The sequence below is a fragment of the Protopterus annectens genome, chromosome 1.part0 (assembly GCF_019279795.1).
Source record: "Protopterus annectens isolate FY-2018-M chromosome 1.part0, PAN1.0, whole genome shotgun sequence".
Classification (NCBI taxonomy): Eukaryota; Metazoa; Chordata; order Ceratodontiformes; family Protopteridae; genus Protopterus; species Protopterus annectens.
This window is the reverse complement of record NC_056725.1, coordinates 1,910,360,496-1,910,648,853: the sequence shown is the minus strand read 5'-3', so window position 1 is coordinate 1,910,648,853 and position 288,358 is coordinate 1,910,360,496.

Sequence of the window (288,358 nt, the reverse complement as noted above, 5' to 3'; positions counted from 1 at the left end):
CCTTCTGGGAAATATAAGAAAACAAGGGGGTCTTTCCTTTGCCTTTGCCCTTCTGTGTTTGTTCCTCTGCTTAATCTTCTCACTTTCTGCCTGTCCTATACATCTACTTCTTTCCTGATTTATAGTATACACATTTTAGGGCCTTTGCTGTGGGCCATTATTAGGGCCCTAAACTGTGCTTATAGTGTGCATCAATGTGCATGTGAATGCACATCATTACAAGTATGCTATATGCATACCATTGGGTTCAAAGGTCACCTGATCTCTATTATGTAGTGCTGGTCATTATGTGACCTGTTAAGTTTTCACCAATTCATTTTTTTTATTTTTATTTTGTACATTTGTTGATCAGGTAAACCCAACTAGACACAAGTAGCACTTTCAAGGGGGGACCTAGGGTCACTGTCTGGTTCTAATTATGTGAGTTGGTCTGAGCTACACAGTAGGTACATTGAGGTGAAATGAATCAAACCCTGTACAATGGATACATTAGTTTGATCAGACTGTTCAATGTTATTCCTACTACATTGATTTCTCCCACTCCTTGCAGCTGACTATTAGCTGCCACCAGGACATTCCCTTGATAACTCAGTCTACTAGACCAACCTTAGCTTCTGCTGGGCTCAGCTCATTTCACAACCAGGGCTGCTGAGGAGATCATGTACTCTGGTGCATCAGGATATTGTGCTCTAAGCACCCATCATCCCTTGGCAGTCATGTAGGCTCCACAAACTCTACTTTTGTTAGCTGCTTGCAAAATTTGCCACATTCTGTCTTACTGCTGCTATTGCAGTGAGTCTTGGCAGCTTCCCTAGCTGACACTGGCCACACTCTCACATTCTATCCTTCCTGGTTCCATCAGCACCCATACCACTAGTCAAACATGGGTCTTCTGGGGTGGAATAAGTGCTTAATCCATTTGACTCATGGGGCTGGATATTCCTGCTATATTGTTATTCACCTTCTAGACACATTGCACTACTTTAGTTGCACCATTTTGCCTTTAAATGACTGCATAAGTGATTTTTCTGACTCTATTCCAATTTGTTTCCTCACATTTATTCAAGAGCATTAACATGCAGCTTTATATAAAAGGAAATTGAAATATACTGATTATGCATATGCTATTCTGCATGTACAGATCAATTTGGGTATTAGGTGGCTCTTAAATGTTGTAGAAATATTAGTTTACTTGAGCTTGAGTTCCATATTCTTTCTACACTTGCCTAACATAGATAATTACTTTCAAATGTATGTGCATGAATTACATTCTGATTTTGAGATTTGATCTTTTGTTGGGATATTTTTCTATAGCAGGTTACTTGTTATAAGTGATGATGAGGCTGCACTTCAAAAGCAGAAGATTAGGGCCTGATTAACAGCAAAAACTATTTTGCTTATAAGGTATGTTATGGTTTGTTTGTGAATACATGTTTCTACTATTTTGGATTGAGGAGTAGAATAACTATAGGTCTATATATAGTTGAACAGTTCTGTGGAGGAGTTTCCTTTGCTGGGAAGGAAAGGTGTATTATTGCATTCCATTCTGACGGGATGTGGGCTTCCATGATAGATTGACTTTTTAGAACTGATAATGGATATGTTACTGAAGACATTCAGAAGATAGGTGACCAGATGCTAAAGTGGTCGGTCTCACTTTCTTAAGTACATTTTTTGTTATTGCTAAGTTGAAACCGGCTCAAAGGTGAAGGAGCAAGTAGTAAAGTTGCTCCTTCACCTTTGAGCTGGTTTCAAAGGTGAAGGAGCAAGTAGTAAAGTTGCACTGGGCTGGATTCCAAAAGTCTTTCTCTCAGTCTAAGTGATTTACTCTGGGTAAGGACTATATATAAGACAAGCTTACACTGGTGTAAGTCATTTACACTGAGAGGAAGACTTTTGAAATCGGGCAGGCCTATGCTGGAGTAATTCACTTACACCAAGTATAAGCCTCTTGTAATTGGCTCCATTCACTCCTTATTAATGATATGGCTGTTTATAAAAATGATTATTATAATTACAGGCAACATACAATTTCTTTAATTTGGGAGAGGATTCGGGTGAGAATTTTTCCTGGCTTTAGAAGAGTGTGCATAGAGCTCCCAAATCATTTATGACTTCTCTATGGATAGACTTCAGATTGCAAAAACAGTTTTTTTCTACTCATTTATCATATTTTTTACTTAATTTTTTAGATGTTTATAATGCTGTAAGATCTTAATGGTTCTATGTGATGCTCATATTTTCCATACTTTGTCTTTAAGATACATGTTCATAGGTTCATGGGTTGGTACTATGCTATCAGCCCTAGGGCCTATACATGCCTAGCCATAACAATTGCCTGGCTATTTCTTCCCACAATATTTACTTCCCTGGACCCCTGTCTAACAGGGTGACTGACGTGATCACCGGGTTAAATTTCCTATCTTCCATCCAATCATCAAGGTTCCTTTTGAAGAGAGTCAAAGAGGCACTCTGCTTGACATGTATGGGCAGTCTATTCCAGAGTCTGGGGAGTCTCTGGGTCAGGAACCTATCCCTCCAGCATGTTTTGTTCATTTTGATGACAAGGTTTAGTTCCCTGGAGCATGTGGCTCTGGAGGATTGGGATTTCTTTAAGTGTAGCATGTCCAAAAGCTCTGGGTTTGACATGGCCTTGTATGTTAAGCAGAGATCACCTCTGAGTAGACCATATACAACAGAGTATAGCTGGAGTTGTTTTAGATGGTCAGCATAGGGCATCTGCTTTAGACCTGTGATTCTTTTAGTGAGGTATTTCTGTGGCCTTTCCAGTTGTTGCAGATGTCTTGAGAGGTACATACCAAACCGGGCATTGTATTCTATAATGGGTCTAATGAGGGATGGGACAATGCCTTCCTTTTTTCTGGATGAAAAGCCCTTAGTGATGAGGTGTGCCAGATCGAAGGATTTCCTGACTGTTGTGGCGATGTGGTTAATGAAGGTGAGACCACTGTCCACCTGTGTCCCTAAGTCTGTTATCACACTTTCAGTATTTAGTGTACTGCCACCTATGTGGTAATTCACGGGTACATGTTTTTTCTCAAAGGGGATAACTACACATTTCTTGGCATTGAGCTTGAGCCCATGGCTCTGGCACCAAGCATCTGTTTCTGTAAGACCCTTTTGTAGAATATCCACATCATTTGGGGATTCAATAATAGCTCTCAGTTTGCAGTCATCTGCAAACTTTGCTAGCCAGAGTCCCTTAGTGTTGGCCTGTACTTCAGAGAAGTAGATGCCAAACAAGAGAGGTCCCAGGACTGAACCCTGAGGTACTCCACTTGTCACTTGTATGGAGTTGGATTTGGAGTAGGCTGCTTTTACAGTGCGGGTTCTGTCAGTAAGCCAGTTGGCAACCCATCGAGTGATGTAGGGATTAATGCCCAGCTTAGTAAGTTTATCTATGATTCCAGAGTGGGGGATGGTGTTGAAGGCCTTGGCAAGGTCCAGATAGGCTATGTGGACTGCTTTATCCTCATCCACAGCTCTGGAGACTGTTTTGAAGAAGTCAATCAGGTTCAGAAGACAAGATTGGCCCTTCACAAACCCAAACTGAGTGGGGTCCAGCGTTTGAAGTTTGCCATTGTCTTTATTTATAAGTTCCATGATAATACATTCCATGGCCTTGCAGATCAGGCTCGTCAGACTGGTGGGGTGGTAGTTCCCAGGATCCAAGGTGAAGCGCCCCTTGTGGAGTCGGATAACTGTAGCTGTGTGCCACTCAGTGGGCACAAAGCCTGAGGTGAGGCTATGATTAAACATGACACTTAGGTGAGGTGCCAGTTCATTTTGCAGTTCATGTAGTACACAGCCCGGGATGTCATCTGGTCCCATGGATACTGTATTCTTAGCTTTGGAGAGTGCGTGTTTTACCTGTGTGGCCATTATTACTGGAATTTGGCAATCTTTTGGTATTGAGATGGGCCCTTTAGGGGGTGAGAGGGGGGTGAAGTTGGCACTGAATCGATCTGCCAGGATATTGGCAATACCCTTGGGATCAGTATATTTAATGCTATTCTGTTGTAGCTCAGAGCAGATCTGAGCATTGCCATTTAGATTCTTGACATAGCTATAGAATGCCTTGTGGTTGTCTTTGGAATCTTGGCAATTTTATTTTCGTAACTAGCTTTGGAGGATTTTATGAGGGATCTCAGCTTCTTACTGAGGTTGGTGAGGGAGTTTTTTGCATCCTGGGATATTCCTCTTTTCTGCAACAGTTTCTTCCTTTTATTGTAAAGTTTGCTTATGGCAGGGGACCACCAGATTGGCTTCCTTTTTTTGGGGGAGAGCGTCTTGAATTTATTTGGGATGGCACGATTCATGCTTGAGTGGATGTGCTCATACAGTGCCTTAGTGTAGGATTCAGCAGTTGAACTTTTAGTTTCCGTTTGCATGGGTGTCATGAAGTTTGTCACTTCTGACTTGAGTAGCATGCAGTTGACTTTAGAGAAGTTTTTTACTGCGGTTTCCTTACTGGGGGGTGGAGGAGGGATGTGGATGTTAAGGGTGATTAGCTTATGGTTAGACTTGACCAACAAGGGGGTGACCATAGGTGTGGAGCATCGATTTCCCATGTTGGTAATTTTTGTTTTTTTTTTGTTTTGGGCATCATCTTGAGTCAGGTGAATATCTTACTCTGACTTTTACATAATGAGGCTATGGAGTTTTCCGTATTAAGAAAAGTTTTATTGAACTGTTTTACGTGATCATTTAACAAGACTGTTCAGTGGCATTTCCGAAAAAAGTGAATTAAATGCATTGTCATACATGTTTTGAAACTGTATACCTGGAGGCCGGAGATTTATTTTGGGGTAATTTATAGTTATTCTACATGTTAGATTGGGAGGTGGTCAGACAAGGTACTGTATACTGTTCCTGCATATGTGATATAGGTTGAATTGGTCATTAGTAGCCAGTCTAGTTAACTTTCTTTTCCTGAGGCTGTGTATGTCCCTGTAAGAGCTATGGTAAGTTGTTTTAAACCATGGAAGTTAATATTTAGATGCTGCTGCTTTAGATTTTTTACAGGGTTTGTTTCACCCCAGTTAATATTCACCACCCATATAATAATAACCTTTTTTATGTTTCAGTTGAGCAAACTAACCACCCTTATCTTCTTACGCATTCCTTCATTCCTTAATTGAAATTATTCTCCTATCTTCTGCTCAAAAATATGAACATCACTGCCTTTTAATCTTATTTGCAAATACTTTATAAGTATGTTGTAGTTCTTTTCTCAGTTGGAGATGAATGTATGACTCACTGGATTTAATTCTGTAAGCACAGTGTACATGCTATGTAATTCATATGCTTTCACTGCTGCTTGTAGGTGTGGTAGGTGTGACCACACTACTTTCCACTTTATTGTATGCACAGTATTGATCATTCTTGCAAAATAATACTCTGATTGTATTCACCCAGACGGTGCCTGACTTTGGTCTATGGTGATTAGAGCAGCATCTTCTGATGTAGCAATGTTTATGGTAGTTAGCCAAGGTGGTACCTAGTCTGTGACAATATGAAGAGTTTTGGGGGTTCCTGACTTGAGCGTATTTGGCAAGAATTCTACTTTTTGAATATTTTTATTTGGCAAGAATTCTACTTTTTGAATATTTGTAACGTAAGGGAGTTCCTTGTTAAGTCTATGTTGTTAAATTATACAATTGGTATACCTCTCACTCTTATACTGAGCAGTCTGAATTATGTTATGTCATGCTGATAGGATTTTTTCATTTGTTGTACATGATTATAACCATGTTTCTGCTAAAACTAAAATGTCTGGTTTGTAGGAGGCTACCAAGCAATGCAGTTTTGGCAGTTTGTTACATATGCTTCTACAAGAAGTGCAGCTAGGGTGGGGAAAGGAGGCAGGGATCGAATGTGTAGTGCCTGCATTAATTTCTTTCCTGGGCTATGGAGATTAACTCCAATTCTACTTTTGTGTCAGGAGTGAAGTGTTTGCTTCAACACTTAACATGTGGTCTAAAACTGGAGCAAGCTGCTTGCTGCAAAAATAACAAGTAGTTTGCTACATTTTTCATTGTTTTTAGCACTCTTCACTGTTGAGTGACAGACACACAGGACCTGGTGCTCCTCCCTAAAGCAGATGTGAGAAGTGCAAGATTTGAAGAACAAATCTTTTTTTCTAGGGTTGAGTGGATGGCACAGAGTGCAAGATAAGCCAACTATGGTTCTGCATTTGGCATTTATGGTGGTTTATTTTCATGCCTGGTGTTTTGTACCAGGGGGAGTAAGCCTGTATGGTAATGGTTTAAGTATAAAATATTGGTCCAGGGTTGGATTCAATATTCTCACAACATAGAAAGTTCAGTACTGAAGGCCTTTGTTGTAGAATTTGACTACATTGTCTTTAAATAGGTATCAGAGTTCTTTTTTTACATGAGATTGATATGGGTGCAAATAATTTTGTGAACTAAATTGACAGGTTTGGCATTGAAAAGATAGGCAGTTATTCTCAAGTTACAATGATGATGTTCTGTACTGAAGGGGTGGGTTTGATATGTGTGCAAATTGTTATTAGGGAAAATGTTATAGCAGCTAATGAGGATGGTGATTTTTGAGTATGCTAAGATTAATTATTAATTAATGTGATAATGGGGTGGGGCTTCAATGTTATAAATGTAAAACTACGGGGGCAGCTGGGTATGGGGTCTGTAGAGGAGTGCAGTTGAGCACTCATCAGAGACAGAGGTAGCCAATCAATTCATGTACACAGCAACAGACCTTGGTCTACTCAGCTGTGGTGCAGTTGTTTATTTTAAAAGTGTTGATATGAAACTGAATGCAAAGTGTAGGGGTCTCTCTTTTTCTCTCTCTCCATATATGTATGGATATACATATATCTTTATATATAGAGAGAGATAAGACAAAGTTATGTGTTAATGTATGACAAGGGACTCCCATCTGCAGAATAGCTTCCGAGAAACAAATATAAGGTACCTATGATTAGCTGTAAGCACACTGGTCACCAGTTGGGGGGGGGGGGGTGTAATTCCAAGGCCAAATGTTGACAATACTGATTTTTTTTTCTATTTTCAAATGCTGCTATGATGTCTCTGTTTTCTTTTTTGTATAACATTCTTCTTATTGTTAATTATGTGGAGCTTATCTCCCCAGGCCTCCGCTGTAAATGGACCTCGTCCAGTTGGACCATCCCGGTTAACAAATGTAAAATAAAATAAAAAAAATAGGAACCCAGTTTCAGATGACAGAATACAAAAAGAGCACAAAGTCTCTCGCTGATTATGAAGCCACACAGTAGGGACGTGGTCTTACTTGAAACAATGCCAAGGATTTCAATTACAATTCAAACAGCATTAGTGGTCGTTTAATGATTGTTGCTGCTGCAGTAGCTAGTACAATACAGGTAGCATTTTGTCCAGGGGCAGCAGATATCCAGTGAAGCTATAGGATGACAATACACTCAGGGGATAGAAGACCTCTCTTGTGACAGTAGCAGTTACTTTGTAGGTAAGAGAAGTTACTCTTCATGCGTCTTGCTGATGCTGGCTGCCAGAAAGAAAGCAACTATGGGATACCAGTGATCAAAGAAAAACAAACACTACTGAAAAATATGAAAGTGTTGGTTTATGAAAGGATAAAAATTTCAGTCAGTATACATTGTCCAAACAATACCTGTGCAAACCCTTAATCCTAAAAAGTCCTATCATCATAACATTTGAATAGATAAAAATGGAATATTGTTATACAATATGTTTCCACTCAACAGAAGTCAGAAACATGTTGATAACAAAACTCTGAAGCTATAAAGGAAAGAACAAAAAGAGCAGCAAGCCTTTAATGGTTTTCATTCATTCTCCTTTTATGGAGCTTTCTATGACATTGAGGAATTACTGTTGGCTCGCTCATTAATTACCCCCACCCCATCTATGTTCCACAGATATGTGAACTTTAATTTTAAAGCCCACCCCGTAACATAGTTAACTTTTTTGTCTCCATATCTATTCTAACACTCGTATCCCAATATTGCTGCACTCAGAAAGAAGAAGTAAAAAGCACAAAGGGGTGTTCCTTTGGTCACTGTATACTCAAAGCCTGCGTACAAAGTCAAAAGGCCATCTGCATCTTGTGTCTTTGCTACTACCTTCAGCATTTTGTCTTTCTTATATCTCTTTTCTGTTCTTTCCTCCTTCTTTGACCTCTGAGACCCAGGAAACATTGCTGTGGATCAGACACATAGAAGAAAAAGCAGTTGAGAAGCACAAAAACTTGAGAAAAGAGCCCTTGCCCATACCTGAGTTTCATGTACCTTTCAACCAGTGCCAAGCTGCTGACAATGCTCTAATGTGCAATCCAGTGAAGACATCAAATGACTACCGAGAAAGTGGGGAAAATCAAAAAGCCCTTTTAAAATCTGCGCTCAGACCAACTCAATATACTACAAGGACTTCAGCGGTTTACTAGGACTTGGCCTGTAACGTAATCCTGTGGTGAGAGCAGGAGCTTCTATGTGCCAGCTGTCCAAGCTTGAGTTCCATTGAAGGACCAAAGTACTGATTTTGAAGGCCTAACTTCTACAGCAGTATAGGTCTGATTTTGCCTAAGTTCTGCAGCTGTACAGGGCTGCTTTTACCTAGCTTCTGCAGCAGTAGATGCTTACAGAGTTTAAATAACTACAGGTTGATAAATTGATTGCTTTGCTGCACTGAGCACAGCTGAGCAGTCTAAATCCTGTTGAGTAAGCTTTATTGTAAATGTCACTGCATTTTCTCTGCATCATTAAATACTACTTAGATATATATTGTAATTGATTTTATTGCTAAACTTGATTTTACTGCATTTTGGATGCTTATTAAGTAGCCTTTGTGTATTACTTTAATAACTGAACCAGGTTTTTGTGTTTATTCTTTATTGACTTATTAATTGAACTCCATTTAATACTTTGTTGGCACATAGTCATCTGTTCTCCTGTCATTTTCTGCTCTTACTAATTTGTATTCAGAGTGTGTCTATTGATTACTGTTTTATTGATTGAATTCCATGTTAGTACCTAACTGTTGCTTATTCATCGCCTGTCTCAGTATTTAGCTGGTGTTCATTCTTTGGTCATTTCCTATCTGTTGCTTTTGTCTAGTGTGCCTATCACAGGTGCTCACTTTGCCAGTAGTGTGATTTAGTTGTGCTGTTGCCTATCATTGGCTACTTTATTGCCATTACATAACTTATTGTGACTTTTGCTTTTTGCAGTTATGCTACTTGTTAGTAGTTATTTTTCAGCTGCTACTCTTATTGCTAGGTTCTACTTCTGAAACACTCTCCTTTTTGATATACCTGTCACCCCTCATTATATCAATAATCTTATCTACCCCTCCTTTTCTATCTTAATTTCATTCAGACCCTTCAGTATCTTTATTTTAGCATGTTGCTTGCCTAATCCTACCACCGTGGCAACAGCTAACTTGTATAGTACACTGCCATACAGTACCTAAAACAGCCGAAGTGTCTAACCTGCTATTGTTATCAAAGTAAATAACCTTTTCACCCAGTACCTCTCTCTACAGATCCTGCTACCAATTTTGGAGCCACATACTGTTAATTTTGTTTCCTCAGCCATGTTAATCCCCTTAGGCATCCTGAAGCATTGTAGCTACTATCTCATGTTTACTGATAATCCACAATTATTTTCTAACACAAAATCCATCTGTGAGATATGCAGTTATGTACAAAAACTGGAGGCAGATCTCTAGGAGCTTTTTAGTAAACATAAAGCTATATGTGCTGAGGTAGTAAAAATAACCAAACCAATTTCTCCATGACATTTGATAGGGTAGCTCTGCCACACAAACCACATACTGACATAAAAATACTAATTAACATCCAAGCCCACTGCCACCAGATTGGCATGTACTGCTATAGGGAATCACCAAGATGAAAAAGCAATCCACTTAAGGTAGAAACCGCAGCTTAATACAGATAATACAACAATAACCCTTTAGTTATTGGTAACTCTAATTTAGACTTACAGATTCTATACTCACCAGACTGACAGAGAACAGAGTGACCCTCTGTTGCCTCTCAGGTACTAGTATTAAAGATGTCACCAGGACCTCCAGGCTATGAAGTGTCCAAAATATGACTATAACATTGCTTGTGCTTGTGTTGGTGTGAGCAGTCTCAGGCATCCATGTATGGTGTGATGCAAAGAGGTATGATGGAGCTCTCATCATATGATCTTAATTAAGGGGAAACCCTTGTACTGGGTGATATTCTGCCCTCACCAAGAATGATGCCAAGACACAAATCAGTCATCACTGGCTTTGATGATTGGCTACTTAAATGGTGTCATTGTTGTGAGATCCAGGTTTTGATAATAGCCTGGCAGAGCATAGTAGATAAACATTTCTTGACTTGCCAGGGGTGGGCTTCACTTGTCTTTTGAGGACTTTCTCTTACTGACAAAATACTTTTTCATTTTCATGGTGACTTTTTTAGGCAAAGTAAAATCTATGCATTCCTACTTGACACATTCCAATCTGCCAGGGATTGGTTCTGCATAAAAGGCATAATGACTTGAAAACTTTTCTTTATCCAGAAAGCATACAGATTCATGTAGCTACAAACTTGTTTCCCCATCTATTGAAATCACTGCTATTCCATAGTTCAGCTTATATGCCTTATTCAGGACCACTAGTAACTGTGGGGCATAGTCATATTTATTATAGCTATCATAACCACACATCTCATTTCAAATTCCCTTAATACCTTAATCGTGATTTAGTACAGGTTTTCAAGAAAATAAATTTGCAGTTTATGTGTAATTGTAGATCCCCTTCTATGTTTTTGGTGGACGATAATAAATACTTAAACATGCCCCCCCAATGGAACTTAAATCTAACACCTTTTTATTAGGAGACTTTAACTACTCAAATATCATCTGATTCACCTACACACCCAACAATTGCTATGCTTGGTCTTTTCTTGACATAATCTTCTGCAGATCTCTGGACTAAACAACTATGCTCCTTACTAGAGGCCCAAATTTCCCAAACCTTGTCTTCACCACCTCCCTGGCCCTGTGATTAATAACACAAATCTTTCCTTCACCATTGAACTCATACAATTTAGCCATCATATTCTATCTCAAAACCAGCCTCCTTAGTTCAGATAATTCAGCAGCATTTCAATACTTCAGCAAAACCATCTTATTAGTATTTATCAGTCTTTTCAAAAAAACATAAATGGTCCAATCACCATGAATTCCAGAACATGGATGCCTCAGTTCAAATCAAGGAATATTATAATAAATTGAATTTCTTGGTAATGAAAATTATCCCTTTCTATTATAAGAAATGTAGTAAATGAATCAAACTTCCAACCTGGTGTGACAACACGATCAGCACATTATATAACAAGAAGTCTAAACTCCTAGCATTATATAATTCTTGCCTCCACTCAACTCATAGAACAAAACTTAATCAAGTAAGTAAGGAACTCAAAATAAATATGAGAATCAACATAACTGCCTACAAGTCAAAAGACAGTCACTAACACTAATACCAACCATATGACCTTTTTACCTATGTACACATAGTCCAAAATAATATCCTGATGTGCTCTGAACTTGTATGTGGTACTACTCACACTGATTCAGAACCTATAGCTAGCACCCTAGCTAAGGAATTCTGATCTAATTTCACTCTACATACAATGCTGTCAGTCCCCCCCATACTAGCTCAGGCCAACCCACTACCCTTCCCATCATTAACATTAACCAAGTTTCAACTGTCTTTTCTAAAACAAGAGACAATATGTATACATACCTAATTGCTTACTGGTAAGCCTAAGGCATGATCTATCCAAACATCTCCTAAAAAAATTTTTACTCAAAGTCTCTGCACAGGATATATAACCAAAGACTGAAAAAATTGTATTGTTGTCCTCTTCTGTAAGTTTGGTCCATCCACTGACCCAGGTAAGTATAGGGCCATCAGTCTCACTTGCCTTATCTATAAATTATGTAACATATTATGGTACAACTAATCAATCTGAATGTACACACTCTAGGCCCTTCACAGTTTGGTTTTGTCGAGGGTATATCATGTTTTTTATATTCCTTTAGCTTTTCTGAAAACTTCTCCAGTGCCCTTGATGAAGGACTTCCCATCCCCACTGCTTATCTGGACCTAGCCAAAACATTTGTTACTTTCCCCAATCTGACATCATAAATAAGTTAATCCAAATAAACATGGATCTCTTTGTATTTCACTGATTGCTAACTGGTTATAAAAACATAACATACTAGCTCAAAACAAATTGTACCATTGCAAAAAGCAAAAAAGTAACTAGCATTGTACTTAAAGGTTTTGTCCTAGGTCATTCCCTCTTTGGAATTTACTCTGAAGTACAATCAAATATTACTACCCTATGACTAACTAAAAATCGCAGAAGACTGCAAGCTAAGAATCATCCAAGTCCCTCTTCAGATTTACTAATACTCCCACAAGGCATTCACATTAATGACTGGAGATCTTTTCATGGTCTAACCCCAAATGCAAAGAAATGTTGTATAGTCGCCTTTGTTGAAACTAGTGCCCCTACAAAATATCACATAAATGGAAATCACCTTATGACTAGCACCAAGATCTAGGATTTAGGAAAATACATTGACAATGAGCTGTCCTTAAATCACCATATCCCTTTTATTGTCAGAAAACTTATTTTGCCTCTCTTATTTTAGCTGTTGTTGACTCTTATACAGAACCCGGGTTGTTCTAATTCCAATCTACTCTGCACATCCTCCTTTTGGCATGATAGTGTTAAGCAACTTTTCCAACCAGAAAGACCCATAATTTTATAACCAAAGGATTCCAAGGTTTAAAGCATCAGTCTTGTCCAGATAAATGAAAATCCCTGCCCTTGTGTTTTGTGGCCTATGGACTTATTTGAGGTGTAGTGTGCTTTGCCTTCCAAGCTGTGTTAAATCCTTCTCTCTGTAGCTTCCTTTTTCTTGAAAGGAAAAGAAAAAAAAAACAACTCCCCAGTTAATGCACATTTTAAAGATCTAGTGCTTTGTCAGAATATCAGGAAGCCCTGATTCTGAGAAAAATTCATCACTCAACATTTCCCTTGCCAATGGAATGAGGTTCACCATGTTAAACTGATTAAAACCCTAACAACATTTAAATGTCAGTTTGATGACTGGATGAGATCCTGTAAATCCATCTCAAGAGACACTAACTGCAAACTTCTATGTCAAATTAAACATTATCAAATCTGAGGTCTCACTGTTGTTTTTATACTTTTCTTTTCCTCCGTTTTCCAGTTTCTCCGTATTTCTTTTCTCTTAAGCATTGTCCAAGCTGAAAAATATTCTCCTTTTTATGCAATTTAACCCCTCCTTCTGCCATCGTTTTTTGGATTAGCTCACCTTCAAAGGTTCTTCTTCTAAGGCATTGTTGGTTAAATGTACAATGGTTGATGAATCTGGCTTAGTATAAAACTATAAAACTATGATGAGTGCTGCTGTCATCTGGGCTGTCACCCTTTCATCTTCTTGTTTACTTTTTGAGCAAACCTCTTTCCTTGCAGGATTAATTTTCCAAAAAGGATTTCCCGTCTCCTTTAACTGCACAGTCTTTCCAAACTTCCATTTTACTGCTAGCAACATCATGAAAAATCATTAAGAGCATCCAAATCTCCTCAATTTTTTCAGTTGTTCTAAGAGCATCCAAATCTCCTCACTTTTTTCAGCTGTTCTGCATTTTTTTTGTACTGACACCTTCCAAACTCTGTACATCTTCAGGCTGTTCCCCAATGTTACATCTGCTTCTTTCTGGATGTCCTAGATGCGATTCTTTGCCAGATGGGCCTTTGACACCTTAGGAAGTTAACCTCAAAAGTACTGATTTTTAGATCAAGGGGCCAAGGGACCTAGTGAGGAGCAGTGATCATGGAGCCTGGGAGCTGCTATAATTGTGTCAGTCAATTACCCTAACTGTGTAGGCAGCTAGTACAATGATATCAGACCATGATTGCTGCTACTGCATGTATTAAACTGGAGTGTCCTGTGAGTTGCATGGTCTCCACAAGGGGTCACCTAGATATCTGGCCTTTTCCTTCCTCTTTGCCCAGGAAAAGAGAAGTCAGACACTTCATCCTATCCCTCTGGGCAGTCTTACTGGCAGTCTGAGTCTGTTCTCAAACATGGGCTGCCCGCAATGCAGATGGATGCTTTGTCTCTGTGCCATCAGGTTGTCTTAGTTACTTTTCATCTTTTAAGTGAAAATGGTCCCCAAATTACTTGACTACGGCTATCACTATTAATTTCTCCATGGCTGTATTAGATATTCTGCACAGAAGTTACATATTTTCCTTTCTCCAGTACATTTACAGAGTCTGCAGAAACCTCCCTGGCTAAATTTGCACCCATCTCCACAGCATCAGAACCTTCACTCTTAGTTGCATATGTTGCTCGCTGACTTTCCTTATCATTTGCACTCTCCTTTTACAGCAGTCTTTAATCTCTCTGCACACCTCCATATTCTTTCAGTGATGTTGCCCCTTCATGACATCCCTACAGACATGGAACCTTTCCTTTAAGGAAGTAGCTCCTGACCTCTCCAAATAATTTTTGAGAGTTGTAGGGAAACACTGTGAACCATTACAGCTACTTCCACAGATTCTGGACTGCTGTGGCTAGTTGTAGTGTTTTGCTATAAACCTGTGGTGAGAAATTTTCCATGATCCTCATGCAGCAGCCTGCCAACAGAAAGTCATTTGTAATGGTGTCTGATGAACTAGTCACTCTTTGCAGTAAAACCTCTGCAATTTAAAATGAAATGTCTGAATATTTCTTCCAGGTTTCCAGTCTTCCATATTCATAGGTTCAGTTTGCTTACAAGTCCATATATGTGCCCTTTGGAACTGCTTGCTTGAGCCATTTCTCCATAAAATGTACTGGATGTTGACTTTCCCCTTCCTCCATCATCCTGATCAATTTTACATTTTCACATGGTTTAATTTATTCAAGTTTTTTGAGTTTCTAATACCATGACGAGAATGAATCCCATTCCTAAGTCAGTCTTTTGTGTTAGCTAAGAGTGCTCTTCTCAGCACCCAGAATGTGCCCATAGTTGTCTAATTCATAAGGGGGTTACATGTATTGGTAGCATGTCTAAGTACAATTATGAATTATTTCTTATTAGATCCAGTGCTCCTACTGCTATTGGAACTATTTGGGTACTTTTCTTCCACATTGCTGTCATTCCTGCCCACAAATCCTGTATTTTATGACTTTGTGTCTCTCTCTGTATGTAAAACTTTGTAATCACTTGGTGTAGCAATTTCAATGATCAAAGCTACTTTTGTCTTTCTTCATCGAATGTTGTAGCTGCTTTTTTTTCACATCTTTTTTTTGAATTATTGGTAATGGGTTATCTCATGTGATATAAACTTCATCATTATCTATAATACTTTGTGGTTCATGTTTCCAATGCTTCTCAGCTACTTCAATGCCTTGCCACATTATTATTCCTTTCAGTATACAGGCCCTCTGCCATGAGTGTGTCACAACCAGCAACGAGATGTGAGACTGTTTCCAGTTCTTTTTTTACAAAACATGCATTTGTCTGTTTCTCCCACATTTTCAATTGAATTTGTAAACCATTGCATATGTAGTTCACTACCATTATTAGCCTTTCATCTTTTGGTTTCAATTCACCCCTTCTTAACCATTCCTGCATCAAATTTTGGTCAACATGAAGTTGCTCCAGGAGATCTCTACTTGCCACTATATTTATGGCTTTTCTACTTTTCTTTCCTTCTCATCTGATTCTTCTCCTTATATTTTCTATTTTGTTTTTTGTTTTTTTGACACATTCAGTTGTTGTCTGATTTTTGTGTACCTCTGCTTTGATTTGCATTCCTGCTCAACTCAAAAATACTTCCACTAAACTAAGCAAGGATGTCATCTTAGACTTCTCCTCATGTTTCAAAAAATTCACTCCTCATCTCTCTCAATTAAAGATTCATTATAGGCATACCTCTTGTTTCTGTCCTTCTCCTGCCTTTTAATTTGTTGCTTAAGCTGATGCATCCTGTCATTTACATTATTTAGTGCTGGCTATATCTTCATTGCTTCATGCCTCACATCTCCCAACTATAGATGCAAGGCCCCATATCCTACATAAGTCGTTCAAAATGAGCATAGTTTTCTTTCCATAACTCAAGATTCTTAGACCACTCAGGTTAATAATTACATCCACAAAGTATCCCACAAGTATTCTACTTTTAATTTTCACTTAAAGTTAAATGACAGAAGAAGGAGACTTATAAAAAAAAAAAAAAAACTAGAGATGGCGATATGTTTCTTCCAGCCATTGCTTATCTAGCTCAACAACAACTCCTGTGTAGAACTTTTATAAAAAGGTATTATCAGGATTTCATTCCATTCCAAGATGACCCTGTTTTTTTAAGTGGCCTGTTGAATAGATAACTAAAAAAGGACAAGTTTCTTCACTAAGATATTTAAGATATTTTAACGCCAAGCTTTTAATTCTGACTAATCTACTGCTTCTTTTATTTTAAAGATGGTGTACTGCAATACAATGTTTTTGTATATTTGCCTTATGCCCTCTCCCAAGAGATTCAGAAACCCTGTGTCTGTGATTGTGGCCAAGCCAACACTGTTTACAGTGTGTGCGTGACAAGCCCAAAGGGTGCATTAACAGTGAATGAGGCCAGGCCTGCATGCATAGTGAGTAGATTCTCATCATAGCCGAAGATCATGTTAGACCAACCTACAGCCAGAGTATGACCAGCTGTTACAGCACTGACTGTGTACAAGAGTCTAGGTTAGTCATCATGGAACCACATGCATAGCTAGCAATGCTAAGGCACTGATCTATTGCTGTAACCCAAGGCAAAAGATATATAGAGAAATATCTTATGAAAGACTGGAGGGCTAGGATGGCTAATGGTGGAGTCCAGATGTGGTAGTAGGGCAATAAAAATAAGAGAAATTGACACAAGACTGCAAAGGGAGCTGCAGACCAAATCAGAAATGCAGAACACAATGGACAAGTTGGTATGACATATACACACAGTCATGAATCTGAAGTACTTGAACTTAAAAAATGTGGAACTCAAACAAGATAGGTAGAATATAGTAAAGTAACATGATGTACCAATCGACACCAGTTCTGACATCATAAGTGTTTTAGCAGTGTACTTGTTCTATAATGTAAACCTCAAAAAAAAAAAAAAAAAAAAAAAAAAAAAAACTCAGTTTTAACAAGCACCGCACATACAAGGAGAGCCATAGTGGGAATCATACCAAAAGTGTCAGGGAAACACATATTCAGAAAAAGCTACACATTTGCAGACAAGAAGCAGAAAAAAGACAGCCTTCAAGTGATTTTAATCATTTACTCTCTGCTGTGATATTCTCCCAAATACTGAATTTACAAAGTGAGCCATAGCAAGAGTCATACATTGGTTGTCAGGGAAACACATATCTGGGGAATGTTACACATTTGCAGACTCGAAGCAGAAAACAAAAGACTGGTCTCAAGAGATTTTCCACATTTGCAGACCGGATTCAGAAAACAAAAGATAGGCCTCAATGAATTTGTGCATTACTCTCTGCAGTGATATCCTACCAAATACTGCATTTACAAAGTGAGCCACAGCAAGAGTCATAGTGAAAATGTCAAGGAAGCACTGATGAGGCAAGCGTTACGCATGCACAGAATTGAAGCAGACATGTCACAAAAAATCATTCAATCCTGAAGGGTATTGAACCCTGAACTCTCATTATTTGACCTTGACATATCACTTCTTGAGCAAGCTGAGCCACAGAAGCAGTCCTACTGAAGCTACCAGGGAAGCATACAGCAGGTGTTTTTTACAGTTACAATAAAAAAACATAACCCTGAGAAGACACGGACAAACTTCTCTGTGCATGGATGCTCTATAAATAAATTCACGAATGATTGAGCAACAGAAGCAGTCAAACTAAAGGGATAAGCTTTACTCCATTTTGTATTTGACAGCTTCTGCTTAATGATGCTCAGCTCATTTGCCTGACCAATGGCAGCCAAGGGCAATATTTGAAGGACTTGATTTTGACTAGACTTCATTGTTGCTACACAATGAACAGTAACATATCTTGCTGGTTGTACATGGGTATCAACAGTGCTGTCAGTGAAAAATCATACACTATATTACCACAAAAAATAAGTGTTTTAGAAGCTCTTTTTCAACATATGTTTGGTGTGTTTATCTATTTTTGAGCAGCTTAAAGGTTGGAAATGGGAGTATAGAAAAGAGATTAATAAAAGGAAGAAAGAGGAGTGTAAACAGATGGTGAACAAATAAAGAATGAGCAGGATGAGGTTGGGTAGGAGGCATATACTTTTTGTGTGTTAGGTGTCGATTTTTTAAGAGAAGGGAAAGTTGGAAAGGAAGTAATGGAAATAAGAGAAATGTTAAAGAGTTAGGTTAGGTTGCAGAGAAAGAAAGATGACTGATAAGATGTGGGTTACCACAATGAGGGAAGGGGAACAAATCATGAAGAAAATATCATGCAAACCAAGGGAAGCCAATGGTGAGGACAGGACTTTAAACCAAGAGGAGTGGATATGGACACAAAAGGTAGGGGGACACCGGGTCTGAGGATAGGATTGGGTATTCACAGATGCAGTTTCTGTCAACTGAGAGCCAGTGGAATATCGCTTATCACCCTGGGTACTGTTACCACTGTATCTTGGCTCAGAAGGTGGATGCTTCTGCTAAGCAGTGATGCTACTCAATGAGTTGCTGGAGCACAGTCTTCTTATGACTGATGTTAGCATCCAACCTCCTGTCAGTGACATCCCATATAAAGTCTGCCAGTTGCTGCCGGGTGACAAAAGTGTCATATCCACTTACACTGCTACTGGTGGGTACCACTGTACTATCCTCTGATGCAGAGCTACCTGATGCAAGTGGAGCATGTAGGACAGAAGGTGTGGAGATAACTGTGGCAGGCTGGGACCCGGATTTGCCGAGTGCTTCTGCTGCTGGTGGCGGCATTATTGTTGCCATCTGTGGAGGGACGACAGGACTTGCCAGTGAAATAGGTGCAGATTGCTGTGCTGCAGCCTATAATAGCAAAAGATGAGGAGTGGTGAAAAACAACAATCACAATGAAAACAAACAAAAAATGTATGTAAAAGAAAGGATAGCAATAAAGCGGGTAGAAGTAAAGCACTGCAAGCACAGGAGCGATTTAGCCAGATCAATGCGGACCTAAGATCAGAGATGCAGTTTGATGTCTGAGGATACTGTACATATACAAAATAAACATGCTCCGCAGGCATACATTTTCCAATCACAACTGATAGGCAAAGGACAGCAAATCTTACTCTATACTTGGAAATGTCTAGACAACTAATAATGATAATCTTGCATATATGGAACAGATAATGTTGCAGTGAAAATATACATGAAATGATTTTCATGACAACTATGGTGGTAGGGGTAATGAACCCAAGTCATTCTCACATTGTGACAGCAAAGACATTTAGCATGAAGATCTGCTTGTCAATCTATACAGATGAATGCATGCAGAAACACGCATCTAACATGGCAAAGTCATGCTACTAACTTAGAGATCTGTTAGTACTGATGGATGTGGTACTGGTGTATGAAAGTTATACATTATTTTTAAATGGTTAGTATTGTTAAAAGCAAGAAAGGTTTATGATAGCATGTATAGTCATCCCAGCACCCTTTACAGTGCTCCATTCTCCTTTTGTGCATCTGTCTATTCCTTTTGAATTCTAGAGACATAAAAAGGGCATAATGTAAAATTTGTGGATGGCACTCAGTGGCAGGCTATTTGTGTAGCTAAAATAAGTTATACTTATAGTACAGAGGTGGTGACTGCACCTTAACTTCTTCATCCCATTGGCAAAGGAAGTTAGGATTTTGGTACCTCACATCATAGTAATGGTGACAAAACTGCTTCCCATGTTTGAGATGCCAGTAGCATGCATGACAGTGTTGCCCAAACTATTATAAGCTTCAGCCTTATACTGTGGCCCAGTATAGCCCTCCTGCAGGAGCATCTGGTGGCACTCCTTATGGTGGTGGTCCAGAAACATCTTGGACTCCTCCTCACACCACCTCTGTGCTCTAAATGGAGTGCTATCATCTCCTTCTCTGGCCATGATGTCTCATCTTGAAGAATGTGAAATGGCAGACAATTGCCACCCAGATCATTTTTCACAATTCTCATCTTCTGCTCAACAAAAGACATTGATGGGTACCTCATTTGCAAGATGGATGACAGATGCATTAAATATAGGTAATGTATTATTATAGTTCAAATGACACTTTAATGTATGAAACATGGCAGCCTTCCACTCTTGCATATGCTGTTGAGAATACATTGTCTAGACCAATTCCTTCTGCAACTGGTTAAAATGGCATGGCAGTTCCATCAACTGTACAATAATGGATGGATGGCTGGATGGCTGGATGGATGGATGGATGGATGGATGGATGGACGGATTTCCATAGAGCTGCTCGCAGATGCTCAGGCATGTGCACGGCATTGCGTAGAAATTTGTACAATTTATACCGGATTTGCTTATCATGCAAATTGGAATTCAGAAACAACATGAGCTGAGCACTATTTAGCATAATCATTGTGCCTAGAAGGCTGAATGCACATGACAAGAGAGAGTCTCACTGAGCTAAGAAAGAGGCTTTAGTCAGACTTCTAGTAAGGGAAGTGGTTCATCCAGTGCACTTCCTGTTAGAAACAGCTCCCTCCCTCAGCTGTGTAAATGACAATAAATGTGCTCTGCCCTTTGTACATTGTTAAATAGTTTGTCTATGGATACACACAGCCTTGCTTTGGTTTTCCACATACTGTCACTATTTCTACATATATGATCTATCTATCTGTCTATATGTATATACCCACACATACTAATTTTGCCTATACATATATATGTATACATACATATTTTGTTTATTTAATTATGGTCCTCCAGGGGTGACATCTCTCACCATTGGGCACAGCAGCTGTGATGAGAGCCTTCTACAGATACACCTATATGTCAGTAGCAACCCCTAATATAATTCTACAACGTACTCCACATGAACATGGGGAAGAAGCTGAATTCAAATATAAAGTGGGCACAACTCTGTTGCACAGAATTTAAATATTTCTGAATCACTCTGACATCTTGTTTTAACTCATTATTAACATAGATCCTCGTTAGCCTGCAGACCATTTTATTTGACATAGCCAGTTTGTGTAATTAGATTTTTTGAATTGTGCACACTCTGTGCATGGCTACTCACCACAAAAATTTGCTTAGTTTGATGCAACAATGTTTTTCTGAATCTGATCTAGTGTTTTTCACTTTCTGCAATAGGGAGGATGGTTGTATAGGAGCTAAATTAAACATTGCCCAAAAAAGTTCACAATGGTTGCCTGTTTTGTGCTTCACTTTGTTGTTACATTGACTGATGTCATTACTCCTATGTCCTTTCAAGGCTGTCAACAAAGCAAGCAGACACTTGATTTCCTGAACTGATTCTAAAACTGTTTCTCTAATTCCTTCGTTTTTCTTTGTTGGCCTTATTTTTTACCTGTTTAAATAAAATTTTGTATTTTCACTGAAACTATCTGTCCTTATTGAATTGCCACTTCTTGTAAAATTCATTTATTTTAAATTTGTGATCATGGAGATTTGTAAAGGGATGACGCCATTTTCAGTGGCTTCCCAAGTAGAAAAGTTTTATGTTAGCATTACATAAAACAAAAACAAAACAAGAAATACTACATAATATACTAACTGACTACACTACAACATGTATTATATACCATAAATATATTAACACCATAGTATAATATATGTAGGGTAAATTGCTTGTTAATAAAACCTATAATTAACCTGGACATTTAGTTTAAATTATAGTTAAGACAAGTGAAAAAGTATATGACACCTTGAATGCAGCTATATGACAACTTATAAATAAGGTGAAAGATGATTTGAGGAGACCCTGATGCAAGGTCCTAGGCTTGGAGAAAGCAAATGACAAGGGCCCACTGGGAAGTTCTGGGGTGGTCTGAGGTCCTTGAAACATTGATAGAAATAGGCTATGTACAAAGACCCAATGACAGAAGTACAAACAATGCTTTTACTTACAAAAGGGTTTCCAGTGGAAGTGTGTGTGTTAGGGTTCATTTCAATCATACCCCTGCTCATTTTGGCAAATAGGTTGGAGGGGACAAAGCAGCAAAACTACTGTATGTAAATGATGTGGAACTATGAACAGGAACTTCAGCAAATGACAGAGGACTGGAATACAAAACTGATGGGTACATGGATGAAACCAAATACAGATAAGGCTGTTGTAATGGCAGACAAGGGGGAGGTCAAAAGAAGATGAACATTGAAGTAGAAGTGGAAAACATTGGAACAGGTTAACAGCTTCAAGTATCTGAGAGATGTGGTTGAGGAGAAGGAAGTCTGAATGAGGTGGTCAAAATCGAGAATCAGAGTACATGAGAGACGAGTGCCTAAGAAGCTGAAAAGTAAGATGTAGAAAACAGTGTGGTGTGACCTGTGCTGTTGTATGCACAGAAACTGGGGCAGTGAAGGTGGAGCACCTGATGAAGTTTGAGACAATGGGAGGTGAAGTACCTGAAATAAGCATTAGTAGTAGTAGTAATACATACACTGTGGGACAAACAAAGACATAAGTTAATCAGATTGGGAGACAAAGTAGCTCCAGTTATAGAGAAGGACAAGGAAAACACATTGTCATGGTTAAGTTTCATGTGCTGGAAAACTGCAGGCAATTTGGTAAAGGAGATTTGGGACAGACAGGAAGAAGTCAAGACGAAACAAGGATGTCCAGCAAATAGAATGATGGACTGCATAAGAGGCGATTTGAGACAGGCAAATGTAATTGTCAAGGAAGCTAGGAGAGTGTTTCTGAATTAAATGAGGTGGCAATATCCAATGTTCTGTATTACAAACTCAGGACCCACTTAGGCCATTTAAGAGTTTTCTGAATGACAAACCTGGTTTGCAAACTCTATTTTTAAAAGCCTAAGCACAACCGCAATTTCATATGTACAAGGGTTGCATATTCCAAAGTTTATTAGGCATAAAGTGAAAAAAGAACACTGACTTGCAATCCTAGACTGTGATATGGAAACAAACAAATTATTATCTCTTGTAAAGAAATTGTCCCATAAGAAGTTGATACCTAATATTGCTGCTTGGACTTCATTCATGAGACATTTGTATCTCTCTTCACAGTGACATATAAGCAATACAAAAAAGGGACAAATAGTGTAGACTTTTCCTATACGTCTGATGTCTAATCCCTGCAATGTATACATTCAAGTTTCATCACCAGAGAGATGTTTTACATATAGAAGGAACCAATGTATTCTATAACTCTTGCAGTTTAATTAAATCATTTAACCTTTTCACTCCTATTTGAAAGGCAATGTATGTTGTTACTTATTAGCTTTTAATGTCTTCTCATCAAAACTTAGGCAAATGCCCAAAGTGACCTCTACATCTGTGACATGGCTAATCTTACTCAGAATATTATTACCCATCGCATATAGATATTCATTGTTTTTGTTACCAAAGTGCATTACCATGCATATTTTGACACTCATACTCTTTAGGGCTGACCAACGTGTAACTAGATCTAAATAACTTTGAAGTGGCACTCCACCTCACCTTGGTATCAGTGGTGAATTTACCAAGCTATATATTCTTTAGATTATGGAATCCAGACATAAATATACCAAAGGATATTGGTCACAAGATGGATCCCTGGGGAGCTCTAGCACTAATAGTGTTGTAGTCTGTAAGACACCTCTTAATCCTAACTACACCATCTCTTCCTACCAGCTATTGACTACCCATCATGTAATATATGGATTTATTTGCAGTTGTTCTATTATACTTATTAGTTCCTTATCCATCCACAACCCCTTTTCCCCATTTTTCTACACATCGGTCAGGGTGTCATTTCAACACTGACAACAATCTACAGCTAAGGTTTACACCACTGGGTGGCTAGCCCTACTGCAGTAGTTCATCCACACCACACACTCGCATGCACACTCACATCTATGGTCAACTTAGAGTATCCAGTCCATCTACTGCATGTCTTTAGAATATGGGAGGAAATCAGAGCACCCAGAGGAAAGCCACATGAACACAGGGAAGACATGCAGAGTCCATACACAAGACACCCCAGCTTAGAATCAAACCAGGTAACCTCTTGCTGTAAGGTGACAACACTATCCACTGCACCACTGTGCCAGATAGTTCCTTATGAGGTACAGTATCAAAGGCCTTAGTGAAGTCAAGAGATATGACAGCAATGGCAAAGGCCTCATCCAGAGTACTATTTTGATAGAAACTAGATTGATCAAGTATCAATGGTGATTAAGGGGTAGCATAATGTTTAAGGTGTTTACCTCACAGCATACTTGGTTTGATTGTCACCTTTGGTCTCTGTCTAATTACTGGATAGGTATGTAATAGTGTGCAAAGTAACTTACTGTTATTTACCTATGAATCTATAAATAAATCCATGCTGATCAGAGGTGTAGCTGGCTCAACCAACACCCTGTGCTAGTTGCCTGCCTTTCTACAGACAGTACCCAATCCATGGAACCTCACCCCAGCTCTTCAGCTGAGAGCAAAGAAAAAAGAAAAGCTTAGCTTTGATAGACTGCTCACGGTAGTCTAAAGCACATGTTCTTTCCCTCCACAGCACTCTAAGTGCAAACAAAAAAAGAGGCCTGCTCCCATTTCTATGGGTTGTCCACAGCAATCTGAGGCCAAGCATATGCCCCCTCCTCGGATCGGAATCCCATTAGCTTACTTTCAGATATTGGATATGTAACCATACTAAAGGGTAATTTGAAACAGATTAATAAGACATGGAATCAAATTAACAGCAATGTTGCTTAAAAAGAACCCTGTCAGGATTAGCAGAGGAGTTTGGTTTGATAGATTTTAAGGCTCTGCATGAAACAATTGAAATTATAGGACAGTTTCCAGTGACACTGATGACTACAGTTAAGTTAGTTAACCTACAAATCTATCAGGCAGCATTTCTGCTTCAGTAGAAAAATAACCATCTTTTCTTATACAGATATTTTTATTGTGTCCTTCTCAAAGAATTTAAAATATTTAAACAACACCTTCCTATTATTCATGAAATTGTCTGCCAATCTTAGTTTATAAGTACCTTTAACCCTTCACACCAGTTTTCAAAGCCTTTTTTCCAGCTGAATAGTTTTATTTCATACTCTAGGAGCCATTTTATATGTCCACCACATGTTCTTTATGTTGTTTCCTTTTCATGAAAGACACACTGAACACAAAGGTGATTGTCTTTTCCTATTATCTTTTAGGATATCTTAAGGGGAAAATGTTTTGATCAGTTTGTAAACAGTCACACAAAACCTTCCATTCGTCTTTTGCATTTTTACCTTTCATACTTTATCACCATTGTCATGCTTTTAATCTTTTTATAAAAGTTCCTGGTTATAGTTTCTTTAATGGGTTCTATGCCAGCATTAAAGCCTATCTCACATTTAAGACAGCAGTTGATGAGACACCCTGACCCCATGTAAAATGGGAAAATTGGGTTGAAGATGATGACAGTGAGGATTATGCAAATTTCAGACTAATTACCAATAACAATGCATCTCCAAAGTTATTTGATGAATACTTTGGGTCACCATGTGAAAGGCTGGAAGATCTAATCTGGTGAGCAGAAGTTCATCTTATTGAATTGAATTAATAGGCAAATGTAGGAATTTTAATTACTGTTTGTTTGAAATTGCAAATTGCGGATGTCCCACTGGAATGTTTCATTCCAGTCCCAGTCACTATTATTCATAGCCCCCAAATTTGCCTTTTTCTAGCTGTAACTTTTTGCCTGTTCTGTAATTGTTTGTGAGCTAACCTAAACTGTAAACTCAGTATGCTGTAAAAACAATACGTTATTGTTGTCACCATTTGGTGTTATATTACATCTGGCTTGCTGCTATAGTTTAGGATTGTAGCATCAAGTATTGTTTAATTTCTGGTTGGCTATGCCATAATTTGTTCAAGTTATGAAACTATGCAGAAAATCTTCGCGAAACAGCTTCTTGCCAGTTTGTTTTCTGAAAGTTGAAGTTTTCCCAATTCTTAAGGTACCATCACCTATAATACCGAAGCAGCCTTCAAGTCCACTTGATAGAGTTATTATCATAAGACTGTCCTGTAATTGCCCATAATGAATAGGTCCCTGAAAAGATGTCTTAAGTTTCAATAACACCGCTTTCATATACTTATTACTGCAATGTAATGCTATCTATAGCACATCCAGGGACTGCTTAATATAAACTGCCTCTCTCCCTAATCTGCATACATCATTTCTGTTGGTAATTTTGACCATGCCAGAATCTTGTATCCGGGTTTCATCAGTTATTCCTGGACTACTATGAATAGTCATATCTGGTTTAATCAACACATGATTATCTGACCCCAAAACATTTAAAACCTTGAGCAGATGCTAGGCAAAACAACAAATCTCCCAAGGTCAAAAGACACAAAAAACATTTTACCTCTCAACATGGGGGCAAGTTCCCAAATCTCTGAACTAGATAGATAGATGGATAGATACAGATGTAGATAGCTACAGATAGATATCTATATATATTGATAGATATACATATATATTAGGTCTAGGATTGCATAACCTCAGAGAAGGGAGAGAAAGTAAGGAAACTGTGAAATTCACTGTCTCACACCTTCTGAATCTTACATATCATGACAGAACATCAGCTATCCTTTAGGTTGGATGTTCTGAGTGTTGAGCATCTATCCAGAGATAAACAGTAGTCTTTCTTCAGATTGAAGTCCAACTCTTCCAGTGTTCTATTCAAATTTCTAACCCTGAAGTTAAGCTGTATAATCTATCCAGTGGTGAGGCTTCCTAATTGTTTATGTCCAATGAAGTTGGATTTGTGACTACAAATGCTCAAAGAATGCAGACTGCCTAATTTGCTGGGCTATAGGTCTTATTCGTAATAGAGTGAGATAAATACTTCTCCTTCTGTATATCTACTTTTTAACATGGAAAGGGGTCCAGGAATCTGCCAGATGAATTTCTTTCTTGAAAATGTATTGCTTAAGTAAACTGCTTATCTGTGTTCATGTAACTTTTGCATTGTGGTCAATTGTCTATAACTGTTATGTGTACCCTAAAAGATGTGTACCCTAAAGGATAACCGCAGTTTATTAAAAGTCATACGGTCCCTGGGTAGTGGCCTTGGGAAAAGCATATATTTATACATACATTTGTGTAGGATTCAGCAGTCCTAACTGTATTGCCCATCTGCATGGGTGTCATGAAGTTCACCGCTTCTGTCTTAAGAAGCATGAAGTTGGCTTTGGAGAAATGGAGACATTTTTTACTGTGGTTTCCTTAGTGGGGGGGGGGGGATGTGGATATCAAGGGTGATTAGCTTATGGTCGGATCGGACCAATGAGGATTTAACTTCAGGTGTGGAACACTGGTCACTCATGTTGGTAATTACTAGGTCTAGGATATTGTTGCCCCTGGTGGGGGTGTGGATAAGTTGATCCAGGGCACTGGAGTTTATGAATTCCAGAAAGTGCTGTGTGAAGGAGTTGGTACACGAGTAGTTTTCCCAGTTACTGGTGGGGTAGTTGAAATCGCCCATTATTAGGGTGTTTGGCTGAACCCTAATATTTTCCAGTGCATCAAGAAAAGAGGAGTGGGAATACTGGGGCATGGTGGGGGATCTGTAGCAAGCTACAATTTGGATTGCAGTTTTGCCCAGAGTTAGTTGTACTTGGATAACCTGGGATGCATTATGCTGAGCAACTAGCCTTGAGGTGTGGACATCCTTAATGAATATGGACACACCTCCGCCTTTGGTGTTCCGGTCCAGGTTCCATGGCCGAAAAGTGTGGTCTGAGTTATACCCTGGTAGTGCAGAGATGCTCTCTGGAGCCTTGAACCAGGTCTACGTCACTGCACAGATATCTCGATGTTCTCCATTTTAAGGAGTGCCTCGAGTGAGTGCATTTTGAGATTTAGACTTCTAGCATTGAGTAGCATTACCCTCAGTTTTTTCTTGCCTGTTCCTGTTACGGTGGTGAATTTGTCATTTGAAACTTGCCTAAAAAAGGCACTATAGGGGCGGCAAGAGCCTTAGCCAGTATCCGGAATCCCAGGGGCAACAGGTGCAGGCCATCTCTGGCAAAGCATCATGGTCTGTCGACCATGTCATCCCAAGCAGACAGATACTGGATCCCCTTAGAATGACACCAGAAGCTTAGCCAATTGCTGAAGTCAATCATTTTGTCCTTGTACTGCGGTATCATTCTGGGCGATAGCAGAATGCTACTCAGGGCTAGGGTCATACCTGCCTGGGCTACAAGATCGGAGAGTTCTTCCATGTCACTTTTCATGTAGTCCAGGGAGGTATGTCTCAAGTTGTTCACACCAACATGGACAATGACAGTCATATTTGTACTTGTTGTGGAGTGACCTGACTGCGTGGGTTATGTGGTGGAATTTGGCACCCGACAGGCAGCTGACAGTAACCTTCTCCTTGTTTAGCCTGGTGAGTGGGAAATCAGTGTGCCTGACTATAGAGTCACCCATGACTAGTGTGTTGGATATTTTGTTTTGCCTTATTGGCTGTGGTTGAGTGGCACATTAAGTCTGTGGGCTATGTGTCATTTGGGTTGTGTTGGGGGGGGTGGAAGTTGCTTGCATTTCCGCTTTGTAGATTTTCTGTTGCTTGGGCAGATTATTATTGAGAGCCTCCGTGAATGTTTTTGTGTTTCTATGTGTGGATTTTGGTGGTGTAGGGTTAGTGGGACTATGTGATGAGTGTGGTGTGGTGCAAGTGTTTACCTTCTCCTCTTGAATGTCCAGTCTTGGTTGGAGAGAGCTTTACCTCCAATTTGGCTAGATAAGTGCATCTCTAACAGGTTGTAGTGTTGGGTGGTAGGAGGAGAGGGTTGTCTGTGTACATGAGGCAAGTTCTACATTGCCCCAAGATGCCCAGATTCATCAGACAGACAGGAGAGAACACTGGGAGCTGACCCTTGGACATGCCTGAATAAAAACTATTTTCCCCTAGATAAGCGAGGAAAGTGAGTACAAGAGCTGTTTTCCTCTAGGTAATGAGGAAGGTTGTGTGCTATAGTAATTAGTAGCTTATTTAGTGCTTACAAGTTATGAACAAGTGCTGAGCACGAATAAGCAAATTCAAGTGCTAAAACTAAGAATCTGTATCTGCACTCGACTAGTTACAGGAAAGAAACAAATGCAAATGCAGGCTTTCAAATCAGAAAGTTGAGAGAGATGGAAAAGATTGCCCAGACGGCCAATAACTACAATTTCTGGGCCAGAACCATTTCTTATGTGGTAGACAGGTTACCTAGTGCTTACCACTCCCACTGACAAGCTAGAAGGCTTCCCTCCAACACAGAAAGGCTTGGGGGGGGGGGCTCAGAAGCTTATATTTATATGTTTATTACAAGCTGCAAACCAGTGAGTTACCCACAGTAATTATGATATCCCCAAACAAGTGAATCGCCCCCCACACACAAATCAATATTTCACCCAAAGCTTGGGGTTGAGAAGAGGAGCATGCAATATCACAGATCACGAGTATCAGCAATAGATGATTCTAGTATTCAAGATGAGTTTTGATCAGTAATGTGAGATTCTCTCATTTTCCTGCTGAGTCCCTTCCTTCTTTGTTTATTCACATTTTTTATCTTTAGCTAAGTTCGTAATTAGACTGACCAGCTCTGTACTGCTACGGCTGCTTGGTCAGAGTCATGAAGTTTGTCTGCTCCTTTTATTGCTGGTAGTAGTGATAAGAAATCCCAAGGCACTTATCATAAAGAGTAAGTGTATTTCTCCAATGCCCTGCCCATACTTCCTTTAGCCAGTATTAATATCGCCTTGGGTATCTAGTGAAAATAAGCCATAGGGCCTGTGGAGTGTACTTGGTCAAGAATATATATATATATATATATATATATATATATATATATATATATATATATATTTATATAGGTCTACTTTGATAGACCGAACGTGCAGTTCACCGACCCCCACCATGCCCAAACCAAATCTTCGAAAATAGAAGTTATGTTCTTACCATAACGTTCCATGTTAGTTGTCTTCTTCTCACCTTCTTCTTGCTGGATGGGTTCGGAGCCGACCTTGGCTCCGACTCGGCCACTCTAAAAGCTCGAGAGTTGGTTCCACCGGCTCGAGGCTCCCCTTATATCCCACAATGCTAGGCGAGAGTTACCTCAGATCTCGTTTGTAAGCTAACCCCAGCTTATAATAGTAATAGTATAACTGTAAAACAGAATCCACCTCTAACAACAGGAAGAAAGAAGGGTGACCTACATCCTGAACCAAGAAATATGCATAATAGCATATGACTAAGAAAGAGGTGGTAGAAAGAGAGGTCACGATCACAACTCCTCTAGGTCTGTCCAGGCCAGGGGGAAGGAGGGTGGGACGCAAGAAGAAGGCGAGAAGAAGACAACTAACATGGAACGTTATGGTAAGAACATAACTTCTATATGTTAAGTTGTCTATCTCGCCTTCATTCTTGCTGGATGGGACCGCGTCCCTAGCACCTTGTCCCGGGTGGCCTAACGGAACAGACTCCTGAGAACAGTGGAACCAAAATTAGCTCTATGCCTAGAAGCTAAATCCAACTTATAATGAGAAGTAAAAGTGTGAGGAGTAGCCCAAGTAGCCGCTGCACAAATGGTGTCAATAGGCAGTCTGTCTTGGAAGGCTAAAGAAGTAGCCAAAGCTCTGGTGGAATGGGCTTTAGGTTTATTAGGCAATTTTTGTTGTCTAATTTCATATACCAGGGAAATCAAAGATGTTAGCCATCTAGATAATGATACCTTTGAAACTGAAAGTCCCTTTCTGCTTTCCGCATAGGAGACAAACAGCTGATCAGATTTTCTGAATTGTTTCGTCCTATCCAAGTAATACCTTAATTGACGATGAACATCCAGGCAGTGTAATTTTTGTTCAGACCTATTTGAATACTCTGGGAAAAAGACAGGGAGGTCAATGCTTTGGTTTAGATTTGATGTTGAAACCACCTTAGGCAAAAAGGACGGGTTAGTTCGTAAAGAAACTCTGTCCTTATGGAACAAAAGATAAGGAGAACGACAACTGAGTGCTTGAAGTTCTGAAATTCTTCTAGCTGATGTGATGGCCACTAGAAAGAGAGTTTTCCATGATAATAATTTCAAGGAACATGAAGCTGCAGGTTCGAAAGGGGAAAGAATCAAAGAAGCAAGAACTAAATTTAGGTCCCAAGGAGAAGGAGGATTTCTTATAGGAGGTCTGAGAAGAAAAACTCCTTTCAAAAAGGCTTTGCAAAGTTTGTGGGACATTAGGGCAGATTCAGAAATACCCACATGGAAATTAGAAATAGCTGCCAATTGAACCTTAAGAGTAGATGGAGATGAACCTGCATGGAAGAGTTCAGCTAGAAAATCAAGGACTAGTTGGATGGAAGCGGTGAAAGGATCTATGTCCTTTCCTTGTGCCCAATATGAGAAGCGTTTCCACTTACTCAAATAAATCTTTCGAGTGGAAGATGTATGGGAAGCTATCAATATATCTCTAACCGAGTGAGATAATTGAGGAAGCCTGGCTACGGTTGGAACTGGAGGAACCAAGCAGTGAGGTTCAGAGAGGGGAGGGAGCGATGAAACTGACCCGACTGGTGGATCAAAAGATCTGGGACTAGGTCCAGATTCCATGGTCGCTCCAAAAGAAATCGATGTAGAAAGGGGAACCACACTTGTCGAGGCCAGTAAGGAGCAATGAGGATCAATGAGGCCTTCTGAGCGATAGCTTTCTGTATTACTTGAGAGATCAGTGGGAAAGGAGGAAATGCATACAGAAGTCCCCGGGGCCAAACTTGGACTAGAGCGTCCCTGCTGGGTTGGCCTGGTAAGGGGAATAGAGTGAAATATTCTCTGCACTTGCTGTTTTGGGGAGTAGCAAAAAGATCGCAGCAAGGCTGACCCCACTTGAGAAAGATTTCTCTCACTACAGAGTCTTTCAGAGACCACTCGTGAGGCATGAGTATAGCTCTGCTCAACTTGTCCGCAATGTGATTGGACTTCCGGGATGTGCGTTGCTATCAGAAACGCTGAGAAGAAATCGCCCATTGCCACAGTCTGAGTGCTTCGACACAGGGGTATGATCTGGTTCCGCCTTGTTTGTTGATGTACCACACTACAGACATATTGTCTGTCTGGATTGCAATCGTTCCCAAGGGAAGAGAGTCTTGAAGGGCTTGCAACGCTAAAAGCACTGCTCTCATCTCCAGAACATTTATGTGCAAGTGGCATTCGTTTGGTTGCCATGTGCCCTGGACTGTCCTGCCCTGATAATGCCCCAACCCACCCGATCAGGGAGGCATCCGTTGTCAGAGTAGCAACCGGAGGAGGTGGAACAAATGGTCTTCCCGACAGGAGCTGGGGGGAAGACATCCACCACATGAGATGCTTTTTGCACGCTTGCGTGATCATAATGGTGTGAGACATTGGAAGTTCCTGGTATGACCATTGAGTAAAAAGCATCCACTGAAGGATCCGCATGTGGTATCTGGCCAATGGAAGGAGAGGTATGGCCGCTGCCATGATTCCCAACACCTTTAGAACTAACCTGGCTTTGACTCTGCTGTTGTTGAGAAGAAGTGACACCAATTTGTGAATGTCTGATATTCTTTGGTTCGTTAGCCTTGCAGACATGTTTATAGTATCTAAATTTGCGCCTATGTAGGTAATAGTACGACAAGGCGACAAAACAGACTTTTCGCAATTTATTGAAATACCCAGTTTTTGACAAACGCGAAAAGTATAATCTCTGGCCATCAGAAGGAGATGCTTGGTGGGAGCTGTGAGAAGCCAGTCGTCCAAATATGGAAACACCTGGAATCCTTGTCGTCTGAGGTGAGAAGCTACCACTGCCATGCATTTGGTAAACACCCGGGGGGCAGTGGTGAGACCAAAGGGCAGGGCCCTGAACTGAAAATGACTGGTTCCAGGCCTGAAGCGGAGGAATCTTCTGGAGCGTCTGTTCATTTTTATGTGATAGTACGCATCCCGAAGGTCTATAGAGCACATCCAGTTTCCTTTGCCCAAAAGGGGAAGAATGGATTGCAGCGTGACCATCCGAAATCTTGTTTTCTTGACTGATTTGTTCAAGACACTGAGATCCAAAATCGGTCTCCAGTCCCCTGTTTTCTTTGGAACTAAAAAGAACCTTGAGTAGATTCCGGATCCTTGTTGGTCTGCTGGCACTGACTGAATTGCTCTTTTTGCAAGCAGTTTTGAAATTTCCAAAGCTGCTATATCCCTTTGAGCGGTGGAACATCTGGAAGGGATTTTTGACTGATTTGGAAAAGCGAAGAAAGGGGATAGAATAGCCTTCGGAAATGATGGACTGTACCCATTTGTCTTGAGTCAGGGATAGCCAGGCTTCTAGGTACAGTGACAATCTTCCCGACTGCCTCCGAAGAGGGGCAGTCGTGCAACACCTCAGGGATGCTGAAAGGGCTTGTCAGGAAAGGCTTCCCGATTGCCCTGGTTCTGCGGACCCCCTGCCCCTAGGGCGGCGTCTACCATTGTTATTCCCACCTCTGCCTTTGGTAGGAAAGCGACTCTGTCGTCAGGCGAAGTCCCTTGAGATTGTTTACGGAACCACATCTTCCCACCCTTCTGGCCTTTGGGGTAAGGCCTAGAAGGAGTCAAAACGGACTCCGGCGGCAGAAAGGGTCTTGCCATCAGTCTCGCACCTAGTCAGGGTTTCTTTCACTTGAGGACCAAAGAGATGATCCATCAAAGGGGAGTTCGTGAAAGACGTCTTGAAAGGGTCCGCAAAATTGCATAGCCGCATCCAGGCGTGCCTACGTAAGGCTACACCTGTCCCTGCGGCTCTGCTCGCTCCATCGGCCGCATAAGAGAGGAGGCGCATGGAGGAGTTAGATATGGAATTAAGGGTAGCCAGCTGCATGTTCATTTTTCTTGGAAACCCGCAGCTGTAGGATCCTTTAACATTTCACTCGCTTCCTTGATCAAGTCCCTTTGAAGGCGAGTGAAATGGCACAGGTAATTCAGCGACGCATGGTAAATGTCGCTGAGGAGAACATCCGCTTCCGTACCTATCCATGGACCTAGATTCCTTGTTAGGTGGATGGACAGGCACTGAAGGATCAGCCAGTTCCTTCTTTGTGGCAGCAGCTACCACCATAGCATCCACAGAAACTCCTTTTGATAAAAATTGCTTGTCTGATGGAGCTGTGATGAATTTAGAGGGTCTCCTGGGAGTGGGGTCCACTGAATCAGGAGCCGTCCATGCCTTCTTAGCAACCACCTGCATGAGGGGGTCGAGGGGGACACCCAGGAGGTGGAAGGCGAGAGCCAAACGCCTCAAGATACACAGATTCGTCCTCCGAAGGGTTGAGGGCTGGCCAATTTCCCCTCTGTTTCAGGATCTCCAGAATGTCTGCAAATGAGACATCTTCAGAAGGGGAACGGGGAACCCTCAGAATCATCCAGATCTGTGTCTGACGTGATAGACTCAGGTGAGTCAATGTGTTTCCTCTTGCACTTCCTCTTTCGAGGGGGCTCTTCTGCCAAATCAGGAGAGGCCTCGGAAGAGGATGAAATCCCCATAGGGGGCTCCTGAGGAGCTGGCTCTCTGCGGTCCGGGATGAGGGAGTGAGTCGACTTACCCTGAGGCAGCATAGAGGGAAGGGCGGACGGAGCCGACTGTGGAGTAGAGCCAGGCTCTAACACACTCCGCATGACCTCGAATGCACCCCTGTCAGGCAGAGCCAGAGGTCCCCGCTCCGAAGAGCTAAGAACCCCCCTCGGCACCGACAGTGATGGCTCCGAGGTCGATGTCGGAGCCGAACTCACCAGCGCCGAAGCTCCGAGAGGCAGAGGGGGGTCGGACAAGGGTCCGATGCCACTCACCCCCTCAGAGCCGACGAGGGAAGTCCGGCGCCGAGATTCCTCCAAAGAAGAAAACGGAGCCGACGAGGGAGCCGAAGACAATTGTCTCGGCTCCGAAGTAATCACAGTCTCGGTTCCGACGCGACCCGGCTCCGAACTCAAAAGAGTCGAAGGAGGAAAGAGTTGATGGACCGGGGCAGGCACCGACTGGTGAGTTGGGCTCTGAAGCATCTGGGCTAGTGCCTCGGACTTAAGTAGTCGACTCACTACCCTCTGAAGGTCATGATCGGACAGCCTCGATGACCTAGAGGAATGAGACCTTTGGCTCCGTTCAGACAGCAGGGGAGATCCTGGAGCCGAATGAACGGAGCCAAGAGAAGGTGACCTAGACCTCTTTCTGGTTGTCGGCTCCGAAGGTCTGGTCGGAGCCGACACGGGTACCTCAATAACCTCGGCTCCGGCCGGGCGAGGAGCCACAGAAACTGTGGACTGAGACTTATCGGCTCCAGCCGGAGCCGATAAAGGCAAAGGTTGAACAACCTGAGGTCTCGGCTCAGAAGCCGGAGCCGAAGACCTCGATGCCTTAGAGGGCTTCCCTGTTGAAACTGACAGGGAATCCTCTGGCTTCAATAAGCCTCTCAGAATTAGCTTGTTTTTTCTTTCCTGCAGGACCCTGGGGCTGAAGCCATGGCACACAGCACAGGAGTCCTGCAGGTGCAAAGGCCCCAGACAATAGACACAAGAAGTGTGAGCGTCTGTCAGAGACATTTTCTGACAGCACGCATCACACTTCTTGAATCCGGAGACCTTTGCTTCTTTAGACATATCCCTGACTGACAGGTGTACACAAACACACACCCAAACACACAAGTTATACCCTGTCAGGAAAAAATAATAATTTTAGTAGTAATACTAGAATTAAGTATACTAAAATTAAAGTAAACTACAAGAAACACAAACACTCCACTAGGGATAGGGAAGGCCTAAGGGCCCAAAGGAAGAACCAAAGGTTCTTTAGTAAAGAAACAGAAAAATTTTTAATCTATACTAACTAAGAAAGAAATTTAACTTAAAAGGGGCTTAAAAGAGTAACTTTTACAAGTAAAAAGTAACACTCACCAGGAACCGGTAGAAGCAACCAACCTCGAAGCTGTAGCGGCAAACGAGATCTGAGGTAACTCTCGCCTAGCATTGTGGGATATAAGGGGAGCCTCGAGCCGGTGGAACCAACTCTCGAGCTTTTAGAGTGGCCGAGTCGGAGCCGAGGTCGGCTCCGAACCCATCCAGCAAGAATGAAGGTGAGATAGACAACTTAACATCACTATTTACCGACAGTCGTAATCAGCGAATGTCAACTAACCGACAAAAACACTACGTAATTACCACGTATGCAAAGAGTTGTCTAAATATATACAGATATAACTATCTAACCCCATGTTAAGACACACGTCAAGATTAGGGGAAACAAATACTATGTAATTACCACTTGTTGGTAGAGTTTACTGAGAAATACAGATATACGGTATCATATACCTTAAGGACTCCACGTTAACAAACACGTAACAGTGGATCACACGTTGTAAGGATAAACAAACGCTCTGGTAGAACATTTTGTATTACTGTAATTATTTATTTACGTATATGTAATTCATTTCTTAGCGTTATAGCACAATGGTGCAGTATACTATTTTAAACTACAAAGCCGTCGCTGCAAACTAGATGGAACACTTTATCTTAAACAGGTACTTGGTGGATACTGTTTAAATGATAGAGAAGAAATATGCTACAATATATATACAGAGAAATGTACGCTACCATGTATATCCATATGTTCCTGATATTCTAACATGTGATATGTTGCAGTTAACCTTTGTAAACTTTATATTTTAATCAGATAACTTTCTGTTCTGCTTTTTTAACATGGTATACTATTTGTTTACATTAAGTATCATTCTTGTTACATCGCACTGATATGGCGTTTGTCGGTTAAGTGACAGTTGAGTTATTGAAGTGTCGGTGAACTAACGTTTCGGACATTTGGGGTCGGTGAATCATGTGTCGGTGAACTACACGTTCGGTCTATCAAAGTAGACCCATATATATATATATATATATATATATATATGTGTGTGTGTGTGTGTGTGTGTGTGTGTGTGTGTGTGTGTGTGTGTCTCTCTCTCTCTCTCTCTATATATATGCACTTATCACACATTTCCTCATTCTGCATAAAGTATACCATTGTAAACACCTAAGAGCACTTACTTCTTTAATAGTATTACTTTTGTAGCAAAAATGCACTCTCTCTCTCTTCAACTAGAAAATCCATATATTCTGCATGTGTATGTCTTTTTCTTTCCCCTTGTCTGTTGGCCATCAGTCCCTTTTTCCTCCTGACTCCTTTTTTTTCTCTGCAGCACCATTCATTATTTTTGGTGGACCAGGTTGTAAAAAAAAACTTGGGGGAGTGTGGCATCACCCAAGCAATTAAAGGGGCATTTGTAATATGCCCTATTTCCTCTATTCCCATGGCAGATGTCAGGGGTGTTCCCTTTACCAGCAGCAAATATGCATGTTTTCTAGTTATAGCATATGTAGCTTAGAGCGTATGTTCTTGACTTTGTCCATTTATTTTTGGCAGGTCTTTCTGTGCCATCCAGCCTATAACGCATGTCTATACAATAGCAAGCCTTACTGCCTCACTACCTCTTTGCCTATATATATATATATATCAAGAATATTTTTTAAATTAATTACTGATTTTTTTTCTGATTGTATGAAGAAGCTTGCTTCATAGCACTGTTAATCATGATATATATATATATATATATATATATATATATATATATATATATATATATATATATCTATATATATATATATATCAATATTTTTATATTGATATTTATTTTTAGCATTAGGTTTCCCATTCTGGCATCCACCTCAGCACTGTGTTCCAGGCATAGAACTGGATCAGTTATTGCTTTTTAAACCCGGCAAAGATCACCTTTTAGTAGCCTATAAAACAGAATAATGACGGTTTCTGAAGCCTTTCTGAATAGTTTAAGTTCTTTAGTTATATGATTTTTCTGGGAATTGTTGTGCTGTTTCAAGTTCCTAAAGGTGGCTTGTTTGACGGCTCAAAATGCAGCATCATTTTCAATAATGAGTTTGACCAGAGAGGTGTAATGTGGTACAGTAATCTCCTAGAATAACTAAGCATGCCTTTTTGAGTAAAATAGGCTACAGAAGTATTTGTGACTTTGATTGATGCACACTTGTTAACGTTTAAATTGTTGCCTTGTATTATCCTCAGATCGTGAATGGTAGATATAGATAAAAAGTGAATATAAAAGAATGCACTGTTCGTCTCCTTTGATACAGGCTGGTTTGCAGTTGTCCCAGAATGAGAAGTCATGTCTGTTTGTAAAAGGTGATTTCACAAAATCAAACTTTGATGTCTAATTTGGGTAAACTCTGTAGCTAATTGCATAATATCCTATTTTTTATGATGTTTAGAGGACTCAACCCTAATTTCCAATGAAGGGTTGTTGACTTTGCTGATTTGCTTAGGTGCTGTTTTTAATATGCCAAAGAACAAAGCAAACAGTAAGCTAAAATGATTTGCTGGCTAGAGTTGTTAATGATAACCATGCTACATTGATGGAGAATGCTTTTTTAGTACTGTAGTTTCCCAACAATCACTCTTCACAGTATTAAAATCTGTTAGACTTGCTGCCTTGCTTTAGTCAACTTTCCATGGATAAGCAAGACATAAAAACAAGCTTCTTAATATGGTGCATACTTATACAGTAAATATATATATACATGCATGCACAAAACACACAGACACACATTTATTTTTTGTCTCTTTCTTTGCCTTTTTATTCCCCTTCATTGCAGGGCTCCAGTTCTCTCACCACTTGTCTTCTCATGTGTATCATTCACTGACCACTACACCGAGGTATCATTTAGACATCTTTTTAATCCTAATTATACCCTTCTCTTTTAGCCAAAGCTGAACTTTAGGTGAGTTGAGTTATAGGACACAGGGCCAGCCTTAGGCCAATTGGACTGGCTGGGTAAAGTAGGGCCCTTCATCTAAGTGGAGCCTTGCCTTTGCCAGAACCATACCTAAAACAAAGGTTCTTCTACTTAAACTTGTAGCAAGCATTTTGTGACAGTCACTATACCACACAGAGTGCTACAGCCATGACTGCAAATGTAAATGTAGTAATGGCATTTGCAAAAATACTGGCATCCTCTCTATCAGCACCTGCCAGTTACAACCCTTGATTGCTGAAGGACAAAGGGAAAAAAGAAAGAAAAGGTCTTCATATTAAAGAAAAAAAAGAAATACAGTTAGTCAATAATGCCAGTCTTTAGAGTTTCATACTTCATATTGTTCAGAAAATGGATGTTGGTGCAAAACTCATTAATTCTGTCAAATTGTTAACTGAATTAGAGTAGTATTTTAAAAATGGCATTGATTTTAGGCATCATTTCCCATGTTTTGCCTTTCCACAAACTTCTTCAGTAAATAAGTTGAGAGGTATGGATGTGGCTTGGGGCTCCCAACAGTGCAGCATTCCTTTCTGTATCAGTATTGCTGAATGCAGGTATGGAAATGAATTCTGTTACTGTTTGCTGTCAGAGTTAGTACTGAAATGCTTCTTCGGTGCTTTTGTGTGGTTGGTATAAGTTGTAGCAAACTTGGTACAGTTTTTAAAAGTACTGTGTGTAAACAAAGTAAAGCTGTGCCACCACGGTGGAGGTTAAAAGCTAGTTTAATAGACTCAAGCAATAAAATCTATAAAAACTATGAAACTCAGAGTAAAAATAAAGATAAAAATAAAACTAAATACAAGTGGATAAGCGCTTTCAGCAGTTGTCTTCTTCAGATCCTCTTTTCTTAGCAGAACTTTCTGGTTTTAAAAGATAATGATCTGTCAATCTCAGTCATCTCAGAAGTCTCTGCTCCCTGAGCAAAGGCTTTAAAGGTGCCATCCCGTTTAAGCCAGGCAACTTGGTGGCACAGCTTTACTTTGCTTACACACACTAGTTTACATTGGTAAAAGCTTCCTTTAGCGCTCCAAGGTGTGTTTTACTTTGTTTTTTAAAAGTAGAACACTTTTTTTTGCTCTTCATTTCTAGTTGAGGGGATACAGTTTGTGGAGTAGCACAAATTAGACCCCACAGTTGCTGAGGCAGGTCCTGATAGGGTTTATACAGAAGAAATTAACTTGAGGTCTGAAGAAGTCACATTAAAATTATCAGCATTCAATATGAGTGACCCAAAAGAAAAACACAGCATTATGAATAAGGATTTTAAATAAAATGGATCCCAGTATAGCATTTATAGTGTACCTTTGATTAGTAAAGCAATAAGACAATAAATAACATAATTCATTATGCAAGATTTCTTATCGTATATGGAGGAAAAGATAATCTGTCTTCATTTACATCGAAGGGAAGTCTCTGGCATACTATATTCAGTGTTCTGGTGAAATCTAGGAACAAAACATTGTAACAACAATTTTGTTTAATTTTCAGATCCTGTAAGACTAAAAGTCAAAAGAGCTAATATGCTACTGTAACCACTCCTAAAAATAATGTTAAATAAAAATATACTGATTATAGTATGATTTTGGTTTACTTGTAAACCAGTACTTCATGCAATTTGGTTATGGGCAGTAAAGAGAAAAAAATGTCTGTGTTTTCTTTTAACCAGGTTCCAGTTTAAAAAGTAGAACAATTCTTGCATGTTCACAAAAAAGTTTCATTGAAACAAAACCAAAATATGATCAGAAATCTTGTGCAATGGATACTCAGAAATCCTAGCTTTAGCACTTCACAGCAGTTCGTAATGAGTTCTTACTGAGTGAATGACTGTACTTCAAACTATAGTAACAACTTATCTGAAGGAAGAATATAAATTACTGTGCATTTTTGTGGTCACAAGAGCCAAATTCACTAGAGTATAGTGACTAGGCATCACTGTTAAAATCGGAATTATGTATTTTATGAATACTCTGACAATGAAAGTAATACTGCCTATCTTCTGAGGGGGGATAAACTTCAACATCAAATGTATCTGTTTTATCCCTAGATTCCCTATAATATTTCCTACATGTGCTTGCTCAGTGCATTCAAAAATATAAAACCAAAAAAGTACCAAGTTATTTGTCTTAGTTGTCTATGTATTTAGTTATATTATTTTCTTAAAATCAGATCTGTAAAGGACAAAGTAGAAAATCTGCAAGGCATATCTTGTAAGCTTATTAATGACTGTTTGAGCTTACTGATACATAATAAAAACTAAAATGTCAGCAGACCAGGCTCATTGCAATTGCAAACTATCCATTAACTTGGAATCTCCTTTTCTGTATTGGCCTAAAGATGGTCTTTTTGGGAGATCATGCACTGTGTGTACTATAAAAGGGAGCTACCAATGCCCTTACACGAGCAACATGAGGAACTATTCAGCTATCGGACTTGTGTCGCATTTGTCAAATGGAATAAAGAAACCATAACTAACCTGAAATGTATTTATTTGAGAGGAGATAACCATTAGGAATTTTGTTTCACTCGAATTGTGTACAAACTGACAGACTAGTCGGTCTTTAGCAAGGGCTTATCTGCTAGATGTTGATCTCAACACTTAATGCTTCTACAATGTTCCTATACAAACATGTAAGAGTGCCATTCATTAATATGTACCTGTATCATTTTGTCACCAGCATAAACCCTAAAAGGGCCTTAAATTCTGTTCAGTACTGTAAAGCTGCAAAGGATGGCTGCGGTGGTGCAGCGGTTAGCGTTGTCACCTCACAGCAAGAGGCTCTCTGGTTCGATCTTTGGCTGGGGTGTCTTCTGTGTGGAGTCTGCATGTCCTCCCTGTGGTTGTGTGAATTTCCTCTGGGTGCTCCGGTTTCCTCCCACATCCCCAAAGACATGCTGCAAGTGGATTGGACACGCTAAAATTGCTCCTAGGCATGAGTGAGTGTGTGTGTGCCTTCTGTGGAAGGTTGGGTGCTGGGCTGGCAACTCGACACTGTAAAACTCCACTGCTGATCATGAGCGGACAAGGTGATCCGCTGTGGCGACCCCTAACCGGGAAAAGCCGAAAGAGAGAGAGAGAGAGAGACTGTAGAACTGCGAACACAAATTTATGTTCTCATATTATCACCTACCTGAAAAAAATGAACTTATTAATCCATTCACATTTACACTGTTTTCTACTTTATCATACTGTTTTAAGCCATGGTATAGTTTTAAACACTTGCTTCTTGTCAGAACCCTTTCAGTGTACTGTCATCTTATCCATGTAGAAAGGCTTTCTGAACCATTTGTTTCATAATTTTGCTTAATACTTAATGCCCTACTGACTTGCCCAAGTGTACAAAGTGAGGAATTACTTATCAGTCTGTTTTTACATGTAACATATTCAAATGTTTCTGCATGCCCCTTTACAGAATGCACATTCTGGTCATCATTTTTTTAATACTTATGTAGTTCAAACTTGTTTTCCTGTCTGATCTTCTGTAGAATTATGCAATGTTTTGCCTCATACATATAACGTACCTAAAGCTGCATTTATTTTCATTGCAGCATAGTCTTTTACTTTCACATTTTAGATCTTGTAAATCTCTTTCTGCATCATTCTTCCCATATAACTTGGCACCAATCTGTATATCATGCCTCTTCTTTTAGGTGCTGCATTTAGTGGGCATGCTTTAAATACAGAAAATTGAATAAGACAGCAGCAAAACCCACAAGTAATATGATAAATGCTTATGTTTTCATAAAAGTAGAGCTGAGCTGTGAATCCTAAGAGTTTATTTTGCTTATGAAATATGAATTAGTTGGAGATACAATAGAGGACCAGACTTACAGATCTTATTTTTAATCAGAAGTAATCTGTGCCATAATAAGTAAATTAATGAATAAATAATCATGATTCAAGTAGCAGAAAGGATGAACAGAAATACAATACACTAGTAGCATAGAAACAAATCAGTATTTTAAGACTGAATAAAATAAAATCAGTGATGTAGTCAAAACTAATAAGGAAATACATTAATAACAGAAATATGTTATAACATCTGTGAATGAAAGATGCTAAAAGTTAGGAAGTTAGGACATGCCACTAGCAATAAACTGCACCTGATAATGAAATATCAAAAGAAACATTTCTGTCAGCAGTGCTTTTTGCATCTGGCTCATTTGTTGCTTGGCTAGAAGCCAAACATTTCATTTGGTCAAGGTCTTTATCAGAACATTCATTTCTTTTAATCTACGCACAAGAAATAGTACAGAGTAGCTTCTCACTGTAGTGTTTAACACAAAAACCTTCTTGGGGTATGATTTTATTGAAAATAAATCAGATGGATGCAACTGAACTACACAGAACACAAGAGAAAATGTTTAATTTATATTAAATATAGGAAATTTAAAAACATTCTTTTACAACATATGTAGCATGATCTGGAAGATTGTAACTATTCTCTTAGAAGAATAATACAAAAAAAGATCACGTCCCATGACAGCTACTTCTTCCGTGACTTTGAGAATTGCTGTTACCATATGGCTCCATTTATCTGTCCAGAAAGCCCAGCTTTATGAGTATCAGCCGTTTCCATATCAGTTATCTCTTTTCCTGAGTATGTCAAATAAATTATGAAAAAAGAATAAAAAGTTCAATGGTATTAGTAAGAGCAATGTACTTACCAATACACAGTTTATCTATGTGAATGAACAGAGAAGAAATGTTCTAAAAATATTACTGATAAGTGTGATGTTACATAATTTGTTTTTTTGGGGGGTGATTATACATAGCATCTTAGTCAGAATTTCAAATATTTTCATTGCATGAGTCTTATTCTAATATGAACAGTGACCCTAGAGTTTATTTAATTCTCGAGTTAAAGAATTTTCTTGGGGGTAAGGATAGCTGAAAGTTAATACCATGTAGAGAATAACTGTAAATAGAATATACAGTAAAAAGTGATGGTCTAAGGTGGAACCACATGGTTCAACTCCTTCTTCCAAGGTCTCTTCTTCTGGATTTACTGTCGACCTGTCTTTGAGCCAATACTATCCCTCAGCCCCTCCAAAAGATGCCACAAATTAGAACATGGTATATCTTCTTATCAGGCAGTCTAATGATTGTTTAGGAAATTAGCCCTTTTTCCTGTCACATTAAGGACTGGCAAGATTGAAGTGGGTGTAGTTCCAGTTATCATATTGTGTCAAATTAAATATCCTTTTTTTTCAGGTAGACTGCAGTGGTGGTGCTGCCATAGCATTGTTGCCTCACAGTAAGATGTTGTCCTGTTTGATTCTCAGCTAGAGCATCTTCTCTGTGGAGACATGTGTGAATAGGCGTACCTTCGTTGAAGGTTGTGCATCAGAGCTGGCAACTCGGCATGTAAAAATCTACTGCCAATCATTAGCAGACCGGAGTTCCGCTGTGGCGACCCCTAACTGGGAAAAGCTGAAAGACACAACAACAACCAAGGTTTTTCAAGTAAAAGTTTTAGCATGGGTGTGGAAATCTGCAAAATCTTTTTGCTATCCAGTCATGTTTTTCCTGTTTCTGCCATGCTTGTAAAGATTTCCTACCCCTCATCAGGGGTCAAAAATTCTATCTCCCTTTTATATCACAGCAACAGTGTTTCAAACTTCTAAATGAGAAACACACAAACACACACACACACACACACACACACACACACACACACACACACACACACACACACACACACTCTCTCTTTATATATATAATATGATCATAGGAACATAATAGCTAATGACCCTGAAGGATCTTTTTAAGCATACCATGCTTCTCAGAATTATTAGAAAGGTGTTGGTCCCATAGTTTTTGAGGGGTAAATAAACTTAAGCATGAATGGTTGAGCACTTACAAGCTACCTCTCTCTAGTAGAAACATAGGGCCAGACCTGGGGTACATTTATGATTCCCTATTCACCGATCCAAGTTTTACTTGAATAACAGCAGGGAAGATCTTTGTTTCATATGGATGTGAAGCCTTTTCCACAGAAGAAGTAGCAACAGGTTCATTATGGCTACATCAGGGGATGCTTTGTAGGACAGGCCTAGGTCACTTCTCAGCAGCCTGTAGTTGGGTGAGTATAAGGGCAGGCCTTTAAGGTGGTCCACATAAGACTTGTTTTCTAAATTATTTAATTTTTTGAGAGGAGCTTCTGTGACTGCTCCGTTTGTTGCATATGCCTGGTCAGGTGCATACCAAAGGTGTCTTTGCACTCAATAATTGTTCTTAAGAGGGCAGAATACAACAGAAGGATGACATCTTAGTACCTGGATGCCATACTCTTGCTTATAAGTTGTGCAACATGGAATGATTTCATTATTACTGTAGACACTTCATGGACAAAGGCCAAGTCAGGGCCTACATGCATTCCCAAATCCCCAACTTCTGGGTCTACTTTTAGGCGTGTATTATCAATGCAGTAATTTGCAGGGGTGGCTGTCTTACCAAAATATAATGTTATCCAGTTCCTGGCATTAAGTTGAAGACCATGACTCTGACACCAGTTATTAGTCTGTGTCAGGACCTCTTCTAGGGTATTTGTGTCTTGGCAGGATTCAAAGACTGCACCTAATTTGCAATTGACTGTGAATTTGGTCATTCAGAGGCCTTTAATATTAGCCTTGGCTTCAGAGACATAGATGCCAAACAAAATCAGCCCCAGCACTGAGTTCTGAGGCATTCTACTATTGACTAGTCTTTTTTGTGGAGGTAGACTTCACTATACTAACTTCTCGGGTTCTAGTTGTGAGCCAGTTGGTGATTGAGTGGGTGACCTAGGGATTAATACCTAATTCAGTGAGTTTGTTTATAATGCCCAAGTAAGTTATTGTGTTGAATGCTGTGCTCAGGTTTAGGTACATAGCAGGAACCATTTTGCCTTCATTCATTGTTTTGATGACCTTCTTAAAGAAGTCCTTTCAATTTAGTAGGCATGGCTTCCATTTGACGAAACCAAAATGAGTTGGATGTCATGTGTATATGTTTCCTATGCCATTATTTGACATATTCATGATTATTCTTTACACGGCTTTATATATTAGACTAGACAGGCTTATGGGTCAATAATTCTTCTGTCCAGGGATTGCCCATCCTTGTGCAGTGGGAGGATTGTTACAGTTCCCCATTCTTTCAGCATAAATTCTGATTGGAATCTGTGGTTAAATAGTTATTATACAATGACCCCCCCATTAATATTCAAAAACGTGCACACTGATTGGTCAGCATGCACATTGTAAATCAGAGTTATAGTAATGGAAAAAGGTCCGGTCGCCCAGACTTTTTCCATTACTATAACTCTTTTTTACAGCAACGGAGAACGCGTTTAACATAGCGAGACAGCTTTAAAAAAAGCAACAGAGATTCTCTGTTGCTTTTTTTAAAGCTGTCTCGCTATGTTAAATGAGTTTAATATAGCGAGACAGTTTGTAAAAAGCAATGGAGATCTTGCTTTCTCTGTTGCTTTTTTCAAAACTGTCTTGCTATGTTAAATGGGTTAAACATAGCGGGACAGCTTTAAAAAAAGCAACAGAGATTCTCCGTTGCTTTTTTTAAAGCTGTCTCGCTATGTTAAACCCATTTAACATAGCGAAACAGTTTGTAAAAAGCAACAGAGATCTTGCTTTCTCCATTGCTTTTGCCCACAGCTTTGATGTACTGCGTAGGCATATGCATGAGCAGTACATCAGAACTGCCGCAGAATACCAGACAGCTGCGGAAGGGCAGCAAGGAGGCATTATACAATGCCATTATTTAAGAAAAGTAATTATTTTTTTTCTTAAATAATGTCATTGTATAATAGCAATAACCGACTCCTGGGTGTGGGTAATGCTGGATTTACCTACAGCTGGCTTTGTTTGGCCACTCATGCTTCGCCCTCGTGACCAAACCACACCAACCGTGGGTAAATCCAGCATTACCCACACCCAGGCGTGGGTTATTGCTATTCTAGTGGGCCTGATAGTTCATGTTTCGTGCTATTAAGGAGGCATCCCAGGATATTATGGGTGCCCACTGATGCAGTGTTCTTGACACTGGGGAGTGCCTTGAGGACTTATTTCATAGTGATAGTTGCAGGGGTTATGGTTGTAGGTATTTCCTGAGGGGTGATGGGGGGAGGGGTGAGGGGGTTAAAATGGAGTTACATTTGTTAGTCCATAGATTTGCTGTATCTTCTGGCTCAGTACAGGTGGCTCTGTTTACAATTAATTCAGTACATTTCTTTGTATTGCCTTTGAGGCTGAGGACATAGCTGAAAAAAGCTTTGTGATTACCCTTGTCCTGGGAGACCTTTTTCTACCTCAAATTTGGCTTTGGTAGACTTGATAAGACCAGGAGTTGCTTGCTTATATTAATGAGAGAGTTTTTAACTTTGCCAGACAATGTACCTCCTAATTTTCACCATGATTTTCTTCCTTTTATTGTGCAACCTACTATGTTAGGATTCTGCTAGGGTGGCTTGTTTTTTGAATTAGTCCTGCACTTATTATGGGTAGGTCAAGCTGTGTTTATGCAGCTGTTAATATGATTTTACAGAGTTTCCATACACAATACTGCATAGCCAGCTGTGTTCCATGGGTTGGGGGGAGCTTGGAAGTTTGCCTAGGCATCACTTAATAGTAGAAAGTCTGCCTTAGAATAATTCCTAAAAGTTCCGGGGTTAGCTAGGGTACTGGGTTTTATTTTTATTTTAAAGGCGACAACTTTGTGGTCTGACCTGACCAGTCAGGAATACATGAGGGATGGTACAACATTCTCCAATATTTGTAAGGACAAGGCCAAGGATGTCTGCACCAACAGGGGGCATATGAACTTACTGGTCCAGGGTATTTCTATTTACAAAGTCTGGGAATCTCTGGGCATGATTATGTCTACATTCCCAAGCAATGAAATAAAAAACAGTTGTCTTTAAAAAAAGTAACACTACAAATATGAAATATATATATATATATATATATATATATATATATATATATATATATATATATATATATATATTTTTTTTTTTTTTTTTATGGGAAGGCAAGCTCCCCTGCACCCCCACACCCTATACAAGTTATGTATACTAAGTCAGTCCACACAACAGAGGGAAAAGGGCAAATTCCCACTTCCCTCTGTAAAGTGATTTTACCCTCTCTTTCACACAGACACACGTGCGCACGGACACACACACACACACACACACACACACACACACACACACACACACACACACACACACATACACACATACTCACACACACACACACACACACACACACACACACACACACACACACACACACACACACACACACACACACACACACACACACACACACACATCATGAAAGCAGGCAGCACTAGTGCATGGAATGTTTGATAGTCTGAATGTTCAATATTAAGTCACTGATACCACAGATAGATATATGGGGGAGCTGAATTTAGTTGAATCCATTGTATGGTTGACATCTGTTTAGTTGACAAAATTTGGTCAGCTACTCAGATGGATGACAGGTGTAAGAGATTGTACAGTTCGAAGTTAGCAAATATAATTAGCAGGGTATGTGTGGAGGGGGTAAGCAGGGGAGCTTGCTCGCCCACAAAAAATGTTGTTTTCTTCTTTTTATTCTTTACTTTTATTTTTTTATGCACCATGCTTATTGCTCAGCACATGAAGGTGCATACCAAAGGGGCGCTTTACACTCAATGATTGCTCTTAAGAGGGCAGAATACAAAAGAATGATGACTTCTCTCTACCTGGATGCCATGACCTTGCTTATAAGTTGTGTAACATAGTATGATTTCCTTATTACTAGACACTTCAAGGACATAGACCAAGTCACTGCCTACATGCATTCCCAATTCCCCGACTACTGGGTCTACTTTTAGGAGTGTATTATCAAAGTAGTAATTTGCAGGGTGGCTGTCTTACCAAAAGATAATGTTGTCCACTTCCTGGCATTAAGTTGTAGACCATGACTCTGACACCAGTTATTAGTTTGTGTCAGGCCCCTTTCTAGGGTATTTGTGTCTTGGCAGGATTCAAAGTCTGCACCTAATTTGCAAATGTTTGGGAATTTGGTCATCCCTCGTAAAATCCTCCAAAGCTAGTTATGAAAATAAAATTGCCAAAGATTCCAAAGACAGCCACAAGGCATTCAATAACTATGTCAGGAATCTAAATGGCAATGCTCAGATCTGCTCCGAGCTATAACAGAACAACATTAAATATACTGATCCCAAGAATATTGCCAATATCCTGGCTGATCAATTCAGTGCCAACTTCACCCCCTCTCACCCCCTAAACAGCCCATCTCAATACCGGAAGATTGTCAAATTCTGGTAATAACGGCCACACAGGTAAAAAACGGACTCTCCAAAGCTAAGAATACAGCATCCATGGGACCAGATGACATCCCAGGCTGTGTAATACATGAACTACAAAATGAACTGGCACCTCACATAAGTGTCATGTTTAATCATAGCCTCACCTCAGGCTTTATGCCCACTGAGTGGCACACAGCCACAGTTATCCCACTTCACAAGGGGGGATCCACCTTGGATCCTGGGAACTACTGCCCCATCAGTCTGACAAGCCTGATCTGCAAGGCCATGGAAAGTATTATCATGGAACTTATAAACAAAGACATTGGCAACCTTCAAAGACTGGACCTCACCCTGTTTGGGATCATGAAGGGCCGATCTTGTCTCCTGAACCTGATTGACTTCTTCGAATCAGTCTCCAGAGCCATGGACAAGGGTAAGGTGGTCCACACAGCCTATCTGAACATCACCAAGGCCTTTGACACCATCCCCCACTCTGGAATCATAGATAGACTTACTAAGCTGGGCATTAATCCCTACGTCACTCGATGGGTTGCCAACTGGCTTACTGACAGAACCCACACTGTAAAAGTAGCTGACTCCAAATCCATTTCCAGCCAATTGACAAATGGAATACCTCAGGGTTCAGTCCTGGGACCACTCTTGTTTGAAGTACAGGCCAACACTAAGGGATCTAACTAACAAAGTTTGCAGATGACTGCAAACTGGGAGCCATTATTGAATCCCCAAATTATGTGGATACTCTACAAAAGGGCCTTACAGAAACAAATGATTGTTGCCAAAGCCATGGGCTCAAGCTCAATGCCAAGAAATGTATAGTTATCCCCTTTGGGAAAAAACATGTACCCATGAATTACCACATAGTTGGCAGTACACTAAACACCAAAAGTGTGATAAGAGACTTAGGGGCACAGGTGGACAGTGGTCTCACCTTTGATAACTACATCACCACAACAGTCAGAAAATCCTTCTTTGTGGCACACATCAATCACTAAGGGCTTTTCATCCAGAAAAAAGGAGGTCATTGTCCCACTGTACTCATCCCTCATTAGATCCATTATTGAATACAACGCCCTGTTTGGTCTGTACCTTTCAAGACATCTGCAACAACTGGAAAGGCCGCAGGAATACCTCACTAAAAGAATCACAGCCTAAAGCAGATGCCCTACGCTGACCACCTTAAAAAACTCCAGCTATACTCTGTCGCATATTATCTACTCAGAGGTGATCTCTGCTTAACATACAAGGCCATGTCAAACCCAGAGCTGCAGGACATGCTACACTTAAAGAAAGAAATCCCAATCCCTCAGAGCCACATGCTCCAGGGATCTAAACCTTGTCATCACAATAAACAAAACATGCTGGAGAGATAGGTTCCTGACCCAGAGACTCCCCAGACTCTGGAATAGACTGCACATACATGTCAAGCAGAGCACCTCCTTGGCCCTCTTCAAAAGGAACCTTGACGATTAGATGGGAGAAACTAAATTCACCCCAGGGATCACGTCAGTCGCCCTGCTAGACAAGGGTCCAGGGAAGTAAATAGTGTGGGAAGAAATAGCCAGGGAATTGTTATGCTAGGCTTATATAGGCCCTAGGGCCGATAGCCTAGTACCAACCTATGGACGTATAATCCAGAGGCCTTTGAAATTAGCCTTGGCTTATTTATTTATTTACATTTGTTGACCGGGAGTGTCCGACTGGATGCAGGTCCATTTTCAGCGGAGGCCCGGGGAGAAAAGCTCTACAGTTAAAATATACAGACAGTAGTTACATTGGATTTACATAATGATTAACAATTTGATTAACATAGCAATTAATTACAAACATAGTTAAAGATGAAGAACATAGTACATCAGTAGACAACTAGAACCTTTATCTGCGAAGTACATAACAGACATTAACAATTGTTACAATAAGAAGTTCCTGCTGTATAATAAGTACTGGGCTTATGAGCATCCGAGCTTGCTATAATCAAGGTAGTTAGTGGGGTGGAAAGAAAGGTAGGTGTTGGATGGGGTGGGTGATATTAGAGTGGGTGTTGCAAGGGCATAGCCAGCATGTTTTTAGGAGCGCTTTTAGTAAAATTTTGAAGTGGTGCATAATGGTACGGAGGTAATTGTGGGTGGGAGGGAGTTCCATAATTTGGCTATGGTGCAAGAGAATAGTGCTTCACCAGCAGAGTTATTGGCTTTAGTGATCTGCAAGTGATTTTTGTTGCTGGATCTTAGTGGTCTGGTGGTGTGATAGGGTTAGAGTAGATTCTGGAGGGATGGGACATTTAGTGGATGGTTTACTAGTTTGTGGGCGAGTGAGAGTTGATACCATTGAAGGAGGTGAGGGAGTTCAAGCCAGCCCAGTTCAGCAAGTGAGAGACAGTGGTGACTATGGTAGGATGCCCCTGTGGCGAATTTGGCGATTTTGTTGTAGCAGGTCTCTAGCTTGATTAGATCGCATTGCCTTAGGTTGGTATATATTGGGGAGGCATAAAGTAGGGTGGAGATAAGGTGGGAATTTGCTACTGAAATCTTTGCTGCTTTGGTGAGAAGTTGCTTATTTCTGTATAATGCTCCTAGTTTTTTTGTGGATTTTTTTTATAGTCATGGATATGTGAATTTCAAATTTTAGTTTATTGTCTATTTCCACTCCTAGCAATTTGGTGTGTTCAGTTGGGTATATAGTGGTGTTGTCTTTTGCTGTGATGTTAAAGTGAGAGTTGTTTTGAGTATCTCTGGTGGGTTGGAAGACAAGTAGTTTAGTTTTGTTTGGGTTGAGTATTAATTGGGCATCGGATAACCAAGTTTCAACAGAGGAAAAGGCTTCCTGTGTGACTTTTTGCAGTTTGGGTAGGGACTGGGCTGAACAGATGATGGTTGAGTCATCTGCATATTGTATGAGTGTGCCATGTTTGGTGGCAGAGGCTAGTTTATTGGTGAAAATAGAGAAGAGTAGGGGTCCAAGGATGGATCCTTGGGGAACCCCTATAGAGACAGGTAGTTGGGGAGGTATGTCATTCTGCCATACAACAGATTGTTGCCGGTCAGACAGGTAACTCTGAAACCAGTTGGTGACTGATTGAGAGAAGGATAGGTTATTGAGGACAGAGATGAGTTGTTTGTGTGGGACCATGTCAAATGCTTTAGATAGGTCTAGGAAAGTAGCAGAGGAGAGATAGCCATTGTTTTTATGCTGAAGGATAGTGTTAGTAAAGGAGAGTAAGGCAGTGGTGGTGCTATGGTTTGGTCGGAAACCATGCTGAGTATTGGAAAGGAGGTTGTTAGTAAGGAGGTAGTCTGAGACCTGAGAGTGAATGCATCACTCTAGTATTTTGGAGAGTGGAGAGAGAATAGCTATGGGGTGGTAATTGGTTAGTTCTGTGGAGGGGCCGCCTTTGTGGAGGGGAATTATATGTGATACTTTCCATAGTGTGGGAACGTAACTTTCTAACAGAGATCAGTTAATCAAGATGGATACTGGGTAGGCTAGAGCATCAGCTGCGATTTGTAGGTATTCACTTGGGAGGTTGTTTGCTGCTAATTTGGTGGGCTTAAGTTTAGTTAAGAGTTTTTTTATGTTGGAGGTAAGTACAGGAGAAAAAGAGAAGGCAGTGGGGAGATTACTAGTTGAAGGTGTGGGTTAGAGGGGAGAGGGGTTGTGTTGTTTAGCTAGTGATAGTATGGTTTGTGTGAAGTGTGTGTTGAATGATGTAGCAATATTTTCAGAGGAGTAAGGGATGTTAGGAGGAGGGGTACTGACTTTACCTGCATGGAGGATGGAGTTTATGGAGGACCAGAATTGTTTGGGGCTGTGTTGGGAGGAGTCTAGGGCAGGCTGGTAGTATTGGAATTTGTCCTGTTTTATTTGCTTTTTGACTCTATTGCGTAGTTCTAGGAATTTCTGTCTAGTTGTGGGGGTTTTGATTTTGCACCAGTGCTCCCAGGCTTTATCCCTGTTTTTCATTTCTGACTTAGTGGTTTTCTGTAGCCATGGGGAGGATTGTGCTTTTGTTCTGGAAAGTCTTATGGGGGCATGGTAATTAAGGATGCTGAGGAAGGTAGTATTAAAAAATTCAACTGTGTCATCAAGACTGAGGTACTTTAGAGGATGCCAGTTACATTCTTTGAGGGATGAGATGAATGTGAGTGGGTTAAAGTTTAGTTAATTACGTATTTGACGGTAGATGACAGGTTTAGCTTGGTATAGGCATTTTTTGAGTAGGAATGTTGGGGAGTGATCACTGAGGCTATCTGATAAGCAGCCTGTTATATATGACTGGGAGCTCTTACTGACTAGTATCCAATCCAGGGTAGTGTGCTTGCTGGAGTCTTTATTTATCCTGGTTGGCGACTGGACTAGTTGGGTGAAGCCATGAAGGTTTACATGATGGGTTGGATGGTTGCCAGAACAGGACTCCTAGTCAATATTGAAATCACCTAAAATTATAGTTTCTTGGGGGAGATGGTGGGTAGACCAGCTGAGGAGGTTTTCTAGTGGAGGGATGTTTTGGCCAGGTGGGAAGTAGCATCCAATTATGTTGATGGTTTTGTTTTGGTTTATTTTGAGGTTGGTATTTATTATTTCTTCATTGCCTATTTGTGGAGCTGATGATTTTAAGATCTGGATGTTTAGATGCTGTTTAAATATTATAGCTACACCGCCTCCTTTCTTGTTTAGCCGGTCTGCTCTTAGTATACTGTAACCAGTAGGGAGGATTTGCTCACTGGTAATGTGAGGTTTTAGCCAGGTTTCTGTCAGGATGACTATATCTGGGGAGTACAAGTCTATGGTGGCATGGAGTTCATGGACTTTGCTGGATATACTTCTATTATTTAGGCTTAGTAGAAGGAAGTTACTTGGCTTTCTATTGGCTGTGATATGGGAGAAGTTGTGGTTTCTAGTCTGATTATGAGGATTGGGATTGGAGATGGTAGGGCCAGAGGTGGGGTGGATGTCTCCATCTAGGGCTAGTTTTGATATGAATGAGGTTATTAGTTTTCTCAGTTTTTGAATGTGTTTGTTTATTAGGGAAACTTTATGATTGTGCTCTGTGGGTAATAGGTATGGTGGGAGGGTTACTATGTTAAGTTGTAGGGATGCTTTATGTTTGAGTAATATAGTTGGTAGAATATGCGAGGGGTGCATAGGGATGGTTCTTGAGTTGGTGGGAGGGGAGCTGAGTGAGGGTGAGACATGAGTGGTGGTGTGAGTAGTAGTACAGTGGTAGTGGTTGAGTGAGGGAATGATGGAGTTTTGGTAGGATGTAAGATATGCAAGGAGAGTGCATGCAGTGAACATAGGTAAGGTATGCTTGTACATGTCAGCTGAGAAGGAGTAATAGTAGTGGGAAGATGGAGGAGGTAGTGTTGGGTTTAGTGCCGTGGTTGGCTATTGGAAAGATGGGAGGGGTTTGTGAGAGTAATAAAGGTAGGACCACTGGGGAAGGGAGGTAATAGGGGGCAGGGTGGGGAACGAAGTGGGTAGAGACCCTGTTAGTTGCTCTTTTGAGGGGGCTGGAAACAATCAGGTAACAGAGTAAACTGATAAATGAACATATGATAGTGAATGTGGAGACTCAGGTAGGTACCCTATATTTCCACAAACTATACATTAGCTGTGCCCCAGTTCAGGCAGTTTTAATAACTTCTATGGCAGAGCCGAGCATGAGGTGCTCAAAGGGTGGTTGTAGTTTTAAAAATGGTGCTTGCCACAGGTAAGATTTATTAACTTTGGGATTGGCTTAAGGTAATAAACAGGGAAGGGGAGGGGGAGAACAAGGGTGCGAGCAGGCAGTTATTTTGTACTGCTGCTAATGAGCCAAAGCAAAGACAAGTTTGTGTTTAAGAAACAATCAGAATTGACCAAGGACTGCTCTGAAACTGTAAGTCATTTCTTAACCATTTCTCAGGTGGAAAAACACCTCAACAAAGTATATGCCAAACAAGAGCAGCCCCAGCACTGAACTATACGGCACTCTAAATAAAAAGTCTGCATAATGGTTAAGGTTTTTACCTCATACACACAAGGTGCAGGATTTGATTCTAACGTTAACATATCGGCTACATTTAAAATGTCCCTTCACAGCAGTTAACCTTGTATTAACGTAAGAACATCAAGAACATCGGTGCATGAAAATGAAGAAAATGAGAATACAGAGGTAGGATGTGATACAGGAATGTTACATAAAATGAACAGGCTATCCTTTATAGCTAGGACAACTTTAATACTAGCCTATCTTACTTGTACACATTTCCAACACATTTACTGTTGCTATTTAGTTTCAGAGTTTAAATGTCAGGAACTACATTTATCCTCTTAGGTCTCAAGACCAAGAATGGTGACAGCAATGAGGCCTACTTTGCGTCTGGTCTTAGGAAAGAATGCTTCCAATAAAACTGAACCTGCGACTTGTAATAACGTCTGATATTAGAAATGAACTTAACGATGAGAGCGGCAGATCTATGCTTGTTAATCAACTTAAAATTTTATTTGAATGCAACTGCTTTAATGATGAGGGTTATGTAGCATCCCTTTATGCACCTAATTCCACCACTGAACTGTCATTAGCTATTTCCTACATTACATGTTAGTGGGCTTATCCCCCCCCTACACTGACCATATCACTACTGCATCTGCTGTAGAAAAACTTTCAGCTTGTCATGATATGCCGATTTTACTGCTTATCCCACTTTGGGATTCAATAGCCTGAAATACTAAAATGACCTTAGATCTGTCATATGTTTGTACTGTTTGCCACTACAAACATTAGACTGTTCTTCCTTTGCTGACTGTATCATTTGAGAATTTTTGAACTTAGCGTGATTTTGTAGCATGTTTCATATCATTCACAGTGTCAAGAGTGTGGTTAATGTATGTTCTTAACATGTGTTTTGACTTAATTATAGTTGCAAGACATATACTACTACACTTTGTACCCTCCCTGATTTACTTTACTGTGCTTTGTCAATATATGACATAATTCAATTTATTTAGCTGTTTCAATGTGTTAATTCTGCAAAGTGTTTAACAAAATCCCTGTTTTGTTCATGTAATATCTGTGCATCTATTACATACCAGTTGTCTGCCTTGTATTTAAGTTGTGGCTAAAAAGGAATTATTAGAGTAGCCTACCTACCCTGTAAACAAAGAAATAAAAAAGTCTGCAGTGTGAAAAAAATATTTCACCTGTCTAATATAGAGGTTTGAGAGCAGGGGCTGAAGATCAAGTGAGATGGCTGGAATGTACTGTCCATGGGAGCAGAGGGTCAAAACTAGTAAATTAACTTGTGCATGTGCATGACAGACACAAACATTTTCTGACATTAAAAGTAAATAAAAAAGAACTGTGGTCAATGGCCTATAATCTATGGCTCTTTCCATAGCTGGTATGTACTCAAAATAAGAGGGGAAGGTAGCTAGTATTGTCTGTTTCAATGTAAAATCCAAATCTATATGGAATCACATGACACTGCCAGGCTATGTGGCATTACAGAGGAACCAGTAATATTTGTAATAAAGTTTCATTTATCTTGGTAGTTAGTCTTCCAAGGTTCATACAGAACTTGCATGTCCATTGGCAGTTCACCAGTTGCATGAGATTTTGATGCTGACTCAATGCCATCCATAAAATTACTTTGTTTTTTATACTTTGTCAAATGTGCATTGAGCCATTTATTTTAAATCAAAAGTGGATTGCATTAAATCTCTTTTGATAATAAATTCTAGATGCCAGTTAAAGCATATTTTTTTGTTATCAGTGTTACACGTATCCTCACACACACACACGCACACACGCAGACACACACACACACACACACACACACACACACACACACACACACACACACACACACACACACACACACACGTATATAGACACTCAAATACAAAATCACACACATACACAAGTGCACATGCACATTCACTCAAACACATTTTCTCTGTCTCTTTGGCAATGAAAGAAGTTAAAGTTAGGTTGTCTACATGCATGCGCACATATACACCCCCCTTACACACAAACACTCACACTTGTATTTTTGCACATGTGCGTGCGAGCAAACACACACGCTTGTATATTTGCACACGTGTATGCACATACATATAAACACACATACAGCACACACATGCTCACATGCATGCACACACAAAAACACACAGACATATATTTGCATGTAGATGCATATACATCCACGCAAATGCATGACAGAACATACACCATCCCTGATTTTAAAGAAGGGGGTGTAATGAAGTTGTTATTGCTTGTTTATGATAGTGTGTTTCAGTTTGTAGGTTGCTCTGCCAAAAAAAAAAACTTTTTATTTTTACTTAAAGTAAACAAATGAACTTAACAATTGTGAGAAAAGTTTATCTAGTATGCGGCCATGTCTATTTGTAACTTTCCTAAAATGTGTATGTGATAAAATAAGCTATTTAAGTTAGAACAACTGAAATTTTGCCTAATATCATAGGTTCATAAGTTCATAGGTGGATACTAGGCTATTGCCCTAGGGCCTATATAAGCCTAGCCAAAAAGGTATCCTGGCTTTCGCCACCCAAGAAAATTATTTTCCTGTGCCACTGTCGAGCAGATACACAGAAGTGATCCCCTGGGTGAATTTCCTATTTCCCATCCAGTCATCAAGATTTTTCTTGAAGAGTGCTAATGAGGAGCTTTGTTTGATATAGATATGTAGTTTGTTCCAGAGTATGGGAAGTCTCTGGGACAGGAATCTATCCCTTCAGCATGTTCTGTTTATTGTGGTGACAAGGTTTAGATCCCTAGAGCATGTAGCTTGGAGGGATTGGGATTTCTTTAAGTGGAGTATGTCCAACAGCTCTGGGTTTGACATAGCTTTGTATGTTAGGCAGAGATCGCCTCTGAGTAGGCGATATGCGATGGAGTAAAGCTGGAGATTTTTGAGATGGTCTACAGAGGGCATCTGTTTGAAGCCAGTAATCCTCTTTGTGAGGTATTTCTGTGGTCTTTCCAGTTGCTGTAGATGTCTTGTGAGGTACATACCAAAAGAGGCATTGTACTCTATAATGGGTCTAATGAGTGACAAGTAGAGGTGAACAATGACCTCTTTTTTCCTGGATGAGAAACCTTTTGTGATGAGGTGTGCCACGTAGAAGGATTTCCTGACTACTGTGGCGATGTGATTATCAAAGGAGAGACTATTGTCCAGCTGTGTCCCAAGGTCTCTTATCACACTTTTGGTGTTAAGTTTACTACCGCCTATGTGGTAGTTCATGGGTACAGAGTTTTTACCAAAGGGGATGACAATGCACTTTTTGGCATTGAGCTTGAGGCCATGGCTTTGACACCAGGCATCTGTCTCAGTGAGGCCCTTTTGTAGGATGCCCACATTGTTAGGAGTTTCGATTATGGCTCCTAGTTTGCAGTCATCTGCGAACTTCATTAGCCAAAGACCGTCTGTGTTAGCCTGTACTTCAGAGAAGTAGATACCAAACAGGAGAGGACCCAGGACTGAACCCTGTGGTACTCCACTTGTCACTGGTCTGAAGTTGGATTTGGAGTCTGCTACTTTCACAGTGTGGGTTCTGTCAGTGAGCCAGTTGGCAACCCATCTTGTAACATAGCGATTTATACCTAGTTTAGTGAGTTTGTCTATAATTCCAGAGTGGGGGATGGTGCTGAAAGCCTTGGCAAGATCTAGATAGGCTGTGTGAACCACCTTACCCTCGTCTACAGCTTTGGTGACTGCTTCAAAGAAGTCTATCAGGTTTAGGAGACATGATCTGCCTTTTACAAACCCGAATTGGGTGAGGTCCAGAGTTTGGAGATTACCAATGTCTTTGTTTATAAGTCCCATGATGATACATACGTTCCATGGCCTTGCAGACCAGGCTCATCAGGCTAATGGGGCGGTAGTTCCAAGGGTCCGGGGTGGCTCCCCCTTTGTGTTGTGGGTTAACTGTCACTGTGCACCATTCAGTGGGCACAAAGCCTGGGGTTAGGCTATGATTGAACATGGTACTTAGGTGGTGTGACAGTTTGCTCTGTAGTTTGTTTAGAACGCAGCCTGGGATGTTGTCAGGTCCCATGGATGCTGTGTTTCTGGCTTTGGAGAGTCTGTTTTATACCTGTGCAGCTGTGATTACAGGAACTTTGCATTCTTCCAGTACAGAGATGGGCCCTTTAGGGGGTGAGGGGGGGGTAAAGTTAGCACTGAACCTATCTGCCAGGATGTTGGCAATATCAGTTGGTTCTGTATATTTAGTGCCATTGTGCTGTAACTCAGAGCATATCTGAGTGTTGCCATTGAGATTCTTGGCATAGCTATAGAAGGCTATAGGTATTGTTCATGTCAAACTATAGAACAATTTGATTTTGCAATGTGATAAGTAAATAAAACATTTGTTTTCCTTTTTCTGTTAGATGTATTTAACCAGGTTTTTAGCCATTTAATCTCATGTGCTATATATGAGTGAGACATTCAGTTAATGACATCTATAGTGTATGTGTGGCCTTTAAAACCATTGAAATATATGTGTCAGGAGAAATATGATGTATCACTGCAGACGTGCTTCACGTGTCACTTGGTGTCCCTGAACTGAAAACATAAGACATGCAAATGAGGACATTGTAACCACTTATGCATATGTAGTGACACAGACATTGTATAGAATAATGATCCCATGAAGTCCACGAACAGATGTCATGCTTCAAGGACATAAATATCAGGGCATATCTAAAAATTAGGTTGTGGCAGAATTTCTTCCATAAGAATGTATGTTTTGCACAGAAGAAGTATGTTTTATTAATTTGTTTGTTTGCTTGTTTGTTTATTATATTTATGTTTTTAACTGGATTAACCAATAGCAGACAAAGGCCAGTTATAAAAGAGACCCAGGGAGAAAAGCTATTATAAGAAATATTTAATGTAAAATATTTACAGCAAATAGTAGTAAACAGATATAATATACACATGGACAATGAGAGTAATAAATTACTTTCCCACATAATTTTGTCTGGGTGTGATAAACACCATCAGATTTTTATGGACCTTTTGCTATTACCTTCATTTCTAATATCAGACAAAATATACTTGAGTTCTCATAGCCTAAATGCAAAACGTTGCACATTTTTCGTTAAACTTTAGATGCCATCTGTTTGCCCACTTCAATCTTGACAAGTCTTTCTGCAGAATATGCTGTTTTCCATGCATCTCACTTATCCCCTCTTAGATGTACCTGGTCTCTTCATAACCCTTCCTTCTTTAAACTTCCCTGACCTCTCTTACCTCAATTTTAGATTGTTTCCTCTCCTAATCCTTTCTGCTGTGGTTTCTTCCCGCTCCGTTCGCCTTGCGGGCTCACTCTGCTCCCCTCCCTACCCCCAATTCCCACCCACCCCCAGGGGTCCTAAGCTTATACCTCTTTGACCACACCCACCATCCTCCTTAACCTATACATAGCTCCCTCTCTTTCCCACTCTTTGTTAACCACACCCCTCAACTCCTCCCTCTCCACCTTTATTTCTCCCTATCTCTGTACTATCCCCTCTTACTTCTACTCTTATACTTATCCTACTTTTATTACTCTTTTACCTCACTGTTCTAACCTCTTTTTATACCTTCACTAGCCTAACATCCTTATTTCCAGCCTCTCTCACCTATAATCCTCTTTTGTCCATTCTCTTCCCATCTTCCTATTCCATTTCCCTATACCTTTCCTCTAACATAATCTCATTATTTTATCTACTTTCCTCTAACATAATCTCTTTACTTTACTTTATCTACTTCTATCTCCTCTCTAATAATGGCTCCCTATTTCCTAACCATGTTTACACTTTCTGTCTTACTCTTACCTACACTATTCTCAGTCTACCTTCTAACCTTCTTTGAAAACCCTCTCTATGGCCAACCTACCCTATCACATAAGCAAACTCTACCTTGTTTGTACATATCTTTTATGTCATATTCCAACAGTACCTCTACCCCCAACTATATTCTACCTAAATTCCACAGACTCTCTCACATTAATCATGTCCTATCCACAAATAGAAAACTGAAACTAAGAACCTACTTGAACTGCAACACAATATCCAAACCAATGAACAACACCTTACAAGATGGAGACATCCACCCTAACCCTGGCCCTATCAACCCTTCGCCTTTTACTTCTAAAACTAAACTCAACAATACTCTCCTAATAGGACATCTTAACATTCAAAGCATAAACAATAAGGTACCTCACCTTCATGCTCTCCTAGATATCCATTCTTTTGACATTCTCTGCCTCTCAGAGACCTGGCTTAAGCCTGACACTAAAGATACAGAAATCATACCCCAAGGCTATAATATTGTTAGACTTGACCGTACTAAACGTAAAGGTGGTGGAGTAGCAATTCTTTTTAATAATCAACTAAATATCTCCACCCTAACAATAGACCCAACCCAGGATAGCAAAGTAGAAGCCATTATGATCAAACTTCACTTGAACACCAAGAAATCCCTTAACATTATCTGTATGTATCTACCCCCAGGTAATAACATACCCATTTTAGAAGCCTTTCTTAGCTGGGTATCTACAACCCACCCCCAAGAAACTATAATTCTAGGCGACTTTAATATAGACTGGAACAGCATAAATGCCAAAAGTCCTACTTCCCATATGAACCTCCAAGGCTTCACCCAAACCATTACCTCAACTACAAGAATCAATAAGCCTAATAATAAAGTGTTCCAGACTGGATACTCATAAATAATACCAAACATACCTACAAAGTAGGAACCCTGCCAGATGATGTCAGTGACCACTCCTTGACTTATATAGCAAGAGAAAAAACTGACCTTACAAACCTCCCTAATACTAGAAAAATACGTTCAACAAAACAGTTTAACGTAGACTTATTTCAAAAGAAACTTAGCGAATGCAACTGGAATCCCTTAAAACTACTCCCTCTTGATGATGCAATATCATACTTTAACACTAGTTTCTTATCCATACTAAATAGACATGCTCCTGAGCGTACCATTAGAATGAAGTCCAATATAGCCCCATGGCTCTCAAGAGAAACCAAAAATCTAATTCTCTCCAGAAATAAAATCTGGACTAAATGGAGATGTTATAGAAATAATCCTGATCTGCTTCACTTTCGCCAGCTAAGGAACCTTACTAAAAAAGCAATAATTGCAGACAAAAAAAACTTCTACTGCAAACTTCAACAGACTCATCATAACAATCCCAAGGCCTTCTGGTCCTCAGTAAATAAATTCTTGTCCCCAGGTTCAGCTAAAACACCTAGCCCTCTTAACGCAGACCCAGACACCCCTCTCTTAACTGCTAATGCTTTCAACCTATTCTTTACTGAAACTATTCATTCCCTAACCAAGCAAATGAACATCAAAAACTCAAACTCCTCTCATATCCTAGCTGATTCTTCCCCTAACTTTAAACTACAGCCTATCTCAACCTCGTTCGTCTATAAACTCATCCATAAACTCAAGCCTTGTACCCCCTCTGCTGATAACCTCCCTTCTCTTTTTCTCCAAAAGGCTGCAAAAGTAATCGCATATCCTATTTCCATTCTCATAAACAGGACAATCCAAGAGGGAACCATCCCAGACATCTGGAAAGTGTCTTACATTATCCCTTTACACAAATGTGGCAACTCTATATCGACTATTCTAACTATAGACCGATCGCACTCCTTTCTCCATTAGCAAAAATCATGGAAAAATGTATACACCAGCAAATTCTAAATCATCTCTCCTTATATAACTTAATAGCCAACTGTCAACATGGTTTTAGACCTCATCACAGTACTACCACTGCTCTTCTTTCCTTTGTAGACACCATCAATAGGAACTGCAACGATAACCTTCTCTCTTCTGCACTATTTATTGATCTTTCTAAAGCATTCGACATGGTTAACCACTCTATATTAATCAATATACTCACATCCCTCTCCTTTGACAACCTTGCCATTAAATGGTTTACATCTTATCTTAGCAATAGACAACAAGCAGTTCTTTGGGGAAACCAAACTTCCTCTCAATTACCTGTAAACATTAAAGTCCCTCAGTGCTCAATTCTCAGACCTCTTCTTTTCACCCTATTCATCAATGACCTACATCTAGCAATTCCTCAAGCAACCGTCATACAATATGCTGATGACTCCACCCTGATTTGCTTAGCATCTTCTTCTTCAGAACTTCATTCTCTTACTCAAAGCATCTTCAACACTGTTGAAACATGGTTTTCTAAACGCTACCTTCTTCTTAATGCCAAAAAAACTAAACTTCTCCTCTTCACCCCCACCTCTAGGTCCCCATCCCTTGATTTTACTATTTCATCTAACAATGCTACTGTCATTTCCCCTGAACCAACAACAAAACTATTAGGAATAACTATTGATAACAATCTCTCTTTTGATCAACACATTAACAACACTATTAAAATAGTAAACAGAAAAATTGGGTCCTTATATAGAATCAAACCCTTCCTAACTGCTTCTGCCAGAGCCAAAATTGCCCACTCCCATCTTATGTCTACACTTCTCTATGCTTCTCCAATCTTCACCAACCTCAAGAAAGCCAACCTTAACAAACTTGCCACATCCTATAACAACAATGCCAGATTTGCCACTGGCAACCCTTACAGAACACACCACTGTGTGAACCTGAAACAACTAGGATGGGTGGAATCTCAAAACCTTTTGCTTATTCCCCAACTCAACATTGCTCATAAATTACTCTACCAGCCCAATAACACCCCTATTCTTTCACAACTTTTAATCCCTTATAATAATCTCAACTCCCTTAGATCTTCTAAAAAACTCATGGCCTGCCTTACAAAGTCCAATAACTCAGCCGGTGACTCCCTATTCTCTAATACAATTGGAAGGAGCTGGAATCTGCTACGCAGTGAAATCACACTAATCGCATCTTTACAGCTCTTCAAACAAGAAATTAAGAATTACTTCCAAAGTCATTGGCTCTGTTCCTGTATTAAGCCTGACTAATCTTCCTACCTACATCTGTTATCCTCCTCCTCAATTTTCCTCCACTCTCTCAATTTGTTTTATATAACTGTTTTTCTAACCCTTTTTATTCCTTTACCTCTCTTTGGCTTTTATCCAACAGGTCTTTTTGCTTTTACTGTTAACATTCCTCTCTTAGATCGCTTCCATTCTTACCCACTTATAGTTATATAGCTCTCTTTCTCTGGTAATACCCCTTTGCTACCTCTAACACCCTTTGTACAATGACTTGTCACCCTATATTCACACTGTCATCTCATCCTTCAACATGGATTTTTGATACTTATACAAATTATAATTTTGATATATTTTCTTAATTAAGTTTTTATTTTGACGTTGATATTGCTGTTTGTTATTGTTGATATTGCTTTTTGATTGTATGTTTTTTGCTTTTTATGTGTATTTCTGTGTGGAGCTTTTCTCCCCGGGCCTCTACTGAAAATGGAAATATATCCAGCTAGACTAGCCCGGTCAACAAATGTAAAATAAATAAAATAAATAAAAAAATGTATGTACGTTCCAAAGTACTGAGTGTAACAGCGATGACTGTGGTGTATGCATAAGTCATTTCCATAATTTCTGATAGTGTTCCTCTCACCATAACCCTTTGATAGTTACCTTCTAAATAACATCAAGTCATCCTTTAATAGCAGATCCAGACTTCGGTCTTGCTGGTTTTGCAGTTATCTATAGGATACTGAATAAAATGCCTTATTTAAGCCCAAGTGGACTATATCTGTCATAACTTATGTCTAGTTTTTTTGTAACACAGTCATAACAGAACATACCTCTCAACTGTCCCTAATTTTCAGGGACGTCCCTGATTTTGACTCAAATTTTAGCTCTGTCCCTCTGAATCCCTCCTAAAACTAGAGACTTTGGGCAGAAAGGTGGTGAATTACACTTAATGAATAATGACAATAATTAAGAGTTATACACTTCTTTTACTTCAGAAAAGGTGTATTAATTCATATGCTCTGACTCTTTCAATGTTTCAACTTAATAGCACTAACATTTTAAAAGTGTCCCTGATTTTTTCTTGACTTTTCCCTGATTCTGTTCAAATTTGTCCCTGATTGGTTGAGAGGTCTGTAACAGAATCAAATTACTCTGACAATGTATGTTTGATATGATCATATTTTGACTGTTATCATGCAGATTGGTATGTTTTAGGAATTTACAGTCTGTTTCTTGGTAAATGTTTCTTGAATTTTCCTGCTATGACTGTAAGGCCTATAGGCCTGTACTTACTTGAATTTACTGTACTTCTCCCTTATATAGGAACATTGCATTTTTCATCTTCTGCCTTGACCAATAATCTATTGTAAATCCCAGTCATGGTTTCTTGTAGCACATTTGCTAAACACTTGAAGACATTATAAAGTACTTTTTTCATAGCCCCTGTACCATATCCACCCTAGATTTTAACAACTATCAGAATACTACTTCCTTTTGTAAATATAGAAGCCATCTGACACTCTATCAATTTTTCATAGCACTCTCCTAGCAACACATCTGCACTCTACTATGTCATTACAAAATGTATTAATAATAGCTTGGAAAGTGAACATATTTTGGGTAACAACTATTACGACCAGTTAATGAATCCTAAAGGTAGTCTTTTATATAAACACAATGCATATAACATAAGCTTTATAAGATTTACCAATGTTCAATCAAAGTCAACTTGTTATGTATTAGAATATGATCTAGTAACTCAATCAATAATTCAGGTGATGAAGAAGGCTTGGATTATTGTATTAGACAGCAGTTATTAAACATGGAAGAAATATTGCAGATCACCTTGTATACATTGTTTTAAAGAGACTGTTACATTTTCCTTATTTATTTATCAAGCCACAGATACATAGCCCCTGTGGCTATTTTAATGTTTGTGGTTGTATAATACTACAAATTCTTAATACTAATGATATAAAACAATAACAAAGCACTTCAAAGAACAAATAATTTAGTTCCATTACCTGAAAGTCCTCCCTGTGGTTGAGTGGCCTCCAAAAGACATGCGTGAATGGGTGTGCCTTCGCCGAAGGTTGGGCATCGGGCTGGCAGCTCGACTGCCAATCATTAGCGGACCAGAGTTCTGCTGTGGTGACCCCCTAACCGGGAACAGCCGAAAAGACAAACAACAACCTGAAAGGGCAAATGTCCATCATCTTCAGCACAAAAGAACTGAAGTGGTAAATGGTTAAAAGCTAAAAAATCTCTGAAAATTCCTGGCAACACTGGAATCTGGCAAAAGTAATCTCTGCAGTCAGTTTCTTCCCAGTTAATCTTTATGCTTTATTCAAGACTAGCAAAGTAGTATTCACTCTTACATGGCTAGTAATCCACTCTGGAATTATAGATAAACTCACTAAACTAGGTATAAATCCCTATGTCACAAGATGGGTTGCCAACTGGCTCACTGACAGAACCCACACTGTGAAAGTAGCAGACTCCAAATCCGACTTCAGACCAGTGGCAAGTGAAGCACCACAGGGTTCAGTCCTGGGTCCTCTCCTGTTTGCTATCTACTTCTCTGAAGTACAGGCTAACACAGAAGGTCTTTGGCTAACAAAGTTCGCAGATGACTGCAAACTAGGAGCCATAATCGAAACTCCTAATGATGTGGACATCTTACAAAAGGGCCTCACTGAGACAGATGCCTGGTGTCAAAGCCATGGCCTCAAGCTCAATACCAAAAAGTGCATTGTCATCCCGTTTGGTAAAAACTCTGTACCCATGAACTACAACATAGGCGGTAATATACTTAACACCGAAAGTGTGATAAGAGACCTTGGGACACAGGTGGACAGTAGTCTCTCCTTTGATAATTACATCACCACAGTAGTCAGGAAATCCTTCTACGTGGCATACCCCATCACAAAAGGTTTCTCATCCAGAAAAAAAGAGGTCATTGTACCCCTCTATTCATCACTCATTAGACCCATTATAGAGTACAACACCCCTTTTGGTATGTACCTCACAAGACATCTACAACAACTGGAAAGGCCGCAGAAATACCTCACAAAGTGGATTACCGGCCTCAAACAGATGCCCTATGCAGACCGTCTCAAAAAACTCCAGCTTTACTCCGTCGCATATCGCCTACTCAGAGGTGATCTCTGCCTAACATACAAAGCTATGTCAAACCCAGAGCTGTTGGACATGCTCCACTTAAAGAAATCCCAATCCCTCCAAGCTACAAGCTCTAGGGACCTAAACCTTGTCACCACAATAAACAGAACATGCCAGAGGGATAGATTCCTGTCCCAGAGACTTCCCATACTCTGGAATAAACTACCTATCTATATCAGACAAAGCTCTTCATTAGCACTCTTCAAGAAAAATCTTGATGATTGGATGGGAAATAAGAAATTCACCCTGGGGATCACCTCTGTGGCTCTGCTCGACAGAGCACAGGAAAATAATTTTCTTGGGTGGCAAAAGCCAGGGTAGCTTTTTGGTTGGGCTTGTATAGGCCCCAGGCCCAATAGCCTAGTACCTATCTATGAACCTACCTATAAACAAGTTAAAAACAATAAACAGCAATAACTGAGAATAAAACAACACGATGAGTGATTTAGGCTTGTGTTAAAGGCTTTTTAAGATCTAAAACAAGTTTACTTTTACTTTGCTGTAAACAGTTTCAACACAATGTGAAAAACAAACACCTTTATGTATTTCTGAGGTGGAGGAGGATCTTCCAAGGTTTGTGAGTAAGATCATGGAGCTAATAATAGACAATCCAGTGTGGTCTTCCCTTGTCAATTAAGTATCAGGTGGGTGAAGGTTTGACATTGATTGACAGACATGATACCTTTCAATTCTCCTTGAAGAAATCCAATTGCAGAGTGGAAAATAATGTAAGAGATTTAAAACTTGTGTACCTAGTTCATTCAAAGGATGGTATCAGGTTGGGGAGTAGCCTGCCTCTCATTCCAGGGAGGGAAACTTTATTTAGAACTCTGCAGGCTTTGAAATGTGTGAAAGTAATCACTGAGAAACAAGTATACTGGCTCAACAGCCAAGTTCAAATCCAAATATTTTTATCAGTAAACTAGTGGGTCAGTGGGCACTGAAAATGTTAGGGAATCTTACACTTCTATCCTTATTAAAAGTACAACAGTGTTGTTTCTTCAGATCAAGTGTGAAGAAGAAAGGTGGTTGGTGAGGTGTCAGGTTTATAACCAAAGGGTTATTACCTTCTTTCTGGTAATAACAATAATCATGTCAGCAGCAGTTTTATGGTTAAGAGGGAAGCACTGAAGTGGATTGGCTATGTGCTAAGAGTAAAACAGTAATATACCAATGAAGGAGAAAACCTGGCAGGTTTGGAAAAAAAACACATTCATTCTCCTTGGAAGAAAGTTTCTTGTACACTTGCCTGTGGGACATTGACTATTATTCAGACAGGTATAACATGACAAATATGGCAATGCCAGGTGCTAGGATCACAAGATCCCAATCCATGATGTGAGCATCCTCACAGCATGGATAACAAATGTAATTATTCTTATACTATTAAACTAGAGCATCCATTGCAGTGATTATTTCAAATGCATTTTTAGGGGGTTGGGCGGTATAATGGTTAAGAAGTTTACCTCACAGTCACAAGGTACAGGGTTTGCTTCTCACCTTTGAAAGGGAAATTGGCTAAGTTTAAAATGTCCCACAAGGGCAGCTAGCCTAGTACTTACCTATGAACTTATCAACCTATAAGTATGAGGTGAGAGAGTTAGGTGCTGGAGTTGGCGAAGTATGCATGGTATTATAAGAGTCTGGCAGGACCCTATTGTGCGTAGAGACTGGAGTTTGTTCCAACTACACATGATTAACCAGAATATTGTTTCCTTTGTCCCTCTGTAGCACAGTGCTTCCTTAGTTAAGAGACAGGGTAAATTTAGATGGGAGTCAGAACCCTTTCAGTAGTGTTCATATTTCTTCTTGTTTGGTCTCCCAAACTTTGAAATTCTACAGTTATAAGGTATTCTAATAACCTGAAAATGTGTTCAATTACTTCTTTTGTTATCTGGTAAGTAGTTGTTTATAGGTAATGCCATCTGGGTAGAGACGTTGGAGCCACTACCCTTAGAGTGAAAGAAAGTATTGTGTCTAGTATGAGATTCTGTAAAGACAATCTCTGTTAAAGGATTTTATCCTGAGATCGATAAAACCAGCATAAAAATTTCAACAAAATGCAAACTAAAGGTCATGCTGCTAAACTCTAGGAGTCTAAACATGAAACTGCACTCATTGCAAGCATTCTTAACCTGGAAGATGCTGACGTTTGTGCAGTCATCAAAACCTGATTCAAAACTGCAGAGAGCATCCCAGCTTTACCTGTTTACTCATCCTATCATACATTCAGACCCCAAACTGTGGGCAGCAAAGCCAAATGAGATGGAATTTCAATGTATATTAAAGGCACACACCGCCAGGCTGGTCAAAAAGTATGAGGCACAGGAGACACTCCAGATGCAGTTAACCATTAAGAAGATGCCTATTCAAATCATAGCTAGCTACATGCCCCCAAATTTAACTCAGGATGCCCACTCCACCTGTCTGGACCTCATTGAATCTATCAAGAGTCAACCCTTTACCCTGATCCTGGGTGACTTTAACTACCCAACCATAGATTGGAAAAACTACTCATGCCAGAAAGCCAATGCCCAGAGATTCCTTGATTTTATCAATGCAAATGCCTTGGAGCAGCTAGTCGATACCCACACAATAGTTGATAATATCTTGGACTTGCTATTAACCAACATGAGTAACCACGGCAGCACCCCTACAGTATCATCCTCCATGTAAAGATTTAACCATAAAGTGGTCACTTTAGAAATCACCATCTCCCTGACCCCTCCCCTCTATCTAGGGTCAAACAAAAACAACTTCTCCAAACCTGATTCCAACATCTTGAGGGATAGTGTAAACAGCTTCACAGCCCACTCCCCCTCTGTTGGAACTGGCACCAATGTCCACATCTACACCAAAGTACTATACGAGCACTTATATAGATGCATGGAATCAGGAATACCTGACAGGACAAAATCATCCTCCACAAGGTAGAATAAACCTGTCTGGTGGACATCTGCAATAAATAAACTATATAACAAAAAGAAAAAATTGCTGTCCAGGACGAAGAAGGAGCAGGTGCCCAAATGGAAGCAATCTCTCCTTAGCCTGAACAAGCAAATAAGAGCACTAGTGAAATCCTCTAAAGCCAAATTCTAGTCCAAATTGGCCACATCTACTAGAGACAATTATAACACCTTCTTCACATCTGTCCACAATCTCAAAGGAAGGAACCATATCTGTTCAGAACTGGTGGCCAAGGACTCCACATACACAAATGCTGTAGATATAGCCAACCTACTTGCTAACAGATTCAGTGAAAACTTCAACCATCTATCCCCCCATCAGTAAATCAGAACATCTCCAGTACCTGCCCCCCTCCCATTATCTCTAGGGAACAGGTCATCACTGTCCTCTCAAAGGCACAAAATACAGCCTCCGTGAGACCCAATAACATCCTAGGCTGCATCCTACATGAACTCAGGCATGAACTTCCAGAACCATTAGGCACCCTATTCAATCAAAGCCTGAGTACCAGCTTTGTCCCAGTCAAGTGGAGGACAGCTACCGTCATCCCTTTACACAAAGGTGTACTGTCCATGGATCTGGGAATTTATAGACCCATCAGCCTAACTAGCCTGATCTGTAAGGCCATGGAATAGATTACCAAGGACCTCATTAACAGGGACATTGGCAACCTCCAAACACTCGACCCCATACAGTTTGGCTTTGTCAAGGGGAGGTCATGTCTGTTAAATCTGGTCGACTTCTTTGAGAAAGTCACCAAAGCCATGGACATGGGGAAGATGGTGAACACCACCTACCTTGACCTGGACAAGGAGTTCATCACTATTCACCACTCGTCATGTAGACAAACTCTCTCAACTAGGTATCAATTAATGTGTTATCAGATGGGTAGCAAACTGGCTCACTGATAGCACCCACCTAATCAAAATAGGGGAAGCCATGTCAAGCAGTATACCTGTAATGAGTGGCATACCCCAGGCATCAGTATTGGGGCCTCTGTTATTCAGGATATACTTCTTTGAGGTGCAGGCCAAAACCAGTGGGCTATGGCTGACCAAGTCTGCAGATGACTGCAAGCTGGGCATGGTCATCAATTCCCCAAGTGATGTGAATGTCCTCCAAGAGGGTCTCCCCCAAACAAATGACTGGCGCCAGAAACATGGCCTCAAGCTGAATGCCAAAAAATGCATCATCCTCTTTGGGGAGAGTGATGTCCCCACATATTATCACATTAATAACAACGTCCTAAGCACGCAATCAGTCATGAAGGATTTGGGCACCCAGGTTGATAGCAACCTGACTTTTGACCACCATATTGCCTCTGTTGTACAGAAAGCTTTCTACATGGCCCACTTCATTAGTAAGGGTATCTCATCCAGGGACAAGGTGGTCATAACATCCCTGTATTCTTCCCTTATAAGACCGATATTGAATACAATTCCCCTTTTGGCATGTACCTCACAAAACACGTGCAGCAGCTGGAGAGACCACAGAGATTCTTCACCCGGAGAATCCAGGGCCTCAAACATCTACCCTACATAGATAGGCTAAAAGTACTGTCCCTCTACTCCGTTTCATACAGACTCCTCAGAGGTGACCTCTGTCTGGCATATAAAGCAATCTCAGACCCACCTTGATGGGACTGCTGCATATCCGCATGTCAAGCTCCACTTGAATAACCCATACGCATGTCCTCAACCTGGTCTGTGACATCAATAGGACTTGTTGGTGGGACAGATATGTGTCCCAGAGACTCCTCCATCTGTGGAATAGACTCCTTCTCCACGTCTAGCAGAGTACCTTATTATCCCTTTTCAAGCGCAACCTGGATAACTGGATGGGAAACAGAAAATACACCTCTGGGATTCCACCTGTGTCCCTGCTGGACAGTGGCATTGGGTGCTGATTTATCTAAACATGGGCTAAACTCTTGGCTAGGCTTATAAGAGCCTCAGGGCCAATATCCTGTGATCCTGTGATTATCAGAGGTGAAAGTATATAGTATGTAGTGTTTCCTATTCTTGTTAGAGAAAGGAAGAATGGGATCCAACAGTAGGGTTAGGTAGTCTTTAGCATACCAGTTAACCAAAATAAGACGGTGAAAAAGGTGTGGGGGGAGTTTATTTTAAAATGTGTGGCCCTGGCAATGGTATAAGAACTCCAAATGATACCAACTCAGTAAGAAATAAAACTGTAATCTAAAACAAGTAGCTGCAGTAAATTAAAGTAATCCTAAAATAACTATTCATATATGTATAAAACTGTCTTGTTCTGACCATCTATGATCAGTAAAACTTGAAAATTTGTGATGCTAGAGAAAAAAAAGACAATTAACTTAAAATATGATTCTAATGAACTGGACATACAAAAATATGCTTGAGGAACAAATACTAGTTGCTTGGTATACTAGTTTTGCCTAGAAAATGTGCAGTGAAAAAAAATGAAAAAGCAAATGAAGAGCAACATAATATACTTTTTCATACCCCTGGCAATTACACCAGTGACACTCAGTACACAATTTAATATTCATAGATGATCCTGCAGTCTCACCTGTATTGATAAAACCAAAAAGAAACTAGAATTCTGGAATACCTCATGAACTTAACAAGAATATGTACAGCCTAGTGACTATGCACTTTATGGAGAAACAGTTTTCAAGCATTAAGGTGACTTGGATCAAATTATATTAGACGTTATAGCTGGTATAAATTTAAAACATCTTTCACAAAAGAAGGAAACAATTTATATTTTATGTTTTCATACTTTGATGCCCTCATGTTTAAAATTGATCTGTACTGGAAATCAATGCTCTTCTAAGTAGATTCATCACTATTGTTAAAATATACCTTTTTGTTTTTAATTCCTATTATATTTTTTTAAGTTTTATTGGCTTTTTTTTAACTGAGTTGTACTATAACTTGCTCTTCTAAAGTTTATTGTGAACCCCTTGAAGGGCTTTCCTGATTGAACAAACATAATTTCTTTGTGATTACAGATTCCTTTAAATTTTACTGAACTTATGTTGGTTGTTTATTCATCTATCTTATATTTAATAGTATGTAATCTTTCTCACAGTTATCACCACAGCTTCTATTAGATAAGTTATTGATTTACCTCTTATTTTACAACTAAGTTTTTTAACTGCCACCCTTCTGTATATACTCTTGCATGTAACACACTACTTGGCCTGTTTCACATCTTCATTCCAAATCAATCCAGCCTTAATCTTCCTAAACTATAATAGCCATATATTTTTTTTATTTTTTCTTCATCCATATTGCCATATGTGAAACACATTGCATCTCCATACGTAAAGCACACCATATCTTCCCATGTGTGAAGCATAGCCTTTGCAATTATATTCCTCAAAACTAAAATCTAACTTGTTATTAGCAACTAGATGTGAACATTCCTGGTATTACATAATCAAAGTGTCCTACTGCTGTGCCTACATTGGTTGCATGCTTTGTATTAGTAAGCTGTAATAAATTACATTTTTAAAAATATGTTTATTGGATTTTTGTTATAGAGCAGAAAATAAAAATGGTTACAAATTAAAATGGAAAAATTACAACTGAGCAAAGATGCAAGAAAATAGAATTAATATCAGTAAATTCCATCTGGATCTAATCGTACCCACCTGAAATCCACCTCCATGAAAAAGCAATTAAAAAAATATCAGTCAATCAACCATTATCTTCATAAAATGTAAAATAATTATACATGGACCACCATCTTTTTAAAAGGAAATCAGCATTAGTATCTAAACATGTATTCCATACTTCCAAGATCATATGCTTAGTAACTGGACTTCCTAGTAATATTACTTTGAATATTTTCTTAGAATAATGTTAATTATTACAAAGAATCTAAATAGAGGGTGCACATTTTATTGTTTTGCTTGTAACCATATTGACTAGTTGGCATGTTTGCTTGTAACCATATTGACTAGCTGGCATGTTTTTTTTCTGCCAGGAGTAGGTTCAGGTGTATGACAACAAAACATAATTACAGGTACCTTGAAGGCCACAGTCATACCAGTACAATTTCTCTGGATGTTTCCAGTTCATATTGAAGGGGCATATATCTTCCTTAAGGAAGATCTAGAATTGAATAATTCTGTTACAATACGATGGGATGAAGACATTGTAAAATTTCCATTTTCATAACATTTTCTTTAGTAATTGAAAGAAGAAAATCCTTTCTCTAGTCTGAAAAGATTTTAATTTTTGTTGGTTAGCCGGGTTAATAACTGACAGTAGTAATTTGGATAAAGCCTTTTTTTAAGACGACTGATGGTTTTCTTGGCTGAATATGAGAATAATATGAATTTAGTTTGCTAAATCTCTTTCTAATAATATTTAACTTGAATGAGTGTGTTATTTTACTGCATAGGATACAGTTTCCATAAAGATAGAATGATTGGAATAATAGAATGTTTCCAAAATAGGATTTCATTCTTGTGAAGATATAATTTTAAACTAAGAGGCATCCATGTGGACCAAGGAAATATACATCAAGGAGAATTTTTGAAAGAGAAGTAAGAGTTGTATATTTTGTTGGGGTGCATCAGAGATATGTTTGGAAGTTAGATCAAAATAAGTAGACAAAAGCAATTTCCAAAAACTCCTAATAAACTGAAAGTTATGTCCTGCCTTTCCTGTAATTAGTCTAGTCCAGATACAGATTTGCTGTATCCAAGACTGTTCGTAAGCTTCTGTGCCCCCTAAGCCTTTCTGTGTTGGAGGGAAGCCTTCTAGCTTATCAGTGGGAGTGGTAAGCACAAGGTAGCCTATCTACCACAAGAGGAGTGGCTTTTTGCTCATAAATTGTAATTTATTGGCCGTTTGGGCAGTTTTTCCATCTCTTTCAACTTTCTGGTATAAAAGCCCACATTTGCGCTTGTTTCCTGCCTTTCCTGTAACTAGTCTAGTCCAGATACAGATTTGCTGTATCCAAGACTTTTGGTAAGCTTCTGAGCCCCCAAGCCCTTCTGTGTTGGAGGGAAGCCTTCTAGCATAGCAGCGAGAGTGGTAAGCACTACGTAACCTAGCTACCACAAAAGGAGTGGTTTCTGGCCCAGAAATGATAGTTATTGGCCATTTGGGCAGTTTTCCATCTCTTTCAACTTTCTGGTTTAAAAGCCTGCGATTGCACGTTTCCACTGCCTTTCCTGTAACTAGTCTAGTCCAGGTACAGATTTGCTGTATCCAGGACTGTTTGTAAGCTTCTGAGTCCTCCAAGCCTTTCTGTGTTGGTGGGAAGCCTTCTAGCTTATCAGTGGGAGAGGTAAGTACTAGGTAGCCTATCTACCACAAGATGAGTGGTTTTTGGCCCAGAAATTGTAGTTTATTGACCATTTGGGGAGTTTTTCCATCTCTTTCTACTCAATTTATTGACAATTTGGGCAGTTATTCCATCTCTTTCTACTCTCTGGTTTAAAAGCCTGCATCTGTGCTTGTTTCCCACCTTTCCTGTAACTAGTCTAGTCCAGATACAGATTTGCTGTATCCAGGACTGTTGGTAAGTTTCTGAGCCCCCCCCCACCCCAAGCCTTTCTGCATTGGCAGAAAGCCTCCTCACTTATCAGTGAGAGTGGTAAGCACTAGGTAGCCTATCTACCACAAGAGGAGTGGTCTCTGGCCCAGAAATTGTAGATTATTGGCCGTTTGGGGAGTTTTTCCATCTCTTTCATCTTTCTGGTTTAAAAGCCCACATTTGCGCTTGTTTCCTGCCTTTCCTGTAACTAGTCTAGTCCAGATACAGATTTGCTGTATCCAAGACTGTTGGTAAGCTTCTGAGCCCCCAAGCCCTTCTGTGTTGGAGGGAAGCCTTCTAGCTTATCAGTGAGAGTGGTAAGCACTAGGTAGCCTATCTACCACAGGAGGAGTGGTTTCTGGCCCAGAAATAGTAGCTTATTAGCCGTTTGGGCAGTTTTTTCCACCTCTTTCAACTTTCTGTATTAAAAGTCCACATCTGCTCTTGTTTCCCACCTTTCCTGTAATCTAGTCCAGATACAGATTTGCTGTATCCAGGACTGTTTTTAAGCTTCTGAGTGGTGCCAGAGTCTGCTCTTCAGTTTTTCCCTTAGATCTGCTAGTTCTCTCCTCTCCTACACTTTTACTAGCTTATTAGTTTAGCACTTTACCAGACTTCTTGTAGCAATTATTGTAGCACACAAAAGTGCTACCAGCACTAAACGTTCTATAAGGAAACAGCTTCAGAATATATAAATGCCCATCCCTCCAGGCATGTCTAAAGGTCAGTTCCCTGTGCATTCTCCTATTAACCTGGTGAACTTGGGCATCCTGAGGCAATGTAACAATTGCCTCATGTACACTGACAACCCTCTCCTCTTACCTCCCAATACTCAGACTTGTGAGAGATGCACTTATATATCCAAACTGGAAGCCACACACTCTCCAGCCAAGACTGGAATAACTGGTCAAGAGGAGAAGGTCAACACTTGCACCACACCACATGGAACACATTGCCCTCCAAAACACATTCCGGCACTGCCTTCACATAAAAACACAGACCACACACCCACCTTCATGGAGGCTCTCAATAAAAATCTACACAAACAGCAGAGACCTCCAAGGCAGAAATGTACCCAACCATCACAACACAACACTAATGACAATACACATAACTCTCCTAAACAGTGTGCCACCCAACCAAAGCCCCTAAGGCAAAACAGCATGCCCAACACACTAGTCATAGGTGACTCGATAATGAGGCACACTGATGTCCCACTCACTAGGTTGAATAAGGAGAAAGTAACAGTCAGCTGCCTGTCAGGTGCCAGGATCAACCACATAACGCATGCACTCAGGTCCCTCAACAACAGACACAAATATGACTCTGTCATTGTACATGTGGGTGTGAATTACCTGAGACATACCTCCCCGGGCTACATGAAAAGAGACATGGAGGAGCTCTTGGATTATGTAGCTCAGGCGGGTATGACCCTAGCCCTGAGCAGCATCCTACCATCACCCAGAATGATACCACAGTACAAGCGGAAAATGTATCATTCTAAGGGGATCCAGTATCTGTCTGCCTCTGATGACATGATTGACAGACCTCGATGCTTTGCCAGAGATGGCCTGCATCTGTCACCCCTGTGCTTCCGGATACTGGCCGAGGCTGTTGCCACCCCTATAGTGCCTTTTTTAGGCAGTGTTACAAAGATGAAATTACCAACGTAACAGCTACAAACAAATGCAATCTGAGAGTCATGCTGCTCAACAATAGAAGTCTAAATCTTAAAATGCACTCACTCAAAACACTCCTTAAAATGGAGAACATTGACATTTGTGCTGTAACAGAGATCTGGTTCAAGGCAGCAGAAAGCACCCTAGCACTACCAGGTTCTAACTCATTCCACACCTTTTGGCCCCAGAACTTGGACCGTAGCTCCAAAGGTGGTGGTGTTTCCATATTCATAAAGGATGTGCACTCCTGCAGACTGGTAGCCCAACATAATGCATCTGAGATATTTCAGGTGCAGCTAACACTGGGTAAGACAGCAATTCAGGTTGTAGCCTGCTATAGTTCCCCAAGCATGTCCCAAGACTCACACTCCACGTTCCTAAGCACCCTGGAGAATATTAGGGTCCAACCTAACACTCTTATACTGGGTGACTTCAACTACCCCTCCATTAAACGGGAAAACTACTCCTGTACCAATACACTTGCCCAATGCTTTCTGGAATTCATTAATTCCAATGCTCTGGAACAGCTTGTTCTTACCCTCACTAGAGGTAGCAACATCCTTGACCTGGACATTACTAACATAGGTGACCGTTGCTCTACACCAATAGTCAACTCCTCCCTGGTTAGATCCGACCACAAACTAATCACCTTGGAAATCAGCATCCCTCCCACCCCCCCACCCCCACAAAGGTAACCACCATGAAAAACTTCTCCAAAGCTATCTTTGGGCTCCTAGAAACAGAGGTGGCTAACTTCATGGCACCCATGCAAATGGAGAATAGTTGCATGACCGCCAAATCATACACCAATGCACTGTATGAACACATACACCAATGCATGGATCTCGCCATACCCAATAGAACTAAGACACTCTCCTCAAAAAAAAGGAAGGCAATCCGGTGATCCCCTGCCATAAGCAAACACTACAACATAAGGAGGAAACTGATGTGGAATAAGGTGAGGTCCCAAGACTGGAAAAACTCCCTTATCAGCTTCAACAAAAAGTTGAGATCCCTCATCAAATCCTCTAAAGCTAGCTATGAAAACAGAATTGCAGCAGATGGTAAATACAACCACAAGACCTTCTATAGTTATGTAAAGAATCTCCACGGCAATACCCAGATTTGCTCTGAGCTAATGCACAATGGTACCTCCTATACCGAGCCAACAGATATTGCCAATATACTGGCCGACAGATTCAGTGGTAACTTTAAAATTGGGAGGGTGGCCTAATGGTTAAGGTGTTTGCCTTACAAACACAAGGTGCAGGGTTTGAGTCTCACAAGGGATAATTGGCTAGGCTTAAAATGGCTCGCAAGAGCAGTTAGCTTAGTACTAACCTATGAACCTACCCCTCTCTCCCCCAAAAGGACCAATCACAGCCAGGCACCCTGTATTACTGCTGCACAGGTTAAAAACAGCACTGTCCAAGACCAAGAATACAGCTTCTATGGGACCTGAAAATATCCCCGGCTGTGTTCTTCATGAACTACAGAGTGAACTGGAACCTCACCTGTGTGCCCTGTTCCATCACAGCCTCGCCTCAGGCTTTGTCCCTACCGAATGGTGCACTGCTACAGTCATCCCTCTCCTCAAAGGAGGAGCAACTACAGACCACGGGAATTATCGCCCAATTAGCCTGACGAGTCTGATATGCAAAGCTATGGAACGCATTGTCATGGACCTAATAAACAAGGATATAGGGAATCTCCTACACAGTTTGGTTTTGTGAAGGGTAGGTCATGCCTGCTCAACTTGGTTGACTTCTTTGAGTCAGTCACTAGAGCTGTGGATGAAGGCAAGGTGGTTTATACAGCCTACCTTGATCTGGCCAAGGCCTTTGATACCATTCCCCACTCAGAAATCATAGAAAAACTCACTAAGCTAGGCATCAACCCCTATATCACTAGTTGGATTGCAAACTGGCTCAGAGATAGAGCCCACAGTGTGAAAGCAGCTGACTCCAAGTCAGACTGCTGACCAGTCATGAGTGGAGTCCAACAGGGTTCGGTCCTGGGTCCTCTCCTGTTTGGTATCTACTTCTCTGATGTCCAGGCCAAAACCAAGCGACTCTGGCTGATGGAGTTCACAGATGATTGCAAACTGGGAGCCATTATTAGCTGTCCAAATGATGTAGACATTCTACAGTAAGGCCTCACGGAGACCAATGACTGGTGTCAGGACCATGGGCTTAAGCTTAATGCCAAAAAATGCATCGTCATTCCCTGAGAATTTTATACCCACTTAGACTGATATATGGCTCTAGTAGTCCCAACTGCTAGATCCACATACAATGAGAAATTTAAAAACAATCACCCAGGAGTCAACTGACATAAATAAACTTTATAACAAGAAAACAAAATCCCTAAATTGTTCATTTAGGCTAGAACTTCTCATAATGAGGGTAGTATAAAATATCACTATGAAAATGAAAAGGTGTATAAGGACTAGTAAAGCAACCCAAACTTTTCATAGCTGCAATAAAGGTGTATGATTTACAGGTGAACAAATGGTGTCAAAGTATGCAAAACATTATGGCACATAATGTTTTCACTGATACTTGCTATCTAACATTCACAGTTTTATAGATTAATATTGCTTTGAAGTTTTCTGAAAATATTATACGCATAATTTGCAAAGAGTCTGTAATATCACAAAACAGAAGCATGCTGCCCCTTTTTGTCACATTTCCTCACTGATATATTAGATTTATTTTGTACATTTATAATCATTTGTTTGACCATAACACTAGTCATTTTGGCAAATAAAATATCACCTTTCACAAATCTACAATATAAAAAAAGCATCTACAGACAGAACTTTGATAATTCTACCTTTTTGTTGCCCATAGTCTAAGAACTATTTTCTTATTTTATTTTTTTGCAGCTCATATTGTTTATCAGCTATTGCAAATCTTATGAAGTGTGTTTAAGTAGAGTATTTTTAGTGAAACGTTCTCAGGAAGAAAGTGATTTCCTGGCACAGAAGAGCTCAGGAAACAAAAGGATTAATTGGCCACCTACATGTCAGATCGAATGAGTTCAAGTACTTAACCTTAGCTTGCCTCAGGCAATGTTCCCAAATCTTAGCATACTCTAAATGGCTCCCAAATCTTAGCATACTCCAAATGCCAATACTTATAAAATAAGTGACCACTTATCCATAACATTCAAATAGAGTAAAATCAACTCCACCAATTGCATGTCATGTTTATTTTACCATCAGAAGTTCATTCAAAGAGAGTATTACCATGCCATAGCTTTCATCCCATCAGAAGCTTGTCAATTGGACCCACCACTATTTAGTGGCTATAAAAACTCATGCTGTTTGACTATATCAGAAAAAAACATTTTTATAGTTACAGCTCTTATCTGCCTGGGAATAAAGCATTTTTTTAAAAGAACAACCTGCATCTTATTTCTTCAGAAAGGAGGGGATGGCATAATCAAAAGTAAGCCTGATTATTTGGAGTATTACAGGCACAAAACCTTTAGGAGTAAGGAGACACTTCTGGATGGTCATATTTAATGCAATGATTCCTAGAAGCCTGCAGTTTATCTATAAAGGACAGGTGGAATCCTACCGATCTGCTTATTCAAAATGTGTAGTAATTCTCGACTTTAAATCTTAGCTAAGTGCTCAGGTGAAGCTTTTCTACCAGGGTGGCCCAACCTCAGACCCTGGAAGCTGTAGACCAATTAGCCCATACAAATCTGGTCTGCAAAACTATGGAGCCATCATAATCAACTTCATTAATTTTGATGTCAAGAATCTCAGAAGGCTTGACACGCAACAATTTTTCTCCATCAAGAGGAGATCAACCTATTAAGCCTTATTAACTTCTTTGAGAGGGCCATACAAGCTGTTGGAAGTTGTCTTCTTATTCCTACAAGTTATTCCAATTTGTCCAAAGCATTTGCTACCATACCTCATGCCAGAATTGGAAGGAAACTATCTGATCCTGATGTGGTAAGATAGATAAACATTTGGCTGAAAGACAGAATGCACATAATTCATCTGGAAGATCCTGCTTTGAATAGTGCTAAGTTGAACAGTGGAGTCACTAGTAGCCAGTACTGGATCATCTCCTGTTAGACATCTTCTTCCTCTTGGATCTCAGAACTGACAATCAGGACTTCTTGTTAACCAAATATGCATACAACTGCAAACTGGGTGTAATAGTCAAACCCCCCTTCAGATATCTATATTCCTAAGAAAGAGCTTATTCTAGTTAATATTTGGCATCTGGATAATGCACTTAAATTGAACACTTTAAAGTGCAGTATTGTTTTTTTTTTTTTTTTGAAAATAGCAACTACCCCGAACATACATTATACATAATGCTCCCTTAGTAATGAAAAGGTAGTCAGAGACCTGGGCATTGGGTTAATAGTCACATGGCAACTATAGTCTGGAAATCCTTCTGCTTAGTTCAGCTATGAGCCAAAGGACCTAGATCCAAATAACTTATTATTTCCCTATATTCAGCACTTATCAGACCCATTACAACAGATCCTCTGTAGTGTACATCTCTTCACATATCAACAAACTCAAAAAGCAGCAGAGGTACCTAAGCAAAACAAATTCTGTTTTCTAAGAATACCAGTTGCCACGAAAGACTGGAAGCCCCGTCTCTGTACTCTGTATCTTATGGCTTGCTGAAGATTGAGATATGCCTTGCTTACCCTGCCATTAGAGATTTAATGGTCTTTGATCTCCTATATCAGTATCTCAAACAGCAAAGCTAACATTAGAAAAAGAGACCTGAACTTTCTTTAGCAGATAAACAGTGCATACTTAAGAAAGATTAATCACCCATTGCTCCCCCCTTCTCTATAATAAACTTTTTCTGCAGGTCAATCAATGTGATTTAATATCTTCCTTCAAACTAAACCTGGATGTCAGGATGCATACTCCAAAATTTACCCGAGGACTAATTGACCTCTCCCTCCTTGGGATAGAGGTAATGCCTGAGGGTGGGTATTCTTATTATTATTACTACTACTATTTTATTATATTATTATATATTATTATATCATCATCATCAAATATGACTGGTCAAACTAATAAGCCCCCTCAGTATACATCATAAACAAACAAAATTGCATTCAAATAAAAATATCTTAATTTTGGAAATTCTGAGCTGAGGAACACTAGCTCAGTTCTGTGTTGTCTCAGTAAAGAATGTATTGCACTTTCTTCATTTTCAGGTCTCAAGCACAACAGTAATACTTCCATTGTTCAAAAAATACTCATTCTCATTTAGTATTATTAATATAAAGAAAAATGACCTTCTCAGAGCGTCTTCTAATATTATGAGAAATTATTGCTATGATATTAAAGAATGTGTGGACTTGGAAGATGCAGTCTTAGGGAGATTCTTTTTTCTCCTGGAACAAGCAGTTAAAAGTACAGCAAGCTTCACTTAGTGACTAGATGGCTTTGTGTTTTGGCCCTATTAAATTAAGAATGCATAGTCACAACAAGCTAAATTGATGGATATGTCATGCACCTTCTTCACCTATAATATTCTCTGTCTTAGTCTCAAAATTGGAAGCTTCTATGGCCAACAGAATCACAGTGATGTTAAGTCATTTTACAGACCAAAAACCCTTTCTTTACTAAATAAAATGGCATTCTGTCCAAAGAGTTTGCAAAGCTAATGAAAACTGTGTTCTGAAAAAAATTAACAGAAATGGAACTTATATGAGGAGAAACATACATTTATGTATTTATTTACAATTTGTTAATGAGGTTAGTCTCACTAGGCCATGTGATGACCTTACATTGGGCCACTAATCAAGAAGCCTCAATCCTCACCACTAGCACCAGTGGGGGATATACACTGAGAGGATAACACGTACATGCACAGTATTTCCAGATGTGGCTCTCTGCATCAAGTGCAATTTCCCTTAAGAGCACACAGAGACCACAATTAGTCTGGGGCTGTTTTCTCACTCTTTCTCTAGATCCCCAATAAGACTCCCCACTGGCACAGCTATAGAGTTGAGATTTCAGCTGAGTGGCCAAGTCAAGACCTCCAGCACCCTCTCTGTCCAACCAGTGTTTCGTGTCCCTGCTCAAGTAGCTGACACACACACTCTTTGAAGTTTGATTTACACATACATACACACACACCTGGGAAAGGCTGGTACAGGTTTACTAGCTATGCTCCCTTTTTCCCAGACTATAAGGTAGTTATCACTGCCACCTGCCAACTCCTTAACCATCTACTTTAAGGCCCTTAACAAAGGGTGTCCAATCTTACTGTGCAATATTAATATTAATACAAATGGTAGTCTGATCTACAGCAAGGCTGTTAGGAGTGGCCCACACAGTGCCACCAAATAAATATGCAAGAACTCCCAAAACTTAAATATCTCTACACAGATCAGCCACAATGCAAGGTTTAAATATATTTAATAATAAATATTGAAAGAACAAGAAAATACTCAGTATATATTCACAGTGACATCAGAGTTCAAAATCACAGGAAATATTTAAAACAACATTGCAGGACAGTCTCAAATAAATAAAGAAAAATATATAAACTAAGCTTTGCTATATTCCTGACTATATCCAAGAGAATTGTACTGTTCCTTAGAAACTTACCTCATCAGAGCAAGACAGATGTGTGGTGAATGATTCTTGTCAAGTCCAAGACATAATACAGAATGCTGTGTCTCTCTAAGAGATTTCTCAAATTAATATATCAAATATTACTGCTGGGATAGCTTGCAGAATGACATAATTTCTTGTCATCTGACTCTATCCCAAATGAAATCCCCCACTGCTGGAAGCTGGCAATATTTAGCATCTACCTGTGAAAATACATAGATCTCAGATCTTTGGCAGATGCTGGAACTCATAAAATAATTGCATTCCTTCACATTTCAAAACAATTAATTATTTCACTTTAAACACAATACAGAAAACTTCCTAGTATAGACATTGTGTCTCTTGCTGCCATAAAGTAATTTCATTTCAGCTATTTTTCTGAAGCTAAACTCCTGTATTCCAGTTTCCATTGTTAAAATATATACATTTAAACAGTTACAATAGTGCATGTACCTTTCTGTTCTCTTCCAGTAGAGCACACTGTAGATCCAGTTTAAATTCAAGCATTTTGCAAATACCCTTTCAACACACATCTGTACAAACAAGTTTGATATACACATAACGTACAGTTCTAATGTATTTGTAACACACGCATTTTATATGAATCATGTTGATATTCACAAATGACATATACATACTTATTTACAAAATTCCAGCTAGCTGGACTGGCAGTATCTCCTTTTGTCACAGGCCAATGTCCACTTTTCAGGGGAGACTTTAGGTGGTATTCATACTGACTATAGGAAATTTGTCCAGGGCACTGGAAAACCTCCCCTAATCCTTTTGACAAGTGCCATGGGTCTTTTACATCCACCTAAGCTACCAGATACTCAGGCAGAAGGGGCCTCAGTTTAATGTCTCATCTGAAGGATGGCACACTCAGGAGTACAGTACAACATAAGGGGAGTGATGTGTTCCCGTTGTACTGTCCTGTCATCTCTGTATTGGAAAATGAACTCATTGTGGTGGGGGGAAAGAACCCACATACTTCTACAGCAAAGGCAAATGGTGCTACCTGTTAAGCTACTTAGACTACTAATAGGACAGCAGTGATTAAAAAGCATGGTCAACATTCAGTCTTACTCTTTCTTGTTTTCAATTTTACCAACTACTCACTTCTACATAATGTTAAAAAGGAAGAATGGTATTCATTTATACTATTTCCACTTTACAGACAGATGAAATACATATGAAAGGGAAGTCTGAGATACTGAGTACAGATATCCTAACCTGACTAATATACAGGCCATTTTAAGCTAACTGATTATTTGTCCCGTAGTCTACATGCAACTTAACATGAACACTTCTTAGACAATCTGCATAATGTAAACTATCTACCATTAATTATCTGTGGCACTTTTATGTGACCTACTATAAATTGGATTGCTGTTATTTCATCATCTCATTATGATCAGATGTTTTTAGATTTTGCATATTAAGTGTTATGAGTAACCTCTCATACATCTATTAAAGATGACTCTTTCAGAATTAGTAATATGCAATCTGCCTCTTAGCATTTATAATGTTCAGCTGAAAGTCTTTATGGAGCTCTTTACTGTAACATTGCTTGTCAAAAGCAATGCATTACATACACACTGCAAGATCTTTAAACCCTAATGCAGATTTTGAGGGGACAGCTAAATCACTAGACAAATGCAAATTCGGCCTACTCTGAAAACTGCAAGATGTCTTCTACTTTGTATGTGATACCATATCCACAAATAGTTATAACTGAAAAATATTGCAAAAAGAAAAACTATACTCTGGTGGAATAGATACTTAAATAAGCCTCTGAAACATATCTGAGTTCTAGGCTTAAAGGTTTTATTACTGTATTTAACAAAAAGAAACTAGACGCTGCCTCCTACAGATTTGTGGTGCTGCGGTAGCGTTGTCACCTCACAGTTAGACGTTGCCCATTCGATTCTCAGTTAGAGCGTATTCTGTGTGGCGACATGTGTGAATGGGCGTTCTTTCATTGAAGGTTGTGTGTTAGGCCCGGCAAGCCAGCACGTAAAACTCTACTGCCAATCATTAGCGGACCGGAGTTCCGCTGTGGCGACCCCTAATCGGGAAAAGCCGAAAGACACAAACAAACAATCAATATACAAAATCTGAATGGCCTGTATAGTTTAAGGTCGAGGATAATAAGAAACTATTTTTATAGTTATGTTAACAGGACAAGAAAAATGCTTTTTATATGTCTGATTGATGTTGGGGTGGGGGGGGGGCATATAAGCATCATATTAACCATAACAGATACTTCTAAGGAGTGTTTCTTCTCATAATACTCCTTTGCATGCACTGGTTTATCCTCCAAATGACTTGTCATGAAAATAGCACTCATCCCATATCCCTTGGTACCTGGAGACTTGACAGGCTGCATACAGCATGAGGCCTAAAAACACCCCTGCTATCTTTCTGCCTCTTTGTAGAACATTATGATGTTGCAATGGTCTGATGCTTTCAAAAGCAGTACAAGAAATAAAATCAATGACTTTAAGCTAATAAGTTTTACTAGCATCATTAGAAGATGCTACGAAAGGTATACTTAGAACGACTGAAAGATTCTAGTATTTATTACAGTCATAGATGAATGACAGCCTAGTTTTAATAGTAAAAGCTCATGCCTTACCAACCCTGCAGATTTCTATGACGCTATTAGTAAAGATTCAGGTGAAGGAAGGGTGTGGTATTCATCTGACTTTATCAAAAAAAAATTGATGGTATCCTGCACTACGACATAACAGAATCATTGCAATGCGTTAAACATCAACATATTTCTAATGCAGTATGCATATTTCTGGAAGCTAATGGATGGCAGTGTGCCCTGACTGCTGCTCTACTAAGATACACTGCAATGTTCTTTTATAGGAACTGTCTAGATGATTAGCATGCTTTCCCTTGCTCTCTTATAACATTATTTGACATAATAAACTTGCATATGATTATGAAGCAGGTTATTTTGTTACTTTCTGTCAGATATAATTAACTTTTGGGTTCCACTTGATTCTACTGTTATTATGTTGCATTTCACAGGGTCTCAGGTTTAACATCAATAAATTTCTGCCTTTTCTTCTGATTTCATAAATCACATTGTAATGCATGTAGAGTGGTGATTATGCTTTGACATCATGAAAAAGGCAGACCAGCTAAGAGTTTCTATAGTGCGAGACACAATCTTAACAACTGTTAACCACCCCTGCTTCATTGTTAAGATCGGGTGTCACACTAGGCAGTTAAATCTGTCAGTAATGGCCACAAAACAACAGTGGCAGAATTCAAAACAGATTTCTTTTTGCCTGCTGTCTGTACCAGAAATCTGCCCCTGACTTTCCTTAACATAAGACAGCTTGTTACACTGTCTTTCTGACACCACACACTAACACATGTTACGCTGCATTTCAGCCAGTGTTCATTAAGTGCTTTATGGCTTTAAACACTGGCAAAACACATAGTGCTTTTTTTGCAATTAGTAGTAAATGGAACAGCTAAAAATCCTTGCAATACCAAGAATTATGATTATGACTGATCAGAACCCGTTAGTATGTGTTTTTGACATGGATGCCATGATTAGCCTCTCAAGCTTTGCTGTCAAGGTGAAATTTATTGACATCCATGTCATGAACACATAATAAGGCTGTCATGATTAGAGACACAATCATAATCCCCTATGTAATTTATCACTGCAGGGAGTTGTTGTTATTCCCTTTCTATCTGAGATTTTTTTCTTATCCTTTCTTAAGCTCCCACTAGGCTAGTGGCATATTTTCAGGGATGACCCGAGGTGATATTTATACCTGGAGTGGAACTTTGGCCAAGATATCAATTAACTTTCCCTAGTCTTTTCAATATGTGCTGTGGGATCTTTTATATCCACCTGAGCTACCATTAACTCAAGCAGAGAGTGCTCCGGTATAACATATCAACTAAAAGAAGGCAAAATCAGAAGTGCAGCACCCCTTTACAGCAAAGATCTTTTTTTATATATCACAAATAAAATTTCATTTTAATCTAATATTATTAAAACTGGGTACAAAAAGCACTACCCAGTGATAAACCACACAGATAAACCAACAAAAGTAGAACAAATCCTATTAAAACTGTACTATAGTTTGACTTATGTGTCCAGTACTAACTATATTTTTTCAGCTAGCCCAATTTTTTAAAACTATTTAATGCATCACTATGACACAATATAATGGTGGGTAGTTTTTGCATTGTTTATATTTTTTGTGCATAATTACTCACTTTACAAGTGTCATTACTTTGTGTACATAGTCAGACTACAATAATTTAATGTATTCAGCATGGTATATTCAATACTAAGAAAAAATATTCTTGACCATAAGATATGTCATAATGATAGCATTTTTTAGTTAAAATAAAATTTGAAAAATAGTTGCCAAAGCATGCCGTATAGTTTGTACCATAACAACATGCATATACTGGATATACCTCTTACATAGTAAGTCCAAAAACAATAGGATAAATGGACCTAACATATTAGATTCATTTCTTCAGTTAAATCAGTGAATGGGAACAAGGAACTGTTGCTATAATATGTCAGAAAATGTGTTTCTTGACTGATATGTTGTCCAGAATGTGGCTAAATGTTCTTTGTCCACCACATGGCATATGGAAGCTACAGTAGGTGTTCTGCTCCTGGTAAATCACTACGACTAGGAATACCAGGTTATAACAAGATGTATCATCATTCTGTAACATTGTCTGCACCCATGTCCTGTGATACCACATGTACAACCAGTAGCAAGGGCATCCAGAATCATCGCAAGTAGGTCACTGCACAAAAACCATAGCTATGACCTACCTCATACTCTTAGAATGACATTGCTTCTGGATATATGTTCTTTTCAGTGTAGCCACACCTCAGGTCTGTTCTACTGCAATACAGACATGATTATACTTTACAAGTGCTATAGCTGTTGTACTGTATACAGTATCCATTACTGTCACTGTAGCATTTAAATACATATGAAGTTATATACCTGAGTCATCAGTGTGGACATAGTAAATTATGTAATTCATTCCTTGACACACATAAATGAAGCCCTGACAGGGATGCCAGAGAGTTGACTACCATTCATCAAGTAAGCTGGGTGGATTGGAGTCACCCATTGGGTAGAGAATGAGCAGCTGGAAACCTGGAGGGGGTGATGCATGAACATGTTTATGCACTGCTGACTTCACCTCAAGGGTGCCAGGATGTTGTGTGAATGTGGCTGCATGCAAAAGTGTGTGAGGTTTTTGCTGGGACTTCTGGCTTTATGTGAATGATGGCCAAAGACAACAGGTTAGATAAATATATCTTTCTAACCAAAACTACCATATTGCTACTGATAGATTCCTTTCAATAATCCTTGTCAACTTGACGACCTCTGAGTAATATGAATGGTAATGAAGATATAAGATGGCAGTGGAAGTGGGATATAGTTGGAATAGGGTATGGGGTCATAGAAGAATGAAAGAAAAATGTCATGTGTGTATATTCATGTATATGTCGACCATTGCATCTTAGGCATCCTCTGCTTAATTCTCATGGAAAATAGACATTTATAAGCCTTTATGGTATATGCTCTGCATTTGTTTAAATTGACTTTGCTTCTGCCTAATCATCATCATGAGCTGCTAAGGTCATAGGTTTGACACCCAGCTTTCCTGGCCTACTTATTGTCATCCTCACATGTCACATTCCTTGTTTTTATTATTTGAATTATCATATTATGCAGTGCACAGTTCAGATGAAGCATGATGCCCACCTTTGCAGGTAGGTAGTGCAATGGCCCACTAAATCTATCAAACTTCCTGTATATAATTTTATCAGAACATAGACTTCACTAATTATGTTCTGTATGAAATAATGTGTTAAGTTGTAGCTGTCCAACGTGTCTTTGCTACTGTGGTGAACAGGTGTTAATAGCGTCTTCAGCAGTGGAAAGGTTGCATCACTTATTGACTGTGAGCAGGTCATACTTTGCTACACAGTGAAATTCTTTGTACCCATGTATTATGTGCGCTATCTGTATTCCAGGCACACACATTGTAGATTCTGCTCCTTCTGTCCCATGTTACTTACACGTTAATGGAGTGAAAGTTTTTTTTTTTTTCTTTTCACAAACGGCAGTACCTCTGATCCACATGGGGCATGCAAAATAATGCTTGTGATATGCACACAATTTTGTGATGATGCTGAAATCATGCATAACTTTGCTCAGCTGATGTCAATATCTTACATATAATGTATGTAACATATAGCGTCATTCTGATAAGGAACTGTAACTATACACTGATTAGTGGAAATACTGTGGCGTTCTCACATACCAGGGATGTATGCCCATAGTTAGTTTGTATGCAAATATTATTACCTTGGTCTTCAGTGATGATGGCCACTTCTTTGCCCACCACAACTTCATCGTACAATGGTGCACGTAACTTAGTTAGATAAATGTTGCCATATTTACTTGATAACAATCCTGTAGCTGTGATCTGTGACACCACTCTATAGTAAGTGAGTCTGGTACCACTCTATAGTAAATGAGTCTGGTAGCACTGGTTGTGTATCTTCTGCAACCTTCAGGTAATTAACTGCAGCATCTGTGCCATTTGCAAAGTTGAGTGCTAAAATCCCTCATGACAATGAATGTAATTACATCTATGACTCAGGTTAGCAAACCCTTCATACTGTAGATGCATGTCTTTTGCAAATGAAAAGCAATGCCTCCTGTATCATGCGCAATGTATGGATTATTACATCTCTGTTCCTATCCCTGAATTGTCCAGTACTAAACCTTCATACATACATACTCACTTCATTAAAGTCAACATTTCACTCTTTTTTTCCACTCTAATATACTGTTATTGTATGCATGTTGTCTTTTGGCCACCCACTTGTTCTCACATCTTTCTACTGTAGTCCTTCCATGAAACAAATCCTGTCTCTGTATTGAGCCCTCTGTCTGAATATTTTTGTCCCTTTGTCTTCTACTTAACTCACACTGTAAGTGCCTCCACAGCACTAATTTTTTATTTCTCCAAATGTTTTAGGTTTCTAATATAGTGATAGAAATGGGCTCCATTCCTATGTTAGAGTATGATTCTCTCTCTCCTGTTTACACACCATGTGGAATATTGGGCAACAAGCACCTTTCAGCACTCATTGTTTCTGTAGCAGTTATGGGTTTTACAGGCTCAGGTTGCTAGCCCAAGGCACCACACACATTTGCACACACACACACAGTCACACCTAGGGCCAATTTAGAGTGTCTAATCCACCGAATGCATGTCTTTGGAATATGGGATGAAACCAGAGCACCCGGCAGAAACCCACGCGAATGCAGGGAGGACATGCAGACTCTGCAAGGAAGGCACCCTAGGTGAGAATTGAACTGGAAACCTGTTGCTGTGAGGTAACAATGCTAACCGCTGCACCACTGTGTTATGCACAGAGTATGATTAAAGTTCATAAAATTAGTATTGGTTCTGTCTTTGTTGTCAGCTAAGGGACCTCTTCTCAGTAAAGCTGTTCAAAGCTGCAGTGAGAGGCCTTCTGTCCTTTGCTCTGCTGTGATACTGGAAAAAGATAAGTACTTATTTTCAACTGTATTCTGCACTTCTGTTTTATTGTATATCTGTGTAATCTGTGCAACTTTTTTTTTTGCCCCACCCAGCCGTCCAGCTATTGTGGTGTTCTTAAGTCTTGGCGGCTATGAGTTGCCCGCCCCTAGTATAAAGTTGATGCTAGACACTCCCCCCAGTCACATCAGCTCATTCTACTGTTTATAGTGAGAACCTAGTAAAGGCCCATCCTTTAGCTTCTTGAATTATCTCATAACTTTCTACTGAAAAAAAAAATGTACCTGTTTCTACTACATTTTGCTGCTTGTGCTTAGGAGTTCAACTGCATTTAGTTTGCCGTATTTATTACTGCTTGTTGGTAGCCTCACTAAATTGATGACAATATTCTACTGAATCGCTGCGTTACTTGTACTGTCTGTTACTGTTGTGATTTGTGAGCTACTGTTTCAAAGCAATCTACTGATTAACTATATTTCATTGCTATGTTTTGCAATTCATTACTATTTAACAGCATTTTACTGCATTTCATTGCTGTTTAACTGTATTTTTTCATACTGCAAGTTCTATTCTTTTGACTATAAGTGATTAAACTGTGCTTCATTGTGAGTTTTTTTTCTTACTGAGATCTTAACCTTAAAATTGAGTTGCATAGCCTAGATACATGTCTGCGGCATCCAGACCTTCAGCTGCATGGTTTTTAACAGTTTTTGTGGTATTCCAGCTGCAAGTTTTCCCTTAGTAGCACTTGTGTTATCATCTAGTAGTACTACTTGTAGACCCTCCGCCCTTAACCCTCTTAGCTCTTTCAGTTTCTGACAAATATGGATGGACAATTTCCTACATTTTCTCCTGCCAGTGTGGTCAATTTGTGCATCCTGAAACAGTGTAGCAACTGCCTCATGTACATGGACAACCATTTACTACTACCATCTATGAACACAATTTGTGAGAGATGCAAGTACATCGAGCACCTAGTGTTATTGCTCTCTCTCCCCCACAAACTAGTATATCTGGCACTGAGAAGATTGACAACAGGAACACCACACCTCAAGCACCACGCACACCTACACAACACACCCCCACATATGTGGACACCCTCAACAAAAGCATACACAAACAAAAGAGTCCTCCGAGGCATAAACGCATGCACACTCCACTGCCCACCACACCGCACACCACACATAGTCCACACACCTGTGTCTCACAGCCACTAAGGCTTAAACATAAACCCAACATATTAGTCATAGGAGACTCCATTGTGAGACACACAAATATGCCCCTCACCAGGCTGGATAAGGAGAAAGTCAAGGTTAGTTGTTTGTTGGGTGCCAGAATACACCATATTACCAATGCACTCAAGTCTCTCAACAGGTACTGTTATGACTCTGTCATAGTCCATATTGGAGTGAATGACTTGAGATGTACCTCCCTGGACTATATGAAGAGAGACATGATCGAGCCTGCTGAGTACATGTCCCAGGCAGGTATGTCCCTAGCCTTAAGCAACATTCTACTGTCACCTAGAATCATGCCTCAATGCAAACAGAAAATGATTGACTTTAACAACTGGCGTAGTTTCTGGTGTCATTCAAAGGGGATCCAGTACCTGACAGCCTGGGATGACAGGACTGACAAGCCAGAGATGGCCTGCATCTGTCTCCCTTGGGCTTCAGGTTCCTGGCAAAAGGTCTTGCTATAGTGCCTTTTCTAGGCAATGCCATGAGGTCAAAACTACCAACATGAAAATTTCATCTAAATGTCAATTAAAGGTCATGCTGCTAAATGCCAGGAGTCTAAACATGAAACTGCACTCATTGCAAGCATTCTTAACCCTGGAAGAAGCTGACATTTGTGCATTCACAGAAACCTGGTTCAAAGCTGCAGAGGGCACCACAGCCATACCAGGTTACTCATCCTGTCATTCATTCAAACCCCAAGCCTTGGGCAGCAAAACAAAAGGAGGTGGAGTTGCAATGCATATAAAAGACACACACACACACACCTCTAGGCTGGTCAAACAGTATGGTGCACAGGAAGTACTCCAGGTACAGTTAACAATTGACAAGACCCCTATTCAAATCATAGCTAGCTACAGGCCTCTAACTCTGACTCAAGATGCCCACATCACCTATATAGACCTCTTTGAATCTATCAAAATTCAACCCTTTACCCTAATCCTGGGCAGCTTTAACTATCCAACCATAGACTGGAAAAAATACTCATGCCAAAACACAAATGCCCAAAATTTCCTTGATTTTGTCAATGCAAATGCCTTGGACTGGTTGGTTGACAGCCCTACAAGAGGTGACAATATCTTGGACCTGGTATTAACCAACATGAGTAACCACTGCAGCATCCCTACAGTGTCATCATCCCTGGTAAGATCCGACTACAAAGCAGTCACTTTCGAAGTCACCATCTCCCTTGACCCCACCTAGCTAGGGTAAAACAAAAAAAACTTCTACAAAGCTGATTACAACCACCTGAGGGAAGGTATAAACAGCTTCACAGCCCCCCCCCACCCCCACAGAAACTGGCACATATTTTCAAACTTAGACCAAAGTTCTATATGAGCATTTGTATATCTGCATGGAATCAGGAATACCAGACAGGATAAAATCCTCCTCCTCAAGGAAGAGTAAACCTATCTGGTGTACATCTACAATAAATAAATTCTATATTAATAGGAAAAAAAATGCTGTCCAGGTCCAAGAAGGAGCAGGTGTCTAACTGGAAGCAATCTCTCCTTCACCTGAACAAGCAAATAAGAGCACTAGTGAAATCTTCAAAAGCAAACTTTGAGTCCAAACTGGCCAGATCTACTAAAGACAATCATAAGGCTTTCTTCACATATGTCCGCAATCTCAAGGGAAGCATCCAGATCTACTCAGAACTGGTGGTCAAGGACACCACATACACAAACCCTGTAGCCAACCTGCCAGCAGACAGGTTCAATGAAAACTTCACTCCTCTGTTCCCCCATCAGTAAAACAGGGCATCCCCAGTACCTGCCACCCTCCACTTATCTCTAGGGAGCAAGTCATCACTGCCCTCTCAAACTCAAAAAATACATCCTCTATGGGACCAAATAACATCCCAGGCTGCATCCTATATGAACTCAGGCAGGAACATGCAGCACCATTAGGTACCCTATTCAACCAAAGCCTGAGTACTGGCTTCATCCCAGCCGAGTGGAGGACAGCTACTGTCATCCCTTTGCACAAAGATGGAGCATCCACCAATCCAGGAAATTATAGCTCCATCAGCCTAAATAGCCTGATCTGCAAGGCCATAGCACAGATTATCATGGATCTTATTAACAAGGATATTGGCAACCTCCAGACACTTGATCCTAGACATTTTGGTTTTGTCAAGGGGAGGTCATGTCTGTTAAATTTGGTCAACTTCTTTGAGACAGTAACCAAAGCCATAGATGAGGGGAAGATGGTGCACACCACCTACCTTGACCTGGCCAAGGCCTTTGATAATATTTCTGACTCGGGTATAATAGATAAACTCTCTCAACTAGGCATCAATCCATATGTTACCAGATGGGTAGCAAACTGGCTTACTAATAGAAGTCACCTAGTAAAAATAGGGGAAGCCACCTCGAGTAGTAGATCCGTAACAAGCAGTGTACCCCAGGGTTCAGGCTTGGGGCCTCTGATGTTTGGGATATACTTCTCAGAGGTGCAGGCCAAATCTAGTGGGATATGGCTGACCAAGTTTGCAGATGACTGCAAGCTGGGTGCCGTCATCAATTCCCCTGGTGATGTGAACATCCTCCAAGAGGGTCTCACCCAAACAAATGACTGGTGCCAGAAGCATGGCCTCAAACTGAATGCCAAAAAGTGCATCATCATCCCTTTTGGGGAAAATGATGTCCCCACAGCTAATCACATTGATAATAAAGCACTAAACACTCAATTAGTCATGAGGGACATGGGAACCCAGGTTGATAGCAAACTGACTTTTGACCACCATATTGCCTCTGTTGTTCAGAAAGCTATCTACATGGCCCACCTCATTAGTAAGGGTATCTCATCCAGGGACAAGGTGGTCATAACATCCCTGTATTCTTCCCTCATAAGACCGATAATGAATACAATTCCACTTTTGGCATGTACCTCACCAACACATGCAGCAGCAGGAGATACCACAGAGATTCCTCACCCAGGGAATCCAGGGCCTCAAACACCTACCCTACACAGATAGGCTAAAAGCACTGTCCCTCTACTCAGTCTCCTACAGACTCCTCAGAGGTGACCTCTGTCTGGCATACAATGCAGTCTCAGATCCTGCCCTGATCAGACTGCTACATATCCACAAGTAAAGCTCCACTTGAATAACCCATACGCGAGACCTCAACCTGGTCTGTGACATCAATAGGACTTGTTGGTGGGACAGATTTGTGTCCCGGAGACTCTCCCTTTTGTGGAATAGACTCCCTCTCTATGTAAAGCAGAGTACCTCATTAAACCTTTTTAAGTGCAACCTGGATGATGACTGGATAGGGAACAGAAAATACACCCCTGGGATTCCACCTATGTCCTTGCTCGGCAGTGATATGGGGTGCTGACTGTTGGAACATAGGCTAAATTCTTGGCTACGCTTGTAAGGGCCTCAGGGCCAATAGCCTAGTAACTTCCTATGATCCTATGATCCTGAGTTGCTCCATTGTAATCACCCCTTCTGCAGTTCATATGGGATTACATGCATTGGTAGCACATTAAGTACACTTGTAAATTATTTTCTTTCATTAGTCTTGTTGCTTGTTCTACTATTGGAACAGTCTGTGTCTCGTTATTCCAAATTTCTTGGAAATCCTGGTATTCTATGACTTTGTGTCTCTTAGTGCACAAGACAGTATAATTGCTGGCAAGGGCATCCACAGGCAGGTAAAAGGGGGTGCACTTGCACCCCCCTGGAACTGGCTGGCTGAGAAATTAATTTTATTTTAATTAAAAAAGAAAACAACTTCTTTTTGTTTTTTTTTTAAAGGGCATTCCTCTTTAAGAACGCCCTTTGCTTCCCGTCCAATCGCACAGATGCAACAAATGTTTGCGATCTGTTTTCATCTTCTGTGTCTGTACAACCAATGGTTTGTGTCTTTGTCTTTCGCGCCTACCCGGAATTTGAATTCCAGAAGATGTTTGGACCACGGTCGTGCTGGACGAATGTAGAAGTGAGAGGTAGGTGTGTGCGTGTGTGTATTTTAGTGTTTAAGAGATGTGTGTGCATGTAAGAAATAGTTAGGTAAAAGTCTGTAGATGTAAGAAGTAGGTAGGGGTGTGTATGTGTGCATGTAAGAAGTAGGTGTGTGTGTTTGTAAGTGGAGAGTGGTTGGTAGAATTTTATCAGATTTGCTCACTCCCCTCCTATATTTACCTGCTACCTAAGTATATGTTATAAAGCATCACTTTGTCATTAATACTGGAAATGGTGATTCTCACTTCTAGTATCAAACCCTTTCTCCATGTTTAAACTTATGAGAAGGATATGTAATTTTCTGTCATTCTACATGTCACGAACAGCATACTAATATTGCTATGTATCTATATGTGAAAGCCCTAGCTTGATATGGGTGTATTACACACGGCATAAATGTTTTATTCAGTCCACAGGGATGGGCATATAGAATCTGTATATTTTAAACTAAAATCAGTTTATATGATGAATAATCAAGTTGCTCTTTTAAGGGTTTGGAAATAACTGATGTAAGGCACATTTCTAGAAACTGAGGACATTTCTGGTACTATTGAAAGCTTGGACTAAAAGAACCAGTCATTAGGGAGATATGTTTGTAAAATTCTAGGATAAAATGAACCAGGCCATGAGTTTCATATTTTTCAATTTAGTGATATTTCTGATTCCTTAATCATGAAGAGTTTTATTAAATCTTTGACATAATTTATGGACATTTCATTTTGAATAGTTGTATATATGAAGTCCAGTAAATTGTTCTGATCCTGTACTGTTTCCTTTATTTAATTAAAAAATTCAGACTGATTTCTCAAGTGAGTAAGGGTGTCTTGTACTCTAGTGTTGATTGAATTTGCAATTGTTTTATTTCTTATCCCTCTGATAAAAATTAAATGAGCTATAATTTTACATTGATGCACCAATGTTTTATGAGTCCTTAGTATCAATGAGTAGGTCTTAAGTTTTAATTTATACAGAGGCATTACTGACTTATAGTCATGTAAGGTTTGAGCCATTTGATGACCAGGAGAAAGAAAATAATTGTGCCCCTCTTATAGGCTCCTACAGATCAACTGAATGCATTTATCAATAAGAGAATATCCCTCTTCTGAGGATATAAATTTTTTTAGTAGCCCAGGTTTTAATTCCACAAAACAATATTTTAGTAAGTTCAGAAGGACAGTGAACTTTCATTAACAAAATTAATGCACAGAGTAAATCACCTGGATGAAATTTCTTTAAATGAGTTACAAAGGAAAATGTTTCCATGCCATAAATGATAAAACTAGAGCAATCCTTTAAGGACCTAAAATGGCATGATTAGCTGTGATAAGGCTATAGTATACAGTAAGGAGTTATATATAACACTGAATGTGTCTGGAGACAAAAAGAAGTTTCACTCATAAATTAAGCTGATTCACATTGTTGTTCCAAAATAAAAATCTTAATGTTTCATCAGGCTGTAGTAAATCAGATGTCAGAAAATAAGTATGAAAAGGTTATATGAATAACAGACCAGTTAGATAATTACTACTGGTCAATGTCTATTAGTTGCAACTATGGATCTGTATAAACCTGACCCAGGACAAACTGTGCCATACTCAATTCATTAATATAAGGTAGTAGATGGCCGGTATGCATTAATATTCTACTGGGATATTGTCAGGGACTAAGGTAGTTGTTTTTAGTTTCTTAAGCTGCTTTTTGATTTGGTCTGTAGAGACTGATGAGTGAATGTTTCTGTAGTTTAATTCAGTGCTGTGGGTAGTGTTTTTTGTTTTATAGGTTCATAGGTTCATAGGTAGATACAAGGCTATCTGCCCAACGGCATTTATAAGCCTAGCCAGAGTGTATTTGGTTTCTACCTCCCTATTAGATTAGCCTACTGTGTCTCTGTAAAGTAGGTCACAGAAGGTACCCTTTTAAGATTAGTTTACTGTGCCTCTGTCTAGCAGGGACATTGGGGAGATCCCAGGGGTGAATTTGCAATTTCCCATCCACGTGCCCAAATTTCGCTTGAAGAGGGTCAGCGAGGAGCTATGTCTAACATGAATTGGGATTCTATTCCAGAGTGAGGGGAGCCTCTGGGAAATGAATCTGTCCCTCCAGCATGTCCTATTTATTTTTGTGCTGAGGTTTAGGTCCCTGGAGCGTGTAGCTCTAAGGGACTTGGATTTTTTGAGGTGGAGCATGTCCATTAATTCTGGGTTTGACATGGCTTTGTACGTCAGGCATAGATCGCCTCTGAGTAGGCGGTAAGCAACTGAGTAGAGCTGGAGTTTCTTTAGTCGAGCTGCATAGGACATGTGTTTGTAGCCCATGATCCTCTTGGTGAGGTACTTTTGGGGTCTCTCCAGTTGCTGCAGGTGTCGGGTAAGGTACATCCCAAAAGGGGCATTGTATTCAATTATGGGCCTGATGAGTGACGAGTAGAGGGGCACAATGACCTCTCTTGATCTAGATGCGAACCCTTTCGTGATAAGGTGGGCTATGTAGAAGGTCTTTCTAACCACTTTGGCAACATGATTATCAAAGGAGAGATTACTATCTACGTTGGTCCCCAAATCTCTAATTACTTCTTCCATACTTAATGGATTACCACCTATGTGGTAATTTGTGGGCACCTTGTTTTTTCCAAAGGGGATGACCATGCACTTTTTAGCATTTAGCTTGAGGCCGTGGCTCTGGCACCAAGCATCTGTCTCTGTGAGACCCTTTTGGAGGATGCTTGTGTCAGCTGGAGATTCGATTATGGCCCCCAGTTTGCAGTCATCTACGAACTTTGTCAGCCATAATCCCCCTGTGTTAACCTGAACCTCAGAGAAGTATATACCGAACAAGAGAGGTCCCAGAACTGAGCCCTGTGGGATGCCACTTGTAACTGGTTTGTATTCGGACATGGCACCTGCGATTCTGACCATGTGGGTTCTATCTCTGAGCCAGTTTGCAACCCATTTTGTGATATAGGGGTTGATATTTAAGCTGGTAAGCTTATTTATGATACCCGACTGGGGTATTGTGTCGAAGGTTTTTGTGAGGTCCAGGTAGGCTGTGTGGACTACCTTGCCCTCATCTATGGCTTTGGTAACTGTTTCAAAGAAATCAACTAGGTTTAAGAGGCAAGATCTGCCCTTAACAAAGCCAAATTGGGTAAGGTCCAGTGTCTGGAGGCTCCCAATGTCATTGTTTATGAGTTCCATGATAATATGCTCCATAGCTTTATAGACCAGACTAGTCAGGCTTATGGGGCAATAGTTTCTGGGATCCGTTGTGGCACCACCTTTGTGGAGTGGGACCACTGTAGCTGTACGCCATTCTTTGGGTACATATCCTGTAGTAAGGCTAAGTTTGAACAGTGACTTAATGTGAGGGTTCAGTTCTTCTTGGAGCTCGTGTAAGACACAGCCTGGGACACTGTCCGGTCCCATAGATGCTGTGTTTTTTGCTTTGGAGAGGGCAGCTTTCATTTGTGATGTCAGGGAGGTTACATTCAGTTGGGATAGGCATTTGCTCCTTTGGGGAGGAAGGGGGGGGGAAGTTTGCGCTGAATCTGTCTGCCAGGATGTTGGCTATGTCTGTAGGTTTGGTATATTTTGTACCGTTATGCAACAATTCAGAGCATATCTGGGAGTTTCCACTCATGTTCCTGACATAACTAAGGAAGGCCTTGTGATTATCTTTAGTGTCTACAGCAATTTTTCTTTCGAAACTGGCCTTTGATGATTTTATGAGGGATCAAAGTTTCTTGCTAATACTGATCAGAGATGCCTTCCCTTTTTGGGATTTTGCTCTGTCATGTAGTAGCTTCCTCCTTCTGTTGTATAGCTTATTTATGGCCGGGGTCCACCAGACCGGTCTCCTGTTTTTGGAGGAGTGAGTTTTGGTTTTATTTGGGATAGCACGATCCATGCATTCCTGCAGGTGCTCATAGAATGCATTTGTAAAGGATTCTGCGGATTGGGCTGTATTATCCTCTGGCCCAGGGGCTTTGAAGGATTTTACCTCAGTGTTGAGAAGTGCAAAGTTGGCTTTTGAGAAATTCTTTTCAGTGATTTCCTTGGCTGGGGGTGGGGACGGGATATGGATGTCCAGGGAAATTTGTTTATGGTCTGATCTTACCAATGAGGGGTTTACCTCTGGTGTGGAACATAGAGTCCCCATGTTGGTGATGACCAGGTCCAATATGTTGTTCCCTCTTGTGGGAGTGGTGACCAGTTGTTCCATTGCGTTAGAGTTTATAAATTCAAGGAACCATTGGGCAAGGGTGTTTGGGCTTGAGTAGTTTTCCCAGTCAATGTTTCGGTAGTTGAAGTCACCCAATAACATAGTGTTTGGAGAGACCTTCATATTCTCCAGTGTTCTCAGGAATGTCAAGTGGGGTTCCTGTAATAGGGAGGGTGTTCTGTAGCAGGCTACAAACTGAAAGGCAGTTTTGCCCACTGTTAGTTGCACATGGATGGTTACTGATGCTTCGTGCAGTGCCACTAGCCTGGCGGTGTAGGTATCTTTGATGAATATAGATACTCCACCTCCTTTTGTGCTTTGGTCCGAGTTTTGTGGCCGAAACGCATGGTATGAGTTATAACCTGGTAGTGCTGGGGTGCTCTCAGGATCCTTGAACCAGGTTTCTGTTACTGCACAGACATCAATTTTCTCCATACTGAGGAGACCCTCGAGTGAATGCATCTTGAGGTTTAGACTTCTGGCATTGAGTAGCATTACCTTTAGTTTTTTTATCCTTGGGTTGTCTATGGAGGTGGGTTTGTCCTTTGAGCCTTGCCTAAAAAAGGCACTATGGGGGTGGCAAGAGCCTTGGCCAGAATATGAAAGCCTAAGGGTGACAGGTGCAAGCCGTCCCTAGCGAAGCAACGTGGCTTGTCGAGCATGTCATCCCAGGCTGACAGACACTGGATCCCCTTTGAATGGCACCAATACTTTAGCCAATTGTTGAAACTGATCATTTTGTCTTTATACTGTGGCATCATTCTTGGTGAGGGCAAGATGCTACTCAAGGTCAGGGTCACACCAGTCTGGGCTACATGGTCAGAGAGCTCCTCTATGTCTCTTTTCATGTAGTCCAGGGAGGTATGTCTCAGGTCATTCACACCAGCATGGACAATGACAGAGTCATACTTGTACTTGCTTTGGAGTGACCTGAGTGCTTGCATTATGTGGTGGATCCTGGCACCTGACAGGCAGCTTACAGTGACCTTCTCCTTGTTCAGTCTGGTGAGCAGGACGTCAGTGTGCCAGACAACAGAGTCCCCTATAACAAGTGTATTTGATGTGTTATTTGGCCTTAAGGGCTGTAGTTGTGAGGCACACTGATTTTGTGAGATATGTGATTCATGGGTATTGTTGAGGGGTGGCTGTTGCTTGGATATCTGCTTAGGAGGTCTTTGCTGTTTAGGCAGATTTTTATTTAGAGCCTCCGAGTATGTTTTTGTGTGTTTATGTGTTGGGTATGCAGATGCAGTAGGTCTGTGTGAGACTGTATTTGTGGTGTGGGTGGTTACCTTTTCCTCCTGACTGACTGTGCCAGTCTTGGGTTGAGAGAGCTCTGCCTCCAGTTTGGCTGTGTAACTGCATCTCTCACATGTATTAGAGTTTGTTGGAAGGAGGAGAGGTTTGTCTGTGTACATAAGGCAATTGTAACATTGCCTCAAAATTCCCAGATTCACCAGCTGGACTGGAGAATAGCCTTGAAACTGACCCTTGGACATACCAGATTAGTATAGGGAACTGTTTTTTTACTGATCAGATGATTACAAAAGGGAACTGATTTTTCACTTGATCAGGAAGGACCAATCGGGAGTCTAATACTTATGAGAAGTCAAGGAGGGTGTAGTGCTTTAGTTAGTTAGTGTTTCCTTATAAGAGCTGAGGAAGTGCAAGGCTTTAGAAAGAGAATAGAGTGATTACTTTGAGAGTTTGAACAGTTCTAAGGGAAAAAGTGAAGAGCAGACTTTGTGGAGTCTGGAATAGTTTAAACCTGTTTAGGCGGCACTGCCCGACGCTGCTCAGTGCGCAAAATCACGCAAAAAGAGAGTTGTAGGGTTTTAAGAGAGAGAGATCAAGGAGTTTAGAATTGACCCAAAATGGCCAATAAAACTACAGCTTCTAGGTAGTAACCTCTTCTCCAGAGCAGGCAGGCTGTTCAGTGTTAACTACTCCCACTGGTGAACACAGAGACTTCCCTTTATCCCAAGCAAGCACTGGCCTTCTAGAAACTTCCAAACAGTTCAGAACAGCAAATCTGTAACTGAACTTTTTTAACTTTCAGGAAGTGGGAAAAAAGCAAGATTTTTTTGTTTTTTTTTTCTTTTTGTTGTAGTTTAAAGGTAGCAGAGATACACAAGCAGCAAAATAATCACAACAGTGCAATAAATGACTCCACACTTGAGTGCTAGGCCAGAATCAGGTAAAATGCAGTTTTTAGAGAAAAAATCGATTTTAAATTAAGTGCAACACAGGAAATGCAGTAAACAGGCTCTAGATGTGTTCCAAGTACTGTTACTGTTACAGATATAAACTTTAGCAAACCGGAAAATGCCAAAAAGTAGGCGGCAAAGCAGTAAAACTTAACTAAAAAATCAGAAGAAAATACTTAAAATCACAAAAGTTGCTCCTTTTCTTCTCTCAGCATTTTCTCCCCCTGGTAGGTGCTTCAGCAACAACTAGCAAGCCTGAAAAGATGCCAAAACCATGAGGCAGCCTGGTTTTAAGAGAGAGAGATCAATGAGTTTAGAATTGACCCAAAATGGCCAATAAAACTACAGCTTCTAGGTAGTAACCACTCCTCCAGGGACAGGCAGGCTGTTCAGTGTTAACCACTCCCACTGGTGAACACAGAGACTTCCCTTTAGCCCAAGCAAGCACTGGCCTTCTAGAAACTTCCAAACAGTTCAGAACAGCAAATCTGTAACTGAACTTTCTTAACTTCCAGAAAGTGGGAAAAAAGCAAGATTTTTTTGTTTTTTTTTCTTTGTGTTGTAGTTTAAAGGAGGCAGAGATACACAAGCAGCAAAATAATCACAAATGTGCAATAAATGACCCCACACTTGAGTGCTAGGCCAAAATCAGGTAAAATGCAGTTTTTAGAGAAAAAATCGATGTTATATTAAGTGCAACACAGGAAATGCAGTAAACAGGCTCTAGATGTGTTCCAAGTACTGTTACTGTTAGAGATATAAACTTTAGCAAACCGAAAAATGCCAAAAAGTAGGCAGCAAAGCAGTAAAACTTAACAAAAAAATCAGAAGAAAATACTTAAAATCACAAAAGTTGCTCCTTTTCTTCTCTCAGCATTTTCTCCCCTTGGTAGGTGCTTCAGCAACAACTAGCAAGCCTGAAAAGACGCCAAAACCACAAGGCAGCCTGGTTTTAAGAGAGAGAGATTAAGGAGTTTAGAATTGACCCAAAATGGCCAATAAAACTACAGCTTCTAAGTAGTAACCACTCCTGCAGGGACAGGCAGGCTGTTCAGTGTTAACCATTCCCACTGGTGAACACAGAGACTTCCCTTTAGCCCAAGCAAGCACTGGCCTTCTAGAAACTTCCAAACAGTTCAGAACAGCAAATCTGTAACTGAACTTTCTTAACTTTCAGAAAGTGGGAAAAAAGCAAGATTTTTTTTTTCTTTTTGTTGAAGTTTAAAGGTAGCAGAGATACACAAGCAGCAAAATAATCACAACAGTGCAATAAATGACCCCACACTTGAGTGCTAGGCCAAAATCAGGTAAAATGCAGTTTTTAGAGAAAAAAACGATTTTAAATTAAGTGCAACTCAGGAAATGCAGTAAACAGGCCTAGATCTGTTCCAAGTACTGTTACTGTTACAGATATAAACTTTAGCAAACCGGAAAATGCCAAAAAGTAGGTGGCAAAGCAGTAAAACTTAACAAAAAATCAGAAGAAAGTACTTAAAATCACAAAAGTGGCTCCTTTTCTTCTCTCAGCGTTTTCTCCCCTTGGTAGGTGCTTCAGCAACAACTAGCAAGCCTGAAAAGATGCCAAAACCACGAGGCAGCCTGGTTTTAAGAGAGAGAGAGAGATCAAGGAGTTTAGAATAGACCCAAAATGGCCAATAAAACTACAGCTTCTAGGTAGTAACCACTCCTGCAGGGACAGGCAGGCTGTTCAGTGTTAACCACTCCCACTGGTGAACACAGAGACTTCCCTTTAGCCCAAGCAAGCACTGGCCTTCTAGAAACTTCCAAACAGTTCAGAACAGCAAATCTGTAACTGAACTTTCTTAACTTTCAGAAAGTGGGAAGAAAGCAAGATTTTTTTTTTCTTTTTGTTGTAGTTTAAAGGTAGCAGAGATACACAAGCAGCAAAATAATCACAACAGTGCAATAAATGACCCCATACTTGAGTGATTGGCCAAAATCAGGTAAAATGCAGTTTTTAGAGAAAAAAATGATTTTAAATTAAGTGCAACACAGGAAATGCAGTAAACAGGCTCTAGATGTGTTCCAAGTACTGTTACTGTTACAGATATAAACTTTAGCAAACCGGAAAATGTTGTTGATTTAATACTGAGGTTGCAGCCTGAATAAAATGGATATTCATTTTCAGGACACTTTGTAATTTGGCTCCTGTAGTAAGGGGTTAGGCTGTGTATTTTTGCTTAGTTTCATTAAAGTATTAATTGTATTCCAAATAAGTTTAGGGTTATTATTGCTTCTGTAATGTAATCAGTGAAAACAGCTTTTCTTTTCTTTTTCCATTATGTTCTTTACTTTATTTCTCAGTGACCTACAGTTTTGGAATTTAGACATAATTTACTGTATTTTCCAGCAATTCCATGCTTTGCCTCTAGCTGTTTTATTTGCTAGGTTTATGTAGTTAGCCAGGGGTCATATAAAGTTTCACTTTTTCTTTTTGTGTAGGAGACATACTCTATTCAGGATTTCTATGAAAGTTTGGTTGAAATATGCAACTGCTTAATTTAGAGGTAGATAATTTAGTGGGGATTAGATACATTGTTAGAGAAGTGCATTCAAAGTTGTTCCCTCAAATTTTTAGATCTAGTCTAATTTTATGTTGTTACCTTTGGTATTTTAGCTTGTTCCCAAATTATATAAGTCAGGAGATGGTCACTAAGTCAGTCTGAAAGTATATCTATACTATTTTTGTGATTGGTATTAGGGGTTAATATTCAATCTAGAATGATATTTCTATTAGAGAGTTTGTAAATTCTAGAAGATTCAGTGAATACTTGTGTCAATTCAAAAAGGTTTGTGTGGTAAATCTTTGGTTGGTGCTTCCTAAGAGGATAGTCTAGCACAGTCAATATTAATGCCCGTATAATAATCATATCTTGTTTGATGAATAAGGTTATCCATGATGGTATATGTTCTAATGTGTCTATATTTTCTGTATTTGTATTTGGAGGGCTGTACATAGTTGTTTGACATTTATTTAGTTTGAGGGTTGTAAAAAAAGTTCTTAAATTTTGGCTAAACTGGTCTCTCAATCTGTATAGTAATATATCTGTATCTCTCTATCTATACACACACACATATATATATATATATATATATATATATATATATATATATGTATATATATATATATATATATATATATATAAATGCCAAGCAGTGGAGTGAGCAGGAAATGCTCTGACACCATGTAGAGTGACAACAGGGTCAACAGGTGTGCAAGATTAACTATCCCAGAGTACGGGAATATTTCCGTTACCTGGAGATTGTGCAATCTTGGAGTTAATATATATAATCAGCAGAGGTGTGGGGGTACAGCCCCCCCACATGGGGATGTAGTGGGCTTGCCTTCCTGCAAAAACACTTGCTGTTGGTTTAGTCTGCTCAGGGATAATCCCCAGAGCATGTATGTGCAGAACGTGCTGATACTGGTGCTTTCAACATCCAGACATCGATCTGCAGAGTATCAGGACACTGTACTTTGATACAGTGTCCTACACCAACATATAGGCATATTAGTATATGGTATGATTTTACAAGATAAGTCTCCAAGAAACCACTTTTTGGTTATTTCGTGGAATATTACATAAGGCAAATAGAAAAAGATAGTGAGGAAATCCCAGAAAGCCAGATTCGCTAGCAGTGAATTGGATATGCTCCTCATATAGTAGCTGTGGCAAACAATGCACATAATCGAGATCTTTCCCAAAATCCAAACAAAAAAGATAACCACTGTGAGACATATGATGGCATAAGCTCCATAAGAATCCTTGGTCAGGGGATAAAAAGGGTTCTTGAGCTGGCGTCTCCTACTGCTGTTTGCAGAGCTAAATCCTGGTGTAACATCCACATTAATATCAGATAATGTCTGCAGCCCAGGTCTTTTGGTGTGATAAATGTTTAAATAATCAACAGAAGCATTAATAGATATTGGACGTGGAACAGCTCCCCACACAGTAGCCTCTGAGCTCTGACTCTGCAGACACATTCAATCCTCTGTTTGTCAAATGATTACGCCAGCCGTGGGCTTTGCCTGCATACCAATGTAAAACATGTTGTGCTAGCCACTTTCTAAGTAGGTAGGGGGATGTATGTGTGCATACCTCTCAGCTGTACAGATTTTCACAGAATGTCCTGATTTTTGCCTTATGTTTTGGTCTGTTCTTCATAAAAATTCTGTTTTTTTTTTTTTTTTGAAAAATCACTGAGTTTCAGACATAATATCCTTCAGAGAATGTATTGTAATACAAATCCTATTACTCTAGCAACTTTCTAAATGTGTCTCTAGTTTTAGGTCTTTGTCCCCAACATTATAACAGACTTTGTTCAGATTTCTTGTGCTAAGACATTGAGAGGTGATGTGTGTGTGTGTGTGTGTGTGTGTGTGTGTGTGTGGGGGGTTGTGTAAGAGGGAGGTAGCATACCCTTCAGCTGTCCAGGTTTTTGCAGAATGCCGAGATTTGTGCCCCATATTCCTCCTAAAAATAGATTGAAGTTGCTAAATAATGGCAGATATTAGAGTTTTAGACATTATATCCTTTAGAAAAATGCATACTAACACAAATCCTGTTATTCTAGCAATGTTCTAAGTTCATGAGAACAATATTTCTAATCTGTCCCTATTTATTTTAGGCTTTGTCCAGATTTCTTGCACTAAGAGGTTGAGGTGTGTGTGAGAGAGAGTGAATACAGAGTTAGCAGATAGAATTTATTTTCTAGTGCGTTTGCAAGGAAATGTGAGCTTCAAGTAAAGAGACGTTTACTGCTTCTCATGCTAAGTCTGTTTAACATGTGCAACTGTTTTGTTTAGCAAATGGTAACACTGTTGTGGTATAGAGTTTTAAAGCAGTGTTAGTAGCACAGCAGGTAGAAAACTTGCATCTTGATGCAGAGAGCTGTAGGTTCTACTCCCACGGTATGTAGATTTGTATTTTAAGGGGGTGGGGTTCTGCATTCCTGAGTATGTCCTCCTTTGGATGAGATGCCTAGTAACTATGAACCTGTTTTTCAACTTGCCATACATTCCCTATTGCAGTATACCAGCTTACCATTTCTTTTAATGTAACATAGGCAATTTATTCTTCAAGGGCAACAGGCACTGAATTTGTAAATGAAACATTGAAATATAAAGTTGTTTTCTAGCAACAACCTCTTCATTGGTTTCAGATCTCGTTAATGTGGAATTATTCAGATGACTTTTACTTTCTGCAGAGATTCTGCATATTGACTGATATTGATGGATTGCATGACAGCAGAAGTTTGAGTGGCCCTTTATGGTTGAAATGTTCTGAAATGGGCAGTTTATCATTATTGGTTCATATGATTTGTTTCATTGCTTAAAGGAAAACTGTTCAGAACTATAAATTTAAAACACTCTAACAAGTGGTGCTGTATTATACAAGGGATATAATTCAATTATTATATAGTATAATTAATACAGTCAGGAAGGTGAATCAAAGAACTTATGCATGGTTATAAAAATGTGTGCAAGGAGCCTACGATTTGAAAACAGCCCAAAGGTAAACTTACCCTGCCACTGGCCAGATGCATTTTCTTTGAATGTGGGTTTCAATGCTATTTCAGTGAAAGTGGGTTTCAAAGGTAGAAAAGTTTTAATACTAAGTCTGTTTTCATTGTAAGACTATTGCTTTGTTTAGGTTTAGTAAATGTCTATCAGTGTTTGTGCTATACAATTTAAAATAAAAGTTGCAAATTAAATCCAAATATCTGTAATCATTGTAGAAGTAAAGCATAAAACAGTATGCACACTGAGAGATTTGAACAGTGTCTATGGCAAATGGGGAGAAATAGCCAAGTAATGGGACACTGGAATGGATGCATGGGTGTGGCTGTGTGGGTGGGACCGCATGGGTGGGGGGAGCTGCGTGGATGGGGCTCTGGGTTTGCACCCCTCTGCAAAAAATCTTGCGGGCTCCCTTGATTGCTGGATGTAGCAATTCCAATGATTAATGGTACTTTTGTGTTTTGGACTGTAGTTACTGTTTTTTTTTTCCTGTTTTCTTAGCTATTAGTATTGGGTCATCCCATGTGATCTGAACTTCATCATTGTCAAAAATGCTTTGTGATTTATCTTTCCAATGTTTCTCAGCTACCTGTATGTCACAGGGTTTGTACAATCCCGTGCAACAATCTTGCCATTTGTGACATTGCTGTGCCTTTCAATATACAGACTCTCACCAATGAGTGTATTGCAACCAGCAATGAGATGTGCTATTGTTTTCAGTTTTATTTTGCAGATCCTGCGTTTGTCTGTTTCTCCCATTTTTTGTCTGTAGACATTGTAAAACAACATGGATGTAGCCCACTATTTTGGGCTGCCATTGTTAGCCTTTCATCTTTTGTTTTAAATTCATCTCTTCTTAACAATTCCTGTGCCAAATCTTGAAAGACGTGATTGTTCTAGGATCTGATGTTCAAAGACATTCTGGGTATTGCTTGTTCTGTATAAATTAGTTAATGATGTTAGGAATCTCAGATGAAGTATTTGAGGGTTTAAGAAAAACTGGCACATATCGTTTAAAATGAATGAAGCAAGAATTGTTTTTTTCCATTCTATTACTTAGTATAAATAAATAATTAATGGAACATATCTCTCTTTTTTGCCTTCAGCCACACTAACAAATAATTACCTGATAAAAAATGTAGCTAATGGTTATAGGTGGCAGATAAAAACATATCCAGATAAAATATAACAAAGTGGTTACTATAGTACAAGATATCATTTTATTAAAGAACTTTTACCGTCCCTGAGACTTCACTTCATCACTATTCCTGTCAAAACTCTGAAAACAATATGTGGTGGTTTCAGCATAATGAGAAAATTATTTTTTTTTCTGGAAAGAGATTGGCTAACATATAAGACACCTTCCACCAAGGAGTTTGCTTGTTTATATGTGCTTGGAGAAAACAAAAACTTAATAGACCAGTTTTAAAGACAGATTGGGATGTTTAACTTGTTGCACTCCATTCACTTCAGAAGTAAAACTCAATGTTCACAAATAAAACGTATCTGGCTCTGTGGCATTCAGGATGACTCAAGATTTATTACAAACTCTGGTACTGGAACACCATGGCACAGAACAGGGGAAGTGATAAGCTTACACTAGCTTGTCAGTTCTTGTAGAGAGAGGAGATGGTGGTCCTGGCTGGCCAGTTGCTTCCATGGACATGGGACTGAAAAAAGTAGTCTTGGCAATGCCAAGCCAGTCATGGCAGATCTCAACGGGCATGTGTGTTGTAACAAATAGAAGTAGTAGCGAGGCTGCAGGAGAATCGTGCTGTGATATGAGTGTCTTGTGTGTCGCTACTGGTGTGGTTAGGGCCATTTAAGAGAAACCCCCAACAAGCTCATGAATAATGTCTCATGCAGTCAGCTTTTTTTCACGAGGAGTAACAGAACACTGATGATCTGTAGCAAAGCCTGATGTCCATCTGACATCATTAGCAGGTGCATAGATCAGTGTGCTTAGCAAACACTTTCAAAACTATGGCCACTATTTTTTTTTCTCACCACTAAATGATGAAACTAATGTACTCTTTAATCTAATTTCTCAAGAAAATAGTTCTAGCAATTGTCTTAACACAAATGCTCCAATCTTGTGCCTTAAGATAATTGACTAATTTCTTATTATCAATGTCACAATTACAGTAGCACCAACTGCACTATGTCAATGTATTGTGAATGTGACACCATATATACAGGAGTGCACACACACACACACACACACACACACACACACACACACACACACACACACACACACACACACACACACACACACACACACAGCACCTCATATCACAGCAGAAGTTGAAAGAATATCAGTGAAAGTAATATTATATAATGACATTAATTTAGAAAAAATAAGATTTCTTTTTAAAATAAACTATCACACTGTAGCAATGTTTCACAGTAGTGTCATTGGTTGTTCACAGTTTTGCTCATACTGGTTGGACTTATATTTGGTCACTCTGGTAATGCTGTCAAGACTAAACAACTCCCCATCATAGCTAAAAATGAATTACCCTCTCCCTGCTGGGTTGTTTTGCTTAAATTATGCTTACTCATTGCAATGGAACACGAGAAGCCGATATTAGCCAAGCATTCCTCGTCAGTCAGTTAACCTAATTTGTTACAAATACGGCTTTTGTAATGCTATATCTTGGGTGTGTTGGCAGTTGAAGATTACACTATTTAATTTACAGATTACATTAAATCCAGCTGGACATGTGCCAACACAACTTCATTATTTCATAAGACACTCTTTTTCTGTTACGGGTTTGAAACCATGTCAGAGAAAATAATTTGCATGAAACATAATGTGTAAAAAGAAAGAGAGGTGTGTTTTGGGGCAAATTGTTCAAACTGCAAAATTAATGATGAGAAGAAAGATCTGCTTTCTGAATATGATTATATGATTAAGAAAACAATAATGCCTGTTGTAGTCTCAGTTCCTACTGTGCAGTCATGTTTGCAAAAGTCATAGCATCGTTTGTTGCACTTGGGTGTGGGATAGAGGATAATATTAATTTCTGCAGTTTGACTTGAGTTACAGACCTAAATTATGGCATATGAATTAAGCAGCAGACAGAGTGAAATATGATCAGATCCTGGTAGTCAAATAATACAGTACAACATTATATGTTCTATTTATTTATTAAAACTTTGCATTAGTCTAAAAATGATACATTCTACCAGGTTTCATTACAGTTCTCAACCTTTCTGGTGATGCCAACAGCTATTAAATAATTCAGGGAATGCACATACTCAGTTTCTTCTGAAAATATGCTAACTCAATTTATGGAATTTTGATAGAAATTAGATTTTTAAAGGATGCATTTTAATAACTAATAAGATATTTTGAGTTATTGGGTTGACATATGTCAGGAATTTTTCTTGACAGTCAGGAAATCGGAATTGTTGTCTGGAATTCAGGTTTTGGTGAATGCATACCATATGTTTTGAGTCATTCTGAGTTCCTACAGATTTCTGAAGCACAATTTCCCAAAATATACACTATGTTATTTGGATTTTCTGGTTGTAGTTAAGTTTTGCTGTCAAAATAGTATGTCTGTTTTAAATGGCATTACCAGACAATCAGGCAGATCACCCCACTCCCTTTCATGTCACACTTCAATAAAAGGACACAAGCCTGACACGTATGAGCCTTTCCTGTTTAGTAGTAAAAATAATGGGTCCTGCTTTCCTGTTGTACTTTGTTTTTTAGTAAGCAAAATTCATGTGACGCTTTTTAGATCCAATATAAACAGGAACTGGTGTGCAAATAATATTCATTTTTCTCCTCTCAGCACAATTTTTTGGACTTTTTTTGCTTAGCTACTATAATGTTTCAGCAAATTCTTTCAATTACTAGACAGTAGGTATACCGTATAATAACGTTTAACATATACAGAATATTCATGCATTTGTTTAATTCTGTTTTAAGCACACTTAGTATTTAAAGCTAGTCACTCTGAAAAAAATAAGTACACATTTACTTAACAAGGGGCAGACAGAGGGTTTGACTTTGTCTGTTTTTGCTTCTACCAAAGGCTGCAATCCTATTTCACTAAGTCACATGACATACAAGATTTAGACTTCAATGTATGTTCATAAGTAAAGCATTTAAACATTTTATTTGTTTGAGTTTAGAGAGTCACTATCCTTTTTTCCCATTCCTTTTGAGTTACTACAAGTGCTCACATGCTAGGAGCATACAACACCCCTTGCTTGTTGTTACTTGCTCTTCTTGACAAGTGTTATGATGCTCTCTAGCCCAATGCTACTAGCCCACCCCCCACACAACCCTACTGAACTACATAACCCTACCAAAACCCTAACTCTAACCATAGAACTCTCACCCAGTACCAAACCATAGCACTTCCTTTCCTAATCCTAAATTCCCCAGTCTCTCCAAAACCATAAAACTAAACTCCCAGTCCCTACCCCTAAACTCCCATCATGCTTCCTAAACCTAAATCTTATTCCTAATCACTGCCAAAATGTTAACCTGCACTCACACTCCCTCCAATTCACTGCCATCTGTCGCACTAACCCTTGCTGAACTTGGCTATTATCACCATTCTGTCTCTCCCCCTGGCTGTTGCACCTTATCCAAACACATAGAGGAGTTTGACAGCAAGCATCTAGCCATGTAACTTCCAAGATACCCGATTTCCTGGCTGTGAGATGGTGGTATTTGAGCACCTGGGTCCTGGGCACATATAGTAGACCTTCCATGTACTTTCACTCAAGAATCACATTGTAGCCTTGTAGTCTACTCAAAGCAACTGTACTGATCACACAGAAATGCTGGCAAACAGAGAACATTCCTGACAGGGATTCAGAAGTCCATAGTGCAGTGTGTTATGCAAAACTGTGCTATGAGCAGCCACATGCAGAGTGGCACAGACCGCAGTGTCATGTAACCTGACAAAATTATAAAGCTGGCATGATATGCTAATGACCATTGTTTTCTCACTGGTAACTAGTCCTGTAGTTTGTGGACTCCTGTTCAGTTTTTAGTTTTTATTACTTTGGCTTTTGGAGTCAGTAGTGTGTTCATTTAAGTTTATTATGGTAATGAGCTCTACTGTGAATGTAAATGAGGGTAAATAGCATGGTGGAGAGATTCCAAAATGTATAAACATTTTAGGATCAGGTCACAACCATTACAGACATTGTACACTGGGAATTTCAAGGGAAGAGAGACAGAGACCACACTACGATGCTTGGAGCAGCAGCCATTTTAGCTGAACAGTATATGTTAGATGACACCCTTGCAGCCAGTGTTCAGTGTGGTGCATGTCATCACCTTCTGTGTCAGAAAAAGATCTGGCAGTGCCTGATATGCCATCATGTCCAGGACAGGGACATAGTCAAATGCTATTGTTTGGACAAAGATGCCATAAAGACATTTGCAAAAGGGTGCTGTCCCTGCATTGAATCCCATGAAATGTATGGAATACCAATCTTAGTGGACACAAAGGTATAAGTAACATTGACTATCCTTGCTATAGGATCATAGGATCATAGGAAGTTACTAGACTATTGACCCTGAGGCCCTTATAAGCCTAGGCAAGAGTTTAGCCCATGCATAGACAAATCAGCACCCAATGCCCCTGTCCATCAGGAACACAGGTGGAATCCCAGGGATGTATTTTCTATTTCCCATCCAGTTATCCAGATTGTGCTTAAAAATGGGTAAAGAGGAACTCTACTTGATGTGAAGAGGGAGTTTATTCCATAGATGGGGGAGTCTGTGGGACACAAATCTGTCCCGCCAGCAAGTCCTATTGATGTCACAGACCAGGTTGAGGCTGCCTGCGTGGGTTACTCGAGTGGAGCTTGACTTGCGGATATGCAGCAGTCCCATCAAGGCGGGGTCCAAGATTGCCTTGTATGCCAGACAGAGGTCACCTCTGAGGAGTCTGTATAAAACAGAGTAGAGGCATAGGGCTTTTAGCCTATCTGTGTATGGTAGATTTTTGAGACCCTGGATTCTCTTGGTGGGGAACCTCTGTGGTCTCTCCAGCTGCTGCATGCGCTTTGTGAGGTACATGCCGAATGGGGCATTGTACTCAATAATGGGCCTTATAAGGAAAGAATACAGGGATGTTAGGAACTCCTTGTGTCTGGATGAGATACCCTTACTTATGAGGTGGGCCATGTAGAAAGCTTTCCATACAATGGAAGCAACATGGTGGTCAAAAGTCAGGCTGCTATCAATCTGAGTGCCCAAATCCCTCACAACTAACTGCATGCTTAGAACATTGCAATTAATGTGATAATTTGTGGGGACATCTCTCCACCCAAAGGGGATGATGATGCATTTTTTTGTATTCAGCTTGAGGCCATGTTTCTGGCACAAGTCATTTGTTTGGGTGAGACCCTCTTGGAGGATGTCCACGTCACTAGGGGAATTGATGACAGCTCTCAACTTGCAGTCATCTGCAAACTTGGTCAGCCATAGCCCACTGGTTTTGGCCTGTACCTCAGAAAAGTGTATCCCAAATAACAGAGGCCCCAAGTCTGAACCCTGGGGTATGCCACACAATATGGGTTGACTGCTTGAGGTGGTTTCCCCTATTTTGACTAGGTGGCTTCTATCAGTGAGCCAGTTGGATACCCATCTGGTAACATACGAATTGATGCCTAGTTGAGAGAGTTTATTTATTATGCCTGAGTAGGGCTATAGGGATCTTCCCAAGGCCATCAGTGAACACTGTGGGCATATCACTGGCATCTCCCTCAGAAATTCTATTCAAGGTACTTGATATTATGCTGCAACATGTAGATGAGCATATGCAGCTCAGCAAGGACCACAGATGCATGTAACAATACTATACAGGGATTCTAAGAAATAGCCTGTTTTCCTGACATTTCCTAGGGGCCGCTGATTGCATTCACATTTTCTTTACATGGACATTGCTACATCAACTAGAAAAGTTTACACTCCATGATTTGCAAGTAACACTCAATTTATTATATACATTGTGTCTATGTCCTGTCCAGGTAGTCCTGACAATTCCTACATCTGCTACATATCTGACCTATACCTGAAATTTGTGCAGTGTGACTTTCCACAGGGGCATCTTATTGGAGATGCTGGATATGCCTGGACCAATGGCTCATGGCACTCATACTCAATCCACAGAGCATGAATGAGGTATAACATCTCAGCATCACAGACTTGTAACAACACTGTGCGTGTGTTTGGATTAATGAAAACCTACTTCTTCTGTCTGGAGTCCTCCAGTGTTGCACTGCAGCATGCTTTAGAGACCTGAAGCAAATTATTTGCTGTCTATGTTTTTCTGCACTGCATGGTGGTACACAGACAGCTAGAGCAGGGAACTAGCAATGGAGGACCAGATGGATCAGAGCCACTGGTGGAGGGAATGTTGGCTGAGGAGCCCTAAAAGGAGTTAGCTCAAAATGAAAACCATGTTATGCAGCCAGTTGCGAAACCCTTTGAGGAATTAGCTGTACATGATGACCATGTGAGGCAGAAGTGACACAATATACTGGTGCTCTGGCAAAGAGGTAGCATTGGTCTACAACTGCAGTTTAGATTTGAGACAACAATGATTAAACTGGATGCATGCAATACTATATCTAGCCTACACAGTACAATGCACTAAATGGCCAAGTTGAGCATCAGGCATTACTTACCTTTATAGCACAGCAGTAAGGGTAGGACACAGTTGTCATCATATGTACAGGGGACAAGGGGCAGAGAAGCAAGGATCTCCAATGTCACTTTGGTGGAACAGGAGAACTAAAGATTAGTATGAGTGCAATATGGACAAGAGATTGGGAGATCCCAAGTGCACTGTGTACTGAAGAGGAGCGCATCTTGATGGATGTAGGTGTTCAGATGTAGTGTACTTGCTCAGTATGTTTTCCAGGGGACATAGCTCCTGCAGATGTAGATGTGACATAACATTGACCTACCTGACCTGTGGAGTGTGTCCGCAGTGAAGGCAAATGACTGCTGGCTATAGGAAAGTTGTCAGCTTTGCATGTAGAGGCAGGTGGCCCACAGAGGCAGTGAAGGCCCCTATCTGATGGACCAATGAGCCAATCAGTTGGACCAAGCCCTGATGTATATCATCATGCAGGCTGTAGAGTATGCCTGTTGGTTCTGCCATGGTGGTGGTCACATCTGCCTGGATAAACAGCCCTGCATATCTGTTTTGTAATGTCCATTGTGACATTCAGTTCAGGTAATGGGAAGAAGCCATGGCAATGATAGTCATCAGCCAACCATTCAACACCCCTGTCCCAACAGTTTGTGCAAGCACCACTGCCTACTGGTGGTGCATTGGCAGGGGAAGACGCTGCTTGCTGAACAGGGGTGTTGGGCATCTTCCATGGCCTCTGGAGTAGTGGAGTGGGTTCCTTATGGAAAAGGTTAAGCTACTGGATATGGATGATATTGTACCCTTCACACTCATCACTGAAGACTGTGATATTGTGCCCTCAGACTCTGACAGTATAAGGCTGCCATTGCTGTTAATGTCCAATGCAGCACTGACAACAGGCATGCCCTGTTCCATTGCAAGTGCCAACTTAACATACTGCATTATCACATAAATGTGTTTTGACTTGCTCCCATCAACAGTTTATATATTCCTGTGCCCAAGAAAGCAGAGCTGTCAAATACCTTACATATTCACCTCTACCCTGTATTTGTTATTCACAGCGCCTTCCCCATCCACTGCATTTATTATGTTATATGTGCACTCTGCAGATGCAGATTTTGTACATTGCAACACATTTATCTCCATCAGATCTGCTTAGGTCATATAGTCTACCTCACACAGTCCCAGAGACATACATTTTGTGAGGTACTGCTGTCTGCACCTGTGCTGTGTCTTCTCTCATTTATCAGTGCAACCCTCTGAGTGCTCCCCATCCCCCTTTCAGCAAGCTGCTGTGGAGCAACCCCCAAAATAAGACTCTTACTGTTATACAGTAAATCTCCACACTTGCCAAAGTCCTGTTTACCCATACCACAGCAGATGTTCCACACTTATGCAATATGTACACCAATGTAGCCATTTACTAGAGAGGTCTCTGTCAACCCTGCTTGTATTCTCCAACTTCTGTCAGTAGATATCTTTGGAGCATCCCAGCAGTGGTCCTTATAGTTGTCCATTCACTCAAAACCTCCTGCCACAGGCCTGTGTATCCTTACAAAAGCAGATGTAGAACAGTTCTTCCATCTATAAACTGATTTGAATATTTTCTGTGTGATTGCCTTGGTATTCCTGAAAAAAACAATTGATGGCAAGATGAGCACCACCAGGGTGACAGCTGTTTATAGTCTGCTACCTGGGGCTTGTAGCATGACAATTATTCTAATGAGGCAGTTTGGAGTATATGTCTCTGAAATGCACATTTAACAAATGTGTACCAGTGCTAGACTATGCTGTGAGGCTCACACCTGCCTGTGCACATACATAGAAGACTGTAAAGCACTCTGAGCATGCCTGGGCAGCTCTGTGAATTTCATGGGGCAGTGGGATTTTTAATATACCTCCCAGCTCCTGGGGACACTGTGCCACAACTATGGAAACTGATGTGACATTTACAGGGCTGATAGCTTGTGTCCAAAGCATCTGGCTACTCCTTTGTAGCAAGGATGTTGATATGTGGCTATACGGTGGCAATGGGCTATGTCCACTGCTATGCTGCCTGTCAGTTGTCATTATGGGATATCTGCAGCATGCATTAATGTGAATCTGGTGCAATTTTCATCTTGACTGGCAAAGTCTTAAAGAGCCAACCACACCAAATACCCCACTAGACTCTAACACCTAGTATTTACCTGCCTAATTCCTATTGTAATGCCTTAGCCATGCATGCCTAGGGGACCTAATTGCACCTATCAGTAATACCCATGTGTGTGTGTGTGTGTGTGTGTGTGTGTGTGTGTGTGTGTGTGTGTGTGTGTGTATGTGTGTTGGCAGAATCAGAATAGTGGAACAGTTTATACTCATCTCTGGACTCAACAATCATTGTTCACCAAGACCAAATTTGTCATTTGCAAGGTAAAGTAGACTAGGACCAGCTTCCTACCCATGACCAATTATGGAACTCAGTCCAGTGATTTGATTCACTGATTTTTGAGCTGATGGGCTGGCATTGGCTGAAGGTGATTTGTTGAAGTGCAGAATGAGAAAAGCTGATAGAATCATACATACATGCACAGTATAGTTTTATATATATATATATATATATATATATATATATATATATATATATATATATATATATATACATATACCGATATCTATTATGTATATATGAGATCTGGATTGTTGTTAAAAATGAATTTTCTGACAAATGTTGCAGCTTTTAGTCACAGTGTGTATTCTACACTTCATAGTAGCTGATATTTCATTTATTACACTTCAGACTCTCATATATTGCATTTATTAGTTTATTTTTTATTTCAGTAAACATTAGTATTTCTATTCACTTCAGTTAATGCAGTTTGCCATTATATATTTTGTGTACAGTTATGCAATAGTGTTCTTTGATTTTCTGAATGGGAAATGTTTAGTGATATCAGCCAGGGTATCACTTTTGATCTGGTTTAATATGAATTCATGTTACAGTGTTTTTTCTATGAGTTCCAGTTTCTGAATATTATGTTTTTTTTTCAATTCTACTATAAATTGCTGATCTCCACAATGCCCAGCATTAAAAATGCTAAAAAACATCTTTCTATCTGTCTGTCTATCTATCTATCTATCTATCTATCTATCTATCTATCTATCTATCTATCTATCAATGCAAAGAAGGGAAAAATATTCCAAAAGAAGTGCAGTACAGTTAAAAATCACACCATCAAGAATTTCTTATCAAAAACAATTGACGTTGAGTTCTGTGACGTCTTTTTCTTCAAGATTCTATTGCTCAAGGAATATCACCAAGTCCACCAGTAAAGGAGCCTTTTTATGTGTTTTATACTCATGCTCATAAGCCTAGTACTTATTATACAGCAGGAACTTCTTATTGTAACATTTGTTAATGTCTGTTATGTACTTCGCAAATAAAGATTCTAGTTGTCTACTGATGTACTATGTTCTTCATCTGTAAATATGTTTGTAATTAATTGCTATGTTAATCAAATTGTTAATCGCTATGTAATCCAATGTAACTACTGTCTGTTTATTTTAACTGTGGAGCTTTTCTCCCCGGGCCTCCGCTGAAAATGGACCTATGTCCAATCGGACACTCCAGTCAACAAATGTAAATAAATAAATAAATAAATAAATAAATATTCATACAGTTATATTATTCTGCAATATCTGTATTTCACAATATTTGTGTATTTTAATTGAGTTTTAATGGTACATTTTATATTTGTTTTATTTTTTTTTTCTTGCTTGCTAGTTGCTGACTTTTTTGAAGCATGATTTGTCTTAGATTTTTTAATTGCTTTAGGTTTCATCTTGGCATGTATGTTTTGAGTTTGTTTTAAGTGGGGAATTATCTTTTGGTTGGTTGGTAGTATATCATTTTGGTTGTTGCATATTCGATTAGTTGGCTTTTATTCCTTTTAAAATGAATGGGATAGCTTGTCTGATTTTTTTTTTTGTATTACGTAATTGTTTTGTGGCTGGATTTAGTATTTTGGATTGCTGCATGGCTGAGTTATTTTTTGGGGGAGTGTTTAATATTTAATCTGATGTTTTTTACTGCATGATTTTTCCACTGAAATCAAGGAGAGTAGCCCAGCTTGGTTTGTTTGCTTTTGTTAATAATGTTATCAATATATATATATATATATATATATATATATATATATATATATATATATATATTTTTGAGACATGGAATCAGTTTATAGATATTTTTAATATGTAGTTTTTTGTACTAAGTGTGCATTTTTATTCTACTCTTTTGGTGATCATTATGCATTTTTCTTCCACCCTTTCTGGATGTCCAAGGATATACTTACTGTGAACTTTCATAATTTTGCAGCACTGTTTTATTATCTTGTGTATAAAGCATTAGGGCTGGCCACTAGCAGATATATTTGGTATATACATATACTTGCATGGATTATTATAAACAGTCATTTCCCCTTTCTGTTCCACCCAAAATAAATAAATAAATAAATAAATAAATAAATAAATAAATAATCACTCAAGAAATCACAAAAAATGAGAAGGACAAATAATTTTAATAAAAAATAATTTTTTTGCAGTGGGCAAGTCCACAAAGTTCCCACATCCCCCACACCTCATGCTACTTACGTACTCCAAGACTGTACAATACTAGGAAAGGGACATATTTTCCATCCCCAGTTTTATAGTGATCTCACACCACCATCAACCATCTGTTCTGTTCACAAAACTGGAGTCAGCAGAACAGGTGCTGACCAAACATAGCTCAACAGATATAAGTGAACCAATTTGCATATATATTGATATGAAGGTTTGTACTGCATATAGTGTTATGCATAACTATACCATCCCACTTAACACAGCCACAGTATGTGTTGAGCATGGCGCATCCACTTCTGTATGCACAAAACCAGCTTCAGTCCCAAACAGCGTAGCTACCTAGACTCTGCTAGGACTGCCACTTGGCCCTTAGTAGTACTTTGCTTTATACTGCCATTGCAGCTCAGTGTACAATGTCATGTAGTCTTCATATTACTGCATGTTGTAGGTTCATAGGTTCATAGGTGTGTACTAGGCTAATGGCCCTGGAGGCTTTATAAGCCTAGCCCATAGGATTATCCTGGCATAGTGCCACCCAACCTTAGTTCCCAGTGCCTCTGTCAAGTAAAACCACTGGAGTGATCTCTGGGGTGAATTTTCTACTTCCCATCCACTCATCAAGATTTCTTTTGAAGAGGGCCAGTGAGGTGCTCTGCTTGACATTTATGGGAAGTCTATTCCATAGCATGGGCAGTCTCTGGGTTATGAATCTGTCCCTCCAGCATGTTTTGTTGATTGCGGTAATGAAGTTGAGGTCTCTAGAGCATGTGGTGTGGAGGGACTGGGATTTCTTTAGCTGTAGCATTTTTAACAGAGCTGGGTCAGACATGGCTTTGTAAGTCAAGCAGAGATCGCCTCTAAGTAGGTGATATGAGACAGAGAATAGATGGGAGTTTTTTAGGTCTGTCCATATAGGACAAATGTTTAAGGCCTAGGATCCTCTTTATGAGGTACTTTTGTGGCCTATCCAGTTGTTGCATGTGTTTAGTGAGGTACATGCCAAATGGGGCATTGTACTCAATGATTGGCCTAATGAGGGAAGAGTAGAGAGAGACAATGATCTCTTTCTTCCTGGATGCAAAATCCTTAGTAATGAGATGTGCAACATAGAAGGACTTTCTGACCACAGTGGCAATGTGGTGGTCAAAAGAGAGGTTGTTGTCAACCTGTGTCCTCAGATCTCTTATAACGTCTTCTGTGTTCAGTGGACTACCATCAATGTGGTAATTCATGGGAACTGAGTTTTTCCCAAAGGGGATGACAACACATTTTTTGGCATTGAGCTTCAGGCCATGGTTCTGACTCCAGTTATTGATCTCAGTGAGGCTTTTATGTAGGATGTCAACATTACTTGGGGAGTTAATAATAGCTCCCAACTTGCAATTGTCTTCAAACTTTGTCAGCCAGAGTCCTTTCATGTTGGCCTGGACTTCAGAGAAGTAGATACCAAACAGGAGAGGACCCAGGACCGAACCCTGTGGGCCTCCACTCGTGACTGGTTAGCAGTCTGACTTGGAGTCGGCTACTTTCACACTGTGGGTTCTTCTTGTGAGCCAGTTTGCAACCCACCTAGTGATATAGGGGTTGATGCCTAGCTTAGTGAGTTTTTCTATGATTCCTGAGTGGGGAATAGTATCAAAGGCCTTGTCCAGATCAAGGTAGGTTGTATAAACCATCTTGTCTTCATCCACAGCTCTGGTGACTGACTCAAAGAAGTTGACCAAGTTGAGCAGGCATGATCTACCCTGCACAAAACCAAACTGTGTGGGATCCTGAGTTTGGAGATTCCCTATATCCTTGTTTATTAGGTCCATGATGATGTGTTCCATAGCTTTGCATATAAGACTCATTAGGCTAATGGGGCAATAGTTCCCAGGGTCTGTAGACACTCCTCCTTTGTGGAGAGGGATGACTGTAGCAGTGTGCCATTCGGTAGGGACAAAGCCTGAGGTGAGGCTGTGATTGAACAGGGCACACAGGTGAGGTGCCAGTTCACTCTGTACTTCATGTAGAACACAGCCAGGGATATTGTCAGGTCCCATAGAAACTGTATTATTGGTCTTGGACAGTGCTGTTTTAACCTTTGCAGCAGTAATACTGGGTGCCTGGCAATCTACTGGTATTGTGACTGGTCCTTTGGAGGGACAGAGAGAGGTAAAGTTGGCACTGAATCTGTTGGCCAGTATATTGGCAATATCTGATGGCTCAGTATAGGAGGTACCATTGTGCAGTAGTTCAGAGCAAATCTGGCCAGTATCTGGAAGCCCAGGGGTGACAATGCAGACCATCTCTGATAAAGCATCGAGGTCTGTCAACCATGTCATCCCAAGCAGGCAGATACTGGATCCTCTTATAATGACACCAGAACCTTAGCCAGTTGTTGAAATCAATCATTTTCTGCTTGTACTGTGGTATCACTCTGGGTGATGGCAGGATGCTGCTCAGGGGTAGGGTCATACCTGGCTGGGCTACATAATCCAAGAGCTCCTCCATGTCTCTTTTCATGTAGTGCAGGGAGGTACATCTCAGGTCATTCACATCCACATGTACAATGACAGAGTCATATTTGTACCTGTTGTTGAGGGACCTGAGTGCGTGCGTTATGTGGTGGATCCTGGCACCTGACAGGGAGCTGACTGTTACTTTCTACTTATTCAACCTAGTGAGTGGGACATCAGTGTGCCTCACTATCGAGTCACCTATGACCAGTGTGTTGGGCATGCTGTTTTGCCTTAGGGGCTTTGGTTGAGTGGCACACTGTTTAGGAGAGTTATGTGTCTCGTGATTAGTGTTGTGTTGTGGTGGTCGAGTGCATTTCTGCCTTGGAGGTCTCTGCTGTTTGGGTAGATTTTTATTGAGAGCCTCAATGAAGATGGGTGGGTGGTTTGTGTTTTTATGTGAAGGTAGTGCTGGTGTGTGTTCTGGAAGGCTATGTGCCACCATGGACCCCGGGAACTATCACCCCATTAGCCTGACAAGCCTGGTCAGCAAGGCTATGGAACATAGCATCATGGAACTTATAAACAATGACATTGGTAATCTACAAACTCTGGACCCCACCCAGTTCGAGTTTGTAAAATGCAGATTAGCTCTCCTAAACCTGATAGACTTCTTTTAAGCGTTCACCAAAGCCGTAGATGAGGATAAGGTGGTTCACACAGCCTATCTAGATCTCACCAAGGCTTTTGACACCATCCCCCACTCTGAATTATAGATAAACTCACTAAACTAGGTATAAATCCCTATGTCACAAGATGGGTTGCCAACTGGCTCACTGATAGAACCCACACTGTGAAAGTAGCAGACTCCAAATCCAGCTTCAGACCAGTGACAAGTGGAGTACCACAAGGTTCAGTCCTGGGTCCTCACCTGTTTGGTATCTACTTCTCTGAAGTACAGGTCAACACAGAAGGTCTTTGGCTAATGAAGTTCGCAGATGACTGCAAACTAGAAGCCATAATCAAAACTCCAAAAGATGTGGACACCCTACAAAAGGGCCTTGCTGAGACAGATGCCTGGTGTCAAAGCCATGGCCTCAAGCTCAATGCCAAAAAGTGCATTGTCATTCCTTTTGGTAAAAACTCAGTACCCATGAACTACCACATAGGTGGTAGTCTACTTAACACCGAAAGTGTGATAAGAGACCTTGGGACACAGGTGGACAGTAGTCTCTCCTTTGATAATCACATTGCCACAGTAGTCAGGAAATCCTTCTATGTGGCACACCTCATCACAAAAGGTTTCTCATCCAGGAAAAAAGAGGTCATTGTTCCCCTCTACTCATCACTCATTAAACCCATTATAGAGTACAATGCCTGTTTTGGTATGTACCTCATAAGACATCTACAACAACTAGAAAGGCCACAGAAATACCTCACAAAGAGGATTACTGGCCTCAAAGAGATGCCCTATGCAGACCGTCTCAAAAAACTGCAGCTTTACTCCGTTGCATATCGCCTACTCAGAGGCGATCTCTGCCTAACACACAAAGCTATGTCAAAGCCAAAGCTTTTAGACATGCTCCACTTAAAGAAATCCCAATCCCTACGAACTACACGCTCTAGGGACCTAAACCTCATCACCACAATAAACAGAACTTGCTGGAGGGATAGATTCCTGTCCCAGAGAGTTCCTATACCCTGGAACAAATTACATATCTAATAAGGAAGGACCCCTCACCTACTTCACCTTGCCCTGCTCTAGTAAGCCAAACAGAGAATAATAATTCTTTAGATTAGACAGGAAAATATAGTGAGATTAGTTAAGTACTGTTTTTATGTATCTGTGGGACTCTATTCATTTGTGTTATCTTAATAGTTCCTGTGATTGAAACTCTGGTGTTCATTGTAAATAGAAATTTAATATTTTCATGTTCTTTTATTATTTATTATTAAATATATTTAACATTTCATTGTGGCTGGTCCTTTAGATAATATTTTAATCTCTGAGAGTACTTATATATAGTTGGTGACAGCTTTGGCCACTCCTGACAGCCTTACCACATTGGCCAAATACTACCATTTATATTAATATTAATTTCATTCAGTATAATTGGGTACCCTTGTAACAGCCTTGGAGTAGCTGGTTTTGAGCTCTCTGGTGGTGGTGTAACTGCCTTATAGTCTGGGCAGAAGTTGGCATAGCTAGTAAATCTGTGCCAGCCTTTCCCAGGTGTGTGTGTGTGTGTGTGTGTGTGTGTGTGTGTGTGTGTGTGTGTGTGTGTGTGTGTGTGTGTGTGTGTGTGTGTGTGTGTATCTTTGTGTACAAATCAAATCGCAAAAAGTGTGTATGTCAGCTGCTTGGAGCAGGGTGACAAAGCAATGGTTTCATAGAGAGAGTGCTGGAGCCCTTGGCTTGGACACTTGGCTGAGGACTCAACCCTGTAGCTCTGCCAAAGGAGAGTGTTATTGGGGATTTGGAGAGAGAGAGAGAGAGAGAGAGAGAGAGAGAAAAAACACAGCCCTCAGACTGAGTGTGCTCCCTGTGTGGTCTTAAGGGAAATTGTGCTTGATGCAGAGAACTTCATCTGGAAATGCTGGGTATATCCATTTTTGTACTAATTGAACATCCCTCTCCAGTGTCAGTGGTGAGGATTCAGGCTCCTTGATTACTAGCCCAGAGTGGGGACATCACAGTTGTCACCCCACTTTGTGGAGGTGGCAGTCCAAATTCAGCTAATATTCTGTACATATTTTCAGTTTACACTGTTAAAGAAATGGATAGCCATGGTTCTTTCCTACCTCCCACCTGCACGTTCCTGTATTTCTTTCCCTTTGTTCTTCCCCCTTCCCCCACTTGCTCCCCATTTCATCACTTTCCTAGCTACCCCAGTTTAACACATATAATTTGGTCAGACAATAGAATCACACACAACACACATAAATACCAAAACAAAAATAATAATGGAGCCCTTCGTTTTTGTCCTTTGTGTTTGTGCACAGTTGGGCAACATGCACCAGTGCCAAGTGATGGTAAACAGCTCTTCTGTGGTGTGGCTTTGCTCCAAGGAATGTAGCTTAAACATGCTGTGCTACAGGAAAACACAGTAATACAAAGTGAATGTAGAATTAGAATAACTTCATTGCATTATCAATCTTTATTGAAATAGTAACAAATGGCGACTGCAGTATAACAATAATTTCAGTGCACTATCACTACTTATTTAAAAGTATTACATACACCTGGATTCAAACCCAGCATCATCAGGGCTCAAAAAGAAATTTGTGAATGCATTTACACCTGCTTCCACACAGTCAGCTAAGCTTCAGGTGTGTTTTATACACTCAAGTCTAACTCTCAGAATTTTAGCAATGAGCCTCATGTTTATGCACTACTTAACTATGTGCAAACAGGTAAAGCAGTAGAATCATCTATCCTCCATGCATAAATACATTGCCAGTCATTGTGCAAACCCACTGCTTGCTGTTGCACAATGCAAACTAAATATTAACATGTAGTAGTTCTGTTTACTGTCAATTTAGTCTTCATGGCATGAAATTACATGTGATAATATGATAAATGAAAGCCCTGTCTAAGAATATATCAACTATTTACAATGCAGCTATGTGTTACCTCCCCCATGCACTGCAACACTGGTCTCTCAGTACTTGTTCAAAAATATATCAACTACATTACATAAATTAATAAGAAGTGTTGTGTGATATACGATGCACATCTTTAGAATGACAATACTCATTCAGATTTTCAAATACTTGCAGTAATGTGGACAACTGTTTGCATATAGTTTGTAAAGCTGTTTCTTAAACTATACCTGCACATTGGAACCCAGTCACGAAATACTACTCATTGCACACTCAACAATCTGGTAACATACAGAGCTTGAACTAGCTTGACAGTTGCACATGCATACACATCCATTTCATGCAGGCATCCCAGCAGCTTCTCTCAAACATCCAGTGCTGATGTCATCCACCATAAGTTTTCCTGCACCCTTGTAGAAGTCAGACTTGTGCTGTGGTGCTTGTTTAAAGTACTGTGTTCTCTAGTCTGTGTTCTTAGACAGGTAGGGGTTCTGTTCTCACTGCAGTCAACTGATGTGTGTGTGTGTGTGTGTGTGTGTGTGTGTGAGTGTGTGTGTGTGTGTGTGTGTGTGTGTGTGTGTGTGTGTGTGTGTGTGTGTGTGTGTGTGTATGTGTGTATGTTTGTGCCCTTGCTTGACATTACACATTTTATAACACTATGTGGGGCACTGGTATTAGCATTTTCTCCTCACCAGAGTCTGCTGATGTCATCCACTATAAAGTGGTGTCTGGCACTCTCCAAGTCAGACTTGAGCTGTGGCCCTTGTCTTAAATACAAGGTTGTCTAGTTGGTGTACTTAGATAGGTAGAGGTTCTATTCTCATTGCAGTCAACCATGTGTGTGTGTTTGTGCCCTTGCTTGACATTACAGAGTGCATTTTACAGCAGCATGCGGGATACTGTTATTAGCATTTTCTTCTCACCAGACTCTGGTGATGTCATCTGTTAAAGCTGATTTGTGGATGTGCAGTATTCCCACCAGGGCAGGGTCAGAGACTGGCCCAGAGGCCAGGCACAAGTCACCTCATCCTATACAATACAGAGTACAGTGACAGAGCTTTAAGTATATCCACATAAGCCATAGCATGGTTTCTAGGCCCTGTATTCTCTTGGTGAGAAATCCCTGTTGTCTCTCCAGGTGCTGGAGATGTCTGGTGATGTACATGCAAAAAGGAAGCATTATATTCTATTATTGTTCTGATGAAGTTAAGTACAGTGCTGTTATATAACCGTCAGATCTGAATACAATGCCTGACTTATAAGGTACACAACATAGCCTTTCCATACCACTGTCGACACTAGGTGGTCAACATTCAGATTGCTATCTACATGTTTTCCTAGGTCTTGCACAACTGGGTTTCAGCATGGGGGAGTGTTGTCAATGTTGTAATTAGCAGGAAATTCTATTTTGCAGAAGGCCAAAATAAACACATATTATTGCATTTATTTATTTATATACAGTGTGGCTTTGGCACCAATGATTTGTCTGTGTTATCCCCTCCCTGTAGCATGTTATCATCACTGGTGGACTCAATGATTGCATCAAGTGTGCAAGAATCAGGAAAATGCGGTAAGCCAAAGGCCATATACTTTAGCTTGGATGGTCGAGAAATACATTAGAAACAGGAGAGTGTCAAGCTCAGATCCCCTGGGTACACCAATCATGACAGCTCTACTGGTAGAAGTTGAGTCACCTTTCACAGTATGTGCTCTGTTGATGACCCAAGTTGTTAACCATCTAGTGATGTAAGACTTAATCCCCAGCTGGGAGAGTTTTTCAATGATACCTGAGTGGAGGATTGTGTCAAAACCCTAGGCCAGCTCACAATAGGAGATATGCACTGTCTTACCTTCATCCAGGCCTATCACACAGAATCAATGGGCTGTGACAACATCACAGATCACCTATAGAGTCACTCAGTACATAAACCTACCTGACACAGTTGAATACACACTTCAACACACTCGCCACCTGGACTATGCTCCCATAAAAGAGTGTACATCAACATGCATCCATTTGAGGTGGGGGGGGGACCTGATGCATGCATGTTTAGACACATCCTAACTCTGTTCATCTGTGAGGTAAACAACATGTCATCATGGACTTTTTCTAAATGGACACTAATAATATCTCTGCTGTGCGCAACAGACCTGTGTGAGTTGTTAATGCTACATCCATGCCTGTTACATCTGTTAGATATCCTCAAAGAGCTCATCGAGGGCATGCATGATGACAAAATTATCATCCTGTGGAACTTCATCAGGCAAAGGCATCTGACATAAATCCACACTGAGTTATTCACTCAACATTGTCAGATGTGGCCATAAACACCTACATCACCAAGTGGGTAGACCAGTAGATTACATACCTTGTATATAAATATGTTGAAATGTGTGAAGTGACCTATATTTCAGGTCTAGTGTTCAGGTCCATGCTGCTAGGCCCTTTCCTGTCCAATATTTAAGTCACAGACATCACGGATGACATACAGATTCTGTTTCCAAACATCTGTCTGAAGGACTTCATATTGTGGGCAATCATTGCCTCCAAATGTGATATTAGTATCAACACACCACAGATTGCTGCTACAGCCATGACAACACATGTGATGAAACAAAACCATGGGGGGATTTATTATATTATGAAAACAAATGCACAACCCAAGGATAATGTAGACATCACACCCTTTAAGCAGACCAACTGGTATGTGACTTGTGTGCTTGAGTAGATGGTATGTGGCATGTCCACCATCATGTGGCCACAGTGCTGACTACTCCCTTGTATATAACACAACTACTGAGTATGTGAAGGACATCCACATCAAAGGGTCTATATTATGAGAATGAAAGACGAAAACAGCGAATGCATGTTGAGCGACACCAAATGAACGAAAACCGGAAATATTGAATCCGGAAAAAAACAAAACTACAAAATCAAATGTCTAACTAACTGTTTTATGCAGGGAGTGCAAGCCCCCCTGCACCCCCATAACCCCCTACTTAAATATTCCAACTCCGAGATCACACTACATTGAAGTGAACAGAAGGATTTCCCTACGGCAATTTCCATTTACGCGCGCAACATTTTCCTTTTTCGACCATTTGGTGTCGCCCAAATGGTGTTCGCGGTTTTCGTGTTTCAATCAGATAATATAGACCCACATCAAAGAGCATAATGTCTGCATAGTTCACAACCTTCATCACACCAATAACTGAGTACTATGCACCCTTCTTCATGTATCTCCCTATACATCTTCCAGTGATGTGTAACTGAAGTGTACCACCTTTGCCATGGTGAGCTCTCATACATCTTATTGGACATACCTAGGTATTATTTTTGTGGCAAAAACATTACTGTCTTATGGTGCAGACCACCCATCAAGGTGTTACATGAGATGCATGTGAGATACCTGCTCTGGTGATGCACACAGTACATACATAGCTGTTTGATAACATGTATGGCATTGGTTAAATTCATGACAGTCTGGATTGTGCCATATAGATCTGGTATGCACACCAGTCAACTAGCCTGCAGTGATCCTAATGTCATACAGGTATAGCAGTGTCCCTCCTACCACCTTCAGGAGATGTTACAGTGTCAGGACGATGTGCTTGATTGCCCTCATAGATGGCTGACATGTCATAATTGTTGTATAAGTGTGTTTGTGCAGAGTCATCTATGATTACTCAGACTCACATATGTTGTGCTACAGGTATGGGATTACTGGTGGTATTATACTGATATTGTCCATGGCTGTGTATGATTCTTTTACTGTTGTCTATGAGCCTGTAACTGTGTGCCACTTGTTGGAGACCTCTGTTGACATTACACATATTCAGGCAAAACAGTTTGCACAGCTTCACAGTATGCACCCAACCCCAAGTATATATAACATTCCTGATAGATGTCCTCTGCATTGCTCATAACAGGATGCCTATTTCACAAAGACATCTTCTCTATTGTTATGTCACCTTGTGTGACAGTCACAAAATATACTTTTTCAATGTGCAGTCTGTACTGTATCATACTGATATGTGATTAGTGTACCTGCTACAACTGTCTTCCATTGACATGCCCTCATCTGCTGTACATTAAGATGTTTCACCTGTCCTCTTTTCCTGTATTCATTCCTACAATACATCTGTGTGTCCCTATTCAATACACGCAATTACCTCTACTATTTATTTTAAATGGCAATCCATGTACCCTTACAGATCATTTACACAACTTTTGTACAAAATGCCTGGACTAAGATTTCACAATACTCTGCATTGTGTGCACTGTTCTGTACTGTATCTGGACCATATACATTACTGTATGTTAAACCCTGGTAATCATTGTGGCATTAAGTATAATCCCGCTAACCTAGTTTGTTCTGAGGTAAACAATATTGCTATCTGTGTTGCTTTACATGGTTTCCTGGCCAGCAACACTGTTGCTGGCCATGAAACCATGCTTGTTTATGTTTCAATGTGGTGCGCAGCATGAAATATGTAATTAGCTCTGCTACTTACCCACAAACATGTAGACTTCATGTAGGCTTTGAGCAAATCTTACATGGAATTTATTGAATCCCAGGGACTGTGTTTGCTCTTTCTCTCTTCCTTTAGCTTTAGATTCTCCCCTGTTCCTTTTATACCTCAACCTCTTAGCACAAGAAATCTGGACAAAGCCAAAAATAATGGGGGAGCAAAGGCCCCAAAATATGAACAGATTTCATATATTGCTCTTATAAATATAGAAAGTTTATAGAATAACAGGTTTTGCATTAGCATTAATTTTCTGAAACTCAAATGTCTGTCATTATTTAGTGACATCAATCCTCAATAATGTCTCAGAAAGCCACATATTTTATGACAGACCAAATATATTAAGCAAAAATCAGGACATTCTGCAAAAATCTGGACATTTGAGAGGTATGGTTCCTTTTCTTCTGCTCTTGTTTTACCTTCTTCTCCCCTTTCTTGTTTTCACTTAACCTTCACCTTCCTTTTACTCCATTTCACCTTCCTTTTCCTTCTTCCTTCTCTTCCTTTCTACCTGTACATTTTTCTTTGCTGTAATAACTCTATCCCCTCACTACTAGGTTCATAGGTTCATATGTGTTTTCTAGGCTAACAATCACTTGGGCCTTTTTAAGCCTAGCCATGCATCCTAAATCTCTAACAGAGTTCTGGTACCCCTGATAAGTGTAAGTGGGGACTTAGGAGATGAAACATTTACAAGCAGGGGCCTGGGAGATAATCCCTTTACAGGCTGCCTGTGTCCATTAGAGGCATAGGTGCCAAACCAGGGATGAATTTCTTTTTCCTTATTCAATTGTCAAGTTACACTTGAATTGGGTTACAAAGGAAGTCTGCTTCACATGGAAAGGGAGCCTGACCCAGAGAAGGGATAGTCTCTGGGACACTTACCTGTCTCTCCAGCATGTCCCATTTATATTACAGGTGCAAGGTTTAGTTTAAATATTTATAATGGGTTATTCTGGTGCTGTTTGTTTTGTAGATATGTAGGAAACCCATCAGCATGGGGTTTGACAATTCCTTGAATGCCAAGCATATATCTTCCTTCAACAGCCTGTTGGAGACAGAATACAGGGGAAGGCTTTGAGGCAGTCTCCATAGGACATGTTGCTTACACTCTGTATTCTTTTAGTGAGGAACCTCTGTGGGCATTCCAGTTGTTGGATGTGCCTGGTTAGATACATACCAAAGGGGGCATTGTAATCTGTGATAGGTCTGATGAATGTCGAATATAGTAGAACGATGACATTCTTGTACCATTTGCCATACCTTTGTTTATAAGTTGCAAAACATAGAATGATTTCCTTACTACTGTAAACATGTGATGGTCACAGGCTAGATTAGTGTCTGCATGTGTCCCCAAGTTCCTGACTCCTGGGTCGACTCTTAAGGGTGTGTTGTCAATATGATAGCTACCAGGGTGGATGACTTCCTGAAGGATACTATTATGCATTCCTTGGCATTTATTTTTTAGTCCCTGGCTCTGACACAAGTAATCCCTGACTACTGGATTGACTCTTAAGGGTGTGTTGACAATATGATAGCTACCAGGGTGAATGACTTCCTGAAGGATACTATTATGCATTCCTTGGCATTTAGTTTTAGTCCATGGCAATGACACAAGTTATTTGCTTGTGTCAGCCCTTCCTGGACAACATTAGTGTCAATGAGGGATTCTGTGACAGCTCCATTAATGAGGCATGAAGCCTGTTTGGAGGCTACAGTTAAATAGCAATTCCAGATGGTCTGATAGGTCATGTTTCATGCAATCATCTGAAAATATGGTCAGCTAGAGGCCCCAACATTGGTCTTGACTTCAAAGAAGTAAATTACAAAAAGTAGCAGTCCTAGGACCAGTCCCCAAAGGACTCCATTTGTGACTGTCCTCTTTGTAGAGGTGGACTTCCCAATTCTTACCTCCTGGGTCCTGTCTGTGAACCAGCTGGCTAGCCACTGGGTAACATAAGGGTTTAAACCTAACCTCTTGAGTTTATCAACAACAACTGAGTGGGGTACTGTGTCATATGCCTTGGGCAGGTCAAAGTATGCAGCGTGAACCATTTTAATCTCATCCATTTCTTTGGTGACCTTCCAAAAGAAGTCCACCAGGATGAGTAGGCACGACCTGCCCTTTATGGAAGCCAAATTGGGATGGGTCGGTCCAGAATCTGGAGGTTTCTTGTGTAATTATCAATCCTTTCCATGATAATTGTTTCCATGGCTTTGTATATGAAACTAGTCAGACTTATGGGTCTGTAGTTTCCAGAGTTTGTAGATGGTTCACCGTTGTGCAGAGGGATGACTATTGCTATTCTCCATTAATGAGGCATGAAGCCTGTTTGAAGGCTACAGTTAAATAGCAATTCCAGATGCCTGATAGGTCATGTTTCATGCTATTTAGAATGCATCCTGGTATATTGTCTGGGTGCCTATTGATGCAGTGTTCTTGACCGTAAAGTGAGCATCAAGGAGATGTTCCTTAGTGATAGCAGGAAGAGTTATATTGGATGGTATTTCCTGAGGGGGAGGTAAACTTAGAGCTGAATTTGTCTGCTGGTAGATTTGCTATAGCTTTGATCTCAGTATAGGTGGTTCCATTAACAATTAGCACTGCACACAATTGTGTATTTATTGCTTTGAGGTTGCAGACATAGCTAAAGAATGCCTTGTGGTTGTCCTTGGCCTGAAAGACCAAATTTACCTAAAATTTGGCTTTACTAGACTTCTTTATTTGTTCTTTGAGTTGTTTGCTTAGTTTGATACTAGTGATTTTATCCTTCTGAGTGCTACACCTGCTAATTTTTGCCATGATTTTCTTCCATCTGTTTCACAGCCTATTGATGTTGTGATTCTAAAATGTGGGGGCTTGTTTTTTTTTTTTAGTTAATTCTGTACTTATTCTGGATGGATACAGATGCCTCTATGCAGCTATTAATATACTTGTATAGCGTTTCTGTGAACAGTTTTGCATAGGCAGCAGTGCACTCAGGGTTTATGGGGGCTTGAACTTTTGCCAGGTTATCATTTAATAGTAAGATGTTTGCCTTAGAGTACTTCCTGAACATTCCAGATTTATCTGGGGTTACAGGTTTTATTTTTGCTTCAAAGGAGATTATTTTGTTGTCTGACCTTACCAGGCAGGACATTACACTACAGGGTGTGCAGCACTCTCTTATATTAGTGAGGACCAGATCCAGTTTGGTTGTACCCCTGGCTGGTGTATTGACTAGCTAGTCCAGGGAGTTTGTATTTACAAAATCCAGGGATCTCTGACCTTGTACATTTGGTGTTTTATAGGATTCCCAGTTAATAGTGGGGTAATTAAAGTCACCCATGAATATGGCATTGGGTTGGATAGTGAATGTTTCCAATAAGTTTAAATACATGTTATGGGTTTCTTGGGTCATGGAGGTAGACCTATAACTTGCAAAAAAGCGGTATGGGATTTTGCCTATGGTGATTTCAACATGGAGAAGCTCAAGTGCATCGTCCTCTTTGACCTCCCTTGAGGTATATTTATTTTTTATGTAAATTGAGACACCACCACCTTTAGTCCCTGTCTGTGTAGTAGCTGGTATAAATGTGTGCAATGCATTATGGCTTTGCACTGCTAGTGTTCTTTCTGTGGCTTTAAACCACATCTCAGTGACTGCACTGATGTCAGCACTCTATGGTGAGGAGAGCTTGTGGGGAATAGATTTTCTTGTTTAGACTCCTAGCATTGAGCAGTAACACGTTTAGATTTTCTTGGTACTGATTTGCTATGTCGGAAGTACTTTCAGTTTGGCACTGTCTAAAAAAGGCACAATGGGGGAGGACAATGTTTTAGCTAATATTCAAAAGCCTAGAGGGGAGAGGTGCTGACCATCCCTGGCAAAGCAGCATGATCTGTTGACTATCTCCTTCCATGGTGACAAATATTGCACTCCCTTAAAAGGCCACCAGAAACTAAGCCAATTATTAAAGTCAGTCATCTTCTGTTCATATTATGGCATCATCCTTGGAAAGGTAAAATCCTGCTTAGTGCTAGGTTTATACCAGCCTCGGTCACATATTTCAAGATCTCCATAATTTCTCTCTTCATGGTAAGTCTCAGGTCATTTATACTCACTTGGACTATGACTGAGTCATACTGGTACTTGTGGTCCAGTGACCTGAGTGCATGTGTGGTGTGATGGATACTGGCCCCTGATAGGCATTTGAGCATTATTTTCTCCTTACTCAGACTGGTGAGAGGAACAAAATGATCAGAATGTTGGCTTCTGTGGTAGCTTGCCTTATAGGCTTAGAATTAGAGGCTCCATGAGATGTGACTGCGTGTGTTGATATGGGTGTTGTTTTGAAAGTGTGCATTTGGGGCTGCTTAGGACATTCCTTGTATATACATGTGTGTACTTCATCTAGGAGGTGTTTGGGGTTTAGGAAAGTTACATTTAAGTGCCTCAGCATATGTGGATTTATGTGTCTGCTTTGTACTGTGTGTGTGATGAGTGCAGTGTGTGTACTACCAATAAAGGCCAGTACCGAACAAAGTTTTATTAAAATTACCCCTCCAGCAAACAATGCCGGCATTCCAGGAATACAAAATATAAAGCAGAAAAAAAAAAAAAAAAAAAAAAAAAATATATATATATATATATATATATATATATATATATATATATATATATATATGTATATATATATGGGTTACCTTCATTTGATTGACAGCCCATTTGACTGACAACCAATAATTCAGTACACTTCAAGGCAAATAACAGGGATTGGTCCCCCTCTCCAATGTCATGCGACCCTGGAGTTGGTATATATAGTTAGGGGGTGTGTGGGGGGAGCAGCAGTTTCCTTTAAAAGAAGAAAATAACACAAAACGTACAGATTTTGAATGAAAATAGGTGGGGGGTGCAGGGGGGAGAGCCCCCCCCCCCCGCTAAAATGTAAATGTAGTGTTTTTTTTTTTGTCACATGCTTTAACGAAAGCGCTTTTTCAATAAAAGGGCTTTTGTCAAAGTGTGTTTGGGTTTTATGGATTTGGACGTTTTCTCAGTCGAGCATTACCATTACGGAACATCTTAAAATGCATGACTATAGGACTGGTTACTTTTTCCTGTTTAATGTCTCTAATATGCTCCTGCAGTCTCATTTTGAAAGCTTTCTTAGTTTCACCTATATAAAAGAGACTGCAGGGACACTTTAATACATAAATTACACTTGTAGTTTGACAATAATAATGTCCTTTTGGATAAAAACTAATCCCATTAATATAAGTAAAATAATTAACTACTTGGCTGCACACTGAACATCTTTTACAACTACTAATTCCCTTAACTAATATTTCCTTACATAAATTATCCACAGGTTTAATTAATTTATTGTGAACTATTATATCTTGAATGTTTCTACCTCTTGTAAATGAGAAAAGTTGAAAATAGTAATCATTGTTTACATAGAATGAGCTGTCATCCTCCGCATTTATTAAACTCACTTCCTTTTAGATTATGCAATGGTACTAGAGAATTATATAAAGAAATGAGTGCAGCAATAGATATGTTTTTAAAGAGAGGTTATTATACAAAGGATATCAGGGAAGCTTTAGTTACATTGAAAACTACAGTACTAAGTAGTGACAATAATAAAAATAATATGAACAACACTTATGTTATGAATATAGGAAGGGAGGATGGACAGGAATGAAATAATATGTATATAGTTACATCATACAGTATATTTGCAAGTCATTAGATAAATATTATAAACCATTTTTGAATTTTGTTGTTTAAGTTTAAAGAGTTCAAAACTACATTATGTTTAAATCATATTTTCTCATTTACAAGAGGTAGAAACATCCAAAATATAATAGTTTACAATAAATTCATTAAACCTGTGGATAATTTATGTAAGGAAATATTACTTAAGGGAACTAGTAGTTGTAAAAGATGTTCAGTGTGCAGCCATGTAGTGAATTATTTGGTAATTCTGATTTATTAAAGGCTACTATTCTGGAACAAGTAACTTGTAATACTGGTGATTTTGACATTAAAAGAAAGTTGATGGATAAAGAAAGTACATATATTTTGAAGTATAATAGTTTGAGCCCTTCTGAGCTAAATACTGAATGCACACGGAAACTTCTAATTTGATTGTATTTCACTAAATCCAAATTATTTGTGTTTAATTGTTTTATATATAGTATTTGTGCTTTATATTGTGTACTCCTGGAAGGCATTGCTTGACAAGGCACTAGAGAGGTGATTTTAATAAAACTTTGTTCGGTATTGGCCTTTGTTTTGTTGTTTTACAAGATATTTTTTTTTTACCTTGTTTGTATTATTGTGTACTACCAACAACCTAATCGACATTGGCTAGGCTTATAAATGCCCAAGGGCAGATAGCCTAGTATGAACCTATGAACCTATAAAAAGGGCATAGCAAAATAAATTTAAAATGGGTGGCGAAAGCCAAACACATTCTGGCTAGGCTTATAAATGCCCGAGGGCAGATAGCCTAGTATGAACCTATGAACCTATGAACCTATTAGGGTTCTTTTATGTGAAAGCTTTGCTTCCAGTGACATTGTGTAAATACATGTCTCACATACCTTATCACTTTGAAAATTAGCTGGTTGTCAGTAAACATGAGGCAATTCCTATATATTCTACATTGCCTCAGGATTCCCAAATCCACTAAGCTGGTAAAGGAGATAGTGGGAAAGTTCATATCCATGCTAACAGGCTCTTTTTTATTTATTAAAAGATTGTTATGAGAATATAAAATAATATCAGGAGTACCTTGTTTGTAATTCTGGGGTCACTGCCTGTCACTGAAAACTAGTTGCCCTGTGTGCAACTAGGTATTGGTGAAATTTCAAGGGTGCTTTTATAGGAAAAATGTCAACTCAAGGTGCCTGCGTCTACACAGGGCATTGCCAAATACTTGATGGGAACTACTAAAGCAGACTCTGATGATTTATGTGTGAGGTATTTAGGGAGATATTCTGAAGTGAATTTGGACATTAACTAATAGTTGGGGGGGTATGTTAGTAGGTATTTCATTGGGATAGGTGGGGGGGGTTGGGGAGAGAAGTTTGAGATGAATTTGTCAGCTAGCAGATTTGTTGTGATGTTAGGCTTAGTGAAGGTGGCACCACTGGCCACAAGTTTGGCACAGTGCTGTGTGCTACCTTTGATATTATGAAATATGGACATAGCTATAGAACTTATGGTTGCCTTTAGCCTTTAAGGCTATCTTGACCTCATAATTGGTGCTGTTAGACTTAATTTTTCCTCTTAGTTTCCTAATTAGTTTTAGTTTTGCAGAGCTCTTATCATGTTAGGAGTTGCCCTTCCTGATTTTAGCTATGATTTTTTTCTTTTGTTATTTATCCTATAAAGGTTAGGATTCCGACAGTGTGGTTTGCTTTTAGAGTTTGTTTTGGGGTTACTTCTAGTAGCTATAGCAACCTGTATACAGCCTTTTACATGGTTGTACAGAGTCACTGTGAACTATTCTACATAGGTTAGCGTGAACTCAGGGTTAGGAGCGGCACTGAATTTTGATCAATTAATGAATGTAGTTTGCTTTGGAATAGTTCCTAACTGTTACAGGTTTTTCTGTGGCTACTGAGTTGATTTTTATTTTGAAGGAGACAGCTTTGTGGTTTGACCTCATCAGTGAGGATGTTATACTGTAAGGGTGTGCAGTACAATTACATATTGGAGTACCAAGTCCAGTATGTTTGAACCTTTGGTGGGTGTGCTGTGCACCCGATCTGGATAAGGGTATTTGCGTTAATAATGTCTAGGAATCATTGTAACTGCAAGTTTGATGCAGTGTATGTTTCCCAGTCTATAGAGAGGTATTGAAAGTCTCCTATGAATAGGGTATTTGATTTAATGGTTAGTGCCTCCAGTAGGTCTAGTTATGACTTATGGGAATCTTGGGACAAAGAGGGTGACCTATAGCTTCCTAGGATATTGTATGGTACTTTATCTATGGTGATTTGCACTTGGATAAACTGCAGGGCCTTGTCCTATTTATCCAGCCTAGAGATATGCCTTGGTAATGTAGATTGAGACTCCTCCACCTTTTGTCCCTGTCTGTGCAGCTGATGGTCTAAATGTGTGGAAGGCACTGAAGCCTTGCACTGCCAGAGTACTTTCTGCAGATTGAAACCATGTGTTGATAACAGCACAGATGTCTGTATCCTCCAGAAAAAGGAGGGCTTATAGAGTGTGGAGTTTCCTGTTTAGGCACAGAGCATATCCATGCACATGAAAACACCAAAAGGCAGGGACCTAGGGACTGGGGCAGAGGAGTGATCTAAGCATAGGTAACCTCCAAAGAATACAGTATTCAGTTCATAGGGCTGGCCCAGGTGAAGGGTTTTGGCAGATGGCAGCAATGGAGAAAGGGGTAGAGATGAGCAAAAAAAGAAGGGAAAATACAGATAATTATGTGGAACATTGGGAGTTAATTAAATCCTATCAGAAGAAGAGAATACAGGAAAATCTAAAAATGATTGGGTAGACATTGTTCTATTACAAGAAACAAAACTGAAAATCAGAGAAGGGGAGAAGATACTGTGTTATGACTACCCAAGGGAAAGGATGAACAACAAGGCAAATAGAGGAAAGAGGGTAGTAGCAATTGTATTTCATAGGAAACTTCAGACAACTACAAAAAAGTGATAAAAAGCACGATAAGCAGATGGATCATCTGACAGGGAAGGGTGGAGGGTGCATGTGGACAACAGGAAACATGCACGTACCAAAAAAGTGTGAAGAAGGATGCTACAAGAACTTTTTTTGCTAAATGGGCACATACAAGAAGAGCTGAAATAGTAATACTGGGGGGAACTACAATGTCACCACAGAATTATAAAAAGACAGGTTGTATAGAAGGAGGGAATATAACAAAAATATGAGACAGGAAGTAGACCATGGAATGAAAGAGGGAGTGCGGCTGGACATATGGAGGGAAAGGCATCTGACTGACAGGGAATGCACCTTCATGCAAAATATTTGAGTATGAGAAAGTAGGTTCTTAGGAAAGGGCATCCTGATGGAAATAATGGAAGCGGTCCAAATACAGGAGAGAGACAGTGAGACTTAAGGTAAGTGTACAGGAACAGAAAACAATGAGAAAGGGGTGGAAGTGGTGTAGCTTTAAAAGGAAGGAAAAAGAGAAGAAGGAAACACTGTTAGGACTAGTAAAGGGGTCAATACAGGATAATATGAAAGGGACAAACTGAAGGACCATCAGTGAGATGGGGTTGAGGTCACTGTCATGGGAAACTGATGAGTATGAGTGCAGAAGGAAAGAAGAAAAGGTGATTGTAGAAAGGGTGAATGCAGGGCCGGGAAAAGAGATGAGGTGGTACAGAAAGAAGCTGACAGAAATGGAAGTAGAATGGAAGGGCTACAGAGCAGATGAAAAGTGATAAGAATGGAATTACAAAGTAAAATTATTACAGAGAAAAAATTTCAACTATGGTGTTGGAGGTACTACTGGTGGGCAGAGGGGGAGACATGAGGGAAGCAGCTAGCTAAGAAATAAAAGAAGAAGCAGGGAGAGAGAGAGAGAGAGAGAGAGAGAGAGAGAGAGAGAAAGCTACAAAAGATAATGGGAGGGGAAGGGGAATATTTGAAAGAGGATGCCCTAATCAGGAAAAGATTAAAGAAATATTACAGGGAGATTTACAAGCAACAGGAAGAGACATGAATCTCAGAATGGAACAGGGAAAAAATGAATGCAGAGTTGGCAAGGGATGTGATAAGGAATGACATATACAAGATGAAGGAGAGGAAAGCTGGAGGACCAGATGGATTCCTCCTATAATTCTACAAATGGGGAAGGGAAGAAACATGAAAGGTCTTAAATGAGGAATATAAGAGAATACAGGACTCAGACAAAACATCTAAAAGCATGAGGAGGGCCAGTATAATTTTTATTTTTATTTATTTATTTATTTATTTATCATTCATTGGTGACCAGATTAATCCCACTAGGCTAGTAGCCTCTTTTCAGGGAGACCCAAGGTGGTATTTATAATACTAGGTGAAGTTTGGCTGTGGCATTGGGGAGCTACGCCTACTCATTGGAGCTGCTAGATGGTGTCGGAGGGCTCCTATAGCAGCAAGGAAGAGTCATGGAGAGAAAAGCTATGGGGAGTTTGGAGCTGAAAATGAGAATTTGGAGAAAAGTTTGTTCAGTATTGAGCTTCAGAATGTAAATAATGATTTCTGTGCAGTGGATGATACAATTAAGCAGTGTTCAACTGTATCCATGAAGAAGGAAGTAATTGAGTCTGTTGAAATGATGCAGATAACAGAACTGACATCAGGAGGGCTTGGAAAGGGTGTGCTGTTTAAATATCTGAGCAGGGTGATCCAGGTAACAATTCTGCTGTTTCATGGGGTGAGATGACAGATCATTTTTTCAGCCATACCAAGGATGGTAATATGGAAAAGGAATGTGGCAGCAGATAATGCAGCAGTAAAAATGTATGCAGCAGTGACAGAAAGTAATAGAGTCAAGCAACGACAAACTGAGAAGGTGTTGTATTTTGTAGAAGCAGATAATGCAGTAACTAAAACACATGCAACAATAAGACAGGCAAAAAGGAGAGCAGCAAGAAACTGTAAGTAAATCTGGTTTTAAAAAGAAAAGACTAGATGTGAGAATAAAAACAAAAAATGTCACTGTAATAGACATGTCAAAGCACTTCTTTAAAGTGAATCCATTAAAGAATATATTGCACCTTATATCTAAGAAGACCTGGTGATGTCAGACCATAAAGCTAATCAAATACATTATTTACTTGTCACATTCTAAGCAGGAACTTAATTGCAACCATATCACGTAGACATGGCAATTAAAACATATTTGGATATATAACTTGATATGTATATGTGCATGTATATCTCTATGTATAGCTATCTATCTGTATATATATATATATATATATATATATATATATATATATATATATATATATATATATATATATGTGTGTGTGTGTGTGTGTGTCTGTATACATTACAATCAAAAAAGCCTTCATGTCTGTACAATACTTGTATGACTTCATGTGTTCAAGAATCTGCCGCCTTAACTCATTCACTCTGGAGCAGCTCAGAAAATGCTGCCTGCTTACTTCCACCAAAGGAACAACAAGCAGCCTGAGCTTATTTTCAGATAATCCATTTGTAATACCATACAGAAAACAAATGTTCATAACTCTTTAACCATAAGAGCTAGACTAAAAATGTAAATGCGAAAGTTGTTCGGCAGACACTGTCCTTTCCAACAGTATAAATGTTGATAGTGTGTATGTAAGTCATTATTAAATATTTGCCAAGGAATGCTGATATTGTGTATATTTTTTGCTTTTTTGGTACAACGAATCACAATATCTTGATGAATGTACAATGTAGACCCATAAAATGTGTAATTAATTTGTTTGTATGAATGTTAGCTTTAAAATTATACCTTAACCATTACTGTGTGATGCTCCGTTGTGGAGATATTCATCGAAATATGATTAATATTATATTTCTCATAATTGATAAATAAACAAAGCATAATATCTCATCACCTGTAACAGACAGAGACTACATATCAGCATACAAGTTGTGTGGCTCAATGTCAACTTCAAAACAATGCCTCATTTGTGTCATCACCATGCTCCCTTGCAAAGATATGGGCATAATAATGAGAAATATTGCAAATGTATAATTTTCATAATCCTACAAGACTAAACAAACTGTGATATCTGTGCATGTGTACAGCATACAGACACAGTTATTTTACCATGTTGTAATTATTAATACTGTCTTCAAAATGAGGTATTACTTAGCACATTGACATGGCCCCTTGCAAAGTTATTTATCAAAATATGAAAAAAATTCATAATTTTTCTAACTTAAGTCCTAAACAAACTTTGATATCTGTATATATATATATATATATATATATATATATATATATATATATAGATATATATATATATATATATAGATATAGATATAGATATATATGTACAGCATACAGACACAGTTATTTTATCATTTTGTAAGGAGTAACACTGTCTTCAAAATGAGGTATCATTTGGCTCATGCACATGCTCCCTGGCAAAGTTCTTTACCAAAATATAAAAAAAAATCATAATTTCCATAACCTAAGTTCATAGGTAGGTACTAGGCTATTAGTCCTAGGGCCCCATATAAGCCTTGCCAAAAAGATACCTTGGCTTTCACCACTCAAGAAAATTATTTTCCTGTAACCTTTGTCGAGCAGAGCCCTAGAGGTGATCCCCGGGGTAAATCTCCTGTTTCCCATCCAATATCAAGATTTTTCTTGAAGAGTGCTAATGAGGAGGTTTGTTTGATATAGATAGGTAGTTTGTTCCACAGTTTGGGAAGTCACTGGGACAGGAATCTATCCCTTCAGCATGTTCTGTTTACTGTGGTGACAAAGTTTAGGTCCCTAGAGCGTGTAGCTCGGAGGGAGTGGGATTTCTTTAAGTGGAGCATGTCCAACAGCTCTGGATGTGACATAGCTTTGTATGTTAGGGAGAGATCACCTCTGAGTAGTCGATATGTGATAGAGTAAAGCTGGAGGTTTTTGAGATGGTCTGCATAGGGCATCTGTTTGAGGCCAGTAATCCTCTTTGTGAGGTGTTTCTGCGGCCTTTCCAGTTGTTGTAGATGTCTTGTGAGGTACATACCAAAAGGTGCGTTGTACTCTATAATGGGTCTAATGAGTGACGAGTAGAGGGGAACAATGACCTATTTTTTCCTGGATGAGAAACCTTTTGTGATGAGGCGTGCCATGTAGAAGGATTTCCTGACTACTGTAGTGATGTGATTATCAAAGGAGAGATTACTGTCCACCTGTGTCCCAAGGTCTCTTATCATACTTTTGGTGTTAATTAGACTACTGCCTATGTGGCAGCTCATGGGTACAGAGTTTTTATCAAAGGGCATGACAATGCACTTTTTGGCACTGAGCTTGAGGCCATGGCTTTGATACCAGGCATCTGTCTTAGTGAGGCCCTTTTGTAGGATGTCCACATCGTTAGGAGTTTTGATTATGACTCCTAGTTTGCAGTCATCTGCAAACTTCATTAGCCCAAGATCTTCTGTGTTAGCCTGTACTTCAGAAAAGTAGATGCCAAACAGGAGAGGACCCAGGACTGAGCCCTGTGGTACTACACTTGTCACTGGTCTGAAGTTGGATTTGGAGTCAGCTACTTTCACAGTGTGGGTTGTGTTAGTGAGCCATTTGGCAACCCATCTTGTGATATAGGCATTTATACCTAGTTTAGTGAGTTTATCTATAATTCCAGAGTGGGGGATGGTGTCAAACACATTGGGGAGATCTAGATAGGCTGTGTGAACCACCTTACCTTCATCTGCAGCTTTGGTGACTGCTTCAAAGATGTCTATCAGGTTTAGGAGACATGATCTGCCTTTTACAAACCCAAACTTGGTGGGATCCAGAGTTTGGAGATTACCAATGTCTTTGTTTATAAGTTCCATGTTTATATGTTCCATGGCCTTGCAGACCAAGCTCGTTAGGCTAATGGGTAGGTAGTTCCCGGAGTCCGTGGTTGCTCTCCCATTTGTGGAGTGGGATAACCATTGCTGTGCACCATTCAGTGGGCATAAAGCCTGAGGCGAGGCTATGATTGAACATGGTGCTTAGGTGGAGTGCCAGTTCATTCTGTAGTTCATGTAGAATGCAGCCTGGGATGTTGTCAGGTCCCATGGATGCTGTATTCTTGGCTTTGGAGAGTGTGGTTCTTACCTGTGCAGCTGTGATTACAGGAACTTTGCATTCTTCCGGTATAGAGATGGGTCCTTTAGGGGGTGAGAGGGGGTAAAGTTAGCACTGAACCTATCTGCCAGGATGTTGGCAATATCAGTTGGTTCTGTATATTTTCTGCCATTGTGCTGTAACTCAGAGCAGGTCTGAGTGTTGTCATTGAGATTCTTGACATAGCTTTAGAATGCTTTGTGGTTGTCTTTAGAATCAGTGGCAATGTTGTTTTCATAACTAGCTTTGGAGGATTTTATGAGGGATCTCAGATTCTTACTGAGGCTGACCAGTGAGTTCCTCCAGTCATGGGATTTTACTCTTTTTTTGCAACAGTTTCTTTCTTCTGTTGTAGAGTTTGTTTATGGCAGGGGACCACCAGATTGACTTCCTTTTTTTGGAGGATAGCATCTTGGTTCTGCTAGGGATAGCACGATCCATGCATTTGTGTAAGTGCTTATAAAGTGCTTTTGTGTAGGATTCAGCAGTCTTACCTCTATTGTCTATCTGCATGGGTGTCCTGAAGTTTGGCACTTCTGTCTTAAGAAACATGAAGTTGGCTTTGGAGAATTTTTTTACAGTGAGTTCCCTAATTGGGGGTGGGAGCAGGATGTGGATGTCTAGGGTGATTAGCGTGTGGTCAGATCTGACCAACAAGAAATTGACTTGTGGTGTGGAACACTGGTCACCCATGTTGGTAATGACCAGGTCTAGGATATTGCTGTCCCTGGTGGGGGTGTGGATATGGATAAGTTGATCTAATGCATTGGAATTTATGAATTCCAGAAAACGTTGAGCAAAAGAGTTGGTACATGAATAGTTTTCCCAGTTAATGGTGGGGTAGTTGAACTCACCCATTATTAGGGTGTTGGGTTGTACCCTAATATTTTCCAGTGTATCAAGAAATGAGGAGTGGGAATCCTGGGGCATGGTGGGGGATCTGTAGCAAGTTACAATTTGGATTGTGGTCTTGCCCAGAGTTAGGTGCACTTGGATAATCTTGGATGCATTATGCTTAGCAACTAGCTTGGATGTGTGGATATCCTTAATGAATATTGGCACGCCTCTGCTTTTAGTGTTTTGGTTCAGGTTAGGTAGCCAAAAGGTGTGGTATGAATTATAGCCTGGTAATGCAGGGGTGCTCTCTGGATCTTTGAACCAGGTCTCTGTCACTGCACAGATGTCGATGTTCTCCATTTTAAGGAGTGCCTCGAGTGAATGCATTTTGAGGTTTAGACTTCTAGCATTAAGTAGCATTACCTTCAGATTTTGCTTGCTTGTACCTGTTACAGTGGTGAATTTGTTATTTTGAACCTTGCCTAAAAAAGGCACTATAGGGGTGGCAAAAGCCTTAGCCAGTATCCAGAATCCAAAGGGTGACAGGTGCAGGCCATCTCTGACAAAGCATCGTGGTCTGTCAGTCATATCATACCAGGCAGACAGATACTGGATCCTCTTAGAATGACACCAGAAGCTTAGCCAACTGTTGAAGTCAATCATTTTATCCTTGTACTGTGGTATCATTCTGGGTGATGGCAGGATGCTACTCAAGGCTAGGTTCATACCTGCCTGGGCTGCAATTTCAGAGAGCTCCTCCATATCTCTTTTCATGTAGTCCAGGGAGGTACATCTCAGGTCTTTCACACCAACAAGGACAATGACAGAGTCATATTTGTGCTTGTTGTGGAGTGACCTAAGTGTCTGCATTATGTGGCAGATTCTGGCACCTGACAGGCAGCTGACAGTAACTTTCTCCTTGTTTAGCCTGGTGAGTGGAACATCAGTGTGCCTGACCATAGAGTCACCTATGACTAGAGCGTTGGGTATGTTGTTATGCCTTATGGGCTGCGGTTGAGTGGCACACTGAGTTTGTGGGCTGTGTGTCATTTGGGTCATGTTGGGGGGTGAAGTTTGCTTGTGTTTCTGCTTTGGAGGTCTCTGTTGCTTGAGCAGATTTTTATTGAGAGCCTTCACAAATGTAGGTGTGTGTTTTGTGTTGGTATGTGTGTGTTTTGGTGGTGTAGGTTTTGAGGGACTATGTGATGAGTGTGGTATGATGCAAGTGTTTGCCTTCTCCTCTTCTAGTCCAGTCTCAGGTGAAGAGAGCTTTGCTTCCAGTTTGGCTATATAAGTGCATCTCTCACAGGTTATAGTGTTAGGTGGTAAGAGGAGAGGGTTGTCTGTGTACATGAGGCAATTGCTATATTGCCCCAAGATACCCAGATTCATCAGGTAGACAGGAGAAAACACCAGGAGTTGACCCTTAGACATGCCTGGATAGGTGCTTATTTATTAAGTACTAAACACTGTTTTCTTCTAGACAAGTGAGAAAAGTTGAGTGCTGTAATAATTTGTAACTTATTTAGTGCTTACAATGAGTTCTGAAAAGTGCCGAGCTCAAAGAAACAGATTTGAGTGCTAAAACTAAAACAATTGGCTAGTTCTAAGGGAAAATTTGAATAGCAGACTTTATGGCACTGGGAATAGTTTAACCCTAGTTAAGTGGCTATGCATAAAGTGTATGTTTTTAATACAGCAGTAGCAAATGAGCAAACTGATTTAAACAAATTAACCAATTAACCAATAAAAAGCTAAAAACAGAGCCCCGTTCCAGCAGTCTTTGATCAGACAAGTTCTAACTGCACACTCCTGCCAGTAGGGTGCAGGGGAACCTTTTCCAAAAAAAGATGGTCTGGATTAGTGCTCAAGTTATACAAACAAAGCTAGATTCAGCAGGTCTGAATTTAGTCTATGCTACAGCAAACAAGGTGTACCAATTTCAGAAACAGTTCTAATAAGCAGGCACAATAAGCCTTTAACCAGAAACTCCCAGCTCAGATGGGCAGACTCTACCCTCTCCTCCCACAAGAGTGCAGACCACACCTTCTTACTGTAAAATAACTGGCCTGAAGCCCAAGTGCTTAAACCAGAACTAATACACTTTTAGAATAACAGACACTAAGCTTTCAATCAGCAACTCCCAACTTAGAAGGATGCAAGCTACCTGTCCTGCCACAACAGTGCAGACCACAAACCTTCTTAATGTAAAACAACTGGTCTGAAGCCCAAGTGCTTCAACCAAAGGCTTAGAATAACAGTTACAATTTAATCAGGCTACTAATAAGCAGTAATAAATGCAGCAGAATAAATGCAATAAAGTAGGAAGAAACACAAATACAGTAAAAGCAGATGAATAAAGTGCAATTTTTTTATATAACAATAGAAAACAAGCTGATTTAAACAAATTACCCAATTAACCAGTAAAAAAAGCTTATAACTGAGCTCTGTTCCAGCAGTCTTCAATCAGACAAGTGTTATCTGCACACTCCTGCCACTAGGGTGCAGGGCAACCTTCTCCAAAAAAAGATGTGATGGAATAGTACTCAAGTTATACAAACAAGGCTAGATTCAGCATGCCTGAATCTAGTCTATGCTACAGCAAACAAGGTGCACCAATATCAGAACGAAACAGTTCAAATAAGCAGGCACAATAACTCTTTAACCAGAAATTCCCAGCTCAGAAGGACAGAATTAAGCCTCTCCACCCAGAAGGGGGCAGACCACAAACCTTTTTAATATAAAATAACTGGCCTGAAGCCGAAGTGCTTAAACCAGAACTAATACACTTTTAGAATAACAGACAATGAGCCTTCAATCAGCAATTCCCAACTTAGAAGGATGTACACTACCTGTCCTGCCACAACAGTGCAGACCACAAACCTTGTTAACGTAAAACAATTGGTCTGAAGCCCAAGTGCTTAAATTAAAATGCTTAGAATAACAGTTACAATTTAATCAGGCTACTACCAAGCAGTAATAAATGCAGCAGAGTAAATACAAGTGAGTACTTTTAAGAAGAGGAAAAAGGAAAATAAAGTGCAATTTTTTTTAGTAAAGTGCAAGTAAAGAGGAAAGAGGAGCAGAAGACAAATTCAAGGTTAAGAACCTAAGTGAGTTGGCCTTCTCAGATGTTCTCTCTGTATTAAGTAGCGTGAACACTAGACTGGGAGGGGTGTCCCAGATCAAATTTACAGTAGGGGCGGGCAACTGCAAAGCCACCAACTATAACAACACTACAAGAACAGGGTAGGAGGTAGAGGGAAAAACAGTTTCAGGACAGATGAGAAACATAAAATAATGCCAGAAAAGTCCTAAGTAAAGTGTGATAGCTGTACATGTGAACAGAACACAGACACAGTTATTTTATTATGTTGTAAGGACTAACACTGTCTTCAAAACGAGGTATAACTTGGCACAATTACATGTGCTCTAGCAAACTTATTTATCAAAATATGAAAAAAAAATCATAATTTCCATAACCGAAGTCAAACAAAATATGATATTTGTACAGCTGTCCTACATAGAGGCACAGTTCTTTTTCCATCGTGTAATTACTAATACTGCATTCAAAATGAGGTATTGCTTAACCTGATCACATGTTCCCTGATAAAGTTATTTAGCAAAATATGAAAAAATATCATAATTCTAATAACCATGGTCCCAAACAAACTGTGATATCTGGACATGTGTACAGCATACAGATAAAGATCTTTTTTAATCTTGCAAGTGCTAATACTGTCTTCAAAATGAGCTACTACTTAGCATGCTGACATGTTCCCTGACAAAGTTATTCACCAAATATGAAACAATATCATAATTCTCATAACCGAAGTCCTAGACATATTGTGCTATCTGTACATTTGTCCAGCATACAGACACAGTTATTTTTCTATCCTGTAAGTAAATATACTGCCTTAAAGGTATTACTTACCCTGATGATATGTTCTCTGACAAAGGTATTTAGCACAATGGGAAAAGAAATCATTACTCTCATAACCATAACTGTAACCAAATTGTGATATGTGTGCAGGATGGTTAATGACATATTTTCTTGTACGTGGCACTCTCCTCAAACAGTTCTTAGCATGTAAACCATCTCCCTACCACAGTTATTTGCCAAAGTAAGAAAAATATAATTTACATAACACAATTCATAATCAAATGGTTATCTGTACCTGCGCACAGCATACAGATGGTTCTTTGACAATCTGAAATTGAAATGTTACTCAGCATGTGTGCAAGTTCCCTAGCAGTTATTTTCCTGTGTCGTCATTAGTGACAACGGTGTTCATAAAATATAACAATAGTGTTTCTTACCATACTGGTCCTACGTGGTCATGGCTGTTATCCATTCATTCTTGCTAGCTGCATGGTGCCAATATATCATGCATAGCTGTCATCATGCCAAGAACAACACAATGCCATCCTCAGTTAGATGAACGCCATCACTTCTGAAAAGGTGAACATCTTCTGTGGTGATGCTGTCATGGAAGATTGTTGATCCACCGACTTTGTGCATCAAGCCATGCATGAACCCATTCTGTAAATGTCTGGCCTTGTGCACTGCCTGTTGACTGTTTGCTGTTTTCCATATCTGGCGAGGAATTATGTCAGACCACACAAAATGACAATGTGGCCACCACAACTGCATTTGTTCAAAAATTGATCTGATTTCAAACTGTAGCCTTCTGAGTGGGTGAGTGATGACATAATTTCCTCCAATGTGCAGCACAAGAATGTTAGGCTTAGGGTAGATCGAACACTTCTCTTCCAACAACTGCAGGATTCTGCTCCAATGCATAACTCTTCTTGCAGTCTAGTATACCTTCACACTAGATGTGGGGAAGCTCAATTTGTAGGGGTTTTCACTTCTGGAGGCATGGCTGGCAACCGAGTGAATGTAGGAATGGTCACACGCCCATGCTCTCACTTGTTGTTCTCCTGCTCATGAAGCCATGTCACTGTCACAAGGTGGATGCACCTGCACAGGAAAGAAATGCAAACAGGTTACTACTTATGTTTGAGAGATGCATTGGAAGAGTACACATATATGTATATCATTAGCATTACTTGGATAGCTCATCCAAATCTTCACTCCTATCCACAGTGGCATTATTCTTTTGATAAGGTACATAACCAGTGATAATGATGCAGAGGTACATACCTACCACCCTTGACAACACCAAATGACACACAATGAGTGATGCTGCAGAGGTACATACCTACCAGCCCTGAAAACACCAAATTGCACAGAGTGACTGACAAGGGGGCACAGAAATGGCACATGTAAAGAGAAAAAGCAGGATAAGGCCTGCCACTCCACTAATATGCCGAGGACAGATATGTGGCTTCAGATAGTGGGCATCTGAAGTGTCCCATACTTGTGCTGGACATATGTCATCCATGGACTCTCTAGAAATCAACTTAAAGTTTGAGTCATGCCAGAGTCAGCAGATACTATATGTATGCACAAGGACTTCACTGACTCCAACATGAAACAGTCCCACCAATTAGCCCTTCAGCAGTTGGTCTAAGTATGCACAAGAACCAAATTGAAACATCTCCCCAGTGACCCCTTGAAAGTGACCATTCATGAGGATTCGTGATAGTTCTGCTGAGCTTGCCTGCAAGAAAGTTGGATTTCCCTGGTATGTGTATCACTAAGAAAAAGCAGTTGGAGGAGATTGCCCACAGCTCATATCTCACTGCTTGTTGGTAATGGGGGTTTGCTCCCCTTGTTTTTTGATGTACCAAACCACTGACATACTGTCCATTTGGATAGCAATTATCCCTAGAGGAAGAAGTTCAGAAAGGCCTGCAACTCTTAAAAGACCATTCTCTTCTCCCAGACATTTATATGCATTTTGGTCTCTTCTGGGAACAATATAACCACAATGAGGACTTTACTGTGTATTAAACACATTGTAAAAATGATAGAAAGAAACTGGTGGGGGATGGCTTGAAATGACTCCACGTACACAAAATCCAAAATCTGGCTTGTGCATTCATCAGTGTTAATGACCTCTACTCAACAGTGACAGCTGCTGAGAGTTTTACCTGAAAAGTGATAATGACTCAGTGCTGTAGTGGACCTGCACTTATTGTTAATGCGATAATGAGCTGCATTTCATGACATGAAAGTTATGCATGCGCAGACACAGGTGATAATTGCTACACATAACCTTTTGAGTAGGCATTTGTTATAATTCAGTATAAATAATATATTATTACAATTCACTAGAAATAGTATAACACTTGGATATTACTGAGCCATTCCTCCAACCTAATTTCCACACATGACTGACAAAGCCAGGAAAAATGCTAAAAATATATGGTAGCTGCATGCTGGTAGTAGTCAGCAAGTAATAACCTTTACCTCACTCAGACAACTACTGAGTATAAGCAGAAATACAATAATACAAGCAGAAAAGTCAACCTTATCTGGTTCATCCATGTAAGAATGAGTCCAAAATGTAGTAATTCAGGTTATCTCACCTAATTAAACAGGAACATTTTTGTGCCATTAATGATTCAACATTCTCTTTATATATATATATATATATATATATATATATATATATATATATATATATAGTCATGTGCAACCAGGTGACAAATGATGATATTAGGATTTGCATCTTAATAGCTGCACAGAGGCAGCTGTACCCACCAGGAAGAAGTACAGAACTAACTCAAAAAACAAGTAACCCTGGTGGAATCACAAAATCAATTGGCTGAGTAAGAGGGAGAAGACAATCATAGCAAAAATTATGAGGTGCTGCACCCAGCAGGATAAAAGCCCTCTCAAACTAAACAAACTACTTAGAGGACAAATGAAGTCTACCAAAGCCAAATTTGAGTTCAGTTTGGCCTCCCAGGCCAAGGACAACTACAAATATACCTAACCAGGCATATCGAACAATTGGAACATCCACAGAGGTTCCTCACTAAAAGATTATCCAGGGGCGCCTCCTAAATAGCTTGAAATATGACATATCAGGGTCACTGGTGTAACTATTCAACCATAATATCTCCACAGGCTTCATGCCATAAGAATGGTAGACTGCAATGCTTTTTGCTCTGCCCAAGGGCAGACCATCAATGGATCTTGACAACTACAAACCCATTAGTCTGACAATCTGATATGTAAAGTCATGGAAAGAATTATCATGGAAATTATCACAAATGACACAGGAAGCTTTCATACACTGGACCCAACCCAGTTTGGTTTTTGCATAGGCAGGCCGTGCATAGTGAACCTGCTGGTCATCTTTGAAAAGGTCAGCAAGGAAAGGAATAAGAGCAAAACATCTCATACTGCCTATCTTGACTTAGCTAAAGCATTTGACACAATTCCTCATTTGGGTACTGCAAACAAGCTCGTAGAATTAGGCATGAACCCCTATTTAACTTGTTGGATAGTCAGCTGGCTCACAGACATGCCCCAGGAAGCTAGGATTGGAGAGACCACTTCTGCAAAGAGGCTGGTCACCAGTGGCATCTGCCAGGACTCTGTGCTGGGTCTGCTCCTCTTTAGGATATATTTTTTGGAAAACAAGGTCAATCTCAAGGACCTCAAGATTAAGATAATTTGCAGATTATTGCAAGCTAGGAACAATCATAGACACCCTGAAGATATTAACATCTTACAGAAAGATCTAACACAGACACGTCTGGTGTCAAACCACTGCTTAAAACTCAGTGCCAAGAAATGCATAATAGAATATGTATGCAAAAGCACCAAAATGAAACATCTCCCCGGTGACCCCTTCCACAGTCTGTCCTATTATGCACAAGCAACAGAAAGCAACATTTCCTTAGACAACCCCTTCAACAGCCCTTCCAAGTATGCACAAGAACCAAATGAAACATTGCCCCCCAATGAGCCCATCATTAGTATATCCGAGTTTATCCAAGTATGCACAAGCTCTAAAATTAAACATTTGCCATGTGACCCCTGCAGTATTATGTCCAAGAATGCACAAATGCTCAAATGAAACATTTGCCACAACACCTATTCAGTAGTATGTCAAGGCATGCACAAGCACCAAAACAAAGCATTTGCCACGTGACCCTTTGAGTAGTATGTCCAAGCATGCACAAGAACCATAATGAAACACCTCTGGAGGTGTTGCCTGCTATTTACCATACATAAACCACATTTTCCTTAATTATGTCTGTAAAAAATACTTGCTGCTATCACAACTAAATAAACAGAGTGGAATTTACAAAACTAGTCTTGTCAAGTATGCACCAAAATTAAACATTTGCCATGGGACCCCTTGAGTAGTATGTCCATGTATGCACAAGAACCAAAAGAAAACATTCTCCCCAAAGACTCCTTCAGTATTATGTCCAAGTATACACAAGCACCAAAATGAAGCATTTGCCATGATACCCCCTCAGTAGTAAGAGGATCGTAGTATACTGCAAGCCCAGCAATGATGTTTTTTTTTTTGTTTGGTACTGCCACGGTAGTACGGTGATAGCGTTGTTACCTCACAGCAAGAGGTTCTCCCATTTGATTCTCAGCTTGGCTTGGGAATGCCTTCTGTGTGGAGTCTGCATGTCCTTCCTGTGGTTGGGTAGCGTTCGAAAGACATGCGTGCGTAAATGGACATGCCTTCGTTGAAGGTTGGGCGTCGAGCTGGCACCTCAGCGTTTCATAAAAATCTACTGCCAATCATTAGCGGACTGGAGTTCAGCTGTGGCGACCCCTTACCGGGAAAAAGCCGAAAGACAAACAACAACAACTGTCAGCAGACTATAATGAAAAGCAAATACACATATTTGTCTAAGTTATGCTATTACCCATGTTAAGTTAAAGGAAATGATTTTATATGAGAAATTTGCAAACTACCCAACAAGCAGTTAAAAAGACCATGGGAAGTTTTCTATGTATGGAGTCTTAAGCTGGATATAGCCAGAAGAACTTCATACCCAACTTCTTTCCTCATAATGTGTAGACAAAAAACAAAAATAATGGTGGGGAACAAATGCACAAAATTAGGGTCAATTGTCAAATATTACTCTAATTCACCTGACAAAATTACAGGAACAGCAGGTTTTGCATCAACGTGCATTTTCTAAACAATAAGAAGTATGAAACTCTAATGTCTGGCATAACGTCCTCATATTATATTATTATAAATTATAAAACTAATACAAGCTGCATACAGCATATATTGTAAAAGCAGCAAATCAGAATGCTCAAAATGTACTTGGCAAAAATAAATTAATTGACTCAAATATAGCTTTGCATTACACATCTAAGTAACTTAATTACTGTTATGTTGTTAGTCACATAACGTGTTACAGGAAATTAATTTCTTTTGCTAGATTTAACCACAAGAAATTTGATAGACTGAAAATATTTTAATGTACAGGAATCACATGCTGGATGGATACAAATCAAGCCTCTTGGGTGAAAAAAAAACAGATAAAACAAGTCTACACCAGAGACCATAGCTGACATCAGAAAAGCTGACTTACTGAATTTAAAAATTCAAGAGGCGAGGTTGAGCAATAAACCAATGACTATTCCTGGCAAACAGTCACTCATATTTGTATATCAAAGTGAACAAAAATAAATTTCACACTTTACATTTACAATCCATGCCTGAAATACTATTCTCACATGTATGAAATATTTTTATTGTATAAAATGTCACAAAACAGCACCTAGTTAGTCTGTCTGTTGTGCCAGTCAAGGAGAAAACTATACCTGCACGATTTCTGTGACTATTTTTTTTTGTAGATAATAACAAACAGAGTTTTAGAATGAATAACTACAAGTTGGAGAAGTTAAAACATTTTGATGTACCCCTAGCCCCAGTTGCAGAGAAGGTGAAAGAGAATAGATTATGGTGGTTCAGGCGCATGTATAGAAAAGCTGAAGACAATCTGGTGAAATTTTGGGATTTGCAGGAAGAAGGCAAGAGGAAATGAGGGAATCCAGAAAAGAGGTAGATGGATTGCTAGAGAGAAGACCTGTAACAGTCAGGCATGACTGTTGAAGAAGGTAGGAGAGTGGCATTAAATTCAGAGAGAAGGTGACAGTTGACATGGTACCCTGACCCCATACAGAAAATAGGAAAAAAGAGGGTTAATGATGAAGATGATGATCCTCATCATTAGCTGTGAAGGGATTACTCCTGAGCACTGTGTAGAGTAGCTCTGGGAGGGTCTGATTAGTATCTTTTTTTGCTATTTGCTCTGCTCTCTCAGTGTTAGTATTTGGTTGTGGATAGTGAGGAAGTGAAGTAGTATGGATGAAACCATATTTAACAGTGAAGTGTTGAAAATACTCTACATAAACTGTGTGGCCTTGTTTGTAACCCGTTAAGTAGGTAGACCGTACCTGTAGCAAATTGTCTTGAATTTGGTTATTATTTATCTAGCCTTGGCTGTTACATTAATTATTTTTGTTGTCACAAGTGTAATAGTCCACAACAGGAAAGTAGTTTTTTTTTTCAAATTCATACAAGTTAGAAGCTATATTTTGCCAAACACCTTGTGTTAATGATTAGGCATGACCTATTCGCTTAACTGTGATGGTTTATGTACAATAAAAAATGATACTTGGGCACTAGGTTTATAAGGTCTTCATTGAGGTTTGGCCACCACACTGACATTTTTGCTCCTTTTTGACATTTGATGAGACCTTGTTGACCTTTTTGCATTTGATCCAGCACTTTTGTTTACTGTGATGAGTACTATGATCCTGTCTTTATATAACAACAAGCCATCATCTTTTGATAACTACATTGACTGTATAGCAGTTATGCATGAGGTGTTTGCTTTGTGTCCAATGATTGGTCATCCATTTTGTACATGTTGAATAAAAGCTTGAAACTCTTTATCATGTTAAGTGGCTGTTTAGTCATTATCATGCTCTGCACAAAGATGTTTTCTGCTGTATTTGACAGTAGGATTTTTGACTAACATATCCAGTAACCACCCCTGGGTCTAGCACTTTTGTCTCTAATGGTGTGTAAATCTTGCCCTATTTTACAACCCATTAAATAATCTCTAAGGCACATAAACTTGTGGGATATATTTGAAAGCTTGGCTAGGCTTATAAAGGCTTCAGTGGTCGTTAGCCTAGTATACACCTATGAACCTATGAGATAAATAACTTTTAAAGGAATAAGGTAGTAGTGTCAGAGTTAATAAAATTAATAGATTCCATCCATTCTCTTCCTGTAGCAACTTATTACTTTTCTTATAGCTAGTTCAGTCTTGTAGTTCATTATACTAGATTACCAGGTGCACATTACAATTCAACTCTTGATCATCTAAAGTCATTTATAGTTGAAGTATTAATGGGTACCATTAGATCAGTCAAAACTGCATTAGCATGTGCATTAAAATGAATTATGTCAAAGGTTAAGCAGAGGGAAATAAATTTGGTTACTATATAAATTAATTCTGTTGTTAGGGTATGTCTACTACCTATGTCTGTAACAAGAACATAGTAATATAAGATAAATATTTGAGCAGTACACTGCACTGTATTGTGAGATGTGTACTAACGAACTAATTAAATAGCTCTTCACATGTTCATAGCTTTAAAATAGCCCACGTTCAGAACAAAATAATATTAAATGCTGGGAGTCTATTCATTTATTTATATTGCTCCTAACCAAATTCTGTTGTATTTGAAAAAAAAAAATAGAGAAGAAAAGAGAGAAAATCTTTATAATAGTAAACTAACTAGAAAAAACTTGGACATCGTACTTAAACTGATTATGTTAAAAGGCAATATATTTATGAAACAAATAATACTAAACGTATTCGAATATTTAAATGGCAACCGATTACACAATTATAATTTAATAAAATTCATCTGAAAAATGAAAAAAGAGGTTAGCTGCAGTACACGTCAATAATAAACCAAATATATTAAAATCACAAAAGGCCAGTTTATAATTTTCAGTAAGGAATTTTTATGTAGGGAAGTTGTCGCTCGTCTGGTCAGGATAAATCAGACGAACATACGTGGGTTGTATTCAAGCAGCTTTATTATGTACAAACACATCAGGATTGAGGCTTAATAACTTTAACTTAGATAAACTTATAAACAAACTATCATATTCATACATGCTCACTCTCTGGCTGCACTCTCAAAATGGCACTGAAGCTAGCAAGTGCTTATTATTTATATGCACATGCTGTCCTTGAAGCGCTTCTTAAAGGTACAACACACACACGCTATTCTACATCCTCACTCTTTGAGAAATGGTCATGGATAATTGATGACATCAATTGACATGCAATTAATACAAAATAATTCTTTGTCATGCAATTATACAGAACTAAATACATATAGACAATTATGTCCAGGCTGCTGTGTATTTCACACTAGGTCAGGAAATGCGACCAAATCGTGTGACACAGAAATTAGAACTAAGTCTAGCAACTGGGACTGTCTCTGCTAAATGTTCAACTTTGGGGACAACAAGAACATCATCAGGAACAGAAGTAGGAGATAAGATACGTTCTGTAACAGGAGCATTGTCTGGATTGCTCTGAGATCTAGAGTCTGTATCACAGGAACAATGCTGTGATATCGATTCTGGTACAGGTAGAAGATGCTTGCAATTTCTCCTGTACTCCACACCCTCAGATTCTATGAAGTAGGATATTAACATGGCACATATACCTGTTGCATGACCAATCTGGTCGAAACCTTTCGCTTTTTGTATCCTCACTGTCTCTCCTTTCAATGGACGAAGAAATCTGCTCAATTTATCATAGCTGAACTTCTGGAAGGAATGCTTTCTGAATAGTTGGGCTTTGATTGTTCTGTTGTTTTTAGCTTTAGGTCTCAACAAACTGGAACTGATAGGCAATGTTGTTCTGGTTTTCCAAGACAGAAGTCTATGAGCAGGTGACCCAAGTGTATGTCGTTATGGGGTATGTTTCTGAGATTGAGTAAATTCAAAAAGACATTGGTATTATCATGCTTTGACTTCTGTAGTAATTGCTCTGCACTCTGTACTGCATGTTCAGCTAGTCCATTTCAACTTGGCGATAGCAGCGGATGTTAGGTTAGGTAGTAAATCGATCTCAAACCAGTTCGAATAAGAGTCAACCAACATTAAGTAATGCTGATTGTTCCACTCGGATATATCAATGGCTACTGTTGACCAAGGTAGTTCAGGAATTTGACTTAGCTAAAGTGGTTCTTATTGCAAATGCAGTTTCATACTATTGCACACTGAACAAGAAGAAAGTACTTTATCAATGTCTTTTGCTAGAGAAGGCCAAAATACTAGTCCTCTTGACCTTCCTTTGGTAGATTCAGAACCTGGGTGAGCACGATGCAAAATCTGGATATATTCACATTGTAAGGAAACAGGAACAACAATTTTAGGACCTTTGAAAATAATGCCATCTTCCATCAACATCTCATCTCTGTAAGGAACATAAGTTTGCACTTCAGGTGATACACTAGATTGCTTTGATGGACATCTATCATTAATGTAGTGACTGAGCTTTTGCAAAACTGGATCAGTCTTTGGATGATCTCTCAGTTCATCAAATCTCATGGTAGACAAATTACACACTTCCATGACATCAAAGTCAAAATTCTCTGCATTAAGCTGTTCCATTGTATTTCTGGGTGATCTGGACAAGGTATCAGCCAGATAAAGAAGTTTGCCTTTTGTATAGACCATCTTGAAGCTGAACTTTTGCAATTTGATGATCATTCTTTGTAATCTCGCTGCAGCTGAATGCATAGGCTTCTTTAAAATAGTAACTAGAGGTTGGTGACCAGTTTTGATCTGAATAGGTCGACCATAAATATAATCATGAAACTTTGAACACAAAATATTATTGCCAAAAGTTCTTTCTCAGTTTGAGCATACTGCATTTCAATTTGGGTAAGAGTTCTAGAAGCATAGGCTACTGGTCTGCCTTCTTGAAGAATAGCTGCACCAAGATCAAATTTTAAAGCATCACAGGAAATAATTACTGGTTTATTGACATCATAATATCTTAATGTAGGTGGGATGGCAATTTTCTGCTTAAAGTCTTCAAATGCTCTATGGTGCACATCAGCTCTCTCAAAGGTGCTGTCAACTCACTGAAGTCTGGTTTAAATTTGCCTAAATAGTTGACCATATCAAGAAAACATTGTAGAGCTTGAACATTATCTGGTGCTGGCATCTCAGGAATGGCTGCTTGCTTGGACAGGTCTGGTCGCAAGCCAGTACTACTAAATAAATGACCTACATATGTAACTTCTGGTAGTTTGAATTTGCACTTCAGAGGATTGAGCTTTAAGTTCAAGTCATGTTCTCTGTCTAGACCTTTCTTAAGGTTCCTGTCATGCTCTGCTTCACCATTGCCTCCAACCAATAAATCCTCTACTATTATGGCACAAGTATAACCCCCCACAAATTGCTCCATTGCACTCTGAAAGACTTCACTTGCAGAATTTATTCCAAATGGCATCCTGAGGAATCTATATCTTCCAAATGGGGTACTGAAATTAGTCAGTAATGAAGATTTTTGATTAAGCATCACTTGCCAAAATGAACGTTTTGCATCCAAGACAGAAAAAAACAGTGGCATTTGGTATTAGGGCTGTGACTTCCTCGACTGTATGCATAGAATGATGAGGTCTCTTTAATGCTTTGTTCAAATCTCTTGGGTCAATGCATATTCTGATTTTGTCTGAGCCTTTATTGTGGGCTGCTAACATGGATGACACCCATTCAGTTGGTTCTGTAGATGGACAAATTACACCTTGCAGCACCATTTTATCCAACTAAGCTTTGACTTTATCCTGCATAACTATCAGAACTTTTCTTGCCAGTCTAACCACTGGATTGACCTCTGCGTCTAACTTCATAGAATACAAAACTGGAAGTTTGCCTAACTTGCCATTGGAAACCATCAGCATACTCTGAAAAAATAGCTTCAGTAAAATTGGAACTGGGACATGTGCTTATGTGATGAACTTCTTTGGTAAAGGAAAGCAAATTCATTCTCAAACTGTCTCTGAGACCCAATAATGACTGCACAGGTCTTCAGACTACGTAGAATAGTAAACTGTAGCAGTTCCTAGTCAAATAACATGAAAGCACTACTGAGCCTTTGGTTTGAATTTCTTCACCTCCATAAGCAACATGTTTCACACAACTGGCCACATTAATTTTCTCACCAGCTCTCACCTTAGAAAATGTGTCTGCAGATATAACATTACACTTTAAACCAGTGTCTACTTTGAGTTCGGTGAATTTACCATTGATCTGGACAGTACAAAACACTTCATTCTTTGCCAGCAAATTTACTACATCAGCCTTTTCACCAATTACTGATACACCAACTATGTAGAAAGTAGGGTTGTAGCTCTCTATATGATCAATCTGCTTTTTTGAAGTGACCCTTCTTTATAACTGTGTGAGGGTTACTTGATTTGCAAAGCTTTTGAAAATAGTGTCATTTTTTACACTTGTGGCATTGTTGACCAAATGCTAAACACTTTTCTCTTTTAGACTCATGATTGGCACTACAATTGTGACAGTTAACAATAAAGCTTGAGTTGGGTTTTGGTGACTCACCCTTGTACTGCACTGAGCATGTCTTTCTCACTGAACTAGTCTTAGAATTTGCTGGAAAACTGCAAGTTTTACCTAGGGATCCCTCAGGGGTGGCAGCTGTCATGTGCTTAGGCCTGCTTCTGCTAGCCATGTGTTGCATGCGATCTACATTTGCTCTGGAGCCTGCTGAAACCATGCTGTTATCACTTGCAAGCATAGTTGTGTGCCTTTCTGTAACTTCATGGATTTGACAAATCTCAGTAGCTTTGCTCAGCATTAAATTACTGTCAGGAACCAAAAATTTTCAAACTGCAGCACTATTAATACCACACACAAGCCTGTCTTTTATTAATTCATCTTTTAGGTCACTAAACTTGCATGTTTTAGCTTTGTTTCTCAGGTCAGTAATATAAGCTGCAAAATTTTCTCCTTGGTTTTGATCTCTTGTATAGAGCAAATGCCTCTCTAATGTGACATTTGTCTGCGGGTTGCACAATTCCCTAAATTTGCTTTTCAAGCACTCAGGGTCCTTCCTTGATTCAGCCTGTACAACAACTTCTCCTTCACATATTGCTGGTGTATAGACAAATGAATGCTCTCTTTCAATGGCCTCTGACCCAGCTAGGTTTAACAAAATGAATACTCTGGTATGTGCATCTTTGTCAGAATAAGCTGCTTGTATAAAAACATTGTACTCTTGTTCAAATATTTTCCAATTCTCTGCAACATTTTGATCAAATACAAGTGGTGATGGTTTTCGAAATCTGTCTGCCATGCCAACAAATTATAGTAAAACACAATGCAACCCAAGTCCACTTGTAATTATGTGAACATGCACACACACACACATATATATATATATATATATATATATATATATATATATATATATATATATATATATATCTCAGAAATTTATACCAGTATTTGTAACAATGCCCAATAGCACAGAAAGCTTCTGAATGACTGAACTTTGTGAAATAAATCTCTCGGGCACAAGAATACTCTTGAAATTACTGTGCTGTAAGAAATCACCTCTTATCAGTGCAAGGAACATTTCAAAATAATTGCACTGTGGAAATGAACTGGGCTGAAGAAGCTCAGAATGAAAAAACATTTTGAAGTAACTGTACTTTGCGAATAAACAGTACACAGCAGACTGAAACTTTCCCAAAATGGCTGTACTTTGCTAAATAACTCTTTACAGTGTAAGAAACTCTGTAATGGCGGCACTCTGCGAATCAACACACCCGGCATAAGAAACTTTTTGAAATGGCTGTGATTTGACTGCACTTTATGAAATAGTTGCACCTTGAACACAAACTGTTCAGAATAAATGCACAGTAATAAGCACACACTGTGAGCACTTTTGCACACTTTGAGATACTTCGAATAACTGTGGTTATGACCCGAATAGCTTCAATCAATGGGAATTAGTAGTTATGCCAAAACACAGTATTTTTCCAAAAACATGCAATCACTTTGCTTTATTTATGCTTAATATGCCCTTTTTGCCCTTTATTGTACTTGTTTTGCTCATTTAATCTTTTTTCCATGCCCATTATGCTTTTCTTGTATTCGTTTTACTCTAAACATGCTCGTTTTACTTTAAACATGCTCATTTTGCAATTCCAAGGTAATTCCAAACCCCTTATGTGCACTTCTGATAATTGTTTTATCAGATATCTTAATCTTATTAAATGTTTTAAATGTAAAACAAAATGACCAATGGAATAATACACTAGCTGAAGATAAAAACTTGTTTTATTACCAAACAAATAAAATAGATAAACGCTTTTACTTTTGCTTCATCAGACCATATACACAGAAAGAAGAGCAACCTTTAGTTATAGGCAATCCAATTACTAAGCAACCAATCACATGTGGTCACAGTTAAAGGAGAAAGACATAATAAAACCACAGCTTATGTAAAATTGTATACATATCTGCAGAAACTGCATACAGAAAAAATGCATACAAAGAGAAATTCAGCATGTAGAAAAACATCAATGCCATAAAACAAACACATAGAGACAAAAATATAAAAACAAAAATAAGCAAAAAATATAAAAAAGTCTTTTAACTCCTAAGACTATGTCCCTTCAGAATGGGTCAAAGTGGGACTTTCTCGTTAAGCCCACTACCCTGATGAGCTCTCAGTCTTATCATCCATCTAACCTCTCTGGTTTTGGTTAGATTCCTGATGTCACCACCTCTAATGCTGGGATAAATTCTGTCAATAAACATGAACCTGAAGGTGTGTCTGTTGTTAGTATTGATCACATATTTAGAGAGGGCATTGGTGGTAGAGGCACAGCGTATGCTATATAAGTGTTCTCTAATTCTATCCCTCAAGGTTCTATCAGTTTTCCCAACATAAATGCTTTACAGAGTGTGCAATAAGCAAGATAGATGACATGCGTAGTCATATAGGTAGCCCCTATACAAAAACTAAACATAATAAGATGTCAGGGTGCTCAAAGCATCCACTTCTCTCTATGAAACTGCAAAAGTTGCAATTACCACAGGATGTCATAGTCCCTTCAATCCCACTCACATCAGGGAAAAAATTCACTGATCCAAAAAAAAAAAACAAAAAATGTACAAGCAAAATAAAGTGGGGCTGTGCCCCCACATCCCCCCAAACTTAAATATACCAAGTCCGAGATCGCACCACAGTGGAGAAAACAGCATAGTCTGGAGAACGGCCCATCAATTTTTTTCCCCTGGGAAAAAAATTGATGTTCCGTGCCTTCGACATTTTCAGGTTTTGCGTTCTAAAGTTCGATAAAAGAGCATTTGCTGATTTAAGCGTTTGCTCTTCTGATAGGATCATGAAGTTAGACTACAGTAATAATAGATCTCTGCTAAGAGTGCGTTGAATAAAAATGTCTTGTTCTTTTGACTGTATGGTTACAGTTAATTTGTCATTTGCTTAAAAGTTAATTACCAGCTGCTGCAGTCAGTGCAATACCAAACAGATGGCAACCAATGTTGTGAAGCATAGACCAACATTAGTAAATGAAAGGTGGGGTGGGATAAAAGTGAAAAAAAAATTATAATAATTTAAACATAAGCACCATCCTTTCAGTTCACAGAGTGACTCAGAGTTAACAGTTATCTAAGCTATAGCAGAAATTCTGAGCATAACACACTATTGTGCAAAGTAAGTAGAGCAGCAGGTGGATTTCAAAAAGGACTTGGGCATGGAGCAATGTGCTGTGCTGAGACATTACCCCACACCTGACTCCAACATCTAGGAATCTACCAGTCCACATTTAGCATATGTTAATGTAGATTGATAGAGCCCTATGTCAGGTCCAAAAGGGAAATCAGCCTTGCAATACCAAACACTTTTGGATTTGTACATTGTCAGAAGTCATCAATGTACAACACTGAAGCAATGGTGTAGCAGCTTGAAGTCAAGAAGTTGCTTCTATGAAGCAACAGCTCCACCTGTATGAATGACTTGGTACTGCAGGGAGCAGCTGGTGGGAAACCAGACTGCTTTCAATAACAAGTTCCATGTACAGTTGGAGATGGTGTACAGGATGGCCTCGTGGCCATGAAGTCCTACCTGTAGGGAAGTTCTAATACTGCAGATTGTTTCTTTATTTTTTTGGTTTTGAGTTAATAATTAATCTGGTGTTGTTAATCTTCATTCCATTCATCACCGATGGGTTTCGGGTCTGAGCCCTCAGAACTGAGTCAGCCTTAGACCAAGCTCAAGCCAGCCAAAAACTCTCGAGCTAAGTTTTACCCATAATCCCCTTTCCCTGTTACCTCAGATCGAGTTTGCCCTAAGAAGTAAAGCAGAGGCCATCTCCGAGCACAAACCATAATCCAGAAAATGGACCCAAATATCCCCCAGGATATAAGGCTGACTCGGTTCCGAGGCCTCGGAACCAAAATTCATCTGTGATGAATGGATGAAGATCAACAACGCAGATGGAATGTTATGGTACAACATAACTTGTTTTTTCCTGCAATTATACTTTATATGGGCACTTATATAATTAGGCTCACAAGTTCAACAAGAATATGAGTAAATATAACAAAAATAACTAATTAGCTAAAGAATTAGTTAAGCCCAGATTAAAAAAATCATTCTTGGATAGTCATCTTGAAGGTGTCCTATGTTTAATGCAACCTTTTTGTGTGAATCTTCACATATTTGGCATATTTCCTAAGCTTTAAATACTCTCCAAAAATTTCTGGTTGCAAAAACAGATTTTATATCTGATTATTATATGCATGAGTTACAGCTTTGTTCTCAAAAGAAGAATATATTTTCCTATTATTTTTTTCTGTTAATTAGGTGAGAATTAAACTGCAGATGTTTAAAAAATAGCTACTGTCTAGATCTGAGCCGGATCATGGTCAAATGCAACTCTAGGTAGGGTTATGGATCAGGCAACCCCAGCATGTGCATCCCTTCTCAGCAACCATTCCAGTTTCCAATTATTTATTTATTTATTTATTTATTTATTTTACATTACATTTGTTAACTGGGGAGAGTCTGGCTGGGCAAGAAGCCTGTTTTCAGCAGAGACCCGGGGAGAAAAGCTCCATAACAATAGTACAAAAAGATTCCAAATGTTTTTAAAAGATTTGCAAACAATATACAAAAAAGTTTGACAGTTGCCAATAATCACAATTTACAAAAAATGGGAATGTAAAACTGAAAAAATTCCATTTCGTAAGCCTAACTACAAACAGTAATATGAAACTCATTAGATATATAACTAAAAGCCACTGTGGTATTTTCATTTGGTAGCAGTAAGACAAGAAGATAATAGAATAGAAAAGATTTGATCGAAGGCATGAGAAACCAGCCAGGACTATTACAGGAGCATAGCCATTGTTGGGTAAGGTATTCGTTTAGGAGTTTTTTGAAGCTATGACGATCTGTGTTTAAGATATTCTGAGGTAATGGGTTCCACTGTTTGGCTACTTTGAAGGAGAAGAGGGAGTCACCAAAGTCATTTTGGGACTTTATTACCTTGAGTATAAGTTTATCAGATGATCTAAGGGTCCTGGGGTTGGTATTTAGTTGCACTAGGTTGGAGAGTGCAGGGCAGTTTTCAGGTTTGTGGATAATGGAGTGGGCAGTGGTGAGCTGACTGAGCAATAACAGATTGGGAAATTCAAGCCAGTGTAATTTTTGAAGAGCAATGCAATTATGGGTCCTATTGTGTATATTAGCAGCACATTTTGCTATTTTGTTATAGCAGGAATCAAGTAGATGTAAATCAGACTTGCGCAGGTTAGTGAAAAGTTGAGAACAGTAGAGAAGAACTGATAGGAGGTGGGAATCTGGCTGTGGCTAGTCTGGCATTTTTGACTAAGGTAAAATTTGGCCCTATATAATGCACCAAGTTTGATGTGAACTTTCTTAATTGTGAGTGATATGTGTTTATTGAATGTTAGGTTATTGTCTATTGTTACACAAAGTAGTTTTGTTTGGTTAACTGTTTCTATTATAGTGCCATTAGTGGAGTAGATGGAGAGAGGAGGTGGTTTTGCTTTGGATTTCCTGTTAGAGAATATCATTACTTTTGTTTTGTTTGTGTTTAGGATGAGATGAAGTTCATTTAGGCAATTTTCAATATCTAGAAATTACTTTTGCAGTTTATCTTGAAGTTCTTGGGGTGTGGGAGCAGAGCAAATAAGAGTAGCATGGGCAGCATGTTGAATGATAGATTCAGATTTAGTGGCAGTGTTTAGACTATTTGTGAATATAATAAAAAGGAGAGGGCCAAGGATGGAACCCTGAGGAATGTCAATAGAGACTGGGAGGATTGTGGAGAGTTTATTATCCTATTTAGTTGCCAGTTTTCAATTAGTAAGGTAGCTAAAGAACCAATTGAGAGCTGTAGTGTTGAGGTTGAAGGAGGCTAGAGTGTTGAGTAGTAGTTGATGGGATACCATATCAAAAGCTTTGGACATATCAAGAAATATACTAGAGACAAGCTGGCCATTGTTTTCGAGGAAATTGATGTAGTTAGTGAAACTTATGAGGGCTGTGGAGGTACTGTGTTTTGGATGGAAGCCACGCTGTGAACTAGATAAGAGGTTATTTGTAGTGAGGTGATCTAGAAACTACTTATGGATACATTTCTCTAAAATTTTGGCTAGGGGTGAGAGAATGGCAATAGGCCGATAATTAGAGAGATCATTAGATGGACCTCCCTTGTGGAGGGGGATGATATGGGATATTTTCCATAGTATGGGAACATATTGTTCTATGATGGAACAATTGATTAGTATAGCTATGGGGTAGGTGATGGAGCTTGCAGCAGTTTTTAAGACATCATTAGGGAGTTGGTCAGCTGTTAGACAGGTAGGTTTTTAGTTTTGATAGGAGGTTTTTGATATAAGAGGTTTGTATGGGGTTTAAAAGAGAAGTAGTTAGGTTTAGAGTTAGTAGAGGTAGGCACTGTAAGGGGTTGGTTAGATTTGTTGTTTAAAAGTCAGGTGATAGTTGTAATGAAATGAGAGTTAAATTGGGATGCTAAACATTCAGTGCTATTTGTTGTAGATGGTGCAGGGGTAGAGGTTTTGCCAGGGTTGAGGAGGTAGTTAATGTTTTGCCAAAATTTTTGTGGGTTATTTATGTGTTTTTGATGACAAGCTAGAAAATAAGATTTTTTTGTCAGATACTATTTGCTTCTTAGTTAGGTTTCTTAGTTGTTTGTAAGAAGTAAGGTTTTCTGAGGTTTTGGAGGTTTGATAAGTGGTCCAGGCTCCATCCCTTTTTTAAATAAGAGATTTAGCATCTTTAGTTATCCAAGGTAGGTTTTTGGATTTGGAGCAAATTTTTCTTGTTGGAGCAAGGTTATTAAGGATGTTGCTCTTCCACTATAAATATGTCCATACCTCCAACCCTCCTTTTTATCCAGATTTCTTTCATTGACATTGACTAATATCCAAGTTCAAACTCTCTCGCCTTCTACACTCACTAACAGAAATCAAACTCCAAGCTGACATACATCCTAACCCAGGACCCACACAGCTACTCCCACCCCACCCAGCTTGGTCTAGGTGGAGTGATTTTAAAGGTGACCAGTTGTAGTTTTGAAGTAGGGAATTTAAGATTGTAGGGAAAAATTTTGTTTCTTGTGTATGTGTTTGAAAATGACATTACAGGCGGAGTGAATGCATTTCTTTAGAAGAAAGGTAGGGGAGTAATCACTGAGAGAATCAAAGAAGCACTCAGCCTGGTGGGCAAAGTTGGGCTTATTGGTTAGTATCCAGTCTAGAATAAATTCTTTCTTAGTGTGTTTATCGATTCTAGTGGGGAAGTTTATAGTCTGGGTGAAATTGAATAAACTGATAAAATTGGAGGGGTTGTCAGATGAGCAGAACAGCCAGTCCAAGTTGAAATCGCCTAGTACTATAGTTTCTTGGTTGAAAGTAGAGAATTCCCAAGATAGGAGACGTTTAATGGTAGGTAGATTATTTCCTGGTGGTAGGTAGGAGGCAATAACTATGATAGTTTTATGTGGATTTACTTCAAATCGGGTAGTTAGAATGGTTTACCTTCATAACAGTGAAACACAGTGGTGCGATTGCTCATATGAGCAAATCATAACCATGAAACTTGAAACAGCAACAGTTGCAAATGTTCGAAAATCAGCAAATCAAAAAGCTGATTCGCTGATTTTTGAACATTAATGTAAAAAAAAAAATTACATAAAGTGTAATGCAGGAGGGCCACCCCCCTACTTTATTATTCTAACTCAGAGATCGCACTACAGTGGGGAAAGGAACCATTTTCTGATCCCCACTATAGTGCAATTTGCCCCAGAATGTCAAATGTGCAATGAGCGAATCTCACTGTGCATTCGCTCAATGCACATTTGAACCTTTTTCCTTTCGGTGTTTGCAAACTTTGCAAACTGCCTTTTGGAAAATTTCTGTTCATCCTTGTGCAATATGCACATGTAAAGGTAAACCGGTTAGAATTACTGCTTCTGATAGATCTGGTGGAGTACAGATTAATTTTTCAATTTTGAGGAAATTTTTATACATGATGGCAATGCTTCCACCAGCCTATCTTGTCTAATAACATTATAACCACTAGTAAGTATTTCCTCATTTTTAATGTGGGGTTTTAGCCATGGCTCTGTAATAATTACTATATCAGGAGTGTAGGTAGCCAGCACTGCATGAAATTCACTAGTTTTTTTGTCATACTTCTGAGGTTAAAATTAGTTATGAGTAAGTCAGATTTGGAATTTTTCAGGGAAGAAGGTAGAGGGTAGTATTAGCAGATGTGATGGGTATTATTGGGTGGGGTGAGAGTAGCTGTGTGGGTCCTGGGTTAGGATGTATGTCAGCTTGGAGTTTGATTTCTGTTAGTGAGTGTAGAAGGAGAGAGAGTTTGAACTTGGATATTAGTTGATGTCGATGAAAGAACTCTGGATAGGAAGGAGGGTTGAGGGTATGAACATATTTATAGTGGAAGAGCAATATGTTACAGTTAGTGTAGAGGTTAGGACAGACATGAAAATGAATATTTGGTTTTGTATGGTATGTAACAGTGGGGAGTGTAGGAGAGGGGTAGTGTGTTATGTTTGATGTGATGAAGGTAGTGGAGTGGGAGGCTAGGTAGAGGGTAATGAGTAGGAGAGAGTTGCTCAAAAGAGTGGTGATAACTGACATGGTGAAATAGTAGGTAAATAGGAGAAAATATGGGCAGGTTGGTGTCTGCAGTTTACTAGAGACAGAAATGTACTGATACAGTGATGTGGAGACAGTGTTATATGAGACAGTAGGGGAGACAGTGTTATACGAGGGATGAAATAATGGTTAGTGAGGTGGGAGGGGAGAAAATGAAAAAAATGATTGTGGATGGGTTGGATGAGGTAGCTGCAAGTTATAGGATAATGAGTTGGAAAGGTGTGGTTTAGGTTAATACTTTTAAGGAAAGTGGGGGTGGATGGAAATAGGGGTAAGGTAGGGGAGCAGAGTGAGCCCGAGTGAAGCGAGGTGTACAGAGCAGGCTGAGCCAAACCCAGAAGCAAGCACAGACCTGTAACAATCAGTAAAAAGTATAACAGAAAAAGGCTATTTACTGTTAACAGTAAGAAAAAAAGAGGTTTTATTGTGTAGTACTATCAGATAAGAATGCCATAAAGCAGGTTTAGTCCAGCATTTAATACTCATAAGTTTGTTGAAAACTAACAGATTCTTTGAAGAATGGGAGGGGCTCCTTGCTGCCAAGCTTTTTCACAGTGTAGCAACTTGCTAGAAAGTAGATATTGCCTTAAATAAGTATATTTTAAAGTTTAAAAAATGAAGCCAACATACTTTGCAGAGAAAAAAAATGCTGCAAGGTGCGAGATAACAGAGCTGTATGACGAGCAATTTTCGTTGTAACTGTTTATTCAGTATGCAGGACTTTTAACAGTATACCTGCCTCTCTCTTACTTTCCCCAGTTACCATAAAACTTTGTTTGCACCTATCAGTGTACATGCTATTTTCTTGTTTATTTCTACAATAATTACAGATAATTGGATTTCATTTAAAACTTTTATTTCAAATATTTTACAGCAGAAACACTGACAGACATTTGGTAAACAAAACAATACAATCTCTCAATGAAAACAGACTTAGCATGAGCAACAGAAAACTTCCCTGCCCTTGAAGCTTGCATTGATTGAAGCTGCATTAATATGCACATTCAAAGCAAATGCATCTGTCCAGTTGAGGATTAAGTGAACCTTTTGGCTGTTTTCAAACCTTGGGTCCCCTTCAACCATTTTTAAGACCACGCATAAAGGCATGTGTTCTTTGATTCATCTTCCTGATTCTATTAAATTATATTCCTTGTTTAATACAGCCCCACTTGTTAGAGTGTTTTAAGTTTGTAATTTTGAACATTTTTCCAGTATACAATGAAACAAAACATACAAATGAATAATGACAAAGCTACCCATTTCATAACATTTCAACCATAAAAGGCCACTCAAACTGATGTCATTATAATCCAGCAATATCAGTCAATATGCACAATCTCTGCAGAAGAAAATCATCTGAATAATTCCACATTAAATAGAACTGTAACTAATGAATATGTTGCTGCTGGCAAATAGCTTTTGATCTACAAATTCGGTTCCTAAAAAATTAATTGCCAATATTACATTAAAAAAATGGTGTCAAGGTAATATGCAACAGGTAAAAGCTGACAAACTGACAACAGGTTTGTAGTTACTAGGCATTTCATCCAAAGGAGAACGCACTCAGGAATGCATCACCCTCCCATGCTACACACTAGGGTCAGCATCAGTCTACCTAGTGAGGGAAGAGAACATACAACCTTGTAAACTAAAGGCAAGTATGCTACCTATTACACCACTGACACTAAATAGCACAATTTGGAAACTCTATAACTGATATTAAGAGACTGTAATCCTCAATGATTTAAAAAGATAAATACATTAAAGAAGACCTGGCAGTCATACTTCTCAACCTCTTAGCACAAGAACTCTGGACAAAGCCAAAAATAATGGGGGGACAAAGGCCCAAAAAATAGGGACACATTTCAAATATTGCTCATATAAATGTAGAAAGTTGTTAGAATAAAAGGCATTTTGTTGCCATGTATTTTTCTGAGGGATATGAAGTCTGAAGCTCAAATGGCTGGCATTATTTTGTGAATTCAATCCTGACTGATTTGTCTGTAAACCACAAATTATATGAAGAACACACCAAAAATATAACACAAAACTGCAGTCATTTAACTAGCCATCTCCCTACCTGGGGCATTTCACATACACACTTAATCTGGCTTGGCTATGAAAACAGGTCTCTGCTATGAGAATTGCTATAAAACACACACTCTGTGTCAGGAATTGCTCTATGCCTTGGCTCTAAAATCTTATTTGTTGGCCCTAAATTGAAACTCCCTCAGTTTATGTTATAACAAATATATTAGGTTTATGGAGGTTGTTCCTCTTCAGAGAAGTCTTCGTGCTAGTTCCCAAAGCCCTTCTGTTGTATTACGGGAAGACTCCTGCGAGGTCCTATAGCCCTGCTGGGTTAATGGAAGTCTTTGGGCTTGTATTACTTATAGAAGATTTTAGTTTTTATTGGCCCGTCCCAAGTCAACATACTCCCCCACCCAAGCTAACAACCACCTAGGTCACCTATGACAGGATCTGGCTCTGAATCTGCTGGTGAATGCACATCAAGGAAATGACAAAGTTATTTTTTTTACATGACAGCCATAAGAAAACTTTAAATATATGCTAGTGTAAGTATATAATTGTGCCAATAGTAGATAAAGTTTAATAAACACTGTATACACTGTTATTCTTTTAACAGCATAATGAATAAGTTACAAACTGTTTTGGACAGCACTATCTCTGACTAGAGATGACAAGTTGTTGCTGTACACACCTCTGTTTGGAACCTTGTTTATGAACCAGGATATAGAGCAGTATCCACTGATTGTCCCTTTTGGTCATCAGTAGTCAAACCTTAATAGAAACCAAATGAGGTATATCTTACTTACTTTACTGGTCAGTATTATTCCAGTATAAATCATGCCTCTTCAAATTCCTCCTTATAGAAACATTGACACAGAAATGAATTGGAGAGCAAGTTCAGCATATAAAGATATAAGCAGGATCAGTACTGTTACAGAAACCAGTAAAGCATCACTGTAAAAATAAAATGTATAGTTGAAACAAAATTGTTGTCAGCAGGAAACACTGATATGATGTAATATTTCAGTGTCCTAAAACACAAGACAGAACTTCATTAATTCCACAAACATTGCCAGCATGCTTAGAAGACAGAGCAAAAGTCTGGTAAAGAGCATTCAAAATGACGTTCTCTGAAATATGGTGTGTTTATATATTTTTGATTTTCTTAACTAGATGTATTAAGCTGGATAAAATCTTTTTACAGTAAACACCTAAGGAGGAAAGCCCCAGTAAAAACAATGAACATACAAATCATCAATATCATTTATAGTAGTACAATAGAAAGGCAGCACAACATGAACATTCGTAAGTATGGTAGTTTACAGAGAAAAATAAAACGTTTTAGATGTGTACAGTAAATTAATGACTTGTGGAGCAGGCCGCATTTTTCAAAGAAGCACTCATTATTGCATTAATATATATAATCAGTATGCTCATATTCCCAGCTATTGCATTTATCTGTGAGACTAAACACACTGTTAAATAGCTGATGTGCTTGAAAATTCCTAAGATAGTATAAAAACAGTGATGCCCGTTTGTGAGGAGGTATTTTCCAGCAGTAGTAGATGATTTGGTTGTTTATTTTTAGGAGAGGTAGATATAGTGATAGATGGATGTCTCATGCTAAGCCTGTACTGAGAGTTAAATATTATCTATAAATCATAATCTAGTGTATCTAGAAGGGGGTTCCAAGAAGTTGCAAGCATCATAAAAATTAAGCAGAAAAATCTAAGTGCAACTATAACTGAAAATTTGAAGTAGTAATTTGTTGTTGAAAAAACAACAGCAGCAGCAACAAGAATATATTTTCATGTGGGAACTCACAGGTGACAACACAGAATATAGTTCTGAAACTGAATACTTTCTGCTGCCAATATGTATTTAGTTTAAGTTCCTGTTAGATTTAAATCAATATGTTCTTCGTATTGATTACTGCTGCAGTAGCCTAAGCTATATGGGTTATATCCTACAAGGATATAACAGACAGACAACTTCCAAAGATTTAGGGCACCTTCCACCTGCTCAAACCATTAGCCAGCTCAAGCTGAGCTGATTAAAAAGGCAGGTTTGGACACTAAGCCCTTCAGAGCTTTCCTGCTGCTGAACAGTATGCTCCTCTGAGGATTTTGAGGATCGACGATCAGCTTGTGCTGTTGGTTTGCTGGGCAGATAAGTTCCCTTTGTAAAAAATATTTAAAAAAAATATTTGTTGATAACACTTTCCTGTTCATGAAAGTTATTTTAAAGCTAAAAGTTTGTGTTTTAATTGACTGTCATGAGACTGTATTGTACTTTTAAATGAGAGCACTCTTTTACCTGTCGGTTTAAAAGTTGTTCAAAGTATTTAAGAAATGCATTTTTCTGTGGAGAAATTGAGTTTATTTACTTTGTGGCTGGCAATGTGTTTTAAATATTTTTATTGTGTTTTCTGTGAAAAAGTGACTTTTAAAGATTCTAAGCTCTTTTTACTTGTTTTCCCTGTGAAAGAGGTATCATTTTCAACTTGACCATGGAACAAATTGTTGGATCCATGGTCAGTCCTTCTTCCAGCCACAAAATGAAAAAGTTGAGCAAACAGCCTTTGCCACCACAACAGGCTAGCACTTTGTCTTAGCTGCAGGTGGCTGACTCTGCTGTGGCTATTAGTTTACCTCAGAACACTCATCTTTTACCCCAAATCCCTCTGGTGTAGCACATTCAGCTACTATGGACTGGGGGTTAGTCACATCCTCTGTGGCTGTTGGGATCCCCTCAGTGGGCAAGGAACAGCCACTCTTGTCAGTTCTGGGAGAGGGAACAGGAAAGGCTTCCCTGTTTTGTCAGAATGTTGTTTCCCTTCCTGAGGAAGCTGCTGTTGCCATCATTAACACTGTTGGCCCCATTTTTCTTGTCAAAAGGAAGCAGAAAATTAAACATATAGCTACTCTTCCTCATATTTCCTTGAACAGGAGTAATTTACTGGGTCTAGCTCAGGGTTTAACTCATGCTATTGATTATTGTTATAACATAATTTCTGTTAAAGAGGGATACCTCTTTTCCTGAAGAGATTCAAAATTCTGAATTTGGACAAGAAGATGAAGGGAAGTGTGATGACCCATCACTGGCAACCGTAATCAAGGAGCCTCAATCCTCACCACCAGCACCAGTGGGGGATAAACATTGGGAGGATGACAACTACATACACAGTATTTCCAGATGCAGCTCTCTGCATCAAGTGTAATTTCCCTTAAGAGCACACAGACACCACAGACAGTCCAGGGCTGGTGTCTCGCTCTTTCTCCAGATCCCCGATAAGACTCCCCAATGGCACAACTATAGAGCTGAGATCTCAGCTGAGTGACCAAACCAAGACCTTCAGCACCCTCTGTCCAACCAGTGCTTCATGTCCCTGTCCAAGGAGATGACACACACTCTTTGAGGTTTGAGTTACACACACACACACACACACACACACACACACACACACACACACACACACACACGCACACACGCACACACGCACACACACACATACCTGGGAAAGGCTGGCACAGGTTAACTAGCTATGCCCCCTTCTGCCCAGACTATAAGAAAGTTTTCCCTGCTACAAGTCACTCCTTATCAGCTACTTTAAGGCCCTTAACAAAGAGTGTCCAATCTTACTGTGTAATGTTACTGTCAATTCAAGTGGTAGTTTGACCAAGAGCAAGGCTATTAGGAGTGGCCCACAGAGTGTCACCAAACAAATATGCAAATACTGCCAGAACTTAAATATCTCTAGACAGATCAGCCACAATGAAAGGTTTAAATATATTTAATATTAAATAATAAAAGAACAAAAAAATGCTCAGTATATACTTACATCAGAGTTCAAAATCGCAGGAAATATTTAAAACAACATTGCAGGACAGTCTCAAATAAATAAAGAAAAACATCTATGCTAAGCTTTGCTATATTCCTAACTGTATCTAAGAGAATTACTGTACCCTAATAACTTACTTCAGAGCAAGCAAGGCAGATGTGGTGAGTGAATCTTGATGATGTCAGGTCAAACACAAAATACAGAACACAGTCTCTCACTAATAGACTTCCCAAATTAGTATCTCAAACATTACTGCTGGGATAGCTTGCAGAATGACATCATTTCTTGCCATCTGACTCTATCCCAGGGGAAACCCCCCCACTGATACAGCTGGTAGCATTTAGCATCTACCTGTGAAAATACAGAAACAAGGGTTTTTCATAGCTCTAAGGCAGATCCTGGAAGTCATAAAACAATAAAATCCTTCCAAGACAATATAGAAAACTTCTAGTTCTAGACATTGTGTCTGTTACTGCACTGAAACTGAAAGATAACATCTTTTTATTATGTGACCATAAGGTAATTTAATTTCATCTATTTTTTGAAGTTAACCTCTTGTGTTCCAATTTCCATTGTTAAAATATATTCATCTAAACAGTTACAATAGTGCAGGTACATTTCTGTTCTAATCCAGTAGGGCATGCTGTGGTTACATCTTTAAACAGCACTTTGCAAAATACCTCTTCAACAGATGTCTGTACAAACCATCTTATACGACATACAGTTCTAATACATTTGTAACACAAGCATATGAATCATGTTGATATTCACAAATGACATATAATTATTTACAAAATTCCAGATAGCTGGGCTGACAGCATCTCCTTTTGTGACAGGAAGGATATAGGGTTTTCTCCTCGGATTTCTGATTGTGACTCAGAGAAGAACTCAGTTTCTGATTCTTCCTGTAGGGTTTATCTTTCTCTGAGATTGTGCTTTCATTGGGAGAATGCTGAGATTTCTCAGTCCATCAGAAAATACTATGAGCTATTATAGAAGGAATTTCCAAAATCTTCACCTATTCCTCCTGTTCTATCAGCATTGAAGGATGTGTATGTTACTGCCTGGAATTTTCTGGATAGTTAGCCAACTGCCCCTAAAAAGATAAATAAGATGTATAAAGTTTCTTAATCTTTTATGTTTTATGCACTGTCTCCAAATCTGACTCAGCAGCTTATAGCTTTAGTTAATTCTACTTCTGCTAAACATTTGGTTAATTACAATCCAACTTTTTCTGATAAGGATGGAGAGATTATTAATGAGCATGGAAACAAGGGTATGCTTCTTCAAATTTGATTTTCAAAATTTTGCATTGTCAGGCTCATATGTTAGGATTTTTTCTAACTAACTGTGAAAATATGAGGTATATTTTGACTGTGGTTTCTTCTTGTAAGGAAAACTATACTTTAACTTAAGTTGCTTCCATTGCACAAATCACTACTCATTGTTTACAGTGTGTGTGTGTGTGTGTGTGTGTGTGTGTGTGTGTGTGTGTGTGTGTGTGTGTGTGTGTGTGTGTGTGTGTGACTCAGTTGATACTTCTTCCAGACCTATGACCACTGGTACTGTATTGAGGAGGTTTGACTGGATGTATTTTATAGCCTTCCAGATTACGTGAAATGAGATTTTATATTCTCCTTTGGATAGAGTTTTAGTTTTTGGTCCCTCTGCTGCAGAGGTGATCAAAAAGTGTGAGGAGATGGGTAAGTTGATGCAGGGAATCTCTTAACATTTTTCAGTTCTCCTTTTTCAATTTTTTTTTAAGGGATTCTCTAACCTCTTAACTGTTTGAGTTACTTTTAATTCCTGGGACCTCCTCAAGTTGTTAAAGAAATACCACAGTCATGTGGTACATCAACAAGCAAGGGGGAAACAGGTCATACCCCCTTTGTGGGCTAACCATGTCAACTTGGGATATAACTTCACAGTACAATCTCACTCTACAGGGATCCTACATTCCATCAGAAACAAACTGTGTGGCAAGCAAGCTGAGCAGGATCAGGGCAGACCCTAATGAATGGAAACTAGATCAGAGAGTCTTCCAAGATGCAATTTATGCGTGGGGAGTTCCTCAAGTAGACTTATTTGCCTCCTCTCAGAATAATCATCTGGCAAGATTCTGCTTCAGGACTCCATGCAAGAAGGCTTGGAAGACAGATACCTTTTCTTTTCCTTGGAAAAGAATGTTCCTGTGTTTTTTTTCAGTCCTTTCACTGATAGCCAGGTACTTCTGAAGATTCAGAAGGAATCCCCTAATATCATTTGATGACTCCCTTCTATCCCAGGCAGCAGCTGCTCTCATTTTTTTTTTGGAAATAGATACAGGCAATTACAACAAGCTTCCTCACAGACTGGATCTACTCACACAAGATCAGGGTTTTTTGATATACCCCAACTCGAATCAGCTTCAGTTAGCTGTCTAGATGATAAGGTCTTAATTTCCTTTAGGCACCTGATTACTGAGGATGTGCAGCAGAACTAATCGAGGCAAAAAAGCCTGTTACTAGAAAATCATATTTTAGCAAATGAAAAAAGTTTTCTAGTTGGTGCCAACAAAATAGCCAACACCCATTCAGGGATAGTTGTTCTCTGGTATTACAATATTTGTGTGAGTTACTATTCTATGAACTTTCTTACCCAAGGTTCATTTATCAGCCATTTCCATTTGTCTGCTCATGAATCCTCCTATTTCAATGCCTTCTCATGTTAAAATGTTTTTGAAAAGGGGATGCATAAGTGGCCTTCGAGAAAACTGACTGCCCCTCCTTGGGATCTTAATTGTGTGTTAGAGAAGCTAACTCTTGCTTCATTTGAACCAGCTAACCTGGCTGACTTGAGGTTCTTAAGATTGAAAACAGTTTTACTGATTACTCTGACCTCTGTAAGTCAACTGGACCTGTGATGGAAAAAGGATACTCCATAATGTGGATGTCCACAGTGAAGTCAGGTACTGTCTTGACAGAACTAAATCTTTCAGATCTTGAGATCAGTTGCTCATTTCCTGTGAAGGCAAGCAGTAGGGACAACCTGTATCAAGGCAGAATATTTTCAATTGGTTATTTGAGGATATTACATTTTGCTATACTCATCATAATCAAACTATTCCAGGCAGAGCCAAGGCCCACTCTACCCGGGCCTTTGCTTCTTATGTGGCTTTCTGGAAAGGAGTTGGATTCTAGAAGTGCTCTAGAAGCAGCAACTTGGTCCTCTGTACATACGTTTACCAAATGTTATAAGACTGATTTCTTCTCTAGGTCTAGATTAGGCTTTGCTAGGACCATTCACTAGGGGCTCCTGGACTCTTCTCCTTCCACCTCCCAGAATTTGTAAGCTATGATAATCTACCCACATAGCTTAGGGCATTGCAGCAGTGACCAATATGAAGAACAAAGCACAGCTGTGTAAGGTGTAAGTAAACTTATCATAGCAGTAAATGCTCAAATGATCACTGCTGCAGTTGCTTCTCCTTCCCTCCATCCCTCTTATTTCTTGATGCATTGTTTTCAACAAGGTATGGACTTTTAATCTTTGTTGTTTCTAGCATTGTTCATTTAGGGCTTAGTCTCCCTCTCTCTCTTTGTTGACATGAAAGCTTTGAAGAGCTTTGTGTCCGAATCTGTCTTTTTCAGATAGCTCGGCTTGAGCTGTCTAACAGTTTGGGCATGGTTAACATGCCCGGAAGCTTTGGAGCTGGAAGGTTGTTATATCCTTGCAAGATATAACCAATATAGCTTAAGTTACTGCAGGACTGATCATTCGAGTATCTACTGTTATGGTAAGTTTACTCAAGTAACTGTACTTTACAGTCACAACTGTCAGAAAACTATGTTTTTTAGATATGTTTGACAGTAATTTCAGTGAGTTATGACATTTTTAACATTGTACTGTAAAATGAAGCCCAATATATTTACTCAAACCATCTTCTATCCTGTTAAATGATTTATAGGTTTAAGTTCAAAATAATGGTTGGAATTTAATAAAGCCTACATGGACTTATTTTCCATGTTGGCATAGTGGCACAGTTACACAAAAATAAGCAGGTTTGCAATCCAGTAAACAGAGCTGAGGGGTGTGCATGAGTGCCCCAACACAGACGTGTCCGTGGCATGCAAATCACCTCAGAAGCAAGTGAATTGCATGCAAATGAGTGTAGTAGAGTGATCCAACAAACAGGCAGTCCTGCTGACCCTGTGTTGGTGTCAGAAATGTAAATTTAAAATATATATTTTTTAATAATCAGGTTATGTTTGCACAGTGCACTACAGTGTGCAAACATGCTGTTAAGAAAAAAAAAAAGTAAAAATGAAAATTAGTAGTATGTGAGAGTAACACACTATAGGACCCTGTGTGGGGTATGTACAATGGTAGACTGCTGTGGTTGGTAAGGAGGCAGGGCCTGGAACCATGTAGTTCCCAGGTTGTGTGCACGGATCTCTATGCAAATGAGCTGGGGTCACTAAATCCACAAATGGGTATCCATGTTCGCAGATCCCATCCGTGTAGGCAGAGAACCATATTGGTGTCCACATAAGAGGCAGCTGACATTAAAATGGAGTGTGTCTGCATTCTTTTAAGCTCATTGGAACACAGTAGTGCCTGTTTGTGCGGCACACCACTGCATTCAGCAGGGGGCGTGTACAGTGTCTGCTATGCTTTATTTACCTTCAGGGCATGTGTTTCAGCAGGTTTGAGCATGTTTGCGTGGCATGCTACTGTGCTCAGCCAGGGTGCATGTACAATGACTGCTGAGCATTATTTACCTTCACAGCATGTGTTTGCGCAGCTTGCCACAGTGCTGAGCAAGGAAGGCTGTTAAATAAAAGCAAAATAAAAAAAAATTGGCTGAGAAAGGCAATTATTTCTTAATTACTGATGACCCCTGTTCTGCTTAAACTAGGGCGATTAACAGTCCTTAATGATGTACTTGGCAAGTGGAATGCATCATAGATAGACAGCCACAAAGGTTGCACCTACAGCAGATCACTGTAAAGGTTGCAGAAACCCTACATTCTGATTACACCCCCACACTCTGCACCGGTGGAGTACAGACTTGGGACTTTTAACTGAAGAAATGCTTGGGGATGCTGCAGATCTGCTACATATGTATATGCTAGATGCTCAGGTCAATGTTGCTGCTGCTGTTGCTGACCAGAGGCCTAGACTGAGAAGTTGAAGAGTGTTTAGGCCCAGGGTAACTTTCCATGGGTTACATGAACTGGAGATTGTAGAGAGCTACAGGGTGGACAGAGACATACTAGAAGAACTCACTGAGCTCTGCCGACCTCAACTCAGACCCAAAGCCAACAGAGAGGAACCTCCCCAGTGGAAACAAAGGTATGTGTATCTCTTATGATATTATCTATGGGTACATTACAAAGACTAACTGGGGACATGATGGGGGGGGGGCTCACAGCCATCAGCATCCAAGGTACTCCACCAGTTCCTGGATGCCATGCTACCAAATGTCAATGAGCACATTTATTTTCCCCTCACCCCTGAGGAGAGGGCCAGCAGTATGCACCACTTCTAGCATGTAGCACACTACTCTGAGGTACTGGGTGTCATAGATTATACTCATGTACACATTAAAGCACCACACGGTGAGGAAGGTAGATTTTATGTCAACCAAAAGGGGTACCACTCCATAAACTACCAGGTTGTGTGCAATGCCCAGGGCATAATCATGAATGTGTGTCCTGGCAGCCCTGGAAGTTATCATGACTCCCATATCTGGCACATGTCATAGCTGTACCAGATGTTTTCTAGGGGAGACATCCCACATGGCCATTTACTGGGGATGCTGGCTATGCACTGGAACCATGGATGATGACAGCCATCAGAAATGCACACACACCCACTGAAGAACACCATAATGAGGCACATGCACAAACTAGGAACATGATAGAGTGTGTTTGGGCTGCTGAAGTCATGATTTCCCAGGGAAAAAAAAATGCTGTTCCAGTACAAAAAAACCCCACCACACCCCCTAACATGGGGGGCTGTGCCCCCTACTTAAATATACCAACTCCGAGATCGCACCACAGTGGAGGAAATAGCAAAGCCCCAAAAATGGCCCACCGATATTTTTTTCTCTGGGAAAAAAATTGGTGTGCTGTGGCCTCGCTATTTTCGAATTTCGAACATTTGGGTTCGCTATTACGTTCGGACTCCTGTGAGTTTGACGTTGTAATATAGACCCTGTTATATATATTATATGTTACATCATACCTCTCAACCTCTAAGAGAAAGAAATCTGGCAAAGGCCATGAATAAAAGTGGGACAAAGGCCTTCAAACAGCGACAAGTTTTAAATATTGCTCTTACAAATTTAGAAAGTTGATAGAATAACAGGTCTTGCATTCACATGAATCTCCTGATGTCTATGGCATCTGAAACTCAAGTGTCTCTCATTATTTTTTAACTTCAATCTTCAATGCTTTGCCACTAATTTGCCAATAGACTACAATGTTATGTAAAATGGATCAAAAATATGAGGCAAAAATCTGGACATTCTGTGAAGCTCTGTACAGGTGAGAGGTATGAGTCACATATTAATGTCAGAAAACAGATGGGGAATGCCTTGGACAGTATCAGGGAAGTGCTGTACTGTGGTAACAGGTGCAGCAGCCAATGGTCTGCAGCACACATAATCACGGACTGCAGTACAGGTAGCTCTGGCCTGGAGTCACCTTGTAAGTACTGACAGTCACATTGGGCATGCTACTACCCTTAGCCAACTTGAGCCCAAGTCCATTTTCTCTTCTGCCCAAAGACCTGCTATGTGGAACTATGTCTGTAAATACATACAGCTACATACACATATCTGTCTCTCTCTACCCCCCTCATGCTTGATTAGTGTATCTATCAGTATGTGGCACACATATATATATATATATATATATATATATATATATATATATATATATATATATATATATATATATATATATATATATATATGGCTATATAAAGTACAATAATACATAGACTCTCCACATATATCTGTATAACACATTTACATAAAGTACACACACAACAGTTAAGGAGACATCCCTGTTATACACATTTATATAGATATGTGTGGGGATGTACGGGTGTCCCCACAAGCCACGGAATGCTGGAGTTATCTGCATTTACACATCACAACAGTTGTCAGATGGAACCAGACAAAAGCCAGAATAGTACATAATCCACTCACCCACAGACCCCTGTGACTGTGGAATGTCACCCTGTAGACAGACACAGATAAGCAAGTGCTGTAACGTACTATGGTTCCAACGCATGCCTTGGGCAGGCCATATTGTCCCTGGCCACATGTCCCTCTATCAAATTGCAAACAGCCACATATGGCCATACTGGTAACTGTACACACATATCAGGGATATTACCAGGTATCCCACTTCTAGGACAAGAGATACAATAACAGTACCAAGCAGTATTACTCTGCAGGCCACACATGCTGTCTAACACAAGGCCACTTTGTGTACTCCACAAGTACTGTGCCTGCATCCACATATACAAGAGACATAACCTGTGGCACGTGCGATAAGTACTGTGAGTTGTAGTGTGTAATCGTAGATAGGTAGGGGTTCTAATCTTACATCAACCAACTTGTGTGCATCTGTGTAAATATATCCCCTTACAGCACTACGGATGTGTCTATATGGGTTAACTCTGTGCAGTGGTATGCATTCTATGGTCCAGTGACTGGCTGCTGACCTCTAAATTGCCCTCCTCTACAAGGCCTGCTGATGTCATCCACCTTAAGAGCACTAGCTGACAATCTACTATCAGATAAACTCCATGGTGCATGCATTAAGTATTGTGAACTGTAGTGTGTAATAGCAGATAGGTAGGGTTCTAATATCAGATCATCCAACTTGTGTGTATGTAAATATATCCCATTGTGGTATTACATACATGCCTATCTCTGTGCAATGGTTATGCATTTTAAAGACTTGTGACTAGCTGTTGGCCTCTACATTGGCCTCCTCTACAAGGCCTGCTGATGTCATCCACCTTAAGGGTGCTGGCTGATAGTTTAATATCAGATAAACTCCATGGAGCATGCAATAAATACAGTGAGCTGTAGATAGATAGAGGTTCTAATTTTACATCAGCCAACTTTGTGTGTGTGTATAAATATATCCCCTTATAGCACTACAGACATGCATGTATGATATATCTCTGTGAAATGGTTATTCATTTTATGGGCATGTGACTAGCTGCTGGCCTCTAAGTTGCCCTCCTCCAGATAAGTATAACCGATGTCACCACCTTCTAGATTTGTAGACCCAGAAAACCCAGGTGACACATATTGAGGGTAGCAGACCTTGTCACAAAGTATGAATGCAGGATTACGCTGACTGCCCCCATTGTTCCTGATACACTGTTATACATATATGCACCTAGGAGCCATGCATGCATACTGCCTTAGCTTGCTGACATCATATTTCTGCTATGCCACCATGCCATCCTGTGCCGCTGTATTGCCAGCATGTGTCCATTGTTTAACCCCTCAGACACTGGGACGGACACATACACAGGATCTTGACACACCTGTCATTCTGTAACACTACCACCAGTCTAACATCATTCAACAAAGATACACAAAGTTTGATGTGTAGTCATGACACATGGCAGCATACAATACCTGTAGTGGCCCACAACAAGTGCTATGGCAAAATAATATTGCACAGCATAAGTATATGTAAAGTAATATAGTCACCCTATGCATCAGACTCATATTTGCATTTCCCTGAATTGGTGGCATGAATGGCAGGGATGTGGCACAAGTATCATCACATGCACAGGGTGTGGTGTGGGGGTGCCAGGAAGGGGTGAGGGTTAGATGGACCATGGAGAGGTGACGTTTGTGTCGGTTGGTGACCTGCGTGTGACAGTGGTGTTTGCATGTGTGCATACACACAGTTAAGCCTTGTGCTAGCCCTACATGTCTGTATGCTGGACAGCTGTGGACAGTACATGGTAGAGTGGACAGTTCAGCATCTTTGGCCACGAACACATGAACTGGCTTTGCCAGGAGTAGCACTGGCACCACCATGCCCGATGTCAGATGCGTTGCTAGTACCTGATGGCGACTGAAAAATGCTGGGGCTGTGTCCCCCATGGGACTGCCCAGGACCATGTGCCCATGGCCTGCCATGTCATGGTGTGGACAGCACACTTCCTTCTGTAGAGCTGTAGGTATTGCCACTATGGGACCATGACTGTGCACAGCCACATGGGCTCCCAGCAGATGGTGTTGCTGACATTCATCCACGTGTCCCACACCCAACTCCAACCTGATGTTCCAGCACAGACATTGTGTGGTCAAAGACAGACACTGTCTCAGCTCAACATCTATCCACTGCAACAGTGAACTGATCCAGGCTGTCCCCAATGAGTTGGAGGCAGTCACAGATGTTGGACTGTGCTGCATCCATAACCCTAAGCATCCAGCTGGTGCTGCATTCAGAACATGCCTGTGCCTCCATAAAGGACCAAAACATGTGGTGAGTGACCCTTGATGTGACACCTGCAAGAGGTGGTGGATGGGCAGCAGTCCTCCTATGAACACCCCTGTCAATCCACCTGTGTTGGACCTCTCCAGCTGTCTGGCTATGGCCAGTGTCTACACTCACTGATGGCATAGTTGTCATACTGCCCTGTTCAATGTCGTCACCCTCTGACTGTCCAATATCTGTGGCATCTGGCGACTGGGTATGTGTGGGCATACTGATTGTGTGCAGTGACAATGGGGGCAGAAGAGGGATGTCAACCTCTGGGACAGATTCAGCCACCGACAACCCCAGCTGTGCTCACTATGGCCACCATCATCAACAGCATCTGATGAGACACTAACATCAGGTTGTGAGGGGGCACACTCCAACACCACCGGTCAGCTGTAAGAAGCAAAACAACAGCAGTACATTACTACTGTTATGTATGGTAATCCACACAGACTCATACAGATGAGCATCCACAACTGCATTACAAGTCTCACATCTTCACATCTCTGCTCCCATGCACAACAGACAAACTCACAACAACATACACAGAGAAGTCATGCTCATTATGACATGCACTTCAGCTACATCCAGTTAATGTTGCCAGTACAATACACATGTAAGGTATGCAATGTGACAGTGTATGTGATAGAACTAAACGTAAAACCCAGTACACCTATATTGAGAATGATATGCCAGTAGTGGTACCACTGCCTCAGGTATGTACTATCTTCCTGTTGTGTTTGAACAGGCATCTTGGAGTACTTGCCTCATGTATAGAAGGGTGCATAGTCATACATAACTATAAGTGTAAATGTGTTAATGTTTGCACAATTACATACTTGTGATTACCCAGTCTATGCACTATAGTTAACTATTCCAGAATGGAACATACAAATATTCTAATCTGGCTAAGCATCACATTTGCACATAAGGCAAAATGGCAACCCTTAACTTTCTTAGGGTATATATATGATCTTTAAAACAACAGTTTCACACTTACCAGGTACAGGACCATGGGCTTGGGCCCCACCTGACTGACTTATGAAAATGTGAAGGAGAGGTATTGTCAGCACCACCACCTGTTGCAGCACTACAAGGTAATTTGCGCATATATCCACATGTACAGTAGCTACTGTAATAATGGCTATATTGATGACATTCTGAGTATGCATGCACAACTGAGCATAAAAAACAACCTCACCCCAAAGCAGATAGACCTGACACCCATGTACCGGTATGTACAGCCTGTCACAATGACTGATACAGTATTACACTGCTGAACACAGTAAGCTTATCTGGACGGTCCTCACCTGTGGGCACTGTGGCACCCACCTCCACGATGCATGGATGCCTGGATGCCTGGGAGCTGTTGGTTGTTCCAAGGTTCACCAGGAAGTCCTCTGTGACCAACAGTGTCTGTTTCATCACAGGCTCTCCACCAGTGCTGGAATGATCCCTGGCAACAGCAGCTGCTCTTTGTCGTGCAGCATGAACCATATCTGTGGCCCAGTGTCGGACCTGCTCATAGGTCCTGTCCAGTTGGCCAATCTGATTGACAGCCAGCAGAAGGTCTGCCCACATTGCTGCCCACTGTTCCCAATTGTGCCTACTCCTGGACAGCAAGATCTAATCGTGGTGCCTCAGTACATCCAGTATAATGTCATTCTCCACAGTTAAGAAGGGTGTGTGTCTCCTGTGGTACATGGTTTCTGAAAGACAACAAGAGGGGAACACATTACAGGACCAGATGCATGGATATTCACTATGTAAAGATCCAGCACATCCATAATGGCCTGCACTATCCACTGCATCATACCTTACAGTCTGGCAACACACTAAGTGTGTGGTTATCACCAAGATAGTAGCAATACTGGGGTATGTCCCTGTGTGACATGACAGATTCTGCTGTATGTTCCTACACCCACCACTGCACTCTACTGTGGGGAGTCCCCCTATGGGCAAACTTCCATTAGTATGTCATGTAGCCATTTTCTGACAAATAGCAGTGTGATATTGCAATGACTATATGGGGACAGTTCAGCAGCAATGCAAACCTGCTGTAGTATATGTTCCCTGTAGACATCAATCCTCTCATCTATACAGATGTGTGCAGGCTGTCAAGATATTGGCCCATAGTCTTGGTCATTTTCACACAAACTTGTGGATTTCTGACAAATGGTTGGCCAATCATTGATGGCTGATGTCAGAAAATAAAGACAGATATCTGAGTTTCACACATCATACCCTTCAGAACACAGTTACGCTACAGTAATATCAGTTTAGTCTATTCACGTTCTTACTTTGTACGAGCAATACATATACACTGTTGCTGAGTTTGGGCCTTTGTCCTCCCATTAATTATGGCTTTGTCCTGAGTTCTTGCTGTAGGAGGCTGACAGGTTTGTTAGGCATAGCTCTCAAACAAACAAGGGGCAAATGTCAACAGAAACAGGGACTTAGCCAGAATACATCAGAGGCATTCAGGGTCAGTTTTGCAATGTTAGAACTAATTATGTGAGGCCTGGACAGAATGAGAGGAGGTGAATTACAGTACATTGTTTGATGTTACAGAGGTGTTCACCCTCCCTTATTGGCACTATGTAATATATGTAATTCACTAGCTTTCTGACCATTGTAGGTGGGATTGACAGGGACAAAGCTGAGATGTGATTGAAATCAGGGACAGTTAAGAGGCATGGATATAGGTGTAGGTGTAGGACAGCAGAGTGTCAATGACATGTCATCATCATAGATCTAAGACAGGCTTACTGCTGTAATCCTTGTTTCCCATACCTCCATCCTCCCATCTGCATCCTGTTATATGGAGAAATCTATTACATACCTAGTGGAATGCAGTACTCCTTTGTTGAACTTTGCTTCCGGTAATCTTTTGATAATACACACTCTGTGTGTTGAGCATCATACAGACCTTTTCCCCATACCCAGCTGCTTGCCTTTTTAAGGTACTGCTCATTAGCAGGTAATTGCCTCTGTACCAATCTGTGGCTCAGAATTGTTAATTGCAGCCAAAACAGCTGTATTGCACTATCATTAGCCAATGACATGCCACCACAGTGCAATATATAAGGCCTTCATGTAGGCCTTGGCCCCTGTCTTAGTTTTTGAGATGGACATTACTGAGGTGTGAAGACTACAGCATCACAGAGGGTAGGTACAAACAGTCCATTGTAAAGATTTATGAAGTATGTGAAAAGTTTTGCCTCATATGTGTAGTCAGTGTCCCATACCATTGTGGTCATCATGCAGTGCACTGGCAATCATTGTGGGCTGAGGTCATTAAGGGAAGAGACTCATGTGTATCACACTTCATACCTGTCAGACTATGCATGCTACTGCAATAGCTGTTATTCTATCAATTAACTATCTTTGTAGGTGCAAACTGTTAAACATGTCCCTATCTCTGCCCACCCCATTAAGTATATCTGTGTCCAGATCCGTTGTTCTAGGGGGTTGGGAGGTATGGTAGGTCAGTACAGCTACCTTTACATACAGCTGTATATGCTACAGGCTGCAGCTACTGCTGTAGTCTACAACACATGGGGGAATGTGAACACTTTGATGGACAGCAAGCGGTACATGTAACCATGTCAGCTGTGTCATGCCTTTCATTACAGCAAAGCCAGAGCAAGGGTATTCTATACAGTGCAGTTGGGGCATGTGCTTAAGGTACATTTGTTATGCAACAGTGCGACTAACATAGTAGTAGGCGACATATAGTTAGGCTTTATAGATATGTGCATTGTGTCTCTGCCTGCAGGCCTTTGTCTTGAAAAACTGGGTAGCAGTTAATTAAGTAGCAGTAACCAGTGGGGAATAAGATTGCATGACTCAGTCATTACTTGCTGTCTTCACAATAATGTAATTGAAGTGTGATACAACACTGGATTCAAACCCAGGACTGTGTGTGGCAAAATGTACTGCATGCAAAGCATTTAACAGACTGAGCTAATGAGACACTGCAAAAGCATGTGTATTTGTAGGATATATGTGCACATATACATGCTTTGAAACATTTCTACATCCATGAGTATGTGCATGGCTTTATATGGTTGTATTTCTGCACCAGGGTCCCAGTTGTACATGTACTTTGCCATTGCTGCCTTAGCAGGTGTCTTTTCACAAGTTACTGATAAAAAGGCACATATGCCTGCTATCGCAGACATCACTAACATCCATAAGTATATCTTTATTATTATTTATTATTGCACCAGAGTCCAGGCTACACTCCCAGTTTTCACATTAGCTTTTTATTTCAGTTACATGCGTAATGTCTATAAGTAGCAAGCAGTATGTTTTGCTGGAAACACCTATTTAATCTAAAGTTGGTATAGCGTGGTGGGTTAATGCAATGTACTATAGGTGAGAGGGGCCTGGGTTCTGTAGATGAGTTTATTTTCTACATGTTAGTAACAATGTAATAGACACATATAGACATTAAAGCTCTTTAAAACTCATTAAAGCTCATTCAAGTTGAGCTAAGCAAAGTGGCATGGTGTGCCGCATCATGCCTTTCTGCAGAAATCCGCCCAAACCTGCATGAAAAAAATATAAAGAAAAGAAAAAGGGGGTGATAGGAAAGGGGTGGAATGGGGGCCAGCAGGGGGAAATCAATGTGAAAGGCAGGTAGTGATGTGCAGGATGGGTGTAGGAAAGAAGAATAGCTATCCATTTCTTGTACAGCAACTGCTGTGCATTTTGACAGGTTTTGTAGATGAAGTTGGACTCTCAACCTCCAGAGAGAGACGGGTGAGGACAACAAAAATGTGTTGTCAAACCAATTGGACCAAACTAGTTGTGTCCAGTGGACATGTGTGCGAAATGGAGAGCTATGTATGGGGTAATATTTTTTTTGTGGAACAGGTACCCATTTTTTTTTTAAGGAGAGAGAGTGGAATGTTGGGGAAGGGACATAAGTACATGTGGGGAAGTAAGTTTGGTAGGAGATGATACAATAGCAGACAGTCAAGGCAGCAGACAGGGGTGGTGTGTGACACATGAGGGGGATAAACACCTTGGATGGGGAGGTTGTTGTGGAATCGGACGCCTGTGCCTCCAGATGGCAGCAACATGACTGACATCCCCATCCATGGGCAGTCAACACTGCTTCTTCACTGTCCCGAAGGTGGCTGTGCTGGAGGCTGGGCACGAGGGCTGGCCTGGCCCAGCAGGTTGGCCAGTGTGCCCTCAATCTGGGGCAGGTGACATTCATAGGTATGATGAGTGATTCTGTCTACCATGACCAGCAGTTCCTGTCAGGTGACTGCAGCCCCTCTGCCACTGCTCCCAGGGGGAGGCCGGGCCCTGTCTCCTGAGGTGGTTCCACCCAATGCTGCAGGCTGTGCAGAGGCAGTGGAGGGTCACCACAGCCTGTGTTCCAAACATGCTAGGACCTGGTGCCATGGCCAGTTATGGCAAGCTAGGTGGATCATCAGGAACTGGCCTACCATGATGTGCTGTGGTGATGGAGGTATAGCAATAAGTATAGGTTAGCTATTAACAAAACATAGTTAGTAATAACCGCATGCCAGGACAATGGAAATAACCCAATTACATATCAATGCATATTACCTGGCACACAACAATAAATGACAGAATAGTCAGTATGTTAACAGCATGCCAGTAACAGTTACAACATAAGGCGAACCAAATAGGTAATATAACAAGATATGTTAACAAGATATGTTAAGATATACAACCGTTATAACACATAATAATAATAATAATAATAATACACATGCCTCAATATACAGGTAATTTAACAACATATGAGAATAGTAAACCATAACCAATGGATAACAATAATAAATAAATGAAGATAAGGGGCGGGGAGAGACAGAAAAACAGTCCAGTAGTACCATTATAGGCTGTTTACTTGACAACAGTACTACTATCTACTCTATGGGTCTGTCCTTTCTTTATGTGTACAAGTCCCCTATAGCTGCTGTAGCATGTACATACCTCTCAAGCTATTTGCATGGGACAGTATGAGCCAAGCAGTAACAACTGCGGGTACATAGCTACACAGAACACTTCCACATCAGGTGGACCTATATAACTACCAAGGTGTACTGTGGGCTAGTGATCCTATGCAATTTAGGTAATCATTCCAATGGTAATCCTGTAACAGATGGATTACACACTACTAATTACATTACTTGACATAATGACACTTGAGAGACATGTATGAGTGCAGTACAGAAACTAAACAACTGTCATGTCTTGCTTGGCAGGCATGGGGATAGAACCCAATAGCAGTGACTGCAGAGGACATGTGCATGGAATGTATGAATTGGCTGCAGCAACTTTGAACAGACACTCCAGGCATACAGCCATACAAATATTATACATGTTATTTATTTCTTTTTAGTTTATTATTATATTTATTTCCTTTATGTTATGCTGTACTTTCACATTCTTGCTAACGATTTTAACAGTCTGTGACATCTAAACACACAATTATTTGCTCATTATATGGGCTACCTCATCCATTTACCTGTAGTTCCTGTGGAGAGAGAATTTGTAAACATTATGCGACTGATACTGTAATATTTAGTGCTACATAGCACTGGATGCAAACCCTGGTTTGTGTGTGGCAAAATGCACTACAGGCAGAACATTTAACATACTGAGTTGCTGAGTCACTGCTGATTACTGACTGAATGATATTTTCCTAGAGCTCACCTGAACCAATATTTCACCTGGTAGTAGTACTACAGTTGTATACTAGACTGCAGTGACAGTAGAACACACATACAGGAAATACAAGCATGACAGAGACAGTAGGCAATCTTGACATTAGTATATAGAATGCAGGTGTACAAAATATAATATTATTCGTTTGAAATATCTGTGAAGTCAACAAACAATATCAGAGCATGGAGTGCACTACCTCTCCCATATACCTTGCTTACCTGCTGCTTGTAGATGACAGAGCATTATGTGAACAATATTGGCGTAGAAACAGCCTTGAACAGTAGTGTATGTGTTAAATAAGACATTTGGCATCTATTATATTTGTATTCTATAGCTATTACAGTGTTATCCTTGACTGCAGCACCTTACCATATAGCCTGAATGCATACAGTTGCACTGCAATAGTTAAATCAAGACAATCCTGATGTACACAATTTACATTGGTGTTATTGGTATTGGTTCATGTGTTATTGCAGAACAGTTGGCATTATTCATTTCTTGAAAAACAGCTCTAATTCCATTGAACTACAGACTTTATTGTATGTACTTTAATGCAGGCAATGGTATTGTTTCATGTTTTTATTGCACTACAGTTAGCATTATTTATTTATTGCACTACAGCTCTAAGTCCACATTTATTGCAATTCAAACTTTACTGTACATACTTTATTGCAGTTAATGCTTTACTCTTTCTTGCTTATTTCACTACAGTTAGCATAATACATCCATACTCGCCACACTCACGGCGCATCCTGGCCAAGCACCCGACATGCACCTCCATGTTCCGAGCCCTCTCCTCTGCAGCTGTTGGGAGAGAGGCACACCATTATGCATACCAGTTTAGCAGATATTCAGATTAGATATTGGTCAAACAGAAGTAAAAGTACTTAGATACATGAGGAACATTCACTGCCTAAAATATTTGGATCCAGGTGTCCAAGAGCTCCCCTTTTCATCTCTTCAGGTCATCATGGTGGTGACAACACTGCTCACTTGTGTGAGGGGTACCTGCTGCACTGGTGAGTTCCCTTGCCAGCTGGTCCCACTCCTCGGCCTTGCACTATGAGCCCTGGAAACCTCTCTGCAGCAGCCAGTCTTAATGTTTTTTATTAGGAGTCTGACCATGACCCTGGACTCCAGAATGCCCCGATGCTGTGTGCGAAAATGTGAACCCTCACCAACACCTGCCATAGTAACCTTCAGAGACAGAACTCCAATGGATTATGCTGCATTCCTGCCCATTTGGCTTAATATAACCTGTTTTCACACCCTTACATGCCACTGGACAACATTTAAAAATGCATCGCATCACTTAGCAGTGGACAAACCAGTGCAGCTGAGCTGACCAGTGCGAAAACATGAAGACCCCGTATGCTTAGCAGTGTGCAAAACAGCCAAGCAGAGTCAAGCAGAGCATAAACATTTTTATGCGGTATGCCGCAGTGGTACGGCAGTAGCATTGTTACCTCACAGCAAGAGGTTCACCCATTCGATTCTCGGCTGGGCTTGGGAGTGCCTTCTGTGTGGAGTCTGCATGTCCTCCCCACGGTTGGGTAGCATTCGAAAGACAAGCGTGAGTAAATGGGCGTGCCTTCCTTGAAGGTTGAGCGTCGAGCTGGCACCTCGGCGTTTCGTAAAAATCTACTGCCAATCATTAGCAGACCGGAGTTCCGCTGTGGCGACCCCTTGCCGGGAAAAAGCCAAAAGACAAACAACAACATTGTGATTATGCGGTGCTTAGCAGGTCTTAGTAGAGCTTAGCAGAGTGCATCAGGCCAGAATTTAAAAATAATTGGTATAATTTGTATTTCAAAAATAAATGCTTATTTTCATTTCCATGTATTCAAACCCCACACCTACTGCTTATGAGGTTGTAGATATGTGGAATTCTGCTATACTTTTATATATAACTCTGAGCTACCTATAAGCACTGCTGATCACCGTGCTGTGCCACGCAAACCCACTCAGCTATGCTTAAACATGACATTTAAATAAACAGTTCATTGTATCTGGTTTCTATTTTTAGATGAATGGCAGTTGTCTGGGCACCTCTTAGCATTGTTGCACTCCCCAAAGTGCCATGCAAGCATGCTTGTTTAAAAAAAAAAAAAACAGAAAAAAAAAAAAAACCCCTTAAAACAATAAAATAAACATTGATATAATACAATTGGACAGAGCAGGGGGTGTCTTATTCATCTGCGGACACAGTTGGCACTACACTCCCTACACTGAGTCAATATTCATGTTCCATGGCTCTCCCTTGGCAATATGCCATGATTAATATGCTTGGATCACTGCCAAGGGGGAACCATATACATGGACACAGTAACATTCCATGTAGGCTTTACAATGTGCTTACACAGATTTATAAAATCCCGGGGAATGTCTTCATTGCACAGTTTGAAGTCCAGTTTTTAAATGCATAAGCAACAAACACTGTCACGGTGATCAGTCTGCAAAGACTGATAAAAGTGATGCCATAATGGTTTATCTGTTGTTTGTTGTTGCTAGCCTGTCTGTGAGAGTTCACCCATTTCTTCTCAGTTTTTTCTGCCTCACTGTCAGATCTAGTTGTGGTCACATCTTGCATTGAATAAATGGCACCACCTTATCAGACATATAAGTGAAAGACTTCCGTTACCCTTATTGTTTGCTTTTAAGATAGTGATGCAATCCAAAGTACAAAGAAGTTCAGAAGTCCTACATTTGGGGAAGTGAATGGTCTTGTATGTTTCAAAGCTGAGTTATCTTTGGCAATAGTTTTTGCCAAGTAGTATGCATAAGGTAGTTGATTAAATTCTATCCTTAAAGAGTAAAGTCCTCAGTAAATATTGGTTAAGATTTCTGATTTTGTGCAGATGTCCAGGTTTAAGGTACAAGGTCACTAGTGCTGGTACCCATACCTGTTTAGCTCCATTCCCATTTTTACAGTACAGTAACTTTCCCCTTGGAAGTGCATAGAAAGTTTGGCCTTGTACCCATTCTTTAAAAGAAAATGGATGTTGGTAAGAAGAGATACACAACTTCAACACTGTATTACAATTCTGACCATGAGTTCATACATTAAGGAATGCCTTGCTGTAATAGAATTTGCTAGTTTAACGTTTTAGGTATCATTTTATACGTAAATTCATATTTTATTATTTCATGTTAACCAACAGGCACCATAAACTAATTGTCAAAATTGTTTGACATTACTGGCTGTTCAAATGCCAATATTTAAGTACTGAATTGTGTTTTATTAATAATACAGCACTTAGAGGCGACATTTTATTTTAGTTGTCTATTTAACTGTAACTTGTGAATTCTGGTAAATGCATAGGGATTATTTTTCTTTTCTGGACACTGAATTATTATGTCTTATCTACGTTTCCTATTTTGACTGATTTTGTATCAGCTTTTTTCCAAATAGATGCCATGTGGTTTGTGTCATAATGCTGTAACTTGTTCTTATCTTTCATGTTTCATGGCTGACTAGTCCCATACTGATTCCAAAGAGCACAGCTGTTACGTTATGGAGATGCTTCAAGATTCACTGCATTTGTATAAAATCTTTTGGCCAGAGGGATTAATATGTGTATCTTGTCTGCTGTCAGTTTAAGTTTGAATAATGGTGTCCATTAGGATTAATTAAGCTGCAGTATGTGTTTTGGGTAAACATAAGGGTCGTTAACAGGGATGGACAGCATAACAACTTGACATTTCCAGATGAAGGGCTCATAGCTTGAGCAGTCTTTTTGTTTATAGCTTCTTGGCAAATATATTAAGAAGTATTGCACTGATGATTTTGCTTCATTTATATCACAGACATGGCACACAAATAAAGGGACTTTAAAAATATCATAATTTTCTTTGCTGCTGCAGGAATATAAGCCAACCAGATACACAAAGTATTATTAATGAAAAGTATATATCAGTGTCCAAAATATCAACTGCTTAACTAGCATTGCCTTTCCTAATGGTTTTCTCTGTTTACTCTCAGATGAGTCCGTTATCACTACTGTGAGCACTGAAAAGCTTTAAACAATAGAAGTACTGTAATGACATTAACAAGTGGACTGAGAAATCATAGAGCCCTGATGAAAGCAATCATATAGCTTATTCAAAATCCAATGTCAAGATGGTGGTGAGCTGTACGTAAAGGGAAAGGGGGAAATGTTGTGAAAGAGATCTATATGAGCTGGAAAAGCACTCAAACACTCAGACACAAAACCTGTCCAGGGAACAGAACAATATTTTGAACTCTCTCAGATTTAACAAGGATCTAAGGGTTATGAAACCAGATAAAGGAGGGGGTATGGTTTTCATAAACTCAACTGACTACTCTGTTAAAGTTTCTAATATGCTTTTAGACCATGACAAATACAAAACAGTATCAAAGAATTAAATTTTTATAGCGTACAGAGTGACCTGTTTTTAGATGATTGTTTGACACGAGGAATAATTTCACCCCAGGAACACCAGTTTCTTGATATAAAGAACCCCATTATACCATCCATCTTTGGGATCCCAAAAATGTATAAAGACATGCTAGATTCCTCTTTAAGATTAGTTGTGGCAGCACAGGGCTCCAAAACCTACCCCTTGACCATCTTTGTGGCCAGGACATTGAAAGAAATATGTTTACATATAAACCATATTTTAAGAGATTCTTTGGATTTTTTACACAAGATTAAACAAGAATTTTACAGTGACAGTATTACTTTTGTAACAATAGACATAATAGATTTATTCAGCTGCATACCACATATGCAGGGGCTTAAAAACTTTCACTCAGCTCTTTTAAGCCTTACATGTCTAGAAAATAGGCTTATAAACAAACCTCCTTATGGAGTCAATGGAAATTATTTTACATAGCAATTTTATTTTATTTTTTTGAAGGAGAATATTTTAAACAACTTAAGGGAGTGGCTATGGGTACAGCATGTGCCCCAGTATATGCTAACCTGGTGATGTACAGCTGGGAACTTAAATATATTTTAAACTCAATTTTCAATTTACAATGGAAATTTTATTCTAGGTTCTTGGATAACATTTTTATTTTTGGAACACCCCCCCCCCCGACAAAATAGTGGAGTTTATTGCATATCTGAACAAAACAACAGACTTATTTAAAATGTACCTGCCAAACTGGTCAGAACCGTGTAAACTATCTGGACGTGACCATTTACAATTATAGCAATCTGAACAGATTTGACACTATGATTTATAGGAAACCCACATTTTCTAATACCTATTTGCACTTTGGTAGTAGTCTCCCCTACCATATTAAAAAACTTATTTAAGTAGCAGTTAGTCAGAGTCTCCAGGATGTGATCTAAACTTCAGCTTTTTAAGCAATAATATGAGAGGATTCACAGCATGTTTTTAGAGAGGGGTTACCAAGAGAAATTATTAAGCAACATTGGGAAACAAATACTGAAGGACTGGGGGTCAAATACAAACCTGTCACCCACTCTCGGCCTTTAGTGACAACTGATCACACTGCATCAAAAACTAACTCTACAAACAAATTTTCACAGGCTCTGATACTCCCATATCATGAACAACGTAAGCACATCAAAGACATTATTAAGAACAACTGGAGTATATTTTAGAGAGATGATGATGTTTACCACAAATTGGGAGAGAAACCCAACTTCATACACAAAAGTAGTATGAACATTAAGCAAGTTTTAGAACGTAATCAATCTGATAGACATAATACTGATATTGGCGTCAAAACATGTAGGAGCTGTAACCAATGCAGCTGCATTATGGGCACCCCCAATATCACATTGGATTGCTACACAAGCATTAAGATAAATTTAGTTAAAGGTAACTGTCATTCTAAGGGGAGTGATTTACCAGCAAAGTATACCAATTGTCCCACTTTTTATGTTGGAAAGATTGAGCGACCACAACTACAATATAAAAAAACAAAAACAATAACAATGCATTGTATAAACATTCTGTGGCATGCCAAGGTTTTAAGCAATTGTATTTGGCATTCTAGAGATCACTCCTATTGATGAATGGGCAGGAAACTGGGAAAACTTTTCAGGATATAAAGAGTTAAAATGGCAACTTAAGTTAAATGCTGCCAACTTCAAATGACTCAACGAACATGTTTCCATTACACTTGTACTGAAGATGAAGAGTGCGATACTTTGAACACTGTCATTTTTTTTATAAACTTTTTATAAATTTGTTATTAGTTTTTACAAGCTTTTTCAAAGTTCTTAAGCTTTATATAAGACTTTTAAAGATTGTTTAAGACATCAGTATAAGGAATCATTATTGGTATGACTAACATACAATTTTTTTACATATTAATTGCATTTACTACTTATGTGAGTGGAGGGTACTGATTTCTTTGTTAGGCAACTGCATGACTACTGAGATATCATTACATATTATGCTTCTACTAGTTTTCCATGGCAACTGAATTTTGATTGGTTCCTTAAAGTCATGTGACAACGGAACAATGTTATATAACAACTGCATTATGTAATGGATAAGTTCTGACGAACCCTACTAATAAGGATGAAAGAGCTTAATTTTTAACTGTTTTGTTTGAAAGATACATTTCTTGAGCAAATTTAAAAAAATATTTTTGTTTTAATATGCTCCTTGATGGTCACTTTTTCATAACATCAAATGAGTAATTTACCAAGACTGGGAGAACACTACATGAGCATTTTTGATTTTCTTGCTTGTTACTTGATTTTAATGCATGGAGGTATGCTACTTCTTTTGGTCATGGTGGGGGGGGGGGGGTTGTAACCTAGTACTAGTGAAATTTAGATTTCCAGCCTTAAGGGTAGTGTGCACTTTCCTTAAGGAAGAAAAAATGGAAAAATGAGGGGGAATCTAGATGTACAGGAATGATATTGGCATAAAAAATGAACTAAAATAGGGTCTTGTCATAAAATATTATGTAAGTTCCATGTCAAAGACCAATTTGCATGCTTATTAGAAAAAAAATAACAGGATTAAGCTGGTATTGCTTATTTAAACTGCCAACAAAATAACAATGCAAAGTGATCTCTGACATGGATCTTACATAAGAAGTTATGGCAACAGTCTATTTTAGTAATCCTTATGCCAGTATCATTCTTGTACAACTAGTTTTCCCTTTTTTATATATGTCATACCATTTGTAGGAATCACCTCTAACAGGGATCAGAGTGCTATGAAATTTATAAAGATTAATGTGTTAAAAGCATACATGAGAGAACTGACATGGCAATAGTTTCCATGCAATATTTCTGGCATGGCATGTTGTCTGGGATTTGATTTATGTTCTCCTAACATTTCAGTGAAAGCTACTGGAAATTATTTAGGTTCATTCCATCTGCACTCAGCTATAGTACTTAATGCTCATAAAAATTAATCATTCTTGGTATAAAAGTGAAGGAGACCAAAGGTATTTTAATAATGCACACATTGAAATAGGGCAAGCTTAAAATCAAACAACTTTACAAATTTGCAGATGATAACTCAGTCTGTGTTGTATATAGCAAAATTTCCTCATTTGATATTCAGTATTACATGTGTTTTTGCTTTATGTTTCTGCCTAATTTCATCTCTTTCTGCCAGTTCTCTGTATTTAAACATGTATTGATCTTTCTTTGTGGCTGTCATAATTCTCAGGTAATGCTAGTTTTTATTTCATCTCATACTGTGAGATTTTTACCACTGTATGCATGTTGTTGTGCCTTTCGGCTTATCCTGGTTAGGGGTCGCCACAGCGGAACTCCGGTCCACTAATGTTTGGTAGAGGATTTTTACGTGCTGAGTTACCAGCCCTGATGCACAACCTTCAACGAAGGCACGCCCATTCACGTATGCCTCCACACAGAAGACGCTCTAGCTGAGAATTGAATTTTTACCACTGTATGTATATATATTTAAAAAAAAGCTGTCAGTGCCATACATATCACGGTTGTACATTTCTTTCTATGAACAATTTAGATTAGAAACTGCTGGAAGAGCTCCGACCATGTGACAAATAAGTAAGTACAATAAAAATGGCAAATGAAATGTGCTTTTATGAGCTTTGATCATTACAGCTGTCAGTGAATGAATGTAGATTCTTCAGGAAACCCATCTATCTTATCACTATGGGTACTTTTACTTCCTTTTAAAACTTTGTGTGTGCTATGTGCATGTGTGTCAAAAGAATAGCTAGCCCCATATAAAAGAGTTACTAGCTTTGTCATATGAGGGGAGTACAATTTACCATTGATACAAATAAGGTAGTAAAGAGATTTTAGCTTCTGCACAGAATAGAATGAGTGCTTGCAAGTACTATGTAACTAATGCTGGGAAACAATTTCTCTTGAGGTGTGTTCATGTATGAGGTTCAGACAGAGTTAAGAAATAACGCAAGGGCAAATTCATGTATGGGGTGGGGTTAAAGATTAGTTAGTACCAAAGAACAGTGGTTATTTGATTTTTTGATTTTACTAGAGTTTAACTGGGTTAAGAGGGAGCATGAAACTGGTAATTAAGTCCTGCAGGCTGCATTCTTACTTCTAACCTCATAAGTTATGAAATGAAAATGAAAAACAATACAATACTTTCAGGGAAAATGTTAATAGCTGTAATGATATATGATTTGCAGCATATGGCACGACACCTTCATTCCATTTATGTGAAGCTATAGGAAATCAGCAATAAAAGGAGATGCTGCACGACTGTTTTGGTCTTAGCCAAGAGAAATTTTCAGTTGCATCTGCTCTGACTTGTTCACAAAGTTCACCACTAGAAGTTTCCTTGTCTTTTGCCAACTTACTTGGTAATCCCATGCTGCTTAATTTACATGAACTTGGACTGTGGGTTGTTTAACTGTGCCACATTATATGAAAGCTTAAACCCAAAAACTGACTTATACTTGTGGTTTTTAGTTTACATTATAAAGTTCCCGTTGACTTGTTTCATCTGTTTACTGTTCATCTATTTAAAAAATACATATTTTACCTAGTGAAACTCTAAACAAGGTTTTCTCCTCTGCCTTGTGCTACAGAAACAGATTTCGAAGGCAGATAAGGATCTTGTAGACATAGCCCACTTAATGTGATTATTCACCTTCCAGGTGGATAATGTAGAGGTATTTGTCCATAGGTATTACCTTTTTATTGTCTTGTTATTTAACTTGTATGAGAGCAGAAAGGTATAAAATAAAAAGGACAGGCAGGCATACAGTTCTCAGGTTTAAACTACTTTTCTGAGAATTTGCAGAACTTCATATTTACAAGACAAACAGAAAGTTGCTTTGGCACCACCCCCCAGGATTTCTGCACTCCATGATAGTGGTCATGAAGAACAGAACAGAGGCCAAGTAGCATGTATGGGGTCAGCATAGGAGGGTAGGAACTTCTCCTCCCATTCATAGTTTTACTTATATATCTATTTTGCTCTAGCACAAAATCACAGACCGGTCAAACAAAAAATCCATGGTGACAACTGAAATCCTGGGCTGCAGAATCAAGATCTACAATATTTTTAAAAGGATGTGGCAGATTACATCAATCCAAAAAGTTTAAGAATTTTTCAGGATGAGTCTTAAACAGGTTACCATAAATATACACAGGCCTCTACCACTAGCACTCTGGATTTTGTGCTCATTCTATGATACCTCACCTACAAGTCTCTGATGTTCAACTTGATGAGGTTTCGGCTCACCAAGTTCAACTCTTTGAGAAGTCAATCTAACAGAAAAAAATTAAAGTAACCCCAGGATCTAATAAAATCCATGTAGGCACCATGTGGAGCCTACATGGAATGTATCCATATACACAGCCATGCTTCCCCCAGGCAGCACGGCATGCATATTAATGATGGCATACTGCAGACAGCATAGGAACAGGGATATTGAATCCATGTAGGGAGAAGTGTAGAGGCTACCTGTGGTTGTGGATGCCTAGTCAGATGTTATGCACAGGGTGAGGCTCCTTGTAATGCTCTTCGCTACTGTTGAAATGCTGTGAATTGTTTCAAATGTGTAATATGTTGTTTTTATGAATTTTTTCCCTTTTTGTATGTATGTGCGGTGCGGAGTGCAGCAATATCAAGCTGTGCTCACATATAGACAGCTGACACCTGCCAGACATCTAAAAATAGAAATTGGATGTCATTAATTATTATAATCACGTATATAATATATATATATATATATATATATATATATATATATATATATATATATTGTAATTAATGTTTGTGTGGGGCAGTGCAGAGCACCGCAGAGCCACACAGGGCATAGCCGACAGCTGCCAGACATCTAAAAATAGAAACCAGATGTAATTAATTATTTATTTCTGGGTCTATTTAGGCATGTTTGCATGGTGCGGGGTTTAGCAATGCTAACAGGTCACCTAGTAGTATATGTGAAGGTATAATATGTTTCATAATATCTAAGTAGCTAAATGGATAGAGTTACAGCCTAATGCTTAGTAGGTCCTGGGTTCAAGTCCATAGCAGTGATAAGATGTCAGAAATTTAATTAATTATATATGTTTAAATTTTAAAAACAAATTTGTGAACTATGACAGTGCTGTACATAGCACTGCTTAAACATGCTAACAGCAACTGCTGTTTGTGCAGTGCTAAGCTAAGCTAAAACCTTGGTTGTGCGAGTTTTTGCACTGCTTAGCTCTACTTAGCTGGTATGCATGATGCTAAGAAACACAGGGCTTTTTTGACTGTTGCTCAATGACATGCAAGGGCAGGAAAACAGCCTATATTAGGTACAATAGGCAGGATTTCTGCATCATTCTTTGGAGTGTAATCAACTGTTGATATGGCAGGTGCTGCTGGTGAAGGTGCACTCTTTCAGGTGTAGAGATGGAGTGTTCAGGAATCCAGGGTCTTTGGTGAGCTCCTGGTAAAAAATTATGAATCCAGGCTGATGCTGGGGGGTTTCCAGGGCTCGGAATGTAAGGCAGAGGCCTGGGACTGGTTGGCCAGGGAACTTACCAGTGCTACTGGTATCCCCCGCACTGGTGAGCAGTGTTATCACCATTATGCTGACCTGAAGAGGAGAAAGAGGGGAATCTTGGACATTTCAGTTCAAGAGGCATGAGCCAGGAATGCCCCACAAATATATAAGTATGGTGCAGTGGTGCAGCAGTAGTGTTGTTGCCTCACAGCAAGAGGTTCTCTGGTTCGATTCTCAGCTGGAGTGCCTTCTGTGTGGAGTCTGCATGTCTTCCCTGCATTTGTGTGGGTTTTCTCTGGGTACTCCGGTTTCCTCCCACATTACAAAGACATGTATCTGAAGTGTTCCGCCCCGGGCCTCCGTTGAAAATTGGCTTTATTCCAAGTCAGACTTTCCCAATAAACAAATGTTAAATAAATAAATAAATAAATTAAAGTATGTTTTCCACCATTTTATCAAACTGAAAGCTGAATGTCTGCAAAACTAGTATGCATAACGGTGTCCTTCTTTTCCAACAGCTGCAGCTGTGAGGGCTCGCAATGTTGAGTCCCATGCTGGGTGCCTGGCCAGGTTGCACCATAAGTGTGGTAAGTACGGATTTATTATGCTAACTTTAGTGCAATAAGCAGGAAAGAAAAAAACATTTACTGCATTAAAGTATACACAATAAAAACTGTAGTGCAATAAATGGGCAAGTAGAACTGTAGTGCAATAAATGGGCAATTAGAGCTGTAGTGTAGGAGATAAACAATAATAATTGTATTGCAATAAGCAATACCAATAACAGTAAGCAACATGGTGTACAGGAGGATTGTGTTGTCATTACCATTGCAGTAGTGTTTTATGCATTGCTTGTCTATGGTAGGGTTGCTGCAGTCAAGTGAAACACTATCTCCAGGCCAAGATCAGTCACATTATGCTCTCTGTCCCCAATACTCCAGGTAATAAAGGTATATGGGTGAGGTAGCCCACTCTACGGGCAGATATTGTATGTGGACTTCACAGACATTTATCAGCAATAAAGTGTTAAACAGCATTGTTGATTCCTAAAGAAATCCATTTTAATAAATGTGGCATGGCTGTATTCCATGCATGTGTGTTCTACTGTCACTGCAGTCAAGTATAGCACTGTAATAGTTCTAGAATACAAAATGAATTCAGTCACATAATGCTCTCTTTTTCTCCCACTCCAGGAACAAAAAGTATATGGTTGAGGTAGCCCATGTTATGAGCAGATGTGATTGTTTTTACATTTCACATATGGTTATCAGCAATACCAATAAAGTGTTAGGCAGTATAGTTGATTCGTAAATAAATCTGTCTAAATATTTCCAGTATGGCTGTATTCCTTGCATGTCTGTACTAAGTTGCTGCAGTCAGTTGTTACGATTTTTGCAGATGTCCCCTGCATTCACAGCGATTGGGTTCTATTCCCATGTCTACCAAGTAAGACATGATGGATGTCTAGTTTATGTACTGTACACAAACATTCCTCTCAAGTGTCATGATTTCCCGTAATGTAATTAAAACCACCTACACCATCTGTTACAGGATTACCAAAAAAAATTATTAATTGCAATGCAATGTATTACCAAATCTGCTTACATAACACCTTGGTAGTTATAGAAGTCCACATTATGTGAAAGTGTTCTGTGTCGCTGTGTATCTGCATGTTATTGCCTGGCCCATAGTGACCCATGCTAATAACTAGAGAGGTATGTACATGCTACATCAGCTATATGAGAATTGTAATCACTTTACTCAAAACTGACACTACACATCTGTAGAGTATTATCAGTGTTTCAAGGATATAGTCTGCATTGTCAGTAATGGAATGCTTCTCTGTCTCTCTCCCCACCCCTTATCTTCATTTATTTATTATTTATTATTATGATATAATATTAACATATTTACTAACTATATTTTGGTAAAATGTGATTTATTATTGTTATGTATTATTATGATTCAATATTAACATATTTTGTTAAACTAACTGCTTTGCTGGCCTTATGGTTTAATTTTTACTGGCATGCTGTTAACATACTGACTGTTATGTTACTTAATGTTGTGTTACACATGATATACATTAATATGTATTTGGACTGATAAATATGATGTTCCATTTTATTAATAGTAAAAATGGCTTGGTTATTACTAACCTTAACTTATTGCTCCTTAACTTATTGCTATACCCCATTTACCACAGCACATCAAGGCAGGCTGGTTCCTGCTAATCTGCCTACCTTGCCTCATCAGGCTGTGGCACCGGGTCCTAGCACATCTGGGACTCAGACAGGTGATGCCCCCTCTGCTGCCCCTGCACTGCCTGTGGTGTCAGGTAGTACTGACCCATGGGACTAGGACAGGCCCCCCTCTGGAATTAGTGGCGGATGGGGTGTTGTCACCCAGGCTGAGCTGCCAGTATTGGTGCACAAGATAGTCTACCATGGTTTGACCACTGCCTGTGCCAGATTGAGGACATGCTGGCCAACCTGGTGGGGCAGCCTCACGCTGGTGCCCAGCCTGCACCACTGCCACCCCTGGGGCAGTGAAGGAGCAGTGCAGACAGTCCCATGGGTGGGGATGGGAGTCACGCTGCTGCCTTGTGGAGGTTCCAAAACACCCTCCCTATCCAAGGTGTTCACCTCTCTCATGCATCATACACTGCCCCTGTCTGCTGTCTTGCTTGTCATGTCTGTCTGCAAATGCATCCACACCTACCCAACTTACTTCCCCCACATGTACCTATGTCCCTACCCCAACATTCCACTCTCATCTTTGTACCTATTCCCAAAAATATATCATCCCATACATAGCTCTCCATTTCGCACACATGTCCACTGGACACACGTAATTTGGTCCAGTTGTCTTGACAATGCAGTTATGTTGTCCTCACCCCTCTCTCTGGGGCTGAGAGTTCAAAGTCAGGTACAAATTCTGTCAAAGTGCACAGTTGTTGTTGCACAAGAAAAGGATAACTATGGTTCTTTCCTGCACCCTTCCTGCATATCCCTACCTACCTTTCACTATGTTTTCCCCCTTTTTGCACCCTATTTCACCACTTTACTATCTCCCCATTTTCTTTTTCTTTATATTTTTTAGCACAACACTGTGTGAAGCACCACATCATGCAGCTTTACTAAACTCAGCTAAATGGAGCTATATTGACTATAAGTGATTTTTAAATTGTAATATACAGTTACAAAATAAACACCTGCTCCATATTTCAGACCCAAGATCATCACACCTGCAGAACACTGCATTAACCAGCCAGGCCACACAATTCTTAATTAAAACAGGTGATTTAAACAAAACATAGTAATCCCAGTTACAGTCAGTAAGCATGTTTCTGCGGAGCTGTGTGCCATGCCGCGCAAACTTGATTAAAAAGTAATGGAAAGAATGGGAGGGTACCTTGGACCCTGGTGCACTAGCAAACCACTAGACAGCCAAAGATATAATAATGGATGTAAGTGAGGCCTGTGATAGCAGGTAAATGTGCCCTTTTATCAGCAGCATGTAGAAAGGCACCTGCTAAGGCATTAATGGCACAAGACATGTTCAACTGGAACCGTGGTACAGAAATACACCCATATAAAACCATGCACATACTGGTAGATGTAGAAAATGTTTGTCATAGGCTGTAAGTGTGCAGATATATCTTTCAAGTACACCTGCTGTAACTGTGATAGAGTAACTCAGTCTGTTAAATGGCTTGTAATCCATACCTTTTGACACACACAGTCCTGGGTCAAATCAAGTGGTGTGTAGCAGTGGAATTTTAGTATTTTTATATTTAACCCCCATGTTACTCAAGGGCACAAAAACATGTGGTCTAGTACTCTGTTAATGATACTGTTGCCTAAAATAATTACCTTAAACACATGCCTTAAATGGACTGAAAAGGGTAGCTTCACTCTGGCTCTATCTCTACAACAAGGCTGACACAGCTCGCACAGTTACTCCTACAGCTTATTGTCCTCCAAAGTGTTCACACTCTGTCTATGCCTATTACCTGACACAGCAGCTTCAGCGTGTAGCACACCAATCTTTATGTACAAGTTGCTGCTACAGACCTACCCTCTGCAATGTAGTCACCTCACCCCAGTAATGTCCAGCACAACATATCAGAAAGGGCTCCTAATCTACATGAAGGCCTTATATATTGTACTGTGGTTGCATGTGATTGGCTGATGATAGTGCAAATCAGCTGTGTTGTCTGCAATTAGTATTTCAGAACCAAAGACTGGTTAAGAGGCAGTCACTTGCTAATGAGAAGGATGTTAAAAAGGCAAGCAGCTGGCTATGGGAAATCAGTCTGTATGAGACTTTCCTCACACAGAATACGCATACACAAAATATTAACTATCAGGACATATCAGCAGAGGAGTACTGCACTCCATCAGGTATGTAACCATTTACATCAGGATGCAAATGTGTGAATATACTTAAAGGGAGTAGAGATCACAGCAGTAAGCCATTATTAGAACTGTGATAATGATATGTCAATGATCTCCAGATTTGTTACACATACAGAGGATGTGCAATATCTCAGAGGTTGAATGTATAATGTCAGTGTGGCACACTGGGCTCATTGGATTCCCCCTTTATAGTGGTTGTAATTGCATACTGCTATTTCTTTGGCACAGTTGTTTTCACATATTATCAGGGGGGTTGGCCCTTGGGGACACACTACAATAGACTCCAGAGTGGGCCATATAATCATACAGTAGTATGTGTCATGGCGCACATGAGAATGCCTGAGTATTAGTAGTATTCGAGTTGTATCAGCATGCTTAGTATGTTTGCACACTGTGGATTATGACATGTGTGATCATGCAGTAGATATTGCCATCCATTCTGTTCTTGCTGTATCTCTACAAAGTATACTTTCATGTATGTGAACCTGACATATGTTCCAATGTTGTTGTCTTTCAGGAAACATGTATGCATGATGCTGTGCAGCTTTCACAGATGCAGAGAATAAGTTGATACTGGTAGGGCTCCCTCACAACTATGAAGTCCTACTGTCCAGGGGGAGGAGCAATAGGGAACAGTGGGAGGCATTGTGGGCTGACCTTGTCCTTGATGTCTTTGCCACAGGTCATGAGAATAGGACATATGAGCAGGTGCAACACCGTGCAATGGACATGATCAATGCTGCACGCAGAAGAGTGGCAGATGTAGCCAGGGATCGTGGTGCCATTGATGGAAGGGCTGCAGTGGAACAACCAGTCTCAGCCACAGAGGAATTTCTGGCAAATCTAGGTACACACGACAGCTCCCAGGCATCTATCACACCCTACGTCATGGATGTGGGTGCCACAGTTTCCATGGCAGAGGAGCGTGCAGGTAAGCTCAGGTTGATCAACACTGCAATACTTTAGCATTCAGTGTGTGAGGGCATACATAGTCTTACGTGGGTGTCAGTTCTGTCTGTTTTGGTGGGAGAGAAGGGTTTAACTGCAGTTTGAGTGTCATGCTCAGATTTTGACCACTATAGCAATTAATGCAGTAACTACTGTAAATGTAAGATATATGGATGTATTACCTTGTGGTGGTGGAACATGTGATGGTACTGACATTACCTCTCCCTTAACTTTTCACAGATCCGTCAGGTATTGCACAAGCCTGGGGTCCTGCTCCTGGTAAGCATGACACTGTTTTGTTATTGATGCATGTTTACAGAATTGTAATCCCTATACTGTCATCCCATGCCTGCTGCCTGTATTGCTGTACTGTTGGCATGACTGCCAAATGCACACGACTCATACCTATGCCTTGTAGGTGTGACCACACTGATAGATGTTGCAGTACTGTCATGACAGTACAGAGTGTCATATGTGTCAACTGTGCAGAGTCTACACTAATGACAACAGTATACCTCACTGTTGCTGATAATATTGCAATGTAATGAGAGTTTATTTACACGTAATTGCAGCTATTAGTGGGAAGAGAACTTTCCTCAAGTCCTACTATATGAGGTTGAGTTTTCAACTGGTCTGTCATAGTGATGACAGTGTATAGACCCTTACATATATCACAACATATTACTGCAGAGCATAATAGTGCAGGTATTAATGTACTGCTTTTTCATTTGGGTTGGTCTCTGTCCCCTACACAACTTGATGTCAGTGTATCTTCAGACTCTGATGATGATGGTGACCACAGTGTAGCACAGGTGGGGGTTTCAGGGGCTGAATCTGTCTCAGAGGTGAAATTCCTCTTCTGTCTTCATTTCCCACACATACCCAGTCCCCAGAGACCACAGATATTGGACAGTCAGAGGGTGGGGACATTGAACAGGAAAGTGTGGCAACTATGGCTCCAGTGAGTCACTAGCCATAGCCAGAGACCTGGTGAGGTTCCACACAGGCAGATTGACGGGGTGCTTGTAGGAAGCCTGCTGTCCAGCCACCACCTGTTGCCGGTGTCACATCATGGGTCACTTGGACCATGTTTTGGGCCATCATGGAGGCACAGGCACATTCTGAATGTATGCTTAGGGTTCTAGATGCAGCACAGTCTGACATCCATGACAGCCTCCACTGAATTTGGGGCACCCTGGATCAGTTGGCTGATGCAGTGGACAGAAAGTGGGCTGAGATAGTGTCTGTCTTGGACAGGACATTGTCTGTGCGGCAATGTGTGGTTGGAGTTGAGCATCAGACTCACAGACATAGGTCAGCAACCCCATCTGCTGAGAGTCTACATGGCCATCCACGGTCACACTCCTGTAGTGGCAGTACATCCAGTGCTACAGAGGGGAGTGTGCTGTCCACACCATGACATGGAAGGCCATGGGGTCTTGGTCCTGGGTGTTCCCAAGGGAGAGACAGTCCAAGTGGACAGTAGTCACCGTCAGGTACTAGCACCACTTCTAACCTTTGGCATGGAGGTGCTTGTGCAACTCCTGGCAGAGACAGTTCCCTTGTTCAGGGCTGGAGACAGTAAACTGTGTTGTTTTGCCTTGTCACTTGCAGTGGCTAATGACAGTTACTGTATGCTGGCATTTGTCAGAGTACGCTACATACTTTTGTGTACCTTATGTTGTATGATGTTGTAATGGATGTATAGTTACATGATGACAGATGTGTCACGCACCTGTTTCTGTTTCAGGGGTCTGTTGGGATAATCTATGGATACACAGGGGCAATGAAGCAGCACAGGATGGCATGTCAGCACAGCAGAAATATGTCTTCAGCAAGGTACAGCACTATAAGTGCATGGCTCCATAATTTATATGTGTATAATGGGCTAAGAAGGACAATGGCAGCATGCAGTGTACTTATGCATCCCTAATCTGTGAACAGGTCTGCTACCCCTGATAAGTGTCACTAGGGTTTTGGGAATTCACACATCTACAAGCTGTGGTGATGGAGATGACCCATCTACAAATATCCTGTGTTCAGTATAGACAGTTTCACAATAAGAGTTATGATTGTCGTGTTCTGCATCCCATTGTGTAACCTGCACATGATGTGTGTCACAGCAGATGTGTGCTTCACATGCATGGTAGGCCTGTTTCATGTAGGGTGTACTGTCTGTGTTACATACCTATCTCTCCAGCATGTACTATGTATACCACAGTGATGTTGTAGGCATGTAGAACAGGTAAGACATGTGTTAGTCCTGTCATGGATATGTGAGAGGTACACAGTAGGATCTGACACCTTCCTGTATGGAGCCAAATACATCCCTTCTAAAGCATGTCAGAGACAGATTACATATGTACGGTCATGACATGGACTTCATAGGACATGTTATCTACACTGTGTATTGGTGTACTATGGAACCTGTGTGGCTGCTACAGTTGTACAATATGCCTGTGTAATGACATAGCAAGGGTGCCACTGCACACGAAGATAGGTGTGATGACTGCCACAGTCATTATAGCAGAGACAGTCTGGGATTTACTTCCCAGACCTGTTGGTATAGGTTGTACAACAGTGAATGCATCCCCACATCTTACTGACCAGTGAAAGTCAAAGGCTACATTACTCTCTCTCTGTCCATAACTCCATGTGTAATGGCTCAACTGTGTATGGTGTGTAAACACTACAATAATTTTCAGGGGTGGAGGATTTCCCACAGGATGGTATTGTGCAGTTGTTGGAATTTTGTCTTTGTCAGTGGCTCAGAGAACAACTGACTGTGTCTTAGGCCAGGCTGGATAACTGTTGGCTATGTGTAGGATTCCGTGACAGCTCCTAATATGCAATCACCTGCTAATGTACTCAGTCAGAGGTCACAGACAGTGGCTGTGACTGCAGAGAGGGAATAATTAGATGGGGTACACCAATAATGGAGGATGTTGACTCGCATCATTGCAGCGTAGGTTTCCCAGTGCTATCTTCTCAGAGTATGACTATCAGACACTTGCCTATCCACCAGCTGACATAACACTCTGTACATGACATACACAGTTTCCAGCAAGATCTGCTGGCCTAATATTGTCATACACCATGTCAGGCCACGGTTGGTGGAGTGAGACATATGTCTGACATCTATTGCATAGTGTAAGAGTCAATGGGCTCCACCAATTACAGGCATATGTCCGACATATATTGCATAGTGTAAGAGTCAATGGGCTCCTCCAATTACAGTTGGTAGGTATAATCTGGCCTTGAGCAAATGTTAACAGTATTTGGTCAAGTGTCAGTAGAGGTATGACAGTGTTAATGCCTATGTCTGCCTATAGGGACATCATCATGGGGTTCCTCCTCTGAGTCCTCCTGTGACTGTGGCTGTGGTGACCTAGGCAGTGGTGGGGTCTGTGTATCCCTTCCCTTAATTGATCCTGCTGCAGCTGTTTCCACAGGATCATATTGTGTAACATGGCACATACTGTCAACATATGTGCACATGTGGCTGGAGGGTACTGCAGGGGCTTGACCAGATATATTGAGGCACCAAAACCGTGACTTCAAAAGCCGGAACACATGCTCTATGATGTTCCTAATTTGTGTGTGCCTCATTATGGCATTCTTCCGTGGGTGTGTGTGCATTTTTGATGGGTGTCATCATCCAGGGTTACAGTGCATTGCCAGCATCCCCCAGTAAATAGCCATGTGGGATGTCCCCCTAGAAACATCTGTTACAGCTGTGATGCATGCCAGATATGGCAGTCATGATAACTGCCAGAGCTGCCAGCGCACACATTCATGATAATCCCCTGGACATTGCCACGACCTGGCAGTTGATGAAGTGGTACCCCTTGCAGTTGATGTAGACTCTACCCCCCTCATTAGGTGATGGACTTGATGTGTACATGAGTGCAATCTATGGCACCCAGTACCTCAGGGTAGTGTTTACATGGTAGAAGTATTACATATTGCTGACCCTCACCTCAGGGGTGAAGGGAAAAGATATGTGCTCACTGACATGTGGTAACATTGCATACAGGAACTGGTGGAGTACCCTGGATGCTGATGCCTGTGAGACCCCCATCATGTCCCCAGTTGGTCTTGGAAAGTCCCTGTAGCTAGTATCCTAAGGGTGACACATACCTTTGTTTCCACTGGAATGGGTTCCCTTCTGTTGGCTCTGGGTCTGAGTTGAGGGTGGCAGAGCTCAGTGAGTTCTTGTAGCATGTTCCTGTCCACCCTACTGCTCTACAATCTCCAGCTCATGTAGCTCCTGGAATGTTACCCTGGGCCTGAACACTCTTCTCCTTCTCTGTCCAGGCCTATTGTCATCATCATCAGCAGCAGCAGCAACATTGACTTCAGCATCTAGCACATACAGATGTAGCAGATCTGGAGCAGACCTTAGCATTCTCTCAGTTAAAATTCCCAAGTCTGTACTGCAATGGTGCAGATATGGGGAAAAATCAGATTGTAGAGTGTATGCATACTTTATAGTGCTCTACTGTAGGTGCTGACTGTGTGATTGGTTACCTATGATGCATTCCACTTGCCTGGTATATCATTGACATCATTTAATGGCCTTAGGTTAAGTTAAACAGGGGTCACAACTAATTAATATGTCACTGGCTGTTAGACACACTCAGCACTGCTGTGAGCCACGCAGACATGTGCCCTGTAGGTAACCAAAGCTTAGCAATTAGTACTCACCCCCCCCCCCCAGATTTCCAGGATCAGTATAGCGGCGCATCTCACAAACAACAGAAACACTCTCCCTTTTAGCTAAACAACGCTGAGAATTGCATGCACACACCCCCAAAAGGACATGCTCAACATGGATGGTGCACCATGCAAACAGGCACAGCTAAGCTGAAATAAGCTTAGAAGTCATTAGGAGCACCTTCCCCTGATGTCAGCTACCTCCTATGTAAACACCAACATGGTTCTCTGCTTACACAGAGGGGTATGCGGACACAGTTACCCCTTTATGCTGTTCAGTAACTCTGCCGCATTTGCATTGGAATCTGTGGTCACAGCCTGGAAACTACACGCTTCCTAGCCCTACCATGTTAGGAACATCACCGATGCACCATTGTATATACTCCATGCAAGGTCAAGTAATCCATTTCTGTCACATAACATTAATTTTATTTTTTCCAAGTTTTTTTTTTGTATAAAGCATGTATGCGCACTATTGTGCACCGCACAAACATGCCAAGATTATTAAAAAAAATTAATTTAACTTATTTCCTACAAATTTTTCAGATACACAGGAGGATAGTTTCACTCATATCTGTATGTGGTATGCCATTGCTGTTCATATATGTACATTTTTACAGCCCCTTTTGTCGGTCTACACTCCAGTACACGGAATTTTTCTGTGTACACTACGGACACTGACATGGAGTCTGAAAAGCAGACTATGTGCTTGCTAGATTGGTCTACCTGACTCATTTGCATGAGATTCACCTACTCATGAGGTGATTTGCATGCCATGGAACTTCCAGTGTTGACATGTGTTTGCATGCCGCTCAGCAGTGTTTACTAAATCTAAAACCTGCTTACGTCCATGTAAGCAGCGTGGCGTGATGCCTACATGGTAAAAAAAAACATGTAGGGTTTATTAAATACTCCCCTAAGAGTTTTTTTGTGATTGGTCAACTGCTCCTACACTTCCCAGTTGAGGGGGGGGGGGCAAGCCCCACACCTCCCAAAACTTATATATGCCAACTTCACAGTTGCAAAAACACTGAAAAAAGAAGAAATTCCAAAAGCAAAATGAAGTGTTGGGGGTACACACTTAGAAACAACACCAGCAATGATTTCTTATGCAAAAAAGCAACTGGGGAGCTGAACTCAACCATGAGGAATCTCATCCAGTGTACACTGAATGAGATGCAGGGAAGTCTTCTGTTCCAGAGACCTGGCCCTGGTTAGGCAGTTTATGATCCTGTTAACAAGCAAACAGTCATGGGGATTTGGGTGGAGAGCCAAAGCAACAGAAGGTCAGGGACAAAAGCAACAGGACCTACATTATATGTTTTAATCAGCTAGCATCATTATATGAGTAAGCTTAAAAGGAACACATTTCATAATTATTTCCTGGCAACTTAACACTAAACAGTGCTCCACTGTCAGCCTCCTTTCCTGCTGTCAGAAAACTAACAGCCTGGTAAGCAGAATACATACTAGTTAAAAAGACAGGATTAGATGACAGATACTATCTGGAATTCACTGGAGAGATAAGTCATCTGACAGTGTAGTGAGGGTAACTGTATAGCAGGCATTGACATCTGTCAGGGATACAAGAAGCAAATAATCAGATGAGATCTCCTCACACAAAGACATTGGTAGAGATGAGAACTGGATTTCAAGACATACAGAAAAACAGAGTAGCATGAAATTTAAATGATTAAAAACAACTGTAGAATGTGACCTGCTTGCAGAAGAAACCTTAGCTTATAAATAGGTATTTAATAGACATGTTGGCAACATAGCCAGACTCATAACCTCTATTAGAATGACAATACACCTGTATTTAATAAAAAAGAAAAGTTGTGTCACTAAGAATAATAATTGTCCAAGAAGAGCGACATGCACAAAGTTAGATGATCTGATATTCTTAAAATAACTGCTAATTATTGTGCCCTGTTTCTCAATGATTACGTGACAAACCAATGGACCAATCAAGGAAATCAAAGAGTGACAGAGTTACTATATGTCCCTCTTTATGCAGGACAATCTTTATTTGGGCAGTTGTGTCCTGTGTGGAGGGGGACTTGAAAAATACCAAATGTCCTGAGACTTTAGGATAAACCTGTTTTTCATATTTCCATCAGTAGTTGCATAAAAGATGTAGGTTAGAGGTAAACATAGCTTAATATTATACAAAACAAAAGTAGCAACTCAGTCTGCAAAAGTCAAATTTATTTTGTCAAAAAAGATGAAACACAGTCCTTTGCATTGGTTGTAGGTATGGTTTGTCCTGTAAAATCTTGCATTTGCATAAGAAATGTCCCTCTTTGGGCATTTGAAAAGGTGTCAACTTAGAAAAGGATCAGAGGAGCACCAATGTATGTAAAGGGAAAGGGTGATGAACTGGAAATAATTCTTTCGTTTAAACAAACCGACTGAAATCTAATTAAATAAATGTCAAACATGACTCAGAAATTAATGTCTGTATATACAATTCACAGAAGATCAAATTAAACATGACAGTATTCTGTCCTGCACAAAAGTAGAAACTTATTATAAACAACTGAAAGAGAATACTTGCATGTCAGGACTGCTTGATTAAAATTAGAAAGTTAATAGCAACATCTGTCAAGCAGATATCATTTTAGTATCAGTCACATCAGTGAAATAAATACAAAGCTTAATTTAGACTCAGCTGTAATTTAATTTCTAAAGCAATGTTCAACAGGCTGTCATTGTATGAAACTTTACTCCTCTATATTCTTTAAAATGTTTTATTCATTGCAAAATATAGTGCGATAGCTGACTGTTTATTTATAACCATAGCGCGTTCTTAACCCCTTAGATGTTGGGAATAAGAACTTCCTTCTCAAGATATGAATGCCATGCAAGTTTAGTTTTAAGTAGATTCTCACAGGTGCTCTCATTCTCTGTGCATAAGGTGTTATTATTTCCAGTTCTAGCCAAGGATGTGGAAACAGTGGAAATAATGAGAAGATTGGCAACTGCAAGCATTTTCAGCCTTTTGTTCATTGCAGGTGCCACAAAACACTGGGTTATCTACCTCAAGGGATTATGGGTAAAATAAGTTGAAACGCATAAGTAATATTGTTATTAGGGATTTTATTTACTTAACTTCATTTGCTGGACTACCCTCTACCTTCTTTGTTTGACTATGGTATGCATAGAATTAAAAGGTATTTAAAATGGAAGTATTAACTCATTACATCTGAGTGACGCCTCCAGGTGCATCTGCAGTTACCTCCTACTGCTCCTCTAGGCGTCAAATATTACTTGTTCATACTTGCATTAATAATTCCAAAACCTTGCCACATACAATGTATCAGAATATTTTATTTTGAAGCATACATGATGGCAAACACAATTGTATTGATATTTGACCTCTGTCAATGAGTATTTGTTAGAATTGTAAGGTGATCACTTTAATTTTTAAAAGCTCAGGCCACACCCACTAGCAGTTAAAAGTATACACTCAAAAGAGCTGTACTGGAGGGAATGAGTTTAGAAAACATAGCTGATCACAGCCATCCTTCTGTTGTACAGGTTTCAAGATACAGTGTTCCAGTTTGGTTTGAACTCATACTTGTACAAAGTAGTAAAAATGATGGTCATGTTTTTAAACCAAGTGTGTCCCACAAGCTAAGCCAATATCTTCTATATGAGGCTGACTATATTGTAAGCCACCTGGTCCAGGACCACTCAGCTGAAATTACATCCCTAACAGAGAAAAAAAAACAGCTGACAAAAAGATATAAATGTGTCCTCACCATGGAATAACCTTGATGTTGATTATATTAAGTAGCAAGATACAGCAGATGTTTCCCCATCCATTGTGGATGTGGGGGACTTTCCCCCTCCACCCAGGATACAATACTTACACGTTTTGGCTGGATAGCTCTAAAGCTGACTAAGGTAGATGCCATGAGATGGATGTGTGACATCAAGTTATCATGGAGTACTGCCTGAGAACATGAGGTTAGATTCATCCACTTAGGAAATGAATAGTGAGAAATAAGCAGAGCCCATAAGGGTCCTTTGCATAGTAATAATCAGTTATCCATCAGGATCAGCACGGTATGTTACCTTGTCTCGGTGAACATCCTAAATAGTTATTTGCATGGGAAAGCTGTGGTGACGTGTTTTAACTGGTCTTTAAACTGAAATAACTTGCTAAATTTTCTTTATAAGTTGAAGTGACAGATGCAACAAGTTGAAAATGTTTCACAAAATTGTTAGTATGTTTATTTTTTTCTTCTTTCTTTTTTTAGTTTAGAGACACTTTATTACTATATGTATGCCCAGCCATCTTTTATGCTTGAGCCTGATTTTATGGAAAACTAACATGCATTGTTCATTACACCATAGCATTCCATTTTTTAGATTAAAAATAAACTTAATCAGTTTACAACAGTAAAATTTGCATTTATATACCCACACCATTTATTTTTTAAATATCTTTATTAAACGTGACATTTTTAAAAGCTGATATAGACAGATATTCAGTAATTGACAACTGGACCAACCATACTAACATTTCCTATGTTGTTTTTATGCAGTATATATTTTAAGTGTTTTAATTCATGCCAGCATTTCATAAATTGCTCATTTCCTTTCTTCTCTTAAATTTTCCCTAAACATTATTCTGCATACATTGTCCTCAAACATTGTATTTATGAATTCAAAGGCTCATACAAGGCTAGCTGCCTTTGTGAACCATTTTAAGCCTAATCCATTTTGCTTGTTGAGAATTAAACCTTGTACTGCTTGCCTGTGAGGTAAACACATTAACCGTTATGCTAATCCTCATCCCTCAACCCCCAACACCTTATGCCAGCCCTTCCCTTTTCTAAAGATCCCACATCCAGTTATTTTATCTCCTTTACAATTTTCAATACTTTAGTTACAGTAGGTTTATATTTTGATTTTTAGAAATTGTGGTTTTTTTTTTTACAGTGAATAGCATTAAATGTGGTAAAGCCTTACTATGTCTGGGCAATTCAGATCCTATATCCCAGCTCAAAAGAATTATTTCCCTAGTTAAAACCATTTGTTCCTCCAACATTTCTGACAAAGCATTCTGTAGGGAATTTTTAGAATATGACAGCTTGTTACATTCCTTATTAAAGGCATATCACACTGCCAATTACAGGGTCATATACACAGATGTACAATCTGGCCATACACACTTTGAAACCTTAATGAAGCCAACATTTACTGCAAAACGCACTCAGTCTTCCATGGAAAGGCACATTCCACCATACAGAGTGATAAGCCATTATACAGAGCTAAATTCCTGGAAGCCACCAAAATCACAAGTTATAATCAAATGGTGCCCTATAAAAAAACTACACGAAATTTAATGCGCAATAGTTTGAAAGTACTCCATCCCCTATTCAGGTGCAACATGTAACAAATCCAAACATTATATGCAATAGATCAATATGGACAAGCAATGCATTTGCTATGAGCAACCCTGACAACATGACCTAAAAAATCTACCCACTAACTCAGCAGACTACTCTCCAAGCAACACCGGGCATCCTATTCTTCTTAGTAACATATCTAACTAACCCTATTTCAAAAGCAGGCTACTGATCAGCTTCTAAGAATGGCATTACAACCCTACTCTGTATCACTCCATTAGTCATAACTACGACAGAAATAGCATGTCTGAAGCCACCCAACAAAATTCTTACCTTTACCTAACTTTATATTTTCCCTCTTTAACTTTAGTGTGCAGCACAGACAGCAGAATCCTGCCTTAAATCCATCACCCTGCAGATCTGCTGTACATAATCCCTTTCTCAGTTCTTTATTGTATGTCTCTTCTGAATGTATACCAAAGGGGGATCAAGGCACTTGCACTGGCAGGTAGTACATTTCAAACTCAGAGTTCAGAACACCTGCGGTATCTGCTCTGTAGCAATCTAAAATGTTTATTTATTTATTTACGCTTTATTAACTGGGCCAATGGCTTGTTTTCAGATAAGACCTGAGGTGGTATTCATACTGACTAGGGGAAGTTTGGCCAGGGTACTGGGGAATTTCTGTACTTTTTTCGATAAGTGCCATTCAGTCTTTTACATTCACCTCAGCTCCCACTAAATCAAGAAGATGGGACCTCGGTTTAATGTCTCATTTGATGGTGGGCACACTGAGAAGTGCTGCACTTCCTTTATGCTGCACTGCAGTGCCAGTATTGGAAAAATTTAATCCAATCACTTCATTGGGGAATAAAACCCACGGTCTTCTGGTTTTCCAGCACCAAAAACAAGTGGGCTGCCTGCTGAGCTCCCGAGACTACTTAAGTAAGCAAGACCACATGATTTGCATCAAACTCTGAACTAACTGCCAGAACTAATGTAAATTTATCCTCTTCAGATGGTATGTTTCTCCATCCCCAGCACATTTCTGTGTTGATCCCAGCACAAGGGTTATGAAGCAAGGAACAGTCAGTGTAAACTTTTGGGAGTAAAAAAGAAAAAGTGGGTAACCTTTCAGAAAAACAACTGCTACTGCAATATACCAAACCTATCCCTAAATGATTCCATTAATAAAGTCTTAGCTTCTCAGCTAGGGAAGTGTTCAAACACTTATCCTATAGTTTTCAATAAGTCTTTGATTTCAAAGGCCATAAATTAATGAGGGTTTAACTTGTCGAGACAAAGAATATTTAAGTCTGTCCATCTCTGATAGGAAATCTGTACTATCAGTGTTGGTATATAAACTAATAACTTCTGTTTCCAATCCCAGCTTAAACCTCGGTATTGAAAATAATGTCATATTTGAAAATACTTTAAAACAATTGGGCGGAGGTAAATCATGCCCTTGCTGAAGCTCCTGAAAAGACTATAAATCCCCATTAACATACAACTGAAAGCCCCAGGCCAACCCTATTGAAGCCAGGTCTTTTAAGATCTACTTAATCCCTGATAAGACACCAGCTATGCCCCATGCCGTACAAACCAGTATTAGGTCCTGAAAGCTAATGTCATTATGTAGTATTATTGCCATGATCTTTGTATAACTATTCAACGTCTAGACTTTCCTATGTTATTATTATTTCAGGGTGGCACCAGCCTGTCAATAGCAACCAAAAAGAATATACATAAAGGGTGTGCTAGCCTAGCACACAAAATATATGTAGGCAAACTGCAATGGTTAGAAGTGATGGAAGGCAGTAGTGAGAAGAAAAAAAAAGTCAGATGGGCAGCCATACAGCAGTACTGCTTCTGCAAACAGCAGATGGAAAACATTACTGGGGGATCAAGGTTATTCGGGAAAAAATCACAAAAGATGCCTTACAGATAATGAGTGAAAATGTTTTTTAAGACCACAGACAATGGACTCTTAACATTTTATCTTTTCCCTAACCTCACAAAATCTTTGACATGCTAAACCATATACCATTTCTTAGCTCTTTGTCCAGTGTAGGTTGTGGGTGGACCTAAATATGGACTTCCTAAGTAATAAGTGAAAATGTGCTTCTCACTCTCATCTCTTGCATATTTTACAGTGAGGGTGCCTTAACATATGTTCTAGGTCCCTTAACCTTTTCACTTTATTATAATTATCTCTCTACTGATCTGCATCCTGTCATTTATGCAGCTGAAAACACATGTACAAGGAGTCATATGCACACTTGCCTATGGAAGTTAGAATGTAAGTAAAACATCTACTAAAAATAAAGGAAAAGAAAACACATTAGGAAACTATGGAACCATTTATTATTAAAAATAATAGTTTAAAGCTTTTGTCTCTAATTTAACAATGAGGTCTTTTCAGAACAAAATAATTGTCAATGTATTGAAATATATAGCCAAAGGAACTACTATAATGTGATAATACAGTCCACAAAAAATACAGATACAATATACTCCTTAATAATATAAAAATACTGAATGTACAAAACGCTTGGTGGTGAATGTTTAAAAATATACATAAATGCTAAACATACTGATGTAGGAAAAAAAGCAATCACAATATAAGTAATAAGATTTGCAAAAAAAAAACCCTGCATGATTTATAGGTGGTCATGAACATAATCATTTTTTTTTGCTCTCTTCTTCATCCCATGGTCTTTTCCCGATGCCCCTGTCCATCACCAAGTCTGGCAGCATCTCCTGTCACCCGTGAATACTTCCAGTCTGGGATGTGGAACCATAATGTGTCTTCTGTCACCTTCTTTGAAGAGGGAATAACTTATAAAGCTTAACCATTTCCCCCGTACATTTTCCTGTAGCATCTAAAGAGCAGTAGCACAACGGTGGGGTATGTTATATGATTCCTGCCTTAGTGGTGACTCAGCCACTGTCATCCACCATAGTCTTTTTTTACAACACCCCTTCCAACTTCTTCAGCCAGTGCTGAAGATCATTGTAAGAAACATCCTGGCATGTGTAACCCACCCACCCTGGGATAGGAATGCCCAGCCCTCCCCTTGCCAGTGTACCAGACTACCATCCCTCTAATCAAACTTGAATGTCAAGGCTTTATGCATTCATATCATGGTGTTGGCTGCACTTGAACAGAATCTGTAGATGCTTATTACTGTTCCCAAAATGGGAACGTCACTATGGTACTGTTAGAGAAGCTAGCTGAAAGCTCTTTTAATGAGTGCAGATGTGCTGCTTTCAATCATGTAATCATACTCATCATGACAACTCTGCAGTCTTAGCTCATAAGCATGCTATGTGTAACTCTGCAGTCTAAGCTCATGAGCATGCTTTGTAGGGTGCAACTCTGCAGTCTTAGCTTATAAGCATGCTTTGTAGGGTGTAACTCTGCAGTTTTAGCTTATAAGCATGCTTTGTAGGGTGTAACTCTGCAGTCTTAGCTCATGAGCATGTTTGTAGGGTGTAAATCTACAGTCTTAGCTCTTAAGCATGCTTTGTAGGGTGTAACTCTGCAGTCTTAGCTCATGAGCATGCTTTGTAGGGTGTAACTCTGCAGTCTTAGCTCATGAGCATGCTTTGCAGGGTGTAATACTGTAGTCTTAGTGCATAAGCATGCTTTATAGGGTGTAACACTGTAGTCTTAGCTCATGAGCATGCTTTGTAGGGTGTAACACTGTAGTCTTAGCTCATAAGCTTGCTTTGTAGGGTGTAACTCTGCAGTCTTAGCTCATAAGCATGCTATGTAGGGCAATCTGTCAGTACTCACTGACTAACGTGGACACAGTGCTTCCAAGATCAAGAGACAAATTAAAAAATAGAGCTTGTGTTCTCAGTTATCAAGCCCAAGATCTGGTATGAGCTACCTACTATGTTCAATCTACTGATTTCATGTGTTTAGATCACTGTTGACTACTGACTGTAAGACAAAGCTACATGTAGTATTTCCTTCATTCCCCTGCTACATAAATACCTCTTTGTTTCATCTGCTTTAACGTTTATAGTCTGTATTTGTACTTTGGTGTCTTTTTCTCCTCTTTGTATTCACTACCTGATGATCATCTGTCCTCTCTGTCAATTGACCCATTTGTTCCCTTGTCACCAAGTGAAAGAGTTGGCTTAGGCAGACTATCATTTAAATAATGAACAGGAGTGGTTTAAGGGTAGCTCTTTTGTGACCCTGCATTCTGCAAGGAACATTGCCAGGAAGCAGCCTCACTGACCATCCAGAGCATGGGAATTGGTTTTCTTAGTCTCCATCAGAGAAACCACATGTTCCCAGCATGTTCTCTGAGTACCCACATCCATCCAATTTTATTTATTTATTTATTGTATTTGTTTACCACAGTAACCTATCTGGGTAAATAATCTACCCCCTTTTAGAGCAGGCCTGGAGAGAAAAGCTCCAAAAGAAGTCTAAGTGTACGTAGTAACTGATTTCACAGTATACAAACAGCATGCACTGTTACTATTTTGAAATTTGTTAAACGTAGTAGTAAATCATAAATATAGTTAGTGACATGATGTATAATGAGAAACAATTAAATCACACACTCTGAAAGTAATAGTTTTATCCTTGTAGAGGAAAAAAGATGGGTTATGGGATTGTGAGGAAAAAGTGTGAGGGATCAGAAGAGACGAAAGAGTGAAAGAAAATGGCGATAAAAACAAGAGTGAGTGGCTAATGTGGGGGGTGAGTAGACAATGAGTAGCTGATAATGCAGGCCTCGCATTAGCCGAAATGTTGTAAGGTAAGGAGATTAACAGAGACTGTAAGCAGGTGGAGGGGGAAGTCAGTGGCAGATTAGCCAGGAGTAGTACATGTACATAGCCAAGTATTTAGGTGGTAGTGCTTTAGATGTCATTCGAATGACTTGTTATTTTCTATTGGTCTGTGACTGACAAGGATTGCGTTTCATATTTTGGAGAATTGTTTGATTCAGGTATAGTCAGCAGCGTTTACTCAGGAGGGCACAGACATCTTGTAGAGGGGTAGTGTTGCAAAGTATTGTATAGGCTTTGGCATTTGTCAGGTATGGATATGAGATCGTGAAGTGACTAGTGAGCATGTTAAGAAATGACAGTTCTAGCCACTGACATTGTTTTAGTGTTAAGTGAGTGGTGTGAACTATAACGGTGATAGTGTAAGTGAGTGGTGTGAACTATAACAGTGATTACTAGTAAATGTGGCTCTTTTATTAGAGCACTGAGTAGGGAGAGTTGAGAGGATTGAAGGTTAATTTGTGTGGGAGATGCATACAGGAGAATCGAGATGAGAAAGGATGAAACAATGTTTATTTTGGCTTTATTTGTTTGGAATGATTGAAATCTATGGAGATCTCTTGAGTTTTTGGTGCCTTTTCTTTAGAACCTACTTTGCACAATGGTCACATTTTAGATTTTTGTCTGTGATAACTCCAGGTATCCTGGTATGGCTCACCAGTTCTATCCTAGTGTGGTTGGAAGAAGTAACTGAGACAAGGTTTTTCTGTTTTAATTGTTGCTTTGAGGTAAACAGGATCCATTTACATTTTTTGTTTTTAACAGTTGTGAGTCAGTAAGCCAAGTCTCCAAATGGGATAGAGATTCTAATATGAACTGTTGCAGTTTCTCTAAGTTATTGGCAGAGCAGATAATTGTGGAGTCATCTGCATGTTGGAAGATGGTAGATTTTGTTGCTAAATGCTGATCATTTATAAATATGTTAAGTAGTAAAGGACCTAATATTGAGTCTTGAGGGACACCAACTGTTACAGTTTGAAAGGCAGAGCTGTCATTTTGCCACTTTACAGATTATCTGCTTCAGCAAAGTAGAGAGAGGTCGCATATTCCTAGAAAAGCCAGTCTGGTTTGCAATTTGTGGTGTGACACCATATCAAAGGCTTTAGATAGACGTAGGAATATAGCTGAGGCTAGGTTGCCATCCTTTCTCTGAAGGTTTACTGCATTTGAGAAACTCAGGAGGGCAGTTGTGGTACTGTGGTAGGATCAGAGCCATGCTGAAGGAGAAGAGCACTAAGCTGAGTCTGAATAAGAAGTTGATGTAAAAAACAACAACAACCGAGAGCAATACAATGAAGAGCATACAGTATCCAGTAGTAGTAGTTAATCGTCCACCAGCGATGTACAACACATCCGATGTGTTGTACATCGCTGGTGGACGATTAACTACTACTACTGGATACTGTATGCTCTTCATTGTATTGCTCTCGGTTGTTGTTGTTTTTTACATTACCGTGTTTTGCCTTTTACTGAGAGCATTAACCCCGCATGAATCTGGTGACTCTGTTACTGCTGAATAAGAAGTTGAGTTTTAAGACATTTCTTGAGTATTTTAGACAGAGACGAGAGGGTGGCTATGGGTCTGTAGTTGGAGAGATCAGTGGAATTTCCAACCTTATGTAAGGGTATAATATAGAATTTTTTCCAAAGAGTAGGAATGTAGTTTTTGTTTATGGAACAGTTTATTAAGATAGATATTAGATAAGCTAGAACATGGACAGCAGTTTTGATATGCTTACCTGGCAAGTTATCAGGGACAAGAGTTGAGGACTTCAGGCTTTTAAATAGTCTCTTGATAGTGGAAGTTGACAAGGGTTGTAGAGAGAGAGTAAGAAAGTGGGGTTTATGGTCTGCGAGAGGTCTAAGATTTGAAGAATGTATTAAGTTAATAAGAGAGAAAACCAATGTGATAAAGTAAGAGCTGAACTGATTAGTCAGGTTTTCACCCAAAATGACTGTGGTCAAGCTTGGTTGGGTAGACTGGTCAGGATCCACTAGGTGGTTGATGGTAGCCCAGAAGTTTTGGATTGGCATGATTGGTTGATTGAAGTTTGGTATAATATATTTTGTCAAGTTTGATTTAGGCTTTGGTGGCATTTCTAAAATGTTTGCATGTTTTGTGCCTAGCAACATATTTTGCATGTTTCCATGTTTTCCATACCTTGTCCCTAACTTTCATCAGTTGTTTTGTTTCTTTCAAGAGCCATGGTGCCAGGATTGATGTTATTCTTTTAGAGCTAATGCCTGCAACCTTGTTTCATATTCCAGGACTGTTGAATTAAATAATCATACAGCTTCATCCAGACTTATATTATTTAGAAATCTCCAACTGACTGCTTTTAAGATAAAGATAAATAAGTATTAAAAGTAGAGAGATTGTGAGAGTGGTTACAGCGGTGTTTTTGGTTGGATTTGTATTGTCTTAAATGAAACATCGGTAGGTGGTCACATAGGACCAGATTCTGTAAAGCTCACAGAATCTGGCGCACTACACAGATCTCAGTATGAAACTTGTGGATAACATTGTAATATGATAATATACGAGAAGAAACCCAAAATACCTCAGTGCACAACGGAATACTGCAGTAATGATGATGCACTATAGAAATGCACAAGTAATCTGTAAGTGTAAAAAATAGTTGTCCAATAACATTGTATGTTACCAAACAAATGGAAAGATATCACAAATCAAGACTCCCGATAGTTATTTTGAAAGATAGCAAAATCTGTAAAGTAACTTTACGGATAACTGTGGAATGTTACTGACTCTAAAGTGATAACCCACAATAACCACACACATACACACACACACACACACACACACACACACACACACACACACACACACACACACACACACACACACACACACACATACACACACACATTAAAAATGCAAAATATCACAAACTAATCAGCACGGCAGTCATAAAATAAATTTGCAGAAGTATACAGAAACATATTAGACAATCATGGATACGTCCATATGCCATCCACTAACTTGCAGTACATGCTCCAAAGCTATAAGGCTATTTCTAATATATATATATATATATATATATATATATATATATATATATATATATATATACACACCTTCTAATGGTTGACATTTCAAAATGTCGACATTCATATGGCTGAGACCATATGATCGACATTTTAAATGTTGACCATGGGGAAGAGCATCACACTACAGTGCGGAATAGAAAGATTTCCACTTCCGCACTATAGTGCGATTTCGGAGTTTGTATATTTAAGTTACGGGGGGGTGTAGGGGGTGCAGGGGGCGAAGCCCCCCTGCTAGCAGCATTAAGATAAGTTTGTGCTTGCGTTTTGTGTTTTACTTGTATGATCGCAATTTCAAATGTCGATCATATGGTCTCGGCCATATGAAAGTTGACATTTTGAAATTTCGGCTTTATCAAGTAGACCTATATATATATATATATATATATATATATATATATATATATATATATATATATATTCGCATCACTCATTACATTAAAATAAGAGAGAACTAAGCATATCTACATAATACATTTATCATAAAAAATACTGACTTGAATTTACGGATTCAAACAGAATCTGTAAATTTCCTAATAAAAGTCAAAGGGCATTCACAGCCACTTCACCATAGCCAACAGTTGCTAACACTGGTTTCAGGACCTGTGTGGGGAATACAAGTAATGCATGCACCCAAGGAAAGTGGGAGAGAGAAAAGAAGATGTGGGGTATGGGTGAAGAAGCGGGACAAACAAGAGGAATGTTAGAATAGGAAAATCTGAGGGAAAGTCAGAAAGGAATGGGCAATATTTTTTTTTTGGTGAGAATAGCCAGCATTTTTTTTATTTTTTTAAAGAAAAGAAGGAAAAAATATACACAGGGAAACAGGAAGTGAAGGTAAGCACAACAGATACACCCATATAACAAATACCACAACACAAGACAGGCAAAGGCTGATAAAAAAAACAGTATAAACAAGTGAGTTACACAGACCGTACACTGCACAACACAGGGAATGGAAAGTTGTCAAACAGGGTGGGGATGCATACCAGCCATGGTGAAATGCAAAAAAAAAAAAAAAATCTACCTATGCATTATCACATCTTGCATAATACGTGACAGTCATACCTGGATGTGTATGACCAATGGTACATGTGTTTTCCAGGATAATAAAGTAGGACCAGAGTAAACATTGGATAGATATACATCTATACAGTTAGTCTGTCAGCAGTTCATGTGTTATACAAGCCACATAACAGATGAGCAAATGCAGGTAAAGCAATGGTACATTTATCCAGAGGACAGAAACCAACCTACAGCCAAGAATGTGTAAGGCAAACAACCAAGCACAGTGGCAAACAGAAGTACTACAGAAGATCAGCCAAGGCTGCTACAAACACAAGTAGGTGTACACAACCAAATGTGTGTATGTTACACTTGTATGCTATGTCAAAGGCAACAAACAGGTGTACATGTGTATGTATGTGTGTCAGTGGCATAAATGGAATGTACATGAAATCAAGGTCAAAACACGTACATAGACCAATGACATAATAATATATTAAAAAAATCTAACAAATCAGAATATTGGATATAATGGGTTGTGCACATGGATGTGAAAAAAATATAGTGGATAACATACAAGCAGAATGAGAAAAAAGACATATTGCAAGCATTAGTACCACACTGTAAAATGCCCATACATTTGGCACATGTTCAATAACTGGCAATGGACAGTAGTTTTGACAAAGGCAAACATACCTGCAATAAACACTAGGGACATATTAAAGTGGTAGTGAGGTGGACAGCCTGGGACCACATCATGGGAAACTAGGACACACTAAGGTGACACAGTGCAAATGCATCTGTAAAGCACACATGGATTTGTAGAAGACACACAGCCATCCATTTAAACAAATGGAAAATGTATGTGAAATGGACAGATTAACTGCTGATGTCCACAAAGTTGGACATGTATAAAACACACATACACATTAATGTTCCATCATGTGATATCAGCATGCATAGGTAAGCAAGTTAAAAATTTTAGTTACATACATATATACTGTCATGCAATTGTCAAATAAAGAAACATGTATATGTCAACCACACTGTTCATTACAGTGCAGAGGATACCACTGTGAGCATCATTACAGCATATCAGCAGTACATCACTGAGTGCTCACTTGTCAAAGCTACATATCTGTGTCAGTATGTCCATGCAATCATTCTGTATACAACTGTTTATAGAAGGTGTACACCAATGCCACTCATTGTGAGTGTGCAAATGCTACATACGACAAGCATGTTGTACTGTGAAAGACTGTGTAATCTGTAACATTGTGTACAGATTAATGTTACCTTGCTCTTTGATGCAGTCAGATAAGGAGGAATGCACATATACAGGATATACCTGTATCTGATCCCACATGGCATCAGTATTGCCAAACCATGACACAACACCATATCATGAGAGTGGGACATCATCACAACTGTCATGCCAAACCATGTGGAATGACATACCTGTATGTTGCACATACCCGATATGGCTAAACAGACATCCAAGGCATATGACACTGTTAGTGTTGAACACTGGACAGCGTATGTTGGCTGTCAGTCATCTCAATAAGAGAAATATTAACAGGCTGCATGTTGCAGCTCTATCAACAGGTTAATTGCCACAATGCATAGAGAGCTGAATGTTTGTGGGCAGTGTAATGTCTTAATGTGCGCCATGCAACATACAACAACCTTCTGAGACAGGCAACACGATATTTGGCAGAATGCACATCAATATGATGAGTACAACACTAAAGACAATGTGATATGTTTAATCAAAACAACTGTAGACTTATCAGAATGTAATATATATGTTAATAATAGTATTGTATGTGTACAACCGTATGCATTCTCTTCCAAAACAATCAGGAATCAGAAGGCTTACAAAACAAATATTTTGGAACATGATTGCTGATTATGACTTGCAATATCTCTCAACTGTCCAGATTTTTGTAGAAGGTCCAGATTTCTGGCTCATATTTTTGGTCTGTTCCTCATAAAATTTGTGGTTTTCTGGCAAATCACTGGGATGATCTGTGAACTGAAGTCAATAAATAATGACACACATTTGAAGTTTAAATTTCAAATCCTTCAAAAATGTATGTTAAAACAAACCCTTTTACTCTAGCAACTTTCAAAGTTTATAGGACCAATATTTAAAATATGTCCCTATTTTTGGGCCCTAGCTCCCCCCCATTTTGTTGGGCTTGGTCCAAATTTCTTGCAGTACGAGGTTGAGAGGTATGTCTGCTGCTATCAAATAGGTACCTGCTCAAGTTTCAGTCAACCTAGGGTATAGCAATGCTTTTTTTAATTGTTTGTGGACAGAAACAATAACAATGTTGACCTGAAGGGTGTGCTCATTATGAATTGCTGCCATCAAATGGGTACCTCTGTAAGTGTCAGTCAACCCAGTCTATAGCAGTGTTTCTACAAACACACATATGTTGCATGAGACTATGCAATGCCAAAGCTGAACTGAAGGGCATACCACACAGTCCACAAACGGCTGTGTGAACAGTACCACTACAGACACCCATTCACTCTGTGAAGAGGCAGGCTATGCACAACAGATCAAACATCACAAAACACAGACAGACATACAAGTCTGCAAAACCATGCATCATAAGCAATAGTCACAGCACTTACACTTGTATGTAAACCATTCAGCTTATAACCTGTGTGATAAACACACACAGTAAATTGTTCTTTATATTGTGGATGTATTTATAAAAATGTGTGCTGGGGTGCCTCCTGTGTGGAGTCGGCATGTCTGCATGTCCTCAGTATGTTCGTGTAGGGTACTCCAGTTTCCTTCCACATTCCAAAGACATGCAGTAGGTGGATTGGGCACTCTAAATTGGCCATAGGTACAAGTGTATGTGCAAGTGCATGTTGTGGGAAAAACACCACTGCAGGGCTAGCCACCCAGCAGTGTAAACCTCGGCTCTAGATGATTGTCACTGTTGAAGTGACACCTCAACCCCATGTGCAGAACTGTGAAAAAGGGGTTGTGGATGGATGGGTGCACTGGCAAAATGGATCAAAAATCCAAAACTCATCAACACTATAAGTTTTAAACTTAATTATAATGACGGGTCTATATTAGTTCCATGAAAATCCATTTCAGCGAATACCAAAAGAGCGACACATATTAATTGAACTGCGAATAGACCAAATGCACTAAACTGCAAAATTTAAAACAGAAACGGTCATAGTCGGCCAAGCCCACCACCCACTACATACTACCTACCCAAAGAAAATAAATAAACCACATACATACACTAACCAAACCCTACTCCTAACCCTAAAGTAAAGCACCAAAACCCAACTTCTAACCCTACACTAAACCTTACATACACAACTATCTATGCACTATCTTTAACCCCTCCCTAACCCTAAGGTCTGTAACTACCGCACACTTTCCCTAAGGAGATATACCCAAACAAAATAAATAATACACATAAATAAATTTAACAAAACCCTACTTCTAACACTGCACTAAATCTTACATACATTACCTTTCTATACACTTACCTTAACCCGCACCCTACCCTAAGGTCCATAGCTATCGCACACTTACCTTACGGAACTATACCTTAGACGGGCCAACCAAAACACTTCGACATTTCGGATTTTGCTGTTTTGGATGTTCAGCATTTATGTAGTTCATGCAATATGTGTCAATCATTTAGTATTCGTAGAAACGGCGTTTTGATCGTCTGATAGGGACCAGTAATAACAGCTACTGTTTGCTGATTTCACTTACCTTACAGATGCATGATGGATATTCCTGGATTCTAATTAATAAACTTGTATTTTTGAAAATTACAGGCCTGAAAACAGTAGAATATGCATCTGTGTTCATAATATACATGAAATATTTAACATACCTCTCTCTCTGCTGCTCTTCAAGCCTGTGCTTCTGCTCGATGCACATTGCTTTGTCTCGACTGCGGTCCCCATCTTCTGAAATAAAAAAAGAAAACAAATACAAATTCTTAATTAAATAACAAGGATAAGACATTTCACAACAAACTTTGTAGACTGCTATTCTGAAGAACCTTAGTTTATCACAATACTCAGCTGACATTGTCAGGAATTAACTTTGAGCACAGACTGGAGAATATGAGATTCGGACCTGGAGATACAACCTACATCCAGACTCTAAACATGAACCCTATCTGCCTATCTAACACATTTTAATAGTGTCTTGTAACATCCAGCTTGCGTGAAGAGAACCATACATGTTGCTGTACATTATGGACACACAAAGGTATGTGTAAGGACCATTATTCCTTAAAACTATACATCACTAGTTAAAGACATACATGTCACCTGGCCTTCTTTGCAATTGTTAGAGGGCCCATCACAGTCCCTCAAAATTGCAGTTGGAGATTGTTGTACAATTGACTTCAGTATTTCATGACAAAGCAGTGTTTTAAGGCATTGTAAACAGAAAACAATATTAACCTAATAAATTCTTCAGACATATAACAGGATTTATCAAGATGGACTGGCACCGCTTTTAAATAGCTAATGTTAATGTAATGTTATGGATTACTGATATATCAGTAATAATTTGATGAATAACTGCATTATTTCCAGAAACTCTCAAATTATAAATTAATATTAATAAATGTAAAATGCTTTGCAAAAATAATTCTATGGGTATATGACATCAGTATAACAGTTTAAGATATATGTATCTCCTTTCAAGACTTGAACACACAGTGCACAAAATGTAGATATGCTGGCCTGCATCCTTACAAGATGAGCCAACACTCAGCACATCTTGCTCATCAACAAATAGGTACTGCTCTTTAAGCACCTTTGTTCAACAACTGATGTTGTTAGGCCATTACAGATTACTGCATTATTCCTAGAAAACTTAGAGCACTGTGTCATTATCATGCACAAGATAACAACATACCAAAATATGGGCATACTATAGTTGTTTTACAGGTCGAGCTAAATTGCAGTAGGTTTTCATTGTAGACAACAGCTACTACAGCTGATTATTAGAAATCGTACAATGAATGGCAGAATACAGAAAATGCATACAATTTTTACACTTCTCATAGTGAGGACATAACAGCTAGCAACACACATGTAACCAAACATGTTTACCCAATGTTATGGACAACTTGTACATTAATTAAATGTGTCTGTGGACTTGTGTAGGAAGAATGATGTAAGTAAGTTATATACTTGTATGTCTGCCACCTTGTAACAGTCCAAAAGGTGATACAGTGAGATTATAATGGAAAAGTACAAAATGCATAGTCATCTGTGGCCTAGGTGCTACAGGCATTAGTGATGCATGAGGACAGTGACTGTGTAAAATTATGTCATTATATGTTGCAAACATATGTTCATTTTCAAAGGGCATAGTTATGTTTTTTTTAATTTTTAATTATTCAATAAGTTAACGATATAGGAATCAAACCCACAGTCAAGATGGCACTAATTCCAAAGTCCACTGAATTATCTGCACAAGCTAAGTCCCACAGCAGTTACAGCATGGTTATAAAAACATCTGTATGATATATATATATATATATATATATATATATATATATATATATATATATACATATATATATTTTATATATACATTTATATTTTATATATACATATATATATATATATATATATATATATATGTATATATATATATATATATTATATATATATATATATATATATATATATATATATATTTATATATATATATATATATATATATATACATATATATAGGTCAAATAGTGGGACTATAATGGAAAACTACGAAATGCACTGCCATCTGCGGCCTAGGCACTATAGGTGTCAGTGATACACAAGGACAGTGGCTATGTGAAATTATGTATTTAAATGTTGTGTAACAAGTGTTCACCTTCAAAGGTCATAGTCACTGTTATTAATTAATTATTAGATAAAATATAAACACAAGTATCCAACCCATAGTCAAGAGGACAATAAGTACAGAGTCCAATGGATTATCCCCACAAGCTAATTCATACAACATGTGTTTATAACAAAATGTACATGATATGTGTGTGTCAAGTAAATATCTGTAATATCTGAAGGATAAGGAATAAGTAGAATATTGGTACTCGCTGTAGGGATCTACGGGCTGCCTCTGCACCTTGTTGACCCTCTTTTGAACCCCGGCTGCTCCTTCTGATGCAGGTCATCATAGCGGTGAAGAACTTGTACTCCATTATGGAAGATCCCATACTCCGTCAATGTTCCCTTGTTATCTAATTCCACACATCAATCATAATGAAGTTCATGACATAACTCTCATTCTCTGCTCCAATCTAGTGTAGACCATCAACATCTAGGTCATCTCCTCCTCAGTCCAGTTGGGTTCCTGGACATGTCGCAGCCTCCTCGAAGTCCCCATCATGATTTGCAGTCTTTCAAATCTTAAAAACAGAATCACATACCCATTGAGGTACCACTCAGCTCACAGTTAGAAATGGTCTGATCAGTAAACGTATCAAAATCAACATTTGACAGTGGAGCTGATGCCATGTTGTAAGATTATTGGAAGATAATGGTCACGTGCTACACATTGTACCATTTGTCAATACCTATTGGGTGTTTACGCAGGGCACCTGTTTTTTTTTTTTTTTTTTGTGGCACAGATCAGCCTTTTATGTGAAGATGCATGAACGGGTTTCCATACATTTGAATTTTAATTAACCTCTTAATTATGTATGGTGCAAATGGTACTTAAAGCTGTGTGCACACACAAGCTGCACTTTGCTTTTTGAGTCTGAGTGTGAGGTACATGTGCAACTGGTAGAATTGCTGTAGTGATAATTAGTACATCTGTTAAAGTTAATTATTTCCAAAGGTACATGTTTAAAGTCATTTTTAAACCATATGTTAAGTTTTACAGAGGTTGTCATAATTTCCTGGTGCACAGCTGTCTAAAAATGTATGCATACAGATGTTCCTCTTCTAAATTGTTTAGTTCAGTCCCATATGCAGCTGCATAGATAGACTTCCAAGGCAAATGATAATAGTATATGGAGGAGGATTTTTGGATCATCCTCAGTTTTTACTGGTACGTCCTTGCACTTTGTGGTCTGCTTACAGAAACCTACGGGTTATGCCAATATCCATATTTAGTATGTGATGATATTATGGATATTTATTAAATCATGACTTCTAAAACAGTGTTATACCATATTGTTATGCTGTTACAGATATTTTTTCAATGATGTTTTGTAACAAAGGTGTTATCAGTACTGTGCCAATTTACCACAGATCTGTACTACCTATGGATCAAAAGGTATGCTACCACTTTCCATAAATTATTTAATTGTCAAGTGATTTAGTATTGTAATGTGAAATACACACAGACTGTGGTGGCATGATGCTGTTGTCTTTGAAACGGTATTCAGCAGATATGTAACATCAGGGGTTCTGCTCCCAGTCATAAAGTCTACAGATATTCCAAGATATGCTTTTTTTTACAGATGTTGTATGATGCCATGGTTGGTACTTTTCATGTGTCATGTCAGTATTTCTCTCAGATAATGTTATACAGATGTTTGCATTGCACAGGCATACATATGGTTTATTTTGTCTTATGTTGTTCATTGTCTCAAATGCACAACTGTGTTCATCCATGAGTCTTATCATGTATTTATCAATGTTATCCAGATGACCCACCATCCTAGGGGTGACAACTTTCCCCTCAGAAAAATTACATCATAACTGATGCTCTACACCAACATTGAAGGAGACTCCTAGGCTGTTCAGGGGATACTGTATGGAGAAATTAAATATGAATGGACCTTACCAACATGATCAATGCTGTTGGAGGCCATAAACACTCCCATTAGGCCTGTAGACATCGCTGCTTGCACATGATCTCCCATGCAGCCAACAAAGTCACATGTTATGAGAGGTTGAGGGATGCCACCAGTGGTGGACAACAACTGACCTCCCTGATGGCATCACAACCTTTTTGGCCTCACTGCATAGAGCAAGAGGGGAGCAACAAATCCCTGGTGGTGAGATTGAAGCAGGTTTTCCAGGACGGACATGTATGCATCCATGTTCAGTACAGGGATGATTATTTTGACAATCACTGCATATTACTTAAGCATGCACATTCATGCATTCCTGTGTTTGATTTACAGCAGCAGAGTTGAGCCATGAACAAACTTCCACACAGAGTGAGGATGACGAATGTAAGTATAATTACATGTATTGGTAGACATGAGTTATAGACACAGCAGTGCAAACTGCAGTTATAATGCTTATTGCACTAAAATTCACAGGTCTATCTACTTTGGGCCTACAGCAGAGAACAGCAGGTGAATGTTTCTATACTGTTGCTGTGCATGTTACCTTGTTGGTACCCCCACCTCATGTAATGGTACTGCTGTTTCTGTTACATCGTTGTTTCCATGACCTTGAATAGCACAGGTACATCAAGTGGAGGGGCAAGCCAGGCAATATGAAGTGAAAAAAGACCAGGTATGTTACAATGACATTGTCAGAGCTTTCAAAAATGTTTAGCACAAGCAATGACTGAAATCTTTGTCAATATTTGTCATTACAGGCCCTTCTGGTGTACAGTTGCGACATACATCACATGAGTACTTGGGGAGCAGATTACTGTATTGTATATGTGATGTTGTCAGTATTAGTTTGAGAACTATATGACTGTGCTATCTTTATGTTTGCTTTCCCACTGCAGGATCCACAGTAAAAACCATGATCTCTACACAGCAGGAGTCCTCAAGTGCATGTTCGAGTAGTAGGTGTATGTGTATGTCACACATTCAGTCTTTTTTAATTGTGTTCTCCTGGTACATGTTGGGAATGATGCAATCTGCAAGTTTTTTTCTCCTACACTAGTTGAAGTTCAGCACAGTGGATCAACAATATCACACAAGTGTTTGCTAGGTATGTTGATATGTTTTAATATATCACATATGTCCTGCATGCTGGCCATGTTAATAGATTATGTATTTTAGGTAGCTATATAATGTGAAAGATACATACATTAGACTGCAAGTGAAGTCAGTGTTATTTGTAACATTGCAGTGAAATATATATGCCAGTTGTATTTTATATTCATCATGTGCTGTAGGCACATTGTCCTGATATGTGTCTTTGTATCTTACAGCACATCAACTGTTATTGTCATCCACCAGCCCATCCAGTGACCATCATCTTGCTCATGATGTATCTCAGCATGTTAGTATGGCACCTGGTACAGAAGACATTGATATTTTTGGTGATTCCATCTGTGTAGTTGACACGGATGTTGCACCATATGTATCCTCAGATAAGGAGGACCAATTGTCCATAGATTCAGAGGATGATGACACAGTGGCTGTTGAACAGGGTGAGGCCATTGATCAACACACCACAGATGGAAGCATTGTTGCTGGTGGATCCACACAGCAACTAGACACAGGTCATCACCACAGATGTAGGCAAGTAGATTTTTGACATGGACAAGTGTCAGAGAGTGTGCACCTCCCACTGCAGGCCAATGAACAGGCACGACTACTCCATCATTCAGATATCCACGCACTTGCCTGTGTCACAGATCTTGTGGCAAACCAGATATGTGTCATGCATGAAGGACAAGAGTGCAGACACGATGAGATTAAGGCTGCATTGGCAAAACCTAGCATCTATGGTAATGCAACAGTGTCATACTACTAACAGGATTCTGTGTTCCATGACTGTGCACACAACATTGCAACCTGTGAGAGTCAGGCCACCTGTTCACAAAACCAGCATTGGCCATTAGGAATGCCCGTCCATGGTCCAGCCTGCAAAAATGGTTATCAGGAAACTCCAAAACATTACTAAAACAATGAGATAAAGCCTGGTCAACCTACCACCAAACTAAAAACACTACTTGTCATCAAGCCAAAAAAGATTTTACTAGACAAAAAATCCTTCTTCTTTAACTCACAGCAAAAGCATGCACATAACCACACAAAATTCTGGCAAAGCATTAACCACTTACTAAAACCTGGAAAATCTTCCACCCCACCACCAACTACCTCAAATAACTCAGACTGTCTAGCCTCTCAGTTCAACTCACATTTCATCAACTCCATTACATTCCTCTTACAAAATAATCCCAATGTACCACTAGCCATCCTTAATCACTCAAATTCCCCCAGCTCTTTCTCCTTCTCACTAGTCCAGCCTAGCTATATTAAAACACTTCTTACAAATCTTAAACCCTCCTCACCTGCTTGCGACCTTCTCCCAAATGAATTCTTAAAGCTAGCTGCTCCTTCTGTCTGATATCCTATCTCCATTTTTATTAATCGCTCCATCACAGAAATGTAAGTCCCTAACATATGGAAAATCTCACATATTATAACCCTCCATAAAGGTGGTCCATCCACTGAGCTCTCCAACTACTGTCCCATCGCTCTCCTTTCACCTCTAGCAAAAATTCTGGAAAAATGTATCCACCGTCAATGTCAACTACTTGATTACCTACTCTCCAACAACATACTATCAAACTCTCAGCATGGATTCAGACCTAGATACAGCACCTCTACAGCTCTGGTCAGGTTCACAAACAATGTAAATCTCCTTAAAAGTGAAGGCCTCTTGGTCTCCTCAGTCTTTCTAGACATGTCAAAAGCATTTGACACTGTCTAAGATCAAACCTTCTAAACAAACTTGGCTCATACAACTTAAGCTCTTCACCCCTTTACTGGTTTCACAGTTACTTATCCAATAGGCAACAAGCCCCCAAGTGGAACAACACCCTCTCACCCCTTCAACCTATCTCTGTAGGAGTTCCACAAGGCTTCATTTTAGGAACCCTTCTTGTCACCATTTTCACTAATGACCTCCACTCTGCCACTAAGCATGCCACCGTAGCCCAATATGCAGATGGTGCCAACCTCATCTGCTCTGCTCCCGCAATCCCTGAACTTCAGGACTAAACACAAAATCCCTTCTAGACATAGAAACCTACCTAGCTGAAAACAATCTCATCCTCAACCCAAGCAAAACAAAACTCATGGTCTTCACAAAAAACAGGTCCACTAACAGTAAGCTCCCACTCACCATCTATTCCTCCAACCAAACTGTAATCGAATCCATAGAACAGACCAAACTCCTTGGTGTCATAATAGATAATCAACTAAAACTTGACAAACACATAGCAATGAGTATAAAAAAAAGTCCATATAAAATTAGGTCAGCTCTATAGAGCTAAACCCTATCTTACCAAAACCTCCAGACAAACCTCTGCCTGGTCATTTCTTCTCTCCACCCTCCTCTACTCCTCAAAAATCTTCACTAATCTACGCAAGACTGATCTAACTCTCCTTGAGTCATGCTATAATAAAATAACCAAATTTGCAGCAGGCATTCCCTATAGGGACCATCACTGCCTTGCTCTAAAAAAACTCAACTGGCTGGAGTTACCCAATCTTCTTCAATTCAACCAACTCACCATTGCCCATACTATCCTAACCAAACCAGATAACTGTCCTGACCTAAAAGACCTGGTTCAAGTTAACAATAACATCAGAGACCTTTGATCCTCTGAGAAACTTCTGCTAAAAGTTACCAAATCCCTAAACAGTTTCCGAAACTCACTCTATTCCAACAAAATATCCAAGTCTTGGAACCTATAACATCAGCACATCCTCAATCTAGATGTAGCCTACAAATTCAAACAAAGCCTCAGAGAACATCTGACCAAACACTGGCTCTGTCCTTGCTCTAACCCTGACTAACCTCCTACTTTATTCTGCATGCCTCAGAATCTGGGTCCACCATTAAAAATGCCTACTAGTTCAGTCCATCAAACTTATGTTTACTCTAAACTATTTCTGCTGTAAAGTAACTTGTGTCTAACTCCATTCAATATCCATATAATTACAGAACTCTTATAGGTTCATAGGTTCATAGGTAGGTACTAGGCTATTGGCCCTAGGGCCTATACAAGCCTAGCCAAAAATGTACCCTGGCTTTCGCCACCCAAGAAAATTATTTTCCTGTGCCCCTGTCAAGCAGAACCACAGAAGTGATCCCCGGGGTGAATTTCCTATTACCCATCCAATCATCAAGATTTTTCTTGAAGAGTGCTAATGAGGAGCTCTTTTTGACATATATAGGTAGTCTGTTCCAGAGTATAGGAAGTCTCTGGGACAGGATTCTATCCCTCCAGCATGTTCTGTTTATTGTGGTGACAAGGTTTAGGTCCCTAGAGCGTGTAGCTCAGAGGGATTGGGATTTCTTTAAGTAGAGCATGTCCAACAGCTCTGGGTTTGACATAGCTTTGTATGTTAGGCAGAGATCACCTCTGAGTAGGCGATATGCGACGGAGTAAAGCTGGAGTTTTTTTAGACGGTCTGCGTATGGCATCTGTTTGAGGCCAGTAATCCTCTTTGTGAGGTATTTTTGCAGCCTTTCCAGTTGTTGTAGATGTCTTGTGAGGTACATACCAAAAGGGGCGTTGTACTCTATAATGGGTCTAATGAGTGATGAGTAGAGGGGAACAATGACCTCTTTTTTTCTGGATGAGAAACCTTTTGTGATGAGGTGTGCCACGTAGAAGGATTTCCTGACCACTTTGGCGATGTGATTATCAAAGGAGAGACTACTGTCCACCTGTGTCCCAAGGTCTCTTATTACACTTTCGGTGTTAAGTAGACTACCACATATGTGGTAGTTCATGGGTACAGAATTTTTACCAAAGGGGATGACAGTGCACTTTTTGGCATTGAGCTTGAGACCATGTCTTTGACACCAAGCATCTGTCTCAGTGAGGCCCTTTTGTAGGATGTCCACATCATTAGGAGTTTCAATTATGGCTCCTAGTTTGCAGTCATATGTGAATTTAGTTAGCCAAAGACCTTCTGTGTTAGCCTGTACTTCAGAGAAGTAGATACCAAACAGGAGAGGACCCAGGACTGAACCCTGTGGTACTCCACTTGTTACTGGTCTGAAGTCTGATTTGGAGTCTGCTACTTTCACAGTGTGGGTTCTTTCAGTAAGACAGTTGGCAACCCATCTTGTGACATAGGGATTTATACCTAGTTTAGTGAGTTTATCTATAATTCCAGAGTGGGGGATGGTGTTGAATGCCTTGGAGAGATCTAGATAGGCTGTGTGAACCACCTTACCCTCATCTATGGCCTTGGTGACTACTTCAAAGAAGTCTATCAGGTTTAGGAGACATGATCTGCCTTTTACAAACCCAAACTGTGTGGGGTCCAGGGTTTGGAGATCTCCAATGTCTTTGTTTATAAGTTCCATGATGATACGTTCCATGGCCTTGCAGACGAGGCTCGTCAGACTAATGGGGCAGTAGTTCCTGGGGTCTGTTGTGTCCCCCCCCCCTTTGTGGAGTGGGATAACTGTTGCGGTGCACCATTCAATGGGCACAAAGCCTGAGGTGACCAATATAACACCAATTTCCTATTAGTTGGTTTGTGTTACCACTGTCTAATTTTTGCTATTTGCTTTGAAGCTTGAGTTTGTTGTATTATTGTATGCAAACTGAATACTTCTTGTTTGGAGCTTCTCTCCCTGGGTCTCTGTTGAAAATGGGCTTCCAGCCCAGCCAGACACTTACCCGGTAATCAAATGTAAAATAAAATAAATAAAATCAAATGTCAAACTGCTGGTACATCTGCTGAGCTTCCACCATTCACAAAGCCTTCAACTCAAAGTCATGCTTCTTCATCTGATCATAATGTTGTACCCCCATCCATCTCTTTTGTGGAGCAAACAGAGTAGGATATGTCTGTGCATGATCATGAAAGGGTGAAACATTGTGTAGGAAGTCAGTGAGGTCAACCAAGACTGCATTAGACTGTGTCCAGCAGTATAGTACACATAGTTGAATCATATTATTTCAGTATCAGTGTGCTGTGATATGTGTTTGTGAAATAAAAATGTCTGCATGATGTCATGCATGACTTCACTTTTTTAGTGTTATGGTATTGTATAGATATGTAAGTGTAGCAATGAAGTGTGTTTCTTATTGTTGAGCATGCAGTGATAAGACATAATGATTGTGTATTCATACCTGTGTTGGTTGTGTGCTGAACTGATGTTCATGTTATGTGTGATGGTCTGTGTGTACATCTACTGACTACTTTCCATTAGATGCAATGTGTGTTGCTGTTGTGGGGCCACACCTGAACATCAGCATTTAATCTGTGTACTCATGTATGTGTGGCTTGTTATGACTCAAAGTTGTGAGTCAGACACTGCCATGTTGTCTGAGCCTGCAGTTGTGGTCACACCCTGTATTACCTATACCTGTGTCTTATGCCCCCTATGTCCTCCTGCTCCTCCCCTGATACCTGCAGGATGTCATCTTCAGACATCTGGGGTTCTTGTGGTAGTTCACCTACACCTGCAGCTGGAAGAATGGCATGTGCTGTGGTTACCATGTTGTGTTACATGGCACACACCATTATCATCTGTGCTGCCTTCTCTGGTTTGTATTGCAGTGCACCAGTGGATGTGTCAAGACATCTGAACCTAGCTTTCAGTACACTAAACACATGTTCAATGGTGTTTCTGGTTGTTGTGTGTGCTCTGTTGTACGCCTCCTGTGCAGGGTTGGATGGATCTTGGTGTGGGTTCACTAGCCATGGCTCAAGAGGATAACCATAGTCACCTATTGGTGGAGTTAAAACACTTTTATTCAGACTGGGTATTGTTGACAGCGGATCCTTCAGTTATATTGTAGCTGTGTTCCTGTACTTATCCAGTAGCAGTCCCTCCAGAATTTCACCTTGCTGGAATGCTACCCAAGTCCAAGTCCACTTTCCCTCCAAATGGCAGCATCATGGACCCTTCCAGTTTGTGTTGCTATGATGTGTGTTATGCTGCCATTTGCTGCACATACAACTTGGCAGTTGATGGATGGCCATCCCTTTCTGTTTATGTATCAGTCTGCTTCTGGATATGCTGGTGTCTTGATAGGTATGTGTTTACACTGTATTGCACTGAGTACATGGGGGTGTTTGCGATATTGTAGAACTGGTGCATTACAGTTCTCTGCTCCATGGGTGTGGATGGGATGTGTAGGTAGTCATCCACCTTGCTGCACATTGCTGCCAGGAATTTGGCCAGAAAACAGCTGGCAGCTGTCTGTGATACTCCGACATCATCCCCCATATGTCTCTGGAATGTGCTAGATGTGAGTATACCCAGGCTGAAACATACTTTGGCTTCAAGGGGGGGTGGGGTTTCCTTGCAGGGTCTCCACAGACATGTGAGGGGCACACATGTTACAGACAGTTTGCACCACTTATCTGTCTAGATGGTATCTGTCAATTATTTGCTGGTCTGACAACTAGTTTAGTTGCAGCCTTGCTCTGACTCTAGCTGGCTGCCTTCTAGTTTGCACAGCCACATCCTTATTTATGGCTTGCATCACTGCCGCTTGTTGCAGTATATTAACAGCAGGTTGCATTGTTATATTTTTTGTTCAGTTTTGCTGCAGATTTTGCTGTAATCTATAGTATTTTCCTGAAATCCTTGTGGTCCGTACTGTATTCACTGACAATTTTGGAAGTGGAATCGGAGTAGCTGTTTGGCATATTTGATTTGCGTTGTGTGCACACAATATGTTTTGGAATCATACTGGCATGTGCAGTATCCCAAATTATCCTACACGGAATACTCAAGTAGTCAGTGTATCTTCAGAGTGTCTTCTGGAATCACATCTGCAGCAGGTGCTCCGGAGTCTTCCTTTGGCACGCTGTGCTATTTACAAATACTTTCTTTGAACTTTACAGAATCTGGCTGATAAAGTTTTTGAGAGGGAGCCAGAAGATTTTTTGAGGTATTTGTGAGAAACCAGTCATTTATTAGTGGTTTTATTATAGCTGTTAGGTGGGGAGATTAGCTGAGCAAACTCATATATTTTTCTGGCATTAATAAGGTTGTCAGTATTTATGAGTTGCCAGTAGATATTCAGGTCATCTAGTATCATGGTCTCTTGTTGGATGCTAGTTGAAACCCAAGAAAGTAACTTTTAGGCTGCATTTATGTTATTTCCAGGTTGTATGTAAAGACCTATTGTAGACAGACTTTTTGTACATTAATTTTAAGAGAGGACATATGCATTTGACATGAACTAGGGGTAGTTTAGGTGAAAGAAAAAGAAAAAGAGAGAATTTAAATAATTTTATAGATTTACAGTTAGTGTTGTATTCAACATTGTTACAGTAAGTACAACACAAGCATAACAGCAATTAATTAGTGCATGATATACAACCATTTCTATCAGCAGCATTCAGATTCTTTCACTAAATACTCCTTAAGTTTGGTTTTGCAATAAAAAATGTAGAGGATCTTTTCTCTTCTTTCACATGGGAAATGCCGTTTCCTCTATTTAAGTTTGTAGTGTGTCTGACGAGGGATAGGACCTCTGCTTGAATATCTTTTAGGGAATATCTTCGTGATTTGATTTGCAATTTGGCAGTCAAGGGTGGGCACTCTCCCATTTTCATTATATTTGATCACTAATCAAGTGGGTGGCTCTTTTATTAACAGGAAGCCAAATGAAGCATTGCAGGAGTAGGCAGTGCTGAGTTTGTAGGTCTGTTAGCAGGACAAATCAGCAAATTTTGTTTATAGCTCTTCAAATTTTTTTACCTTTTGGTGGTAGAGTATGAGGTTATTATAGCGTGTCAGTGTTCTACTTTGAGGATAATGATGTTTCTAATAAGGACATGATGCATGGATAGAGAAAGAAGATTTAATATCTTGTAGCAGAATTTTAATTTGTGAAAAGTTTTGTTTATAATGTTGTCAATACTGAAAAATTGGTTGGGAGCTAGAGCCAGTCACAATTATTTTTGTTCACTCACACCAGACAAGTTGTCCACCATAAAGTCATAAATATCTGCTGAGCAATATTTTGATAATTGTTGTAGAAATCCAAACAGCATGGTATTGGATTTAGTTAGATTGGTAGGAGGCATATTATTTTGTGTCCACTGGTATAAATTAGTGAAGCTACTTTGTAATTCCTGGAGTAGAGTGCAGGGTTGAGATGCATGCACTACATTCCAGAAAAAAAGATTATCTATATACATTACTGTGTTAATGTGCTTGAGGTTGAATGTCAGGCCATTACTGAAAAGGGAAAACAGGAAGAGGACGATGACAGGACCTTGGGATACTACAGTGTTAAATGTGTATATACTAGAAAAGGAGTCCCCTGAGTGCTCTTGAAATGATTTCTTTTTCAAATGGCTTTCAAAAGAAGTTATTGTAGTGAAGCCAATGTTGAATTTTCTGTATTTGTGGAGGAAAAGTTTATGGTTTACTATTTCAAATGATCTAGTCATGTCTATGAATAGGCCCTCTGTTATTCTGGATTAATTCATGTCATTGAAAATGGTATCTGTAGTTAACAGGCCTTCAAGTGAACAGTCCATTTTTTTCTTAAGCATCTGTTGATTTGATTATGTTGCAGAAAACAGAATTCTCAGAAAGATTTCTTAAACACGATGGTTCAATATCTTCAGTTTTCAGGTGCAAATCTTTACTTATTGTCCAGCTTTCACAACAGTATTTTATAACTGGGAAAATAAGAACTTTAAAAACATAGATCTTTAAAGACAAAATTATACTTCAAAATCGTATCCAGATTGTCATAGTTTCCAAAAAGCAAGTGTTTATGGCTGCAGTCAACATCTGCAGAGAACATTAAGCACAGGAAAATAAAATCTGTCATTACCTCCACTTCTTCCTTCATATATTTGCAAAGAAATCAAAGGAGTAGATGTCATAAATTTAGATATTTTATGCTGAGCAACAAACCAAATTTTCCACTTTCTGCTTTCACCTTCATCACTTGAATCTTCACCTCTTCCTTATTTTCAACTATTAGAGTGGTATAATTGCAAATCTGAAGTTGTTAATATTTTCCCAGCAATTTTAATTGCTGCATCTGATTTTTGTAATCTAGCATTACACATATTCAGGATATACATTAAATATGTAAGGTGGCAATATGCAGCTGTATAGTACTCATTTTCTCCAGTGTTGAAAAAGTCAGTTTTTCCATATTGCTCTGTGTATAGATTCCTCAGGATGCCAATAAGATAATGGAACATCCCTATTCTTCTAAGAGCTTGTCCTAATTTATTATGGTTCCACACATCCAAACAGACTAGAAGTGTGCAGTGTCAGTGGCACAACAGGTAGCGTGGTTGCGTTTGATGCAGAAGGCTATGCGTTCTATTCCCACAGATAGATGGATTGCTGACTTTACAGTGTCATATAAGTAGGGTACTTCACTCCTGAGTGTGTTGGTCTTTGGATGACAACAGGTAGCACGGCTGCATTTGATACAGAAGGCTATGTGTTCTATTCCCACAGATAGATGGATTGCTGACTTTACAGTGTCATATAAGTAGGGTGCTTCACTCCTGAGTGTGTTGGTCTTTGGATGACATTAAACTCAGCTTGAATTGATGGTAGCTCTGGTGGATGTAAAATATCCCACAACTGCTATTTTAAAAGAGTAGGGGATCCTTTATTTAACACAACATAAAAAAAATTATTTATATATTTACAGAATGTATATATTTACAAGCACACACACACACACACACACACACACACACACACACACACACACACATATATATATATATATATATATATATATATATACACACACACACACACACACACACACACACACACACACACACACACACACACACACACACACACACAGTTCTATTTTATACTATTTATCATTTTTTTCTTATAACATTCTCATTTTTATTCTTCCATAATTGATCCCATTCCTTCTTCCATAACCATAATCTTATTTTTCAGAATATATCTGCCAAACTCCATTTCCCATTAAACAGAATTCAGTCTTTCATTCCAAATAACCCATATTACACGAAATTATCTACCCTTCTCATGTATTCTTTTTTTGTATTCTTATAATATCCATATACAATCATATATATATCTATATTGTTTATGTCATTAATATCCTCAAAAAAATTCTTCACACAACTTTTTCCAGAATTTCAGCACTATTTTACATTTCAATAAATAAATAAATACACAAATAAAATATGCTCTGTTGTGTCTTCCTCTTCACAAAATAAACACACTTTTTTGCTTTCTTTTTATACGGCATATTCCTGTTTACTATCAACTAATGTATTACAGTCTCTATGGGAAACCCTGGCACTCTACTATCGTGTTACACCACTTTTTCTTTACCTTAATGGCTTTAATCACTTCTTCTGGTAAATTTCCCTATGGATTTACATAATAATATTGTTTCATTACATTATTGCAACAACAAAATTCAGTCTTTCTCTGTATCATCAATTTGTATTTTCCATGGCAGTATTCTTCTTGATACTTTTTAATTCATTTCCATATTTTATCTTTTCTTATTCTCATCATCTCACAGAATGTTTTGAACTTGTTGTCTCCATTAAATTCTCATTATCTTCTTTTAACCCCGCATGAAAGAAAACACTAAATACAGAACTCACTTTTCTTATTTTATTTGGATCATATATATATATATATATATATATATATATATATATTTGACATATATGGTACTTTTCCCATGAATAACAAATTCACCAGATAAAACCCTTTTCCTGTGTGCTAATCTGTGCATCCTCCACAAAAAACATATTTCTTTAATTTCTTTTATCAAATCTTCCATTCCCTCATAATTGTTTTCCAAATTTTCTTCCTCCTAAGAAAGACACCTTATTCATAGAAAAATACACACATCCAGTTTTTATCATATCAACCAAACCCTTAATTTTATCTTTATTATTCTAGATCATACCCATTTCCTTTAAACATCTATTCAGATAAACTAATATAGCCCTTATCCATTTTTTATTCTTAGCTACAACAACTATATCCATCTGCATATATCAAGACTATTGGAATCACCAGCTTCTTTTGTATCACATACCACACATCTTTAATTTTATAAGCTACTTCACTTACTATCATGTTTATTACCAATGCAAACAATATTCTACTCATGGGACAGCCTTGCCTTTGTTATAGTCATAAATAAATAACATTAAGAATTTACCTTATATATGCCTCTTTAGTCAGGAACAACACTTCAGGATGCGCTGGGAAACAATCCTCATAGCCATTGATAAATCAGTCTCACTGAAGAGGGACAAACTACATCTTTTATACATTTTTCTTATCAAAACTGGTCATGCAATTTTATTACATTTCAGTGACTCTAACTAATACAAAACTTTGCAAATCTCCTCATCCCTCATGATTTTCATCTCGGACTTCATGTGAACACCTTTCTATACATGATCTACCTGCTTTCAATGGGACTTTTAAGACCTTGGATGTTTCAAACCTTCCCTAGCAACAACACACTCCTAGCCTGGAGAAGTCAGGCTAACAAATTCATTTTGTAGTAACTAACATGCCTCGACTTCATGCAACACATACTTTTTCCTTATTACATATTAAAAGAATGCAGTTAGGAAGACACAGTAATAACTTTAGCTTATGAAGCTGTATTTTTCCCAGCCTTGCAAACAAACTGTATTTGCTTTTTAGCAATCATATTATAGCATCATTAATGAACTGAAATTAATATACATTTTAATAAGCTGATCTTGTCCCATAATAGTTTCCTCCCTCTGATAATATCAGTGTCATATCATACATGTAATTATATTTTTCATTTTCTTAACTTGATAAAGTATGCCTCTGCATCATAATAGTCATCTTCTGTTATACTAGAATTGTCATTCATTGGTACATGCACTTCCATTTCATGTGCAGGTGAGGTTAAACAACTTGTAATCACAGCCTTTAGAATAAAAAATACCAAAATGATCACAAATATAATAAAAGTACAATGACAATACCCTGGATCATGCTAGTTCCCAAGTTACCAAAAATACTGCCCAACCATCCAAAACGTGTCCATTGTTTTGATGTGCTGTCCAAATCTTTGGCCCTTTGTTCCATGAAATTTGCCAGTTTTTCTTGTTCATCATGATAGTGACTAATATATGAACAACAACTCCCGATGAGGGCACATGACCCCCTTTTTGCAGCAAGCATTATATGAAGTGCCATTCGATTTTGCAACACCACATTTTGCATTTCAGTCATTTCTTGATTTGCCATCCTAATGTGATGTGAAGTTTCATTGATCACCTCTTGTAGAATTTGAGCAAACATGGTGATTTCAAGCATTGTCCTTTACACTCCATACCCAGGATTAAAAATTGAAAATACTTGCTCCACCCAGTGGATTGCCTGCTTATATCTCAGTTTATCTGCTGGAGGGTTCTCTAAATGTTGAATAGCAGGAGTAATATAGCCCACAAAACAACACCCTGACCAGTTTGTGGATAATCAGGGGTAGGCATGATCACCGCAAATGTAGCAATGATCCTCTATTGTGCCCATGCCATGCCCCCAGTCATAGCATCTTAACTGTAAGGAGTTCAACACACTTTCATATCTAGTGTCATTGTATTTGCTGATTCCCACTGGCACAGTCCCATTTCCGGCATAACATGTGTGCCCACGATTTGTAGTGGTAAGCTGAAGACAAACAACCTTTAAAAATTAGCCAGATTATACCAGGTTAGATTAGTGTCCACAGCGTACTGTCGAAGAACAAACAGGAAACTATTTTCTCTCAACCAGATTATTAACAGAAACAGCAACAAAAACAGAGCAAAAGTACCAGCTGTCATGGGATTCATCATGAGGTGCTGATTTAATTGAATTTCCTCCTTATACGTTTCACTGGCAGATGATTCGTCCTTCACACTTTGATCTTCTTTCGCCATCAATGATGATTTGCCTGGAGCTCCTACATGATAGGTCTTCTTACAGTTGGATGAGTGAGCTCAGGTTGGTTGTCTTGCACAGTGGATTGCAGTCAGGGTAGTGAGGAGTACAAGGTAAAGAGCTTTTTACCTCAGGCTCTATCAGTTCTTTTTTTTGGAAGGTTTCCACATAAACCCAGTCACCCAGCTGCAGTTGGTGGCAGGGCTGGTCAGGTGGTAGAGGAAGAGATACTGCTGTAAGAAATTAATATTTTCTTTTTATTATCCATTAGAGTTGATCTTTTCATTTGACACAGGGGGAGCAAATGGAAGAGCTATGGGTCTTCCCACTAATATCTCATAGGGTGTCAGTTTCCTTGTAGAATTCAAAGTGTCTCTGACCATTTCAGTTCTGCTTAGTAGAAATCTTTGGAAAAAAATTAAAGGGTCCTATTAACCCTCTCTACTAGTCCAGATGATTGCAGATGGCTGGGGCAGTGAAGACTCAGCTTAAAGAAATTTCCATAGCTCCATGGTCAGGGAATTAAAATGTGTTTCTTGGTCACTGTTGGCAGCACAAGGTACACCAAAATTACAGAATTTGCTTTGTGACATAAGTGAGCTTTTACAAAAACATACAAATCACTACCAAGATATTTTGTAAATTATGTATTATAGTCATCTGGACAAAGTCCAGCTGTACATTAACAAAAAGTCCAGAAGGTGGTGTTAGCTGATGCTGTATTCTAAACAACCGCACAGCTATTAACATACTGAAGTATCAAAGAGGAGACATGAGTGGTATGCTAACTTTTGGTAATTTGATTAAATAAAGCTGTTTTACCTGCATGGGCTAGTAAAAGATATGCCCTTACCAGGTAAGGTAACAAGGAGGCAGGCGTCACCATCTGGCTGTCTGGATGTTGCCATACACCATCAGAGGATTTAATATATCCATCTTTGAGCCACTTCTGAACTTCTCCCTGTGATGCTTCAGCTTGAAAACTGACAGTTTATTAAAATCAGACGTCATCATCATTAGAGTTTTACAATAGCATTGCATAAGAATTATTACTTCTGTAATCTGCTTGGTGGCATAATCTGCCAAATTATCTATGCCCTTTTTGATGGGCACTCAATGAAAAATTTTAACAGCAAAAAAAAAAAAACAAAAAAAAAAACAAAAAAACATTTTTTTTCTTTGTTAAAACAAAATATTATTTTTGCAACCAAATCTTTGTCTTGATCAGGCACCATTCACAAATTTAATCTGGCATTGTGTACAGGAGAGTCCTTTATAGAAGAAGGCAGATAATTAGTCATACACACAATCATGCTGTTTACCATCTTCCACAATAGAAACAAAGATGCAGGATTTAAAACAGAACAGCGTATCAAAAAAACAGATGGATCAGGAAAAGAAAAAAATGCACATTCATATTTAATTACATGTGCAGTCAAGAGGGGCTGAGTTTCATTTTAAGTAATAAAGATGATTCAGAGTAAGGGATAGCTACTATAAGATCCTACTCTGAGATATTAAATGGCCAAGATAACGTATCAGAGGTAACCATAGCTGAAATTTTACTGTTGACACTTTGTGTCCTTTTCCTGCAAGGATAGTTAAAATACGTAGGGTATCCTGCTAACACTGCTGAAAAGAATCAGATGCTGTTAGTAAATTATTTACATATTGCACTAACACAGACCCACATGGAAATGTCACATCCTTTAAATATTTTTTTTTTAGAATTTTAGAAAATAATGAAAGAGATTCAGTGTATCCTTGTGGCAACCATGTCCATGTATACTACTGTCCCTTATAAATAAAAGTAAAGAGAAACTGACTTTCAGAATGGATAGGTAGAGAAAAGAATGCTGAACATAAATCTGTTACTGAAAAGTAACTAGCTATAGGTGGCATGCAACTCAGTATTGTTGCTGGATTTGGAACAACAGGAAAAGTAGGTAGTACTGCATTATGTACAGCCCTTAAGTCTTGTACAAATCTGTAAGTATCCTTCTCTGGCTTTTTCACTGGAAAAATTGAAGTATTACTAGGGCTTTTAGCTGGTGTTATGTGTCTATATCATATTATCGTACAATATAAATAGTGAACGCTATTTCATCTTACTGATAATATCGAAACAACAAAATATCGAACAAATGGAACAGCAAATTTTTTCCCAGGGAAAAAATTTGCTGCTCCGTAAAAAAAAAAAAAAAACTTAAATACAAATTTAAATGGGGGCTTCACCCCTACACCCCCATGTGGGAGGCTGTGCCCCCCACACCCCCTACTTAGATATACCAACTCCAAGATTGCACCATAGTGGAGGAAATGGCAAAGTCCTGAAGACGGCCCACCAAATTTTTTCCCTGGGAAAAAATTTGATGTTCCGTGACTTCGCTATTTTGCCATTTCGACAGTATCAAATCGACTAAATAGCATTCGCTATTTAATCCATTCGATAGCGTCATATAGACCCGGTATTATTATTCCTTGCTGTATTAGAAACTGAATTACAGGTTTGATTCCCTGCCCTGCTTCCAGCATTAGTAGATTTTTGTGGAACTCTAGGGAGAGGTTTTGATGGATTTAATTTTATTTTTACTGGTTCTGTTGATTTCAGTATGCCTACTTCATTTGCATGCTTAGCCCACAAGTTGGAAACTGCTGTAGTAACTCTCCATCTGCCTGTATGCTTTCAGCAGGCTGTTCCCTCAACTTCTGCTAAAACTGCCAGTACTTCCCCCTCTGATTCTGTTGGAACATTTAGATACACCCCTTCTGGGATACAGTAAATAGTACAACCCAGCTTGCATAACAAAGCTCTTCCTAGCAGATTTACTGGTGCAGTAGTACTCAAAATAAAATAATGCTTTTCTTTGATTGGACCTAAAGAAATGGGGATGGGTTCTGAAACAGGATACGTAACCATAGTATTTGTCACTCCAACTGCCTTTACTTTATGCTCTGATACTGGTATTTGACTATCTGAAATAATTTTTAACACTGACCTAGTGGCTCCAGTGACCACCAGAAATGGGGTTTTCTTTGAATTTATTTTCATCTTAATGTAGGGTCCATTTTGATCTATTGGCAGTAGAGTGTTAAAATTTACTTCTGTGTTATTTCCTTGACCTAGTCAGTATGGAGCTTCCTGACTACTTCCAATCTGAGGAGGTGGTGGAGGAAAAACTGCATTATTATAATTTGGCAAAAGTTCAGTCCAAGTATCTTGGACTCTTTGCATTTGTCTGTGTCGGCATTCCCCTCTCCAATGTCCTGCTTCTCCACAATTGAAGCAAGATGTGTTAGATGAAGCTGGAAGGGCACTGCCAGCTCACTGTTGCCAACCAGCTGCACCTTGTTCCCCTTGACCAGCACTAGCAATTCCTCTACCCCTTCCCCTGCTTCTGCCTTGACCCCTTGGGTTTTTCAGCTGCCTGATTTGTAAAGTTAACAGCTTATCCACAGTATCTTTTCTTCATTTTTTCATGATACTCTGTACAGTGATTTGCAGCACTTAATAAGGACTCTAAGCCCTTTCCTTGCCTGTCTATGAGTACTTGCTTTATTTGATTTTGTACAGGGGCTTGCAGACCCTGCACAAAGGCTGCTGCAGTAACTGGCTTAGCTTGCTCTTCTGGGTCTGGTATTCCTGAATGTCTAGCAAATACTGTTTTAAGGTGACTCAAATAGTCTACAGGGGGTTCCCCTTTATTTTGTTTACATGCCTGTATTTTAGACCAGTCAGTCCTAACTTGACGCACATCCATAATCTTGTTTAACAATGCTGTTCGTATATCTGTTAATGCATTCCCTATGAGAGTGAAATCTGTTATCTCAGCGTTTTCCAGAAACTGCATTCTTATTTCATTGGAGTAATGTCCCGAAGCAGCTGTTTTAAATCTGTCAAAGTAGGGTTGTGATACTTTTTTGTAATTTCTCCTTAAACCTTAATCAATGTTTTTTTTTCAGTTAGAAAACATTTAGAAATAGTATGCAAATCAGCATTAGCACCCCCCCCCCCAAAAGGTGCCAAAGGATCTTCTGCAGAGGCAATAGCCTTATGTCCTACCCTATCATGTCAGCACTTGTGATGAGCCACAGGAGTGTCAAATACTAGTGCTCCTGTTGGAAAGGTAGAAGCTTGTTGAGAATGAAAGGAAAAAGAAGAAAGGAAAACCTTTTTAACTGTAGATGCCTGTTCTAAAGATAAGAGGCGAACTAAGTTCAGATGTAACAGTATCACGCTGAACATGTGTTGAAAAATGCAGAGGTTTGAGAAACAGGAGAATCTTGAACAGGAGCCACCCGAACCGGTGCATATGGGGGTGGGGGTGCAGCAGCTACTGGAGGATTATCATCCTCTTTAGACGTCTCTGCTTTTTGGTCATCCTTAGTTCTTTTCCCTAAACCTGCCAAAACAGGATAAAGGGATCCCTTTTTACTGGTCTGGACTGCTTTCTTAACATCTTTTACCTGTTGCAACAGTTGTTTATTAGTATCTTGTAACCATCTTAACACTGCCTCTTTTTACTTTTAAGAGCTTTAGTATACCAAGAATAAAATAATGACATTTGTTACCCACTTACATAATACCTTTCAAGTTCATTAATTTATTCTTATTATAAGTTCCATTTAATGGAAATACTCCACCATAACAATTCTTAGTAAGCTGAAACCAGTCATACAGATATTTACAACTTTCCTTCCTATAATTAAAATACGTAAAATATGCAGGTGTTCCCTTTTCAGGGATTTGATCTTGCTTGCTTATCTTTGATCCCATTTTTCTTATTTTATAAATTAGTAATAAACATGTTAGGCTTACCTCACAACTCCTGGATCCTGGCAGTTCCAAAGACAAAATAACTGTAGTAATCCACACACCATACAGAGAGGGAAGGGTAGGAAGTCTGTCACCGTGCAGCAACAGAGGAGAGGTTTTGATCAGCCTTTTCCCACTACACCCCCTTGCTTTCCTCCCAGCACGAGCTCAAAAGTTACCGCTCCAGCATTGTGGTCGGGATAATAGGGCGGATAGGTACTGTATCCAACTGACCACTCTTTCTGTCTCTCTGAGGATACTTCCACACAATCACACTTGTAAGTCCCAGGGTGCCTTTGGGCTCATGAATTTATTTTAACAACACATACCTCTACATCCTGTCATGCGGTAGGCTCATGAATTTGTTTTAACAGTATATAGTCTACGTCCCAGTCATGCTATGGGCTCATGAACTTGTTGTATAGTCTATGTCCCAATCATGCAGTGAGCTCGTAAATTTGTTTTAACAGTATATAGTCTACAACTCAATCATGTGGCGGGCTCATGAACTTGTTGCATAGTCTATGTCCCAATCATGTGGCAGGCTCATGAATTTGTTTTAACAGTATATAGTTTACATCGCAATCATGCAGTGGGCTCATGAACTCGTTTTAACAGTATATAGTTTATGTCCCAATCATGCAGTGGGCTCTTGAACTTGTTTTAACTTTACAGTCTACGTCCCAATCATGCTGTGGGCTCATGAACTTGTTTTAACTTTACAGTCTACGTCCCAATCATGTGGTGGGTTCATGAACTTGTTTTAACTTTATCTTTAACTTTTAACTTTTTCTTTTCTTTCTCTTATACATTCATACATTGACAAAATAAAACATCTCTCGTACGTCTTACCTTCCAATCCTGAGGGTACCACCCTCAACACAAGGCCCCTCCTTGTGTTAATTTGTCCTTTACTGTATGTGCACATACATTTATTATTCTCATTTGCTATGGGGTCCTCTCACTATTACTTGTATATCTTACAAACAGCTCAGTCAAACAAAAACACAGTCATGCACTTATTCTACATTTTGCTAAAATTGTTTAAAAGAGGGAAAGAAAAAATAACACAAACCAACCCTTTTCTCTTACAAAAAATTTCTCTGCCAATGCTAGTATGTTTGCACACCCTGAATAGCTCCACATCTGTGTGACTATGCCATACAAAGCAGTGTGGAATTCACAGAAAATCTGTGATGGGCCCTATTCCAGAACTGCCCTGCAGCAATACCAAAGTTCAGATCCAGAGAATGGCACCACATTGTTATAGTAATAAATAAATAACATTAAGAATTTACCTTATATGCCTCTTCAGTCAGGAACAACACTTCAGGATGTGCAAACAGAAATTTTATTCTTACAGCGCTGGGAGACAATTTTCATAGCAGTTGTTAAATCAGTCTCTCTGAAGACACACAAACTACATCTTTTATATATTTTTGTTATCAAAATTGGTCATGCAATTTTATTACATTACAATGACTCTAATAGAAAACTTTGCAAATCTCCTCATCCCTTGTGATTTTCGCCTCAGACTTCATGTGAACACTTTTCTATACATGATCTACCTGTTCCCAAGGGGTCTTGTTTCTGACCTTGGATGTTTCAAACCTTCTCTAGCAAAAACGTACTCCTAGCCTGGAGGAGTCAGGCTAACAAATTCCTTTTTGTAGTAATTAACATGCCTCGACTTCATGCAACACGTACTTTTTCCTTATTACATATTAAAAGAATGCAGTTAAGACACAGTAATAATTTTAGCTTATGAAGCTGTATTTTTCCCAGCCCTGCATACAAATTATATTTGTTTTTTAACATTCATATTATAGCATCTGTGAAGACTGGTAGAGAAGGGTGAAGGCTGTCAGCCTAGCCAGATAGAATTGTATACATAATTCTATCATTTGTAAATATGAATATAAACTGCAGGCTTGTTGTCTTAAATGTAAAGAAATGCTGTTATAAAAATGTGGCAACAGTGCTCTCTGCTGACCCAGTAAAAGCATGTGGTGATCCTTTGAAATAGACAGTGGTGCTGAAAAGTCTAGATGAAGACATTTTTTCTGTTGTTCTAACCAAGAGTTAAATTGCTAGATTTAAACATGCAAATGTATTTTTACTGCTCTGTTCCTAACCAGTTGCAGCATAACAAAAGGGAGATGTTAATAATGTAAATGCAGTTAATGTGTAGCCTGAGAACACCAGGAAAGTATGAAAGATGAGTTAATGTTTTAGCAGAACTGTAGTTTCAATTTAAATAGTGAGAACCAGATATTATTAAGCATTTTTGTCTGACTATCCAACTCAGCACTCTGCCTTATGCTCTATGTAAGTAAGTTATTTTATAAGTGTGTTTTCTTGTAGAAATAGCTAGGACTATAAAGATTAGACTAAGTGTTTTTCTGTGATGTCAGAACTGTACTACTGATTTATTTTAAGTATTTCTGTGTGATCTCTGAACTTTTGACTAATACTGTATAGTAGAAAGTATTGTCTGGTGGTTTTAATTATTTATTATTAAATATTTTAAAACCTTTCAACTGTGGCTGTTTTGTGTAGAGATAAGTTAAGCTCTAGAGTACATTGCATATTTATAGAGTTTACTGTGCAAGGCCACTCCAATAGCTTTAACCCTGGCCTATACTACTGATTGGACAATACTATTACACAGTAATAATTGGACACCCTTTTAAGGGCCTTTGGGTAGCTGATAAATATTAGCTGGGTGGTGGCAAGTGGTACTATCATATAGTCTGGGTAAAAGGGGCACAGCTGAAGGACCTGTACCAGCCTTACCCAGAAGTGTCTGTGTGGTTGTGTAAACTCTTATCTCAAAGTGTGTGAGTGTCAGCTACTTGGGCAGGGACACGAAGCACTGGTTGGACAGAGAGGGTGCTGAAGATTTTAGATTGCCCAGTTAGGCTGAGATCTGGACCCTATAGCTGTGCCAGTGAGGAGTCTTATTGGAGACCTGGGGAGCAAGGGAGCGACCAGCCCAAGACTGACTGTGATCTCTGTGTGCTCTTAATTGAAATTGCACATTACTGTGTGTATTTTTTATCCTTTCCTCATATATGAGACACCCTCTCTGGTGTTAGTGGTGAGTATTGAGGCTCCTTGATTTTGGTATGTGTATTTTCTATAGATTATAAAATTTGGTTTTAAATGAGTCTGTTCCCTTTAAGAATGAATATTCAATTGTTCAATTATTCCTTGTTATTGATGACCAATGGCATATAGTATTTTTATTAAGTGGTGTATATATAGAACTGTATGTTTTTGTAGCAAGTATTCTGATGAAGGTGTAACGAAAATGCGATTTATACAGTGAGAGCGTTAAAAACTCTGGTTGTCAGCATATTCGTTTCACGTATGTGTTTGTGGCTTTGCTTCAATAAACATCTACTCGTTCCTCTCATTGGTGAGCTCCCAGTGACTTTTTTCGAAGCTTGTGTATCTCTATGAACTATATCATGTATGACCTTCCAAAATGGGCAGATCATGGCAGAGAGATGAGATGAGAGATGGTCCACTGGAGAAGGTAGCTGCAAACCAGGCCAGTATTTTTTTGCCAAAGAAACCCTATTGGGAATAAAACAAAACTACCAGAGGCATATCAAAATTACACCAAAAGATTCATCACTCAGGTCTGAAGATGTTCAACATACCATTGGGGAACAGTGTGGACAACTCTAAGTAGTGCTATTCTTAATGATGCAGATGGATCAAAGCTAGAAGGATGGCCATCTCCTTAGGTGCTCAGAAATGAAAGGAAAGTCTGATGGCTTGAAATAATAATCTCCTATTAGATCTTGGTATATAAGAGCTATTAAACAAGGTAAACTTGATATGATTAAGGAAGAAATTACAAGAATAAACATTCAGAACTTTGGAATCAATCACAAAGGTGGCCAAAATGGGTAATTTTACATCACATAGTCATAAGGTTTACTGTCTGCCAGAATCTTGCAGAAGACCTGAGTGACCTTCATAGTTAATAAAAGGCAGAAGCAAATTTCTAACTGATCTGTGCTTCAAAAAGTTTAAATTGCATTTGCCTTCTGCTTTTTACAGTTTTTGCACTTGTTTTATATCAATTTCAGTCGTTTTTGTATTGTATAACTGTTGTAGGCTACACACTAAAGTGCACTAGCCTGTTTATAGCATTTACAGTGTTTTATGTGTGTTTTTCTGCTGTTTCCTGAAAAAAACAAAAAACAACAAACAAAAAAAAAAACAAAAAAAAAAATGATTCTCTTTTCTCGCCTTTGCTGAACTAGATTAGTCCAGATTTCAGGTTTTGCTGAATTCCAGACTGTGGTATAGTTTCCTGTGTTGCCCATATCCTTACTTGGATAGGAGGAAGCTTCTCTGTTCACCAGTGAGAGTGGGGAGCTTTGAGCAGCCTATCTGTCCCTGGAGGAGTGGTCTCAGCCCTGAAACTACTGAAACTAGTAGCTTATTGGCCGGTCTGTGTCAATTCCTATCTCTTTCAGTTTACCTGCTTTAGAACCCGCATTTGTGTGGTTTTGCACGATTTTGTGCATAGCGTAGCATCGGGCAGCACTGCTTAAATGGGTTTAAACTATTCCCGGCTCCACAAAGTCTGCTTTTCACTTTTTCCCTTAGAACTGTTCTAAATCTCAAAGTAAGCACTCTATTTTCATTCTAAAGCCCTGCTGTTGCTCATATAAGTAATCTTATAAGTAAGCACTAATAAACTAAAGCACTACACCCTCTTATACTCCCTTTAAGTACTTGGCTCCCTGTTGGTCCTTTTTGATCAGTCAAAAAGTAGTTCCTTATACTATTCTGGCATGTCCAAAAGTCAGTTTTGGGTTTACTCTCCAGTCCAGCTGGTGAATCTGGGAATCTTGAGGCAATGTTACAACTGCCTTATGTACACAGACCACCCTCTTCTCCTCCAAACAAGCTCAAATATATGTGAGAGATGCAATTATATAGCCAAACTGGAGGCTGAGCTCTTTTAACCCAATACTGGTGCAGTCAGTCAGGAGGAGAAGGTAACCACACACACCACAAATCCAGTCTCACATAGACCTATCGCAACAGAAAACCAAACAGATAAACACACAAAAACATACTTGGAGGCTCTAAATAAAAATCTGCCCAAGCAGCAGAGACCTCCAAAGCAGACATCCAAGCAACCACTACCCCACAACAATACCCACGTATCACATAGTTCACAAAGTCAGTGTGCCACACAGTCACAGCCCTTAAGGCTAAACAACACACCTAATACACTTGTAATAGGTGACTCAATTGTCAGACACACTGACGTCCCACTCACCAGGCTGAACAAGGAGAAGGTCACTGTAAGCTGCCTGTCAGGTGCCAGGATCCGCCACATAACACAAGCACTCAGGTCACTCCAAAGCAAGTACAAATATGACTCCGTCATTGTCTATGCTGGTGTGAATGACCTGAGACTTACCTCCCTGGACTACATGAAAAGAGACATAGAGGAGCTCTCTGATCATGTAGCCTAGGCTGGTATGACCCTGACCTTGAGTAGCATCTACCCTCACCAAGAATGATGCCACAGTATAAAGACAAAATGATAAATTTTAACAACTCGCTAAAGTATTGGTGTCATTCAAAGGGGATCCAGTGTCTGTCAGCCTGGGATGACATGCTCGACAAGCCACGTTGCTTCGCTAGGGGCGGCTTGCACCTGTCACCCCTGGGCTTTCGAATACTGGCTAAGGCTCTTGCCACCCCCATAGTGCCTTTTTTAGGCAAGGCTCAAAAGACAAACCCACCTCCACAGACAACACAAAGAAAAAGAAACTAAGGGTAATGCTGCTCAATGCCAGAAGTCTAAACCTCAAGATGCATGCATTCGAGGCTCTCCTCAGTATGGAGAATATCGATATCTGTGCAGTAACAGAAACCTGGTTCAAGGCTCCCAAGAGCACCCCAGCACTACCAGGTTATACCTCATACCATGTTTTTCGGCCCCAAAACTCAGACCAAACCACAAAAGGAGAGGGAGTATCCATATTCGTCAAAGATACCCACACCTCCAGGTTAGTGGCACTGCATGAAGCATCGGAGACCATCCATGTGCAACTAACAGTGGGCAAAACTGCCTTTCAGTTTGTAGCCTGCTACAGACCACCCTCCCAAACTCAGGAACCCCACTCGGCTTTCCTGAGAACACTGGAGAATATGAAGGTCTCTCCAAACACCATTATATTGGGTGACTTCAAGTACCCAAACATAGACTGGGAGCACTACTCCAGCCCCAGCACCCTCGCCCAATGGTTCCTAGAATTTATAAACTCAAATGCTATGGAACAACTGGTCACCACTCCCACAAGAGGGGAAAACATATTGGAGCTGATCATCACCAACATGGGGACTCTATGTTCCATACCAGAGTTATACCCCTCATTGGTAAGATCTGACCATAAAGTAATCTCACTGGACATCCATATCCCGACCCCACCCCCAGCCAAGGAAACCACGGTGAAGAACTTCTCAAAAGCAAACTTCACACTTCTCAAAACCGAGGTGGAATCCTTCAAAGCCCCCGAGCCAGTGGAAAATACGGCCCAAACTGCAGAATCCTTTACAAACACTTTCTATGGACACCTACAGGAATGCATGGATTGTGTTATCCCAAACAAAACCAAGACTCATTCCTCCAAAGGCAGGAGACCTGTCTGGTGGACCCCAGCCATAAATAAGCTATACAACAGAAGGAGGAAGCTACTACATGATAGACCAAAATCCCAAAAAGGGAAGGCATCTCTGATCAGTACTAGCAAGAAACTACGATCCCTCATAAAATCATCTAAGGCCAGCTTCGAAAGAAAAATTGCACAAGATGCTAAAGATAATCACAAGGCCTTCTTTAGTTATGTCAGGAACCTGGGTGGCAACTCCCAGATATGCTCTGAGTTAGTTCAAAATGACAAAAAATACACTGAACCCACAGACATTGCCAACATCCTGGCAGACAGGTTCAGTGCAAATGTCTCCCCCCCCTTCCCCCGCAAAACAGCAAATGTCTATCACAACAGAGTGTAGCTTCCCTGACATCACAGATGCACAGGTGAGAGCTGCGCTCTCCAAAGCAAAAAACACAGCACCAATGGGACTGGATGGTGTACCTGGCTGCGTCTTACACGAACTCCAAGAAGAACTGAACCCTCACATAAAGTCACTGTTCAGTCTCAGCCTTACTACAGGATATGTACCCAAGGAATGGCATACAGCAACAGTAGTCCCACTCCACAAAGGTGGTGCCACAATGGACCCCGGAAACTATCGCCCTATAAGCCTGACTAGCCTGGTCTGCAAAGCTATGGGGCCTAACATCATGAAACTCATAAACAAAGACATTGGGAACCTACAAACACTGGCTCCTACCCAATTCGGTTTTGTCAAGGGCAGATCTTGTCTCTTGAACCTAGTCGACTTCTTTGAAACAGTCACCAAGGCCATAGATGAAGGGAAGGTAGTCCACACAGCCTACCTGGACCTCGCAAAAGCCTTCGACACAATACCCCACTCGGGCATCATACATAAGCTCACCAGCTTAAATATCAACCCCTATGTCACAAGATGGGTTGCAAACTGGCTCAGGGTTAGAACCCACATGGTGAGAATTACAGGTGCCATGTCAGACTCTAAACCAGTTACAAGTGGCGTCCCACAAGGCTCAGTCCTGGGACCTCTCTTGTTTGGTATATATTTCTCTGAGGTACAGGCTAACATGGGAGGACTATGGCTGACCAAGTTTGCAGATGACTGCAAACTGGGTGCCATAATCGACTCGCTGACTGACACAAGCATCCTCCAAAAGGGTCTCACAGAGACAGATAACTGGTGCCAGAGCGATGGCCTAAAGCTCAATGCCAAAAAGTGCATAGTCATCTCCTTTGGGAAAAACAAAGTGCCCACAAATTACCACATAGGTGGTAATCCATTAAGTATGGAAGAAGTAATTGGGGATTTGGGGACCCAAGTAGATAGCAATCTCTCCTTTGACAATCACGTTGCCAAAGTGGTTAGAAAGACCTTCTATATAGCCCACCTTATCACGAAAGGGTTCACATCTAGATCAAGAGAGGTCATTGTGCCCCTCTACTCATCACTCATCAGGCCCATAATTGAATACAATGACCCATTTGGGATGTACCTTACCCGACACCCGCAGCAACCGGAAAGACCCCAAAAGTACCTCACCAAGAGGATCAAGGAACTCAAACAGATGCCCTACGCAGTTAGGCTAAAGAAACTCCAGCTCTACTCAGTTGCTTACTGCCTACTCAGAGGCGATCTGTGCCTGACGTATAAAGCCATGTCCAACCCAGAATTAATGGACATGCTCCACCTCAGGAAATCCAAATCCCTTAGAGCTACACGCTCCAGGGACTTAAACCTCAGCACAGAAATAAATAGGACATGCTGGAGGGACAGATTCATATCCCAGAGGCTCCCCTCACTCTGGAACAAAATCCCAATCCATGTTAGGCAGGGTCCCTCAATGACCCCCTTCAAGAGAAATCTTGACGAGTGGATGGGAGATTGTAGGTTTACCCCTGGGATCTCTTCTGTGTCCCTACTAGACATAGGCACAGTAAACTAATCTCAAAAGGGCTATCTTCTGTGACCTACTATTCAGAGGCGCAGTCAACTAATCTAAAAGGGTGGCGAAAACCAAACACACTCTGGCTAGGCTTATAAATGCCCTAGGGCAGATAGCCTAGTATCAACCTATGAACCTATAAGAAGTGCAGTTTTTTTTTTCTTTGCATTGGCATTTGTAGTCTGAACTGAAGTGCTTTAGCTCTCTTAGTGTAGCATAAACTATAGCAAACAGTTTGCTACAGTTAAGGTAGAGCTCATCTTAGAGTTGAGGTGTGCTTTTAAACAAAAAATAACAAACTTGGTTGGCTTGTTCCTTAAATTCCTTAAGTTATGAGTGCTAGATTGAGACTGGACCTTTTTGTTTCTCATCTCTTTAAGTTGAGGGAGGGGCCTCCAGATTGGAGTCTGGCACTGTGTGCTAGATTAGCCAGACCTCTGATAAAAGAATGTCAAAATCAGTACTTGGTTACAACCCCAAAAATGACAGAATGGTCTCACTCCAACAACAGTATAAACCATTCAACTTGACGGTGATACAATTTTTTGCTCCAGCTGCAAATACTGAAGAGAAAGAAGTCAGTCAATTTTAGCACCTTTTGGGGACAACAACAAAAAAAAACAATATTACATTTATCAAAGGTATTTGGAATGTTAATCTTGGTAGTTAAAATATAAGTCAAATAAGGAGCAGGTTTGGCATTAGAATACAAAATGAAGCCAGACATAGATTAGTAAAATTATGCCAAGATAATTCACTGGACATAGCAAATACCTTCTTTGCATTTCCTAAAAGATTGCTTTGCAGATGGCTGTCTCCTGATGGGTGGTTTTCACCCAGCAAGTGCTATGTCTCCAGTGACAGGCCTTGCCTGATAATGGAAGTTGTCATGCATTGGAAGGTTGGGTCAGGAAGCTGTGGGTGTGGCTGCACCAGTTAGTGATGGTAGCTCCAGTCAATGCAGGACAGAGAGCATGCATGAGCAGAGAGAGGGGTCATAGGCAGCCCTCATGGTGATATACATGCTGCTGTCACCGATGGGGATAAGGGTTCAATTCATGAAGGAACAATACTGTCATTACCGGGATGTGGGTGATTGCACAAAGCACTCTAAGATCCCTATAAAGGCTTGATGAGAGACAATAAGAGACAGAGAGGTGTGGCATCTGTTGACCCAGCAATGTTTAAAGCAGGTTAATATTAGTTGCACAGCATAACTGGGAATTGCCCTGATAATCCTTGTTCATGTGTTGTATGCCAGAGCAATTCAGCATAAAGCCCGTACTACTGTAGAGGTATAGGGAAGTAGGCAAGGGCATCCCAGGACAATAAGCATGATATAATATCAAATGGTATGCAGGTATATTAGATGATGAGCTCTGCAGGAGTTAGAATCACTAACAATGAGCTTGACATATTTTATTATAAGGCTAGGGGTACACAAGATTTATGCTATGACCATGGTTATATTTCTGGTCAGATGGTGGGAGAAGAAAATAATTTACTAATGAAAATTCCATCTATGACCAAATTTTCCATAAAAATGTTCAAATATTAAACAACTGGCCCCTTTTAAATAAAGCAAACAAGGAGACTTTTATTAGAGTAAATAAATACACTTAACGAACTAGCATCTCAGCTGTTAGATTTCTGCTTGTTATGAACATTTCATTAAAATCACCATGCATAAATACTTATGTTCCTTAGAAATCAATAAAATAATTTCAATTAAGCAATTATAATAAATACTTCATTAGTAATTCATTATTCAGTCCTTTATTAAACATATATTATATATATATATATATATATATACACATATATATATATACACACACACACACACACACACACACACACACACACACACACGCACACACACACCAAGTTTCCTTTTGCAGTTAAACTTTAGATAAATTTACATACAAATAATCTTTGTTGAAATTATGTAGAGTACTTATATTGTCCAATGAGAACAATGTTTTAACTCAGCTTTTATGCTGGTTACTAATTTGACAACCAGTCATGGTACTAGACAAGAAGCAAACAAAAATATGGACAAATATTTGGTGAGGAATCAGTTGGAAGATTGCATCATCCCAAATTTCATTCTTCTTGTAAAGCTGCAGTTTACCATTGCTGATTGCCTTACTAGTCTTTTTTTTCTGCCAAGCAGTTTTGCTTTTTCTCTTTCTTTCTGGAAACCTTCAGATATTTTACATGATGATTTTTACCATATAACATGTAAAGATAAATTGTTTCACAAAGGATGATATTATGATTATCACCCTGTAAGGTAACCTTTTCCGAAGGACATGAGTTCTAGAGTTTCTCTAATCTCTGTGTGATTTCTTACATTTGATTACATTGGAGGGCATTCTGAAATAATTTAGCACATCACTTTAAGTTAAATAGCATGATGATTGACAACAAACATGGAGTGGATGATTCAGAGAAACATAGGGTCATAGATTCATAGGTTGGTACTAGGCTATTGGCCCTAGGGCCTATACAAGCCAGCCATAACAATTCCCTGGCTATTTCGTCCCACAATATTTACTTCCCTGGACCCCTGTCTAGCAGGGCAACTGACATGATCAGTAACATGTAGAACAAGTGAGTTGTTGTCAAAATGGCATCATATTCATGGTATGGGAATGACTGCATAATGAAAGGCAAATAAGACTCAACATATAAGCAATTTATGAAATCAAAAATGGTGGAGTGATTCAGAGATGTATAAATCCAGCTTGTTTGGTGTAGCACTTTTGCATTCTGAATGCCGACAGGTTTTGGAGTACAAGAGCTTCATTCATGCTAATATGTTATGCATCGCAGCTGCTATAGCTGAACGAGGTGTTAGTGGTTGCTGTCAGAGCCAGTGCTCACACCACTGCATATTGTTACCATCCACAATGCAGACTGGTTCAACAACATATCAGGTAACATGTCATCACATTCATGACAAGCACTTACTGACCACTACTGTGTGGATAGGGACACCATATGGGAGTTAGTACACATGAACTACCAGCATATCTCTGTTGACATGAAGGTTTCTGTGGCATTAGCAACCCTTGCAATGGAGACCTTTTGGCACCCGGCAGGTGACACATTAAGAATTTCACAGCATCACCCTTGTGGATCCTGTAGCAGTTACTTGATGGGATACTGCCACTGTGGAGGACCATACATGGTTTGCTTGGGTAGCAGAGGAGAGAACCAAAATTATGTGGGCATTTTACTGTATATTTCTTTCCCCTGATGTCTGAGGGTCATTGACTACACTCACATCATCATCAAAACCCCACCTGCTCCACATGGTGTCTGGTACATCATCTGGAAAGGCTTCCACTCTGTCAACTGCCAGGTGGTATGTGATGTACAGGGTATTACATACCATGTTCTTGTGTGCCACCCATATAATTCCTATGATTCTCATATCTGGCACATGTAAGACCTGTTCCAGATTTCATGTGGATTGATTTCCCATAAGGTCATCTAGTTAGTAGATACACACATTGGTGGGCACACAAGCTAGGATATATGTTTCCCATTCAAGCAGATATGTATAATAGCGTGCAGTGTTGTGTACAGGAGATGATGGTGGATATACATTGGAACCATGAATGATGGGGTCCCCATCCAAGATCACGAGATAAAAGCTGAGACTGCATACAACACCACACACTTGAAGGCATGCAAAGTTGTTAAATTTGTGGTTAGACTCCTAAATATGTTTCCACTGCTTGGATACATCTAGTAGCACATTACAGTACACAAATGAGACCTGCAGCCATGTATCTGTGAAGTGCACCATGTTATACAATTGGTAGTACTCAAGCAGATACACCATGAGAACATTGCAGTACTACAAGAAATACCTGTTGTACCAGTGGATGATGAATCATTGTTTAAGGAACCAGCTGCAGCTCATACAAGGAACAGATGGCTCCAATATACTGCAGCACTGACAAAAATGTGACATCTAGTCCACAACTATGGGCCATGATACAGACAAACAGAATGAAACTGATTATGCATTATCATACTCAGGCTATGCAGTACAGAGCATTAGATGGCCACACTATGCATCAGACATTACATTACATTACCCAAACGAATGAGATAATGGACAGGCACAGCCATCATCTTTTGCACAGGTAGGGAGGGGCAGAGTGACAGGTTATAGCAGCATTACCATATAGATAGGGGTGAGATGGATGTGATAAACACTCAGGCAGGTAGCAAGTTGGGGAGAGTCAGGGATAACATACTCCCATGGCAGGGTGGAGCTGCCATGTCATGAACTTTGCAAAATGCACTTTGTGTCCTGTGTAGCTTTGCAGTTTCAGAGCTTGATGCATTCTGCTGTATAGCTAGCATAGCACTTTGGGAGCATATGTATATATGTGAACCCTGATGTTATATTCCATATATGGAACCAATAGATGGATGTTTACCATTATGTGAATGACTTGACAGAGATAGGCATAGCGCATCATTGCCAAATAGAGGTAGGGATGGTGTAGAACTGTCTGCAAATGGATGAGAGGGCCTGGTAAGGTGACCCAAAGATGAATCCAAAGGAACATCTTTGGCCAAGATCATAAGAGTGGGCTACCATGGCCAGGAGTGACAGTAATGCAGTATCTGGAACATGTGTGTTTTCTATCTGTGTAAATCTGTCTGTGACCACCCTCCCCTTCTCATCCAGGTCCCCGTGGGTGGCTGGTATGGACTGAAAAAATACAATGGAGAGCAGTTGCCATCTGTTTTAGGGGTGCAGAAATGGATGCCATATGGTCTACCAGTGCATGTGCAACCATATTATTTCCATTTATATGTCAAGTCACTCTGTGGGTGCTGCAGGCCATCTCACAGTCCATGCAGCTTTTGAATATCCTCACACTGACCGTGCACCACACTCATCATCTCCATTATGATACATGTAGTGGCTGTGTGTACCTCAGTCACTGTCTTGTATATCTGCTGATTAATGCACAGTTTATACCCAAGTCATGAGAAAGACATGGAGCCATGGCAGCAGTGCCAACTAGCACAATTCTCCATTATGTTTTTTTTATCTACCTGCTCCCCTGACTCCTTTATAAGAAAACATTATTTCTCCTCTCTAGCCTTTCCTTTGATATTCTTTATGCAAATTGCTGCTGTCTATCCTTTTTCTTGTCATTCCTGAACAATATGTAGTCAGGCACCTTTGTGTCTTTCTGATCTTATCACTGGACCAGGAGTGAGCACTCTTTCATCCTACACCACTAGCTGTAGCTTCTCTTTTTCTTCCCTCTCTTCTCTATCTTCCCATGTAGACACCTTACATTCCATAATAATACTACAAACCCATGCTCAGAGTCATCCTTACTTACTTCTATGTAATGGTCTCTCTCATTCTCATCATTGTTTTACTGCCAACGTACCAACCCTCATCTTCTTCTGTGATACCACCTCCTTCTCTCATTTTAATTTAAAGGGGCATTTATGAAGATATGGCTTTTCTGCCCAGCTCTGAGAATCACTGTCCCTTCTAGTTTGACAGGGACTGCCTCAGGCAAGAATACCACTAGTCTGTCTTCTAAGTCTTCCAATGCTCCCACCAATTCTAAGGTCTTCTCCCTTATCCACTGTTACACCCAGGCATTTAACTCCCTAACCTTTTCTTCCTCTCCATGTTGGCTTCTGGCACACCTATAACTTCTGAGAATGATGCAGCCAACCCTCATTCTTACCACATATTTGATGCCCACTTAGTTCTACTTACTACAACCACAGCTGTCTCCACTGGCACATTCATGCACTATAGCATGTGTTCACAACTGGTGACCATCATCCCTCCTACCATGCCTTAGTAAGTTTAACCCCGAGGCTTTTTTTTACTGCAATTTAATGTTTTACTCTCTCACTTACTAAGACTTTTAATTTGCTTGGTGATTAAGACCTTAATTACTAAAATCTTTTTTTTCTATTTCCCCACTGGCTTTCATTGCCTTTATTTCTTACTACATGCCACTACTTCTTCTATCTGCAACCACTTCCTCTCCATTTCTACAACATCTAGCCCTCCTGAATTGCTACTTGCCTAATTCCCTGAACTGCATTTGATCTTTTTTCCATTCCTCTCACACTCTTCTTGCACCCCTCTCCATTGTTCAACCTCCTTCACCCCATGTCTTACCAGTCTGGCTGAATGCCATCCTTGGTCAGTTTTGCCCTACCTCCCTTTTAGCATAGTCTTCTGAATGGTTACCTTTGATTCTATCTCCCCTTTATCACTTTTCACTGCTGTCTGTGCTAACTCTCCACTTTGGTTTCATTTTTCTTGTTTTCTCTTTCATAGGTGTACCTCCCACTTTATCCCTTCACCTCACTCTGTGCCACTCCACTTGCTTATACGTGTAAGAGAATTTGGATAGAGGTAGTCATTGCTGATTACAGAATTGCTCTGCTAACAACAACCATCTAACTATGATCAATAAGGGTACTTGGGTTATTATACAACTAGGCTTGTAAAGGCCCTAGGGCCATTAGCCTACTAACCTCCTATGAATCTGTCTAACAACGTCTGTTCATATTCTTGTGTCCACTGCATTCTCCTCACACATACTTTCCTGCCTTATCCCATCTACTGGTTTCCTGTTTCATCATCCTCCCCAGTCCCAAGTTACATTCTGTTATCTTGCTAGGCATTCCAGTACCACATCTAGACCCAATATTCTTACCTGAATTTCCCCATTCTCTATCAGAATCCACATTCTCTACCACCAAAAAGCTTCACAAATCAACTGCTACCTCACATGTTGATTATCTCTTTCATCTCTTAACTAGTTTATGTTCCCAATTGGACTTCTCTCATGCACTTTTCTTTAATTACTGTCTGGTAATAAAGGATATAAAGAAAGTTTGTACACACCAATTCCAAAGACAGATGTTTAGGAATCAGTTGATGAACTTGTGAATCAGGCAGACTGACTCTTCATTTCTGGTAGCAAAAAAGACACAGGGTAGGGTGTATGCTTACTCTCTACAGCATAGATGTCCATAATGGTTACAGTCTGAAGCTGCAACCATGCATCCCTTGGGATGTACAACTACTGAAAATAACAGAACATTAAGTTACACTTGCTTGAATCTGTTCAACAATGGCTCCTGTACAACTGAGTCAGTCAGACAGAACTATGAAAAAAATTATGATATGAATTACTGCAAATGTTATGATGGACTCCAAGACAAAACTTACATAAGCCAAGAACTACAAAATAACCTCACTAATCCTAAGCAACACCAGCAGTGAAACTTGAAACAACAAAACTGCATGCATAAGAAAACCAAATAACTACAAAACATTTTTTATGAGGGAGGTTAGCCATTCTCATTTCCTGTATGGAACAAGCCCCCTATACCTTCAAGTAGTAGGCATGCCTCCCAAAATATATTAAACTTACAAACTACACTGCTGCATAGCTTAGATGCAGTGGAAAAAGAACAAAAACCTCCTGCATGCCTTTTGCATGTGCCATACATGCACACAGTGTTACTGATCAGATGTTAAATACTATGATAATAAAAACAATCAATGAAATACAGTTGAAGCTGATATCTGAAGTACAAGTGCTTCATGTAATAGCATACTCCCTGTGACATAATATGTTTTCTTTTTCTACAGATTTTAGCATTCTAGACAGGTCAATTATCAACCAATGGCTTGTTTCTTTGATTAAAAAAAACTGTCATTTTAATATGTGACACCCGTGCACTGGTCCGGAAATTAAAGAGCCTCAATCCTCATGACTAGCAGCAGTACACACACAGTAAAGTACAATTTCCTTTAAGAGCACACAGAGATCACAGTCAGTCTGGGGCTGGTTTCTCCCTTTCTCTCCAGATCCCCAATAAGACTTCACACTGGCACAGCTATAGGGTTCAGATCTCAGCTGAGTGGTCAAGCCAAAACCTCCAGTACCCTTTCTGTCCAACCAGTGCTTCATGTACCTGCCCATGTAGCTGACACACACACACACACACACACACACTTTGAGATCTGATTCATATACAAACACACAGACACTGTTGGGGAAGGCTGGCACAAGTTCACTAGCTATGCACCCTTCTTCCCAGACTATAAGGTAGAAATCACTGCCACCAACCACTACTTATCAGCTACTAATAAGGTCCTTCCCAAAGGGTGACCAATTCTACTGCATAATGTTACTGTTATCCAAATAGTAAGTGTGACCCAGGGCTAGGGTTATTGGAGTGGCTTGTACAGTATCACCAAATGCATGCAAGTACTCTAAGAGCCTAAATATATCTACACAAACAGCCACAGTTAAATGGTTTAAATATTTAATAATAAATAAGAAAAACACAAGGCAATACTCATCAATTCAACACGGTGACAGTAGAAAGTTTATAAATCACAGGAAATATTTTAAAACAACATTATAGGACAGTCTCACGTAAATAGAGAAAACATCTACACTAATCTGGCTATATTCCTATCTATCTCTAAGAGAAATACTACAATCTAAATCCTACTTATAGAGCAAAACAAAGTGCTGGTGAATTGTCAGCTTCAGAAAAAAATACAAAATGCACTTCTTTCTTTCAGAGATAGACCTTAAACTGATAATACACATTACTGCTGAGTCATTTCAGATTACATTATTCTTGTCACTTCTGATTTAGTTCCCAGGCTAACAGAATTCAAAATTTAACATTTCTTTGTGATCTGCAGCTGCCAGGAAGTCACAGCAATAAATGACACTTTACATGTGAAACCTAGTAATTATCTCTGACTTAAGACAATAAAAAGAATTTCCAGGTGCAGACATCCTGTCTCCTAGCTTGAGATCACACACAGTCATAAAATTTGTTACTTAGCTTTCTTCCACCAGGGTGCACTGTGGTTACATTTTTGAAGCTTAGCACATAACACAGCTTTCTTACATTTGTGAAACAAGCCTGTGGATCATATTAATATTTATAAGGATATATAATTATTTACAAAATTCTATCTAGCTGGGCTGGCAGCCTCTCAGTTTATCACATTTCTCCCCTGCCCTTAGAACTTAAGCTAGTTTTTCCTATGACCCTTGAGAAATGTTGCTTGAGAGGTTTGAGTCTATCTGGGTATACCTTACCCCATTCTCTGTCTTGAGAGCCCACCTGTGTTGGCATTGCTAATCCCACTGCAGTGCTGCACTAACATATCATATGCTTGCTACCCTAGGCTTTACCTTAGTAACTTGGCATTTTGCTGTTTGGCTCAATTTAACCATGTTAGGGGAATTGTGATCTGTAACTACAGTGAATTTCCTTCCATACAGATAAGGCTGAAGTTTCTGCAGTGCCCACACTAAGGATACACATTCCATTTCTACAGCTGCATAGCATTTCTCCCTGGGATGGAGCCTATGACTGAGATAAACCACTGGGTGCTCTTCTCCCTTGGAAGAAATCTGGCTAAGTACCACCCCCACCCTATAGTTTGAAGCATCCACCTGCACAACAAATTATATGCTGTAATCTGGACTGGCTAACACAGGGGGTCCTCCCAAAGCTTTTTTTAAGTTTCTGGAATGCCTGCTCACATGCTTTGGTCCACACTAACTTATCTGGTCTGTTTTTCCTTGTCAGGTGTGTGAGGGGAGCAGCTATGGTACTATAACTGGGGACAAACTTCATGTAGTATCCTACTATCCCTAAAAATGCCCTCACCTGCTTTTTGGTGACAGGCGCAGGCCATGCCTGAATGGCTTCCACTTGTGTCAGTTCTGGCCAGATATTACCACTCCCCAGTCTATGTACCAGGTAAGAGACCTCTGTCATACCCACCTGACATTTGCTGGGCTTAATGGTCAACTCTGCCCTCTGTAGTCTGCCCAGCACCTTCCTGACATGCTGAAGGTGCTCTTGCCAGGAATGGCTGTAGATCACAATATCATCTAGGTAAAAAAGGGCAAAATCTCCTGCTCCTGCTAGGATATGATCTACCAGCATCTGGAAAGTCACTGGGTCATTTTTCATCCCAAAGAGCATCGTTGTGAACTCATACAAGCCTAAAGAAGTCACAAAGGCTGACCTCTCTCTAGCACTGGGAGTTCAGGGCACCTGCCAGTAGCCCTTGGTAAGATCAATGGTTGTAAGATACATAGCCCCAACCAGCTGCTCTAGGGCCTCATCTGTCTTAGGCATGGAGCAAGGATCTAACTCTGTGTGACCATTTAATTTCCTGTAGTCCACACAAAACCTGGTGCTGCCATCCTTCTTTGGCACCAGTACCACTGGGGAGGCCCAGAGACTGTTGGACTTCTGAATTACCCCTAGTTCCAACATGTCCTGTATCTCCTCCCTCAGGGTCTGTTTGACTCTCTCAGGCACTCTAAGGGGCCTGCCTAATAGGCCTTTGGGGTCCTGTATCCACCTGGTGCTGCACCAGGTGGGTGCAGCCTGGTTTCCCAGTGAACATGTCTACAAACTTCTGTAACACTGCTCGGATTTCTCGAACCTGGGTAGGAAATAGCTGCTGGGACTCTGCTACCCCTTCCACTGAGGTGTCAGTCTGAGCCTCACTGAGGAGATCAGTCATCAGATCTCCCTCAGACTCCTCCTGCAATCCACTACAAATACTCAGCACAAGGGCCTCCTCATCATGGCAAGGATTCATCATGTTAATATGGTACAATTTGTGCCCCTGCCTCCTGCCTAGCAGTTCTACCATGTAGTTAACATCACTGACCTTCCTTACCACCTTGTAGGGTCCCTACCAAGCTGCCTGCAGCTTGCTGTGTCTGACAGGAATGAGAACCATTACATACTGCCCTACAGCATACTGTCTAGCTTGAGCATTCCTGTCATACCAGACCTTTTTCTGCTGTCGGCCTTTTGCCAGGTTCTCCTGGCCCAAGCCCATGAGTTCCCTGAGCCTTCTCCTGAGGTTTAGGATATATGCCACAACAGACTCCTTGCGGGATTCACACTCATCCTGCCACTCATCTCAAATTAAGTCTAGAGACCACCTCACCCTATGCCCATAGAGCAATTCAAAGGGTGAAAAACCTCTGGATTCCTGGGGCACCTCTCTTTATGCAAACAACAGATGGGGCAAATATTTGTCCCAATCCCTCTTAAACTGGTCTGCAAATGCCCGTAGCATGGATGTGAGTGTTGAGTTTAACCTCTCAACAAGACCATTAATCTGGGGATGGTAAGGGGTAGTCTTTAGGTGCTTCACCCCACAGTACTTCCACAGACAAGTCAGCAGGTCTGACATGAAATTGGCATCTCTGTCAAGTCAGTATTTCTTTTGGGAAACCTACCTTGCTGAAAATCTCTAACAAAGCATTTGCCACCTTTTCCACCTCAATGCAGGACAAAGCCACTGCCTCAGGGTATCTTGTAGCATAATCTACTAACACTGGGATATACTTTTTCCCTGTGGAATTTGGGGTACTCAGAGGCCTCACAATATCCATAGCTACCCTCTGAAATGGCTCCTCAATCACAGGAAAAGGCATCAAAGGAGCTTTCACCTTGTTTCCTGCCTTGCCTACTTTTTGGCACTGCTCACAAGTCCTGCAGTACCCTGTTATATCTCTGGAAGTCCCAGGTCAATAAAAGTTCTGTATAATACATCTCTTTGTACATTTTATGCCCATATGACCTGCAAAGAGACTATCATGGGCTAAGTGCCAGATGGTAGGCTCTAGGCACTACCAACTGCTGTATCCTCTCACCTTCTAGCCCTCCCTCACGGGTCCACTCTATACAGTGACCCTTTGTCCCAGTATAATGAATCCCCCTTCACTTGAAAATCAGGTGCCTCTCTAGCTACTTTTCTCAGGCCTTGTAATGTAGTGTCCAAGAGCTGAGTCTGTCTCAAGTCTCTCTCTTTGTAACCCTCCCCAGCACCCTTTCCACAGAAAGTTTGGTATCCCCTGAAAGCGGTGCCTGTCAGCCTGGGTACTACTACTCACCTCTGCCCTTACAGTCAATCTGTCAAAGGGAACATCAGTACCATCAAGCAGCTGTGACTCACCTTCAGTTTCACTGCTACAGGATAGTTCCCTCCCTGAAGTAACCACCTCACCAGTCCTGGCTTCAAGTGTGCGGTCTGTCTGGGTCTCCCCCAGGCTATCAGATTCATATGCTTGTCTCCAAGCCTGACTGTGTGTAACTGCATTAACGCATGGTACTGCATTATCAAAATCCTTTCCTATCAGGACATCTGCAGAATGGTAGTTTGGTACCCCTGTTGTCTCAAGACAACCTACTATTGGTATTCTGTCATTCTCACTTACTGGCTGCCTCACCTTTTGTTCTTCACCTTGCCTCCATGGACATGGACATGTATGCTACATGGCCCCAAAGGTTGCATTAAAAACATTTAACCCTAGGTCCTGGACATGTACCAGGACTAGTGGCTTCCTCTGCTACTGTCAGATTCTGTCGTGGCAGTCTGGGCTGCCCACCATGGGTTCCCTTAGACCCATGAGCAGTACTGGGTGTCCCTTTGTACAGGGATGCCCTGCTTGCTTGGTATTGGTCTCCTTTCTTCCCCAACTCATCTACAGTAGAGCATTGTCTATCAGCTAACTAAATCCTCATGTTCTCAAGAAATGTGCTAAGGGCTTGTTCTCTCACCAAAAGGTCTGCCAGCCCTTCAAAAGTGGTGACCTGACATCCACTCACCCACCTATGAAAATAAGTGCTTAGTTCACCAAAATATTCACACACACTTTCATCTGCCTTGCGTCTATGCTCACAAAACTTTTCCCTATAAGCTTCAGGTGTTAGCTTAAAAAATTCTAGTAAACAATTCTTTACAGCATTCTAATTTAAAATGTCATTGTCAGACAGTTTGGACAAAACAGTTACAGCTTTACCATGGAGTAAGGGGGTCAGGAACAGTACCCAAACCCCTTGGTCAATATTATACTGTTTACATACCGTCTAAAACATATGAATGAAACTATTAAAATTATCCCCCTCTGTAAACTGTGAACGAAATTTACTGACCTTTGTTGCTTCTGGGTTTCAGTTACTCCCTTCTCCATTACCTCCATGACTCTGGGGAAGAGTCACCATCTCCTTTTCATGTTGCCTCTGCCTCTCCTTCTCCTCAGCTTCCAGGTATATTAGTTTCTCATTTTCCTCAGTCTATAGATGCCTCAATCTCTCTGCTGCTTCTATTTGCAAACACTTGGCCTCTAACTCAAGTCTCTTTAGCTCCAGATGGATTTTTAAGTCCTCTGTAGAAAGGTTGAGCTGGCCATGCTCTGAGTGCTGTACATCTCCACGGCCAGTCTGATCATCTTCCTGGTTGCTATTCTGGGATGCAGCTGTGACCAAAGCTGCAATCATGTCTGCCATAGTCAGGTTTCCATGCACCAGTCCTTTAGCCTGGCATATCTCAGCCAATTGGCTCCTTGTCAGCTTGCCATACTACTCTGCTAACATGCATGCCTGCTATCCCTGAATATCTAAGCTAACAAAAGAAATAAAACAATTATGATCTAACTCTGAATGTTCACTGCATGGCCGATTTAGAGTACAAAAACACCTTTAGTGATCACTGTGCACAAGCTACAGAAATTCAATATCCACACCACTACAAGCCAATTAATACGTGATGTGGCTAACTCACCACTATCAACCAATTAATATTTGATGTGGCTATCCCACCACCACCAAACAATTAATATGTGATGCCCATGCACTGGCCCAGTAATCAAAGAGCCTCAATCCTCACCACTAACACCAGTGAGGGGCGTCCACCTTGGGAGGATAACAAGTACACACACAGTAAAGTACAATTTCCCTTAAGAGCAAACAGAGATCACAGTCAGTCTGGGGCTGGTTTCTCCCTTTCTCTCCCAATTCCCAGTAAGACTACTCATTGGTACAGCTATAGGGTTCAGATCTCAGCTGAGTAGTCAAACCAAAACCTCCAGCACCCTCTCTGTCCAACCAGTGGTTTGTATCCCTGCCCAAAGTAGCTGACACGCACACACTTTGAGATTTGATTCATATACAAACACACATACACTCCTGGGGAAGGCTGGCACAGGTTCACTCACTATGCCCCCTTCTGCCCAGACTATAAGGTAGAAATCACTGCTACCAACCACTACTTATCAGCTACTAATAAAGCCCTTCCCAAACGATGACCATTTCTACTGTGTAATGTTACTGTTATCCAAATAGTAAGGGTGACCCAGGGCTAAGGCTATTGAAGTGGCTTGTACAGTATCACCAAATACATGCAAGTAAGCTAAGAGCTTAAATATATCTACACAAAACAGCCACAGTTAAAATGTTTAAAAATATTTAATAATAAGTAAGAAAAACACAAGACAATACTCATTAATTCAACACAGTGAGAGTAGAGAGTTCATAAATCACAGGAAATACTTTAAAACAACATTGCAGGATAGTCTCACATAAATATAGAAAACATCTACACTAATCTAGCTATATTCCTATCTATCTTTAAGAGAAATACTAAGATCTAAATCCTACTCACAGAGCAAAGCAAAGTATTGGTGAGTTGTTGTCAGCTTCAGAACAAAATATAAAATGCACTTCTTTCTTTCTGAGATAGTCCTTAAATTGATAATACACATTACTGCTGAGTTGTTTCAGATCACATCATTCTTGTCATTTCTGATTTAATTTCCAGGCTAACAGAACTCAAAATGTAACATTTCTTTGTGATCTGCAGCTGCCAGGAATTCACAGCAATAAAAGACACTTTACATGTGAAACCTAGTAATTATCTCAGTCTTAAGACAATAAAAAGAATTTCCAGGTGCAGACATCCTGTCTCCTAGCTTGAGATCTCACACAGTCATAAAATTCTTTACTTATCAGCTTTCTTCAAGCAGGGTGCACTGTGGTTAAATTTTTGAAGCTCAGCACATAACACAGTTCTCTTACATTTGTGAAGCAAGCCTGTGGATCATATTAATATTTACAAGGACATAGAATTGTTTACAAAATTCTATCTAGGTGGGCTGGCAGCAGTATTCCTTTACTAATTTTGATGAACTGTTCATGGGATTTATTTTTTTTTATATGTTGAGCTTTTCTTTGTTCATTATTATGTATAATTTTCAATTTATCCTGTTCCAAAAAGCAAGATGATATAATTGTGAAAACTGGTTACTGGATTTGTTTTCGCAGAGATTTACAAAATTGTCATGCTACAGTTTGTGCTCACTTGTCTTGTAAGACATTCTTGAGGAATGTTATATTCACACATATGTGATTTAAAAGAGCCTGCATTCATGTAAACCAGAAGTACAGCTGATCCAGTCCTCAGGTAATACGATTACCAATCAGTTATACTTTTCTAATTAGTATACTTAGCTCCTTGTAAACACAGAAAACAAGGCAGAGTTCAATTCATCTGAGTTTTCATACAGATCAGACTGCGGAATTTACAAGGGGTTTGAACAATGCATGACCTGATACGTGTCAATTTCACACACTCACTGGTGGTCCTTTTTGCATTCTCTAATGCATTTCTATTGAACAAGCAAACTCATGGCTACAGCAGTGGATTTGCCGAAAGGGAGTCTGTGAATGAACACTGTTGCTGTACAGTGATACACAGAATGCTATATAAAACTTTATTTGCCTACAGAACAGAAGTATCAGGTGTGCCAATCAGTTATACCCACTGCCCTGCTGATATATCTTTATTCTGTTTGCACAGAATTTGGCTGCCACATTATATCAGACCATCAAACATGACAGTAGCATTTATTTTTGTGAAAGGCAATGAACCATTTTTTTCATACAGTATATAAACTGTAAAATGTATATTTTAAGACAGCATAATATTAATGCCAAAATGTGTGATCAAGATTACAGCAAAGACAATAGATGGACACAAAGTCAACACTGTAAATCAGTGGAAGCCAACTGAATGCTACATGAAAAAAGGCATTAAAGAAGAAATGTTCAAACTCAATGTTCCAGATGTAAAACTAACTACTACCAACATTCAAAGGAAGAATTACCATTCTTACCACCTCAGAGCACTGAAGGCATTCCACACTACAACTTTGATGAATAGTTGACCCATGTTCTCAGCTGAATAGATAACTATGGGCTATGATCTTCATAAGTGTTTAAATGTCAAGTATTAATACAACTGAGCTACTGTATAGATATGCTTGATCAGTGGGCTCATAGGAATTTCTAGACAGTATGGTCACTGCAAACTGATTTTTATTATCTAAGACCATGACATAGCTGTAATCATATTATACCACTATTACAAGTTTGGCAGCTGGTTGTGCAGTTTCATCAGAGACAGTGGACATTTATTGCTTTTCCCTTGGGCTAGTTTCACCTAAAAAGGGATTATATTTAGTAAATGGATTGATTACATTGGGTCATCCAGGGTTGATTTTGTTAAGATTTTTTTGTTTCACAATTTTGCTTAAGTGTCCTCCAAATGAACTGGGACTCCTGTCTCAAAACCTGTAACCTAGTGCTGCGATCATTCTTTGCGTAAGGAATTCTAACAGGAGCACTGCTTTCAAAGACGGACATAGACAGGCCTTTGTTGCAACTCAGTGATGCAACCCTGAGCAGGTGATGCTAATTAAAGTTTGTCTGACTGAGCTTCACAGACATTGTCCATGATGCCTGAATTGTCCTTTGCTAGGCTTCAGTTGATTGAGAGCAGGCAGGCTTGTTTGGTTGAAAAGTACATGACTGCTTTTTCTCAATTCTGATTTTATTCCAGTTTAATGAATTTGTAATAAATAATGCATTTAATTTCTATAATGATGCTTATCAGAATGATCAATTACATTTTTTTTAATGTACAATGGTTTGCTCAATGTGTAAGATGTATACGTACATATGTAAAGCTCTTTCCCTAGCTATTTTTTTCACAAATGTAGATTTCCTTAATAAAACATATTATTATGCATCAAATATGTAATATGTAATATATATAATCACATGCAAATTATTAGCTGCATTACAGATAGTAAGTTTTAAATAGTTTCCATAAGAAAACCTGTAGGCATACACAAATACATGTATATATGTATGTATATATATATATATATATATATATATATATATATATATATATATATATATATATATATATATATATATATATATATATATATATATATCTATCTATATCTATATCTATTACTATCAGAATTCCAAGTGAAGGTCCGACAACCACAGGATGCCAAAATCTGGTTGACTAAACCCATGATGTTGAACCTTCATTCTTGCGAGTCTTGGTTTAGCAAATGCATTGCAGTTGCACATATGTGGTCAGCCTTCTGACAAGAGATCTCTGTACAGTGTGGATCAGGAAATTTGCCCTTTTCCCTACTGTAGTATGCCCTCAGAGTTGGAATATTTAATCTGTTGCATTTAATGAGTAATCTGTTTGGATATGTGTGTTTCAGTGCGTTCTATGGAAGTTGAAAGGTCAAAAAAAGTGTGGAAAAGTATTCATGAAATTCTGACCTTCTGACATTCTCTGTTTGAACATGTTTTTTGATATTTTTTTGATATTTTAGGTTGGAATGACCTTATTATAGTAATCCTTGTGTGTGTGTGTGTGGTGTGTGTGTGTGTGTGTGTGTGTGTGTGTGTGTGTGTGTGTGTGGTGTGTGTGTGTGTAGAGCTGTGTGTGTGTATGTTGTATTTTAACAATAGTTTAATGTATTTTCTAACTAACATTTTATTCTTTTCTATTTGATTTTACTAACAGATTGTTCTTTTTGTTTTTTTTCATTTGTTTTTTTGTTATTCTGCTGATGGGCGGTGTGTTTTGTGAGCGTTTCACAATTTATCACTGCTGTTTTAATTTTTACAATTTAACTCTGGATCTGAGCTTTTTAAATTCAGTAATATTATCTGATGCATATAAATTCATGTTTGAAATCTTCATAAAAATCTGAATGTTTTTGAGAGTTTAAAAAATTTGTCAAAACAATGTTATGTTTTTGTTTTTTATTTTTTGTTTGTTAAAATAATGTTATTTCATTTTTGTTTTGTTTTGCAACCATTTAACTTTTACATTTAACAGAATGTTTTTTACAAATTTTAAATATATTTATTTCTGTGTAGATGTGTGTAACATTTATTTTAGAGTGATTTCTGTTTCATTCTGTCTTACTATGTGTATAAGGAATTCTGAGAATGGTGAGCACAGTCTGCACACATTAGGTCAGATTTATGGTGAAAGTCTGAGCACAAAATATTAAGTCTTGTCAGATTTATGGGCATTTGTTTAAAGTAAAGAATGGAGCCCTCACTTTTATTTTTTTCTAATTTTTCCCCTTTCTTTAGGTTTTTTTGGTGTTTATTGTTTATTTTTTTTATTGTGTGTTTTTTTTATTGTTAAAAATGTGTGGAAGCTGACTGCAGAGTCTATTGGAATAAGGTCAAGAGATCCAGAGAAGAAACAATGAGAAAGAAGAAATGAGAAGATGTTAACGGATGATTTTAGAAATAATTGAGGCTTTTTTGAGAATTTTGATAATGGTTTTTTAATCTTTCTTTAATGTTATTTCAAAATGATCAGAAATGAAACAATAAAATCTTCAGTCAAATGTTTACTCAAATTAATTTTTATTGTCATTCAAAATGACTTTATTGTTTTCACAAAATCTTTACTTTTTTTTTTATTGTGGAACTTGATTTTCAACGTTTTTCATTCAAAATGACTTCAGTCAGCTGAAATTTCAAGTTTGAAAAGTTCACAACATTTTCACTTTCTAAAAGCCACAAACTCTCTAGAGGTGCAGCTAGCATTCTTTAGAGGTGTTTCTAGCATTTACTAGAGAGTGAAGCAGCCAGCCTTATAGGGCCAGGTAGTGCGCTTTCTCTTCTACTGATGCTGTGCTAGCTCTGTGAAGATGACCAGGTAGGCTTCTAAATCTTCTACTCTCACATCTAAAACTGCAGGGCTTGTCACCCTGTACATCCCATCACCATTGGCTTGGTAACCATGGTCATCTGGCTGCTGCAAAACTGTAGTCATTTAGTTTGCAGGGGAAACTCACTAAATTCAGTGCTCTTTACTTCAGTTAGGAACTACCCAGTGCATTTATCGAGATAAGAACACACAAAGTATCAAGACCACATAACTTTTCTATAATGTAAGCAGTGATACAGCCAGATATAATATAAGTAACACCAACTTTCAGACTTGTAAGTCCAATGGGCTTTAAAGTAGATTAACTTTTAGATAAAACTGCAAAAAAATGTCCATTAGATTACTGACACAGCAAGCACAACCATAAAAACTGCACCCATTTAAATGTGTTTTCAAATATAACAGTCTCTTGACACAGCACAGTCTCTTAGATGAGTTTACATAAAAAAAAAGATTTTAGTATTCTAAGAACAGAATTTAAAGTGTTTTGAACAGTACAGTCTCTTTCTCCAGTATCTTTCAAATATAAGATAAAGTTCCAGAAATCAGACAATATCTCTCTAACAATATTTTTTTAATGTCCTCATTTATCTGAGGTTAATCAAATTTTTAAAGTGATCAATCTTAGGATCAGATCAAAAAAGTCTCTCTTGGGTACCCACAGAAAGACCCTGGAAAGTGTGAAAGGTACACACTTGATCATCCTGCTTTGGAGCCTTCTCTTGACTGAAGTTAAAGGCAAAACTAACACCACCTCAATGTCTGAATCATTCAGTTAAAGAATTCAGTCCTTTGCAATTCTTTGAAGACTCCTTTTAAACTAGCCTATACCATTCCTTTGTACTAGCCTTGGAAAAAAGGCTCCTGGCTTTTTTTCTGCTTTGATATCTCTACTTTTTCTACTAAATCAGTAAAAAAATCCATATCGCCTTTGAAAAAGCATGTTTGACCTTGGAAACTAAACTTTCTGTGTACTGAAACTATTTTCTGTTATCTTTGCATTTCTGCAATGCATTTGCCCCAATGGAAAACTAAAATACAATCCAAATCAAAAAGTACAATTGCCATCATAAATCAAAATATAAATGGTTGTGATGTCCAAAAAATAAGCTATACCAAAAAGGCTGAAATACTCACTAACAGTATCTCCACTATATACACAGGTATTAGGTAGCACTTTTCATTTATTTTGTACCTTTTTACTCAAATCCAATTTATTTACTATTGCATTATTACTACATACCATCACTGCTTACTCACATTTTTATTCATATTTATTAAACACAAAACCCTTTAAAAAAGTCCCATGAAAAATGGCTCAAAATTCAAAAACAACTTTGCTCCTTCACACACAGTCTAACACAGCCACACACACACACACGCATATATATATATATATATATATATATATATATATATATATATATATATATATATATATATATACTTATCTCTATCTGTCTATATATAATCTATTTATCTATGGGCTCCTCCGCAAAACCACAGAACCCAAAAACGGAGCTGATGGGCGTGAAACAATAAATGCACACAAACCAGTTTTCAAGTGTTCGTAATCCAAGCATAAAACTCCTTCACAAATGTCTTACGAATCAGTGTCAGCCTCTGTAGCCCAAAAACCACTCGCAGCTGCTAAAATATTTCCAAAGTGCAAACAGTAGTATGAAACAAACCATTCGGTTCAAAAAAAGACGTCTAGTCTAGAGTTTAGTCTGAAGAAGCTGGCGCATTTTGGCCGGTGAAAGTGCTTACCATTTAATTGTGAATAAAGGAGTTTTGTTTCGGGAGCCTTCTCGCCTTTTTTGTTTTGTGGTATATTTAATTTACAGGGGGTGTGGAGGGTGGAGCCCCCCCACATGGGGGGTGCAGGGGGGCTTGCTCCACAGCAGAAACATAGTAAAAAGTGTGTTTGGTAGTTTACTGTCGTTATACGTGGAGGGAATGTTATTTTCTTGCGATTTGTAGTGTTAGATGTCATGAAATTCGATGTTATGTGTTTTAGATGTTTTGAGTTTTAGATGTTTTGGTCTCAGTGTTATGAAATTAGATGTTATGGGTTTTATATGTTTCAAAGTAGACCTACACATATATATATATATATATATATATATATATATATATATATATATATATATATATATATATATATGTATACCTACTTTGAGATTGCACAGACTCAGAATAGAGGGAGAAAGGATTAAAAATGCAGTAATCACCTTCTTGCCTTTCTCCCAAGTATAACTTTCATGGTAATATACTGAGAACCTTCCAGTCATGACCTTTTGAGCTACAATGAGCAGAAGGTTTTTCATACATTTACACAAATTAGCATGTGTGCTACCATAACAGTTTTAGACAACATTTAAATGCATGCATTTCTCTCAGTCAGTGATACTAGCCATTTTACCTTATATTCAACTGTTTTTCCTTTAAACACTTTATATGTTAAACAGTTGAAATAGTGTGACTCGATAGACTTGAGTTCTGAAACACAGAAACTGAATGACTGAAAAAATGGACTTGCATAAATTAAGTCTGAGATGGCTATTTCTCAGAATATTCTCTTTTCTCCAAGGTATGGTGATCATGAAGTGCATGCATGTGAATAGCGAGGCCATTTATACACATGTACATTTAGAAATTGTTTGTTACAATATTATGTAATACACGTTACTTAACAAGTATACTCACTCCTTTTGGGGACCTGAGGAAAAGCATGGGAGGAGGTGTACTGCATGAAGACAGTAGTATGCATGTCAAAATGTGATATGTATAAGTACATTTGGCTGTGTCATGGGTTTCTTTGTTATTCAAAGACAATAAACAGTATGAAACGTCTTTCTGATCTGCTATATCTCTTCTTAAATGTTATGTTGTGCAGGCTAAACTAAAGTCAGATAGAACAAAACTTAGTATATGTCCTTAAATGCAGCAGTAAATCTAATTCTGATGAGGATGCAAAAATGCCAAGTGCAATGTATTTGTTGCAGTTTAGAAATTTTGGTCCTATTTTCCATAATAAATCATTTAAGTATTTATGGAAATTGTAAAACTGGAACTTTGAACCTGTCTATCTGGATGATGATTTTTTAACAACTCTGGAAAATCAGAAGTGAGATCATTATTTTTGCGCTACATGACTTTAATGGATCGATGGATGCACAGGTGAGGAGAAATTATATGCCCAAGAACTTAAGTCCCCTTGACAAGTATCTTTGGAATCTTCTATAAAGTGATGCATAATTACTTAAAAAGAAAAGAATGAGCAGAGAGTCATCCATGTACGCATTAGACTTACCAAAATATGCCTTCCTGTTATCTGTTCTATCGAGAGCGAGGGAACCTTTTCATTATTATCACCTGTTTTGTTTGACTAGAAGACAACTTGGCGAGCACTCACCCTTTCAGTTTTAATGACATTAAACATGGTCTGTGTATCGTCAGTATACAAACATAATGGCTACCAAATGCAAATGTTTCAGTCACTACTCTTTGAAAATATCCTTACCAAAATCACGTATTTGAAAGAATAAAGACGTTCAGATGAACATGCAAAATCTATTTTTTGATTGGGATTAAAGTTCTCCTGAGCACTGTCTATGCGAGAAGCTGTACACTTCATAGTTTTACTGCAATATTTAATTTTCTGTAAGATTACAATGTCAGAAACATTATTAAGCGCAGAAGGCAAGCAAGCCCCTTTTATACATTTTATTGAATAAACACACACTACTGACCTTCCTCATGGGGAATATTTGAAGAGGAAATATTTAAGTGGCCATGATACAAAGGAGGATTATGGTACTACTCTTGTGTTCTAAAACAGAGTGCAGGTCTGCCCTCCTCCCATTCAGTGGGGGGACCTGAGAAAAAGCATGGGAGGAGGTGTACTACATGAAGGCAGTAGTATGCATGTCAAAATGTGATATGTATAAGTACATTTGGCTGTGTCATGGGTTTCTTTGTTATTCAATATGTGGGAGTCCTTTCTCTGACAGGCTGATGCCAAATGAGACCCATGTGAAATCATGGGATGACATGTTTATCTAATACTGACTATTGGTATGGCCTCTGTAAAGACAGGCTTTTCACAGGTTAGCTAACTGAAATTATTAAGTATGAGGTAAGGTTTGGCTGTGATGGCCTACTCTGAGACATGTTTGATGAAGGCTTGTTGATGGTGAATGATGGTAAAATGCATTTGGGGAAGGTGGACACCCCTCCCATCAGATGAGAATTGAAGTTACACCCCTCCTGAGAGACATGTTTTAGGGGAAAGCTAAGCTCCTTAGCCAGTAAATAATTTGTTGGTTGAAATGGAATGGTGTAAGGGCATAGTTAAGCTCCCTTTGAAACATCCTTAGTGAATATATCTAGACTGATATGTGTGGGACTGATTAATACATTTCCATTTTTGCAGATTATTTGAGTGCTAGCAGTATGATTGTGGGGTTTCATGCCTCATAGCTTCTAGAAAATATAAGTGCCTAAGTTTGGATGGAAATTATATTAAAAGTCCGTTTTACAAGGTAAGGTGGTAAATAAGTTGGCAAATAAGTTGAAAATAAAATTAAGGATGCTTAAGAATTTGAAATAAAGCTGTATAAAGATAATTTAATAAAGTTAAGAAGGTTGAAGTAAAATGTATAAAGATTAAGTTACCATGTAAACGGGTATAGCTAAGTTGTAGAGAATTTGACTACAGATCAAAAGGTCCCTGATTCAAACTGGGGTGCCCCTTCAAAAGTAATGTATCATGCCCCAGTCGATCATTGGATAAGGCATTGGTATCTTCAGCTAGAGTCTGGCGAAAATCTTCTACATATTATTTTTAATTTTAAATTGACTTGCATGTGTGGGAAAGTATTTTTTATGCTAGGAGTATATGCTTTTATTGACTGTCATTTGACTTTGATGAACGTTTAAATGGAAACGCACTGTGTTTAGCAGGTTAAAAGTTGATTTAAACATTCTAAAACTATTTTTTTCTGTGGAGAAACTGTTTTAAATTGACTTTTTGGGCTGGTACAGCATATTAGAGTGCTTTTCATTTTACTTTTTACGCTACGTTTAAAATTGTAACTGCAAGTGCTACTTAATTATCCAGGGGAAGAGGCACAATTTTTGGGCTGACCATGGAACAAACTGCTGGTCCATTTGTCAGTCCTTCTTCCAGCCACAAAAAGAAAAAGTTCACTAAATGGCCTTCACCACCACAGAATATTGATAATTTGCCTCAGCTGCAGGTGTGTGACTCAGCTGTGGCTAAAGCTGGCTCCTCAGACCACTCATCTTTTTCTACACATCTCTATGGCTTGGTCCATATAGCCACTATGGACTGGGAGGTTAGTCACATTTTCTGCAGGTGTTGGGATCCCTGTAGTGGGCAAAGGAGAGTCACTGTCAGTGTTGGGAGAACAGGCAGGGAAGGTGCCCTGCTTAACCAGAATATTGTGCATATCTCTGGGGAAGCTGTTGCTGCCATTACAAACATTGATTGCCTAATTTTCCATCTAAAAGAAACAGCGAACTAAACACATGTCTTATCCTGCTCCAATCTCTCTAGACAGCAGTAATTTATTAAGTCTGGCTGTGGGTCTTGTGCAGGCTATTAACCCTTCCTATCAGATAGTTTCTGGTAAGAAAAAAAAGCCTCTTTTTCTGAAAAGATTCAAGAAATTGAATCTGGAGAGGAATGTTATAGGACAGATACAGGGTTTTCTCCTCAGAATTCTGATTCAGACTCAGTGGAGAGCATGTTATTTGGGTCTCCCTGTCAGGGATTCTCCTTTTTTCAGGTGATTTCCAGAGTCTGCTAGTGTTTGTAGTGGGAGAACAATGAGGTTTATCT